Here is a 288,358-nt window from a genome sequence, read left to right as displayed (position 1 = left end):
AACTCATCATGTTGTACACCTTGAATATATACAACTTTTGTCAGTTAAAATGTTTTAAAATAATAAAAAAAAACCCAAACAAATAAAATTCAAGGCCAGGGACTTCCAGTTTCAGCCTCAATATATAAAGAGCTTAGAAGTCACTCTTCCATATGTATAATAAGAAAAAGCTGGACAAACTGAAAATCAGTGACTTTCCTTGAACACATCAAAGAACTCAAAGCTAACTGCTACCCAGTAACCTGAAGAGAGAGGTAAACACAAGCCATCACTAAGACTCTTGCTTATCTGGAGCAGAAGCTATTCACATAAACTGGTAGAAATGCCTAAATGGGAATTTTGACAATTTTCTGAAGGCTAAATGTGGACGACTGAACCAGTGAGAAATCCTAGGGCTTACACTCAGGAGAGGGCCCACCTTCAGGTATTTTCTCTCCAGTAGCCCCATTCAGCTATCATGGTGAAGAACCATGCAAGATCCCCAGTTGTCTCAGGCAGGAAGAAAAGGAAGTTAACCATTGTGAAATAAGCAGGGAGTTCTTCATAACAATAGTTTCCTCCTCAGGAGAAAAATCTTTGCCAGAGACTTACCTCAACTGGGGAAAGGACATTCTTACCATTTCACACCCCCATCCTTCCTCTCTCAACGAAAGAGTTGAGGGGGCTCTATACAGCTAGAGAAGAGTTGAGGGGGCACTATACAGCTTTGTGAAGATTAAAGCCCAGAGACAAAGGGCCACTAAAAGACTAAGATTTAATCTTAACATTAAAGAATGTTCCCCTCTGCCACCTAACTTTTATACCAATCGGGTTTCAGTACAACAGTATAATGCAGCTAAACAAACAACAGATAGACTTGTTATTCAAAGGAGGAGAACTTAAGAAACTCCAAATCAAGGAAAACAAAAAAGGCAAAGATACTAGAGGAGTTTTAAGCTTCTTATATCCACAGCTACAACAAATATTAAATGCAGCCCAACTTCTAGACAAATAATAAATCCTCACACTAAAAGCCTATTCACTTGAGTTCATGCTATGGACTGAATGTTTGTATCCCTCCAGAGTTAATATGTTGAAGCCCTAAACCTCCGTGTGATGGTATTTGGAGGTGGCACATTTGGGAGGTAATTAGATCTTGCGGATGCAGTGCTCATAAATAAGATTAGCACTCTTATAAAAAGAGACACAAGTGAGATAATCTCACACTCCAACATGTGAGGATATGGCAAGAAGGTTCCTGTCTGCAAATCAAGAAGAGGGCCCTCACCAGGAATCAAATCAGCTGGCACTTTGATCTCTTACTTCCCAACCTTCCGAAATGTGAGAACTAAACTTTTGCTTTTTAAGCCACCCAGTCAATGTCATTTTTGTTATAGCAATCCAAATGTACTAAGGCATTTCTTACTACCCAACAAAACATGTCTGGCTTTCAACAAAAAACTACAAGGCATGGAAAACGCTAAGAAAAAACACAATCTGAAGAGACAAAACAAGCATCAGAACAAAACTCAGATAACAAATCAGATAGCCTGATAGTTCAAACTATCAGACAGGGATTTTTTTTGTGTTTTTGTTAGTTTGTTTGTTCGTTTGTTTTGAGACGGAGTCTCACTCTGTCACCCAGGCTGGAGTGCAGTGGCGTGATCTCGGCTCACTGCAACCTCCGCCCCCTGCATTCAAGTGATTCTCCAGCCTCAGCCTCTCAAGTAGCTGGGACTACAGGCACGTGTCATTGCGTCCAGCTAATTTTTCTATTTTTAGTAGAGATGGGGTTTCACCATGTTGGCCAGGATGGTTTTGAACTTCTGACCTCAGGTGATCTGCCCACCTCAGCCTCCCAAGGTGCTGGGATTACAGGCGGGAGCCACCGTGCCTGGGCCAGCCAGGGAGTTTAAAATAACTGTGATCAATATGTTAACAGCTCTAGTGGATAAAGAAAACAACATGAAAGATTAAATGCATAAGGTAAACAGGGATGTAGAAACTCTACAAAAGCATAAAAATTAATGCCAGATGTCAAAAAACTGTAAGAAAAATGGAAAAGTCTTTGATGGGCTTATCAGTCAACTGGACACAGATGAGGAAAGAAACAGTGAGCTTGAAGATTGGACAGACAAGATAATTTTCCAAAACTGAAATACAAGGAGAAAAAACAATATTTTTAAAAAGTCTAGGAAATGTGGACCAGTTTTAAAAGGTATAACATACGTATAATTGGAGAATCAGAATGAGAGGAAAAATAACATGAAGCAGAAAAAGCATTTTTATTAATAATGACTTGAGACTTTCCAAAATTTATGACAGAAACTGAACCATAGATACATGTAGCTTGATACAAGCATATGAAAAAACAGATTTATCAAAGAGGTAAATATTTTTATTTATTTATTTTTTTTTGAGACGGAGTCTCGCTCTGTCGCCCAAGCTGCAGTGCAGTGGTGTGGTCTCAGTAGTTCACTGCAAGCTCTGCCTCCCAGGTTCACGCCATTCTCCTGCCTTAGCCTCCCAAGTAGCTGGGACTACAGGTATCTGCCACCACACCCAGCTAATTTTTTCTGTTTTTAGTAGAGATGGGGTTTCACCATGTTAGCCAGGATGGTCTCAATCTCCTGACCTCGTGATCCACCCACCTCAGCCTCCCAAAGTGCTGGGATTACAGGCATGAGCCACCACGCCTGGCCTAAATTTTTTTTTTTTTTAAAGCTACAGGTAGGCATATGTATTAAAAATGTAAAAAGAAAAAACAAAGATAAAGACAAATTCTTGAAATAAGCCAGAGGAGGAAAATATAACCTTATCTATAGGGGAACAAGAATAATAAATTAAAGCATACTTGTCAGAACAATGTAAGCAAGAAGACGGGAAGTAAAATATTCAAAGATTTTAAAGAAAAAATATCCCAACATATAATTCTATGTATATCAAAACTATCTTTCAAAATTGAAGGATAAATAAAGACTGTTTTAGATAGAGAAACAAAAACAAAAACTGAGGGAAATCATTGCCAGCTGACTGTCCCTTTAAGAAATGTTAAAAGGAATTCTTCAACGAGGAGGAAAATGGCATAGGTCAGAAACTTGGATCTAGTTAAATAAAGGATGAGCATTGGAGAAGAGAACATGAAAGTCAAATATTTAAATTTTTTAGTTGATCAAAAGATAACTGTTTAAAAGAATAACAGTAATAATGCATGAGGTGATTGATCACAACATATGGATAAATGAAATGAATACTAAGAGTGTTATAAGATTTAGAGAAGAGAACCAGAAGTATGCTGTTACAAGGTAACTGCACTGCACAAAAAGAGATTATTATTTGAATGTGAACTTAGCTTAGTTAAAAATAGGATAGTCCTATGAATTTTTTTTACTATGTTTACTCTAATGACATCATTCTAGTACTTTGGTCTTTATAATAAAAAGCGCCTTCTCTATCAGCATGTATGGGCATCAGCTTACAGTATCAGATATAATTTTGCATCCCATAGGAACTGATTTTTAATATAAATTATGGATCATATTGTGTACCTAACGATTTCTCTTTCTTTTTTATTGTTCCCCAGAAAGCACTTTATGTCATGCCTTTGGGCACTGAACCACACTATCCTGAATTCATTTTATATAAACTTAGTTTCCCTTTGCCTCATTGTTTCTTTGATTTCTTTTTCCATTTATTTTTATCATGCTATACTCTATGGATCTCTGTGAACTACTTTAAAACCTTTTTAAAATAAGATAAAGTAACACAAATAAATGAATCAGTATAGTTCCAAGTGTACTCTTGAGGAATATTTGTAGAAAAAATTATACTAATCACTTACAGTAAACCAAATGGCATTTATCCTTTTAATCACTGATGAAGTTATTTTTATAGCTGCCTCATTGTCTATGAACCACACTGAAAAAGCAATAATGTTACTATGGCTTTGTCATTCTTTGATACCGTTTCTTATGTCACATAGTCATTATAGTACTTGTCACTCTTTGAAAAGCATCAATTAATTGCCAGCAAAATAACAAGATTATTGTGATGTGGTTTACACTCGTCATTTCACAGACACACATAATCCTAGAGTTGGAATCTATTTCAAAGGATCATTTGTTCCAGTCCCTGCCATCAACTGATGATTATTTGCAAAGCTCCCCAATTACAAAACCCCTGCAGGTTCTCCTAGAGCTGTTGAAGGATCTGTTTGCTTTATTCTTCCAATAAACATGGACTGAATATCAAATATTTTAATTTACAAAAAAAATCTTTCCTTATCCACAGCAAACACTTCATTCTTCCTCAAAAAAACATTTAATAACATGATCTGCAGACATTTTTTTTATTTCTAGGAGATGGTTATTAAAAGTCTTAGTGAGGGCAAGGACAAGTAAAGTTGTAAAAAGCTATAAAAATTGAAGTCAGATAAGGCTCAGATCCCTCGGTAATTAACAGGCAACCTGAAAAGGCACTGGTACAGTACCACTATATATTCATTGTATACATTCTTAAGCCATCATTTCAGATCCCCCTCAATTTCCACTAGGCTATATTAACAAATAAAGTTGGGTTTGCAAAGAGAGACAAATCTTAGTCCTAATGTGTTGACCTATGGGAATGTACTGTGATGCCTGCATTCCTTGCATGTGCCCTCTGCCACAAACCATGTAAGAGGAACTGGGTAAAAGAATCACTAATAAAGACTGAAGCTTCCTTAAAAATGGCATCTCATTCAAACTTGGATGTCTATTTAAAAAAAACCATCAGTCGTATCATCTCTAAGTGATGGGGGCCTCCTGGTTTGCCCCTGTGAGCTCATCCTCTCTTCCTTTGAGTACAGTATCAGCTCATTTTTCTATCTCCCCCACAAAAATTGTTTAAACCCTCTGAATTCAAGTACAAAATCACTTTCTAGTAAAATATATTTTAACGAAGATTTTTGAGGAGACAGAGGAGACAAACAGCTGATTTCAAGGAGGGTCAATACAGTGAAGAGTGTTTAACAGATTTATGATTTCATTTTCACAGATTATCTTGTGGGACTGTTCTTCCATAAAACATATATTGGGCAATGTTGCACTAAACTCAAAATCGGCAGCAAGAGAATAATGCCCATTCACATCTCAGTATTACTACTTACTATTGTTTTAAATTTTAATCAATGAACTAAGAACAAGAAAATAACCATAAGAAGCATTATTATTGGAAGGGTGATAAATTACTGTAGTCAGAGAAGCCATGACAATAAATTCCAAAACTCCAAGAATTAAGAAGAGAGCTCAGTGAACTCTACAGGCACAAGGAAAAGTCTCAACTATTAATAACTTCTGTGCATACAAGCAATAAAGAACTAAAGACTACAAAGGGAAAATATTTATTTATGGGGTATCAATAGAAAACATTAATTCATTTAGAACACCTCAGAAGAAAATATAAAGAACCCTTATGAAGAAGGCTGTGCAGCTTTGCTAAGAGATTTTTTTAATGCTTGAACAAAAGGAAGAATATGCCACATTACTGCAGAGGAAGACAATATTATAAAATGTTAAATCCTTCCAAATCAATTTATAGTATTAATGCAATTAAGATTAAAAATTTTTCTGAGATTTTCTTTGTCACCTGGCAAAATTATTTTAAAGTCGCCACAGCTGAATAAACAAGTAAGAGGAACAAATAAATTTTGGGGAAAAATTGAATAAACATTTTCACTATCAAATATCAATACAGATCACAATCTTTAATTATAATGTGGTAATGGCAAAAAAGTGAACATATAGATTAATGAGATAAAATATATGAATCTCTGAAATAGTAATATATGTAACAGGCACAAATAACAAAAGATTCATCACAAATAAATTAAGAAATAATTTAATAGATGAGGTTGAGAAAATTGGTTAAATATATATACAAAAAAATAAAGCGGACTCCTTCCTCACATGATGAAACAAACAAATTCTGCAGAGTTTAAGAAAGGTACTTAAAGAAGAATCAAAGCATAAAATTTTTAGGAGAAAATATTTGCCACTGGGATGGATCCTTCTCTACTTAAGACTTTTATACAGAGGAAAAATTTAATTAGCCTACATATAGAAGCAGCAGCAAGCTCCAGTATACTGTGGAAATTATCACATATATACATGAAGAGGAAATGAAATATAATTTGTCCTCTCATACTTGAGAATTCCAAAATCAAATCTTGTGTCCTACCTGTCTCCCTCTAACAGTTACACAAATTTTTACCTAGTGCTTGCTGTGCATCTGCTGTTTTTCTCTTACTCCGCACCAGCTTCCTTGTAGCTCTAATCCCAAATAACTTTAGTGAGCTTCCTCTATACATAACATACCTAAGAGCTCAAGTTCTTACAGGTGACCTGCAAAACATCTGTTTTGAATTTCTAGAAAGGGGGTCACATGACTTAGCTCATATTTTTTGAAGCCAGTGACACTTATCCAGAGGGTGACATATTTTCTCATGTAAACCAGGACCATTTTGAGAGCAAAAGCATGCTCAATTTGTGATTGGGGCTGTCCCAGGCAAAAAGGGGCTAATGTTTCCCCTACCCTGTCACGAGCCACCCAAAGTTCAGTTGTCTGCTAGTCTGGTGCTCATTCCTACCAACACAGCTGTGGTCACATATGACGAGGGAATTCATGCTGCTGCTAACCAGGCTTTGAGCTGGAACAGGTTCTTTGAGAAATGTACATAGGCAGAACAAGCACTTTGAAATGTGCCCCCTCTATGGGAGAAGATATAGAAAAAAAAAAAAAAGATGGGCTTAGTAAAAATTATAAATTTCTCTTTGCCAAAAAAGTATAAAAAATATTGAAAAATGATAAATGAACAATATGTACAACAAATATGATGTAAAGTGTTAATATCTTCAAATCTTTTTCTGTCCTAAAGTCTTATATTGTACTATAAAGACTACAACAGAAATTTTCATTAGCAGAACTTCAGTACTTGTATTCACAAACCAACTGAGACTAAACAGGACTACCTGAGAAAAGTGGAAATTTGAACTTCAGTTTTGTAATTCATTTTCAACTCCTTACCTTGAGGAGAATTATAATCAGTGCTTCTCATTATCATAATTTAAAAATAATAATTTCCAAGAAATATTTTTGCTTTTTGTTTTTATCTATGACAGTTATTTCACATAAACTTACTTAGAAATAAAAACGAAATTTTTAGACATGACATTTCTAATTGCTTATTCTAGAACATTTAGAACTTCAGGATTAGAATTAAACACATACACGCACACACAATTTCCCACTCTGATCTCTAGTACTCCACTCTGATCTTTCATACCCCTCTCATCACTTTCATACCCCTCTCATCAACCACTTGGTAGGTGGTTACCTACCAAGGTTTTAGTCAGTTTTCATATTTATTTTAGACTAAGGCACCTGGTTTTGCATCTTCCTCTACACCCTCACATTCTATCATCTTCAGTGACATTGACATTACCATGACTACCCACTTAATGTTCTTGGTGCTCAGGACACTCTGGTCCTTGAAACTCTCATGCCCAATAACTGTCTTTTCTCCACCGAAGCTTCCCAAATCCATGGTCACAGCATGGCTGTTGACATCATCTCAGTGCTTTACCACTAAAATCATAAGTTCAAGTGTCCTACTCCCTCACTCAATCCCCTTCACTCAATGTTTGACAGTTTATTTACTCTAATCACCTGATATTGCTTTCTTGTACAGCTGCTCAAACTGTAGTCATTATTTTAACTCATAAGGATTTCTAGTTCTTTGACATTTTCATTTTCCTAAACCTCCATACTCTTCCTTTTTAGCTTATACAGCTGAAACTCCTTCAGTGATAATTTAAATAATTATTGCCAATAAGTTAATAATCTAATTTACTGATCCATCTGTAATTTTTGTCTTAGCTATCGGGCAAAGCCCCAACCCTAGGTGAATATATCTATATGATTTCTTTGTGGTTGGATCAATGAAGCCAAGATCTGGTGTGGACAGTTACATGCAGTCGAAGACTGGCCCCGCAACAAATTCCTGGTTGCCTCAAATGGGACTCGAAAAACTGCAAGGAAGGATGTTTCCATCATCAGTTCACTCTCCTATTCTCTACAATGACTATTTTTAAACCTTCTCATAATTAAAAAAAAAAAATCAAGCTCCCCCATTCATATATTGTCTCACCCTGTCTCAAGATGTTTGTATACCACAGACATCTGATATTCTTAAATATTTCTCAACTAAATCATCTACAACTTATCTGCAACTACTGTTACAGAATTGCCTACCCAGTATCCATTTGATTTGTCCTTAATCTAACATAGCAAAGCTATGATTCTATTCACAGAAGCAAATTCTCAGACTCTTCCTGGAGTTAGGGTTGCCCAGTGAGATGTAGGCAGCAGCCATTGGGCAAGACTGCCTATACATTTTTTGAAAGGTTGCTAACTAATTTTGGATAATTTTTCCTTCTTTCCTTCACTTTCCTCCTCTTTCTTTGTGCCTGGAACATGGACTTGATGGCTGCAGGGTCACAAGCTATCTAGGCCCTTGAGGTGACATGGAGAATGGTAGCAATGAGCTAAGAAGGGTGAGCCTATCTTCAAACATATTTTACACAACAAAAAAATAAATTTTAATCTGATTTATGCCACAATTACCTACAGACTTTGATATTAGTAGCTGGATTCAACTAATAACAAATGTATCCACACACATCCTATCATCATTTGTTTGTCCTGTGGAAAAATTACCTCTTTTCTACTAAGATCTAAGCTTCTATCTTATGGTTTGGATCTCATCTACTCCTGTCATCTTGGAAAAATTATATTATCTGTATCATTCCATTTTTGTATATGCAATCCTTCCTTGCATCATGATCAAGCCATCTCGTGTAAAATAAAAAGGAAAAAAAATCTTTATTGATTTCCACAGCACTTTCATGATTTTATTATTTCTCTCACTCTTTGTATAGCAAAGCTTTTTAAAAAATTATATTTACAGGCACCATTTTCTCTTTTTCTGCTCAATTTTCTCGTTTTCTATTCAATTATTAACCTACTCTAATATGGCTTCCACTCTCTTATCTTCACCAAAATGGCTATTGCTGAAGATAAAAATGTCTTCTATGATATAAATTCCAACAGATTGTTTTTAAGTCTTCATCTTGTTTGACAGCTGAATGTTTAGGCACTTGTGACTATTTCCTCCTTGCTTTTTGACCCTTGTTTTATTTGGCCTCTAGGAAGTCATTTCTTCCTATTCCCCTGGCCATTTCTTTCCCTTTATTTCTCCTTTATAGAGTAATCATTTTTGACCTGGCTTTTAATGAAATCATTCACTACCAGGTCCTAAATTCCTTCTTATTTCATTCATCCCCACAGTGTCCACTACCATCATATAGAGGTAACTCAAAATTCTGTTTCTCAAGCTTCAGCATTTTTATTTTCTGGTGAACAGTACCACCGTTATTACAGTTACAAAACCTTGGCAACTAGAAGCCATCTTAGGTATTTTTCATTTCCTTATCTCTTCATCCAGTCCAACACCAAGCTCTGTTGGGTCTCATTCCCAAGATAAATTTCAAAGCCTTCCAATGCTATCTCTAGCACTCCGGTAGAATGCACATACTTGACCTTCACTGCACTTATTATAGAAATAATTTATAATTTTTCTGCAGGAATTTTAAATTAATAAAAATCTCACTCACTAGACTACATTCTACATGAGGGCACAGCCATACCTGTTTCTTTACTAATCTATCCCTCTCTCTGTTATAGCACCCCACAATAATAAATATATACTGATAAAATAAACTAACACATATACCTCAATAAACATATTACATCTCTTAAAAAATGACTTTAAGGCAGGGCACAGTGGCTCACACATGTAATCCCAGCACTTTGGGAGGCCAAGGCAGGTGGATCACCAGAGGTCAGGAGTTTGAGACCAGCCTGGCCAACACAGTGAAACCCTGTCTCTACTAAAAATAAAAAAATTTGTCATGCGTGGTGGCACGTGCCTGTAATCCTAGCTACTCAGGAGGCTGATGCAGGAGATTTGCTTGAACCCGGGAGGCAGAGGTTGTAGTGAGCTGAGATCGCGCCATTGCACTATAGCCTGGGAGACAAGAGAGAGACTCTGTTTAAAAAAAAAAAAAAAATTAAATGCTCCTAATGCAGTCCCAAGAGCTGTGCTTACAACTGAACTCTCTTTGGTACAATATTGATACAGTACAATATGTGTGGACTGTAAGTCCCTTTCTTTAGCACAGTCTTCATGTAAATCCAGTTCTGAATAATAACTGCTTTCATGTAGCTTTTGATTGTACATCACATTGTCATTTCTTGCCTTATAAGGAGAAAATATCAGGAAGTACATTTTCTTCATTGATTAAATTCTATATTATTTTAAAGCATTTTTTGGCAACTGATGTATGCCATGCACTGTGCTAGTTGCCAGGAAGTGCAAAAGAAGGCATAAAACCTACCATACAGGTCTCACAGTTTAGCGGGAAAGATATTACAAGTGTTTAATTGTTAGGATTAGATTTTAGTGCAAATGACAAAGCCCAAAAGAACAGAGGATCAAATAAGATTGAAATGTATTACCTTCTCATAAGTATATGAAGTTTAACACAAGTATGGGAGTTCTGTAATAATTAGGATCACAGGCTCCCTTCTCATAGCCTGGCATGTTTACTCCTGTGCCAGCCTGAACGGCAGCAAAAAAAAAAAAATAAAAAGGGAGTGTGGGGAGGAGGGCACACTTCCTTCCTTTTTAAGAAAAAGGCACACATTTTCTGGATCTTTCACACACCAATTCTACTTCTTTCCCTTTGACAAAATTTAGCCACAAAGCTGTTCCTAGCTGCAACAATAATCAGAAAATGGACACCTAAAAATTTAGAAATTGTAACACTGAGGACGAAGGTAAGAATGGATACTGGGAAGCATTTTCTATCACAATAAGAAATACTAATATGAAGAAAAGAATGATAAATAATAAACTGGAAGTATAAACAAACTGTAATAGATGAACACAGGAAAGAGAAAGTAATTCTGACTGGCATGGAAAATATTTCACTATCATAAAAAATGGTCCTTAATATATAAAAAGAATTTTAACAAAATAGAAAAAGAAGGTAAGGAGGAGGCGTAATTGATATATGAAATCCAGAAAATATTGAATAGTGTGGGAAAGATGAGTAGTCAAGGCTGGCCAGAACCCTGCGCGTGGAAGGTTTAGCTATGGGGAGGGGAATCTGCTGGGACATAAGGTAGGGTGAGGTAGGATAGGGTAAGGTAGGGTGAAAGGTAGGATGAATTTAAGATATTGAGGGCTGTGAATGCTAGACTGAATATACATCCTTGGCATTGATTAATAATCAAGAAATGTAAAGTGCTGCTATTCTTACCATTAATTATACTTTTCTATTAAACTTTCTATTTTATCATCTCTCCATTATTTCAGGAAGCTTTCAACCAGTACTTTCAACATTACATCTTGCTAATCAAGATTTTGGCTTTTTTAATGTCCCGGACATAGCTCCTTGAACCATGTTGTTATTTTATAACAGAAAGGAAGTCAAAGAATGGAAACCATCATTGTTACTCTGTTTCATCCTGTCTGGTTGAAATTAATTATATTACTTAGTGACACAGGCATCCGTGAGAACCAGTGTGACACATTTGAAATGGGCTTTTATAATGAACAACTTTTTAAAGTAGAGCAATGTATCCCTCCCCAGTAGCGTACTCTCCAGTGAAACTCCTTCAGTTTATCCAGCCAGGTAAGGAACTTGCACTTCTTTTCTTCGGCTATTGGTAGGGGAAAGGGGAAAGATCCCGGCAGCTGATTCTTGTCAACTCAGAGCATCAGCTTATGAAAGAAACCATCTGAGATTAGGCTGGGGCTAAACCGCAATCACTTGCTGCTGACATGCATTATTAGGAAAGCAGCAGGAAAGGGGGCTTTTCTTTCTGACGCATGAATATTTGAATCTGGGGCTTTTGTTATAGCTTTCTCATTGGAATAAGTTCAGATTGAAAAAGTAAAAACAAAACACTCATGCCTCATATTTATGTTGCCAATCATTTCTCTGTTCCCTATAATTACACAAGAAATGACTAATGAAAGCTTTACTTTCTGACTCATTGCAATGAAGACATTTGGCCATGTTTAGTCTTGGCCTATGCAAATTGTGTGAGGTCACATGACCTTCATAACAACTTTACTATAATATCCTGGAGAGAAAGATTATGCTGTTATAGAAAGAGCAAAAAGCTTTATGTGTAAGGATCTGAGGTATGGAAACATATCTACCATGGAAAATGGAAGGTCATTAAGATATGGCTTATGTAAATAAATTGGGAAGTTGAGTGTTTTAAATTTTTTTATATATACAAAGCAGAAACTTTCGAAATGTTCTTCAATTAATTCCTGAGCCTGGCCTTTACAATTTAAACACACACACACACGTTTTTTATTAGGCAGTATTTCTCAGAAAAACAAAACCAATAGGACACACATCTACGTGTGTGTGTGCATAGAAATTTACTATGGAAATTGGCTCATGTTATAATTTATTATGGGAATTATAGAGGTGGAGAAATCCTATGATTTGCCATCTGCAAGCTGGAGAACCAGGAAAAACAGTGGTGTAATTCAGTCAACTTCAAAGGTGAGATGGGGGTGGGAGAGGGGGAGAGACTGAAGTAAGTCCCAGGTGAAGTCAAATGTTTGAGAACCAGGTGTGCCGATTTCTGAGAGCGGGAGAAGATAAATGGCCTAGCTCAGAAAGAGAGGGTAAGTTTTTGTTCTATACAGGCCTTCAGTGGATTGGATGATGCTGGTCAACATTGGTGAGTGCGGATCTTCTTTACACAGCCTATTGATTCAAATGCTACTCTGTTCGGGAAACATATAAACACACTCAGTCAAGTTGTTAATTTAAGATAAAATTAAATTAATTTGTTGTTAAGTCAAGATATAATTAATCATTACACATTTCTATCAAGGTCTGCAGTGAGAAGCCAATGTCTCTACCAGTAGAAAGTAACCCAGGTTACCCAGGTTTAACCCAGGTTTTGAGCGGTGACATCGTGCTAGCAGCCCTTGCTCGCTCTCGGCGTTTCCTCAGCCTAGGCGTCCGCTCTGGCCACGCTGGAGGAGCCCTTCAGCCCTCCGCTGCGCTGTGGGAATCCCCTCTCTGAGGCTGGAGCCGGATCCCTCTGCTCGAGGGGAGGTGTGGAGGGGGAGGCAGGGGCGGGAGTCCGGGCGGGGCGCCGGCGGCGCAGGTTCCGGTGGGGCGCCGGAAGGGGCGCCAGCTTGGCAGGCCCCGAACTCGGCGCGGCAGCCCAGCGCCTCCTGTGCTTGATTGGGGGACGAGCTTCCTCTGGGCTGCCGGAGTGCCCAGGCTAGGTGGCTCAAAGTCCCGTGGAGAGTGCCATTGAGAGTTGAAGCCGGCTGGGCTTCTGGGTTGGGTGGGGGACCTGGAGAACTTTTCTATCTAGCTAAAGGTTTGTAAACGCACCAATCAGCACTCTGTGTCTAGCTAAAGGTTTGTAAATGCACCAATCGGTGCTCTGTATCTAGCTAATCAGGTAGTGACTTGGAGAATTTTGTGTCTAGCTAAAGGATTGTAAATGCACCAATCAGTGCTCTGTGTCTAGCTAAAGGTTTGTAAACCCACCAATCAGCACCGTGTGTCTAGCTAAAGGTTTGTAAATGCACCAATCAGTGCTCTGTGTCTAGCTCATCAGGTAGTGACTTGGAGAACTTTTGTGTCTAGCTAAAGGATTGTAAATGCACCAGTGCTCTGTGTGTAGCTAAAGTTTTATAAATGCACCAATCAGCACTCTGTGTCTAGCTAAAGGTTTGTAAATGCACCAATCAGCAATCTGTGTCTAGCTAAAGGTTTGTAAATGCACCAATCAGTGCTCTGTGTCTAGCTAATCAGGTACTGACTTGGAGAACTTTTGCGTCTAGCTAAAGGATTGTAAATGCGCCAATCAGTGCTCTGTGTCTAGCTAAAGGTTTGTAAATGTACTAATCACCCCTGTGTCAAAACGGACCAATCAGCTCTCTGTAAAGGGGACCAATCAGCTCTCTGTAAAGGCGACCAATCAGCTCTCTGTAAAATGGATCAATGAGTAGGATGTGGGTGGGACCAGATAAGGGAATAAAAGCAGGCCACCCGAGCCAGCAGCGCAGCCACCTCAGGTCACCTTCCATGCCCTGAAATCTTTGTTCTTTCACTTTTCGCAATAAATCTTACTGCTGCTCACTCTTTGGGTCCCACGCAGCCTTTATGAGCTGTGACAGTCACTGCAAAGGTCTGCAGCTTCACTCCTGAAGTCAGCAAGACCACGAACCCACCAGAAGGAAGAAACTCCGGACACATCTGAACATCTGAAGGAACCAACTCTGGACATGCCATCTTTAAGAACTGTAACATTCACCACAAGGGTCAGTGGCTTCATTCTTGAAGTCAGCGAGACCAAGAACCCACCAATTCCGGACACAGTTTCACCAGATTCCTCAGCTGCTGGGTATGAGAGGGAGGTCATATGAGGATGACCCTAAGCTGATGCTTCCCTCACTACACGACCTCATTGACAACACCCAGGGGATTCTGAGGATGTTTCATATGTGCTCAATGAGGTGGAGAGGTCCCCGTTGTCCACTTCAAGTCACATTATGCTGGATGCCTTCAAAGTCCATTGGAGAGGTGCTCATTCTCATTCTCATCATGTCGATGCTTGGTGCCTGGCTTGCTGACCCAAAGATGCAGAGTTCCTGGTGTGTCATTGCCTTTCTTTCACTCTTTATTGTCCGAGAGCCACATTACATTCTGTACACAGTGGGAGAGTTTGGGCCTCTCATCAACTCTAGCTGCACTGTTATCTACTAGAATCTGAAGCAGCAAAATGTATGCCAAGTGTCCTTGGTGGAAACAGTCCCATAAGTTCTTTCCTTGTTTTCTGTTTTTGGTTATTTTTTAAAATTTTTACTTAAAAAAATTTCACCGTCTCTAAGTCTCAAGACTGTTCCCTGTGAGCTCAGTTGGGAAGCAGAAATCATAGAGGCCTCTGATACCTCTGCTTTTCTATTTCTGACTTCAGGCACTGAGCCCAGGCTGTCATCAGCTCCATAGGCTATAGGCTTACATTATTCTGGAGGCTGAAGAGTTGCATCATCTACCCTCTGCAAGCTGGACACCCGGGAGTGCCAGTCATTTGTGGTCCCAAGGGCTGAGAACCAGGAGAGCCAATTGTGTAGGTTCCAGTCTAAGTGCAGAAGAGCAATGTCTCAGCTTGTAAACAGACTCAAAGAGAGTAAATTATCCCTTACCCTACTTGTTGTTCAGTTCAGGCCTTCAACAGGTTGGATAATGCCCACCATATGGGGAGGGCAATCAGCTTCACTCAGTCTATGGACTCAAATATCAGTCTCATCCAGAAACACTCTCACAGTCACATCCAGAAATAATGTTGATCAGATACCTGGCCACCCCTGGTCCAGTCAAGTTAACACATTAATATAACCACCCCAAGTCTACCCCTTGTCAATTAGGCACCCATACACATCTACTTAAACCATACTTGAGCCTCAAATGAAGACACAAACAAGGGCCTAATTTATCCTAACATTGTATGACTATCCTACTTACAACATAAAACCTGCTAATACCCTACCCAAAATAGGAAGCAATGTCCTTGAGTGTTTTACTCTTTCTTCTCTTTGATATACTATAACTTAAATATTATTATGTAAAATTGACAATATTTAAATATAACATAAAGTTAATACATCATATGTTACATAACAAGGAAACAGGAAAGAAAATATTTTGTTCTACATCCATATCTATCTATATACATATGTCTATATATAGATTTTGCTCTATAACAAGATAGAGGTATCTCTTTGTACATGTAAATATATACATACAAATATATATTTGTAGAAAATATGTAGGAAATACTCATGATGGTTACTCTCTTCAATTCTGTAACTGGTCACATGATCAGAGCTTGTACTTATAACTACCTTCTTCTACTACCCATTATTTACTCTCTTTACCTTCAGCAAGTACCTCAGCTGGTTGTGGTTTTTTACCTGGTGGGGCGATCCAAACCTTTATATCTGAAGGGTCTGGGCCATTATTAGTGCTGATTAGATTTTTGTAGTTTTCCATCGATCCAGGGCCTGGTAATAATAAGAGATGTCCTAAGGGATCACTGTATTCCAAACATTCTCTTTATTATCTCAGTTGTGGAGTGGCAGTCCAATTTTTCCTTGGTGGTCAGGATCAATCATCCCAACCAGCACACTAACTCCCTTCTTTGGCTGTTGATTCAAAGGCATGAGGATTCCAAAGTGGCCAGGTGGCAGTCTCAACTTCCAGCTCAATGGAATCACTGTTGTGTCTCCTGGTGAAGGCATTCTTGCCTCTGGCATTTAGGCCAGCAGAACAGAAAGTTCTGGAAACAGGAAGCAAAAATTTAACTAGTGGGTCACTAGGGGTAATACTGAGTGGTACCATTGTCATTTCCACCCCTTAATTCCTGGATCCATGAAGCCTGGCTATCAGAGAAAGCTGATATATTAGAAGCTGATTCAGAGCATATATTGGGCACTGATTCAGAGCATCTACAGCCTTCTGAAGAACCTTGCGCCAGCCCTGCAAGGTATTGCCACCAAACTGACACTGTAACTCGGTCTTTAAAAGGTGATTACAGCCCTCCATCAAGTTAGCTGCTTCAGGATGGTGGGGAACACAGTAAGATTGGTGAATTTCACGAGCATGGGTTCATTGCCACACTTCCTTTGCTGTGGAGTGAGTTCCTTGATAGAAGCAATGCTGTGTGGAATAACATGATGGTGAACAAGGCATTCTGTAAGTCCTATGGATGGCGGTTTGGGCAGAAACACTATGCAGGAAAAGCAAACCTAAATCCAGACTAAATATCTATCTCAGTAAGGATAAAACACTGCCCTTTCCGTGATGGTAGAAGTCCAGTGAAATCAACCTGTCAATATGTAGCTGGCTGGGGAATGGTGTCATATTGGGGACTCAGTGTTGGTTTGTGCTGCTGGTAGATTGGGCACTCAGCAGTGGCCATAGCTAGGTCAGCCTGGTTGAGTAGAAGTCCGTATTGCTGAGCCCATGCATAATCTCCATCCCTGCCATCATGGCTATTTTGTTCATGAGCCGCTTGGTTCATAGCAAAGATACTGAGGAAAAAAGCCTAATATCCACTCAATAAGTTATTTCATCAACTTGATATTAAAATTATCCTTTGCTGAGGTCACCCTTTGGTGAACTGGCACATGGCACATAAATATCTTTATGTTTTTTGCCCATTCAGAGAGGTCAATTCACACAAGCCTCCCCCAGAGTTCTTTGTTACTAACTTTTTAATCACATTTCTTCCAAGTCCCTGACCATCCAGGCACACCATTGATCACAGCCCATTAATCAGTATTTAATCACATGTCTGGCCATTTCTTTTTCCAAACGAAGTGAATAACCAGGGACACTGACCAGATTTCTGCTTATGAGGAGGATTTCCCTTCACCACTGTCCTGCAGGGATATTCCCAAAAGGGGCTGTAGTGCTGCAGCTGTCCAGTTTCAGGTAATACCTGCATATCATGCAGAACCGTCATGCACAAACCAGGCCCAAGTCTTCTCTCCACCTGTCAACTGATCATAGGGAATGCCTATGAGGCCATAGGGGCAGGATGGGAGAGAGAATACCATGTTGCAGAGGTGGGGACCATGGGCATTTGTGCCACTCTTTAATGTACATGTGCCTTCAGGGCCTGCTTTAGCCTGGTTACATATATACCATTTTCATTTGATGGTAGAATGCTGCTATGTGCACCCAGTTTCATGAGTTGGTAACCATATGATACCCAGTTCATGTGGGCAGCTTAGATCACGTGGTAGCTTGATGGCCTATGGCTAAGCATTCAGTCTCTATTAATGTTCATTAGCAGGCCAATTGATAAAATGTAAAACGTATAAGAGAAATAGAAAATCACTAACATAACACAGCAATAGTAATTATTATAAGCAAGATCCCACAATAGGGTGAAAGTTTGAGAAGAAAGGATATTGTGGCAAACTAGGAAGTGGGAAACATGACAGACACAACCTTCATCTACTGACCAAAGTTAACATCACCATTTATAATGCATATCAACCTTATATGACTTGTGATGTGACGAGGCACTGAGAAAGTCACATTACTTCCGTGATGCTCTTCCTAAAAATGTGTAACCTCAATCTGATAATCAGAACACATCAAACTCAAATTGAGGTACATTCTATTAAAAAACAGACCAACATTCTTCAAACATTTTGAGAAAAGACTCAGAAAAATGTCAGATTGGAGAAAACTAAGTAGGCATAACAACAAAATGCAATGTTGGATTCTGGATTCTGGATTGGATAGTGGAAAAGAAAAAAGATGTTCATAAGGAAATTGGTAAATCCGGGTCCAAATGAAATTGTAGCTTAACCATTATTATACCAGTGCTCATTTCTTAATTTCGATAGCTGTGCTACAATTACACAAGATACTAACATTAGAGAAAACTGGTAGAAAGATATACAGGAACTCTGTACTATTTTGCAACTTTTATCTAAGTCTAAAATTAGTTCAAAATATAAAGCTCTTTGTGCTTTTAATCACTTTAGAAGATTGTAGGAGTTATGGAAAATAGGAGCTTGACTAATAAACATCAAAAACATTTTATTCCTCAGTGTCGTTTCAACGCTATCTAAATGATATATTGCCAAGATAAATGTATAACTGTATTATGTTTGTGCCAGAAATGACATTCTGCCTCATAGTATATAGATGTATGTTTTATATTTCTTTAACTAAAAGGATAATTCCTAGGATTTCTTAACAAGAAATAAAAGTCTACCCAAAATGGGAGTTGAAGCCTCTGTCTGGAGAAGAACTGCTGGCAACTTGTGACTGCTTTTCCCACTTCCTCTCAAGGTTCCAAATATTCATATCAGCCAGGGAAACTTGTTGATAAAAACATACTCTGGGAATCCACAATATGCTAAGTGTATTGAATCAAAAAAGAATGCTTTTGGTAAAAATATTTATGAGCCTTATGATATCTCTGCAATAAAACTGAGAATTTATGATAAATGTCAAAGCCTCCATTTCAAAAATTGAAAATGATGATACTTAACAAAATTCAACTAGCTAAATTTAGGGCAATTAAGTGAGTCCAATCAGAATATTCTCTGGCTTTGGGCCTACCACACTTCATTTGATTGTGAATAAAATACATTTCCATTCACAGCAATCACTTGACTTCTAGCACTTGGTTATTCTGAAAGAGGCAACAAGTATCAATAACCATACTGGGTCCATGATAGCTACTTCTTTATATGAAGGATCTGTTTATATTTATTATGGCCAGCTCCAGTTGGCAACATGCTTGTTGACAGTTTACTACAACAATCAGGGAAGACATGATTTGGTTTGCCTGACGTACAATTTATACCCAGGAAGCCTGATCCCTTTTCCTCTTTGAAATAATGTTTTACTTTTCCTAATATAGTACTAGAGACTGAATCAACAGATTCAGAATGCAACATACATTATTTATGCAAGTAGAAGACTATATGAATATGAACATGTTTAATTATTCTGTTTTCCGCCCCTCCCCAACCATGTTCCCCTTCTCTGCATTGCTCTGTGCAGACTGGCAGCCCTACTTTCTGACTTCCACGTGGGTTTGGCTAGTGTCAGTCACAGGAAGAAATAGAGAGTTGCAAGGAGAGATCAGGGTATTTTCCTCTGCCTTGCAACACTTTTGGCAGTGGTTGCAATTCTCATGAGAATAAATATGTATTCTAGATGTGAATTTGCCTCCCCTTTCCAATATGCTCTTGCCAGACCTTTGCACTTAAAGTGACTAAATGCATTATTTATTGCCATGGTGTCCTACACATCATCCTCTGTCATGGTCTGATTCTTTGTCCCCCTTTCTTCCAAATTCGCATGATAAAATCCTAGACCCCAAGGTGATGGTGTTATGAGGTGGGGTCTTTGAGGGGTGATTAGATCATGAAGGTGGAGCCCTTATAAATGGGATTAATGCCCTTATATAACAGGCCTAGAAAGCTTCTTCACTACTTCCACTTTATGAGGACCCAGCTGAAAGGCACTGTCTATAAGGAATGAGCCCTCACCAGACAAAAAATCTGCAGGAGCCTTGATCTGGATGTCCCGGTTCTCAGAACAGTGAGAAATAAATTTCTGTGGTTCATAAGTTATGCAATTCATGATATTTTTGCTATGACGTCCCAAACTATTATATCAGCTTTATCCTTCTGACATTTTAATGGCAAAAGATGTTTGGCAATGCAATCACCTCAAATTTCACTTGCCTTACCACAAACCCCATCATCCAAAAACAGCTGATGTTTAGGTTTTCGGTCAAGTGAGGGTGTTTACTTCCAGTTTTATAAGCTCAGAATTTTTATCATGAATGGATATTAGATGTTGTCCATTTTTTGCATCTATTGATATGATTATATTATTTTTTCTTTAACATATTGATGTGGTGGATTACATTAACCGATTTTTTCAAATGTTAGACTAGCCCTCCCTATCTGGAGTAAATTCCACTTGGTCATGGTGTATAAATATTTTTATACATTATTAGATTTGATTTGCTACTACTTTGCTGAGGATTTTTGCATCTATGTTCATGAAAGATATTGGTTTGTAGTTTTCCTTTTTGTAATTTTTTTTCTGGTTTTGGTATTAGGATAATGCTGGACTCATAGAATGTGTAGGAAGTACTCCCTCTGCTTTTATCTGGAAAAGAATGTAGAAAATTGGTATTCTTTGTTCTCTAAGTGTTTGACAGAATTCACCAGGGTATCCATTTGGTCCTGGTTGCTTTCTGTTTTGGAAGGTTATTAAGAATGTGTTTGATTTATTTAATTTATACAGACTTATTCAGATTATATATTTCTTGTGTGACTTTTGGTAGATTGTGTATTTCAAGGAATTGGTCTATTTCATCTAGGTTATTAAATTTGTGGGCTTAGAGTGGTTCACAGTATTTTAGTGTCCATGGGATTAGTAGTGATGCCCCCCCTTTCTTTTGAATGTTAGAAGTTTGTGAATTTGGACCTTCTCTTTTTTTTCTTGGTCACCCTAGAGAGAGAATGCCATGGAGCTTTCCATGTTGGCTGGTGGAGCCTAGTGAGAGGTGTTTAGGTCCCGCATGAATAAATTGATGCCATGCTCCAGGTAGTGAGTCAGTTTTTGCTCTCCTGAGGCTGGATTAGTTCTCACAGGCATGGACTTGTTTTATGACTTTATGACCTACCCACAAGAACAGGTAGTTATAAGGCAGGTCCGCCTCCTTGTTCCCTGGCTCTTTGCACATACCTGTTCACCTTTCTGCTTCTCTGCTATATTGTGATACAGCACAAGGCATTCATCCGAAGCTGTGCACATGCTGGTGTCGTCCTCTTGGACTTGTCAGTGGCCAGAATTATTAGCTAAATAAGCCTCTTTTCTCTGTAAATTACCCAGCCTCAGATATTATGTTGTAGCAAGACAGAAATGGACTAACAAATGGTCTGAGTATATACTTTATATAGTATATATATTTTAAATATGTTAAGATGTGTTTTATGGACCAGAATATGGTCTGTCTTGGTAAATGTTATGTGTGAGCTTGAGAAGAATGGGTATTTTTCTGTTGTTGGATGAAATATTTTATAGATGTCAATAAGATCCAGTTAAATAATATTGTTCAGTTAAACTATGTCCTTGGTGATTTTCTGCCTGATCGTTGTGTCCATTTCTGATAGAGGGGTGTTAATGTCTCCAAATATAGTAATGGATTGATCTATTTCTCCTTGCATTTGTATCATGTTTTGCCCTATGTATTTTGACACCGTACTGTTAGGTACATACGTATTAAAAACTGTTACGCCTTTTAAAGTACTGACCACTTTATCATTATGTAATGCCTCTCTTTATCCCTGAAAATTTCCTTGTTCTGATGTCTGCTTTATCTGAAATTAATATAGTTACTCCAGCTGTCTTTCAGTGTTAGCGTTATATAACTTTCTCTACCCGCTTTACTTTTAATCTACCTGTGTCTTTATATTTAAAGTGGTTTTCTTGTAGAAAACCTATAGTTATGTCTTCTTTATTCACTCTGGCAGTCTCTGTCTTTTCACTGGTGTATTTAGACCATTGATATTTAAAGTGATTATGGATACGGTTGGATTTATATCTATCATGCTTTTACTGTTTTCTATTTGTTGTCTTTGTTCCTTGTGGGGTTATTTTTGTTGCCTTTTACTTTTTTTCTGCCCTTTCTGATGTTAACTGATATTTTATATAATTCTATTTTTACCCATCTTAGCATACCAACTAACTTATTCAAAAAAAATTTTTAGTCATTGCCTTTGAGTGTGCAATATACACTTGCAATGAATCCAACTCCTCCTTCAAACAGTAATATCCCAGTCCCCTTTCCTATATCTTACAACATCATTGATATTAATCTCACTTATCCATAAACTATACATCACTGCTGTTATTTTGAACAAAATATTGGCTTTTAAATCAACTAAGAATCAGAAAAATATAATATTTTATTTATCTATTTCTTCTCTAAAACTCTTTCCATCTTTAGGCAGATTTGAGATTTTGACATATATATGTATATATATATAAAAATATATATATAATTTTCTATTTTTCTAAAGAAATTCTTTTTTTTTTTTTTTTTTTTTTTTTTTCTTTTATTATTATTATTATTATTATCATTATTATACTTTAGGTTTTATGGTACATGTGCGCAATGTGCAGGTAAGTTACATATGTATACATGTGCCATGCTGGCGCGCTGCACCCACCAACTTGTCATCTAGCATTAGGTATATCTTTAAACATTTCTTGCAAGGCAGGTTTACTGGCAATAAAGTCCCTGGGAAATTTTTGTCTGAAAAATCCTTTGTTTCTTCTTTCTTCAGTTTTGAGGGATAACCTATAAGTTGGTGTTTTTGTTTTTTTTTTTAAATTTCGGCACTTTAAATATTTCAGTCCTTTTTTTTTTTTTTTTTTTTAGCACTGTCTCACTTTGTCACCCAGGATGGAATGCAATAGTGGGATGATGGGTCACCACAGCCTCAACCTCCCTGGGCTGAGGTAGTGCTCCCACCTCAGCCTTCCTAGTAGCTGGGACTACAGAAACATGCCACCACACCCAGTTAATATTTTTTGTTTGTTTTTGTTTTGTGTGGAGACAGGGTTCTGCTGTGTTGCCCAGACTGGTATCAAACTCCTGGCCTCAAGTGATCCGTCCGCCTCAGCTTCCACTGAGCCTGGCTTAATTGTTTTTCTGCAGTTTGAATGTGATATTCTTAGGTGGTTTTGTTTGTTTGTTTTGAATTCATCCTGCTGTGCTCTGAGCTATCTGGATTGTGGTTTGGTGTCTATCGCTTTTTTAAATTTCAGAAATTGCTTCAAATATTTCTTCCTCTCTTTTTTCTCCTTCTGTTAGTCTCATCATACATATTTATACTTTTTGTAATTGTCCCATGGTTTTTGGATATTCTGTTCTATTTTGTTCTTTTTTATCCCTGCATTTTAGTTTTTGAAATTTCTATTGACATTGCTTTCTTATTGATAGCCAAACATAATGTATTGAGTAAAATGAACTCAGGTAAACAGGACTTTAGCATTAGGTTTTATGTTTATCTGGCTAACAGGCTATACTTACTGTTTGCAGCAGTTGTGAATGTCAAAGGCTAACATTCCTTATAGGTGTCCTTGTTTCTGTCTCCACTATTGCCTTTGGTTTTTCCCTAGAGACTTCTTAAATAAAGTTTGAGACATACAGTTCTTCCATGTTGTTTCTGTTATACACAGAAGTGCTATTGATGTGGTGGAAAGGCATAGGGAGCACAGAAGTATTCTACAGTCTTAAAATTAAGTCTCAATCTTTTAATGAACTTGTGCCCCTAGTCTGTAACCTTAACCAGTGCTTTCAATTTTGTGCCCCCTTATATGAGACGGAAAGTCTGGAGGGGGCTGGAGTTGGGAATTTATCCTACCCTTGGTCAGTTAGACTCTGATAAGTCCTGTTAGTTTGCCTTTGGTAAAATAATTTCTTTCAAGGGAAGATTTTGTTAAGAACGGAATGCTTTGGGAATATTTTAATATGGCCACTTTTCCCCTTCTCCTGCCGTAAACAAACGAGTATTCTTTTAATCTTTACTTTGAGAATCTGGTAGGGCTTCTGGAGGTAAAAGTCACAAAAGCGTAGGACCCCCACTAAGCCTGGCTCCCTCTTGAGCTTCTAACTTTCAAATATGTCTATACCGAATCTCCAGCAATTCATCAATTACAGTTTAATTTTCCTACCCTGATACTTGTTTCTGAAAATGTTTCAGCACCAGAATTTCTGCTCCAGTGGGCTCTGATATTCCATATTTACCCATCTCTCCAATTTTGGTGGCAGTGATTCATTTTGTGGCCTCAACTCTTTGACGAATCTAAGAAGAGTTTTGGGTCTTCAATTTGTTCTTTTGTGAAGATGAGAATGACAGCTTCCAAATGTTTCACATGCTGGACCAGAACTGGAAGTTCTTGGAATGTTATTTTTAGTTCTAAAAGCTGAAAATCCATGAATGTTCATTACCAGCAATGTGAATAAATACATCTGTGTTATATAATAAATTATTTTACATTAGTAAATTTAAAAATTAATGAACTAAAACTTTCAATCTCAATAATGATAAATATAATAAATATTTTTCTGAGGGAAAAAGCAAATTGATTTTGATACTATTTATATAAAGGTTAGAAACTGTCAGATCAATATTATGTTGTGTTTAAGGATGCATAAATATGTAATAAAAGTATAAAGAAAATATAAAGAAATGCAAAGTAATAATACATCACATATTCAGGGTTGGCGTTAATAGAGGAGGGAAGAGGACGGGGAGGGAGTGTGATGGAATCAGGGAGGGTTACCCAGTTCCCAAAATGTTGGTAATACACTATTTCTTAAACTGGACAGTGATTTTATAACCATTATTCTTTGTACCTTTTACCTTAAATATTGTCAAATAAATGTATATCTATATCTTGTAATAGTATTGAGCTAGCAAAATGAAGATAGTAGAATAATATATATAGACTTGGAAAAATCTCTAAAGTATCATTTAAAAAACAACTTATGCAATCATGTGAATGGTACGAGCATGTTTGCATATAAGTGGATATAATACACATAAAGAATAGCAAGTTTCCATAGCAAACTTTATTTTTAGTGATGGTTACCTCTTAGGATGACAGTTACAGTTCAGGGGAGAAAAAATTTTTTAAAATTATGTTCGACTTTGCCTATTTTTGTATTGTTTGATTCTTTTACAAAAAGTATTTACTATTTATGAAACAAAACTAAATGGCATTGTTCCTTTCTCCTAAAATGCTTATACTCTATATATGTTAATAGTATATAACTGGGGAGAGGGAGCTAATAAGGAAGAAGGATAAAAGGAGAAAGTGAGAGGACTAAGCAGGGAAACAATGAAACTGAATTCTCCAAAACTGCAACACTGAAGTAAGGTGAGGAACAGGTTCTTCCCCTTTATAATTCATTTTGATTGACTTGTTGAAGTAGACAGGACTAAAGAATCTGTGGGCAGTAAACAGAAGAGGTGGACAAAATGATGGTTCAGCTACCCAAGAACCTGAACTCTTAGAAAAAGTAATTCCTGGAATAGCATTATAGCACTCTTTTTAAAGTCTCATGATTTTCTTTTGTATGTATATTTACACAGTATAATAATAAATATCACCCAATAAACCTCATTCAAAAAGATTCACCAAGGAGGGAATCTGATATCTGGAAAATGTTGGCTTGTTTTGGAGTTAGTTAATAAATCTTAAAGAGGAGCTTCCTAATTGTTCCCTTGTGATCCAAAGTTGTAAACTCTTGGCTTTGATTCCATATTTTTGATTTCTCTAAAAGAAGGAGAGAGATTTTCTTAGATGGTTGGTTAAGCACTTGAGTGATTGCATAACATTTAAAGTTTTACAAGGGTTTAATATTCACATCTTGCAGAATAAAATTACAGTCTTAAAATTTTGATCCAGTGTTGTTAAAATTAAACTATAAGTCACAAAAATATTTTATTAGCTTGGAAGGAAAGAATATTATTTTCCAATTCCTTGGCATTTCAAATTTTTATGATTGTAAGGTTATAATATTTATATTATATTCAGTGATCACAGAGTAAGCAATGTACATGCTAAGACACAAGACGGAAAGGATAAAGGTCCTATTTAAATTTATGAAGGCTCTGTCTCTTGCTATGTCTTAGTTACAATACTACAAACAGAACGCTAATCTTCAGGAGATACTCAGTGGGAATTGCAAGTTGGTTTTGTGTTTGTTTTTCTTGACACATTAAATAGTTCTTATTCATCTCCTGGGAAGAGAACACTCAAACTTCATAAGGCATGCAAACACTGTATTTTTAATTTAGTATACAGAATATACTTGTTAGAGGAAATGGAAAATTTTCATTTAAACTGAAAATAGACTGACCAGCCTTATGTATCAACAGATAAATTATGTGGGCTACTCTGTTAGAAAAACACTCAGACCCCTGGGTCTATATATTACAAACAAAATATAATAGTGCTTCTAGCAGATCACAATCCAATTTCAATGCAAAATGTTTTCACTGTCATATACAAAATCACACTCTGTATTTTTTTTGGCACAATTTTGAATTTTTTCTTCTGTAAATCAAAAATAGTTAAGCTAACTGGGATGGTAATTTCCTTATAAGACGTACTGTATCTGGTCTAATTAGCTGTTCTTTTTCACTCATGCACACATGTTCTTAATCATTACTACTATCAATGTTTTAACTATTATAATCACTTTTCTCAACATTGATTTCTTTTTATTATTGACTACCTGACACGGAAAGTTCATAAGTATTAAGGTATTAATATTCGAATATAAATTTAGATTTCACCTTCATTGGTTAGTACATGAAGAGAAAACAACCATGATACAACTATTATACATTTGCAATATGAAGTTTTCACATTTATATCTAAAAATACAGGATTTTGGAGTTCAGAGACTAAGCAAGAAAGAAAGGCCGGGCGCGGTGGCTCACTCCTGTAATCCCAGCGCTTTGGGAGGCTGAGGCGGGCAGATCATGCAGTCAGGAGTTCGAGATCAGCCTGGCCATCATGGTGAAATCCCACCATTACTGAAAGTACAAAAATTAGCTGGGCGCAGTGGTGGGCACCTGTAATCCCAGCTCCTTGGGAGCTGAGGCAGGAGAATCGCTTGAAAGGCGGAGGTTGCAGTGAGCCGAGATCGCGCCACTGCACTTCAGCCTGGGTGACAAAGCAAAACTCCGTCTTGGGGAAAAAAGAAAAGAAAAGAACTGTTGTACATTTTTAAAGAAATCATTTCTTTAAAGAAAATTACTCACTAAAAGAAAATAAATGAGTAATAATCTAATCTTAATAGCTATCAGCAATAGATAGTAATTAGAGTTTATTTACTGAGAGCCAGGCTTTAGGTAGTTTATCTGTATTATCTATTTAATCTTTTCAGTAACGCTGGGAGGTATAAAATTTCATATCGTTTTAGTAAGGACAAAACCGATAAAGAGAAAAAGTAAGTAACTCACTCAAAGCACACAGCTGGAATTGAAATAAATCAAAGCCAGACTGTTTGGCTCAAGTCTGCCTTTTTAATCTTACCATTAAACCATCCAATATCCTATTTCCATCAAGTATACTGTATTATCCAGTTCACATCCAGTATACTTGTTTACCTGCAGCTGACACCAATGAAACAACAAAGCAAAACCCTCAAATTGTAATATGAGCATCAAAAACAGACATGTGCCAAACCCACGTCCTTGAGTTTTTCTAAAACCTAAAATAAACAAGGAACAACTTCTCCATTGTTCCCAGTATTGGTAAATATAATGCAGGAGTTTTCTAAATGCATTTTTAAATATTTTTCTCTACATATATGTTCTATATTTTCTTTACAATATTTTTACTAACCATGTAGTTAGTTCATTATTCTTTTTCCTTCTGACCCCCTACAAAGAAAATGACTTTTATTTGGCTATGTTATTTCTTACAAAAACACCGTTCTGCTTTTTCCATACATCAACTATCCCATATTGATAACATTAACTCCTTATAGTATCCCTAAGGGGGTATATCATTAGACTGCCAGAGCAGAGAATTATCTTTTCCTGTGTGCATTCTATCTGCTTCAACTCCATATCCTTTTATCCTTCTCTTTCTGTGTTAAGCAATGCAAAAGGTCAGTTCTATTTTCTATAAAATATATATTTGCCACCTGGTACTTTTCCTGATTAAAAAAAAAATCAGCTTCTCAACATGGTTTAAAAATTTTTTGATAGAGGCAATGTAGAATCCTAGCAGAAACTTGGAAATAGTAGCACATTTTTTTTCCTCCCATATAATAACCTCTGAATTATTTTGTGGCAGTCTTAAAATGCTACCTAATTACAATGGTGAACAGTAATGAAGGTTTGTGCCTGAAGAAACGGGAAGTTGAAGGTTACATGAAGCTTGATATAGTTAATAAAACTAACTTTGAGTTTCATGAGCATTAAATCAGATGGTTATGAACTATTTCCTTGAACGATGGGGAGGAGGGCATGAAAGACATTTCACACAAAAGCCTTTTCCACATAAAGTAATACATCATATTCTGAGTGGTCACTTGCAACTATAAATGCCAAGATGTGGCCATTTTCCACCTCAATGAATATGAACCAACAAAGGTGCTCCTAGAATGAACTTGGTCTGCTCAAAAATATTTGAATTTAACCAAAGGAAAAAAACCACATTTTTTCTAGTGCCTTAACTTGTGAGAGGTACTATCCGGGATGTTTTCATATACTGTCATTTAATTGAAATTCCCTCAACAGCCTTCTGTTGAAGGTGTTGATATTGTTACCTCCATTTTTACAGATGAAGGAACAGAGGCTTAAGGAGCTTGACTCAGTTGGCAACTGGCCAAACTAAGACTCAAGTTACTGCTCCTCTATGCAACACACAGTCTCTCCCAAGGCAAGACATATCGACTTCATCAAGGAGATTGAAACAAACGGGACAGTTATGAATAATGTGCATGCAAACCACAAATACCTTTGCTTCCCAAATTCCCCCTTTCTCTGCACCCTTCTTAGCATTTCAGAATTATGTTTGTTTTTTAAAAAATATTTACCTTTGAGTTAATATATATTATTTTCCCCTAAAATGCAAATGTTTTAGGGAGATGTAACACAATATTCTATAGCTATCATTGATACTTTAGTAAAAATAAGTTATATTTCTTTCTGGGGGGGCAGTTTTAATAGAGGAAAGTAAATGGGAGAAAGGGGTATATACAGGGTAGGTGGGTTGAAGATACATTTCAAATACTTCAAACTGTTAGCTCTGCATGGCTCCCTTGTCTATGAACAGAATATGAGGCACATTTTCAATGGAAAACTTAAAAAAAATAGGAGACAGCTTTAAGATAGCATCGTTGGACCTCTTTTTTGAATTCATTGAGTTTCTACAATTCTAAAATTGATGGAAAAACGTTTTCATGGTAGATGGCTAAGGCTTGGCAAGTATGTTTTAAAAGGAAGTCTGTATGTGTCTCCTGAGTTCATCTGGGATTACTTTACCAAAAAGAAAGTTGTGATCTAACCTTCAGAAAATTTTTAAGTTTCTATTTCTTCCACAAGGAATTTTCTATTGCTTGTGAAAAGGAAACTAAAGGCCCCAAGTTACATATATATTTCCCAAAACAAATAAATTCAAAAGCTGTGGTGATTCTTTTTATTTATTTTATTTCTAGTGTGAGAATTAAGGTATTTTTCCCAGGTCAGCTATTCTAAGAAGAAAGTTGTTAATAAAGGGAAAGATAGTGAGAAGCTTCTCAGCATTGGGAGAAAATTGTTTGATAGCATTATTGTTTTATAAATCAGTTTGGTAATTGTTAATTAATAACTAAAATGTTATATCTTTAAATAACACTACTTTTCTATTTGAGGTGTTTCTATGTTCTCCAAACATAGCTGATAAATGTAAAGTCATAAAATTCTCTTATTACTCAAAATATGCTTGTCAACAATGGCAAGTAAGAAAGTGCTTACATATCATATCACTTCAGCCCTTGGTGGAGGATGGTATAGCCATACTTCCTGCTCTGTCAGCTAAACCCACACAAGATTAAATGCTATGTACATAATAGCCAGTTAGTACAGGTCTGTCTTGGAGGCTGGCAGGTGTTTCCATGAAATTTCACCCCGCCTGTCACAGCACACAGGGCAGCCAGCACCTGGCAACCTCCTCAAAAACAGCACACTCTTTAATTGCTTTGAAACAGCACAAGCAGCAGCAGCAGCTGCTGCCAACATTGTTAAGTAAACAACAGGTTTTGCACCTGCTGGAGCAAAATCCTGACCTTAACATTGGCCAATCAGGTGACCCCCATGTAACTTAGACAGCTTGTCCTAATGCGAGTGGCCTAGGAGACGAGCAGCAGTCCCTCAGTATTGATCCTTCCGCCAGATATGTAATATCTGCCCCTCAGTTGCCTTTTGAGGGCATCAAATTCAGCCCCTTTATATGAAAATTTGAAGAGTTAAATTTTTCTTATGAGCAATTCCTTCTAGTTCTTTCTCTTTCCCTCCTCTGTCTTCTTTTGAGAATGCTAATGAGAAAAGATGACTTGGCTCTAATTTCCCATATTCTGTGTTATCAGTGATTCCTCTTTAGAAGTCCACAATGAAGAATGGGACTAGAGCAAATAAACTTTCTACCACTGACCAAAGACCCAACCTTTTAGCCTCCATGCACAGAAAAAATGAGAAGATAAAACAAAATATTTTTATATACAATATAACAGCTGGGCTTTTCAAAAATATAATTTTCAATGTTTTATGGCCTTGGATGGGTATCTCCTCACCACGTAGTGAGACCAGGAAACTCAGCTGTAGCAGCCAAGCAAAAGTGAAGTCAAATTTAACTCTGACTCTCACTGGAAAGTCCTTCTCACCCTCCACATACATACATACACTGTTCTTATTTAGCAGGATCAGTTCCTAGGCACAGTAAGAAACACAGTTCAGGCTTTAGGGAATATAGTCCAGAAAAATGGAGAAGCAAGGGGCAATGGAGAAATACAGCCCCAAAGCGTTCATGACCATTCTCCCCCTTGTTCACAACTTCTACAAACTGTGGAAGTCCCTCCCAGTGGATAAAGCATTGGATTTCACTGGAACATACACATGCACATCACAACTTCTAGGTGGGGAAAGACAAACTCTATAAGGTGATTTTAAAGAGCAAATCACGTAATAGTCTCAATGACATCAGATGACAATTAACTGGGGATACAGTTTGGCTGTGTCCCCACCCAAATCTCATCTTGAATTGTAGCTCCCATAATCCCTATGTGTTGTGGGAGGGCTCCAATCATGGGGGTGGGTTTTCCCATGCTGTTCTCTTGATAGTGAATAAGTCTCATGAAATCTGATGGTTTGATAAAGGGCAGTTCCCCTACACATGCTGTCTTGCCTGCCACCATGAAAGACATGCCTTTGCTCCTCCTTCACCTTCTGCCATGATTGTGAGGCCTCCCCAGCAACATGGAATTGTGAATCCTTTAAACCTCCTTTGCTTTATAAATTATCCAGTTTTTGGTATGTCTTTATTAGCAGGGTGAGAATGGGCTAATACAACTGGGTTTTAGCATGTATTTATTTGTGTGTTGTTTAATCCCCAGAACAAGTCTTCTTGTGATTTGGCTGGTTTCTAAAAATGATACAACAGAGGGTTTGGCTTATCAGAGAGAAAGCATATTTTCAACAAAGAAAAACATACAAACAATATAAACTGAGCCTTGAGATGGAGAGAGAGAGATGGAATATTGTGAACCATGGGTGAAAATGTACTCAAATATGTTTTAGGTTCTTTAATTTTCATCATAAGCACACTGAATTCTTAACCTATAGAACAAAGATTGGATAGGCCTGCAGGCAAATGATCAAAAATCTATTTCAAATCCTAAAGCCAACTGAACGTTTTGCCTATGGCTTGTTTATACCATTTGATCAAAAAGAATAATGCAATTGTGAGTTAGTCTGAGGTTGAGGAATTTTTCCAATGAAGTAAGTTAATAATTTATTACTATTGATTTGCTAGAGTGTTTCTGCAAAATCAAAGTATATTTCTTTTTCCACTTTAACATTTCTAAGAATTATGTAACAACTCTCCAAAGTTGTTATTAAACCTAATAACTATGTTTTATAACATTCTTGATGCAGCTGATCAATTTGCTACATCAAGCTTGTATATTCATATGTTTTAAATAAAGTAACATATGTTATGTGCCTCATACATAATAATTGAAGAATAATGATAAAAATGTAAATTTTCCATTTTAGACCATCTCTTGAGTCATACTAACCACTAAAAGACCAAAATATACACACTGAGATAAATGTACTAAGAAATTGGTGGGGAAATCTCTAGTGGCTCATTGCATCCAGGCTGTCAAATTTCCAAAGAACAATTAGATGCTCTTAGCCAAGATCTATAGATTATATAAATGACATGTTAAGAAAATAGCAAAAATCATTCCAACTTTTCCTCTTCCTCCATCCTCTCTTTTAACATCTGCAGGAATATCACAAGAAAAACATATATTTAAGGTAGAAACAAAAGGCCAGTATCATGATCTGGATTATATCAAGATTCAAGAGTCTTTGGAGTTTATAAGCATTAAAATATTTTATTTGTGTTATATAATGTCCCTTTTATTTTATCCTATGGAAGTATACCTTTTAAAATAAAGAACAAATAGGCTAAAATAGTTTTGTGTACAATTAGAAAATTGAGGTATCTTTCAATTTATTGTCGCTGATATCATTTTTAAAAATCTTATGTGTATTAAAAACTGAAGAGCTTCTTGCTGTCCTCTAAATCTGTCTATAATCAGCAATAAACTAGGATTTAAAACATCCCTAACTCTAGGGCTTTTTCTGAAGGAGTAGGGCAGGAGTACACTCTTTGTTCCTGAAATATATGGACAAGTACTTGAGGTATATAAACGGAATCATACAAGGAAAACTAATTATTCATAAAAATGAAAGGGGGGCATTACTACACCTGAATCCCAGAGTTTTTGTGTCTTTGTATGTGAGTCTGAGAACATATGGCCTTCTGAGCTTCAAAGTTTTTATCTGTACAAAGAAAATAACAAATTGACATTCAAGAGACTACCATGTCAAATATCTGAGAAGGATGAGAGTGAATGCTCGAGGCTTATTGTCCACCTCTGCACGTGCCAATTCTCTTAAACATAGTTGTGGCTACATATTTTCAAAACCAACAAAAGAAAAAAACTCTGTGAAAATATTACTCTTCCTTAAATCAAAACCAGTTTCAAAATTTTTTTAAAGATAACTGATAGGGCAGGCCAACATCTACGTGGAAAAGAAAGAACTTTTGTAAGTTCCATGAAATGATGTCATGTTAAGGCTTTTTGCCTTATATATAACAGAGCCTACATAATTATTGTATTAAAAATTTAGTCAGGTTCAATCAGGTATAATTTACCTATGATAAAACACATGGGTTTTAAACATACAGTTGAATGCATTTCAACCAATGTATATACTTATATAACTGCCATCTTAAGATATGGAATATTTCCATTCCCAAAGAAAGTTCTCTCATGCCAATAATCCTCACTTCCCCTTTCTTTTCCAGCAGGCAACCACTAATCTAAATTCGGAAACTATATTTAATTTCATCTGTTATAGAAATTCATAGAAATGGAAGCATACAGCATATACACTTTTTTCAGGCTGTTTTGTCCAAGAATGTTTGTGAGAGTCATACATGTGATTTTGTGTATCAGTACTTCATTCATTGTTATTGCTGACTAGTATTTCACTGCATTATGTACCATAAGTTGTTCATTTACTCATCTGTTAAAAGACATTTAGGTTGTAACCAATTGTTTGGCTACTGTGAATAAGATGCTAGAAACATTTCAATGCAAATATCTGTGAACTACATTTACATTTAAGATGTTAAGTTTTTTGGCATGATGTTATATATAATATTCATAATATCACCTATTTCTTGTTTTCCTGCTTATTTTTGAGTTAATTCAGCACTATTATGATTCCATTTTATCTCTTCTCTAGTTGGTTTATTTACTTGTTTGGTTTTGTGCATGAGCCGGCATTTACATTTCCAAACCATTTGCTCCAGTTAAAGTTACCAAAGGGTTTTCAAGCAGAGGAAGGCACCAGAGGAGGAAACTGTCACAGTCCACTGTCATGGAATACCCTACTTTGTATACAAAATGAGAATTTACTTCAATTTTCTCCTGTGCCACTGATCAATTTATCTACTCTCTTGGTTCCAAACTCACCCTTCTTTGACTGCTCTGTGATAGCACAGCTGGATCTGTTAATATTTTTCTTATTACACCTGACACACACAACGTTAAGTTTAGGCAGTAGAAAGTACTGAAAAGACAGTGCTCCTCTCTCTACATGCCTGCATGATGTGGCTTTTCCAGTGTCCAGCAGTCAGCAGTTTTCCCTGGCACATAATAGGTGGCTTTGCAGTACATTCAATAGTAAGTACTTGTCTGTGGACAGCATACCCCAAAACCACAGAGGATGTATTTCCATCAAGTCCCACTGGTTCAGCACCTCAGTCACCTCTCTACCATTCAATGGGCCACAGTTGGCCACATCCACAAAGGTTTGGGGCCAGGCCTTGGGAGTGGGTGTCTCTCTTTTGACCATTCTCTCTGCCCTAGGTGTAGTGAGATAAGTAAAAATAATTCTTTTTGTATTTCCCTAGTCCAACCTTCATTTCTCTGGTCCTCTGTTAAATATAATAATTATGAATATGAAACTTTCCCTATTAAAATTACTGCATGATTTCTCTATTCTGCTTTAACTCTTACTGAGATAGAATTAGCATCAGAAAAAAATTCTAGGTGTAGCAGCCAAAAATATGACATTGTTTACTGCAGTGGAAAGTCATGGCTTTTTATCCAGTTTCTAGAGCTGAGTTAATTCACTGGCCCACCGCCTCTTGATTGAAGAGAAATTCTGGACACCAAAAAGGATCCTCCACTACAGCCATAGCTACATACCGAAAATCTTCACTGAAGGCACCCGAAAAGAAATGTGTGGCCATTTACTAAACAGACTGTGCATTAGCAAAAAGACAAAAACCCAAACCTTTAGATGATTACTGGACATTTGGCTCTGAATGGAAGCTAATTCCTGGTGACCCAAAATGCCAATGCAGTCAGGTGATGGACGGAATATTAGCTCAAGTTCAACTTAAAGTGTGACAAGTTAGTCCACAGCCCCATCTTGTGTTTAGGTCCCTGGTTCCCAAATGTATGATTGCAACACAGACACTCAGCAACAGTCAGAATCCCCGTATTGACTGATTCATAGATGTGGACCATTATTATAGAAAGGGCTAAGTGAAAGCCCCTGGAACTTCCTCCTCAATCCTAAGATAACATACCAGAAGCAATGCTATATCACTGGGGGAATTTTTTATGTAAACGCCATAATCAAAAATTTGAAAGCAGCAACAGCAGTGAAATCTAGCTATCCTTATATAACCCAACAGTTTAACCTGTGGAGAAATCAGGTAGATATTAGAGAATGACCATGGACTACTGTAAGCTTAATAAGTTGGTGACTTCAACTGTAGCTCTTGTCCCACATGTAATATGTACACTGGAACAACACAGGCCCTTTCATTTGGAATGCCACTCTTGACATGGCTAAGGCAGCAGTATACCTGCAGATACCTACCTGCTCCCTGCCAAGTAGAGTCTGCAGAGGTCTTTGTCTTTATGACACTTAGAAAAGCATGCACTGGTCTACCGTATTGATGAAGCTGTGCTTATTAGATACAGTCAGCTGAATGTTACAAACATTTGAGGTGCCTTAGTAAGACATATATGAACAAGAGGTTCCAAGTAAACCAAAATTTAGGGATTCGCTTCAGTGAAATTTCTGGAGAATTAATGTGGAGATATTCCATCCAAAGTGAAAAACAAATTGCTTCACCTCACATCAACCATCATATAGAAAGATGCCCAGTGCCTGGTATAATGTTTTAAATTTTGTAAACAACCTATACCCCATTTGAGAGTATTATTTCAGGCCATTTTCAGAATCATCCATAAGGTGGGCAGTTCTTAGTAGAGACTAGAGTAAAAAGAAGCTGTGAAGCAAGTTCATTCTGTAGTACAAGCTGATCTGTCACTTAGGCCTTAGGATTCAGTAGATTTTATGATATTCAGTGGCTGCAGAAAACAAAGATACTGCATGCAGACCCTGACAAGCACTGATTGGAAAATTACAGTGTGATCTCTAAGATACTAGAATATATATATATCATCCACAGATATGTAGGGGTGTGTGTGTGCATGCACGCACATGCATTCACACACATAAAATCTGCAGATAACTCTTCTCCTTTTGAGAAATGGCTTCTTGTTTTCTACTGAGCCTTGGTAGGAACTGAACACCTAACAATAGGACATCAAGTGGCCACATGATCCAAGCATTCTGTCATAAATTGGGTTGTCTGACCCACATAGCCACAGCAACCTATCATGAGATGAAAACAACATATAAAAGACCAAGCTTGGTCAGGTCTGGAAGGTATGAGGAAGCTGCATGAGCAGGTAGCACCAACTCTTTTAATATCAACTAATGTTGCATTGTCTCTTCTTTCAAGCCATAAGCAGGGCCTCCTGGGATACTTATTATGACCAGTTATCTGAAGAAGAAAAACACTCAAGCCTGGATTCCAAATGGGTCTTCACAATATGATAGCACTAATAGAAAGCAAATGAATGTACCACTACACTCCCACTGGGTAACCTGAATGATGACAGTGAAAGAAAGTCTTCTCAGTGGGCAGAGCCTTGAGCAGTATATCTAGTTGTCTATTCAGTCCAGAGTTTGGGCCAAAAGTATAGCTTTACAGGATTCTTGGGAAGTTGCTAATAACGCGGTTGAATTGTCAGGGACATAGAAATAATAGTATTAGAAAATTTGTGACAAGAAAATCCGGGGAAGATGTATTTGAATGGGCTTTACAAAATGAGCAAAGACTGAAGATATTTGTTACCCATGTAAATGCCCACCAAAGTGCATCCTTAGAGAAGGTTCAAATTACACGTGTTTGGATGTCAGTTCCCTTTATCAGCTCAATGGGTGTACATAAACAAAAATAACATGGGTGCAGGGATGGGGGCTACACAAGGGCTTAACGACATGACTTTTTCTTCCAAGCCTGACATAATCAACATTACAGCTAAGAGCCTACTCCATCAGCAAAAGAGACCAACACTAAGCCCCATTCCCTAGGGAACCTGCTTAGCCACATTATGGCAGGTTGTTTACATTGGACCTCTTGCACCATGGATGGGGCAGAGAGTCTTCCTCACTGGAATAGACACATATTCTAGATATGCATTTTTTTCTCTCTCTGTAATGCTTTTAGTTCCACCATCTGTGGACTCATAGAATACGTTATCTGTGTGACACTGCCCATAGCTTTGCTTCTGATTGAGGAACTATTTTTACAACAAAGAAAGTACAGAAACAGGCTCAGACCTGTAAAATTAACTGATCTTTCCACATACCTGATCACTCAAAAGGGGTTAGGCTAAATGAAAGGTGAAATAGCTTATTGAAAACTCAGTCATGGTACAAGTTGGGAGACAATGGAATTCTGTTTTACATAATTGCAGAACATACTTTCGCATCTCCTGACTCCCCCAAGAGGGTTGCATAGCAGAGTGCCACCAGTCACATACTTCCACATGACTAGCTTCCCAGTGGAATCTGTAGAACATTTTTATAACTAATGAGTTCAGCAAGGTTGTAGGATACAAGATCAATATTAAAAATCAATTTTATTTCTATATTCTGGCAATAAATAATTGGAATTCTGAATTTTAAAAAATAGTGATTACAATGGCTCCAAAAAGTGAAATAGTTACACATCTAATAATACATGTACAGAATCTGTATGTAGTGAACTACAAAACACTGATAATACAAATGAAGGAAGACAAGTGGAGAGATATACCATGATTATTTTGTTCCTATGTCAATTCTCACGTAATTGATCTATAGAGTCAATACAAGCCCATTCAAAAATCCCAGATGGCTCTTTTATAGATAGTAATAAACTGATTCTAAAATTGACATAGAAAACCAAAGGAACTAGAGTAACCAAAACAAGATGTCTGATGGTTGGACCAGGGGTTCGGGGCTTTTTTTTGTTGTTTTCATTATGCCTGGGTCTTAGGCAGTGTCTTAGTCTGTTTGTGTTTCTATAAAAGAATACTCGAGGCTGGGTAATTTATAAAGAAAAAGAGGTTTATTTCACTCACAGTTCTGCAGGTTGTACAAGAAGCATGGCACCAGCATCTGCTCCTGGTGAGGGCTTCAGGCTGCTTCTACTCATGGAAGAAGGTGAAGAGGAGCAGGAATCACATGGCAAAAGGAGAGAAGCAAAAGATAAAGAGGGGAGGAGGCCAGGCGCGGTAGCTCACACCTATAATCCCCGCACTTTGGGAGGCCGAGGCAGGTGGATCACCTGAGGTCAGGAGTTTGAGACCAGCCTGACCAACATGGAGAAACCCTGTTTCTACTAAAAATACAATACATTAGCCAGGCGTGGTAGCACATGCCTGTAATCTACTTGGGAGGCTGAGGCAGGAGTATCGCTTGAACCCAGGAAGTGGAGGTTGCGGTGAGCTGAGATTGCGCCATTGCACTCCAGCCTGGGCAACAAGAGTGAAACTGTCTCAAAAAAAAAAAAAAAAAAAAAAAAAAGAAAGAGAAAGAGGAGAGGAGGTGCCACACTCTTTTCAAAAATCAGTTATGGCTGCAGGAATTAATAGAGGAAGAACTCATTCATTACTGCCAGGACAGCACCAAGACCAAGTTTTTCATGAGGGATTGGCCCCCGTGACCCAAAAACCTCCCACTAGGCCCCCACCCCAACAGTGGGGATCAAATTTCAACATGAGGTTTGGAAGGGACAAATATCAAAACTATATCAGGCAGGCACTGTGTCCCCAGGTGTCATGCAGGTCTGGGTGCCTCTCAGGGCTGCTGTCTCTCCTTCAGCTGAATTCTGGGCCCAGTACTGTCCATCTGCTAAGGGTAGAGGTAATTTTTTTTTCCTTCCCTCAACTAAAAAAGGTTTTCAACACTACCAGCAGTAGCTGCCACCCCCACCCACCCCTGGCCTATTTTATTTTTTTAAATTTTAATCGCTTTTTATAGCTTGCAATCAAGTTGACAATTATAAAAAATACTTGAGTATTATTATTTTTTTTATACTTTGAGTTTTAGGGTACATGTGCACAACGTGCAGGTTAGTTACATATGCATACATGTGCCATGTTGGTGTGCTGCATCCATTAACTCATCATTTAACATTAGGGTATCTCCTAATGCTATCCCTCCCGCCTCCCCCAACCCTACAACAGGCCCTGGTGTGTGATGTTTCCCTTCCTGTGTCCATGTGTTCTCATTGTTCAATTCCCATCTATGAGTGAGAACATGCAGTGTTTGGTTTTTTGTCCTTGCAATAGTTTGCTGAGAATGATGGTTTCCAGCTCCATCCATGTCCCTATAAAGGACATGAACTCATCATTTTTTATGGCTGCATAGTATTCCATGGTGTATGTGTGCCACATTTTCTTAATCCAGTCTATCATTGTTGGACATTTGGTTTGGTTCCAAGTCTTTGCTATTGTGAATAGCTCCACAATAAACATACGTGTGCATTTGTCTTTATAGCAGAATGATTTATAATCCTTTGGGTTTATACCCAGTAATGGGATTGCTGGGTCAAATGGTATTTCTAGTTCTAGATCCCTGAGGAATTGCCACACTGACTTCCACAATGGTTGAACTAGTTTACAGTCACACCAACGGTGTAAAAGTGTTCCTATTTCTCCACATCCTCTCTAGCATCTGTTGTTTCCTGACTTTTTAATGATCACCATTCTAACTGGTGTGACATGGTATCTCACTGTGGTTTTGATTTGCATTTCTCTGATGGCCAGTGATGATGAGCGTTTTTTCATGTGTCTGTTGGCTGCATAAATGTCTTCTTTTGAGAAGTGTCTGTTCATATCTTGTGCCCACTTGTTGATGGGGTTGTTTTTTTCTTGTAAATTTGTTTGAGTTCATTGTAGATTCTGAATATTAGCCCTTTGTCAGATGAGTAGATTGCAAAAATTTTCTCCCATTCTGTAGGTTGCCTGTTCACTCTGATGGTAGTTTCTTTTGCTGTGCAGAAGCTCTTTAGTTTAATGAGATCCCATTTGTCAATTTTGGCTTTTGTTGCCATTGCTTTTGGTGTTTTAGACATGAAGTCCTTGCCCATGCCTATGTCCTGAATGGTATTGTCTATGTTTTCTTCTAGGGTTTTTATGGTTTTAGGTCTAACATTTAAGTCTTTAATCCATCTTGAATTAATTTTTGTATAAGGTGTAAGGAAGGGATCCAGTTTCAGCTTTCTACATATGGCTAGCCAGTTTTCCCAGCACCATTTATTAAATAGGGAATCATTTCCCCATTTCTTGTTTTTGTCAGGTTTGTCAAAGAACAGATGGTTGTAGATGTGTGGCATTATTTCTGAGGGCTTTGCTCTGTTCCATTGGTCTATATCTCTGTTTTGGTACCAGACCATACTGTTTTGGTTACTGTAGCCTTGTAGTGTAGTTCAAAGTCAGGTAGCATGATGCCTCCAACTTTGTTCTTTTGGCTTAGGATTGACTTGGCAATGCGGGCTCTTTTTTGTTTCCATATGAACTTTAAAGTAGTTTTTTCCAATTCTGTGAAGAAAGTCATTGGTAGCTTGATGGGGATGGCATTGAATCTATAAATTACCTTGGGCAGTATGGCCATTTTCATGATATTGATTCTTCCTATCCATGAGCATGGAATGTTCTTCCATTTGTTTGTATCCTCTTTTATTTCCTTGAGCAGTGGTTTGTAGTTCTCCTTGAAGAGGTCCTTCACATCCCTTGTAAGTTGGATTCCTAGGTATTTTATTCTCTTTGAAGCAGTTGTGAATGGGAGTTCACCAGTGATTTGGCTCTCTGTTTGTCTGTTATTGGTGTATAAGAATGCTTATGATTTTTGCACATTGATTTTGTATCCTGAGACTTTGCTGAAGTTGCCTATCAGCTTAAGGAGATTTTGGGCTGAGACGATGGGGTTTTCTAGATATACAATCATGTCATCTGCAAACAGGGACAATTTGACTTCCTCTTTTCCTAATTGAATACCCTTTATTTCCTTCTCCTGCCTGATTGCCCTGGTCAGAACTTCCAACACTATGTTGAATAGGAAGTGGTGAGAGAGGGCATTCCTGTCTTGTGCCAGTTTTCAAAGGGAATGCTTCTAGTTTTTGTCCATTCAGTATGATATTGGTTGTGTGTTTGTCATAGATAGCTTATTATTTTGAGATACGTCCCATCAATACCTAATTTATTGAGAGTTTTTAGCATGAAGGGTTGTTGAATTTTGTCAAAGGCCTTTTCTGCATCTATTGTGATAATCATATGGTTTTTGTTGTTGGTTCTGTTTATATGCTGGATTATGTTTATTGATTTGCATACGTTGAACCAGCCTTGCATCCCAGGGATGAAGCCCACTTGATCATGGTGGATAAGCTTTTTGATGTGCTGCTGGATTCAGTTTGCCCTGGCCTATTTTAAAGCCTTGGTTTAAAAGGGGAGAATGGAGAGAAGGGTCTGAACTGGATGTCATGAGTTTCTTGTAGCAGCACGTCTTCCCCTCATCCTTGTCTGTACCAGGAGGGACACGTTCTCAAGACTCTTGCCAATTGTTCTTGTGAGGACTCAGTGAAGCCCATGAAGAGTTCACAAGCGTGTTCAAATTCTCCTTTCTGGCTTTCTATGTCCCAAGCAGAAATAGGTTTTCTGATGTACATAACTTTTAGATTGGCAAGATTTGTTTGTTGTTTTGTTTTGCTTTTTTTTCCCTGTTTTAATTTGGGCACTTAAAAATGCCATTATATCCTCTTCTATCATTCATTGTTTCTAGTAAGAAATTATGTCTCCTTCTTGTTTTTCTCCTGTGTGTATTGTGGTAATTTTCCTCTGGCCCCTTTTAAGATTTGTCTCTATATTGTTGGTTTTTCAGCAGTATCATTAGGATGTGCCTGGATTTTTTTTTTGTATTTATTCTGAATATATGATTTGCTGCTTTCTTTTTAAATCAATTTAAATTTTATCCATTGTTTTCAAATATTACTTTATTTTTCATTCTTTCTCTTCCTTTTGCCTGGTATTCCAATTATATGAATATTAAACTGTTTGCTGTTATCCTACCGTGGCTATGTTCTCATGTTTTCAATCTTTGTCTCTCTTTGCTTCCATTTGCATAATTTCTGTTTTCAATTTTAATGATCCTTCCTCTGTCCAGCCTGATGTTACCCCCCACCCCAATTAAATGTTGTTATTGCAAAAACCATATTAATCAGTTTCAGTTCTTGGCTTCCATTTGGTCCCTTCCAGGGCTTCAAATTATTTCCTGAAACTCTCCATCTTTTCACTCATTATATCATGCTTTTCTGTAGATTCTTTTACATATTTATTATTATTTGTGTTATTATAGGTATTTTAAAGATCTTGTTTAATAATTCCTATATCTTCATCATCTGTGCATTTGTATCTAATGCATGATTTTCTTTTTAACCATGAGTCATCCTGCTTTTTTGCCCTTTTTATTATTTTCTATTGTATACTGGATACCATGTCTAAAATATGTGTGTATTATTTGTTTCTTTCTAAAAATAAAGAATACTACTTTCCTCTGTCAGTGTTAGGTCACTAGGCTGAATTAGGGTGAGAGGCTGTTCAGTTTGATTCAATCAATGATTGAGCTGATTTTGGAGAGACACTGTGGTTTCGATTCCTCTAGGAAGGCTTTGGAATTAGAATACAGGGAGTTTCATAAATCTGTCCTTGCTCTTTAGCCCCACCTTTGTATATCACCTCAGTATTGATATATTTGATCTCATCAGAAGTTGAATTGGGTGGGAGTTCAGTTACGACTTTGGTAAGACTCAACTCATGTCTGGCTTTGAATGGTTTGAAGTTACCTTCTCCCTATACTGGTACCCTGGGATCAAATCACAAGACTGCAGGACCTCAGAACTGCCCATCTGTGAAAGCCTGAGACTGTGGGACTATGAGACTTCAAGACTGTAGGAATGCAGGTAACAAGGCTGCAGACATTGACTTGGAGAATCTGAGTTTTCTTTCTGCCTTCCCACCCTACACCCAGGTTCTGTTACTCACCAAAATTCCTATGTAAGGGAATTACTTCACAGAAAGAATTGTCTTTGTTTTTGAGGGTCCTGCAGCATTCTGATCCATGGGCTTGTTAAAAGGTGCCAGGTTTGCCTCTGTCCAAGCCAATACTGTTTGGATTCTATTCTCTACCAGCCCTTCTGCCACCCACAAAAATTGTTTCCAAGTATGAAAACATCAGCTGTCCCTGACCTGTTTCTCAGAAAGACTCATCCCTCTGAAGTTTAGTTCTTTTAGATTTTTGAATATCCACAGCCCTTCATTTGCTTTGTAGAAAAATATAATTTTTTTAACCTGGTGATTTGTTGTTTCAATGGAAATAAGGTGTAGATGTGAAGCATATATATGGCCCACAGACAGAGAATATCCATGTCTAAGCACAGAGAAATACCTTAAGAAAAGAGTCAGATAATAAAATTAATAAAAATTAATTTTTAAAACAAAAATATAAAAATATCCATTAATCTCATTGTACCTTTTTAATTATTTATATTAAAAAGCAAAATTACCACTATGCCTCTCTGATTTGACTTCAGAGTTACTTATTAACATTATGTTGAATACAATTTAATACAATTCCCCACTGGATATTTTGCTATACTTATAGAGGCATAGCCCTATATACATATAATTACATATATATTTTTATTCAAAAAATTGGTTAATACACATATCGCCCTGTAATACGTTTGGCTCACAGTCATCTTTCCAAATCAAAATACATAAGTTCTTGTTCTTTTTAATTGCTACAGAGAATACTCTTGCACTGCTAAGCCAGTATTAATAGCAACAGTCCTCTACTGATAGCCATTTAGGTTTCTTCAATATTTTGTACAGACAATATTCTTAAAGTTATATCTTTATACATTCCTAAAATAATGTTTCCTAGGAAATAAAATACAGATTTTAGTAGACAAAAGACAGCTTTTAACATTCAAGAAAAAAAGTAAAGCTATTATATTTGATTTCATGGTTTAGCTTTTGTGTTTTCTACCTAGTAGCTATTTATATAAATGCACTTGTCCTTGTAGATATGCCTGCAATTAATCTTTATTTTTGGCCAAAGTGTTTGGTTTTTAAAATATTTAATGCAGAATCATAAACACTCGAAATGCTTTAGTAAAATACAGAGGGAACGACAGGTGTTTTGTTAGCCATGTGCAGCCGTGAAGCCCAGCTCTGCCATGTAGTGGCCATGTGTAACATCTTTCAGGGTGTGAAGTGAGCACAGTAGCAATTCTGTGCTTTATAGTTGTTGTGAGGATTAAATGAGAATTTAGGCATTTAGACAGTAGGTATATACATAGCAGTTGCTAGCTACTATCATTGTCGTTCTGGAAATATTGACCACAATGAAAGGAAAATAGGGACTAGAAAAAAATCAAATTAACAAAAATTAGTCATTAACAACTAAAATAACATCTACAGATAAAAATCAGAGCAATCATACATAAAAAGAAAAAAACTCTAGGAGAATGAAATGCCAGTTTTACATTTCTGAAGTGGTCAACATCAATACCAAAGAAATTAAATTGAAATATTACATAATCAATTTTTGTTGATGGAGAGGAACATTTAAAATAAATACAATTTTTATGAAAATAAAAGGAGTTTTGTGGATAAGGGCACTCCAAAGAGGATCATTAAGCCTTTTGTCTCATAGGCAGAAAAGGGGGATGACTGGCAAAACAGTGAGATATCTTAAAATAAATGATGTTCTTATGTACAGAGGTCATTTTGTTCTCCAAATACCAAAAAACAGCATATCTGTTTCATACCATACTGGTCAATTAAGCTACAGAAAATAAAACCAAACAAACCAATTACAGTTTGTTCTCTTTTTCTAACACAGTATTATCTTTAAAAAGATTCAAAGAAATTTTCTTAAAAAATCCTAACTCTTTGAACAGTGATGCAGCAACTTTCTCCCTGTACAGAACAGAGTCACAATGACTAATGAAAGAAAATTTCCTAAAATAAGGCCATGTGGTAATGCTCCCTTGGATACCATACAAGATAGAGTGGTTGGAGGAATCCTAAATAACCTGCTAGTAATCCCCTATTAGGTGGGAAAAACACCTTACGTTTTCAGCTGGCCACTCCTTCCCACTGAAGCTCATGTTGCTCAAATGTTCCTGCCAAGACTGAAAGGAGAGAAGCTTCCTGAGCAAGTGTCACAGACTGACAGCTCCCTTCCACCAGCAGCTATGTTGCACACAGAACGTCCGTTATCATTTACATTTCATGAACAGGTTAATTAACTACAAACTGAGGCTACAGACTGAGCAGAGGCTATGGAAAATTAGATGTAGGTGCCAAATCCACCCAGCTTCCTTTAGTGGGAGCAGAAAAAGGGGATCAGAACCCAAGCTTCAGTTTTTATCAAGTTTCTCTTGTGTGTTCAAACATTGGGAAGCAGATCCAGACATGATCATTACAAGTTAACGCCATAGTCTCTCCCATTAATCCTCATTCTGTGCATGGAAAACAGTTAACGACCATTCAGAAGCTGACCATACAGCTACCAAATTTCTCTGTGCATAAAGGATAAATAAATCAGCTGTGATGGTGGAAAAAGAAGCCAATACTTAAAATCTGTTTGATCTCTGCAAGGGTTGGTGCTTTATATTGCTATGAAAAGGGATCCCTCTGTATGTGAAAGGCCTCCTACCCTTTCTGTTTTCTGATAATCCAGGAACAGGAGCTTTTAACACAGCTAGATTTTAATCAGCTTATTTTGGAAGCCCTAACTTACAGTGGTTTGAGAAACTTTTAAAACAAAGCAGAGAACTGTGCATCATCTTGTAGGCTAGGGAGGAAAATTCATAATGAAAAAAATTACACAGAAAAAGAGACAGACATATGTATAGTTTAAATAGTTTAGATATTTGGCCGCACTCAAATCTCCTGTTGAATTGTAATTGCCAACGCTAGAGCTGGGGCCTGATGGGCGGTGTTTGGATCATGGGGGCGGTCCCTCATGGCCTGGTGCTGTCTTGCCAATAGTGAGTCCTCATGAGAGCTGGTCATTTAAAAGTGTGTGGCACTTTCCCTACCCCCCACTCTTGCTTGCTCCTGCTTTCGCTATGTGATGGTGCTTGCTCCCACTTCACCTTCCACCATGATTGAAAGCTCCCTGAGCCTTCACCAGAAGCTGGCAAGTGCCAGCACCATGCTTCTTGTAAAGCCTGCAGAACTATGAGCCAATTAAATATCTTTTCTTTATAAATTACCCAGTCTCAGGGATTTCTAGCAATGCAAGAATGACATAATACAGTAGTCAACTCTTATTTAGAGATACATATTTTACCTGTTTTGCTTTTCTTCCTTGCATTTTACTGCTCATTAGCTACTCTACCAGAGAATATACAAAAATCATAAAAGAAGGAAATGACCAGTTATTTTTTGGCAGGTGCCAAAGGCCCTTTGGCATAAATTTCCCATACTAAGCATGGGAGGAGGTCAGGAGCCTGAAAAGCTACTGCTAAAAGGCTTCGCAAGTGAATCAGCATATGTTAGCACATATTGTGTTCTCATCAAGATTTTCTTTTTAATTATAAATTACTATGTGTTGTAGAACTTTCTCATTTATTTATTTGAATAATCAACCAACCTTTACTAAATGTGGGGTGTGTGTTTGTGTGTGCATGTCCAGGACTGTGCAAAGAACTGGGGATCCAGAGACTAAGATTTTTCCTGCCTTTTAGAAGTTCACAGCCTAGGGAGGGAACTGGTAGCCGAATTCCAAGCACTAGGTTCAGAGTTACCCCATTTGTGTCTTGCACCAAGCCTATACGGTAGGTTCATGAACTGTATTTCATAAATGAGGATACTGAGGCTCAGAGATATAAAGTAATTTACCCAAGGGCATTGCTACTAAATGGAAAAAGTAAAAGGCAACCCAGTCTCTATGGCCCCAAAGCACAGGTTCTTCCCACTATAGCACACTGTCTACAGTGGGAAAGCCAGGAAAAGTGAACAGATGATACAACACAGCCCAGGGAGCAATGGACAAAGAGCTCCCCCAAATAATTCTATTTTTCTTCCTCCCTCTAATGTTATGGGCTCTTAACCAGAAGGAAAGTCAGTATTGTGACTGCTTGTTTTTATATTTCTGCCTGACAATTCATATAAAAGGCTTTAATTTTGGGTATCTTTGAGAACACAAAGTCTGAGCTCTGAAGCATTGATTCAGTAGCACTTCTAATTAAATGGTTTAATAGCAAGATTTATGAAAAATGTACATAGACACTCAATGGCCAACCCCCTCACTTTCAGTAAATCATGTTTTCCTACCATGGGTGAAGTGATTGATTTAACTGTGGCCAACATTCTGTCCGTATTTGCAGTCATCCCAACTTCTTTTTCTCAAATCTAGTCCCTTCAAAGTCCAGTGTTCTCAGTGCAATTTTACACCACTTTCTCCAGTTCTTTGCTCCTCCAGTATTTTCTTCACTTTCCTGTATTTTTAATGTCTCTCTATCTTGGTTGAAGAAAATTCAATTCACACATATGTGAAAGTCTCTTTTATTCTAAAATAAGAAACAGCAAAACAGAAACAAAACACAACCTAACTCTGCATCACCCTTTCTTTATTGCTTTTGTCTCCCCACCTTTCTTAGTGTTCTCAGTTTTGTCTGTATTTATTTTGTCCAATTTCTCAGTTTTAATTCTTTTTTTTTTTTTTTGTTAGATGGAGTCTTGCTCTGTCGCCCAGGCTGGAGAGCAGTGGCATGATCTTGGCAGCCCACTGCAATCTCTGCCTCCCGGGTTCAAGCAATTCTCCTGCCTCAACCTCCCAAGTAGCTGGGATTTCAGATGCCTGCCACTGCATCTACCTAATTTTTGTATTTTTAGTAGAGACGGGGTTTCACCATCTTGGCCAGACTGGTCTTGAACTCCTGACCTCATGATCCACCTGCCTCGGCCTCCCAAAGTGCTGGGATTACAGGTGTGAGCCAACATGCCCGGTCTAATTCTCTTTTTAACTGCATGTGTGGTGGTCTCTGGCCCCTCAAAGAACCTGAATTACTGCAGTACTTAATTTTTCTACCCATTTAGTTATTTAACATATTTATTAAGCATCACAAAATGCCTTGGAAGTTCTGAAGTCCATGATTTCAAATACACAGGATCCCTTAGGTCCTGAATTTTACAAGCACTTTTAGCTGCACATGATACTGTTGACGCTCGCCTTCCACGGTATTTCCTCTTACTATTTTTCTCTCTCAACTATTGTTTCTTAGTCACATTTGAACTCGCTTTTGCATCTTGTGCCATTATATAGGGTTATCCTGAAGTTCTGTCCCCTGTCCATTGTTTCATTCTCTCTCCACACTATCCTTGAACACTCTCCTTAATTCCAATCATTGAACTAGCATGTATAAGCTTATAACACTCTAATATTTATCTTTGGCTCACATCTTTTCCCAAAGCTTCAGAATCATTTATTTAATTTCCTATTACAATTACAATTTTGATGTCTCACTAGCATATCAAAGTCAATATATCACAAATTGAGTTTTACAGAGTTTTCCTAATGGTATTCTCTTTCTTTGCTTGCTAACTTAGATACTGGTATTGTTATACACCCAACACTGAAAATTAGGGTTATCCTAATTGTACACCCTGTCATTTATCTATTCCTTCCCCGCTACACACACCTTAAGGGGATTCCCAAATCCTGTTTATTCTTGCTCTTATACATCTCCAAAATCCATCTTCTACCATCTCAGCCCTTATGGATCAGATTCTCAACATCTCTTTCTTGACCTACTGCAATAGTCTCCTCACAAATACCTCTGTCTGTGTCTGGCTTTCCTTGTTCTCTACAGTGGCATTAGGGTTGTTTATACAAAATGTAAAACTAACCTTATATCAGCCCTGCTAAAAATCCCTCAGTGGCTCACTATCACCAATGGGATGAAGCCCAAACACTTTTTGTGGGACAGGAGGCCCTCTATAACCTGCCCCTATATACCCCCTCCAGTGTCTCCCCACCGTGATGCCCTACTCACTCTGTGCTCCAGCAACAATACATTGCTTAAAATTTCCTTTCTATGCCATACTCATATATCTTCTACTCTCCCTCTACTTGAAATATTTATCACTATTTGTTTTGCCTGGATAAGTCCTACTCAATGAATATTCAAGGTATAGATTCAGCATGGCTCTTCTAAAAGCCTTCTTTCAATCCCTAATCTGAACTAAGTGATGCTTCTCTGTGCTTTCACAGCTACCTACGTCGTAACATTTGTCACATTATTTTGAAATTTCTATTTAGATGTCATCTTCCCATCGAAACTAAAGGATATTAAAGCACAGCAACCATTGTTAATTAATTTTTTATCTGAAAAACCTACCACAAGGCCTGTGTCAGACAGACACAGCAAATTTTTGCTGAAATATCCATTACAGATTTGGTCTTAAGGAATATGTTCTGTGTGTTTGTTTTAAAAATGAGTCTAGTTCTGTAGTTTAGCTGAACCAGATGGGCAATTCACAATATTCCCAAAACAACATACTGTTCCTTTGATTACTTTTGGAATAATTAAACAAATCATGAATAAATTGCTATGGGTTTCCTATTTGGGATCTCTTGTTTCTTGTCTTAGGATTATTTTGAGATGCCCCCAGTGATGCCCGCTGCATACTTCTCCAAGACAGAAATAAAACAACCATAGATATTCATCCATTATTAATGTTTTAAGGGAAAACAAAGAACTTTATAATGAGTAATAGGCTAAATTTTTTTGAAATTATTTTCTCATATTTACTACTTTTTTTTCCTTGATCATTAAATTAGCCAAGAATCTTCATAGTTCAAGATGGCAGCTTCTTCCTTGCTAAAAGTTTATTATTTAAATCTACATAGTATATCCCTCTGAATTAAAGTATTAGTGTTAGCTTACATGACAGTGATTAGCAGTATCAAATATTAAAATCTCACATTTGTACAATGAATACAGTTTTCCAAATGGTTTACATATATATTATCCCAATCTTTAGAAAAGCCCTTATGATAAGTATTAATATACCAATTTTATATTGTATATGTAAAGATGAGAATCCATTGAGAATATTAAATCAGTGCATTTTATTCCCTGCATATAGTCATGTTTCTGCACGCTATTTTTGCCATTGTAGCCTCTGAAAAAGGAAGGGGATGAATGACCCACTGGGAAAGAAGAGGCCATGATGCTGAGTGGAGCCATGGCAAATGAGGATGAGCAAGGAGTCCTTCCTTCTTGGCCTTGAGTGGTTACTGAGATGAAGAAGGAAATTAAGTTCAAAGGCTGGCAGAGACACAAGGTTGTCATGGCCTCCCTTCCTTTGGAGCTAAAATTCCAAATGAAAACATTTGTTGAGAGCAGAGTTAAAAGTAAAGGGGCTTTTGAACTATTGACTAGTTGGGACTCTGAGAGAGACCTGTCTCTCAGAATGGCCCCTGCCCTGGTGAGGAGGTACATAAAGGATGATCAGAGGTAAATTAAATAGGATGCACTGCTGTAACTGTGGGGGACTGCAGTTTTAGCAAAGTCAAAGTGAGGATGGATAAGCAGAGGGAACTATCAGAGCAAGGAGAGAAAAGTTCACGGACTCACCTGCAGACACTTGCTGAGCAAGTGTTAACCAGCAACACCTCTGGGAAAACCCAATAAGACACAGAGCAGTACAGGAACCTGGGGACATATGGAAGGGATCCCTTCTACACCTCCACTATAAGATCACATATACCCTTTCTCTCAGATTCTCAGATGTCATCTTAGAGAAGAACAGGAGACAGAGAAGGGAAATCCGAGATGGGGACAGTTACTTAAAAGAGGATGTAACTGCATTTTTGGATTTAGCTCCCACATCTAAAGAACTGGGAAGTCATGATTACTGTCCTACAACAACAACAGCAACAAAGCTGAACAAACTAAAAATCAATGAATTTTCCTGGATCCTTGAGAGGACTGACATCACAGGAAAACATAGTCAAGGTCTACTTATGTGAAGCACAAGTTACTGGAGCCAGACGCTTACAGGAATACTTAAATGGTAATTTTTAAATCTGCTGGAAACTGAGGTGGGTTAGCTTGCAAGTGAGAAACTCCTGGGGGCGAGAGTCTTCGGGGCACCCACAGTTTCATGAATTTTACAAAGAGGGACCAGATTATGACTGAAAACAGCCAAAACAAACAAAAACAAATGAACAAAACACTTCATGTATCTAATGGGAAAAGAGAAAAATAGTTATTTTGAAATATTCTCAGTAAATTCTCCATAATAAATGGCTTAATTTCCTGGAGAAAAGACTTTACCAGAGCCTTATCTCACCTAAGAAGCAGGAGGACAATTAAACAATGCTACCCACCTAATTCCTGTCTCACCTAAGTAGTGGGGAAGCAAAAAAAAAAACTAAGAAATACTTAAAAAGTTATAGCCCAGGGACTCAGGACCAAGAAAAAATGAGATTTAATTATAAGATTATAGAATATTTCCTCTCCATGACTTCTTACCACCATATAAACAAGGCTGTAGTATAAAAACAGTGGTTTAGAATTGAAGCACAGACTGTGGTTTTTTTTTTATTATTATACTTTAAGTTTTAGGGTACATGTGCACAATGTGCAGGTTAGTTACACATGCATACATGTGCCATGTTGGTGTGCTGCACCCATTAACTCGTCATTTAACATTAGGTATATCTCCTAATGCTATTCCTCCCACCTCCCCCAACCCCACAACAGGCCCCGGTGTGTGATGTTCCCCTTCCTGTGTCCATGTGTTCTCACTGTTCAATTCCCATCTATGAGTGAGAACATGCGGTGTTTGGTTTTTTGTCCTTGCAATAGTTTGCTGAGAATGATGGTTTCCAGCTTCATCCATGTCCCTACAAAGGACATGAACTCATCCTTTTTTATGGCTGCATGGTATTCCATGGTGTATATGTGCCACATTTTCTTAATCCAGTCTATCATTGTTGGACATTTGGCTTGGTTCCAAGTCTTTGCTATTGTGAATAGTGCTGCAATAAACATACGTGTGCATGTGTCTTTATAGCAGCATGATTTATAATCCTTTGGGTACATACCCAGTAAACTAAAAATGGAATTGCTGGGTCAAATGGTATTTCTAGTTCTAGATCCCTGAGGAATCACCACACTGACTTCCACAATGGTTGAACTAGTTTATAGTCCCACCAACAGTGTAAAAGTGTTTCTATTTCTCCACATCTTCTCCAGCACCTGTTGTTTCCTGACTTTTTAATGATCACCATTCTAACTGGTGTGACATGGTATCTCATTGTGGTTTTGATTTGCGTTTCTCTGATGGCCAGTGATGATGAGCATTTTTTCATGTGTCTTTTGGCTGCATAAATGTCTTCTTTTGAGAAGTGTCTGTTCATATCCTTCACCCACTTGTTGATGGGGTTGTTTTTTTCTTGTAAATTTGTTGGAGTTCATTGTAGATTCTGGATATTAGCCCTTTGTCAGATGAGTAGGTTGCAAAAATTTTCTCCCATTCTGTAGGTTGCCTGTTCACTCTGATGGTAGTTTCTTTTGCTGTGCAGAAGCTCTTTAATTTAATGAGATCCCACTTGTCAATTTTGGCTTTTGTTGCCATTGCTTTTGGTGTTTTAGACATGAAGTCCTTGCCCATGCCTATGTCCTGAACGGTATTGCCTATGTTTTCTTCTAGGGTTTTTATGGTTTTAGGTCTAACATTTAAGTCTTTAATCCATCTTGAATTAATTTTTGTATAAGGTGTAAGGAAGGGATCCAGTTTCAGCTTTCTACATATGGCTAGCCAGTTTTCCCAGCACCATTTATTAAATAGGGAATCATTTCCCCCATTTCTTGTTTTTGTCAGGTTTGCCAAAGATCAGATGGTTGTAGATATGTGGCATTACTTCTGAGGGCTCTGTTCTGCTCCATAGAGAAGCAAGAGCAAACACATTCAAAAGCTAGCAGAAGGCAGGAAATAACTAAGATCAGAGCAGAACTGAAGGAAATAGAGACACAAAAAACCCTTCAGAAAATCAATGAACCCAGGAGTTGGTTTTTTGAAAAGATCAACAAAATTGATAGACTGCTAGCAAGACTAATAAAGAAGAAAAGAGAGAAGAATCAAATAGATGCAATAAAAAATGATAAAGGGGATATCACCACCGATCCCACAGAAGTACAAACTACCATCAGAGAATACTACAAACACCTCTACGCAAATAAACTAGAAAATCTAGGAGAAATTGATAAATTCCTCGACACATACACCCTCCTAAGACTAAACCAGGAAGAAGTTGAATCTCTGAATAGACCAATAACAGGCTCTGAAATTGAAGCAATAATTAATAGCTTACCAACAAAAAAAGTCCTGGACCAGATGGATTCACAGCCAAATTCTACCAGAGGTACAAACAGGAGCTGGAACCATTCCTTCTGAAACTATTCCAATCAATAGAAAAAGAGGGACTCCTCCCTAACTCATTTTATGAGGCCAGCATCATCCTGATACCAAAGCCTGGCAGAGACACAACAAAAAAAGAGAACTTTAGACCAATATCCCTGATGAACATCGATGCAAAAATCCTCAATAAAATACTGGCAAACTGAATCCAGCAGCACATCAAAAAGCTTATCTATCCACCATGATCAAGTGGGCTTCATCCCTGGGATGCAAAGCTGGTTCAACATATGCAAATCAATAAACATAATCCAGCATATAAACAGAACCAACGACAAAAACCATATAATTATCTCAATAGATGCAGAAAAGGCCTTTGACAAAATTCAACAACCCTTCATGCTAAAAACTCTCAATAAATTAGGTATTGATGGGACATACCTCAAAATAATAAGAGCTATCTATGACAAACCCACAGCCAATATCATACTGAATGGGCAAAAACTGGAAGCATTCCCTTTGAAAACTGTCACAAGTCAGAGATGCTCTCTCTCACCACTCCTATTCAACATAGTGTTGGAAGTTCTGGCCAGGGCAATCAGGCAGGAGAAGGAAATTAAGGGTATTCAATTAGGAAAAGAGGAAGTCAAATTGTCCCTGTTTGCAGATGACATGATTGTATATCTAGAAAACCCCATCGTCTCAGCCCAAAATCTCCTTAAGCTGATAGGCAACTTCAGCAAAGTCTCAGGATACAAAATCAATGTGCAAAAATCACAAGCATTCTTATACACCAATAACAGACAAACAGAGAGCCAAATCATCGGTGAACTCCCATTCACAACTGCTTCAAAGAGAATAAAATACCTAGGAATCCAACTTACAAGGGATGTGAAGGACCTCTTCAAGGAGAACTACAAACCACTGCTCAATGAAATAAAAGAGGATACAAACAAATGGAAGAACATTCCATGCTCATGGATAGGAAGAATCAATATCATGAAAATGGCCATACTGCCCAAGGTAATTTATAGATTCAATGCCATCCCCATCAAGCTACCAATGACTTTCTTCACAGAATTGGAAAAAACTACTTTAAAGTTCATATGGAACCAAAAAAGAGCCCGCATTGCCAAGTCAATCCTAAGCCAAAAGAACAAAGCTGGAGGCATCACACTACCTGACTTCAAACTATACTACAAGGCTACAGTAACCAAAACAGCATGGTACTGGTACCAAAATAGACTGTGTTTTAAAAGTTCTTAGGGAAAACCAAAGACCATGAGAAAAAAGAAAAGAAGGACTGTAGTTTAGGGAAATGTTAAGCATCTAGTCACCATAACTCTAGAAAACATTAAACTCAACCCAATGCCTAGCCAGACTAACATAAAATCTCCGTTTAAAATCCTTTCTATCTCACTTGCTACTAGCTGAAATTGAATCAGTAGAACTTGAATCTAAAAGAGAAATGATGAGGCCCTAGATGATTTTACTGATAAATTCTACCAATCACTTAAAGAAGTAATTCCCATTCCATGCAATATCTTTCAGAAAGTGAAAGCAGAGGAAACACTTTCTCATTTCAAGAGTCCAAAATCAGATAAATGCATTATCTGATAATACCAAAATCAGATAAATACATTATTTATTTATCTAATACCAAAATCAGATAAATACATTATTAGTATTTGTTTATTGTTTACTACTATTTGATAATCTAGAGGGTAAAAAATGTAATTACTTCACTTTACAACAGTCAGATTTTAACACTGCAGTAGTTATTTATCCAATATCTGAAGTATCCTCTTTTAAAATTCTAACCATAAGTACTTATTTCCACACCATGTTTAGGAAAAATACAGAAGAGAAACTTAATACTGTAAAATTGTATATTAGCAAAATATTCATGAAGGCAAGTGTTACACAATTAGCCAAAGTCTTTAGTGATCAACTGTGTGAAAATTCAAAAGTTACTTTAAGAACATTAAGAATATAAACAGATTAATCCTATGAATGAAATGCAATAAAGTTAACTCTATATTACATTTGTAATATATGATTTCACATATATATAACAAGTATTATGCTACAAGATATTTAGAATAACATATACTTCTTCAGAGATGGAAATTTCCTTCAAGAAATGTACCCTTCTGGTTTTTGCAAGAAGAAATAAATAATTACATAACTGTAGTTGATTCAGCATAAGGGCTGATAACAAGTTAGAAAATAAATTAAAGCAAAAACCTTTCATTTTAACCAGCAGGACACATTTTCTTTTCAAGTGAAATGCTGTTTAGTGAAAAGGCTAATAGAATATAATTATTAAGTACATTAAAATTCATAGAGTGGATTTTAATTCATCAAAAATTTGCTTTTATCACCCTACTCAAATAGCCTGTGTGGAAAACAGCCAAATAAATTTACAAGGTAAAATGGAAGAAACAGAAACCCTGGAGCTGACACTAAATTAAAAAGGCAAGGGAAAGGAGAAATATCGTTTGCCTTTGTGCTATACTGGACACTGAGCTCATTTTGTGTGTTTACCAAGTCCCAGCTCATATTTTTTTCCCACAAAATGAATAAATTATTCTTCTCAATGTAAGGTCACCTCTCCAGAGGTATTCATAATATGACTTTCACTGTCCACTCTTCTCCAGGAAATATTACGTTCTTAAGGGATTATTATAGTTATACTACATGTAACGATACTGTAATGACAGATGACAATCACATACTTTAAATATCTAGACTATGTACATCAGAATCACCTGAGTTGCCTATTACATATGTAGATTCTTGGTTCCCTTTCTTGATATACCAATTCTGATGGCAGAGACCCAGAATCTACATTTTTGACAAGTATCCACATGAATTCTCTGCACACTAATACTTGAGAATCTTTGCTCCAGACTAAGAAAATTGATAACAGTATAAGAGACATAATTACTGAACAGGAACTGAAAATGGAAACATAAGATATAAAAATTTAATGAGCTAACACTTGAATTTGTTTACAAAGTTAAGAATATTTTTAAGAATATCACAATATAAATTAAATAATAGTAATATGGATACATCAAAAATGGATTTCAGTACTGTTTGAAGATGATTTGTGTTGGAAAATAACACTTCTTTCCTTCTTTTCTTTCTTAAGAAAAAGTGAAGCAATCACTTATTATTATGCTGACTTTGAGATTTGAAAAATATAAAAGTATATCTATGCTGTTTAATGATTACTGTGTTTTAATATTTATCCAAGTCATTCTTCAAGCTTTGTATTTAACAGTTATAATTTTACAGAGAAAAATGAAGCAGGAAAAGTGGAAGAGAGAGAAGTGAATGGGGAAGGCTACTGTATACCAGTTGTCAGCAAGCACTTAATCTTATAGAAACAAATACTTTAATGGGTCTTAATGTATTTCCTGTCTTGTTTACTCAATATTTACAGTTTCATCAGTAATATAAATGTATATCAACTGTTATTGTTCTGAAACTACAAAGATAATTTTTGATTGATTTTAATAGGAGTTCAGAAGCATAATTAGAACAAACATGTACCAAGTCATTTTACACATTATTAATTTAACACAATATAAATCACTATGTTTCTAAATTAGTCAACAGAGTACAATCAAGAATTTATTCCTTTCAGGTTTATAAGGCACTAATTCTCCAAGAAGAGAGAAATAAATAACAGATCTCAATTTACCATTCGGGTAACAATCTTCCAAAGTAAAAATCTGACACAGCAAGCCATACCAAAAGGGTGACATAAAGGTAAGATCCCTGTGACCAAAGCAAAAACAAACAACAAAAAAGTGAAAATCATGCCTATCCCTCTAAGCTTAAAATGACAGGCTGGTCCCAAAGAAAGATCTCTGCAAAAATGAAAGACCCTGAGATTCAAGTCTTTATAACTGACCTTTCTTTGCCCTACCTTCAAATCCTCCAAAACCTGCTTCCCTAGTTTAGAATTAATAACCTATAAGGCAACATTCATGAGTGTGATTTTCACAATTACCGAAGGGTTTTCCAGTCTTCTGTATTCAGAACAACCATAGTAGATCACCATGGTTTAATCAAAATTTGAAATTTGCTATTGTTTCATACTAGTGCTTTTGCATTCATTTTCTTTAGCTCCAAAATTACTTTTTGACAGCGGCTTTCCAAAATTTTGATTTAGGATTGGCTTCAACTTTATGAGTTGTATTTTCAATCAAAAGATGTCTCTGTTTTACATTTATCTGACCTGGTTGCTCTTTGGGCCTCAAATTGCCTTGTTTTGTGTTGAGGAATCTCAATCTTCACCCCTTCTGAAATTAATGTCTTCTTTTGGAAAACTGACCCCTATAGAGGCCTGAAGACTATTCCAGGTTGTTGGTTTTTTACCTTCTACCCAAAGGAATGCAAGAAGGAGCCACTAGCCCAGTGCTTAATTATCTTTTCCTTCTATCTCACCATACATATTTCATAGGCTTTAAACATTATATTTATTGTTGTATATGCTCTGTAACAATTAAAAAACTAGAGAGGCTCAGGAAGATAGTTTTCCTGTCTATCCCACTCATATCCCGCCACCACTGATGATATCTGGGTGTGTATTTCTTCATTCTTATGTCAAAGCTTTTGCAAATCTATGAAAACACTGACTTACGTAGTTAATTTTTGTATTTCTCATTTGGTTTTCTAGATGTGGTTTGTTTTCTAAAATGTCTTAGTAAATTGGAGAATTTCTTAGAATTGGAACTTGTTTAGATATATATTTTCTTATTTTTACTTCATGGTTTTATATATTTTCATTTAAATCAAACTCTGGGGGCCTTGCCTCAGCTATTAGAAGACCTGAAAGACTTTGTGTAGCTGTGCCTGATGAACTGCAGCTGGCTGTCTTCTCTTGCTGGTCCTGAGGGATGTCCAACTCTAATTTGGCTTCATCCACAGCTTTTGTCTTCTCTGAGTTAAAGGTGATTGGATCTAATTCGGCAAGCAGGTGTTAGCGACTGCTACTGTGGGGCAACTGTCCTTTGCACAGGACTTATGAAAAATTAGCTTAAGAAGGACTCTGTTATAGCAAGAAAAAGATTCTATAATTTGTAGAACAAATAATGTCTGTTGGCAGATTAGCCATGTGGACTCAAAACATCTTACTGTTGTTCTGTGGAAAGATTTCTCTCTGACTTGATATGCTTTAACTAGTCATTCTTAGACCTAAAAATCACTGCTGCTTCAGAGCAAGTTGATTCTACCTACAAGAGTGCTCTTTGTGAGCAACTTTACTGGACAATTAGCTAGATGAGCAATATATATAAAACAGATGGAGCAGCCACTGGGTGGCAGCAGAAATGTAATAAATACCCTGTACCAATGTACTATCTTATTGTTTAATCCTATCATTTATCGTTTAGCATGCTAAAAGACTATTATTTTCAATAAAATACCATATGATAGATAATATTCATCTAATTAATCTAATATAAACTAGCATATTCAACTATGGGAAAAATAAACATTTAAAACAAACTTAACTACCTAATATTCTATGAATATAATTTTTAATATTACCTAGAATGGCTTCGTGAATTTGCACAGTTGCTTTCCCAATACTTAAAAGTTGCTATTACTTTTAATAGCCATGGAAACCTGCTAACAGAAGTCACACATATTGAGAGAAGAAATAAGAATTTAGAAAAGACAAATAAAATTACTCACAATCTTTGCACCCAGAATTAAACATTAACAGTCACTTGCGATTATATATATTCTCTTTTTTGATGTAGAGTTGTTTTTTTCAGCAATACCAATTGGCTGGGTGCCATGGCTCATGCCTGCAATCCCACACTTTTGGGAGGCTGAGGTGGGAGGATCACCTGGGGTCAGGAATTCCAGACCAGCCTGGCCAACATGTGAAACCCTGTCTCTACTAAAAATACAAAAATTAGCCAGGCATGGTGGTGGGCACCTGTAATCCCAGCTACTCGGGAGGCTGAAGCATGACAATTGCTTGAACCTAGGAGGTGGAGGTTGCAGTGAGCCAGGATCTCACCACTGCACTCTATCCTGGGTGACAGAGTGAGAGTCCGTCTCAAAAAAGAGAATAAATAAATAAAGAGGTCATTTTTACATAACATTTTTAAGTGTTATTTTTCACTCAACATAGTACAAGTTACATGTCATTGGTTATTTTTCTCAATATTATATATGGTGATTGCATAATATTCCCACATGTCTAGACCAATTTATATAATCAGTTCTCTTTTGTTAAATATTTTTCTAATATTTACTTTTACAGGTAACTTGTTAATGTTGAAGGCTAGGTAGCCAATGATTTTCAGCCTTCCAATGTTAAGTAGTAAATTAACAGTTTATATAGAGAAAGATTCTGGTACAATGTGTTTGTCGCTTTCTGATTAGAACTTTCTGATTAGAATCACTTAGAGTGATCCTACATCAAAACCTCAAGGGTGAGGGCCAGAATTCTGCATCTATTTCAATGCACTTTGAAGTTTCAGAACCACTGGCAATCTGAATAAAATTATATAGGCAGATGACCTCAATAATAACATTAATAGAAAATGCACAAACTTGGAAGAACATTTAGCTTTCATTTGTCTCAATTTCTTCCTTTATTAAATAGAAATGATGATATATCCTAACGTTAGGGTAATATTAAGGGAACAATGGTGTTTATCAAGAGTTCATTTCCAACTTCAAAATGCAGGCTTGGAAGACTCTGTTAGGAAGAATATGACTATTTGAATACTAGAGATCATATATTGTGATCATAACATACAACAAACATTATGCTAAGCAGTATATATGTATTCTACCCCTCACAACAATCTTGCCAGGTTCCCATAATTCCATCTTATAGGTAAGCTTGGATGGTCAGTTGGATTAAGTAACCCACATTACATTGTTTGTAAATGTCAAAATCTGAATTCAAACAAGACTTTCTGGTCCTATGGTGTATGTTCTTTCAACTCTAGTATTCTGTCAGGCTATATGCAGAAAGGTAGAGGTATAGCCAGCCAGACGAGGTTTCTTCCTGGTTCAATATAGAGTTACTGTATGCTTACCAGTTTCTCTCTTCCCCATGGTACTTAAATATGGCAAGGGAGTATTCAGAGCAGATGCTTTTATAGAGTTTATTGAAAGGCAAACCTTGAATTTATGTTTTTTGGATTTTTTAAGCCTTTGCATTTTACAGGCTCTAATTGTCAAGTACAGGTCAAGTGGTGTATACAGTGTTCAGAAGTTTTGAAGAAAATGTAACGAAATACTCCACTAAACAAAAACATATCTCTACTGACAGTTTTCTTAAAATTTACAGCTAGCCAGGTGCAGTGGCTCATGTCTGTAATCACAGTTACTCTGGAAGCTGAGGTGAGAGGATCAACTGAGCTCTGGAGTTTGAAGTTACAGTGAGCCATGATACACTACTGCATTCCAGCCTGAGTGACAGAGTGGGGCCCTGCCTCTAAAGAAAAGAAAAGAAAAAAGTACAGCTACTCACAACAAAGAAGACTGGAGCAGTCCATGCACGCTGACATTTACCTAAAACTCATGGTTTATAAAGGGCAGGACCTTTGGAGAAAGTGGATTCTTTCAGTTGACTTAATATCTTTGACTCTTACTTTATCTGAAAATGAGAAAACCACCTTCTTAGTTCTCAGAGGTGGCTTTAGATCTAGCAAAGCCTGAGATAAAGTGATTAATACATAAGGCCCTTTATTATCTTGCTTGGTGAATAAATAATCCAACTTTTTCTTAGAAGTCTAATGACATGGGCAAAGGAAAAATAAATAATTTAAATCATGTACTGAAAAAGTTATACTTTTTGTCAAGTTAGGTCTTCGAAAATAGCTGATCTCATCACTCATGCAAGAACCTTGATAATCAGACAGCCTTACAAGTTCACTATCTTACCTTCTATAGGAGCCTCCTCTTCTTAGTAGAAGATTCTGAGAACAATTTTATTTTAATTACCTACCATAGTACACTGAGATCCAGAGCCTTACATTTGTTTCTGCCTCTGCATAGGAGGTCTCCCCACTTGTTGTCCACTTGACATGGTCCCACACCTTCACACTTTCTTCCATTCTCTATGCAAATATTCTTTCCCTCTCAGTTATCTTGGGCTGCACAACAGAATACCATGGACTGGTGGCTTCAACAATAGAAATTTATTTTCTCACAGTTCTGGACGCTGGAAGTCCAAAATCAAAGTGCCAGCAGGGTTGGTTTCTGGAGAGGTCTCTCTTTCTGGCTTGCAGATGGCAGCCTTCTTGCTGTGTCCTCACATGGTCTTTCCTCTGTGCTCACATGGATAGAGCGATATCTGGTGTCTCGCTCTTCTTATAAGGACACCAATTTTCTTGGATTACAGCCCCACCCTTATGACCTTATTTAAGTTTAATTACCTCATTATAGGTCTTATTTCCACATACAGTTACATTGGGTATAGAGGTTCAATTTATGAATTTGGTAGGGGGGCCACATTTCAGTTCATAGCACCTTTTCAGCCAGGCCTTCTCTGGGAACCCTTTATACATTACAACCTCCACACTTTGATATTTTTTATGTACTTACAATGCTTTGTTTTCCTTCATAGCACTTACCACTTTCAAATATACTATACATGTTTCATATTTCTCTCTTTGTTACCTGTCTACATCCACTGGAATAAAAGCTCAAGAATGATGACAATTTGTTCATTGTGGTACCCATAGCATCTCTGCCATGCCCTAGCAAAGAGGAATCTATGATACAAACATTTCTTGTGTGTATTAGTGAACTATCCCTATGTTATGCATGATGGAAGCTACTTCAGATACCAAAGTAGAAGAGATACTACAACTTCTCTTCAGTAACTTTTAGTCCAGAGATAGATAAGGCGCACAATAAATGAATTGTAGCTCCCTGTAACCATAAGATATAACTCAGGCAATGACCAAAAAGGAATATAGGGATCTGTATTGTGCACAGTCCAGAAAGACATTTGCTTTCCACACAGAAACTAACTTCATCAGATTTGCATAAATCTATTTGCTAAACTATGAGTCAGGAAATCAGATTTTTCCATTATTAAAGTTAACATTCATTTTTTGTAATATTTATATGAGCCAACTATGAAACATAAAAATAGGTCAAATCTGTGTGTGGAAAGATGTTTTAAAATCCACCTTCACAGTCATAAACAGAAATGTCCCATGACCATATTTTAATAAACAACTATGTGTTAGAATAACTGATTACAGAGGCCAGTTTTTCCTTTCTGATAAATTACTTTGATAGGCTTTTTCTTAAAAAAAAAAAAAAAAAGAAGGAAATTACTTTTAGGTCTTGACCAAAGGGTGTTCCGAGTGAAGAGGTCCCAAATCTTAGTAAGCGGGCAAAGGTGGTTTGATTTTTTTCAGCATCGCTTCGTTAATCTGAATGTAAAACTATAGAAAAAATAGTCTCTAATTTAGCTAGAAAATAACACTCATTTGCTTGCTAAGGTCTAGCAACAAAAGAATGTTAATGCACATTATTACCTATTACTACAACAGTGAACACAAAATGAAATGAGCAGATGCTGATTTACCTTCTCTGGTGAATCATGCATGGCACAAAACTGCAATCCTGAAGCAAGCTAGACCATCTGTGCTGTTTTCTCCAGATGAGCCAAATTTGATGACAAACCATTCTCCATATATAGGAGTTTTTCTTTCTTTCTCTCCAGTTTATATTAGAAAGTATAGTTTCTCCAATAGAAGATGCAGAAAACTATTTTGCATCTTCTACTATATTGCTAAATATTTTGACTCTAAGCCTGGATAAAGCAGTCTGGAAATTAAATATAACTTCAAAAGAGACATCTTTTCAGAACTTGCATTCCTCAATTATTCTCTCCATCCATATGCAAGCTGTTCTGGGAAATAGGATGGCCCAGAAAGGTACATTTGAATGGCATTTCTGATAAATTTCTTCCACCTTATGATAATGTTTTATGGTACAAATTTTCTTGAAAAATCAAGTCATGAGAAAAACCACGTATTCCCTGTAATTCAGGGCCTAGCATAGAGATGGTGATAAAAAAAATTTTGCTTTTGAACGTTGGATGAATTTTGGCACTGAAAGTGCCTTCATCTTTAGAATCCCTTGACAAGTATTAAAGGTCAAGGAGTGAGGTCTTTTTATATTCAGTGAGATGACATGTTTTACTTAACTAGAAAGGGAAGTTAAAATATCTCTTTTTGAAAACAGGAAAATGCAATTTCTCACTAAATTTAAACTTATAAATTTCTTAGTTTCACAATATCTTCAAATAAATACTTATCAAGATACTTAAAACACTAGGTTGCCAGATGGCTTTAAGATAAATATTTGCAAGCAAGAGGTGATAAAAGATGGGTTTGGCCTGTGGGCAAGATGATGAGTCAGACACAGAGCAGGAATGTGAATCACCCAACGTCATGCTCTCACAGCTGGGGCAGGATGACAATGCAGCGTGGACCACTTGGTGCTATAGACGAGGCTTCTCTGTGAAGTGACAGTCATCGCTTGTGTCCTCAGTCACCAGTGTGGAATTAAGAGAGTGGTAGGATTCACTTAAACAGGCGAGCATTTCTTGGAAAAATACTGATACAGGTGAAGCTAATCTCTGGCACTATATATATCTTGGTGTTATCAGCTGGATGACTCTTGTATGCTTTTTCATTTTCTCCAATGATCAAAATATTTTCCTTCTGTGATCACCAGCAGAGTGGGGAGCTTTTATTTCTCAAAAGTACTGCATGACACATTTATAAGTTCCCTGACTTCAATCCAAACTTGCAGCTTGCATGTGTTAACTCTTTGTTTTCTTATTTGAATCCTATTAAGTAATACAGTCAGAAGCAATTTCTTCTCCTTTAAAAAAATTAATTGCTCACATTGCAATTTATATCAAGATACTCCATTTTTTTGGTATTGGTTTCTGTAATAGTCTCTGTAACAATAGTTAACTTTTACATACAGGAATATGTTTTATATTTTTTAAAAACTATTAGTCAATGACCACCAACGACATCAGGCAACATAAATATTGTTTCAATATGTTAACTTTTAAAACGTCAATTATTAACATTACCAACATCTGAACAAATTACTTAGATTCATGAAAGAAGGCTTTGGGGACAGAGCTCTGAACTATGTAAAGGATCTGTGAGGCAAAGTAGTAAATATAGAAAGCCATGTTTGCTCATTTCTGCCTGCCAGCATAATTTCACAAAGCCCCTGACTCTGTGACAAGATGCAGTTCTCTGGAAGAATGCTTTGAAGACAAAACTGGATAGAGCACACGGTTCCCACATCTCCTGAATGAGTCACCATATTCCTTAAAGGATAAATGACCCTAGACCTTGCCTTTTCCTATAATAAGATAATGTCTGACAGGGTCAGTGATTATGCCTCTACAATCTATAACCAGATGTACTCTTGCACCCAAAATTTGATATGATTTTGCACATACTGAACCTTCACTGCCCGTATATAAGCAATGAGCCAAAACAGTTTTGGAATAGTCTGATGGAACCTCTCTGAAAGATCTCTCCAGGGCTATAGTCCTCAGTCTATAGTCCCCAGTAAGACTTCTGAATAAAACTAATTTTAATTCTTTACAAGCTTGATTTTTTTTTTGTCTAGTGGACAGTCATAAAACTCAGAAAGATCATTATCAGAAAAAAAGAGTCTCTTTATTGATGAACCCTGTTCCAGGAAAGTAATTGGTATACTGATGGGGAAGAACTTGCTCTCCTGCCCCGTGGTACTGCCCTTAAACCATGGCAGATGAGGGGAAATATGTGCCCTTCTAGAGGTCTCATTCTCAGCCACTGGCAACCCTAGTTTCACCCACTTGGTTGTTTCCTTCCTTATTGAACCTTGCACATGTCTTGGTTATATTTTTATCACATTGTTTTATTGTTTTTCCCACTAACCTATATTTTTCCAGGGTCTGAGACCCTCTGATTTTTCTTGGAATCCCCAGGAGTTAGCAAAATCTGTGCAGCAGCCCTTGCATCTTCTAGCAAGTTAAGAGGATGGGCTTTTGTTTCTGATAAATCTTTATACCCCAAATCTTAGCTGAGTGTTTTTAACTTTAAGCTAAGCCTCAGATTCCTTATTTATTACATAGATATAATAATGGTGCTTCCTTTATAGTTTTTTGTTTAAGAACAAATGTGATAACACCTGTAAAATGCTTTGCGGCACTTATTACACTGTATTTCACTAATATTATCAATTATTATTTTAAATTATTTGTTAATACATTTAATGTTATCAACTATTACTTTTTAATCTTTATTTTTAATAAAGACATTTTAAAATAATGTTATCTTAACTGTTATTTTAAATAATTTAATAAATTATTTTTAATGTTATCAATTGTTTCTAAATGAGTATTTTTTAATAAAGCCTTTTTGGGACAGCTCTGAAAAATCACTGTAGTATACACTTAAAACTCTTCAAAGTTTATCGATATGAAGGGAACTTGTAAAGTCTCCTCCATATTCAGATCGTGACGTCTTCTTCAGGTTTATTTTTTAAGGTAATAATATTACTGAAAGTCACAATTATAAAACTGGAATTGTAAGGACTGGTAGCTTTGATTATTCCCAGTTGTTGCTAAGCAAATATTTTTGGACAGAAAAGTTTCTACCAGAGACTCTTTCCAATATCAACATATGAAGAAGAAGAAAGAAACTGGCTGTTACCGATCTCACAGTCTTTCTGATGGACAAAAGGTGAGGACGTTAAGTGAGTATTTATCTAGGAGAGGTAATAGATTACCCATAGAGTCCTACTCTGAATATAGTTTGTAAAAGCTTTAAAATTTGTTGAAGTTTTCTAAGCTACCAGCTAATTTTTCATTGCTTTTACTTTTCTTCCTGGAGATGTAAAGATTTTATCAAAAATATGCACCAAAAGAAAAAAAGAAATCTACACTGAGATTACAGGTTAAGGGAAGAAGGGGTATAAAATGTGTTACTGGCTTCCACTTAGAAGCCATTATAGAATACTGTCCCTACTCCTACACCAACCCTTTCAAATCCTCAATTTAACACAAACTGATTTGCAAATGATGTTTATATTACAGTAGGAAATGTTTCATTTCTATATAAATGGACACACATAAATGTTGTCACTTCTATAGGAGGAGAGAAAAACCCAGGAAAAGCTCACATTTCCTAGTTACTGAGGTCAGTCACACTTTGCTATATCTAGACGATGCTGTAACATCCCAGAATTGTACACTGAAATCAATCAAAGAAAATAGAACCATAGTTCTGCACTCCTCTGAGGTCCCTCTGTGTTCCTTCTTCATTGAAGAATGAAGATTCTGGGCAGTGTTTTCCTGAAATAAAATCACAATATGAAACTACAGATACAAGTTGAATCAAAAGTGAAATCTATTTTCCATTTACGAACTTTTGACAAAATAAAGACTTTGTGATGACCCTACAGAAAATGAGATGGAATTTGTATAACTTCAAGTGTCCGAAACCTTGTTTTAAAGTAGCTGGTGCCCCCACTCTCGGGCCAAGTTGTTACTTAATGAGGAGTGTCCATTTGCACAGCGTGGTGAGTATAGTAAATAAGGACCTGTACACTTCAAAACTGCTGAGTACATTTCAAATATTCTCACCACAAAAACAAGTATTTGAGATGAATACGTTCACTAGCTTGATTTAACTACTCCATATTGTATTCATAAATTGTAACATCACTTTTACCCCATAAATATGTACAACTATAATTTGTGAATTACAATGAAGAAATAAAAATTTTAAAATGAGACTTTAGATGGTAATTTTAGCTTAAAAAAAAAAAAAAGTACCTCCGAAACAGACTTTCCCATAAATGCAATGAAGGTACTACGTAAAAATCCAAACTACCAATTAAAGCAGACTCAGGGGGCTCCTTCATTCACAGAACTGACACTCAGCCAGTCTTCACTGATTTGTTTTTATAGGGCCACTTCTTTCGTGTAGCATGTGTTTAGATTGGTTGGTTGACCCTTACAAGATTGCTAAATATTTTTAATACATGCTTTACTTATAGTCAGGTAGCACAATGGGATATTTACTATAGTTGCAAAACTTAAAAGTGGTTAAATAAAATGGTCAAAACTTCAACCTTTGTTTTGTTAACTCAGGTGATTTTCCTCTAAGTAGTGAGTCTATGGTAGTTACATTGGCAACTTGGTTAAAAGTTTCTATATGGATGAGTACTGGCTTTATCACTCAATTTAGACTTCTAAATTAGTTGTGACATTTGATTATTTCAACTTTTCATTTTTGCAGATCACTGTGAAGCACTGTGTGTGATCTTCACTTGAAATATTCAGTCTAGGCAATCTACAGTTAAAGACTTCAAATAATTTCATGGGATGTGAAACACTTTCTAGGATTTCTATTCAATTCTCTTCTCTAGCAAGAAGCCCAAAACTGTTCTATCAACTACACTGATAGCTGGGTTCCTTCTAAATAACATAATTATGTTTGATTACAATGAAGTATTTATGTGAATAAATACTGGATAAATCACTTGTTCTTTGATAAGTGCTATCATGGATACAAATAAATACTTTAGATCCTAACATAAATTATTATTCAAATTAGGCTACATTATTGTATTAAAAATAATGGCACATTTATACAAGAATTGTGTCATTGTACTTTTATGAAAATAAAAACACACAGAGCATTCAGGTAAGTTTCACTAAGTGTCAGCTTAGAGAATGCTGAGCTGTTCAGTTTTATCCTAATAGGTTTTGGACTAGATAATGCCTGTGGGGTAATGCAATGAGAAAAAATTTTTAAAACAAACTCTGCAATTCTAAATAAAATTAAGAAAGCATTTTGTAAATATGTTAGTAGAAAAAACTGGAACAAAAAAGCATCATCATTGTAGTGAAAATAATGTAATTAACGTAGAAATATCCATCCTCTACTGGCTTACCTGAATAAATTTGACTTTTAATATTAAATTTGGTTTTTGGAGGAGGAAAAAGCATTTTCTTTTTTCCTACAAAAGTAAATATCCTCTTTCGCCATCTGGTGGCTAAACACAACATCTTCTGTGTAGATGAAAAACAGGAGATTTAATAGCCAACTGTTTAATGCTTTGATCCATCTTACTGAAAAGATATGCATATTTCTTTAACCTATGTAAATATAACTGAGGCAATTTTGTTTTAATGGCTCACAGCATTTCATTCAAGTAACTCTAGTTACAATATTTCATGTAGGATTTTAAAAAATTAACCAAAGCAATTCTTTTAAGAGATCATTTTCTGAATATTCATTTTGAAAGTTAAAAATATTTGTTTACCTGAATGCTTTTTGGTATAAAAAATTAAGATCTTAATGAAAACAAAGTCCAAATATAGTCTTAAATGATAAGCATAACAGCTACAATTTCTGAAGTTTGTTTTAGCTTTTCCTGTTTTAACCATAGTTATAACCATATGTTGACAAGTCACCATTACCAAAAAGCAGTGTGGGTAATTTAACAGTATATGGTTTAAGTTGTTCCTATAAATTTTAAATAGAATTTCTAATTATTAGTACATTTAACATATATAAATTACTTCATTTCATTAAAAAATTAAAAATGACAATTATTTCATGTTTAATTTCTTTATTTTCTCCAGAATATCTTAATATTGAAACCCAAGTTGTTACTTTGAGAAAGGGAAAGACAGAGAAACATGAAGAGACAAACATTTCATTTCATTTAACTTATGGTATTGTGAGCAGTCACTTTTGTAGGCAACACTTGTTTTCTTTGTAGAAAAGAAATAAAAAACAAACAGCACCATTAAAGAATGCATGATCCCTGAATTCTAAACAAAACACTGTCTAAAAATTTTTTTAAATGCTTGTTGCACTCAGTCACATTTAGTCAGGTATCAAAGCAAGCGTAACAGTATTAAATTGTCGCAGTCTTACTGAATCAACTGCTCCCCCTTCTGAGGATTTTACACACCTTTTCTGAGTTTTTCCTGTGGGAATAATATATTCTTTGGTAGAGGACTGAAGGAGGATTTTACTTTTCTGTATGCTGATATAAAATGTCTATGTAGGTTCAGGGCCTTCGCCCCCAATCTGTGTTTGTCATGCATGTTATGTTTGGGTTGATTTCACATTTTGCTGTTACACTGTAGGAGTAATACTGCCTTTAAAAAAGGCATTAAATGGCTAATGTCAAACAGATGTAAACATTCAGAATACTGACCAAAAAAAAAAAAAATAGTACAAACGAACACACATTAAAGAAAAAAAACTACTGAAAATATGTATCATATCAGGTTTCCATGAAGCAGGGGAGGGAGGGGAATACAGCAGTACAAGAAAATTATGGCAACCAAGTAAAGCACTTTCTTTGAAACATTCAAGAACAGTACAAATACAACAAAGTTTTTCTACAGTCTAAATTATTCTGCAACTATCAAATATAGTACAAAGCGAAATAGTATGTGCTATAAAAAAGCAGCTCCTTTAAATTATAGTAAAAATGCTTTTTGTTCGCTTTACAGTGACAAAGCATGAAGACTGAAGACGACAGGAATTTTATATTCAGTAACATTTTGGCTACATAGGCCCCTGACAGTCTGATTCAGAGTTCCTTTTCTAGGACTCTTCACAATTGTTCTCTGGGAATGCAGATGGACAGTGACTCTGGGCTCTGCATGCTCAGGGAGTCACTCCCACTAGGCAGCTACCGCTGTGCTGGGCCTCACCACCATACAGACGATGCTACCCTAGGCTTGGCTTCAGCTTCTAAAACCTGGGACTTCATTACACCACGGAGGAACTGGGAAACCAGAGGCCACGGTAACTTCCACTTTTGAAATTGTGCTGGGGTTTGTAAAGGAAATGGGGCTACAGCAACGTGTATTCTTACTCTCGACTGCATTATAAAGCCCCATATGCACCAGCTTGTTTTTGTGTGTTTATTTTGAACCGAGTAAGAATATCCAAGGTCCAGCAGTCAACTAAACTTTCTATATAGCTCATCCCAGAAACACATACCACCCCAAAGTCTTTATAGCAACCAGGCTCAACCTCATAGGTTTGTTTTCAAGTTTTTTTTTTCTTCAAACTAGACCTTCGCAGGGAAATATTATATAACTATGGTGCTCAGTTCACCAAAATTTCTGCTATTCTCACTTTGGGGAAGAAAAAAATATTTTCATTTTGAAAATGAATTTGCATCACAATGCTCTTATTAACATGCCCATTAACTAACCTAAATGTCTTTATACACCTCAGGCATATGCATATCTTATAGGAGGAGGATTAGGGAATAGCAGTTTTCTTCCTTCCCCTGCTCCAAAAGTGCTACTTAGGGAAATACATCCTTTGTGATTAAAAAAAAAAAAAATTGTATGGTACATGTGCAAGTTCTATTCCTGATAAGAATAAAACTGTGTCCAGTAATCAGGATAATGCACACGCTAACATTTGCACACTACACCACAATAACCATGTAGTAAATAACATACTACATTTGCACATAGCAGACACATGTAGAAATCAGAAAACTAAGAACCTACTCAGTCAATTCAAATATACTGGATTTTGTGTGTATATATATATTAAATGGAAACCTATAAAATATCTGACCCACATTTTACATCTAAATTTCTCTTCTTCCTTTCCCTTATATTTTAGCTTAAAGATATTAATTTTTCAGTAATATAAACCATACGAGAACACTAGGAATTTGAACTGGAGCAAAAAAAAAAAAAAAAGGGCACAGAAAAATTATGCTAATCGGACCTGGATGATAGAATCCATGCACTATCAACAATTGATTCTCCAAGCCTGTTATGTGAAAAATCAAAACATACAGAAGGACACTTTTCCTTATTCCCAATAAGCAACTTGCAGGCAGTATTCAACAATGAAGGAACTGATAATGAGCTCAGTATCTCATCAGCCTCAATTGTACCTCACATACTGAGTGCAAAGGTTCTGTAGACTGGGAGTTTCTTCCAACACCGTGTCAGTTACTGATGTGATGGGTTTCAATTTGCTGGTGTAGACAGTATCTGACACTGGTATAGCAGTGACTGAATTTGGAAGGAGTTGGCATGCAAGTGTCTATATTATAGGGGTGCCCCGCTGTGAGACTAAGAGCATGATCTTCGAAATCAGGATGATATCAGAGCCAGGCAGACAAACACACCACTGATAAGGATGCCACCCCAACACAACCTGGCGTGCAGTGAAGAGAAAACTAAGGATCCGCTGGAACTTATGCTGCTTTCCTCGGGAAAGGCTGGTTAAGTGCATTGCTAACTTTCTCAGTCATTAGTTTTGCCAATTTTACTGTGAAAAACAGAAATGACAGTACTGAAGCACCAAAATCATGGCTACAGCAGCAGGCCTTTCTTTTCTTTCTTTCTAAGATAAAGTACCTCCACTATCAGCAATTTGTTATTCGAAATGATGTCTCTATCACCTAAAGAAATTTGGCAACATCACAATAAATATGGAGAAAAAAACATATCATATAGTTGGTTATTATAAAAAATCACAAGTGTTCTTGTTTTCAGGAATGTAATTTCTGCTCATTCCAGTCAACTTTTAAGACGTGTTTTACGGGAATGTCAAAAAGTTTACAGTGACTAGGATGATCCCATGTGAAAATATTGGTCATTCTTACCCTGGATACAGATGATTCCCCACCCCCCCATGTTTGCTTTTTAAATTCTACAGCCACAATCAATCAATGGGTTAATGGCACTCCACATTTTGTGCTCTGTAATCTGAAGTTAAATGGGCATGGTTAGTTTTTGTTTTCTTTCGTCTTCCCTCAATGTGCATGTGCTTTTCAACTTGCTTTTGAAAACAGAGCCTCCTGAACTACGGCTGTCCTCTGGTATGAGGGTGGCCAAAGTATATGGAATGTAGCTCAAATACTCAACACGCAGACTTTACTGGATGCGCACTGAAGATAACTGTTAAGATGCAGTATCCCTTTTTCAAAAGCAGTTCCCCCAAATATGAAGAATGTATTGAATATACCTGAGGGAAAAAACAAAACATGCCATACCTAGAACAGTTTTCAAAATAAGCGTTATTTCAAAGTTGAATTATATACGTTGTAAACAACGAGAAAAGCAATTGTTCTGAAAAATGTTGACGCTTTAGCCTTGGGTAGTCCCTTTTATCATCAATGACACTTTTAAAAAGATATGGCCAACCTCTGCAAGGTCTGAAGCCAGAATGCATGGGTGTCATCAATAAAGGGCTACAATGATTTCCACCCCCCACTTTTAATATCTAGTAATTCATTAGAGTGAATAGGATATTTACATTATCAAAGCATTTATGTATGCATATACAGCATCTTATTTCCTTGCTTTGAAGTTTAGGGTCTTTTTTTTTTTTCAAACCTGCTCTTAAAAGCCACACATGAAGCTCTAAAATCCTCTGGGCTTATGGCTATTGGCTGGCCAATTGCTCTCATACGATCAGGTGTCAAAGGGCTAGAACCAGATTGCTGGGCATGAGTCCCATGCAATTTCAGATGTAGGACACATTTCACTACAATATGTGTACAAAATCCAAGGAAGATGCAGATATTCTGCCCTAGTCTCTGAGAAAGTAAAACAGGAGGAAAGATAATACTCAGGACAGTGGATTTCATTAATGGCATACCTCCTTTAATACATCTTTTGTGATAGGAGTAAATACAAGGAATCACACATTTAAATCAGATTCCCCTTTCTAAATAGGATTTAATCACTGTGGTAAAGCTAGGTTCAGAAAAGTCAACTGTAAAATTCCTTGCTGTAATGGCTCATCTATAGAAAACTGCATAACCACTTGAAATCATTCCTCTCATTCTCCTTACACATCTGCATTTCCAGTTATTAAGTAATTAAAAATGTCCTTTTCCTATCTACACCTCGGTTAAAAGAAAAACAAAAATGGGGCATTGACTTGTATACACACGGACAGAAAGAAACTTTCCAAAGCTAGGAATGGCAACTGAACACATAAAAGACATGCCAGTGAGCCATTCAGTTGGGATGCATCCTCCCCTTTATGAGAAATGCAAGAAAATAATGCCATAGAGAAAAGGTACCTGCTCCAAAGCAAAATAAATTAGCATGATAGAAACCACTGCAATATTCGATTTGTTGTTGCTGATGCTATTTGGCTTTTCCGTGTGGAAAAGGGATACTGCATCTTTCACTCAGCTCTTATCGTACAACCAGGCATGCTACACAAAGTTTTGAAGGACCTATGCAGTCGTCATGGCAGAAGGCCCCACAGCCTTTGCACACAATCATGGCTTTCAGCCGGCAAGAGCATTTCAGTTCCAATTCATCTGCATTGCTGCTGTCGGCAAAGTTCTGAACGGGCATCTGAGCGTTCTGACCAGACAAACCCGTGGCAGGATTGGAGCCACTTCCCAAAATCCCAATGGACTTTTCAATTGCAGATGCTGCCCTTTTGAAACTCGTGCTACCAAAGTGTATTGTTGGATAATTTCCACAGAGCTGCTGTTGTTGCTGCACCTGCATTTTCTGAGCAGCTAATTGGGTAAAAGGCTTTTGTGGCTCAGAAAGCAAATAGGAAGAGAAATCTGCATTTTTTAGCGCGAATGCTTTTAACTGTTCTTTCATTTCATTCTGGTCATAGGAAACTTGTTTCATGCCCAGTTCACAGCTGCTGCTTAAACCTTCCTCAAAAGAAAGAGGTTCCGATTTTATATTGCTACATATGCCCGTGGACTGTGGCCAACTAAGTCTCTTAGTGGTTTCCATGGTAACTGGAGGTTGTTTTTGATCGGATGGGACTTCTGCATTAGGGAGAGGTGGAGGTAGTGGAGGTGGTGGGGGGGGAGGTGGGGGCAAAGCCAAGGGTGGAGGGGGAGGGGGAGGCGGTGGCGGCGGCGGATGTACTAGTGCTTTGTTTGGCATTGTGTGTGCAGTGCCTCCCACCTCATCACCTTCTTTCATGGGCATATTGGGGGATAACATGTTGGCTAACCTTAGCTGGTGAGGTGCTGAGGAAAGACTAACCTCTCCCAATCCCTTCTGTTCAAGATGCCTGTTGAAGGCAAATGCATTACACCCCACTGGGGTCTTGGAAGAGGCCTGTAACAGAGCTGCAGTAGGAATGGGGCCCCTGGCAGCCATAGGCATTTGGTAAAACTGCTGTCTGTGTGAGGTACCAGCGTCAGTGTGGAAGCCGCCATTCTTGTCAACATGAAATAGGTTCTGCTGGAAGCTACAGGAGGGGAGCAGCCGCTTTTGCTGTTTGACCTCTGGGCTGTGAACAATTCTGTTCTGCATGGAGTGCTTGTTTAGCCGTTCTTGCTTAAATGGCTGGCTGTGTCCTAGCTGACTCATGCCGGAATTGATGACACAAGGCACCCCTTTAACATCTGGCTCCACCAACAATTTTCCTGGTTCACATTTAACTTGAGTGTGTTCTCCTACAGTCCTAGCTACTCTCTTTTTGGGGTGGTTTTCTCGCTTTCTCATTTGGAGTGGTGCCAGAGTCCCTGCCAAGTAGCCCTTACCATCTGGATTTGGAGAGCTGGGCGGAATTTCAACGTTTCTCTCTGGTGCTGTTTTACCCACTGAGGTAGTTTGAAGAGGCAATGGAAGCCTGTTGATTTCGAGCTTGGCTCCCAATCTGGGCTGTGGCAACACTTTTTCCAAAGGCAGGTTGCCCTGTAGTAACTGCGTCACCAGCGGATTGTTAGCCTCCACAGAGGACAGACGACAGCTTGAGCTCCCTGCACCAGGGACTCTTTTTAGGGTGTCGGTAGCCAAGGAAATAGCCTCTTCCATGGGACTCGAGGTGGAAGCTTTCACGTTCTGTGTTTGTTGTACACTAGAGGCTCCCTCTGCAGCCGGAGGAGGCAGCTCGGGGCCGGGGAAGTCTTCAGTGTCCATTCTAAAGCCCTTGTCTGCTTCGTGAAGTTCAGATTTCACAGGAAGAGCAACATTTGTTATGAGGTTCCTGGGATGAAGTTCTGACACGTTCAAGTAGCTGGCATGTTCAGTTTTGATACCCTTTGGACAGCTTTGCTCTAAATTTTTTTGTTTACTTGAACCCGAGTGAGTAACCAGAGGCTGTCCTGTGCTCCTCATCCCATCATCATTCCAGCAAATCCGGTTACTTGGGTTATACTGATTGCTACAGGTTGTGTCTGCTTCACTTTTGAAAGGAGCTGGGCCACGTGCCTGCTCAGCAAAGTTATGACTGGGAGCAGCCGGCTCATTTAATTTATCTGGAACAAGGGGTAATTCTCGGAGACTTGTGCAGGTGGCCTGCAATGTTTTACTGTCTTGTTTTGCTGCTGAAGCAGCAATGAAAGTGGAACTGTGATCTACACCTTCATTGGCAACTGGCTCAGGCCTGCTAATCACAGACACCTGAGGACATGCCATGGGCTGTACGGATGCCTCTGTCCTCACTGGTCTGCCCTGCAGGTCCAAGCTGGCTTCTGAGCTTTCAACGGAGACAGTCAGAGACAAATTGGAGGTCAGCGTGGTGCTGTGGTCAACGATGACTTTACACGGAATTGATCGGTTTATGGCTGCTGGTGCAAAGCCCCCTGGTGGTTGCTGAGGTTTTCCAGAATTATCTGCCCTGTTTCGAGGCCCTGAATTTTTGTCCAAGCTTTCAGCACTTAACTTGGGAGGACTATCATAAGAGTTTATTGTCAGCATGTTTCCAGTAAACATTGCAACGGTTGGGTGTGCAACCAGAGAGTCTGTGACCACTACGGAATCACTGCAGCTGAGGGCTGCTCTCACAGTGGTACCCATGGATACAGTGGCCTGTTCTTCACTCCCAGGTATGGCTATCTTCTCAGAAGGAAATCTGTTGTTAATTCCCGTTGGGGGAATCAAGACAGAGCTAGTGGAGAGGTGGTTTGGCAAATTGTTTCCAATGGAGGGAGTTGGCACAGAGGTGTACTGAGTGGAGACTAAGTTACTAGCACTGCTGCTTGATATTAGTAACTGCTTATCATCCATGGAGCTTGATATGCTGGATCCCTCTGTAGTGACTGAAATGGGAGTGCTTTCAATACATTTTGGTATAATGGCTATGCATGGAGTGTCAGTTCCCTGGATGGTTTTTAACATGCTTATATTACAAGCAGAAATTGTAGTGTTTGCACTGTCAACAGACATTAGGACAGAGGATTTATCAACAGAACTCACAAAGGGATGTTCTTTAATTGCTCCCGATATAGCAGTGCTGCAAACAGATACAGGGACAGAATTTTTATTAAAAAGCATGGGCACACTGCTATTTTCAGAAGAGGTAGATGAAACAATTTTCTCAGGTAAATGTGACACAGGTATGTTTTCATCAGAACTATGCACAGATAAGTCAGTGGCAGTTTCTGGAAGTTTACTTGGGTTAAGAGACTGCTGTAGTACAGTGGTGGTCTCCCGGAGGTGGGCAGACTTGTTGCTAGGAGATCTACAGTTTGGATTGACAATAATGACACCAGTCGAACCTTCCATTTTTGTTTCAGGGGTAGAAGAGACTTCTAAGTTTGGAGGCCCTTCCTTTGAGCTGAGCGGAGGCAACCGGGTCTCTTTAGAGGTCTGGAAGAGATGGGCTCGAGCTTGATGCTTTGCAAAGAGCTTAGCCTTTGTCTGCTCTTTGATGTGTGCCAGAGTTCTCGCCTTTCCACCCTCTCCTGGACTTCCCATGGCTCCAGAGACAATGCTCGCTGCAGCAGCCACAGCAGCAGCTGCAGCAGCCTCTCGCTGGGCCCGAGCTTGTTGGGCCCGGGCCTTGATATCTGCGAGGGTCCTGGCTCCTGTGTTCCTCCCGCCACTGACAGATGTGCTAGTGGATGCTCGAGACTCGGGTTTGGAGACTGGTTGGCTCTTGATTATAAAAGGTGGCCCAATTTTGGAAAGCTGAATCTAAAAGGAGGAGAGAAAAAAATATATAATGTACTTCATACATGATCACAGAGGAGGCACGTAGAATGTGATAATGCAAGGGAAAAGACTAGCTGCATTCTCTCATGTGCCATGAACTACACCTAAATAAATCCCTGGATGCACCTTTAGGGCATAAAGCAACAAGAAACGTAGTATGAATGGAAAAAATTAAGTTTTTAATCTGTTTTTTAATCTGCAAAAACATCCATTGTAACTTCATTTGGCATGGAAATGAAGCATCTTCTTAAAGCATCATACAAATGGATACAAAATTCATGCTTCTAGAAGTGTGGTAGGCTAAAAAGACTTTGAGATACTTAATTTTGAAATATCTTTTTTAGTGGCATAAAAAAGTGGAACTTCAACTCTATTTGAGTTTGTCTGTCTTAATTTGACCCAAAGAAAAAAGCCCTGACCGAGATATTGACAACTAGAATTCTCATTTTGACTTTACACAAAGGAACTTTGTGATCCTAGGCTAATCGTTGTGTACCTCAGTTTCTCCAATAACCTCTCTGAGCCAAGAACTCTATGATTTTTATGTACTCCCCTGCTACCTTGCATGCTGCTTTATACATATATGATAAGAACACAAGAGAAGTTTGTAAACTTAGTTGTAAAATGAGACTAGTTATTTCTGGTCTATTTCCTTCAAAGAGCTGTTTTAAAGATGGAATGAGACTACATTTGTCAGAGTGTTCTGTTTTCCAAAGGGATTATATTATCATTACATTTGCATAAAAGCAAGGGAAACTCTGATTTTCTGTCTCTAAAGGATTTATGCATTGGGCAGTTTCTTTTGATATTGGTAATCCACAATCTGCTGAATTTTGTAAACATCCCAACCCATACTGTTTACCAATTCTTGGTAATTAAGAGACTCACGGAGTCATCACCAAATTCATGAGGCACAAGCTCTAACAGCCAGCATTCCATAGCAAGGCTGTGTTGCTCTAGTCACTAAAAGCATTCTTAGTCATGGCTGTGTAGAGCCGGAAAGACTCTAGCTGACGTCCCTCATTTCACAGTTGAGGAAACTGAGGCTGTGCAGGTAAAGTAGTTTGCCTTGGGATCATATAACTAGTGAGTGACTAGAGCCTTTGGACTTCCTATTTGGTGTTGTTTCCATGTAATCTGTTTCCTTTTTCTCCAGATTATACATATCTATTTAGAATTATGCTTTGGAACTTTGATGGATGAAATTGTCTTCCTGAGCTATCTTGTTTCTCATTTTCAAACTGCTTGTGAAGTCTCTCTTCTATTCCAAAGGCCAAAAAAAGAAAGGTTTTGAGGAGAAGATTCAATTTGCTCTTTTAATATTTCTCCTATGTAAAAAATTAAACATATTTTAAATAAACTTAAATATCCTTAAGCAAGAGCTCTTAAGACCAAATATCAAATATTCTTGTAGTATTTACCTTTTTTTCACATCAGTGCTTAATTTATTAGTTAATGTGCTCAATAATATGGCAAGATAGTAACATCTTGCAAGATTCTGACATATCACAACCAGGATATTGACACTGATACAATTAAGATACAGAACATTTCCATGACTACAAATTTCCCTCATGTTGTTATCTATCTATCTTTACATAAAGTCCATATGACTTTGAAAATAAGCTTTTGACAGACTGGCATGTTTAAAAATATCTCCTATGGAAAGTTTATATTATTATTTCTATTGCTTCAGAAATTAAAATGCGTAGTAAGTTTTTAATTGAACTTAATGCTCATCTTTTACACCTCTAGAATCTTGCTTACTACAGACTGCTTTATTAAAAAGAGTAAGTACAACCATAATTTTAAAGTCAGCCTGTGGAGAACATGAGTCATATATAAAATGAAAATTTTGTAGATTTTATATCTACATATACAGCATAATATTTTTAATTTAAAAAGCTTGAGATGTTTATAATTCTAGACCAATGCTATGATGGAATAATCCACTTTACTGTACAACAGTATAAATGCACTTAGATAAAAGCATCAAGTCAGTATTAATGACAGCAGAAAGTTAGAAAAAATTACACTGAGTTTATGGTGTAAGTTCTCTAAAGAACTTTTATAGAAAACTAAATTATCTTTCACATTTTCCCAGGTTTACATAGGTCTCTGTCCTACACCTTGAAATCCCCATAAACCCAGGTGTCTCAGTGGCCTGGAGACATTTCCAGGCCCTATTCTCTCTCAATTCTTTTTCCTTTAATGCTGGGTCGAAACATATGCATGTATCTAAACTGCTTTTATGAATTCAATACATAGTCATAAAGAGGATCATTTACTATTAGAAGATTAGATTATAAATTGCTGCATAAAACCTAGAAGGAAGAAAATATAATTATTCTTGAAAAATTAGGCTTCTAAATAGGAAAAGCCTATCTAAGGAATTGCCTTTTGTTTACTTAATACCATACCTTCAGAGGGGGAACCCTTGGTTCCTCTCTTGGAGGCTGCTCTTTCTCAGGTGGGCTGCTAGATGATATGTTCCGGGTTGATTGATCATCTTCTATCCTAGCTCTCTTTTCCTTACAGATTCCAAAGCTGTGTTGCTCTGCAGTTTTTCTCTTTGATATCTCTGAATCTCTACTTTCATTTCTTATCCCATCAGGTGACTTGGAGGGCTCTGATGACTTGGAAGTATGTGAGGTTTCTAACCGACTCTGTGTACACCCTTGCTTATGTGTTTTATTTCTAGAGCCTTCTGAAAATGAAGCCTTATCCACTGATGAGACATATTGCTTGTCCTGTAATTTAGCAGATGAAAACTCATTTCCCTTATTATCTGTCCCTTCAGAAAAGACAGATAATTCCAATGGTGAAGGTAACACTTTTTTTTCTGTTCTTTGCAGGACGCTATGATTTTTAACTTTTATCATTTCAGTAGAAGCAAGTTCTGGAATTGAAGCAGGGTAGGGCTTCTCAGTGTCAACATGTGATTTACAAGTTTGCTGACTCAGTGTCTTGTGCAAATCTTCAGATGGAAATGCTTCAGGAGCAATGGAAGAAGAACTCATTACGATGGGTTCGGGAGTATTAGATAGATTCTTCTGCTGGGAGGTAAGGTTCTCTCCCAGAGGTTTGGCAGTGGCGGAAGACTCATCTTTCTGCGGGGAGAGTGGCTCTTCAGATACAGAAGGTGACTTTCTTTGCTGATGTACCATTCTCTCATTTATGGAAGAGTTGGAAATTGGAGATGTTTCTGAAGGAAGTGGCAAACTGGATACAAAAGTGGTCTCAGAGGTGAGAAGCATGGAAGACACTGAAGAAGTTTCTGATGTTAAAGGTAAATCAGACATTGGTGAGGTTTCTGATGTTAAAGGTAAGTTGGATACTGGTGATGCTTCAGATGTTAATGGTAAGTTGGACATAAGAGATGCTTCTGATATTTCAGGTGAAGTGGATATTGGAGATATTTCTGACATCAAAGATGCATGAAAGTTTTCATCAGTGGAATTTATCTGGTTGTATTTGTCTGTATTTTCAGTGCTAGATACCTCAGAACAAAATGTTGTCTCAAGGGAGGCTGGAGTACATGATTCTTCTGATGTGGATTGTGTTTCCCCTCCTGGAGAAGGCAGGCTGGTACAGGCTCCCTCTGGGCTCTCAGAAGAAAAGGATGTTTCAGAGATGCAGGCATTTTCTGAAAGCTGTTCTTCAGGGTCACTCTGTAGCTCCATATCTATAGCAATTGCTTCACTTGGAAACTGGCCTTCTAGAGAAGACGACCCTGTCTTTATTTTGGGGGTACTGGTCTCTGCTGCAGTTTCTGACTCCTTATGTTCTGTGTCACTGACATGAGTCACAGATGAACTGGAAGGAACAAGAGAGTCAAAGACTTCTAACTGATCGACAACAACTGTCATTTCTTCCTGGGATGATTCTGACTTCTCTTCTATCTTCATTTCAATATGAGGCAAAGTTTCTAAAACATCATTCATCATAACACAGGATTCCAAGTTATCTTCAGGAGGTGCTATTTGGGGTTCTTCATGAGAATTGGTCAGACTTTCAGCCTCCTCAGAAAATTCAGGTATTGTCTTATGATTTTCATCCTGGCATTCACAGATACTAGTCTCTACCTCTTCTGCAATTTCCTCCTGAATTACAGATTCTTCAGGAATCAAGATATCCTCTGACTCTGATTCTGCCATTATATCTTTAGCTGGAATTTCTACCATAGGGCAAAGAGTAGCACAGAAACCAGGCTCTGGAGAAGCTGGGCTTTTCATGCTTTTTGGCTGTTGTTCTGCCAAGGGTGTCTGTGCAGAAACTGGAAGGCCAGAAGTCCCACATGAAGAACTACTTTGAGCTCCAGCATTGTTTGGTCCAGTAGTGAGCTTCACAGATTCCTCTCTTGACATGCCCAGCCTGTACAGAAATTAGAGATAAATTATTGCTCAACCACAAAACATAAAAGGTACAACTGGGATCTCTCATGAATGTAGTATTCAATAGAAGTAAATGCATCAAATTACATTTATAATCATTAACATGCTTAATTTATGTAAACCAGTTTATAATGATGATGTTTCTTTGCTGCTTTTATAATTTCAACTAATACTCTGCTTTTGGCTAAGAACAGTCTAGATTTTTATTTTGTAAAGCAAGGAGATAGGAGCCTTACCAAGTGTTAGTAAAGGAATATGAAAATTACATACAACAAAGTATTAGAAAATATTTATAATCACTAACATGCTTAATTTATGTAAACCAGTTTATAATGATGATGCTTCTTTGCTGCTTTTATAATCTCAGCTAAAACTCTACTGCTGGTCAAGAACAGTCTAGATTTTTATTTTGTAAAGTAAGGAGATATGAGCCTTACCAAGTGTTAATAAAGGAATAAGAAAATGACATACAACAAAGTATTAGAAAATATGAGCAGAAAAGCAAAATAACATATAAAATATATATATTTTTAAATCCGCAAGTAGAAAGATGCTCTTATAATAGAAAATTATATAGTTTTCAGAAGATACAAGAAAACCAAGAAATTAAGATCAATGGAAGATGAATGAAATTCATCAAATTCTGAAATTGAAATGAGTTCCAAAGATTGGTTTTCTTAAACTAATCTAAGAAGTATTACTCAATCACCTTATTTTGGCATCTAACTGTCTAACCTAAGACAACATGCAAATTTCATTAAAGAATAACAGAACATATTTGGGGTTATCAAAGTTATTCTACCAGCTTACATTTGTGTGAAGCAAGACTTTTAAATTCTTTTATGCAGATCTCTTACTGTAAAGATATTCCATACATGATAGGTACAGAAAATCAAGAAATAATTGAGCATGATGTTCAGGTCTTAAGGCAAATCTAATCAGAGTTACAATCAAGGGTACTGTAAATCACTGTTTTCTATCATATAATTTACATTGTCAGCATCAGATGGTAGAGGAATATGCTGCTCTAAATGAAGTTAAATTAGGGTACAGGCAATGAGAAAGACAAGCAGGAGAGAGAACATTTCCAGAGGAAAAAGCACATTTAAGTGAAGAAATATAGTCATGGTAACATTGATGCAAACAATACCTCAGTGAAAACCACTTTAACCTTTGCTGTTTAAAAATCCTCAATGTGAAAGGGAAATAACGTTGAATACAGTTTTTGGGTACTTGGCCATAGCCTTCTTTATTTAAATTCAGAAATCTCTGAAAAGGTGGAAAATACTGCCTTCGTAAATATTCTCTTTCCTTTCAATGTTCTCTAAGATGAATTCAAACTAAGCTGCAATTTATAACTATACTATACTGAAAGTATCAGAAAAACAACATTACAGATAAATTTAAAGCAGAATAATTTACAAGAAATAAGGTTCCTTGGGACTAGGTCAAGCAGAGGTAACACTGATACTAGAATAAATATGTAACATTCAGAAATCTATCCACTGGCAGCCAAATTTCTGCTAGTTGGTTAATAATATTATTAAATATACATATAGGTAAGTGTATATGTACAACAGCACTGTATAAAATATACCCATGTCAACATTTTCTTATTTTCACTGAAAAACAGATTTAAGATTGCATAAGGCATAGGAGGAAGATGTTCACAGTTCCTCATACTACGCAAAGGAAAACCCTGGCCTCCAGAAATCTAGACACAACTTCACAAGCCAAGCCCTGTAATACTTAGCATTAATACAGGTGATGTAAACCAAATATAGAATAATATATTACAAAGAGATTAGGCAAGTGAGATCATAATAAATATCTAAAAAAACTTGAAAACTAAATCAGACAGATCTTAACTGGACACTAGTATGACTGTTTAGACACATTTTTGAAAAAGCTTACAGCAATGAAAAGGCACGTGGTGTCAGTCAACTAAAAACTGTCTGGTGGTAGGGGAATAAAGGTAACCTGGGGGCAATAAAATGAGAAGGGCAGTCAATGAAATGTTCAAAATATATCTGCCATGCAATATGTAATGAAAGATAAAAAAGATCAAGAGACAAGTCCAGTGATGTGAGAGGACAAAAGCTACTGATAAACTACAGCAAAAAAAAAAAAGGGCTAAGTAGAAGCATGTTTTGTATTCAGAGCTTGGTGACGGCAATGAGGGGGTCATGTTTATTTATAATATCATAGCTGTCATCTTCTAGGGAAGGGGCCCTAGATCTGATATCCAAGGGAATCTGGAAAGCCCCTAAATTTCATGCAAAAATTGTGCATGTGTGTGAATTTTTCTGAGAAGGATCTGCAGGATTAAGACCCCAAGCAAGTTACTTAACCTCACTGTTATAAACCTGGGAAAATTACTTAGCTTCACTTTCCCTCAGCTTCCTAATTTAAAAAAATTATAAATAATGGTATCCATCTTATGGAATTGTTGGGAAGATTAAATGAAATATTTGCAAAGCTCTTAGAAACATATCAGAGCCAGTGTTTACTCAATGATTATTTTTTGCATGAAAGAAAGCTCTCTGCAATGTAGGTCCCTTGAACTGAGGCTCTCTGGGAGCAGAGCTTAGGTAGTCCTACAAACAATTGCATCCCTGGCATCCAGGAGAGTGGCACAGAGAAGATGTTAGATAAATACATTAAATTAATAAAAGAATGGGTCTATCACTAAAAAATTAAGAACCAATGCTTTGGAGGTACTATCTCAGTTATGCTTCTGCCATTACTAAAAAGAGAGCTCCCAGCATTTTCCTTCACAGGCAAAAGGAGAGGGAAGAAGGCTCCTAAGTGGTCTTTAATCTTATCCTCCAGGGTTCTTAATCCTGCTGGGCATCAGCATGACCTGGAAAGCTTCTAAAACACAGACTCCTGGGCTCAACTCCTAGATTTTGATGCAGCCAGGCTTGAGTGATATTGTTAGTGACTTCATGTGAAGACATATAACTAGCTTGTCACATTTTTAATGTTTGAGAAAAGACATTAATTATCTCTATTTGGTTTTGCTTAAAAATATATATATCCTGGAAGAGCAATTAAAAACAGGCCTTCCTACTCAAAAGGACTGCCATTTAGGACAATTCATGAAGGCTAGCATACTCTGAGCACCCTACTCCAAGCAGTCTGTTAAGTATCTAATTTCTTTACATGAAGAGCTCTCACGTGAGACTCCTTCTGGCATGTCTTTCTTTTCCCCATTTACAAGAGTAATTTTGTGAAATGAGATCACATGACATAGGTCTTGTTACCTGCAACCACTTGGGTCCTTTACACAAAATAACAACTTTCAAGTATTGATTTGTATGTGGGAGTTGGGGCATAAATTCCTCTAAGGGGGATCTGAAGTGACCGTCAATAGTAAGTTCTTAAACCCCTCCTTTTTTAGGGATTTGATTGTCTGAGACACTAATATTGCCAAAGCAGAATGCGTCTCTGTTAAACATGAGGCAAAGGTGAAACTGCTCTCAGGGTTAGTTCATTCGCTACCACGCTATGATGTAAACGCTCATGTTACTTTAAAAAAGAAGCACACATACACATAATAAATTAAAGACAGATTACATTTGAAGAGGAAGATAAAGCAAAAGATAACATCTCAGGCTCTCCCCAAAACAAGGACTAAACAAAGATTAAAATGCATTAGACACAGTCAATATTTTTAGAAAAGTGTGGGAATTAAATACATGCCTAAAATTATTTATCTATAAAGCATTAATTCATGAACATACTTGAAAACAGGATAATTTTACTCAAATCTATTAAGAAATTCAAAAGTGATTACTTTAAGATTTCATGTGCTATTTTCAGCCCAAAATAAAATTTCATGAACAAGTTATAAACCCTTGAAAATGCATTTTTTAAAAATTTAAGTGCTGATATCCCACTATAATTTCATCTGCAATTTCTTACACTGAGGGATTATTGCCTTTTATCATACGTTTATTAAGTTTTACAGCATATGAGTGTGCTATGTGAAGCAGAGAATTACATTTTCATTTCCTTCTCAGATAAATGAGAAAAAATACTCTAGTACTTACTTTTCTCCATAAAACCTCTCAAAAAATTTTTCTTTCCAAGGTTCTGTTTTCTTTTCCTTCTCAATTTCTTGCCTTATCCGCAACTGCATTTCTGGGGTAAACTCTCCTAAAAAGAAAATGCTAATGTATTGAATAAATGTGGTCACATCTTTTGCCAATTAATAAAGAAAACATGTAATTCATCTGAGTAAACTTTTATGGATCTTGAAAAGTACAAGGACAAATAATGAAAACATTTCTACATCTTCTCTTTTTATGAACATCACTCAAGATGTTCATAAAAATGCTAAAGCTAAATGCTTTAGAAGAACGCTAAAGCATTTAGCAAATGTATTACCTGCTAGGGGCTACAAATAAAAGAGTGTATATTCACTGTCCTTAAGGAAATCAGTCTGCTGGAAATAGACTATAATACAATGTATAAAGCCCTGTATAGGCCATAATAATAAATGTAGTGAAATACAGAAAGTAAAGCGCTTAATTCTGCCTAGGCTGATTAAGGAGGACCATATATAGGAGCTGATTCTTGAGTTAGATTTTGAAGGTTGCTCAGGCTTTTACAAAGTAATTAAATCACAAGGCACAGAGATATGAATCCATATATTTATGATCTTTTGAGTGGCCAATTGTGAGTAAAACATAGGAAGAAATAAAATGGGAAATAAAAGCTGAGGCCAATTACCCAATAGATGTTCTAAAGAAAGTTCTTCATTTTTCTATGAAAGACAGAGGGAGGTTCTGGTGGCATTCAGTGTGGAGGGAATATGGCCAAATAAGCTGCATAGAAAAACAGGTCTAACAACAGAGTGAAGAAATTGGAGGACTGCAGCTATAGGACTACTGAATACCACACAGGAAAGGTGGAGATTACAGCTGGGCCAGTAGCAACAGGAATGTTGAAGAGGGGTCAAGAACAATTAACACTTCATGACCAGATAGGTGTGGAGAAAAGGAAGAGGGTCAAAGATATCAGTAAGGTTTTAAACTGAGGAACTAAGAGGACAGTTGTGACATTACAGAAATAGAGGAGACAGAAGAAGTACAAGTAGAGAGGGAAGAGAAGCTCGTGAATTTAATATTGGGCATTTTGGTATAAAGTGCCTGTTATTAGCTAGTGAGATCTGCTAAGCATTTGAAAATAAAACACTGGGGAAGGAGTGGGGGGGGATTAGGCAAGGGGGTGAAAGCTAGATTTGAAAATTCTTGGCACACTGGCAATAGCTAAAACCAAGGCGGTGAATGAGGCAGCTTAGGGAATACTATGATTAGAAAAGAAAATGCTGGAGGCATCAGATGGAAGAAGAGGAGATCCTGATGAAAGTTGAGCAAGGGCTGGCAGAAACGTAGCCTCAGAAAAATAATTTAAAATCTGTTTTTAAAATTGAAAGTAGATGGTTTCAAGTTGGATGGGGTGAAAAAACAAATGAGAGATTGGTGAAGGAACTTGAAATGTAAGGACTGAGAACAGGAAATTGGAATTTGCCATTAGTAATTTTTTTTTTTTTTTTTTTTTTTTTTTTTTTTTTTTTGAGACAGGGTGTCACTCTGTTGCCTTGGCTAGAGTGCAGCAGCATGATCAGTAGGTCGATCACTGCAGCCTTGACCTCCTGAGCCCAGGTGATCCATCCACTTTAGACTCCCTAGTTGCTGAAGACTATAGGTATGCACCACCATGCCTGGCTGATTTTTGTATTTTTTGTAGAGATGGAGTTTCACCATGTTGCTTAGGCTGGTCTTCACTCCTGAGCTCAAGCGATCTGCCTGCCTAGGCCTCCCAGAGTCCTGGGATAACAGGCGTGAGCCACCACACCTGGCTAGTATTCTTCTCTAGGAAGAATATTTCAGTTGTGTAGAGTGGGCCCACCCCTGACTATAAAGTTTGAGTGTGTAAAGAGGAAAAATACAGTATCATTGGGCATTTTGTAGTCTTTCAAGAAACTTGGTGATTAAAAGAAGGATAAGGTGAAGCAGTAACTTCTGGGGAAGAGAGCATTAAAAGAAGTTTCTTTAGGTGCCAGGATGCTTAAGAGAATGCATAATGGATCAAACAATGTAATTAAAATTACCATCCCCAAGAAAATGTTGCTGCATCAAAAATTTTATGATGTCCAAGATAAAATTATGCTTTCTTCAAAAATATCTGACATCAATAATGTCAAGTATAACAAAAGAATTAGTGAACTCATTTGGAAAGGGATATGAGTTTTTACTAAATTAAAGTGTACTGTGTCAGGGAAAAGACTGAGAAATCAGAGAAAGGTACAAAGCTCAGTACAGTATGTGTACTCCAATATGTCACATAATAATAGAAAATACAAATTTACCTTCTGCCAGTCGCTGTTTCCACCCTTGTGCTGCATATGCAAAAAATTCATTATTTAGAGCTGAAGTACTGAGGCGTAAAATTCCATCACTTCCCATCTAGGAAAATAAGCCGACAAAAACAAAGTTTCATCAGGAATAACTCAAAGCAAGAGTATGCAGGAAAGAAGCAAAAATTGAGTGGTGTTGGGCAGTGTATGTGTGAGGAGGAGGAAGGGGGAAGGAGACAGAGAAAGGAGAAGGGAGAGAGAGCAGGAGCTCCAGCGAGAGCATGTGCAGGGTAGGAGGAGAGGAAGGGACCCAACAAAAGATTGGTCTCCTGGGATGAATACTAGGAGATTAGATGTATGCATTCTGCTTGCCTGTGTGTAGGAGACAGAAATAATTAGTGTTGTCCTTGGCTGGCTTCTTATGTAGTTGGTGAGTGAATTTAAAACACATAACAAGTTAAACAATGTCAAGCATTAGGTGAGTGAGAATTAAGTTCAAAATGTAAAAGCTCGGAGAATATATGTATGTGGACATGAGAGTGTAGGAAGAACCTGATGCAGCCTCATGAGAGTCTAAGAGGATCTGGACAGAATGGTTAGAGATAAAAGCATAAGGTATACTGTCAACGAGCATGAGCATTACTGTAGAAGCAGAACATAATGAACTATCAGTAACTGGGGCATTCATGAAGGTGTGAAGATGCTTTCGCCTGGTACTAAAAGGCCTGGCAAACTGTAACCCCAACTAGATCTTCAAAGATTTCCTGTTACTTCCACACACAGAATTCATATATCCTAAGCACTAATTATAATTACCTGAAAACACACTTAGAGATTTCTTATCCTCATTTTTTTGTTTTTGATCTTCTCTACACTCCATTTTCACTTATTGAAATACTATCACTCTTTTAAAATTTAACTCAAATAATGCCTTCATGAATGTTTTAGTTCAATCATCATTCAGGAGCAAAGGAAAATATTGAACATAAAAAGCAAGTATATTATCTTAAGCTGGATAATGTCTAATCAAACCCAGCAAAGAGAGACACTGAGAACAAATGCAAGATACGCTTGTTGACGCTGTGACATCTATAGGGAGGCCACAGATTTGAGATCATGAGGGTCTTCATTTAAGATGGCACTGGTAACCACACTAAAATATTCAATACATTTGAAAATTTTCAGGCAAGATTTCATTTATTAATTTATTGTTTATTCATACTCAATTATTTCATCTTATTCAACAGATACTTGTTAAGCCACTCATATGAACCTATGTGCAGGGCACTTGTATGGGTGCTGGAAATTCACTGGCAATAAAGAAAAATCCCCTGTATTTACATTCTGAATATATTCTACATAGAACAGATACTTTTGGTCCTTGTACGCCCTTTTCACCCGCCTGGGTTCAGCATGACTGATGTACAGTTACATCACCATGCCAATGTCCCACCTCCTAGGTTTACCAAAGCCCTGATATATGAATGAATGTCTCAGCTTCCCCATCCTTTGACTGGACAACTCTAGGACACTATCCTCTGCAGTGTGGTTTATGCACTCAACCAAATGGATGCTGTTTGGTGCTATGTTCCCAATGGCTAGACTACATGGATCTGGGAACTAAGGGGCAGAATGAAAGAACCTTTGCACTATCATTCCCAAACAACCACTTGCAGACTGCATGCATTCTGTCCCCATAGCTCTAGTCTCTGTGGGATTAGAAGTCCAGGTTCCCAGTGGTGAATCACTTCTATTAGAGCAGGGTTTCTCAAGATTGGCACTCTTGTCATTTGGGGCCAGATAATTCTTTTTAGTGGGGGCATGTCCTGTGTAATGTCGGATGTTTGGCACCATCCCTGAACTCTACCCAGTAGATCCCAAGAGCAACTCCCTACAGATGTGACAACAAAAAACATCTCCAAACATGGCCAAATGTCCTGTGGGGGCAAAATCATCCCTAGTTGAGAACAACTGCACTAGTGGACAATGTAAGGGCCCCACTGTAGCCGAAGCTTTGTCTGGTTACTTTGTATTACTCATTCTGTTGGACCAGTAGGCAAAGAAAGGAGACAGATAGGATAATCCATCAGCCCTAACCATCATGAGGAAATAAGACTGCTGCAATAGGGAAGGGATGGACAGAAGGGTGTTGGGAACGCTGGGGATTCCCTGGGACATCTCTTGGTGTTATTCATGCCTGGTGATTGACATCCTGACAGGGCAAGACAACCAATGACTCAAACTCCTCAGGGATGGCAGTCTGGGCCACTTCTAGTAGAAGTGCCGACTAAGAGTGAGAAAATCAGAAATGAGTAATGAAGGAGGGAGATGATGAGCTACAACAACATCCTTAAAACCAGCTTGAGACTGGCACAGCCTATAGCTGATCCACTAAGCTTCTAGTCATAAGTCTTGTTATTTTCATTTTTTTCTTCTTTCCAATATATTAGTATTATGACCAGTTACTTTTTAAAGAGTTAAAGACAGAGGGAGCTTAATGTGAAGCACAAGATCTGAGTGGTACAAGAGGAAGTCTACACCAAACATTTCTGATACTCCACTTTATATCATCTTGGCTACATGAGTACAGAGCAAACAGGGTAAACAGTTGAATCCACTTAGGTCCAACATAAGTCTATAACACTCTAAGACTTTCTCTGAAGCAAAAAGAGCTTCAAGTTCCCCTGCAGGTACAGCCTGGAGATGCAGAGTTTGTCCCTGGGTGCAACTCCCAATTCATGAGAGATAACAGACTGCAGAAAAATGCTTCACTCTCCTGCTGTCCTCCTGTGGAACAGTTCTGTGGCTCATTGTACACATTTTCTCCAATAAGTGAGCGACAGTTGTCCAAAGGGCTTCTCTCCCCCCTGTCTCACCCTATTTAACCCCTGGCTTTGGCTTTAAAATGACCTGTCCTCCAGTTCTTGTTCCAGGCCCTGTTTCGGGAGGAAAGAGCTGAGGAGGTTCCTAAGTAAGACACCAAACCTAAAGAGCTTGGGCTTCATGCTCTACATAGGAGCAGCCCAGTAAATGTACCATAGGCCCCAGGTTAGTGGCCTCCAGGTCCAAGTCTCCCCCTCAGTTTACTCACACATATTTATTACCTTTTTCAATATAAGCCATGATGGCGGAAAGTTGTGAAGCACCGCGCTAGGTAGTGGGAAACGTATCAAATTTTTGAAGCCAAGGAAAAAACCTAGAAGGTATGTGCTTAAAAAGATGACTTTGGTAGCTGTGTAACAGAAGAGAGAAGGAAAAATGAAACTGAGACATTGCTAGAAAGGGTATTGGAGTATTTCAGTGAAAGGCAATAAAAGAAAGACAAATCTGAGATATATTTATGACTGGGTGAAGGTCTTCAGGATTAAGAAGGTAAAGTCATTGGGAGAACATTTCAGGGGACATTAAAGTTGCTCAGGATAATTCTAGAAGACGGGGTGGACTAAATGATGGCCAACCTTGAGTACAAGTCTTCAAGAAATGTTATTAAGGAGTTTTGATAAAGACAATAAGGTTGAGGACAAGATAGTCATATAAATGATATGCCTCTATGAAATCTGAAATTTTCTACAAATATTAACTTTGAATAGATGTCCTTGTGATTCCAGCAGCCTTGAGAAAATGGCAACTCAATTTAGAAAGATTAAAAGGGAAAAGGTATTCATATTGTACAGATAGATTTCAATTAGGACTAATAGATGGAAGGCAAGTTCTCTGAAGAGGTAGAGAGAGTTACTCATTGTGGATTACATGTATAGGAGACACAGTGGATTAGAATTATTCTACATTTGAGGACTTAGATTTTGTCTTATAAACTTTTATAGTCGGTGTAACACTTAGCATCTTGCAGATGGTAAATAAAAGTTTATTGTACTGCCCTTGCTTTGAGTAGTGAAGGATTTAAAATTTAACTCCAGTAGCTGATACACAGAAGTTTAGTTCCATATATCCTACCCAGCCAGGGGCATGATTAGTTAGTAATTAAAATTTCAGCATAATTTTAAGACACAAATAAATACCAGATCCAGATTAGCTCTGACAGATTCTCGAGATCTCAGCACATGGAAGTGCAAGGCAGTGTGACATAAACACATTCAAGAATATGAAAGCTAGCCCTGGAGGAAAACATTTTTATTTTAAAACAGAAAAATAATTTTAACTGCCAGATCCCCAGGCTGTAACAGACAGTAAAATTAAATACTAGTGCTGAATTTGATTTAGGAAATAAATGCCAATAAAATGTTTTAAATACACTATTAATTTTATGGGTTTTAAGAAATACTGTCCAAAAGATATATTTGAATGAACTGGAACAATAAACATTTCTGAAAGACTTATTTATTCCTAAGTTACAATGTGTTTTCCTGATTAGCCAAAATAGAAATGTTCATTCCCAAAATCACCTGTCTTATAATGACGTATCTAACTATTGATAAGTTATAGTTCCTATTTCATTAGGAGGAGAAAAACTCTGATCATAATCTTTGTTCCAAAGGAAAATAAACACTAATAAAGAAAACTTACTCACATAGAGATACTTTTATAAAGGTTTATACTCTTTCTTGGTAAGTATATCATTTGTCTTTGGTATGGATACTATTAACATACATTTTAAGGAATGGGTGCCAACTGGAATTCAAAGGGTTAAATAAACTTTCCTCCTTGCATATCATACAATGTTTGAAGAAGAATGAATGTTAATTCAGTGCAAGAATATATTTACATTTAATAATAATCCTTTAAACCTCTATTTTCTAAACCACTTTTTTCTTATTTTGTGTTTCTTACAAGTGATTCTAACTGCATGGTATGAGAGTTGCTGAGGACAGTGAGTGCTGGAGTTAGAAAGTGGCTAAATAATAATGGTGCACCGAGAAATACTAAGCAATCTGGATTTCATTCTACAGACAACGAGGAGTCATTCAAAGTAAAGCCAAAACATGAAGAAAATATTCACATTGAGTATGTGCAGGGAAGATGATTGCAGCTCTAGATAGGGTATCAGGATGAGCCTCTCTAATAGAATTAATAAGAGACATTTGAGCAGAAAGAAATGCAAAAGCAAGCCACACAGCTAGCTGGGAAAGAGTTAGCCAAGCGAAGAGAATATAAATGCAAAGGCCCTCAGGTGGGGCTTGCACGGAGGCCCTTGGAGCTAGAGAGCAGAAAGTGGAAGGAAGAGGAGCGGAGGGGACAGGATCACACTGGGCCTTGTCACCCACTATACAGACTGCCTTCTCCCTTGAGGGGGCTGGAAAGCCTTTGGAGGGTGTTGGTCCAAAGAATGATAAGATCTGACATTTCCAAAGGGTAGCTCTGACTGCTGTGTTTAGAAAAATATTTAGAGTACTGCTGTCTAATAGTAGCATAAAGGTGAGTCACATATGTGATTTCAATTTTTCTACTAATCATGCTGGAAAAAATAAAAAAACATGTAATTAATTTCAATAATGCATTTTTTAATCCAAACTATCGAAAATATTTCAACATATATTCAATATAAAATATTGTTAATGAGATATTTTACATTCTCTTTGAATACGAATTCTTCAATATCCAGTGGATCTTTTTAATAGCACATCTCATTTCATATTCTAGTGAGCCGTATTTCTAGCGCTCAAAAGCCTCAAGTGGCTAGTGGCTATTGTACTAGACAGCATAGCTTTAGCAGATAAAGATCTACCAGGAACACTAGTATATAGGGTTTTCAATAATCCAGGAAAAAAATGATAGTAGCTTGGACTGGGGTAACAGCACTGGAGGCAGCGTGAAATGGTTACGGTCTGATTACATCCTGAATGTTGAGCCAGCATAATTTGATGATAGATTAAATGTGTGGTATGAAAGAGGGCAGGCAAGGTTGATATCAAGAATTTTTGGGCTTAGGAATGAAACGTAGAAAACTGCTAATTAGTTTTTAGAAGACAAGACTATAGGCAGAGGAGGTTTGTTTTAGCACTACATCAGGTTGAGATGCTGATTATAATTCCCAGTAGATGTCTTCCATATGTTACTCCTACTACAGTGTAGAGGATGCCCTGGACAAAGCAAGACTAAGACAGGGATTTCTGTTAACTAGCATCAAGAGCAAGCAGAACCAATGATGAAAAGTCTTAAGACTGTTCAGGTAGTGGAAACAGAGAGGAAGGAGAATATTCAAGAGAAGTATACAAACCAGAATTGATGGCACTGAGTGATCACTGGGGCTGAGAAAGATGAGACAAAGATGTGGAAGATGATTCCCAGGAATAAGGCTTGCTAACTGGGTAGATGCTGGCACCAAACATCAGGACAGGAAAAGGCACAAGGGGGAAACAGTATTTAGAAATAAGAAATGAAGGCTTTGGATATGTTGATGTAAGGATATCTTGATGGCAGCCAAATAAAGATGTCTAGTCAGTAACTGAGAATAGGGCAAGATGCTCAATGGTAAATATTGTTTTCAAATAGGAATGATTAGCAAATAAAGTGTAGTTGGAAACATGGGTATAGATGAGAACATTCGAAGAATATTTATCAAAAGAGAAGGTGGCTTAAAGCAGAGTCCTGAGGAATACTAATGTAACAGGAATGAGGAGGTAAAGTAGATCCTGTTAGGAAGACTAAGCAAAAGTAGAAAGAGGTAGGAAGAAAATCGGAGCAAGTGGCATCATATTGATAGGTGTAAGGGAAGAATGTGTTTGCAGAAGGTGATCTGTATTGTGGATGTGCTAGTATCTATCAAGCCTTTTAGCATTACTAAGGTAAACTGTGTGCAGTACAGTAAATTAGCTGTTGTGTCCAATACAAAAATCAATAGGATCTTTAGAGCAAAGACAACCCAGACAGTGAGACACTAATCAGGAGTCTAATACAATATAAAAGAGTACTGAGCATATGAACTATCATACGCTGTTATCATTGAGCCACTTATACCCTGCATGATCAAGCACCCAGTGCCCTTGTAGTCTATATCCCAGTATGAATAAAACCCAGAGTATTGACTCTCTTTAAAAGGTAAATTTTAATTTTTTCCTTACCACTAAGTATAATTCAGATGGCCCAGGAGACTCTATAGACATGCTCAAGATTTATCCACAAGGGAAAATATTATTCTTTAGAATAACATAAAGATAGGCATAAAAATGAAAGAAGGCTGTTAAGAGGGATGGATTTCCTAAAGGAGATATATCAGCAATATGCCAAAGACAATTTTGCAAATAACTTTTCGAAGCTATTTCCAAAATTGCAGTAAGACAATATTACCAAAATTGTGTTTTGCAAAATAGGTATTTTAATAGGTAAATCCATCTAAAAGAAATGCATTCTTCCATACAATAAATATAGCCTGACTGTACTAAATATGGTTAAGTAGTTTCATTTACTGTATTATCTAATAGGCTAAAATTTATTTTAAATCCTGAAGAATAAATTATACAGTATTTCCCAAACTTTTAAACTTTATAATCCTCTTACAGAACAACCATCAGTATCTCATAGAACAACTATTCCCCAGAATATAGTTTGGGAACTGATGCATTAAGAGTTGTAAAAGTATCACTGACAGAAACAGCCAAATGTGCTAAGCATGAGACAATGAATTTCCCCATGCTAGAGACTATATCCCTCTTTAACAAATGAATATAAGTTTCTAAGATCTGAAAATGGGACAATTTTGAGAATATTGTGAGAACCAAGTATTCAGAATAAATAGTGAAAAAATATTAAAGATGATGTAATAAACTTTAACCTACAAGCTTGAACAACCTCAAGTTCAAAGCCACTGAAGGAAACAATTCTTTGCAACCACTGTCAAAAAAGTCCTAATATATGTAATAATTTTTTAAATACTGTGATTATAATGCTGTAATCAAGACTCTATCTAGTCATATGAGGATTAAATAAAAATTGTTATACAGGCATATCATAAAGACATTGCAAATTCAGTTCCAAACTACGACAATAAAGTGAATGTTGCAAAAAAGTAAGTCACATAAACGTTTTGGTTTCCCAGTACATATAAAAGCTATCACTATACTGTAGTCTATTAACTGTACAATAGCATTATGCTAAAAATCCATTTACATACCTTAATTAAAAATACATTATTACTTAAAATGATAACAATAATCTGAGCTTTCAGTGAGTCATAATCTTTTTGCTGATGGAGGGTCTTGCATGGATGTTGATGGCTGCTGACTGATCAGGGTGGTTGGTGGCTGCTGAAGGCTGGAATGGCTATGATAATTGCTTAAAATAAGCTGACAATAAAATTTGCTGCATTAGTTGACTCTTCCTTTCCCAAAAAACTTATCTGTAGTATGTGATGCTGTTTGATAGCATTTTGCCCACAGCAGAACGTCTTTCAAAATTGGAGTCAATCCTCTTAAACCCTGCCGCTGCTTTATCAACTAAGTTTATGGAATATTCGAAGTCCTTTGTTTTTACTTCAACGATGTTCACAGCTATCTTAACCCAGAGTCAATTTCATCTCAAGAAACCACTTTCTTTGCACATAAGAAGCAACTCCTCACTTGTGAAAGTTTTATCCTAAGATCCCAACAACTCAGTCACATCTTCAGGCTCTACTTCTAATTCTAGTTCTCTTGCTATTTGCACCACATCTGCAGTGACTTCCTCCACTGAAGTCTTGAACTCCTCAAAGTCATCTATAAGTATCAGAATCAACTTCTTTCAAAGTCCTGTTAATGTTGCTATTTTGACCTCCTCCCATGAATCACAAATGTTCTTAATGGCATCCAGAATGGTGAATTCTTTCCAAAAGACTTTCAATTCACCTTGCTCAGAACCATCAGAGGAATCACTACCTACGGCAGCCACAGCCTTAGAAAATGCATTTCTTAAATAATAAGACTTGAAAGTCGAAATTACTCCTTGCTCCATATGCTGCAGAATAGGTATTGCATTAGTAATATGAAAACAACATTAATCTCTTTTTACATCTCTGTCAGCTTCTTCAGTGACCCATTGCATTGTCAATGAGCAGTAATATTTTGAAAAGAATATTTTTTCTGAGCAGTAAGTCTCAACAGCAGACTTAAAATATTCAGTAAGCCATGTTGTAAACAGATGTGCTGTCATTCAGGCTTTATTGTTCCATTTACAGAGCAAAGGCAGAATAGATTTAGCATAATTCTTAAGGGCCGTAGGATTTTTGGAATGGCAAATGAGCACTGGTTTCCACTTAAAGCCACCAGCTGCATTAGCACCTAACAGAAGGGTAAGCCTATCCTTTCAAGCCAGGCATTGACTTCTCCTCTCTAGCTATAAAAGCCCGATGGCTTCTTTTTCCAATTTCATCTACATTGAAAATCTGTTGTTTAACATAGCCACCTTCATCAATAATCTTAGCTAGGTCTTCTGAATAACTTGCTGTGGCTTCTACATCAGCCACTGCTGTTTCACCTTGCACTTTTAGGTAATAGAGATGGCTTCTTTCCTTAAACCTCATGAGCTAATCTGTGTTAGCTTTCAAGTTCCCTTCTAGCACATCTTCACCTCTCCAAGCTTTCAGAGAATAAAAAAGAGTTAGGGGGGCTTGCTCTATAGTAGGCTCTGGCTTAAAGGAATATTGTGGCTGATTTGATCTTCTATCCAGACCACTAAAACTTCCTCCAGATCAACAATAAAGTTGTTCCACTTTCTCATCATTTGTGTGTTCAGCGCAGTAGCACTTTTAATTCCCCTCAAGCACTTTTCCTTTCCATTCACAACTCGACTAATTATTTGGTGCAAGAGGCCTAGCTTTTGGCCTATCTCAGCTTTCAACATGCCTTCCTCACTAAATGTAATCATTTCCAGTTTTTGATTGAAAAGTGAGATGTATGCAACTTTTCCTTTCACTTTAACTCTTAGAGGCCATTGTAGGGTTATTAATTGGCCTAATTTTAATACTGCTCTGTCTTAGGAAATAGGGAGGCCTGAAGAAAGGGAGAGAAATGGGAGACAGCTGGTCAGTAAACAGTCAGAACACATTTACGGATTAAGTTCACTGTCTTATGAGGGCATGGTTTGTGGTACCCCAAAACAAATACAATAGTAAAAAAGATCATTGGTCATATATCACCATATATAATAATACATTATCATATTTTAATAATGAAATATATAATTATAATAAAAATGCTTGAAATACTATGAGAGTTACCAAAATGTGACACAGACACACAAAATGAACACATGCTGTTGGAAAAATGGAATGGTGTCCATAGACTTGCTCAGTGCAGGGTTGCCTCCAACTTTCAATTTATTAAAAAACACAGTATTTGTGAAGTGCAATAAAGCAAAGTAAACTAAAACAAGGTAAGTCCGTATAGCTTTCATCCTTCCTCCAAATAAGTTTTAAAAGTATGCATGGAATCAAGCAAAAGTGAACACAAAGGAAATTTTAGAGAGAAAATATTACTGAACAAAGCAGCACTTAGATGGAAATGTGGAAGGCTTTTTGTCATTATTGTTATGATGGAGTTTTAAAGTAGATGTCATAATAAAAGCCTCTCTTCTTCTGAGCTGTCTTTTTCTACTACTTACTGCTTTTGTGATATGTGTATATATGTACATCTCTATATCCATCTAAACATATATACACACGTACTTTAATATACACATACATGGAACATGCATAGACATTTATGCAATTATCTATATACACACATACATATATGTATGTGTGTACATATAATTTTTTCTTTTTCCTTTGCAAATAGAATTTTTAGCCAATCCAACCACTTGGCCAAAATAATGGTCTCCTTTTAAATGGAACCTTTTGCTGTTATCAAGAGAATGAGAACTATCCTCCTGATCCCACCACACGACCTGTCTAAATTTCCAAATCAGCAGAGGAGATAATCAATCAGATGTTGGGGAGGCTTTTCCTTAGAATAAGACTGTAGGAAAGCAATTTCTTAGGCTCCAATTAATGAAAGAAAACAATTCTCTTGTTCTAAGAGAAAAAGGTTTCCTTATAATTGCTGCTAAGGATTTCAGAATATATAATCAGGAAAGCCATATTTCAGGGATGTATGCAATGTTAAATAAAATCAAACGAAACAAGGAGAATATTAATATTGATTATTGAAAGGTTTCAGGTATTCAGTTTCAACTATTGTGCTTACATGGGATTTCCCTTAAGCTTTCATTCAATATTAGTTAAAACAATAATTATTTTCCAATGATATTATTCTACAGTTTAAAATTCTGACACCTTTTCTAAGAATCAATCCGTTTTCAAATTCCAAAAACAGGAATTGCTCAGAAGAGATGTAGCCTGTGGCAAAAATCAGTAAAAACAACTGAAAGAAAGACATCTAAAGGCAAAAATAAAGCCTTTGACAGATCACGCTTTCACCAGCTTCTCCACAATTAGAGAAGGGTTTGATGTTCACAGTATATCTACTTCATGACAAACTTGTGGAGGACCTTTGGCCACATCTTGGGACATTCTACTGGGCCTAAATGAGAAGTGACGTTTTCAAAATTGGAACAAGTTGTAGCAAATATGAGAATGTGTATGTTTTAAAAGACAACATTTTATAATTGTATTTTCTTTAATGTTCCCTCTGTGTGTAGCAGAGGGGGAAGGGGGGAAAAACTTCCAATGTACCCAACCATGAATACTAATGTTTTACTTAGTGAAACTCAAGCTCATGTTCTTGTATAGATAAAATAAGGTTATGTTATAATGTAGTGGGAATCAATGAATCACTGTTTCCATTTGTAATACACTGAACAGCTGTGTTTAAGTGACTATCTATTAGTCATTCCTTTCTTTAACAAACATTTCACAGCATCTACTATGTGCCAGGAACTGTGAAACAGATAGACAGCTTCTGCTGATCCAAGAGCCTTGCACCTAGAGTGGTAAAGGGTAAAATGTCTTTTTTAATAGCATGGGGCGTGCCTAGAGAAGGAAAGCATGCTACAAGACCCCCCAAGTCTGGGTATCTAACATATCTTTAATTCCCCCTTGTAGCCTGGTAATATCTATGCCCAAAGGTAACTGTCTTATCCTCTCCTCCCCTTTAACAATGGTCCTGATCTACTTCCATAAAAATGATAACTAACAACAATAATAATAGACTAACTGAGTGCCTTCAACAACCCTGAAGATGGGTGCCTTAGTCTGTCTGGCCAGCAATAACAAAGTACCATAGACTGGGCAGCTTTTAAACAACAAAAATTTATTCCTCACTCCTCTGGAGGCCAGAAAATCCAAGACTAAGGTACCAGCAGATTCAGTGTCTGGGGAGGGCCTGTTTCTTGGTTCACAGATGATGTCTTCTTGCTGTTGCCTCCATGGTGGAAGGGACTAGCTAGATTTCTGGGGTTTCTTATAAGATAACTAATCCCATTCATGAAGACTCTTTCCTCATGATCTAATCATCTCCCAAAGCTCCACCTTCTAATAACATCACTATGGGAGTTAGGATTTCAACATATAAATTATGAGGAAACACAAACCTTCAGACTCTAGCAGTAGGTAAGCAGCAAAGTAGGATTTGACTCCCTAAAATGATACCTTTTCCATTATACCACATGACTTTCTTTAGTTAACATGTAGGCATTCATTCTTCCACTGAAAAAGTTTATGTGCTAGATGCTGGAAATACAACAATGAACAAAGAAAGGCATGGTCCCCGTTTTATCAAGTTATAACTATAAATTGTGTTAAGGCCTCTGAAGAAAACAGAAGTACAACAAGGGAAAATTCTGAGTGCATGTGTGTGGAGGTAGGACTCTCCGAGGCATTTATTTCTAAGCAGAGATGTATGTGAAGGAAGGGCAGGAAAGAGCCCTAGAGTAAGGGCAGAAGGAAAAGCAACCACAGCTCTGAAAAGGGAGGTAAGGAACTTTGTTATGAAGGGAAATGATACGAGAGTGTGGTAGCTGAAGGACTGTGTGGCATCAAGATTGTTGCTGTTGTTTTCTGTTTATTTTTTGGATGGATATTCTTAGCTAACAAGAATCCACTCTCCATGGTTCAGTTTCATTTCTAAACTATGAATAACAAACTACTTAACTTCCTAGAGTTTTTTGTGAGGATTAAACGAATAAATATATGTAAAATATTTTGAATAGTGCTGGCTTACACAAAGTTCTCAACAAGCTGAGATATTTATTATTCGGTAGGAGGTGTAGCAGACATACTCTAGGAGCCCCTGATGAGTCACACACTTGTAGAATTCTCTTTCATTGATTATGGGAAGGACCTATGACTTGCTTATAGCCAATAGAAAATGGAGGAGGCAATGGGCTATTACTCCTTTGATTTTTTTATATTATATAAAATGTCATCTTAGCCAAAAGGGGCAGAAATATTCTCCTGCTGGCCTTGAAGAAAAAAAAAAAAGATTGTAAACTGCCTAAGGGGATAACCTTTAAGAGCTGGGGTCTTCAGCCCCACCACTGTAAGAAAATGAATTCTGCCGGCAACTTGCATAAGCTAGGAAGAGGACCCCACGCTGCAGTTAAGAATAGAGATGTCAGTGCGCTGATTTCACCATGTTAAGACCCAGAGCAGAAGAATCAGCAAAGCTGTGCCCAGACTCCTGACCATGAAAACTAACCTAACTCACTCCCAACCCATGGAGATAATAACTGCATGCTACTTTATGCTGATAGATTTGTGGTAATTTGTTACACAGCACAGAAAACTAATACAGGGAAGGTGAGAACAACTCACTTGGTTGCTGATCCTTTCTTTATCAGTTGAGAGACAAAATTATATGTGTACATGAGCTAGGTGTGTTTCAGTGTGTGGGATATGGGTCTATGGGATACATAATAAGGGACTTCCCACAGTACTAAATGCCAAAGACGACGGATTAGAAAGAGCAGACTATAATCTCCATGAAGGCAGGGGTTTGCATAGCATGACAGAGTAGGAACTTATTTAATGTTGAAGGAACTTATTTTGCAATGATTTAGTTGTACTTGATGCCTCTACTTAACCCTACCCAGTTTTGTGATACTTTTGTTAGGGTGTATAAACAACAGATTTTATAAGGAACACATAGGCAGTAGGAGCTACTTTTAATCTTTGATGTAAAGTAACAAAGAGAGAAAGAAGACAATAGATTTTAGCTTTTGCCTAGGGGTTATCAATACTACAGTTATGTTACTGTTACACAACCTTCCAAAGTGCAGACAATTTATGGCTTCTTATTAAATGAATTAGCTGTGCACAAACCAGAAAATGGGAAGTAAATTCCTTCCATTTAATTTGGTATTATTTTAATTTCTGTATATCCTGGTTCCTCTATCATCCTCTAAGGCCAAAAAAACTAAACCAAACCAAAACAAAACAAAAACAATAAACCAACGCCCAGCCTCTCCCAACCCACAAAGCATCCTTCTGATGTATTCAAGACATTCCATGGTAGTCTCCTTAAGTAACCCAGCAAGTCACAGTGGAAAGAGAGCTTGATTTAAAGTTGGAAAATTGGTCTACTAAGCCCAGCTCTGTATCTTCACAGCTGTCTGAAGATGCTCCAATTTCTTAACAGGTTTGAGTGGCGGTTTGTCTCATTATTCAAATGAGGAAGTAAGCATACTTGCAATGCTGTTATATGAATTAGAAATAATAAATGCAAATAACCTAATATACTACCTAATATATGAGGAGTAAACATTTAAAAAATTAATATATAATAATACTAAGTGCTTAGCTTGTGATCCTTTAAATCATAGCATTCTCAAATATGCCCTTAAAATGGAACACAGATATCACGATATTTAAGAAGCAACAATCAGAAGTGACTCTCTACTTTGAAACTAGGTATCACAACTGGAGAGTTTAATGTTTTGTTGCTCTAGTGCTGGCTGGTCACCCGACCTCTACTGTCACTATTATTCTACTGAGGAATCAGCTCTTTAGCCTTGAGCAAAATCAGTCCTATTACTCAGGCTATAGCTGATTGACCTAGAGATCAGTGTTGGAGCCAAAGCTGTACCAGAGACATATTACATGACTTAGTTAATTAATCACCTCCTTGATGTATAGGGAACGAGAATCTGGGATACCAGAAGAGACACTGTGAGATGAACAGATACCCTAGAAATATATAACAAAAGAACAGAGGTAAATATAAATGTATGTTTAACATCACCTCCCCACTCAATTACTTTTTTTTTTTTTTTTTTTTACCATCAAATCTCCATTTCTTGCAATCTGAGCAAGGCCAAAGTAACACAACCAGAAAGTATTAACACTGAGTAATCTATTATACATTTTCCACCTTGAAGACAGTATACAGTTCATTGAAGAAAGAAATTCCATTTGCAAAGAAAGCCTAAGACCATGAAAAAAGTTGGACTGCAAAGTAATTACAAGCCAACAGTTCACTTTATAGAACACCATAAGAGTAGGATTTCATAAAGACTGCAAACCAACCTTTAAATTTTCCTAACAAAATGCCAAACATTCCACCTAAATTATACCAATCCCAAACACCTAGACAAAAATCCTAAAACATACAACTCTCCTATTTCATTAGTAATAGAGAAAGCCTGTCATCTGACTTTCGAAACACCTAAGCCACAATTAGCAACATGTCAAACCTTCATGCTTTTACTTCCTTGTTTCCCAAAATAGATTCTATTACAGCAACTGATGAGAAGTTCCTAAGGAAATAAAGGATTTTAAGATCAATTAAGTTTGGGAAACACTATTTATACAAAGTTTAAATGTTTTCTTCACTGCAGAGCTCTGGGACTTTTACTATGCAAATGAATGTAGCATTTCCCAAACTCATGAAAGCTCATAACACTGCTCTCTATATTCCACGGGTCTGCTTTTCTACAGATTGTGTTCATCGTAAGAAATGTTGCTGTACAGTATCTATAGGTCAGAGCACTGGAGAATTATAAACCTAGAATCTACTTTTGCACTCTATCCCTGAATTGACATATCTTGCTAAACTTCAGTTTAATGAACTCTCAACTTACCATTAAAGGCCAGAATAAGAATTGGCCTTTATGAACAACGTCTTTGCCCTTTTAACAAAATTGCCATTGAGACTTTATTCAAATGCTGCTTGGCATGACTGACACTCAAACCAATGATTCCTTTTACTAAAAATGAGGTCTATGTGACTTACTGTGTTTGTCTTTTGCCTTTGCTGTCTGGAATCTCTGAAATAAGTGTGTGTTCACATCCAGGGCCCTCACTCAAGAGCATTTCTGACATAATGTCTACATTCTATCCCCTTCTCTTTATTACCTACCACTCGTCTCTTTACCTATGTCTCAAAAATTTTATTTTTTGATATGTACCCCCTTAATTTTTAAATGTAAAGAGGTCATAAGTAATAAAAGCAAATTTTAATACCCTCAGGTTTTCTGTAGATATTTGATTGAAAACATTATCCTTCCCAAAACTAAAGACAAAAATTAGAAATGTTATTCTTAGTAACAAAAATATTAGTCACATAAATATATGTTTTAGAGAGTAATCACATTGAGTTTTTCAATAATTACAAATCAGCATTGGGCCCACTTTGTACAGCAAAATCACCCTTCCTTCCAGTTACTGTGGCTTGACGGATAACAGAAGGCTAAGCTGAATGTGTATAATGTGTAAGTGACATTTTAAAAGGCTAATGTGAAAAGCAAAGTGATAATATGGGGAAGAATGTGTAGCCTACTATTTTTTAATATGCTAACATATACAGTAGATCTGTATATGCCAGATTGGCTTTAGAGTGTAAAGAATGAATTTGCTGAATTTTTAGAGAACTTGCTAGTTTGGAAGCAGGTAAATGAACAAGATTCTCGAAGGAACAGGGAATTTGGGAAGTTTCAATAAGGTCAAGTAGACTCAAGATAAATTAACACATCCACACATGCACAACCTAGTCATAATATTCAGCCCCAAAGTGTGGACACAATGACACTTTGAGAAGCAAGAATAAAGTAAAATATAAAGTAAAATGCAGAGGCCTCACATGACCTTCATGTCCATTGTCCTGAGTCAGTTACTGAAGGGGGTGTACTGAGGGAGGAGCGGGGCCTTCTACCAGCTAGAAGAACCCTACACCTTCGTTCACTCTCACTGTGATTTGAAGCTTTGCAATCAGCTGTCCTTGTTAGGTAACTTTACCAATTACAAATTGAATTAAACCAGTCCACAAGAAAAAGTGGACAAGGGGTATGAAAAGGTTCCTACCCCAAAATGGATTCAAGATAACACTAATAAGCCAATTTAAACAAAAAGAAATAGAGGAGAGCAGGCACAGGTCCGTCCCCTAGTATGAATTCATGTGTGTCACATGGAGAGAAAGACACGGGGAGGAGAATGAGGGAAGAGTTGGGGGCCTGGTGGAACATGTACCCCACAGGTCTAGAGAATGCCATCAACTCAAGAAAGGAGTGGTGGTCTAAAGCTCAGTTGGGGAAAACTTGGACAGAATGAAAAGAGAGCTTGCTTCTTATGGGAAATACGAGAGCAATAAGAAATACCCGTGGCCTGTTTTAGAGTTATAACGAACCATGTGTTTTGGGGCAAGTTACTTTTAATGTGAAAGTGATTAAAATAGAAGATCTCTTAATCTTCCTTCAAGATCTAAAGTTCTATGGCATAGGTAGAGCAAAGGAAAAAATGACAATAACTAGGTTCAAAGAAGCAGCAGTTAATGGAAAGAGGGTGAAATGGAGTTAGGAAGGACCTAAGTGCTGCTGGATGAGTGGTGATTCCATGATCCCGGGATCTGCCTATATTGAATTCAATTTGAGCCCTTGGCAATGTGCTGTGCTGAAATGTAACAGAGAGACATTGTTGAGACGCAAAGCAACACAAAGTATGAACACACAGTTTAAATGTTTTCTTCACTACAGAAAAAGCAAAAGGCAGTGATGACTTCCAGGAGAAAAACTTTATAAAAATAAGAAATACCACTTGAAATGTGTATGGGAGGGGGGGGCAGTTTCCACAATTAAGGTGGATTGCTGGCCTTTTGTGGGCAAAAAGGAAAGATACAGAGGCCTTGTTATGTGCACACACTCACCCACCAGCAGGAATTGCCAGCACCACTTATGCCACACAAATGACTCCATGGACACACATGTAAGTCAAACACTCACTATGATGACTTGAGACCAGCATGTAACACTGAAGTTTTGCATGGGTTTTAACACATACAGAATTTTCTTTCCAGGAATGTACCTAACCTGAATTTTGGGAGAACACTGCATTTTGCTGTGTTAGAACTTTTATAACTGTTGTTCATGGAAAATTATGTTATGGAAGTTACCACTTGTGGTATTTCCATCAATATTCTACCATATGTGTATCAGTCTCTAACTGCAGCTCTTGCAATCATGGTCAGGTGATGTATACATGCAGTTATCCAGATGGCCTACTCCCCGTTATGTCAACATGGATGCTCAGGCCTGACTGCTGACATCCTAGAACACATAAGGTTTGAATATTAAACATTTCCTTTTACATAATATATGACATATATTTGATGAAGACAATGAATGAAAGCTCAGGCTGGGCACGGTGGCTCACGCCTGTAATCCCAACACTTTGGGAGGCTGAGGCAGGGGTGGACCACTTGAGGTCAGGAGTTCAAGAGCAGCCTGGCCAACATGGTCCATCTCCATTAAGAATACAAAAAATTAGCCAGGTGTGGTGGCGGGTGCCTGTAATCTCAGCTACTCAGGAGGCTGGGGCAGGAGAATCGCTTGAACCCAGGGAGGTGGAGGTTGCAGTGAGCCAAGATTGTGCCACTGCACTCCAGCCTGGGTGACGCTAAGACCGTGTCTCAAAAAAAAAAAAAAAAAAAAAAAAACCCTTGATGTGGTAGATTGCTAACTGCCTCTCTGTATTCTCCCCCTCATTCTTGTATTGTAACAAACCCTGATTTTGTATAGTAACAAACCCTGATTTTGAGCCACACTAGAGATGATCTTTCCCAGACTCCCTTGAGGTTACTGGTGGCTGTGTCCAACCTCTCAACAAAGCAATGTGAGCACATGTGATGTATGTAACTTGTGCACTCCTAGTGTATCCCCAGTCATTTAGCTAGAACATGGATGAGCCAGCTTCAACCACTGGGAAGGAGTGCAATAGCCTGGCAGCAGATGGGACAAAAAGAAGAAACAGAAGTACTGCACAACTTGAAGGAGCAAAACTGCCAAACTCTCATGGATGCACTGGCTACTTGCAGACTGTTATTAGAGAGAAAAACCACTATCATGTCTAAGCCACCATCTTCCGGGACTCTTTCTTACAGCAACATAGCTTCTACCTTGACTAACACACCCTGAAAACCAACTAACAAATGCACACGTACACACAAACATATAGACATACATACATGCAAAATACTGCAGAAAGTTTCAGGAGTATCCTGGATCCTTGAAGTCTTTCTTGGTATTCTGAGCTAAATATTTTATAGAAATTGGGGTAGCTAAAACGTATCTTAGGAAAACTAGCTTCAAAATCATCAGAAGGGCTTTTGTTTCAGAACAATCACAAGAACACTCATCTTATCAGCTAGTATTGTAAACTACAGGTGAAATAAGAGAGCAGTCTGAAATACGAAACAGATTAAATGACTGGCTCCTTCCCCAATAACCTAAATTCTTTCATATCTCATCTTTATTTTCAGGCCTGCAAGCAAGTAATCTCAATGAATGTCAAAATCTATTTAAGTGTGTCAATGTTAACGCCAGGAGCAACAATCACTTAGACTCTAAAACTATAATACAATTCTTTTTTAAATGACAGAAAGCATTAAAATACCATCATTCATATTCTGTCAGTAATGAACGCTGAAATTTTAAAACAAATATATTCTACAATAAATAAATAAATATATCAGGTGGAAAACAAACAGCCAAAATCATACTTTATGATTAACTACTATAAACAAATACAAATGAATTTTTGCAAAATAATAGCAACTGGAGGATCAACAACAGTTCTCAAATTTTTGCCAATACATTATCTAGTTTCCCTTTAATCTTGTATCTCATCTTAAACAAATAACACCTAAAATATAATCTATTGTCTGTAAACCAGAAATTGGAGGAGTACATGGAACTGTTTTCATATCCCATGAACATTTAAGAAATAAAGATTGCATATTTTATGACATCATCACCATTTTTTCCAGCAACTGCAGGAATGTCTAAAATTTTAACCTTTATGACACAGTTTTTTATTGCTGAGTGATATATAAGTGATTAGACCAAAAATGTAAGAGTGTGAGCCCTGAGATAAATTAGCAGGGAGGCAACTGCGATGACAATACAGTCCTGGCTCTGCAAGGGATCCCCATAGCCTCTCCCAGACAGAGTGATCTAATCACACCATATGGTCTCACCCACAGGACTCATAGGATCTGTGCGCAAACAACCAACCATCTAATTTATTCAAATGATAAAGGGGAGGAATGGCTTTTAAAATTCCAAGCTGTTTAAAAATCAGTTACCAGTGACACAATTCATTATCATAACTGAAAAATGTTTCCATTTAATTAAATAATAACCATACACTGACAAGTTAACAATTAGTCATTTGGGAATTCAGATTTTCCATAATATGATTCTTACCTCATAAAAAGGAATAAAATGCAGTTAATATAAATGTTGTAAAACTCTGGACAAGAGGAGTCCAACCAAATTTTGGAAGAAGATTACATATATTTTGAAAGCAAGTTTAAGGCATATTGCACAAAATCAAATACAAAATTAAATGAGAAGAATATTCATCAAATTTGCATACAAATGCATAAAAAAGAGAAAGCAAATGTGAATTCCATGGACATTAAAAATAAAAAATTGTCTGTTTCCCCAAAAGGAAGAGAGAAATTATGACAATAAAACAAATACAAACATCTGTTTACAAAGGAAGATGTGATTTGGTTATTTAGAAATCAATGCAAGAATAACCATGATCTCTACATTCATTCTAAAATGACAAAATTGGACTCTGGGGCTAAAATATAGAAAACTAAATAGAAAATCTAAATGAAATAATTTATCTGGCAAAATAAAAAAGTGAGAACATTTTAAAATCAACCTTAGAACATTTTAAATTACAACCTATAATTGTAAGAGTATAATTATATTCATAAGGCAACAGCATTTTGTATGCAAATTTATTTTATCATAACATTTTTCAAGCATTTTATAAAATAAAGGCTTTGTTTTCCCCACAAACAAAAACCCATAAAAAATTCAGTAAAGAAATAAAATTAGAAGTTTAATATGATCAAGTGAAATGAAAGTGCATATATTTTAACTATACGTTTAAAGATGATAGCTTGATGTACACTTCTTTCTTGTTTGAAAGAAGTAAAAGAGAAAGTGAAAACTGTTAACCTTCACCAATAGATCTACATCCAAATAAGTAGGAAATTCTAAATTAGATCATTAAGGACAAAAATTCAAGAAAAAATTGATATTGGTTGGAATTGATCCTATTTAAGAGTGTCTAGAAAGATAATATTTCTTTAATAAGATAAAAAGAAATGGTCTAATTTTTATGTCTTTGAGCATATTCAGAAGCACACATTCAGAAGAACACGTTCAGAAAGCATTCCTTTACGTGAACTATAACCCACTGAAAGAGAAAACTCAAATGGAAAAATGAAGTTAATTATGGACAATTCTTTCTAGCCCATACATTCTGCTGTCATGGTTTCTTAAACTAAAACAATTGCCAATAACAGTTTCCTAGCTAGCTTTAGTGAAGTGCCAAAGAAACAAGGTACAAGTGGGGGAAAAATAACACATTGATCAATGACCACCAGTCAGTTTTGTTTTGTTTTGTTTTGTTTTTTTGAGATGGAGTTTTGCTCTTGTTGCCTAGGCTGGAGTGCAGTGGTGCGATCTGATCTCGGCTCACTGCAACCTCCCTCTCCTGGGTTCAAGCAATTCTCCTGCCTCAGCCTCCCGAGTAGCTGGGATTACAGGCATGCACCACCACGCCTGACTAATTTTTGTATTTTTAGTAGAGTCAGGGTTTCTCCATGTTGGTCAGGCTGGTCTCAAACTCCTAACCTCAGGTGATCCACCCGCCTCGGCCTCCAAAGTGCTGGGATTACAGGCGTGAGCCGCCACACCGGCCCATCAGTCAGCTTTTCAGTCAGACTTACTGTACATCCCGACAAGGAGCTAGGGGTCACGGTGGGAGTGGAAGTGATTAGGAAGCGGTGGTCAGAGTGGGGAGAAACATAACTCCAGTTGCATGTGTGACAGAACAGACCGTTCATTGCAGAGCCAAACAAGTTAGGGCACAAGAATAGTCATTTTCTTTAATTTTTGCACATGTGACATATTTTCCTTGAAGTGTAACATATATAGAAAGTGAATGAATCATAAGCATGGCTCGAATCACTTTTACAAAATGAATACTTTTTTGTTATCAGCAACTAGATTAAGAAACAGAACATTAACAGCACTCGGAAGTGCTCCCTCCCAGGTACTAATCCCTAAGAGTAATCTAACACCACAGATTAGTTTTGCTTTTTTTGACCTTTATAAAAATGGAATTACACAGTACATACACTTTTGTATTGGGCAGTTATGCTCAACATTGTATTTGTGAGATTCATCCATGGTGTTGTATGTAGATGTCGTTTGTTCATTCTCATTGTAAATTCAAACACTGGAATACTATACAGCAATTTATTTATCCATTATGCTGTTGATAGGTATTTTGGTAGTTTCCAGGTCTTGGCCATTGTGAACACTATAGCGATAATTTTTCTGCTCATGTTTTTTTTTTTTTTTTTTTTTTTTTCGGTAAACATATCAATGATTTCCATTAGGTATAAACCTAGGGAAGAGTTTAAATGCTAGGTCAACTTTAATAAATACTGTCAAACCATTTTTCAAAGAAGCAGTTCACTCCCACCAATAGAGTTCTATTTACTTCACTTCCTCACCAACATTTGTTATTGTCAATATTTGCTTTTTATATTTATGTATGTTTGTTTTTCATCCTCCTGGTCAAGCAGTTGTATTACACTGTGGTTTCATTTATGTTTACTTGATGACTAATGAAGCTGAGCAAATTTTCATATGTTTATTGGCCATTTAGATATTATATCAAGAGCTACCTCATGTATGTTATCCCAATTGATAGAAATTATTAGCATTAATGAGTGACTGTAGCAAAATTGTTCAATCATAATATAACTGATTGATTAAAGTCAACATCATTGCTAAATGTTAGCACCAAATATAAAATTAAATTTTGGAAAATTATATATAACCACATGAAAAATACCTTGGAATATATAAATTCAAACGAAAGATGTGTGAGATCTCTACGTAAGTGGTTCTTCAATCTCTTAGCCTTGGGGAATTTGTCCTCCTGGAACCATTTGGCAATTTCTAGAGAATACTTTTGATTGTTAGGGACTGGAGGCAGGGGATGCTAATTATGTCTAGTAGGTAGATGCCAGGTATGCTGGTAAATATCCTATAAGGACAGGTAGCCATCCCCAAGTCCATCCCCCACCACAGAGGATTATCCAGTAGAAAATCAGAAGATGGGAAAGGGTGTTATATAGCACTCATGGACTGGAAGACTCAATATTGTATACATGTCAGAGTGTACGAAGAAACTCTCTAGAGTGAAAGATATGTTCATTATTTTGATTTTGATAATGGTTCCATGAGTGTGTTTATATGTCAAAGTTTACCAACATGTACACATTCAATATGCATGCTATTTTACATCAATAGAGCTGTTAATATTTTTATTCCCAAAAACAATTTATGAAAACTGAGACGATAGAAAAGTTCTACAACTATTAAAGAAATTGAGTCGGTAATTAAAAGTTTTCCCAAAAAGATCTCTAGTCTAGCTAACTTTACAAGTATAGTTTTCCTAACATGTTGAAAAGATATAATATAAATCTTACACAAACTTTGGCATCAGATAGAATATTTACTAGCTAATTTTAAGAAAGCATCATTACTCATATTGCCAAAAACCATCAAGGACATTTTAAAAAATGAATATTACAGGCCAATCTCCACTTGATCAAAACTGTAAAAATTTACAACAAAATATTAGCAAACTGCATTTACATGTGCATGCATGGGCATGTGTATATAAGTTCATTCTAGGAATAAAAGGATCATTTAATATCTAAAACAATTGGTCATTTATCACATTAATATAATAAAGAAGAAATCATCTTAATAGGTACAGAAAGCACTGTTTGTGATTAAAACTGAGAAAACTAGGAATGGAAGGAAATTTCCTCAATATGACAAAAAGCATCTATAAAATATATCTGCTTTAAGCATCCTGCATAAAGATGAAATAATAAAATCTTTAAACTGAAGTTTAAAAACAAGATATAGATGCCACCTATCACCACTTCTCTTCAACACTATACCAAAGATATTATCCAGTGAAATAAGGCAAGAAAGGCATAAGCATTTAAAAATAATACATAAAACTGTAATTATTATAAACAACATAAACTCTGTGTATTGACTGAGAGGATAAAAAACCATACACTATTAAAATTAATAAGTAAATTAGCACATTCACTGGAAAAAATCAATACATAAAAATTGATTTGTACATCAACAAAAATAGCAACAATTTATAATACCAGCAAAAATCAGCAAAGACACAGGAAGAAATTGATCAAATGATGTACTACCTTTCCTAAGGGAACTATGAAATATTGAGAGAAATTAAGGAAGTCCTAAATAAATGGAAAGACAAGTTATGGTCACGGATTGGAAGATTCAATGTGGCAAAAGTTTCAATTCTTCCCTAAGTTGTCCTATATATTAGATGCAATCCATAACCAAAATTCCTGTGCTTTTAGGAATATTGATATTATTATTCTAAAATTTCTATGAAAATACAAAGGGCTTCTAATCAAAGAAAAAGAACAAAGATAGTGAGCTACCTCTACAAGATATCAAGCTACCAATAATCAAGATAACATGGTTTTGGTGTAAGGATAGACAAAAAGACCAATGCAAAGGAACAGGGTCTATAAATAGATGCTCACATATAAGGTCAATTGTTATGACAAATGTAACATTACACTGTGGGGGTGGGGGGAAGAATGGCCTTTTAAATAAGATATGTTTGGTCAACTGGATATGCATCTAAAACAAATTAATCTCTATCTCATGTCATACTCATGTTAGGTGGTTTGTAGATATAAATCTAAATGTAGCATAAGTACATCTCTTTACATGATGCAAACAGACAATATATTAAGACAAATAAGCAAATTGGAGTACATTAAAATTAAGAACTTCTCTTCATCAAACGACAACACTTACAGAATCAAAAGACAAACCACAATGTAAGAAGATATCAACAATATATTTGACAAAGGACTTATACTCTGAATTTATAAGAACTGACACAAATCAACAAGAAAAAGATGACCCAATAAAAAAAAAATACACTAAAGACTGGAACTGGTAATATACAAATGGGGATATCCAAGTATCCAAAAATGTGTCAAATGTTGCTTAACCTCATTAGTCATCAGATAAATGCAAACTAAAACCACTATGAACAATTGTAAAGTTTGATAATATCCAGTCCTGGTAAGGATGCTGAATACCATGAATGTTCACATATCACTGGTGGCAATATGAACTGGTGTAATTATTTTGAGAAAGTATTTAAGATAGTTTAATACTATCTTCAAAAGCTGAATCTATGCATACTCTATGACCCAACAATTAGACTTGTAGGCATATATCTCAAAAAATTTTGTATTTAGGTGGAACAAAATCATAGCTACTAAAATGTCCATAGAAGCAAAATCATAGATACCAAAATGTCCATGTTATCTTGATTATTGGTAGCTTGATATCTTGTTGAGGTAGCTCTTTGATCTTTTTCCTTGGTTATTAGAAGCCCTTTGTATTTTCACAGAAATTTTAGAATAATAATATCAATGTTCCTAAAAGTACAGCTACTAAAAGTACTCCAAAACGAAAAAAAAAAAAAATGTCCATCAAGAGAATAAGGAATTATGATGTCACTCAATGGAAATACTACACAGCAATGAGAACTGTTGCTACACACAACAAAATTAGCTAAACACAACAGAGTACATACTGAATGATTGCAGTATATAAAGTTCAAAAACAGACAAAAGTAGTTGATGGTGAAAAAAGTCAGGATAGTAGGTTCTTTTGTGTGGGTATTAACTAAAAGGGCAACAGGAGTTTCCAAAATGCTAGGGTATGTTCTTTCTTTTTAAAAAATCTGGATGCCAGTTATAAGGATATGCTACCATTTTAGAAAAAATCATTAAGCTGTACAGCTATCAGGTGGGCACTTATCTGTATGCATGCTGCATTCCAATAAAACTTTCACACAATAATAAATGAATGATTATTTTTTCCTTCCATAATTTCTTCACTTTTATGAATAACTGATCTGTAGAACAACAAAGATAAATACAGTAGTTGAGGAACATTTGGCATTCATAATATCAGAAATGGACAGGGAAAATTTGGAGCTTGTTGAATATAATGTGGGTCTTATATTTTTCTGCAATTACCTGTACTTTGGCATATATTAAAAAATAAAAAATATATAGAGTTCATACTTGATTTTGCTGCTAAAAATGGCTCATTTGATATAAATTAGAAGTCTGTAGCAGTTAACTGATCATGCTTTAAAATTTAATAAATTGTCACACACATTTGATATAAGGAAAATATTTTCAGTTAAATTAAAAAAAAACCACACATTTTCCAAACACTCATTTGGGAAATGGGTCTACATAAAGTTGATGGGATGGTATCCCAATACTTACTCTTCGCCAGTGAAATAAATATGTAGTAGATATTAAAAACATAATAAATGGTAGCTTCATTGTTATCTTATGTTATCTTCTGTATTATAAATTTTATGCATGCATATTTTAAGATATCCAGAAAACAAAAATATTCATCTCTTAAGAATCAACTGTATTTTGAAGTATTAAAATATATTAATATGATAAATATACCTAAGCTATTAAACATGTCAAATAATATCTGAACATTAATAATAGCTTATTCAATCTTGTTTAACCAATTTTTCTTGGCTTCTTTCCTTTCCTGTCAATAGAATTTCTGAATGGATAAAACATTAAAAGAAAAATTTAACTAAGAACACAGATGACAGAAAGTAACACTCTGGAAACTATCCCAAAAGGAGATTAAAGAAACTGGGTAAACTGAACCACTTAAAACATTTCCTCAACCCTCCATCAAAACAGCCTTTCTATACTCACCATTTATTTAATGATACTTCTAATGTATAAAACACAATATTTAAATAAGCAGGATTTTGGTACTAAAATATTAATGAATAAAAACGAATCTCTAAAGGTTTTATACAACATTACTCTAGGCAAGAAAATCATATTCTAAATATCATTAACATCTTTGACCTCACACATTATCAATGGCAATGCCTGTGTTTTAAAATACTGTACCATTTTCTAAGTTTGCATATCTGACTGCTTCTAGATTATAAAATGTTGAGCACAGGCACTATATCTACTCATTAATTTTAATCCCCAATGGTTGTCAAAGAAATGGGACACTTATGAGTAGCAAAATGCAATTTATATTATTGTGATCACTGAAAACCTACCATAATAAATAATGATAAAATAAAGGTAAAAATCAAAAGAAATGGTCTTCTTTGAGGAAACAGTACTTTAAACAATTACTCATTAAAATAGGTATTTATAATGGAAACTGTCAACCTCCCTGTGTTAATGACAATCTATACTTTAATATAATTCTTTCTTCAGAGGCATCTGTAATGTCAAAAAGCTTGAAAAACTGCAACCTTTCTTGAATGTGAAATGTAATTTAATAGGAAAGAATATAAAGGAGTTTCTGGGAGGTGTTTTTAGTCATAGAAATAAGACGTTAATATGAATTTCATTAAAAAATAGTTATTAAGTACCTACTACATTATAGCACATATTGAAATATGCATACACTACTAATATGTCACTTTTTGGAAAAGAGCAGTTTATTTAACAAATGCCTTTGGCATACTTGGAAATCTAGCAGAGGAAAACAAATTGAAACCAAAATTTATTACCATATAAAAAAGTTACATAAAAAATCTAAAGGTAGTAGAGTTATTCTTCCAGAATGGTGGTGTGGGGAGCTCTGTGGAACTGTTCCCTGGAGAATCAATCATAATGGTAAAAAATACTTTTAAAATTACCCAGTTAGAGTATCTGGAATTTGCCCTAAGGGCATATAAAAATGAAGAAACAGTTATTCAAAACTTCTGCTGAATCTTGGAAACTACTGCAAGAATCTGTGTCACTTAAGTTCTGACCCATCCATTCCATCCAATAGATTCATGTGAGGGAAGCTCCTCTCCAGGCAATTTTGGCCAAAAAGTGAGGAGAGGGATGGGGGTGGGGGCTGGGGGGGAGTGATTTATCCTCCCTCAATTCCCAGTCAGTTGACACAGTAATTCAATGGGAGAGGCAAAGGCAGGTCCGCAGCATTTCTCATCCCTTCCAACTTCAAGTTCCAAAGGCTCAATACCTGGCAAGTACAACCAAGAGGTCAAGGGCTCCTTTCTTTTGGGCAGTGGGCCACTCTAGGGTGGTGGCTCCACCCCATGAGTGAAAGGCCAAGAATACTAGGGCCTTTGCCCCAGCTCATTCATAGGGTGGATGTTTCATTCCAGGAGAGGTAAGCTGAGCACCCCCACCCAATGCTCTGCTACTAAAGCAAAAATGTTACTTCTGTCCCCATCTGAAGCAGTGACTCTAGATTTTGTCCAGGCAGAGAGGAAGACCATAAGAACAAATTTCTATGGTCTCCCTAAAGCAACTATTTAATACAGAGTACAGGTATAGGGAAGTTTGTGCCTAAGAGTGATCTTGAAACCAATGGAGATTTTGGTCGTGAGCAATTAAGAGGAGACTGGTAGCTTTATGAATGTAACAAGCTAAAAAGTAAATCAACTAATGTACCAGAGAGAACCAGGGAAAGAGATAACTAAGAAGAGCTCCCTTGGGACCTGAACCACCTCAAAAACTGGCCTAAAAAATACTCTGCAAAGGAACTGAAATTTAATTTTATCAGACTATGGAGCAATTTATGCCCAGTGCATTGTTGAAAACAATAAAGCAATCAGGCAGCAATTAATGGACCTAAGGTCTGGGTGTGATATCAAAGCAGATTATAAAATATTGAGCAGTGATTATTATCTCCCTAATAATTTTATCCCCATTGCTTATCAAGGAAATAGTATACTTAGAAACAGGTTCACAATGGCAAATGTAATTTTACTGTGAATGGCAAATGTAATTTTGCTGTGACCATTGAAAACCTAATATAATTCATGAATGGCAAATGTAATTTTATTGTGACCACTGAAAACCTAATATAAATTAATTATCCCATTCCCCAAACCAAATATAAACAAACTCCTAAAAATTATGGTATATGATAAAATAAAGGTACAATTAAAAGAAATACTCTCCGTCTCCGAGGAAAATATACTTTAAGTAATTACTACATTTCACTTAGCCATTCATGATAGTTTAACAGAGAGATCAGAGAAAAGGGGAGTTCCATGGTGACTGTGCTCATGGCCAAGGTTGTGCCCCTTCATGCTGCAGAGAAAGTAGCTTCACTAAAATAATACAGTCAAATCTCTAACCAAGTTAGTAAAAAGACAACGATAAAAACAATTCCTGAAGAAAGACAGTAGTAGTATATATGGAGGCTATAAGATACAACCTACAATATCCACTTGCAAAAAAAAATAAGAGAGAGAGAGATACGGATATGCAAAGAAACTGACAAGAATGACTCAGTCTAGAAAACAATCAGACAAGAAAATCTTCTATGAAATGCTTGATGTTGGATTTAACAGAAAAAGTTTTCGAAGTAGGCATTTTAAATATCTTTAAATATCTAAAGTAAACCATATTTACATAAATTAAGGAAGGTGTAATGACAGTGTCTCACCAAATATGGAACATCAATAAAGAGAGAGGAGTGACAATGAAAAAAAGTGAGATGGAAATTTTGGGTTGAAAGGTAAAATAACGAAAATGAAAATTTCATTGAGAGGGGCACAATAGCAAATTTGAACTAGCAGATGAAGGTGTCAGCAAACTTGAAGATACAGTGATAGAGATTACGCACTCTAAAGAAGACAGGAAATAATTTAAATAAGGAACAGACATCATAGATATGTGGGGCACAAGTATTACTATGGGTAGTAGAAGTGATAAGAGAGAGGAAAAGGAGAAGAAAATAATCAAAAAAATAATGTTTAACTTTCTAAATTTGATGAAAACCTACAAATTGAAGAAGTAGTTCAACAAATGTTAAGTAGGATAAATGCAAATGATTCATACCCAGACACATTCTGGTAAAAATGCTGAAAGCCAAGGAGAAAATTCTGAAAACAGCAAGAGAAAAATGACTTGTCATGTACAAGAGAACTATTATAATATTAACAGCTGGCTTCTCATCAACCCAAAAATCAGTGAAGAAAAAACCCATATACAATAACATTAAAAGAACAAAATAGTAAGCAATAAATTTAATAAAAATGTAACACTTATACTCTGAAAACTAAAAAGCATCGTTGAAAGAAGTTAAAGATCTAAATAAGTGGAAATTTATCCTCTGTGGACAGATCAGAGGACTTGGTATTGTTAAGCAATGACAACACTCCCTAAAATGATTTACAGATTCAAGGCAATTCCTATCAAAATTCCATCTGGCTTCTTGATAGAAATTGGCACACTTATCTTAAAATTCTTATGGAAATTCAGGGACCCAGAATAGACAAAACCATCTTGAAAAAGAAAAGCCAAATTGCAGAACTCACACTTCTAAAAATCTAAAGGGAAAAAATTTTTAAATATAAAGAGATTAGAATACTTTGGAGGATATTCATATATTATTAATGTAGGGAATATATTCTTTAACTAGACTGAAAAACCCAAATCATAAAGAAAAAGCTCACAATTTTTTTGTATAGCTGCTAATAACTTTAAAAAAAGACAAAAGACAACAGATCTTTTGGAAAATACTGGGTAAAATGCCCCAAACTGCTTTATTACTGTAAGTTTTAACCCCTATTGTGCTCTTCTCTCTGACCTCGCTAGCATGTTAACTTCGTCCTATCATGACCATCCTTGAACTTGGGACCCACTGTGTCTACTCATCCCTTTACTTTTACCCAGTCCCTTGTTCTTTTTTCATTCCCCTAGTTTTCAAGTTCAGCTTTTCCAGTCTATCACGTCAACAAGATTCTTGCCCTTCCTGTCTTTTGGATACACCCATATGGCTAAAGCTCAATCTATAGTGGATGGTTCCATTCTACAGCCAACACTTTTGGAAAATTTAAGTAGAGAGGTTTGTTAATAAAGCCTTCAAATTCAGGGCCCTTACCGCTCTCTAAGGTAGCCTAATGTGCTGCTTTCAGTGAACTCACTTTCTCACTTTTCAGTTGCTATTTCAAACTTCATTCTCTTTTCAGTTGCTATTTCAAACTTCATTCTCTTCTGCTCAAGCTTCTTACCTTCCTCCCTACCCTCATCCTACCTATCACTACCAGTACATGATCCTGATATCTACTTTCGTGGGGGGGGAAAAAAAAAAAAGAACCTGTGGTGATTGGGCAGGAATGCCCTAGATTTTCCACTAGGAAACTTCAAATACATTGTATTTACCCACTTTCTTCCTCTCTTCCAGTTTTTCTGGAAGCAGTCCTCTGTCTCCTTTCTATGAAACAATATCTCCACCAGTGCCTCAATAACCACCTATTCCACCCCTGCCTTCAGGGATCACGACAGTAAGCCACCGATTTCTATTTTTATCTTGATTACTTAATTGCTCCCTCTCAAAGGGAACTCTATCACTTTGATCTCTAAACATATTAAATCCTCCGCCACATGAAAAAATAAACCAAACAAAACCCCATATCTCTCCTTAACATGCTGTTCCAGTTACCCCATGCCTGCTCCACTTTCAGGCAAATTTACTAAGACAAGTCTGCATTCTCAACTTCTTTCTTCTCTAACTTACACCTTATTTAACTCCAATCTGGATTTCTCCTGAACAAATAAATGAAATGGTTCTCAAAACGTATGATAATTATAAAGGAGATAAAATTATCATTCTTTTAAGTGATATATTTATCTGAAAAACTCAATAATATAAATAAAAATAATGTATAATTATCAAAAATTGAGTAAAACAGTCTAAGGAAAAAATAGCTTTCACATACACAAAACACAACTATATTATGAAATACAATACCCCATGTATTATAGCAATTTTAAAAAGAACAGTGGCCTCAAAATACTCAGCAAGAAATTCAAAGATCTAATGCTCCATTTTGTTGTTCCATTTCCCACGTTCCATTTTCATATTCTTTGTAGGGAACATGAAAGAGTTCTATGCAAATATTCTCCTTCCAGTCTCTTCTGAAACCACTCCAAACTAGTTTTTCACCCCAAGAATGCTACCAAAATTGTGTCTGTCAAGATCACCAGTGAACCACACAGGTGAAATTGATGGTAAACTCTCAATCATCACCTTACTCAATACATGAGTAATACTCAATAATCTCTATCACTCCATCTTCAAATTTGCCTATTCTTTCATTTGCCAGTTCAAATTTATTACTGTGCCCCTCTAATGAAATTTTCATTTTATTCTACTCTTCAACCAATAATTTCAATTTGATTCTTTCTCACTGTCACTATTTCTTTATTGATGATGTGTATTTGGTGTGACACTGTCATTATACATTCCTTAATTTATGTAAGCATGGTTTCCTTTAGATATCTGAAGATACTTACAATGCCTGCTTTGAAGCCTTTTTCTGTTCAATCTAACATCAGAGCATTTCATGGAAGATTTCTTGCCTGTTTTCTAGACTCTTGAGTCATTCTTTCCTATTTCTTGGCCTATATATGTATCTCTCCCTCTCTGTATCTCTCTTTTGAAAAAGTGGATATCTTAGACTATATTTTATAGCATTTCTATATACTGTTACCCTCCCCTGCCTTCTTCAAGTCTTAGTTTTATTGTTGTCTTTTTATTAACTTGGTTAGAGATTTGGCTGTATTATTTTAGTGAAGCAACTTTCCCTATAGCACGAAGGGGCACAGCCTTGGCCATGAGCACAGTCACCCTGGAACTCCCCTTTTCCCTGATCCCTCTGTTAATCTATTATGAATAGCTAAGTGAAATGTAGTAATTACTTAACACATATTTTCCCCAGAGACAGTGTTCCTTTCCCCTCCTAAAAAATAAATCATGGCCTCTTTCCTAAATATTCACTTTCTAAATATCATTGGAAGTGTATTCAATGATACAATTCTGGTTTTATGCTACCCCACTTCACTGATGATTACTTTTCTGTCTCCTCTGTAAGCTCTTTCTCTTTTATTCAGCCACTAAAATTTGGAAATCTCAGACTTTCATCTTAAGCCCTCTTCTAAATCTATTCTATAGCCCTTTGTGTTTATATTCATGGTTTTAATTAACAGGCATACATCAATGGTTCCCAATTCCTTTTAACTCCACCTTAGAAGTTTAACCTCCAGACCTGTATAGCCAATTACTTACTCACTACTTCCACATAGATTTCTCAAATGTACCTCAGATCCAACACGTCCAAAATGGAAAACATGCTGTCTTCTCCATTTGTGTGCTGCTAAAACAAAACACTCAAGACTGGGTAATTTAATAGAGAACAGAAATGTATTTTCTCACAGTTCTAGGGGCTGTGAGATCCAAGATCAAGGCACCAGTAGAGATGATATCTAGTAAAGGATATTCTATGCTGCTTCCAAAATGGCACTACGTTGCTGTGTCCTCACTTGGCATAAGAGAAAGAAAGTCCAGGCAGGTCTCTGAAATCTCTTTTATAAGGGTTAATCCCATTCACAAGGGCAAAGTCCTCATGACTTAATCACTTCTCAAAAGGCCCCACACCTCTTAATACCATCAGCTTCGAGTTCAAGTTCCAACATTTAAATCCTGGAGGGATACCTACATTCAAACCATAGTACATATTCTTCTAGCTTTACCTATCTCAGTTAATGGCACCACTATCCATCTACTGGGCTAGCAGTACACTGAAGCTGAGTCAGGGAAAACAATGTAGTTATAGTTCACAGGAAGAGACTAGGAGAAGATAGAGTATCATAGGAGAAAATTCTGGAGTTCTTCAGCTGAATGTTTTTTAAAATTATTATGATTTTTTTGAGAGACAGCGTCTCATTATGTTGCTCAGGCTTGTCTCAAACTATGGGGCTCAAGTCATCCTTTCCCCTTGGCCTCCCAAAGTGCTAGGATTACAGGCATGAGTCACTGTGCTGGGCCATCAGCTGAATGTTGATCAGCTGTGTGAGAAAACTGCCCAGAGGTTGGGCAATAACCACCTGAAATGTATAGACGTAACGTGTCCTGTGCTCATACAGGGCCAGGAACAGTGCTTGTTCTCACTAGTCAGATTGGAAAATCATATGCCTTAGTGGTGGGGAAGACTTCACTATAAAATGAGCACAAATCTGGTTCTGCCTAAGATATCCTAAGATTCCAAAGTATCAAACCGTTTCCAAAAATTCAACTGCATCAAATTCACTCATGTGCCAGCTCAGAAGCTCTCTTTTCTGTTCTTCAAATTTGTATTTCCAAGGAGCTTAGTACATGTCCACTACTTCTAATGTTGTTTCTCTTGCTAGACTATAAGCTCAATGAAGGCAGGACTCATGACAATCTCATGCAACATAGTATTTCCAATGTCTAGAACCTTGCATAGCCCACCATAAAATTTCAACTGATATTTGTAAAATAAGTATATTCTTTTGAATCAACTCAACTTTATTAATAGATACTGTTCAGATCATTTTCATCCTATTTCAGTAACACATAAATGGTCTTGTTCTCTGAATTGTCACACGGGGTCTCTTTATTTAAACTGCCAAATCTTTCCTATGTCTAGTTATTGATTTCTGTCCTTTCCTTCTAAGAGGGTGAGGTCAGTGTAGATCAGTCATAGATATTGAGATGGTTTCCATCAGAAACTCTGTTGGACCCTGTACAAATATTTCATCTGCAAATAAACAATCAGGAAAAAGTACATGTTTATGTTTACTCTAGCTGATGTTTGTCCAAGTTGAGGTTTGGCACTTGTGAGGAGCAGAGATTGATTCTTTAACAAATAACATTTTACCCATATGTTTGGTGATACATCATTGAGGCTGAGCCTTCCTTTGGCTAGCAGGTCAGTTAGGCTTTGGATAGAACACAGGACAACTCCACAGCAAGCACAGCCTGTAAACATTTTCTGCAATCGGATCTTGCTATTATAGAGACTAAATCCTGATGAACACTCGCAGAAAGCAAGAATGATATTAAGATGTGCTCCTCCTGACTGCTCCACCCTTGCCTCCAGCCCCCATCACTCAGAGCTAGTTCTGGACAGGACAAATCAGCAGTCCCTTCCGGTCACATCCCACAGAGTTTCCTCCTGAGGCAGTCACTCCCACCCATTATCCCTCTGGTTAATCTAATCTCACTTTCATTATCTCCTGCAGAAACTCCTCACAGTTTTTGGCATCTGGATGGCATTCTTCCCCTAGGTTCCATGACTGATAAAGAAATATATTAATGGGGAAAAGCCAATGTCACTTTAATGAGGAATCAGAAGTGGTGAGGGGAATTAAATATGCATATTTATACTAACACTTTAATCCAGAAGTTCAAACGTCATTACACTGTTGATTTCCTGCTTAGAATTGATTCCTTTATTCCTTTACAATGAACTTTAACAAATTTTACAACTGGAATCAAGGTATTTTCTTGGGCAACTATATTTTTTTAATAGGGTATAATAACTACTAGGAGTTGTAAAAATGACTTTATAAGTGAAATCAGTTTTCTTCTCTCTAACTTTGACCCTAATTTAGGGGAGACTCACTGTATGACACCTGTTCATAATGGTCAGTGGTGACCTTGGCCTTAGAATGCTCCTTCCTAAAAGAACAGGCACTAATGTGTAATCTACCACATGCATGATTCTCCCCCTCAAACTGTCTCTTTTTCATATTTAGGACAAAGCTAATGTTAAGTCATTTACCATTCCTGCATAAACTGGCAGCTAAGAATTACAGATACATATATTATTATGTAAGAGAACAAAAAGAGAATTATGTAAATATTAGAGGGCAATACTAAGTATTTAGTAATCCAATATGCTAGTGGTAGCGGATTATACATGGACAAAGATACCCTTCCAGGCTATGAAGCTGCCACTTAGTAGCCTGTACAAAAGAAAAAGAAAGTGGCTTAATGCACAGAATAGTATGTTATTCAGGTTAAGTGATTTTGTGTTTCTCTATTAACTGCCTTATGCATGGACTAGAATCAGCTCTGTACCTTAGATTGCCTATTATGTGCAATTACTTGAAAATCTGTAATTTAATTGAGTCTACAGTTATTTTACATACACTGAAGCAGATACTGATGAACAGGATTTAATGTTAAATATCAGTTAACTAAGAAATGAATAATATATAGGTAAAATTACTTTCCTCCATAAAGAATTTCCATCTTATTAAATAAATTATATATACCTCCATACCCACCATAAAGCCCAAATGGTGAGAATGAGAATATCCAAGAATGATTGGCCAGAATATCTCTGGCTATATATGATTTACTATCACCAGTAAATGACTTAGGCAAGAAGAAATAATGGATCTTCTAAGTACTTTAAGATATGCTTTCAGACTCAGTGAAAAAGCCAAAGTGTCAGTTCCATTAAAATAATTACATTTCAAACACACACTTACTTTTACCTAAAGGCTTAAGATACTAGTATTTTTCATATATTTAATACTTTTGAATTTTATAATCTTTTAAGTAAATTGACATTTCATTATATACACTATTTGTAGAATAAAATAACAGTATAATTTTTAAATCAATATATACAGTACATAGAGCAATCTCTAAGAGGAGCCTGAGTTATCGAAAATGTATGAGCTATTTCCACGGAGAGAAAAGACGGAAAGTCCTTTCGCATTTGCATTTATAAAGGCTGCGTGACTTCTTTAAATATATACACTGATGCTAACAGAGCCATCAGAAATCAATAAATCACATTCTCCTGTGCTGTAAAATGTCTGACAGACACATCCATTTTCCTAGTCCAAAATTCTCTGCAAAAAGGACTGTGTAAATGTTCCATTTTAGTTTAATGACATTCTCTACAGTTAAAATTATGTGCATTATTGCCAGTGAGTGCAGAACCGGAGGAACACAAAGCCAGATAGGATTTTAAAGAGCCTACACAGTACCTACTCTTCAGTAACTAGTTATTTAACAGACCATAGACAACACAGATATAAATGCAAAAGAATTGAGAGTTTAGTAAAAATTGACTAAAATGCTGCAATTACCATTTGGACAAAAAAAAAATAGTAGGCACAACTTATTTAGAAGCAGTTGGGGGATGGTCTTATAAATATTTGCAGAGATAGCCCCGTTAGCCCTGATAGCACCAAATAGAGGGAGTCAGAGAAGAACATCAAGTAAAAATGATATCGATGACAGAAATGACAACAACCTACTCATCAATGAGGTTCAATTTGAAAGTGTAATAAAAACTTTAATAGGACTCCACTTTAGTTGACATTTATTCCAGCAGCTGCCATATATTTTTAAAAGGTCACAAAATTGTTCTATGTAGACACGTTTTTTAAAGTACAAATTCTTAAAGAAAGGAGAGATCCGCTATGTATAATCAAGGAGGTTCTAAAAATTCTCCAAGCACATCTTGCAGAACGCTATGCACAAAGGCATGTCTGGCTACAAACCCAAGCAGTGAATTTATTAAGCCAATATTCCCATAACGGGGATTGAGAGAAGAACTAGTTATAATTCTACCTATCTGCTACCACTGACCAATCCTGCTCTGACTTCTTGGTTTCTCTGTATTTCATCGCTGAACCAAAATGCTGTGGTCAAGAAGAAGATTTTGGCCCATGTGTTTGCCTAAACCTGATCATATCCAAAGTGTGTTACTCTAGGACCCCATAACACTTCATTTATCAACACACTTTCCTTCCTTCCAACCTATATTTTCCTCTCCGCTCAATCAGCCCAGCTCCTCCAACCTTACTTTCCTTCCTATGCTGCCTGAACCTCATAATCAACCACATCTAATCAGTCAACAAGAACCTTACAAGTCTCCTAAAATCCATCAACTCCTTCAAATTTGAGCCTTTGTAAATCTCTGACTTTTGCAAAATCTAACTTCTGGCACATGTGTTACCAAGATAAACGCATAAATATTTAGCATTGCTGGGGTGAAAAACACATTAATAGACCAAATGTGTCCACTGCCATCTCTTCTCAAATGTGCCCTCAATGATTCTCAGCAACCACTTTTTTCCGCAGGATGAATCTCTGAAAATACACCAAGCTACTTTTCATGACCTTTTTACTCTCCTGAAATCCCTGATCCTCTAGTCTCTTAGCAGACACTTACATACACTACCATCCAGGGGAAAACTCTCACTTTCTACTGCATTTTTCATATTTACTTATTTTTTACTCTTTCTTTCCTGCTTCCCTATGATCTCAGAAATCAATACTTTTTTCTTTGTTTTTCTAAATAAGCTTTGTCTCCAATTTAAGTCAATTCTTTCTTATGTATTCTAAAACTTTTGTCAGTAAATCAAATCTTCTCTCTTCCATCTTAAATTTCTCCAATTAACTGCCTCAATTTTAAGCCAAAAGCATGTTTAAGTCTACCCTAGCTTTAAAAACTTACCAATCTTTTGCTATTCTCAAATGCACAATAAACATAATACCAAAAACATGTATTCAGCACCTCCTTCTCCCCTAAATCCAACTACCAAGTTCGGATGACTACTTCCAAAATGTTCAATATGGACTGAATTGTGCCTCCACAAAATTCACATATTGAAGCCTTAACCCCAACATGATTTTCTTCGGCGATAAGGCTCTTAAAGAGGTAATTAAGGTTAAATGAGGTCCTAATAGCAAGGCCCTAGACCAACAGGCCAAGGAGAGAGGTCTCAAGAGAATCCCACCATGCTGGCACGTTTATCTTAAACTTCAAGCCTCAAGAACTGTGAGAAAATAAACTTCTGTTGTAAGCCACCCCGGCTGCAGAATTTTGCAATGGCAGCGTGAGTAGACTAATACAAAGTTCTTTTCCATTCTCTAATATCTGTGGCTAAGGCTTTTACATTTATTAGACAAGTTGAATTACCTTGCTAAGTCATTTCCCAGTCTATATTCACTCAATCACTCATTTGGGAAACCTTTACTGAGCACCTACTATGTGCTAGGCAAAATGAGGAGGAGAAACAAATGACTGTCCTGAGGCCATTATTCCAATGAGGAAAACAAATACATGAATAAGTTAATCAGAGACTATAGTGAGTACCAGGAAGGAAATAAACAGAAAAATAAGACAAGAAACAACTAAAGAAGGTGTTTTAGATGGGAGGGGAGGCAAGAAAAGCTTTTGTGAGGAGGTAACTTTGAGCCCTGGTGGATGAGAAGGAGCTCATCTTGCCAAAAGCATCCCTGTCAGGAAAGCATCCCTGCAGAGCTAGGAGGAAGCACAGAAGCTGAGACACAGAAAAGGCTTGGGTTTGAGGAACAGAAAGGAGGATATGGCTAACCCCCAGCAAGGTGGAGAGTCTGAGACTCCTCCTCCTCTGTTCTATGCTTCAGTCCCTCATCACAGCTCTTTTTTTAAAAACATAATTATACGTATGTCCTGCTCCAATGCAAAATCCTGGTATGCTCTACATAGCTTACTGACATTTCAAGCCTTTTTAAAAAATGCTTGTTCTAAGCTACCTTTGTAGTCTCAATTTTCTCACATTATATCCCAGCCATTTCAAATTATGTGTTGATAGACAAAATGTACTTTTCTGCCTTTGCATCTTGGGGACAAGGAACATCATGTGGAGAAAAAGCATGAGCTTGGAGTTGGACAAACCTGTGTTTCCATTCTCACTCCCATGGTTTTACTTGGAAAAAGTTGGGTTAGACCTTTTTCCTCCCTGACCCTCAGCTTCTACACATAGAAAGTGGGGTTGATAATACTGTTTAGAGCATTATGGTAAGAATTGCTGATAATATATGTAGAAGACCTAGCAGTATACATAATCATTATTACTGGCACATGTTGTTTCCTCTATTGGAATGCCCTCCACATTTCTTTACCTGATAACCTTTCTGTATCTTTCTAGACCCAGCCCAAATGACACCTCCCCTTTCAAGCCTTCTCTAAATCTTACAGACAATGTAATTATCTCCTCTATGTTCCCATAGCATGATATATACACTACAATCAGAGCACTGTTCTGTAATTATAGGCTTTTACATCTCTCTCTCTCCTCTAGAACAATTCTCTCTTTCAGGATAGGAACTGTAACTTATTAGCAGTTACATCATCAGAGCTAGCAGAGTCTGGTGAATTGTAGGCATTAAATATGTTTTGGTTGAATAAATGAATGAAATATACATTCCATTCCTACCCCAAACCAGTATAATTTTCTTACACCTCTATTACTCAACTTCCTCACAAGGTCTGCCAGTCAAGAGTCTCAGCAGCCACAAACAGCTCCTTCAAGTTAGGATCATTTGAGGAGAGTAAAGTGATGACTTAAAAAGGTATGGCCTAAGTGCTGCAACACCACAGAGAACAGTGCAGTAAACTAGAATTAATAACGGGAGTTAGTGTGTGACCTGAAGTGTGAGGGGACGCAGGGCTTATCAGACCACGGGCAGAGATGGGACTGTATGGAGAGGACATCCTGATAGGAGCTGGCCAATGAATGAAGCCTGTGCTGTCATTGCAGGGAGGATATAATGCTCAATCTCACTTTTCTTTCTCCATTCAATCCATTGCTGTGACTCCCCAACAGCTGAACCTAATCAGAATCCAGACAGCCTTCTCTTCCCTCTTCTGAACATTTAGGTATGAGGCTTAAAGCATTGTAAGCGTGTAGAGAAGGGGAGAGGGGTACAGCCATGATCATGACAGTCCAGGAGGGAATCACAGAGCCAAGTGGGGTGAGGTAGCACAGAGAGGTGGCCTGGAGAGGAGTTTTAGAGTCCAACCATGGTGAGGAGGGAACCTGCACTGAGGAGTAGCCTGATGTGCAGTGTTAGAAGTCTAACAGGAAGAGGAAAATGCAAGGTGGGTGGCCTGTCATCAAGAGTCACAGCCTGTGTGTGATGAGGAGACCATCCACATGGGGGAGGTATGGTGGCCAAGATGGAAGACTGGCTACCTACAAGGCAATAATCAAATATCTAGATATATTAAGAGTAAGAGGAGCTGGTTTCTCACTGTCAGAGAAGTAAGAGACATCTATGGGAAGATAGAAAACTAGAATGGACCATGGGGTATTAGATTAGCATTGGGGTTAGTAGATTAGGAATGGAGTTATCAGTGTGAACTCATGGCTTACAAGATAGAGATATCTGGAAATAAATGTAGATATAAATTGTGTTATGTTTATATATTACGTAAATAGGCTCAAACACTTTCTTCTACATGATGTTCCTTGTCTCCAAGACAGAGAAGTTAAGGAAGCATTCACACACACATATACAGGTGCATGTATGTGGGTATTCATACATATACATAAGTGTAGTTTTCTGAGATCTCTCTTAGATCTAGGAACAGCAACATCCTAACAAAAAAAGAGCACACTTTTCATGACACCTTGATTTCATGACATCCTCCACTAATGGGAACCATGGCTTCTTGAAGAAAGGGTTCATTCCTGGACTGGGGCAGAGAAAGTATACTATAAGATCAGAACACTTTAACGTGCTTCAAAATAAGGAAGTGATCAAAGAATGACTGAGGTTGAGCATGGTGGCTCACCCCTGTAATCCCAGTGCTTTGGGAAGTGAAGTTGCCGGGAGGGGGGGAACCACATGAGGACAGGAGTTTAAGACCACCCTGGGCAACACAGTGAGACCTTAGCTCTTAAAATAAATAAATAAATAAATAAATAAATAATAATGGAGACATGTCAGAGGGCACAGCAGCCAGCTTTAATGGGCTCTTGTGGACCAAATGTGGGACAATTTAAGCATAATAGCCTAGTGAAAAGAAGGAAATAATGAAGGCATACATATAGATGCACACACACGTGTGTGTCTGTGTGTGTTTGTACGTGAATTAATACATTGAAAATTTGAAGAGGAATGGGATATTTACACAGTTGAAAAGAACTTCCTCACAAAATACTATTTAATTACAAAAGGGAAAGGAGCAAGTTTACACTGGAAAAGCTTGACAAATACACTTTAATACAATGATCAAGTTAACAGCATCAGTACTGAGTCAAATCAAAGTTGTGTGCCACCTAACAGGATGCAAGAAGAACGCAACATCATTTACTGTATTTCTCCCAAAGGTACATAATCTGAATCTGAGTAGGAGACATTATGAAAACTCAAACTGGTTTATAACATTCAAAAGTGTCAAGGTCATGAACATCATGGAAAGACTAAAGAACTGGTCCAAATGAAGGAGACTACAGAGACATGACAACTCAATGCAGTAACAGATTTAGTACTGGATGCTGTTGCTAAACATGACATTACTGGGACAACTGGCTAAATTTGGATAGAATCTAAGAATTACATGATAATCATCACTGTTAATTTCCTGATTTTCACTGGTTACACTGTGCTTATGTAAGACAACACATCCTTGTTTATAGAAAATACACCTTTCGGCTGAGCGCGGTGGCAAATGTCTGTAATCCCAGCACTTTGGGAGGCTGAGGCGGGTGGATCACCTGAGGTCAGGAGTTCAAAACTAGTCTGGCCAACATGGCAAAACCCCATCTCTACTAAAAATATAAAAAATTAGCCAGGTGTGGTGGCAGGCAGCCATAGTCTAGCTACTCGGGAGGCTGAGGCAGGAGAATCGCTTGAACCCGGGAGGCAGATGTTGCTGTGAGCGGAGATCACGCCACTGCACTCCAGCCTGGGTGAAAGGGTAAGATTCCGTCAAAAAAAAAAGATAAAAAGAAAATACACCTTTCAAGTCATCATATATTGGGGGAGAAAGTGACACTGGATCATCTGGCTGCAAACTTATTCTCAAATATGCCTTCACATTTTCTAGAAGTTTATGATTATTTCAACACTTTTTTCAAAAGACGATGGAGGGCACAGGCCCTTCTGATGCAGTAGTCCACAAACAGGCTAGCTTTCTGGAGAAAAGCAGCACAAAGAAGACTGAAGTGTGGATGTGAAGGGATAAATGAAAGATATCTTACTTAGTCTCCAGTGACTTCCTATTGTACATTTGACACTATTGCCTATATATGATCGGCACATTGTACATTTGACACTATTGCCTACATATGATCGGCACATTGATGATCTCTCATGGATTTGTTATTTTCCATCTATTTTCTGGCTCTTTCCATCCTCTTTTTTATCCACTCTCTCCACAAATACATGTACTTCTCTGTGATGACTATGCTATCTCCCCATCTCATCAAATCCCATAGCAGACACAGTAATCTATGTATATGTTATCGTTAACTCCATCTTCTACTGTCTTAAAACCTGCATACATAATGATTTTCTGGACATTTCAAATAATGGAAGAATTTCAATCCAATATGTTAAAAATAAAACTTAATTTTGACTCCTCTTCAACAGGCGCTGTTAATTGCCTACCAAGCATCTACCCCAACCTGTGTATCCCCTGCTAAAACTTCTAAAAAACAGATTTTTACAGTATCTCTGACCTCTACCACAAGTACACCATTTTACCTCAGGAGATGATGAACACACTCTCTGAGCTCCAAGGACAGGCATATTGGGTTTAGGCCAATTTGTATATTCCATTCCCTTGGCTACAGTCATTGCTTAAGAAATGCTCATGTGATCTAAACAGTACCATTAGTGTGACTCTTAGGTCTTTTGCTTGAAATACTAGTATTCTCCCCATGCACTAAGGCAAGTGCTCACATCTTGATTCGGGTAGCCATCCTACACAAAGCGATTTGGGTTTAGAAAATATCAACAAGGCAGAAGATTTTATGAATTATTTATTTAAATAATGAAATGGTCCTTCAATAATAACTGAGACCTAGGACCAAGAACAAGAAGCCCACTCAAACTTCTGTCTTCTAATTAACTGAGCCAATAAATGTCCTTTTATGACTTAAAAATCTTTGAGTTGGGCTTTCTTTTACTTGCAGTATGTGTGAAGAATAAACTTAAGTATAAAACTAGATGCAGCAATGTGATAAAACAACTAGGGGTAAATTAAAAATATAATCTAAGATAAACAGAACTCTAAAAAACAGAATGAGAAGTACAAATATAGGAAAACAAAACACCCAGAAAGATTGCCTTAACAGCTGGCATTGTCAAGATAAATGTGAAACTCAGCTCCCATATTTTGAAGATGTAATACTGGAATGAACCCATTTCATTTGGGTCCAGAGTAGGAGGCCCTTTTAGGACTACTTCATACTAGAAAGCAGCAGAAACTTGGGGTAGTCAAAGGAGGAAAATAAGAAAGAGAGGAGGTTCAGATTTTGTAAAATATATGAAGACATAATTGAAATTTTAGGTATTTCACATAATTGTAGGACTTTCCACTGGCTCAAATAAATCTATGTAATCAAATTCACATTTCCATGCCATCTCCACTCATTATGGCCATGAAATAGTGGTGTTCATCTTCATTTGGATATTTGCAATAAGCTAGACTAAAACAGCAGCAGTTTTGCTTGTTTGTTGCACCAAGTCACCTGTCCCTTTCTGCTAGAAAAGAGGGTTGAGTCCACCTTGAGCAGAAAGAGAGCATACTAGCTCTAAATTTCTTGCTATAAAATGCTGACAGGCCCACAGAGCTTCTCTTTCTTAAGTTACTCTAGAAAAAATCTCTAGTTGCCTTCTAGACCTTTAACAATCCCATTTCATAGCTGTCATTTATTCCTATTCATCCTGGGTAGAAAATATGTCTGGAATTCATTCCTTCCATTTCCAACTCCAATACCAAGTTCAAACATTTATCTCATATCTCAACTACTGCAACTGTCTAACCAGCCTCTCTGTGTCTTCTTATCTTTCTGCTGTCCAATCCATCATTCACAGAGATACCTGCTCCCAAAAAAGAAAATAAGGACTGCATTTTACTTATCCTTTGGATTCTCTTCCCTTCTCCTATGCCCAGGCACGAAAACATGTGTTTAAACTATTTCTTGCATGTCATTTCCCATCCGACAAGTTTTTGATGGTACCTACTGGTTTCAGAAAAAGTTCAAAGAGTTTAGCCTACAATCAGGCCATCAAGGTTGTAGACCATATTCCCCTTCAGCAGAATAGCCCACCATTTTCTCCTTTAGGTGGCTCCAGTCATACAGAGATACTAAATCTTCTGGAACATATAAGCAATACGTCTTTGTAAATGGCATGCCTTTCCTTTGTAAAATTCACTTTTCTTTGGCTCTACTTAAGAAACAACTACCAGTCCTTTAAGGTTCAACTTAAGCATCCTCTCTACTATAAAAATCTCCAATACTACATTCAGATTAAACTTCTTCATCCTCTACATCTTCAAAAGACTTTCTTTATACCTCTATTATGACATTTATGTGATTCTAACTGGCTTTATACTAAACTTGGTAAAACACTTATCCATTTATTAAACTTCTTTGCTAGTAGTGAGCACAGAGTATTACACTTGCATATGAAGTTGTTTTTCTCCCTTCTGTTATTCTTCCACAAGATTCATTCTTGTATCCTCCACAAGATCCATTCTTGCATTTAGTACACAATACATGCTCAGTAAATATTTTTTGAATAAAAAAAGTTTCTCAATGGACTAAGTGTTATTCAAGGATGAGCACTGTGCCTTATTCAATTATATTTCTCACAGTGACTACAAAAAACTGAGTAACACAAACTGCTAGAGGTTGAATAAAATATTGGGCTTAGATTCTGGCCATCAATATTTGACTAAAACTAGGACAATCTGTTATTTCTTCATTACAAAAATATTTATTGAGTATATTGTTGATATGTTTTGGGGGTTTTGTCCCCTCCAAACCTCATGTTGAAATGTGACCTCCAATACTGGGGGTGGGCCTAGTGGGAGGTGTTTGGCTCATGGGGGCAGATCTCTCATGAATGTCTTGGTGTTGTTCTCATAGCAGTAAGTGAGTTCTCCCTCTGTGAGTTCAAGACAGATCTGGTTGTTTACAAGAGTCTGGCACTTCCTTCCTCTCTCTCTTGCTCCCTCCCCTGCCATGTGACATGACTTCACCTTCTACCAAGAGTATAAGCTTCCTGAGGCCCTCATCAGAAGCAAATGTCAACAGTATGCTTTGTGTATAGCCTGAAAAACCATGAGCCAAATAAATCTCTTTTCTTTATAAATTACCCAGCCTCAGGCATTTCTTTATAGCAATGCAAATGGACTAATGCAGTTGTAGATGCCAAACCTTATTTCTGAAGCTGGAGGCAGATTTGTAAACAAGATAAACTACACCTGTGTTGAAGTGGAAGAAACTGTTGTATAAGCTAATAAATCAGATCTTTCCCCTAAAAGTTTCTAACACCTAAATTCTAAGTCACACAAGCTTATAACTGAAGAATCATCAGTGGCTCCTCCCTATACCTGCTTCAACTGTTATTTGACAAAATGTAAAACTGACTACTGGAGAACAAGGTGGTGAAGGAGAATGAGGATAAGGATGATGACGGCTGCATTTTTCTTCTCCTCTTTAATTTCAATTCAATCCTCTAAAATCAAACCCTCATTATGCCTTTAGGGAAAAACTAAAATTCCTTTCTAACTATTCTTTCTACTTTCATGTTTCCCATGCCTATCATTCTCTTTCAGTACTTTCAGAATAATTTCCTTAAAAAGTAATGGTCTTATTACATCATAGCTCCATTCAAAATCCCTCAATGGCTTTGTATTACAGACACAGGGAGAACACCATTCAGACTCCTCAGCTTCATATTCAAGGAATCTTCCAAAGTCAACTTCCAATCTGTCCTTCCAAAATCATTTGCACCATTCTTCCTACAATCCAGACCTCCACCAAATTAGCTTTTGATTTTGTACCCCTGGACTCTCACTTGGCACTTTTCCATTCATTTTATTCAAATTCTACCTCTATATCTCAAGGTCCAATTCAAGAATTTTAAATTTGACTCTGATATTTCCCTTCTGCATATAAAAGTACAATATACTTTGTACTTTTCCCCTCAAGCTTAACTGTTTCTAACTCATATTTTGGTTATTTACAAATACAGTTTATGTATCCAACTACAGTGCAATTAATCACTCATTCAATAAGCATTCACTGTCTTGCTATTACTCCAAAGCACCCAGAATGTATCATATTCAGGGTAAATATTAAGTAAATGTTATTGAAAGAGAAAAAACTCCTATTGAAATGAAAATGTACCCAAAATCAAAATAATCTCTTTCTAAATATGAACAATAATCACCACCAAAGAGATACATATAAATTGTAGCAAACTGTTGCTTATCATATTTAAATATGTATGAAAGAAGATGGGTAAGTCAATAGAAAACAGAATCAAATAAAAAGCTAAGAAAACTTATTCAAAGTAATATGGAAATATTGAATGAATTCTGTCCACTTCAATTCATGGATGTACCTATCATCTCAAAACACAAATTCATAAATATACATGCATTAAGTCCATCAACTGAAAATGATGCACAGTTTCAGAATTTACTGAAATAAGAATCATAAGGGAATGTTTCCTAGATAGCACTTAATAAATTTTGTGAAATTTAATAAAAGTTCATGTGATAAAATATTTTCCTTTTCTTTCCTAAGCAAACAGCCTTAAAAGATGATTGATGCCTGCCATTATGGGCCTATATTTGTATTTCCTCATTTTAGAAGCTTTTCAAAAATATAAAAATACACTTAAAGCATTTCCAGATATATTTTAAAAATGGCAAAAGGTGATTATTTATAGGCAATCATATTCATACTGATAGACTCTCAGAGAGCAATTGCAAACATAAATTTTAAATGCCTTTTGGAAATAGTTGAGGATGAAAACATTTACATAATTTCTTAGAAACTCTGGCTTTTTATTGCTGCATTTCAATATTCCCTCTGGGCAAAGGAGCAGCTACTCTAAAGATTTATTTGATAATGGAATGCTTGATTTCTTTGTTTTCCCTTTCCAATGTAAGTTTATAGTTTTCACTCTACCACAATGTACCGTATTTTAACATTTGAATTGGCTCACTATTAAGAATAAAAATGGTTCTGTTTTAGCAGATTAAATAAGCTAATGACAGTAATAAATAGATACGCATAAATTACGGAAATTACTACATCCATATATAAGTCATCTTTGATAACAGACCTTCCACTTCATCATAATATAACTAGTGGCTGGTATCAAATGTCTAAAACTTCTACTTACCTGCCTATCCACTTCTGGCAGCAAAAGCAGGAGGTATTGTTGAAAATGCTGAGGTAAGGAAGCAAACGTATGTTTATTTATTAATGCCCTCAAGTTAGTGTTGACAAGAATAGATCCTGGGGTTTCTATGTCAATGTCCTCAGCTTTGGTCCATTTCAAGTGCCCTGTGATGAACAAGCAAGAGGCATGAATTTACTATAGGTAGAGGGAAATGTGTATGTACATACACACAAACACAGCCACATATATCTAGTGAACAAGTATATTCAATTATATGTTTACTTCTACCCCTTTTACAAATGGTATTTCAGAAGAGAAATTCCCAAAGCTTCTTCCATTATGTGTCTGTCTGTCTTCAGTTATCTTTAGTTTTCATAATGTATACTTCACTCAATATCTTCTCTATTTTTAGCTCAAAGTAGCACCAGGTTCCAATAAAAAAGTTTTAATTGTGAGCTTCCAATTAATCAGAATTTTCAAAAACTCTGAATGCCTGAACAGTAACAACTACAATTTATGTAAGTTCTATAAGACCTAAGGTTAATGATAACAGAAACAACAGTACTGTTAATTTTAATAGAGATACTGATAGCAAAAATAGCTGTGTGTTCCTCATGTGTCAGGCAGTGCACTAAGCACTGGATTATTTCAGAAGGTTCCTATTCAGGGCATTTCTAAGGGTGATGATTTAAAAAGCATTGTTTTAAAAAAACATTAGGTTGGGCACAGTGGCTCATGCTTGTAATCCCATCACTTTTGGAGGCTGAGGCAGAAGGACTGCTTGACCTCAGGAGTTTAAGGCCCGTTTGGGCAACATGGTGAGACCACATCTGCACACACAAAAATTTTTTTTTTAATTAGGTAGGTGTGGTGGCATGCACCTGTGTTCCCAGCTACCCCAGAGTCTGAGGTGGGAGGATCGCTTAAGCCCGGGAGGTAGGGGTGCAGGGAGCCATGACTGTGCCACTGCACTCAGCCTCAGCGACAGAGTGAAAATCTGTCTCAAAAAATAAAAAATACAAATAAATTAGCCACTAGGTCTGAAATGCAAATATGCTCTGCAGGATGATTCCACAACTCAAGGCACACTGACCTCCAACAGAAGGCTGTATGTAGAGTTCACATCTCAAAATCATGAGACCCAAGAAAATAACATACCAGAAGGGACAGTCAACTGATGCATCAAACACAGACAGAAGAATTACCATTCTGTTACTTGAGCTATGATAACCACTTGAATGTGATTTTATATAAAGAGTATGTTTTAACTCAGAGGTCAGAAAATTATGGCTCATGATTTATATCTGGTCCAATGCCTGTTTTAGCAAATAAAGTTTTACTAGAACACCATCATGTCCAATCATTTATATGTTGTGTATGTCTGCTTTTGCAGTACAATGTGGAGCTGAAGAGTTGTTACAGAAATCACCTGGCCTGTAAAGCCTATAGTATTTACTCGCTGGCCCTTGACAGAAACAGTTTGCCAATCCTTGTTTTAAATAAAGACAAAAGAGTGACTTTTTTTAATTATGAAAAAATAGGATACTATGATAAAAGAACAGTCAAATTTTAAGGAGAACCAGATAATACTTCTAGAAATACAAATTAAGTTAAGAAATTTAAAAAATTTTCAGCGGACATAGCAGGGAAAAAAATGATTGAGTAATTAAGATACTAACTTAAGGAAAATATATAGAGGGCAGTGTAAAAATGACGAGTCAAAATGCGATAGGGAATAAATACAAAGAATGTAATAAGAAGTCAAAATGCATATTTATAGAAGTTTCTGAATTTAAAAAAAAAAACACAGATTGCAGAGAGGCAATATTTGAATAGCTAATGACTGAAATGTTTTTCAGAACTGAAATAATGATTAAAGTTCTTAAATAAAGCTACATACCAAATCTCAAGATACCCATTCCTCCATCTAGTGTGTTGAAATCTCCAAACATCAATAATAAAAGGAGTATCTTAAAACCATTTTTAACAAAAAATCGATTACCTCCAAGAAATTACAATGAGATGGATAGAAATGTTATCAATAAATCAATAAAGACAGTGACATCTCTTCAAAAGAGCAAGAGAAACTGTGTCAATTTAGAATTTCATTTGTAACTATGTCTCTAAAAAATGACAATTATAGCAATTATAAGAATGTTTTTGGTATCCTAAATTGAAACTCTATCCCTTAGAGAATCTTGCTGAAATAACCACTAGTGTATGTTCTTAACAAATAAAGCAATTATATCAAAGAAGAAATGCAATGGTTGCAGAGGCAATGATAAGCAAAGTGACTAATAATAGACATGAGTAAATCCAAACAAACATTCATTGTAAAAAATAATACTAATGACCTACGGAGGAATCAAACAAAGTGGAAATAAAATAATTCACAGTAACTGTATGCAACATGGTAAGATGTAATTGAAATGAGAGCACTATAAAACTCTGGTATGCTCTGGGAACAGGAGAGATATGAACTAGTTCTTCATTTCGTTAAAACTCTGTAAGTAGCTATTGGAAGAAAAAAAAAGAATCATAATTTCCAAATAAATGGATAGATGGAAAAACTCAATCAAATGGAAGGCAGAAAAGGAGGAAAAAAATTAAAATAAAATTAAGCACAAAACAATTACAATAAAGGCAACTGGATTTTCATATTAGATTTTAAAAGTAACAACATCCATTTACTTGCTGCTTAGAAGAAATACACGTAAAATAAAAATTATATGGAAAGAATAAAAATTTAGAAAATGAACAATAAACTAAAAACTACTAATCAGAAATTCAAAACAACAAAAAAGTCATACTGCAATATTAACATCAGACCAAATAAACAAAGGTAAAAAAATATATTATTAGGGATGAGAAAGATCATTCCTTAAGTGTATAAGGAATAATTTACTGGGAATATATAGTGACCTTGAACATACATTCATTTAAATAGCACAGCCTCAAAATGTCAAATTCAGGTAATAAAAAAGAAATTGACATCACATAATGTTACCAGAAAGTCTTAACATATATTACCAAAACCTGATAGACTGGATCAAAATAATTGTCTTAAGGCTACAGAGAACTTTTACAACTCAATAATCAATCTTGAACCAATGACTTTAACACAGGGCATTGTACTGAACCATTAGAGAAAGCATGTTTTTCCCCCAGGATTCAAAAGCAGCAAGAAAACAAAACAAAACACAACTGTCCAGTGAGTCTCAACAGATACTGAAGAATAATATACAGCCTCATCTTTCTGTCCCAAATTAAATACAGTACCATATTAGAAAGGTATCAATTATCTAATACCCTACATATCCATTATATGTTTAGATGTTCAAAAGCACACTTGCACGTGCTTTACACATTACAGAAAAAAAATTGTAACGGAAATTATAAGTATTTGAATTTTTAATGATACTGAAATTTTTTAAATGCCACTCAATTGGTTTTAAAGCTAAACTGCATATATTGGAGGGTAGAAAAAATTGAAAATTAAAGGCTTACATGTAAAAATAATGAAATTAATAAATGAAATAAAGAATAATAAGAAAGAAGGAAAGATGAGAAGAAAAGAAAAAAGCAGACATTCATTAAACAGAAAAGAATAATGAAAACCATCAACAATAAAAAAGTATTTTTTATTAAGCTATTAAAAGACATCTCTAGTCTGAGATGGTATGAACAAATGTGAAGAGGAATGAAAGGTAAGGACACAATACTTGACAGAGTACATATCTAAAGGCAGATGTAATTAAAAGTAGATTTAAAAAAGCATAATATTATGACTCTTTGCAATGTCATTGAAGACAAATATTTTAAGCTTTATACATTTCCAAATTTAACCTGAAAAGAGAAAGATAAATGTGTAAAAACTTTTTAAAAAAATGAATCAGTATGCAACGCCCTCTTTCCCACATACACACAAAGCACAAATTATAAATGGCTCTAAAGATAAACTTTATGTGTGGTGGGAGACTTACTTTCTTGACCTAGTCTCTGGAACTCCCTATTTCATTATACACATATTTCAGTAAAAAAGAAAAAACTTCTTCAATTGACTTTATAAAAATAATATAATCTTTATTACAAAAGAAAGAGAAGCAAGACAATATGAGAGAGACTGTATTAGCCAATCTTACTTATAAATACATAAAATTTTACAAGTCATTTCTATTCAAAAAATCTAATATTTGTTGAGTTGAGATGTTGGGTATGTAGGTGTCTGTTCTACTAGCATCTGTATTTTTCCATATCTTTGAAATATTTCACAATAAAAAGCTTAGACCAGAATTAGGAAGAAGCTTCTTCTCTCAGAAGTAGAGGCAAAGGCCAAACCTAGAGGCAAAAATGTTAAAATATATATATAGAGAGAAAAAATTTGCTTAATTCTTATTATATGGCATAAATATTCTCATGTAACAGAGTTGAGGTCATTTATTGAGAGTAACTCTGATTGGAGGAAATGTTAGAAAACTGAGAAAAATGTAAAATGTTTTATTTTCTACTTCTGAAACATGTTATGAGCAATGTGAGAAATAGGAACTTACGCTGCTATCATTTAGCATGGTTCAAAATGTTTAAGAATATCATAGAATAAAGACACTTCAGAGAGGCACACAGTCTTTTATGACAAAGTCAAAAGAAGACCTATTTCAAAGATGTCCACCTAAGCAAAAATGTGTTTTATGATTTTGGAACAAAGACAGAGAAGATGAACTAAATTTGTTGCCACAGAGGATGTTTAATTCCATTTTAATTATCCTTACACGTGTACTCTTAATTGGCTTAAGAACAATCCAATTATATATGATTGTCTTATCTCATTAAAGTTGGTACCTCATATCTCCCTATAGTACCCAGAGAAGGAAAAAAGATGTAGTCATTTTAGCGTTTAATTCCCAGACACTTAGCCTAGAGGGTCTGAGGTAGGGCAAAGGGGAAAAGAACCAACAATTGCTATGCTGCCACAGTCTATGCTATACAAGAAGACACCTGACTGATCTCATGATAAAAATCATGGGGAATGTGTTCCACTAGGGTCAGAGAAATTCTCTATTATCTTGGCCACAGGGAATTTGAAGACCACAACTTGTGAAAGTTGCAGGCTCCAGAACACTTATTGATCACTGGGTAGTCTGCTGGCTTCAGTACTCACATTTCCCAGAAGGGAACCCACACAAGGATTATGCATGAAGTGTGCACACAAAGAGACGCAGACACACTCACATAGAGAAGCACACACAAAAGGCAGACCAGGCAGACAAGAAGCACTGCTCAAACAAACGCAGAGTTCAAAACCAAAGAGCTCCTCATGATCTCAAGGAATTAGAGAGGAATGATTCTGAAAACAGCTCTGCTAGGTGTAGTGGCTCATTCCTGTAATCTCAGCTACTCAAAAGTCTGAGGTGGGAGGACTGTTTGAGGCCAGGAGATCCAGACTAGCCTGGAAAACAGCAAGATCCTGTATCCAAAATAAATAAATAAATAAATAATAAAATTAACATTGGCATAATGGCGCATGCCTGTAGTCCCAGTTACTTGGGAAGATGAGGCAGAAGGATTTCTTGAGCTTGTGAGTTTGAGGCTGCAGTGAGCTATGATGGTACCACTGCACTTCAGCTTGCACATCAGAGCGAGACTATGTCCCTAAAATGAAATTAAATTAAATGGCGCTCAGAGAAGAAAAATCGGCTTTCAAAGAATAAAATCTAATGGGAAAAGTATCTATCAGAAGGCAAAATCTAATCAATATACAACATGAATCCACGTAGTCTTCACAAATGAAGAAATTGTGTAAAAAGTCTACATGGAGCACTGAGTCCATTAAAATACAGTACCCGGGTTAATGAACTACAGGAATTATGGTTAAACAAATAGAACATAAATGTTATCAACTTCGATATTCAAAAAATATTGTAACAAAAACATGCAGGTAGGAAGGTCTATAGTTTAGTAATTATTCCCTACCTTTTTATAATACATTGTCCAAAGTTGAAATGAGTAGTTAAAAAGGTAATCACTCTTATTCCAGTTTCCCATATTTGTAATAACTCTGGAGAAAACTTTTAGATATAAATAAATCTTGTGGCAATATTTAACAATTTTGTTTTTTAGTTTTACTTTTTTATTATTTAATCTAAAATTAATTAAATTTTGTACTTTTAATTAAAATGGTATAATACAGGTTTTCTAATATCTCTGGCTATAGATACACAGTAAGAAATGTCAAATAATGTTTATAATGCACTGGAGATAATTATTTTGTATGAAAAGATGTGGGGTTATCATTCAAACTTTATTTTTATATTTATGCTTTGATTTATTTAAAGAGTATGTACCATTTTATAAAACCAACAAAGCTATAATTCTTCACTCCAAAAACACTAAACCAAATAAAATACATTGGAATGAATCCCAGAAGTTAAGCCCACCAAGGACATCTATTAAAACCCCCTCGGAGACATCCATTAGAAGCTTAGATTTGTTTAGCAAGCACTTTTTAAACTCTTACTATGTGACTGGGTAGGAAGAAGTATAATTAAAACTAGTTTAGGTCAATGACCTTGAATTCAAGGAACTTACATTTTAGTTAGAGAAAATTGTAAGATATCAAGATGTAGAAAACAAGTGGTAAGAGTGTATTACTGAAGAATTTTTAAAGCATTCACAAATCTATGTTCTAAGTGCCATGAAGACAGTGAGATGATACTGTATTAGGGTTGTCTCAGAAAACGTCATGGGGGAGGGTTTTAAGTGGTTTATCCTTTGCTAAGACAAGGAGAGAGGGTATTATTAAAACAACTGATTAGGCAAGAAAAACGTATGCTTCAAACCGCATTTGCAGCAGGCACCTACCCTTCATCCCAGCAGATAAAGTTTCTACTGCCTGGTTATTTGGTAGTCTAACATTTACTGTTATAATAATTTTCAAGGTCTATAATAAAGGAGTCTTGTAGACATTGTTAGAATTTGTTTTATGCATATCAGAACAGTGTTTTCTATTGTACTTAAGAAATAGGAAAGGGACCACCAAAGTTTTGTTTTGTTTCATTATAACCTCATCAGAGAAATACATACCATTTTAGAAGCACTATATTTTTCAACTGCACTCACTCCGTGACCAAGTCTATTCAATCAGTGGGCTACTTAGAGAAACACCATCATAGTTTTCATACATAACCCTGGCCACGGGCAAACAAACAGAACAAAACAAAAAACCTACCTCAACAGTCATAGCTTCCCAAGATGGGTGGTATATTTCTCAGGAGAACTTCGAGATTACCATCAGAATTAGAATGACTGAAATTTTTTTTTTTTTTTTTTTTTTTTTTGAGATGGAGTCTCGCTCGTTGCCCAGGCTGGAGTGCAGTGGCACCATCTCAGCTCATTGCAAGCTCTGCCTCCCGGGTTCATGCCATTCTCCTGCTTCACCCTCCCGAGCAGCTGGGGCTACAGGTACCCGCCACCATACCCGGCTAATTTTTTGTAGATTTACTAGAGACGGGGTTTCACTGTGTTAGCCAGGATGGTCTCGATCTCCTGACCTTGTGATCCGCCCGCCTCGGCCTCCCAAAGTGCTGGGATTACAGGCGTCAGCCACTGCACCCAGCCGACTGAGGAATTTTTTTCTTTTATTTTCTACTTCAGATTTAAAATTGAGATTGAGGAATTTTGAAGCTTCTTATTATTGTTGTTGTTTTATTGTGTGCTTTAACCCTCTCTAGGGAAGCTGAGCATGAAAAGGTCTGAGGGGGTCCATGGAGCTTCCCGTACTGAAGAGTGTTGAGAGAACATACTGGGGTCCATTGTCTCTTGGGCTATACTCCTTAGATGCTAAGGCCCAAGTGAAACTCAGGCCTTGCACAGGGTGAGTATCTTGCAATCTGATAAAGCAACTAATAATTGCTAGAAATCAAGAGGAAGCACTCAGGGGACAATCAGAAGAACCTTCTATCCTTTTAGGAAAATATCACAATGAGAAAAGAATTGTAGACTAACACCCTGAACTCTGGTTTTCACTAGATTTTGTTTCAGAATTATTAACTTAAATTAGAACAGACTTATAGCATTTAATTCAGCGTGGTTTCAACAGGTTAGGACTTACACATACCTACCACTACCTAGAGAAGGCAAGGAAAGTAAAAAACCTCATTTCCAAGACCGTATGAATTAGATGTCTAACTCAGGTGGAAAAAATAGAATAGGGAATACAGGCTGTCTCTATCTGGCTGGTTAAAGGATATGAGGTGGGATCACTCCTTTGCATTGATTCTGCTACATGCTGGTATGCAAAGAATGACATTCTCCACAAACACAGGATCATTTTTATTCAAGAAGATAGGAGGAGCTTCACTATGCTGGACCCCCTAGGATGTGTCATTCATTCATCCAAACTTCTAGGCCATTCAGTTAATTAGAACCAGTCATTCATTCCAAACTCATTGAGAACCTACTAAACAGAAGGGCTATGATGGCTGTAGTAAGGACTACAGATGTAGACAGAAAGGCCACTGTTCCAAGGAGTTAACAACTTAATGGCAAAGAGCAGAATGTATGTAAATATGCCTTACAGAGTATTAAATATCAGTCTGATTCTAACAGGACATTAAAAACATCATTGTCTAAAAAAGACATGGGTGGCTGGGCGCAGTGGCTCACGCCTGTAATCCCAGCACTTTGGGAAGCCGAGGCAGGTGGATCATGAGGTCAGGAGATCGAGACCATCCTGGCTAACATGGTGAAACCCCATCTCTACTAAAAATACAAAAAATTAGCTGGGTGTGGTGGTGGGCACCTGTAGTCCCAGCTACTTGGGGGGTTGAGGCAGGAGAATGGGGTGAACCCGAGAGGCAGAGCTTGCAGTGGGCCAAGACCGCACCACTGCACTCCAGTCTGGAGCGACAGAGTGAGACTCCGTCTCAAAAAAAAAAAAAAAAAAAAAAAAAAAAAAAAAAAAAGACATGGGTTACTTTCTGGAGATGGTTACATTTAAGGCCCATCCTTTCATTCCGTGTTTTTTCATTTTCTACTGCTGGGCATATATTGGAAACTTTGAAAGTACTACTGACTTCATTTGCACAAAATAAGCCATTCCATTCAGCTGCTTGATAGGTTAGTCAGCCAGTCACAGTTCCTACCCAGTAAACACTTGCAGTTTATTTTTGACAGAATTGTACTTCAACTGGCTTATTTTAAATCTCACCTTCTTCCTCCTTGTGTTTGATACAGGATAGGGTGAGAAATCTTACAGTTACTAGCTCTCCTTCCATGTGTAGTTAGACCTGCACTTTAACACCTATGGTAGTCTCACCATGTCATTTCTTGTATTTCCTTCAGTGGCACCTACTGGTCTAAAATACAGGTTAGATGATTTGACATTCAGATTCTATCCAAAATGAATGGCTTAGACTTTGGAGTTAGATATGCCTTGGCTTGTATCACTTAGCTGTGTCATTTTCATGTAACCTCCTTAACCCTTCAGGATCTCAGTTCCTTCAGCTGTAAAACAGATGTCATTCTACTATACAAAATTGAAGTAAAATTAAAAGACATAACTTATGTCAAAATACCTAGACCATTCCATTATATATGGCCAGTGAATGTGACTTCACTTCTCCATTCCTCCATTAAAGTAGTTTCATTATCTCCATTACTTTGTAGTCTAGAACAAAGCAGGTTTGAAAGATCAGGGGGCGCTCTTTCATTATCTTTTAATTTGCTAACAAGTCAGCCGAAATACTTCAGCAACACAATATTTAACATATAAGGTATTTAGTGGCATGCAGGATTTCCTAAGAGCAGGCTTGTATATCAGTCTTTATATCTTTCAGTTGACTTTCAGTATTAAAACAAATTTTGATTATCTAATTCATTGAGCATGGACTTCAAGGTACAAAAATCAGAATACAAGAGATCCTGGGCCGGGCACAGTGGCCCACTGCAATCCCAGCACTTTGGGAGGCAAAGGCAGGAGGATCACCTGAGGTCAGGAGTTTGAGACCAGCCTGGCCAACATGGTAAAACCCTGTCTCTACTAAAAACACAAAAATTAGCTGGGCATGGTGGCAGTGCCTCAGCTACTCAGGAGGCTGAGGCAGGAGAATCACTTGAACCTGGGGGCAGAGATTGCAGTGAGCTGAGATGGCACCACTGTACTCCAGCATGGGCAACAAGAACGAAACCCTGTCTCAAAAAAAAAAAAAAAAAAAATGACTGAAGATCCCAGCCCAAGAGGATACTGATAAGGGTATACCTTAGTAACTTTCACTCCTGAAGTTACTAAGGAAATAAATGGGGATGTCCCTGTGCCTTAAATTTTCATACACTCATTACATGGTACTAACTTTACAGAGGTTGGTAGCTGACTGTTTTTAACTAAAGGTCACAGATGTTTAAATCCCTTAGTGTATGATAATGTGGTACTGGTTTGGATTTTTAGTATATTCTTTATCTATCATTCTCCCACTATAGTTTTCTATTTCAGAAGCTACTTATATTAAAATACTTACAACACCCAGAGTATTAGGAAAGAATATGTCCATGTATCGGTAAGTATGGTTATACACAAACATACATTTTGGGCTAGAGAATAACTAAAATTATTTAGCCTTGAAAATAATGCAAAACAAAGAAGTATGCTATATTTAAAGACTTTAAATAAAAAAGAGATTCTGCTTTCCTAAAGGTCTCTTATTTAAATATAAATAAATCCTATTTAAAGTCTTTTAATTAGAAGTATGTCCCAAGATTTAGCAAAATGTCTGTCATATAGTATCAACTGACAAAACTTTACTAAAAAAAAATCAGATAAAATCTTGAATTTTATAAACAAATACACTCTGCAAATAAGAATTATCTCAAGTTGCCAAGAAAGTAAGTGGCAGAACAGGTAATAAAGTTCGTGTCAATAAATTTGCAGTTTCTGCCAAACATTTTACAAAATATTATAATGATCCAGGTTATTATCATGATCCTATTCACAGGTAAAACAACTCAGAGAAATGAAGCCATCAGGATCTAGGTGCAGCAACAAGCCAGTCGCAGTTGAGAATTCTAATGTTCAAACCAGGATATGTTTATTTTTGTCTTTCTAATTCTCATGTTCTTTTCTCCCTGAATGCTGTTGTGGGTTCCTGATGAAAAGTTATCAGGAAAGAAGTATGTCGAAGAAAACCTGGTGCTGATTTGAAAGATGCGTGGCCTGTGTCTCCCACATTTCTCAGCAATTTTACATTATTTTTTCAGACAGGCACTACTAAATATTTTAAGAAGCATAGACAAAAAGCAAGGAAGAGCAATTTTACTGCAGCAGACCCCACTGACAATGTACTCTCCAGTTCAGTGAACCCTTTATAAAGATTGCATTTTTTTCTTCCAATACAGCATATTCCAATAAAGTGAAACCTAGTTGCACAGACAAAACACTGCACATTAGATAGTATCATGACCCTGCAGATAATTATTTTACATGTATCATTTTAAGTCTCTTATGTTTACCCTCTGCTTCATCCAATATTATCATTCACAAATTTAGTAATAGGCTTAAGACCATTCAGTTGTAACTACAATGTTTCCTTATTTAGCATCCTTTTTGGTTTTGATAAATGGAGGGAAATTTTAATTTCCTTGTTTAATCATTAAAAAAATTTTCCGAGAATTTTGGATAATTTATTTGAAAAAACACAAATTTCTAAAATGTGAAATGGCATAGTCTATTAAACACTCACCTAAACCAGACTTTTTTAATCGTTTTAAGTGCTGACTTGTTTGTTTTCCAGTGGGAGATTTTTGCCCATGTTTCATTTCTTTATCTGAACTGTCTGCTTCACCATTTTTAGATTCGGATCCTAAAAAAGGAAATAGTTATTATGTCATTATCTTCTCTAGCTGTCCTTGAAAAGAAAAATCTAAAATTGTTTGAGGAACTGCAGATATAATCTCCTTTTCTAGAGTTAATACACTACCTTTGGCCACAATCTGATTCCCCTACTGGATATAAAAAGAGAAGCCCAATAAATCAATCAAACAGAACAAAAAGCAAGAACAGATGGCCTAATAGTGGAGTCAAAACTACGTTCACTGATCTGATAGCTTTTAAAAGAAATAGAGTCAGGTCTTTTGTAAAATACACGAATAAGCTTGAACAATACTATGCCACTCTGAGACAATACAAGACAGAGACAGAAAGATGAAAAAGAAAGGAATCTTGAAGAGAGGGAGAGATTATACCTTTATAAATAACTTTATGTTGAAGTATGACCAGAAAACACAAACGTTAATCTACAATAAATAGAATAGTACATAGCCGATAAAGTGACAGAAGGTAAATTAGAAGAAAAGGTCAGGGCTGCACTGGGGTGAGAAGAATGCTGTCAGAACACAAAAACTAATAAAAGGATTTCTGATTCTGCAGCACAGGACTGAAAAACAAATTCACACTCACAGAGAACTGCTTTTGATGGTATTATACAACAGCATGTGGTCCACCCTTAAAGTTCAACATTCAAACAAAAGCCAAAGCAACAACAACAACAAAATTCACCTACACATTTTCTTACACCTACTGTCATTAGCAAATGAAGACATTTGCTGATGATGAGCAAGCAAGCTGGTATCTTTTTCTTTTCTAAACTGGAAATAGTCTATATTTTTGAATCACTGAGTCAAAGGTATAAAGAAATTAAACCAAACCTCAAGTGGAAGTATTATTCAGTTTCAGAAAAAAATCATGACATCTCTTTCAGTGAGGAAGTCTCCTCCAGGAAGAAACTGGCCAAGCATATGATATTTCAGCTCTTTACCTGAAGGCGAATCCGACTGCTCATCAGACACCTTTAATGGTGTCAAAACAACACGAGGAACAGTCTTGTTTACCATCATTGAGACTCCATTTCTTCTTTTCTGCTGCTGCCTCAAAGCCTACAAAACATAATAAAAAGATATAACATAAAAATATAGCCAAAATAATTTCTCATAATTGAATTAAATGACTCATTTGTCCATCATTAGATAGAATCTCTTAAGAGACTTAAATTCCACAGAGCCCCTAATTTCTCAGGATTCTTAATAGTTACCTTCATGTCATTTTCCCTCAAAAGCATAAAATCAGGCTTTGGCAAAGGGTATAAGCCCGAGACCATTTTCGGTATAATTCTATCAACAAAGCAGCACTTAATGGTTTCTTCTGCCTTAGCACTGTGGCTTGAGAGTCCATGGAATTTGAAACTATGACTCCCAAGTCAAATGAATGTAAAATAAATGTTTCGAAACCAGAATAAAAATATATGTGTCTGCACTTCTCTCGCAGGTGCGTCCTCTCCAGCGCACCGCTCAGTCAATCAAGTTAACACTGAGTGTCATCAGTATGTACAGCATGTAAGGACTACAGTACTGATGCACTCACTCAGCCGTGGGGAGCACTGCACAAAATCACTGAACATGGCAGGAATCATTTATTTCTGTGAAGGGAATCAGTCCTAATCTTGGAAACCTTGCAGCACTTGGCTTCTGTCTGCTTGACTTTGGGCATTAACCTTCAGAACACGAACATGACAGGTTCTAGCAAATCCAGGAAAAAATGAATATAAGAATAAATCTCTCCAAATGGGAGCACTTTGTGTTTCATAAATGAATCGACCACGGTGATGATAATGTAATAAAAGACATTTAAAAGTTTTGAAATACAGCTTATCTAGCTGATCACTTTATACAGAAAATTACCTGTAATAAAAAGGGTCTTAAGCACACGAAACTGAAGAGCCATTAAATTCACAGCCACGGGAATGCTAAAACTCCTCAAAAGGTTAAAAGGCTGGTTTCATACTGTCTCAATCCTTTTTATTCCTAGTTTCTATGTAATTTCTACCAATTTTACAACATCCCAGTTACTTGATTAATGTTCCTCGACTGAGAGTTGTCAGAATCTCCTGAAAGGCTGCCTTGACTGTATTTCCCCTTGCTGTCAAAAAACGATGTCCTTTTATTTGCAAAGGGTATTAGCTGATGTCCAACTTGTCAACCATAAGATTTAGCAATAAATAATTATAGAAGTGAAAATTAAATACCATTTAAATGAGAGAAAGCATTTAAATTATGCAGACAACTTATTCAGATAAGATTTAAAGCCTGATGAGAAGGTAAAGGCTTGGGAAATCCATTACAAATGATATGGTTGCTAATGATAACATAAGACATATTTTCTTTGATTATTACATTTATTAAGTTTTCATAAAGTACCCAGGTACTATATATGGGAGAGGGGCAAAAAATACTAAGATTAATAAGATGCCATCCTTCTCACCTTTAGCCTGCTGTTAATAATATATTTAATGAGGACATATGTGTCATAAAATATTTAAGACATTTACTCTTTCTTCAAGATGTATACATAATTGCACATAAATTTTGCACATAATTGAATCAATCTGTCTAGCATTGTATAAGTATTCAAAGTACTGTATAGAAATTAACCTATCAATCCAATAATAAAACAGAATACAGCAACATAGCATAGCAATTTAAATTACAATTAAGTCCATCTTTGCCCATTATGTAAGACTTCACAAAACGATTAAGCCTGCACAAAGAGTGATCAATTTTTAGGAGTCTTTATAGCATATATTTAAACTACTTCTCATGGAAAAAAATTAGACATTTTAAAAATAGTCAGTTTGTGTGTGTGTGTGTGTGTGTGTGTGTGTGTGTGTGTGTGGTGTGTGTGTGTGTGTGTGGTTAGAGAGTTATTTTAGAAAATATTTAGGGAAAAAAAGATGAACTAACTAGAAGCTGGAATCATAAAGTCAAAGCTGGCATGTCTTTTTGAGCATTTGTGGTAAATAGTAATTAAAGCAACGAAAATTTTGACCTCAATTTCTAGAGCTGAGAGGACTCTGCTATAGAAAAATTAGTAATCAGACAGAAGAAAACCATAATAAAAATAATATAAGAATAAAAACCCATAGCAATTTTTAATTTTAAAAAGACAAGGTATAGTCAAGGCAAGGATAAAGGAAGGTAACCAATATTGAGCCTGTTTGTATGATGTTTTTTGAATATATGTCTCCTGATCAGACAACCTGACTATTTCTTAGTACAATATTTTTAAAAGCACTGACACATATTATGTGTCTGTAGGTAAACAAAACTAAATGCCTACTATATAAAAAGATTTTCTTTTTCCTTTTTTTTTTTTTTTTTTTTTGAGATGGAGTCTCGCTCTGATGCCCAGGCTGGAGTGCAGTGGTGCAATCTCGGCTCACTGCAAGCTCCGCCTCCTGGGTTCAAGCAATCCTCCCACCTCATCCTCCTAAGTAGCTAAGATAACAGGTGTGCACCACCACCCCTGGCTAATATTTTTTTGTTTTTAGTAGAGACAGGGTTTCACTATGTTGGCCAGACAAGTCTTGAACTCCTAACCTCAAGTGATCTCCCTGCCTCAGCCTCCCAAAGTACCTGGATTACAGAAGAATTTTACAGAATTTCAGAATTTTCTGAAAAATTGGCAGTGTGATGCAGTAGTGGTTAAGGAGTTGTAGAGAAAGATTTAACTAACTAGCTGCTGGGTAAATGACTTGGGTCAATATCCTACAAAACAGAGGCATTAGTGCAGGCAAGATGCTTTAAACAGAAAATCTGCACAACAGTGGTTAGCAGAGTTTACCTTACATAGTAAATACTCAACAAATGTCATTTTTTGTTATTTATATAACTTATCCTTTCTGCAACCAATGAATTTTTGAGACCTTATTCAGTTGTATGGTAGCATAAGTGCTGCTGATTTATAATGGTGAATAGGATAGTAGTTTTAATTATTCCACATTTTAGTGAAGGATTGACAAGGAAATACATGAAATAATATAAGTGTTCCACTCACATACAAGTGCTAAGAAAATTATGCCAGAAAGATGAAGTAGAGTAACTTGGGCGGGGAGAACCAATTTAGAGTGGGATGTCAGAAATGGCCTCTCTGGAGGCAACAAAGGAAGTGAGACATAAATGACAAGAAGAAACTGGTTGTGTGAAAATTGTGGAGTCTCCAATAAGTAAAAAAATAGTATCACATCCACTAGCAGGGATAACTTTTGATTATTCCAGAAATTAAAAAACAAAAAACAAAAATGGAGTAGATGGAAAAAAGGAGTAGGGAGTTTACAGAGAAAGCAAAGAACTCCAAAATGGTTGCCAAGGCTTTATACATTAGATAGGAGGACTTATATTCAGGATGAAAAACATGAGGTCAAATATAAAGCTTCCCTTCTACCCTCCCCAGACCATGCCTATGTCTCAAATCAGAAATTTCACTGGGAAAGGGTTTCCTGATTTTGTTATTCCTTTGTTTCCTTTCTTTTTTTCTGAGATCCCCAGGATTAGGATTGAGAATACGAGTGAGAAGACTAGAGCAAAGTTATCTTAACCAGTGTTGTCATAGCCATGACACCATAACCTTCTGGGAGGCAGAAGGCCAACTGCTAGATTTTTATGGCCTGCATTAGTGGATACATAAGAGGCTTTTGCTGAGAGGCCTCTGAAACTACATTCAACACTGACATAAACCACGCTCTCTCTAGCTGACCTCCGCACTTCCCCTCAGTGCAGGCTCTATATACAGGGCTCCTCTCACCTAAGTAGGCAGCTTTCCTAGGCAAGGTCTTTACAAATTCCCCATGCTTGACTAGCTGTTCAGCACCTGCTCAGGCCACAAGCACAGTCAGCATCCTTGTCCCACTGTACAACGTGTAGCCTAGCCATTATGGTCAGCCCTCTGATTTAACAAATCTCATAATCCTTCAAAGTACAAGGTTTGGAACACACACCCCCCAAATCTTGAGTTATTTTTTATACATCTGTTGGAGTTTGTTCAATTGATCATCTGGCCTCCTCTTAGTCCTTTGCGGCTATGTCTAACACCTCTCTTCTAAACAGGGTTACTGGTATCATACTGTCTGCAGCTTTGAGCTTTTGCTGAAATTCTAAGAAAACAAGAAAATTCCTATTTTACATTATGCTACATATATAACAGAAATCATCTGCAAATTAACTTGTGATTATCTATATTTGGGTATCTCACAGACTGGGTATTATAAATTTATGGAATAGATTAAGAAAATAGGATTAAGAAGATCACTTTAGATAGTCATGGATGCCGTGTCCTGTACAGGGGTACCCTAAAAGAGGGGATGTTATATTTTGTTGTGACAACTTGGAAGGGGCAGCTTTTTCTATTATACATCAGAGTCTTAATTAGCTAGTGGTGGCCCTGTTGATTTGTCTATAATGTGATTTATTTTGACAGATATTACATAATCAGTCTATTTTAGTCTAGATTCATTTTAGGGGGGGATATAAATGAGACACCTCCAACTGTCTCAAGCCTTAGCTGTACTGTGGAATGCTAATGGACTATCTTGTAGAACAACTTTAAATTCTGTCATTTCAAATACAGAAAGAAGCAATATCAGAATCAAAATAAACAAGCAGATGGTGAGTGTAAATGCAGTCTACTATGAAGGAATGTACCTTCAAGCCGGTCATATGTATAATGTTCCACTGTCTAAACCACACAGAGTACAATCTCAATATCGATGGTGTTATGAGAAGGAGTATAATTGGATTTCAAGTTTAATGCTTCAAGGTATTATTCAATATGAAAGAAATTTACAAGCTTAACCCTGGAAATAAATGCACTTTTTAAAGGAAACACACACAACATAGCTAACCCAGTCTAGGAAAAGTAAAGATCGTATCACACTCATATCAATTCAATTCTGGCTCTAAGTGCAAGGAAAGAAATCAAAAGATGCTGACTGTGCATGCTTTTCTCCAGTGACATATTGCAATACTTTCTTGCAAAAAGAGGAAAAAAAAAAAACCTTTAAATAAACATTTGATTTTTCAGACAGAAAGCCTGTTAGATAGTTCTAAAAATATGGATTGGTTTCATTCCTATCCTAATGGAAAAATAAAATAAAACTTCAAATCAGAGGCTTTTGTGTTAACTTGTAATTTTAAGCAAGTAATGCCTGCTTTATTTTAACAACGAAAAAAAAACAAGCAATGTAGCTTAAGAATGCATCGAATGCAGTAACTCTTCCACTGAAAATCTGAAAATATCACATGCTGTGAATGCTAAAAGTCAAATGATTAGAAATACACACAGAAAACAGCAGGCTGTTTCAGGCACCAACAACTTACATTGCTGCTAGTGTGATAAATGTCAATGCCCATGTTCAGAAACTACTATCATGCAATATAACCTTTGGAATTTCACAGTATTGGTCAAACATACAAAGCTAACGCAAAATACCAAGAATAGATCTGCTTTGCAATATCAAAAAGAAAATGCATCTGCAACTTTATGAATAAACTCTACCACCCTAAATAAACAATGAAGGAAGTCAAATAAACCAACACAAACAACATAGAAAGGTTATGTTCACTACCATGTCACTTGCTGTAACAGAACTCATTCTTCTTTAACCTTTAATTATCTTGTGCCTGTTTAAAATTTCCAAAATTTAATCTTTCTAAATTATATTTTAAAACTCAAAATCTAATCTTTTTACACTTTTTAGGATCATAACTAAAATACCCAGGCAGAAAGAAGACAGGGAACAAGGTAATAATCAGCAATCTGCTGCTCTCCAGAGGCTTCTGAATATGCTTATGCAGAAAAAAAAGACAACTACTGAAATAACAATATGTTATTCATGCAATTATGCCCAACATATGATGTTAAACTAACGTTTTGAGGATTAGAAAGTAAAAGGGACTCAAATATTTGGGAGCAATAAAAATATTCCATGTCAATCGTCAAGGGACATTATAGCTCCCAGATTGTCCAGCTTACAATTACACTGCAATCAACAGTGCTATGACATCAAAGAGCCCTGTAAACATGTAGCCCTCTCTGTAGCAACATGCTTTAGGCAGGGGTAGAAAGTGGGGGCCCTCAGACTTGAGAAATTATGCCTGGCATATTTTGTAAGACAGTTTGTTTTAAATTACCTTTTTTTTACTCCACTTATGATTATAAAGCTATTTGGTTTTAGGAAATTTTTAAATCTACTTCTTTCTAAGAGTCTACACTGGTTAATGTATAGACTACTAAAGTCCTACTGAATCACAACATATTTCTAATAAAATAACAATGACATATATTGGAGTGTGTGTTATCAATATGGGCTGGTACTGAACATAAGCAGCCTGTGTTCAGAAATGCTATTTTTAATAACTATGCTGTATTGCTTTCCATATGCTATATAACCACTCAAGTATGTAGATTTTCTTGGATAGCATCAAAAATTTGTCTATACTATTACAAAGCATATGATGAAAGGCAGTATTTGTGAAGAGGGCAGAATCTGAAACTACAGTTCTGGATTCAAACGTCATCTCTAAGATTTACTTGCTGGGTGATCTTGGGCAAGTTACCTGACTTGGGTCTTAGTTTTTTCCTTTGAAAAATGGGGATATAAGTACATACTTCAAAGCATTTGCATGAGAATTAAATAATATATCCCATGTAAAATGGAGAGTACACTGTCTAGAAACCTTAACAGTTAATTATTAGCTAATGTAATTATTTTTAAGATCATTCTGGCCCTAGGTTCATATGATTATGATTGTGCATGTATACATACACATGAAACATATATTCACAAACACAGATCACATGTATATGTAAAAAAATATATATATATATATAATACACTTATGAAAAATTCTACACGGTCACAGCCATTCAGCTATCCAAAAGAAAAGAAAGCTGTAGATTTGCTGAGGTTGCTACAGTTTAAAATGCTGCATGTTCAGTCAACTTTTGCAATGCTGTCTTAAGAAATTCAGCAATTACATGGAATCTGGGCAAAATTCTGCAAGAATAGCTTTTCTTCTAAATATATTTCCAATCTGAATTTGATTATTAATCAAATATTAGCATATTTGCTACATATTGAGCCATATTCTCCTGGTTACTAATTTGCTATAGGTTATAAAATAGAAGTTTGAAGAAATGAATTAATAACTCTTTCAGGACATTAAGAAGCTTTCAGGACAGGATTCTTAAAACAAAGCTCAGACTCTAAGCAAGCAGTGGCAGTTCCCATGAATATATGCTCCACAAAAAACACAAAAACAAAAAAAATCACTTAAAATTTTGTAATGTTTTACTAATCGTAAAAAATGTTCAAATAATACAAAACCAAAATGATGAAAGTACAAATTAATGATATAGAACAATGCAGAGAGTTGTACCTTTATATTTCCACTCATATACAGGAAGATTTCATGGTGTGCACATTTTCCAAGTCACTGAACCTCAGAAGTATGAGTTTCATTTATGATCCCATTTATGTTTCTTAAATGCCACAGCCACAAGTGTCCATTTTTGTATCTTTTGTTCTATTCTGGTTAGTATTTTATTACCTGCATCTTATTTGCTGTCCGAATGAGTAGCCCAGGCTTTGCTACCTATATCCATTTTTTATTTCACCAATTAAAAAGGGATCTCAACACCAATTTCAGTTTTGTTCTCTGGCATCTAAAACATTTCAAATGAAGTAAGTGGCAAGCTTTCCAAAGGGTACTTGACCTATGCTGGGTGAAATACTATTACTACCTCCAATATAAATGCTGCAAAGTCAATAATATGAAATAGGAAGGTAACATAATTCAGCATAACCATGTTAAGTTTCTTTCCTATGTTTTCTTGTCTGAGGTACAGGAGAAGACAGGTAGAGATGTTCTAAGTCTAGAAGTTTGGATGTGCATATTAAGAAGCTTTAGTGGTTGGTGGAACTTAAAAAAACTCTATTTTAGAAAACATAATTTTTCTTTTCCTTGTGATACATGTATCACTAGAATGATACCTCTAATCCTGGATCTGGTAAAGGTCATCAATGGGTGGCTGAAGGGGGAGTTGTTATAGAAGGATCAAAATAGATGATTGTATCAGAGGAAAGCACTTAAACAAGCGGAAACTATGAATTCAGGATTAAATACGTGAACCTTCCATTTACTGACACTCTTTGTGTTATCATCATACGATGGCTCCATCTAACCAAAACATCTCCTCCTTTTCTTCTCTGCACAATTTAGCATTTGCCAGTATGACAGAAGTCACTATTATTTCTATGAGCCACTCACTCTACCATGTGCTTTCATCCTATTACCTCAGCTAATTCTCGGATCAATCCCAGGAGCAAGATACTATTATTTCCCACATTTTCTAGATAATGAATTTAAGATTCAGAGAGGAAAAGTGGCTTGCCTAGAGACAGCAAGTGAGTAGCAAGAATTCAAACCAGGGCATGTCTGTGCCCAGAGCCCAACCTTGTGACTATCCCCTCCCTGCACCATCTCAGTGCAAGGCCACAAAGGCCCGTACTGCCTCAGTGATGGCAGAATAATATGGCAACTTTAACTGCCATTCAGCACCAAACAACACTCATAAATGAATATTCCAGATATAAATAAGCAACACTCACCATTTTTCTTATTTGTAACAATGTATCTCAGTAACAAGAAATAAATTATCATTTATTTTTATACTATCAGATAAGCACAAAAAACATAGAGATGTTATTTTTTAAATATGCAATGCATTTATGAACCCAGCAGATTTACCACTATAAATCACAGGTAGACACACAAAATGTTAATACAAATTTTTATATATTTTCAGTGGGTGCATATTCCTTCTATTTTACATCAAAGTTCTCAGTCAAGCCTCTCCCAGTTTTTTTTATCATAGATTAAAATTATTGAACTGAATATCATGGATGGGGTTGAATTCCTCAGGAAAATTCTGCTTTCTGATTGCTAGGTTCTCACTTACTTGATCAGCAAAACACACATTACCTTAAGTATGTAGAACTGAAGGACAAAGAATAAATGGCAGCTATCTTACCTGTTTAAGAGCCTTTTTGGTGTGCTGCTGGAAGGAAGACACTAACTTGCTTTGCACTGCTGTGTTAGTAAGGCTTGAATCTCGAGTGGAAGATGCTTCATCAGTTACCTGCTTCGAACAAACTAGAAACAGAGAGAGATAATGATATTACTAATTTGAATTCCTTTTTTTATATCCACTGTAATTACACACTTGGAGCTTTTCTCCAATTGAAAATGGATACCTAAAATAAAGCAAAATAGCACAGTAAAAAGAAGAGTATCTACATATGAAGAAAAGGAATCATCATTTAATAAATGCGTGGCCGCAATTCCATTTAACCTTTTTAAGCCTTCCTGTCCTAACCCGCAAATTGATGATAATTTCTATGTCACTGAGCTATTGTATGGACATAAAAAATAGACAATATCTGCCTCAGGAGTTGGGAGTCAGTAGGTACTATTTGAATTTGAATATGGAGATTGGGCAATGCATAGTATTCTGAAAAAAAAAATCTAAATTAATGCAATTGTTTTAAATCTACCCAGCCTCACAGGTATTATGATTCTTCTACTTAACAGCCTTACTACTATAGAATCTGTGACCTATGGGACATGTTTATTTTCTCTTATGGGCTGAGTCATAAAGCATGGATAAGGAAACAAGAAATCTGAGATGCTTGTTTATCAATTCAAGATAATTATTTTGAGGAAAATGGTGCTCGCACACATTACAATACAACTGCCCATTTTTATCAGAGTCAGGCTTGCATGTTGTCTATTCTATAGAAGACATTTTCTTCCAAAAGACCGCTTTTTAGGAGAATCAATGTCTCACTGACTTGGGTGACCAAGTAGAGCCCACAGGCAGTGTCTGCTCTCTGAAACCTATGTTTCAGCCAGAACTCTACCTTTAGTTCTCCTCAAACGGAGAGACTTCTGAGTCCTCATTTGACTCCTCCTCAAACTGAGAGACTTTAACACTGAAATGGTTTGAGTAGGAGCACAGATGCAGGCCCTTTTCTGTATACACTGGGGGAGAAGGAGTTTGGAAAATTAAAACGAGGAAGTACTATGATTAGCGACAGAATGGAGGCATATGTCAAAGGCAGGAGGCAAGAGGAAGTCAGAAGAAAATAACTTGAGAACATATTGTAAAAAAGCTCAAACATGACTTTTTAAGGGCACCAGGGTTAATGCTAATTCAAGAAAACTTTCCAAGTGATGGTAACTTGAGAGGGTTCTGACCTGAGTTTTAAAAGAAAGTGAAGAAGTAAAAATTATTGTAGTAACAAAGGAAGCACAGGCATATGCACCTTGAGAGCACTCAAGTGGCTTTTGATAGACTCAAGCACACCTTGCCTAGAAATAACCATGCGGCCCGTGAGAGGCAATTCTGGGGAAAAAAAAATCAAATTTTTTGTTAATACAGAAAGTAATCAGAAACATAAATGAACAAATTTAGGAAAATAAAATAACAGTTATTAATGCCAGACACTTCCGACATATGATCTGATTTAATCCTTGCAGCTTTCTTGTAACACAATAAGGTATATATTTCTATAATGGAGAAAGAAAACTAGAGCTCAAAAAGGTGAAATAACTTGCCCATGGTCATAGGGCCAATGAAACTGCACAGATGGGATTCAAGGCCAGCCTAGTCTAGCTCCAGAACCCATGATTTTTCCACTTATAATATTTGGATTCAAAAGTCAAGATCTGATACAGAAAATATCATATCTAAAGAAGCATAATTTAGTTGCATGATACTGAAACTAGAAGTTAACAAAGGCAGGGGAAAACAAGTCACTCAGCCCCCGACAAGGAAAAATTTAGAATTGTAAGTGATGGGTCTAGGAAATACTATGGTTGAAGTAGCAAAAAGATTTGCGAATGAATATAGTGAGAAAAGTCATTGAATTAAAGATCATATGAATTTTTTTACTTAATATGGTTTTTTTCCTTAAGACAGTCTAAATGTTCTAGCTAAGAAACAGTTTATTACATTGATGACATAAACTATGGTTCCTAGGCTTCTCTTCTTTAAATAATGACTAGAATAATTTTTAACACCTTGCCAAAGCTTATTTATCAAGAAATATTAGAAATAATAATCAGTTTATAGTCTAAACATAAATTTATGGTATTTACTGATAATACAGTTAGCCTTTTCAATGTTCTGAAGTCTCTATGAAATGTGACCAACTGAGGAGGTGACAGAGAGATGGCAGATAAAATATATGATCCCAAATGAACAGATCTCACGTATGCCCAGCCAAAAGTAAAGTGCACATTAGCAAATATGTTTTATTACTTTCACATTCTTATAATGGCATTTACACCTAGAAAATTGGAAATTTACAGGTTAGTTCGTTTAAAGGATAACTAAATGCAGTCCACAGATATTAAGGAACTTAGGGAAAATATGAGAATGCTTCTGCATACTGGGCATCTAAATGTACTTCCAATTTGTTTAGAAAATGCTATTATTCCTCTGTCTTTCAAAGGTAAACTTCACTTCAGCAGGATTAAATAATAACAAATTCTGGCCCAGTGTACATATAATTGAGGCCTCGCATCCCTCCTATTTTCTGAATAAGAAAATAAGCAGTATGCAATCATCTGTCCTTCCTGAGGGTAACTGCTACATAGCTCACCAGTTGCTCTATTTCTGACCTAGGAAACCATCAGACATTGGGATACCTATTTCAGTATCAGCGTATACACTGTACATTTTGGGTTAAATTTATTATGGCACTATGTTGATAGTGATTGATATCTACTTATATATGTTGTATCCAAAAGAAAGATTCTATTCAATTTAGAGCCCAGAACTTCAGAGAGGGGGCAGGACAACAGTTGAAACTGCACTAAGGAATACCATGCAGTTTGTTCTAAAAATGATTCATTGTCCTTAACCCAACTTTATTTGCTTTATCTTACACTCCATTCTAGACCCAAGAACAACATCAAGAATACCTGCCCTAGGGAGTCAATTTTCTCCCTAATCCCTCTTTCTAGAAGTTGTTCCTGACTTTATTTCTCTGGATCAAACCATATTTCCCTAATTATTTACTTCCCTAATTATTTACTGATACAATAACTATAGAACCTTAAAGAAAAGCAAAAAAAATGTAACAGAAAAAAAGTATGTGATTGTTCCTTTGGGTTAAACAACTTATTTTTAAGAAAAAAAAATCAGGAAAGAAAAAATGGGTAGGACACATTTGCAATTCACCCATAGGCTTCAATCAGTGTGCTCATATACATTTTTAAATTACTGACAAATACAGACCTTTTTTCATAGGCATTTGACTTGCTTTATTCATTCTTTTTCCATGCACATGACGTGAGAATAGCTGAATCTAAAAACACTAATTCACTGAGTACAGTTGGCTTGTGCAGGTTCATGCAGATTCATATTCTGACAAAATGCAAGGTTTTCACTTTTACTTATTCTTGCAGCTTTCTTAATAATAGATGTGATAAATAAATAATGAAGGACTCATTTTAAACAGTTGCCTGAATATTTATCTAAGAGACTGACTTTGGCCTCTGAAATACAAGCCAAAGGAAAATTAATGTTAAAGAAAGGATCAGGGAAAATCCCTTGCATGTAAAATTACAACAGGAGCCAGGAAACTGAAGAATTAGGACAGATGTTTTATTCAATAAATATCAAACACTGACATGCAGCTTAGAAAGTGATATCTTCTTGGCATTCAGAACAGAACAGGAGCTATCTTTTCTAACTATGTACTGGCATGATCACAAAACTAATGCCAGGACCTTATACCTTGAAATCCCACAATACAGCCTGTCCTTTTCAAACTGAAGATGAGGAAACAAAACGAGACTAGTTCTCCCTAGAATTTTTATCATTCCACATTTTTTAAAAGGTATAAAAATACTATTTCTGTCTACATTTTGCTTGCCTGCCAAAAATAGGCAAGCCAAAAGCATAGTTAAAAGCTAATCTGCTGATTTTAAATTTGCCTCTCAATACCTCTACTCTCACTCCCCAAACCCTCCCTCAAAATACTCTATTTAGAAGACCTGGGAGCAAAAGGAGGTGGGAGATTATAAGTAACCATGAGACAGCCTTGAAGGCTAGAGAACTGGTGACTGCTCCAGCAAAACTGCGGGCTTCAGTGTCTCCAAGTTGTCTGTCTCTCCTTTTAATTTACCATTCAGCTGGAAAATACTATTGAACTAGAAAATGTAAATTAGAGTTCCTATTTTTAAAGCTGCATGCTAGGGAGGGGATATGGTTGGTATTTCCTCCTAATGTAATTACTAATCCACTGACAGGTGTACAAGAGGACATCCACAATTGTAACTGTGACTTACAACCCAGGATATACAGAAAGGAGCAATCAGAATGCAAACTTGATCTGTCTCTCTTGTCTCACATCCTGCCTGCCTCCCAATTCTCAGCCTCTATAATCCAGCCAATCTGGAGACTCTTCAGTGTCTTCTGAACACATCTACTTGCTGTGTTTGTTGTACTTGGTCTGATTGTCCCTCCTCCAAATATCCTTTCCCAGCACTCTGCCTGGCAAACTCATCTTGGCAGTCCAAATTCTGAACAGCTTCCCCCAAAGCTTCTCTGACTGTCCCAGCTTCTGAGGTAGACTTGCTCCTCCCCTAGCTGTGCTTTCTTGGAATTTAGTGTACAAATTCACGACAGTCCCTGCAATTCTGGTGCTGTCATCTGCCTCAGCAGCCACAGGCTTAGAAACTCAGGGACTTGCATGCGAACATGGGCACAGAGCAGTCGATCTATTAATGTTCATTGAATTTTTTAAAAATCAAATTTTAAAGTATCAAATTCAAAAATTTTGTTTAAAGTATTTTTGAAGTTAACTTTCAACTATGATTTTTAATAAGAATTCATGAAAGTGGAGGTCAGCAAAGCTATTTTTTATGAAAAAGTATGTATAAAATGAATTGTTGTAAACTTGAAAACAGAAGCCTTCTTAAATTATTTTCTCAAATTATTCTAAAGTCAATTAGGGATAATATGAAAGCCAAATGACAGAATTTCCTTTGCAAGACAGTAGGAAGTTGCACGACCTGCCACTAATTATAGATAGATTTCTCTTTGCCATCTTTACTCATTGTCTTATTTAATGAGTAAAGTCAGTTTTGTGCTTTTGCATGGGGAAATAAAAATAAAATTTAAAAGTCAAAATTAGAAATCACAATGCTTACATAAAATGGCAGAAGCTGTGTGGGTGCAGAACCACAACACAGACCAGGATCTGTACATTATATAGTCTCTGCAACACCGATATTATGTACTATTAATTGCTCTCTGTCCCACTGAGCCACCCAATAAGTAACAAGCTATCTGAGGAAACTGGTGCTCAAAGACCTAATAAAGACAAGGAGGGGAGCAGCCTTTTACCAATTTCATTTCTGTAAGTTCTCTTTCCAAACACTCCCTTTCATTCTTCTGAATAATCAGACTAGATGTTCTCAAATCACAACAGTTTTCTGTATGAATGATCTTGACATACATTATAGGTTGGTATTCCCTCCTAATGTAATTTAAAAAAGTTATATGAATAAAAAATTTAACTCAAAGGATACATAGTGTATTAGGAATAACACTGTGGTACATTGTTAGAAGTCAATAAAATCTGAATAGAGGGCTGGGTCTTAGAGGAAGTTTATTGGTTTATTGATTAATCATTCAGTTGCACAACTTTTATTGAGTACTTTCCCTCATGCCAATCACTGTATAAGATGCTGGGGGAAAAACAGCGAAAAAGATCGAATACCTGAGTTGGAGGCCATAAGAATTTTTAAAAAATGTTTTCAAAGAACACTGGTCTAGATATAGACCATTAATTCTACCTGAGGAAAACTACCGATGAAAACTTAACAATAATAAATTTGTTTTGAAAGATCAACAAGCAGACAGTTCAGAAGTATCCCCAAATGGCAAATAAACACAACAGTTTATGTTTGGGTTATAATTTGTTTTATGTACAGTATTTATATTTGAAATTGTGTATATCAGATATTTTGGATACAGCCAGAAAATACATGCTACAAATTGTTAAAAAGATTTGAACAGGGAAAACCATCTGACCCCAATTAAATCATTCCTGAACTCTATTTTTAAAATCCTTCTTGAATTCAGCCTAAGCAGAACTGCCTTTTCTAAAAACATTTGTTTCAAGATAGGTATAGGTATTTGGGTTTAAGCAAATTTCCTTGTTACATTAAAAGAAAATCCAAAGGATATGAGTTGCCAAGAAAAGTCAGTAAATAGATTAATAAATTGCTAGTAATACTAGCAATAAAATAATGGAAACAGCAATTTTTCCTAAGACCCTTTCAAAGGACATGGAGTCTAAAAATTATAAGCACTGATTCTCTTGATAACGTTTAGAACAACATCTTCTATAATGAAACATACCTAATGTAACTAGAATGATTACTATATTTTATAACCTGCTTCATTAGCCCAATGAAGCCTCTTCTTATTCAGAAGAGATTTTCAGAAAAAAAGCAAAATAAACCAAGAGGAATGTTGAATCAGATAATAATTATACCAACCATATATCAGTGAGAAAATGCTGCTGCAAAATGTCATCACGCCAGAGACCTTAGTGATTTGGGTGGCTGATATCATATGATACAAATGTCGTTCACCTGCCACAGAAATGGATATGCCACCACCTCATTACAATGGCTACAAATGGTTCACAGACATTTTGGTTAGAACACTGAAGCTCCAAAGGTAACTAGGAAGACCATTGTATACACTAAAGATGTAGCTATAAGAATCTCTCCTACAAGTACTCAATTTATCAGCCAGGCCAATTTAGTCATACTATTATCTCTAGATATTCATAAAAATATCTCCTTAAACACAGAGGAGAGAAAACCCAAACCAAAAATAAATATATTTAGTAGGAAAAGCATATATTGTAGTTACCAGCCTTTAGCCACCTAACCTCCTCCTACCATAGAACCAACAAGGATTTCGCTCACAGGGTAATGGAGAGTAATAATACTATATGCTGTTTGTGTGGGAAAAATAACATCAGAGGCTATTTATTTTATACTGGTATAACCCCTGTGATCTTCCACACTGCATCAGGTTTCTGAAACATCTGCACAGAAATAAAGCAATCAGCCTAGAAAATGAGAAACAGAAAAAAGTGGACAGGAAGGAGATCAGCAAAAGGTTGGCACAGGTCAAGGTTAAGTGTTTCATTCATGGGCATCACTACTAATTATTTCATACTTTACCATATAAACTATAAATTCCGATAAAGGGGAATCAGGTTAGCTATCCAGATGCCAATTTGAGAAATGGTTATATAATATAACTGTAAAGAAAAGTGAGAACGAATTATCTGGCATCAATGAAAAAGTACTTTTTTTAAAGAACATGAGTGTTTTGTTCATATCTACAGTCACAGATTATATAAATCAAACAGAAATTGGCTAGTTAAGATGTGTAATTGAGGGAATACCTTCAATTCTGTTTTTGAGAAGTAGTTTGTTGTTTTATTATGAGATCATATTCTGTTATCAATCTTTAGTTTTATGAGATCATATTCTGTTCTCGATCTTTATATTATGAAATATTTATCTCATAATTCAAGAAGAGAGATGAAAGTATGCTTAAATGGGTCACTTTATCCCATTTAAAAGAAAACGTTTTCCTACATGACTCTGGACTGTTAAAATTGACCAAAATCCATCTAGACAAGAATGAAGTTCACAGTTCAAGAGGAAATATGTAAGAAAAAGAGGTCTCTGAAAGATAAAAGAAATGAAAAGTGTCTGTAAGTAATGTTTGAAAGAGTTGGGATAAGTCGTTTGGAGAAGTTAAGATGAAGGGGTGACCATCTGTTGTTTATCATCAGAGCACAGAAAAAAAAAGGAGGAAATTAGCTTAATTAAAAGCACAAAAGATTTCAACATAAAGAAAAAAATCTTCTCTATAAAAGTTATCAAGAACTTCACAGGGAGAAGTATAAGGGGGACTGTGCGATTTCTATCCCCCTGATCATATACTATTAGAATATTGTCTACTTCAATTGAGTGGTTTAAGAAAAACACTGGCAGGAGACAGGAATCAGGGCTTCATGATCTTTTGAAATTCCTCACGCTTCTTGTGAACTGTATAATCTGGGGGCTGGGATAAAAGAAAGGAGAAGGAGAAAGAGTGGGCAATGGAAGTTCTATATCCTGCCAATGGTCATTTCTGACTGTGAAGAGTATTCGCTTTCCTCTGTGTTTTCTTCAACGTGTAACTAAAACAACATAATTTTCACATACTTAAGTTTCTCTAGGCCACCAATGTAGAGCAGGTGTCTCCATGAACAAACAAAGCTGTTGCCTAAAATGCAGAGCTGTTGGATGAAAGACAAATTAGCTTAACCTCCCAAAATTAGGGGACCTGGTTCAGGCATAGAGGGAATATCCTTCCTGTCCCCTGCAAGATTCTTAGGAATGGCTGCCGGGTAGTTGGTCACACTGTGTTATCTTTCTCCACGATCATGTAGAAGCCTGTTGACACTCTCCTACCCCCACCCTCCTGAACACAAAGATGCAGACACACAATATCCAATGTAAAACTACACTGGAGCATTCACAGGCAAGTTACTGTAAAACCTCCAGCAAAACAAGACCAGAATACCAACTGACACTGGGTAGGTGGGCAACATCTTCCAAAGTTACTCAAAACACTCCCTTCACAACTCCATGGTCACCCTCATTTTCCTTTTTTGTAGCCTTGTATAAAATTGCCTCATGAGCTGTCAGTGTGACTACTCCCCAGGGTGTCCGGACCTTTTAAATGTATGCCCCAATTTCTCCATGAAGCTTCTCATCTGCATGTAACTGATGTCTCAATTGAGATTATATTCACACACTTCAGGCCTCCTTAACACACTTTTCACTTTTGATAAAAGACCCCTCAAACTGCAGCCTCAGAGCCAATGAAAACAAAGAGTGAGCTGAGTAATGTTTCATTAAGTTAACACAACTCTGCCAAGAATCACACAATCAGAAACTCACTTATAAAACTGGCCATAAAGAATAATGAAAAAGGACTCCATAAAATTCTTCAAATGTTGGAATCATTATTTGCCCTGGGATCTAAGGTCTTTTTTTTTTTTTTTTTCGCCCCAACAGAAACTTTTAAAATACTAATTCCCTTGCTAGAGTGCTGCTTCCTCCCTGAAAGCCATTAGGGTTAATAGCAAGCAGAACCTTTTTTGATCTCTGTGGATGAAACGTGTACAATCTCTAGTTTCCTCATTTAAAAGAAATATATAGTATGGTTGCTGTTGATTTTAAGCATAAACTATATTAGGGCCACAAAAAGAGAAACTTAATTTTTCTTGTTAATAACAATTTATAGACAGAGGATGAAGAGAGCGAAGACTGTCTACTGATGGTATCATCTCATATAAAATATGTATGAGTTCTGCAGACCAGCAACACATTGTGAGTCAACTTAATATGTGTTAGGAAACTCATGATATATCAATGTATTATTCTCAGAAAACAACTCAGACACAAACATACCCATAAATCTCTGACTAAAATAGACCATAAAATTTATAATATTTTACTTGGGTGGCACAGATTTATACTTATATAAGCATAAATGGTCATGGGTTGTCAACACAGATACATCAAGTAATTCACCTAAATCATTCTTTGATCTCTAAAGCTTAGCTTGTAAAATGTGAAGTTTACATTCTCAAGTCTAATTATTATTAACTTGAGAAACTCTTCAGAAGTCAAAGAAACACATAACCATAGTTCTGTGTCTTGTAAATTCCACAATTAAAAATATACCACTTTTCCTACATTGTAAAATTTTTCAACAAAACTTTATAACAAAGTACCTTGGCAACACATCTCCCATTTTAAAAGAATGTTTCCCTGCCCAGTTGATCCCAAAAAGAGAACTAAAGTATTATAATCATTATCTTAACTCTGCCTAAGGACTCAAGTGTTAATGACTGGAATCAAACTGCTAAGATTTCTTATCAGTTTTTACAAAATACTTTCTTCTCAAATACTTCTCTGCTTATCCCCTAAATGGTACAGCAAATGTCAATAAATAGTTGTCAATCTGATATAACACTATGGTAGCAGCGGCTTATTCTTTCAGCGCATCAAGGGTATGTTACGAATTGATGGTTAATATTCTTCTCAATACTCCCCAGTCTTTCATCCCAAAGGATGAATATAAGAAGGAAAGATGAATAAAATAGCAAAACAGATGGTGTACTCATCTCCCACTCCCTCTCTCCCTCCTTTCCAACTTTTCTCTCCCACACCCCTCTCTCTTGCTCCCTCATACACACACATCCACTCATATACCCAACCTTCTCTCTCTGATCACATTTTCAAAGTATATTTGTACAGCTGTAGGAAGTGTGGAAAGTATATCCATTCTAACTTTTGGTTCAAATATATATTAGAAACAGAGTAAGCAAGAAAATCACCTAAAGCAGTTCAGTTTCCTGAAATCTATTATTGAATTTTAAGAAATCATGTGGTATCCCACTATTTTATTGGGATAACCCAAGGGTTCCTCTTTGTCAAAGTCTTAAGTTTAGGATCATAATGGATGTGAACTAACGTTGGAAAGGCAAACCGTACCAATGATGACTGGCTAATAAGTGTTGCCTGTGGTTCCAGGCAAGGTATCAGAGTAATGAGAGCCTGGCCTTTGGTGTCACACCTGGGCTTGCAATTTGGATGGGACATTTAACCTAAGTTTGTTCCCTCGGAGGTAAAAATAAAACAAAATAACAAAATACTCAATACATTTTCAATATCTAGGTTTGAAAATGTGTCCTGAGGCTAGATTAATAAGCTATACATAGAAGCACAGGGTACTTACATGGAGATACAATTGTGGTTTGCAATAAGATGCAAAAGTGAGCAAGTCAAGGAATACTCAAGGAAATAAGCTATTTACTATTCTTTCACTGATTTCCCAAAGTAATTTCCCGAATGCAACTTCAAAAGAGAGGTCAGGAAATCTAAGTTTTGTCACATTAGCTGGATATGTTTGGGTATGTGTTATTTGGTGAAGTGCCTATTCACATTTTACATTAGGAAAGTTTGCTTATCCCTGTTTTGGTTACACTATTGGCCAAGTGCTCTTATGCTATCTGTCACCCTTTCTCAGCTACTAAACTCCCAAGGTTTCCTCTGGAATTTAGGATGTCATTATGAAAATCTCCTGCAGCCTCCATATTTTCTCTGAAAACTCCCTTTACTTCTTAATATACAAAATCTGGCTGTCTTCCCAGCCAGGACACTGGTTCCTCTGGAATGCTTTCAGGTGGCAGCCTTTTTCTTTTCTACACCTCTTGTACCACTGGGCCTGGAAATGGAATAAGTGACCTATATTCTCCTCACTGTTCCCTCCAAACCATTCTCCCTCCCTGGTTCCTATGATGCCTCCAGCATTGTATCTCATGTCATCAGACTATATTACTAACTATTCAACCTACTGTACTTATCTGCCAACTCTTGGTTACTCTCCTTGATTTTCTGAATATGTTAGCTGCTAATATGACATCTTGTCAATGTTAATTCTACTATAATTGTCTGTTTCAATATCCATGCTGATGATTCTCTAATATCTTATGCAAGAGCCACCACCAGACTTTTGTTTGTACAAAAAAGAAAAGGCAATCTTTTTTTCCAGGTGGATCCAGTCCCGTCCCACAGCACTAGGTTGGGCAAATGGAGGGGTGCTGAATTTCAGCCGCTGATGCCACCTCATCCAGGCAACTCTTGAGTGTACACATGGCCTAAGCACTCTTGATAGCCTGAAACCTAGCCCCCTTCTTTCTTATCAGCTCTGAAAATACATCCCATAATAGTATCCTAAATTCAATCCATGCATTCCACTCTCATATCACTTACACTTCCAACTCATTTCCTTCAGAACACCAAATCAAACAACCTTTTCACACCAATGAGACTTCCTTCTTCACGCTATCCTTTACTCACCTCCACATCAACTTAAATTCTATGGACATTTGCCTTCATTACTCCACTTCATATACCCTTAACTCCTTTCTTCCTCTCTTGCTTCATCATTTACATTTGGCAAAACCCCAGCTTCAGTCACTATCCACATCTTCTGCACTTGTAGAGTGGTCCCGAACATGACTGGAGAAAAATGGACAACCATGTAGGTTGGTCTCCTAGTAAATTCAGGATGACTAACCTTAAGAATGTCCTTAATGCTGTCAGACTCTCTCAGACAAATATTTTATATCTTCTCCTTAAGTCCATAAAACTACCTCCACTATTCTCACCCTTAACTGATGGACTACTTTTCTATTTTGCTGAGAAAAATAACACACACAGAAGCAAACTTCTACGAGCCCCTTCCACAAGTATTGGCCTACCTTCACTTCTACTGAAACACCCTTGCTTTTCCTACTGCCTCGTTTAGAGCACCTGTCTACATCTCTTGCTAAGACCAATCTCTCCATTTGCTGAATAGGTCCCATTCTCCCTCATCTAACTAAAGCATGACAACAGAACACCCCTGCCACATTATCAATTTTCCTCAATTGAAATGTTCCCATTAGTGAATAATTTGCTAATAATTGTTTCCCATTTTTTAAAACTGTCTCTTGATTCTTTCCTTTCCAGCCATTTTCCCACTCCACTCCTTCCCCGACCTCAAAATTCCTTGAAAGAATTGTCTACACTTGTGGTCTCTAATTCCTCTCCTCTCATTCTCTTGAACCCACCTTATTCAGGCTATGTCTTACCATTCCACAAAAATTACCATTGCCAAATTCATCAATACACTCATAAAGGTAAATCCAGTGGCAATTTCCTAATCTTCATCATGAATTCACATTATCAAAAGCATTGACACATTTGAGTCGCTTGACCCTCAAAAATACTTTCTTCATCTGGTTTCCAGGACAGAAAATCTTACCGTGTCCATTTACCTTCAGTCTCACTGTTTTCTACACTCTCTCCAAGCCCTTAAAATTCAAGTGCCCCTGAGCCCAGTCTTTGGGTCTTTTTTCTTTTCTATTTACCTTCAGTTCCTTGGTAATGTCATCCAGTTTCCTGTCTTTAACTACCATCTATAAACTGGACACTTCCAAATCAGTATCTCCAACAAGGATCTTTCCCATAATTTTCAGACAGATAAAATCAGTTATTTAACACATCCACCTAGATACTGAAAAAGAATCTCATGTCCAGAACTGAGCTCCTGATCAACAACGCCCTTCCCCTTAACTGGTTCCCTTGAAGATTCTTCCATCTAAATGAAGGACAATGCTATTGTTCAACTTGCTCACATACTCAAACCCTGGAGTTATCCCCAACTCCTTTCTCTATCTCACACTCACATTTATTTGCCAGCAGCTTCTGTTGGATCTACCAGAATCCAATCACTTTTCATCCCATCCACTGCTAGTACTTTCCTTCAAATCAACAACACCTCTCCTCTAGATTACGACAATAGCTGTCTAATGGGTCTCCGTGCTTTTTTCCTTGTTCTTTTATCTTTTTCGTAGTTAGTGATCCTGCTAAAACCTACATGTGGCCATTGCCTTTCTAGCTCAAAACTCTACAATGGCTTAATATCTCACTCAAAACAAAAGCCAGCATCAAGGAACTATATAACCTGGCCCCCATAACTTCCCTGGCTTTGTTTCTTACCATACTCTCCCGTGTTCACTTTGGCCTCACAGCCACACCAGCCTCTTGCTATCTCTGGAATATTCCAGGCACTCTCCTGCCTCAATGCCTTTGTAACTGCTGTTCCCTCTACCTGGAGTTCTCTCCCCTGAATGCCTGTTCTCTCATGCTCCTCAGGTCTTTTCTAAATGTAACCCTCTCCCCTACTCCCCCACTCCCTTATTTATTTTGCCCCATATCACTTGTCACCACTGAATAACCTATACATTTTAGATATTTATTTTGCTTATTTTCTGTCTCTCAAAGAAAATAAGCTTCATGAGACATTTGCTTTTGTTTTTCACTGCTGTAACTGCAATGTCAAGAATAGTACTTGGCACATGAAAGAAGCTCAGTATATATGTTGAGAGAGCACATGAGCACTCACCCAGGCAAGAGCACCACACTAGGAGCAACTGCAGTTAAGATTCTCCTTCACCCTCCTGAAAGGGAAAAGTATGCCCCACTCACCTCCCCTTTTAGAAAGCCAGAAATTACTATGATTTGCCTTTTCTCCTCTCTAATCAAAAAGACCAGCCAGGGTTCATACCATTACCACAACAATTGGGGGGATGCTCTAAAAGCCTGGGAATAGGGACAACAAGTCATATGAAAAGTAAAACATCCATAAAGCGGTCTGCAGCCATTCTTGTAACTTCCTTAGGACAATAAACTGTGTTTTTCCTATATTAAATTCACAACCTTTGCTACAGATCAGAGAGGAACAGAAGCGGTATCAGTCTTACAGGGTCTATCAGCACACAAGTTTAAAGAGAGCATTCAGTGAGCATGCAGAGGACAAACAAAAGGACTCCATGGCCATTAATAAAATGAATGACCTTGGGTTATTACTGAAATACAATATTTCTGCAAACATCCTTTAAGGTTTGTTTGTTTAAAGGTAATTTACTGATTCCTATGAGTCTACTGACAGAGACTTTAATCACACAGTTTTCTCTCAAATCATTATCTGGGTCCCTTTGTGGGACCAGTGGGTAGAGTAGAAGAAAGCACTGCAGCTATTGTGGGACAAAGATTTGCCAAAATTGCAGTGCAGAATTACATACACCGAAAGAATCACAATATAATTGCCTTGAGGAAGACAAAAATAAGTTCACATATAAAATTCAGAGGATAAAATTCAGAGGTGAAAAATGCCCCCCCCCACCCCCCCTTAAAATTCTGGAAGGTTCACTCGCTTCTCAAAAGTGTCTAACAAGAAAATATCTTATTTGGCCCTCTTTTCACTGTGAGTAATGATAACACTGAGCTTCATTTGCAAAAGACAAACCAAGGAACAAAGCTGTTATAAAACTACTTGTGATTACAGGAAAAATCAGCACAATCAGAAATAAAACATGAGCATTCTCAGTCCTCCCATAGGAATGAAACCACTAGATGCCCCCAGTAACCCTCTCACTTTGCAGGAGAAATATACTGATACTTAAAGAAGTATTTAAGAAAATTATTCAGGGAAATATGTACTGTTTAAAAACAACAAAAGCAAAGAACTATATACTTCTTTTAGATTTTCTCCTTTTTGAATCAAAACACCTTGATGATAAATCTCAGAGGTAAAAATTTAGAAGAAACCTGTATTGATAATGGTGGGAAATTCAATTAATGAATCATTGGCATTCTATATAACTTTTAAGAGAACAAGGGATTATATTTTGGAATTCATCACACTTACCTCCATTTTCTTCTCCATGGGCATTTGCCTCGGCCATATCTGTACCATCCAATTCAGATTCACAGACTAAATCCAACGTGCCATCTGCTGGGCATGACGACTCCTCTTTCTATATTATTTTGAAAAGTGATGATTTATGGAGAAGATGTATTAGCAACTAAAAACATTCAAAATACTTGCAGAATCCTACAGTATGATCAGTTATTTGTGACTTAACATTTCAATAATGATTTACTTTTTAATGTAAAATCATTCTTCTGTTAAAAAAAAAAACTGGGTAAAGCCCATTGCTACTGTTTTTTTTTGGATAAACTTTTAAAATCTATACCCAAAAAAAGTTTCCTTCTGACATATGTTGTTTCCATCTTTTTTCAATTCTACATTTTTCCTCATGTAAAGAAATGGCTTACCAACTCAGAATTTTAATCAGTTACTTAAATACCCAACTTGCTACAAAAAGCAATGGAAAAATTACAAGTCTTTCTGATTAACCTGTGTTATTTTCTGAAACACACGCAGTAGACCACAGCCTGATGCTTAGCAGCTAAAGAAGAATCCCTGCTTTGTTGTCTAACTTTTGACATTAAAAAAAAAAACTTACATGTAGTTAATGAACTTTAAATGTAATCCATGACTTATTAAAGCAGAGACTTCTTTTTAATTTCTAAGAAATAACACAATGAATTTACTTATTCCAAGTTACACAACCATTTGTAGATTATAAGCTTTTGTCTTCTGGAATTTTGCATTTCAGGTGGCATTTCTCCTAGATAAAAATGGGAATGCCTTTAAAATAATTATACTAAAATAATTTAAGACTCAGTTATCTGAAGCTTTTATTTCTCTCTTCTTCTCATACAAGTGTGCATTAGTAAAACTTCCTTGAGATCACCATTTGTTTTAAAATTGAATACTAGATTTAATTCAATGTTTTCAAGCAGAATGAATAAATGTTTTATTTTTATAAAAGACAAGGGCATACAGGTGTGAAGCCTGTATATCAACTGACGGTCATTAAGTCAAAGAGTTCATGGTAACTCTGATCATCTTAAACTCCTGGCCAATGACCCATGACACGCCTCCCCATAAATTTTAAGGAATCAAGAATTTTAAGGAAGCTACAATTATTCTCCATTACCATATGTCATGGAGTGAAACCACAGATATGCTTTCCTTAAAGAAAAATGTCATTCTTTATTCTTAATATGAAATCATTTTTAAGACATCTGTAAACATTTAAAAGGCATAGGAGTCATTCTTCTACTCTTCAAATCTAATTTTGTTTACCTTCACATGTCTGAAAAAATGCATGATAATAGTAATAACAATATGCAGAACAATGCAACTTACTTTGAGAGCATAAAGGCCTGACTTTCCAGGGATTTTGAAGAATGTTCCATCCCCTATTCGAGTGTTAGTGTGAAGCATTGCATTCAGACAGGCTAATGGAGAGGTTCCACTAGAAAATAAAAGTGTGCAAAAATGAAGCAGTCTGAGGTACAGCTTCTATTGCAAAACTGTTCTCTGAGTCTCGCTCTCTCTCTCTTAAAAAAAAAAAAAGACCTCTTTGCATGCCTTTTAAAAATACCCTCTCAACCCTGAAAACATCTACATTACAATAAAGGGCCAGTCCAGTTTCACCAAAGTTAATCAGATGCATCTGTCTTATAAGGCTTCAGGCAAAAGCCTCTTGAATTGAAATTATGCTTTTATTCATAGAGTCACCAATACTATATTTTACAGAAACGAAAGCCCAAATACTTATGTGATGTTATTTTACAAATAACACCATGAAGCCTTAGCTTTTAAATATTACAGACAACTTGATGGTTGCACTTGAATGATCCAAAAAAAAAAAAAAAAAAAACCCACCAAGTTCAAGAGCAGCTCCATCCCATAGGTTTAAAAGCAACAAAAGAATAATAAACCAGGGAAGAACTGATTTGAAATTATAAGTATTTAAGTTACTCACAGGACTGCATTTCTCACATGGCAAAATAAGAATGTACATATGTGTTTCTATCTCTGATACAGCCTCTACAATGACATCCTTTTCTCAGTTAGATATGTCAAAGAAATATGTTTTGGGAAATTCTGTCCAGCTAACAGAATTCTGTAGTAAACATGCAAGTGATTGGAATATAAGATCACTTTTTAAAGAAATCAAACAGCATTAAACTAACATGTAAAATATCAAAGTACATATGTATAAATATTATTAGAATGAGTTCATATACTTGAATGAGGTTTATAAAATATAAAGTACATATATATTTCCTGGAGTAGATTTTGGAACATATTTTGTGTTTTGATTGCAAACTAATATTTAGAAGCTAAAATTTAGAGCTACAATTGTTGCCTTTTAAAATTATACATCCATATACATTTTACTTCCTAATATGCCGAAATATCAATATCTGGTCAAACCAATTTTAGTTAAAAGCCCTAACCCCACTACACTCACATGCTTCTTAGGAATTATGGGTATTTAATTCACATTCTGAGACAATACAGCCTTTAGGATATGAAGCTTTCAAACTTTGAATTCATAAGTTCAGAATTCTAACTTTAAATTTTGAGGATAAAACATAATTTGTGCTCCTAATTAAAAGTTTTCTAAAGATCAAGACTATCAAATCTCTTACTTATAATGAAAAATCACCAGTAAAATGGAAAAGTCAAATATGCTGAATTGCCAGAACACACTTAATAGCAAGACAGCATATATATACATCATGGTCATGAGGATTTATAAGTATTATCATCCTACAAAGACAATTATTTTAGGAAGCAGCTTCTCTGTGCCAACATATAAATATGACTCCACTGAATTTGACAGGAAATAAGAATCTTAACATAAATTTGGTCACAGAACAATGCAGTTGTAACATTAAAGTACACATGGAAATAATGTTGTGTTTAGGTAATATCTTTCCTCATGAAGCTCCTACAAGTTTGCAGACCTCATTTCATTATTTTCTCTCACAAAAGATTTTTCTCATATTTAGAGTGGGCCCAGGCATACCTATAAAGTAAAATATATTCACCTCCCCAGAAATGTCTTTCCATGAATAAATTCCAAATAAATTACGCAATACATGTTATACTGAACATTGCAAATACATATTTTTACATTATAGTCTTCAGACAAAAGCATAGAAAATTTGAAGCTAAGAATGATTATGCCAAATTTTTGGAGTTTTAATTTAGTAGAACTGTCAGAAATACAGACTTTCCATAGGGACTTGGCAAGATGTTAACACGACAAGTAAAAAAGAATCCAATACATAAAAATGACACAATGTAGAATTTTAAAAATATAACTTAATAAAATTGTTCACCTAATATGAAACCTCACAATGCTGTTTCTTCTCTTTATTCCTAAGGCCCTAATGCACATGATTCCAAGAACTCAGATTCAGCACATTAAATAATAATACAGATTTAAAGGCAACGACTAAGTACTAAACAAATGTAACATTACTATAATTTACATTTCCTTTCTAAGGTATAGCAAGCTAAAGATAATTGTAGAAGATAAATTGGCTATTAAATAGCAATTGAATGCTGTGCTTGCTGCAAACATGTGATAAGCACCCAGTTTTCTACAAATAATAAGCTCTATTAAGCATGAATATATTATTAAATTATACTGTTTAATAACTCAATAAACAATATTTACTATGGAAAAATTTAAAAATATGTAATTCACAATCACAACATCTCCAAAGTCTCAATAACTATTGTAATTTCTATAAATCTTTCCCAAAAGAAACTTGTTTTATTTCAAAACTATACAACATTTGCATTAGAAAATAATATGCAATCAAATGCAAATTTTACAACTAAAATCACTCACTGATTAGTCACTTAGTTTTAAGCACATGAGTTTCATTCCTTTATGGAGGAAAAACTAGTTATTCTGGACCATTTTTTAAAAAAAACAATGAAAAATACGCATTAAAAGAGCTAAATGCTTATTAAAAGGTAACTGATTCATCCAATGTAAAATATACACAGGAAAATGTATTTCAAAAACATTTCACACCATTTCCTTATTGCTGCTATCCTCATCAATTCCATAAACTACAGAAAACTTAGACTACATTTTCTGCAGAAATATCTTAACTGCTATTGCATAGAAATAAATAGAAGTCTTACGTAATTTTATTGTTTTTATATTCAGAAAAAATAGAATTGGCATGTATACTATATATTGTATATACACACATATATATCTTAAACATAATGATTAACTGTGGGTAAAAAATGAGGCAGATGTACATGCTTTAAAAGTCTGTACTCTTAGAATTGATTGCCTTCTATGTAATGGTTCTTATTTTTAATTTATTCAACAAAATTTTCTTCACAGTTAATGCAAAGGCTCATCATCTCAGTCGGAATTTAGAAGTTTGAAATCCTGTAACTATATGTGTGTGTACATGAAATAATAAAACATCCAAGTTTTAATTTAAAAGTCTCCGAAATTTCAAATTTACTTACTTTCTAACAAGATGAATTGGAAAAACCGCGATATCCCGATTTATAGAAGGAAAACAAAAAGAAAGGAAGAAAACAAAGTTAGTTTTCCAACTTAAAATACAATTCTTCATCTTACCATTTCAACAAATAGGACAATGCACAGGAAACCCACCAAAGCCAAATTTGGCTGCCTATGGGGAGGCTGGGAAGAAAAAACTGGGGCACTGGGCTAAAAGGTGGCTTCGATTTTTTTCCCTAATACTTCTATGATGTTTTCATTTTGTTCACAAAGCCCATGTATTTCTATATAATAAATATAACTAGAAATAAATAAGCAGGACAATATTTGTCCCCAATTCTTTTCTTTCTCCCATCCCCTACAATTGGGCCCTTTCCTATACACCTGCCGGGGTAGATATACAGTTTATTCTACTTGTTTGTTTTTCCCCCTGGACTGTAAGGCTATGGACCCTTCTGGTTTGTTTTCATTTCCCACAACCCCTGAAGCAGAACAGGGGTGGAATCCGGAGGCAAGGGAGCAGGCATAATTTAAACTGTCTAGACATCAAAGAACCCCTAGAGATGCTTTACAGAGCCCCAGTGCTGTGTGAAATACAGAAAAACTATTGCTTTATATTATCAAATTGCTGATGGAACACACACAATTTTACCGATAGTGAATACTTAGTGAAAGGAATGAAAGACCTATCTATTAAATATTTTAAAAACCAGACAGAATACCTGGGGAATGCAATTGGAAGACTATGTGCAGGCATGACAAAGAAAATATAATTGTGAGTCACTATTCCTTTATATATAACATAATGATTTATAATATTTAAGTAATACAAATATTGAACTATTTTATTATATTAATGTTATGTCTTAATAAAAATTTCAGATGTAATCTATTTCCTGCTAACATTTCTTTAAGCCTCATTTTTTAAATATGGGAAAGTAAAAAAATTAATTCTGTATAACAAAAGCATAAAAACTCAGCAAATTCAAGCAGTTATTAAACATCATAATTAGTTACTGTGCTAAGTGCTATTAATATAAATTAATATAAACAATTATATGCTCATTCTTTCAAAAAATTAATAATTGCTTCTTTCAAGCATTTCAAGTGTTAGCTTTGAGAAAATATAAAGAATATATTTTAAGAGTAAGTTAGGTGGGTCTCGGGTGCAGGTAATATTTTAATTCTTGATACAGTATCTGTGTTCACTTTGTGAAAATTGTTTAGAATTTGTGGACTAAACTCTGTATATACTTCACAAAAATGATTTCTAGATGTTAAAAAATTAATAATGTACCCTTAGATTTATTTATTTAATGGGCGTGTCCCTACTAGTGGAGAAGAATGAGGATGGCTCCTAAACACACATAGTAACCCAGTGTACATCAACTGACAACTCAGTAACCTAGATGATTACAAACTACCCTAGAAAAACCAAGGCCAAATGAACTCATTACTCTTGGGAAATATTACTGTCAATAAGAAACTCTCTAAAATGACTGAAAATAAAATCTTAAAATTTAGAGGCCTTTATATATGTTATCTGAATGATATATATATGTATGTTATATATATATATAGTTATATACGTTATCTGAATAATTCCAATACAAAATGATCTATACTAAGCCTCAAATTTGATAGTGAAGAAACAGTGTCCCAGACTTCATGGTCTCTCAACAATCACTGGTGAAAGCTTTTATTGTGCACTAACATAAGAGGAATAAGAAAGATATAGAAAATATAAACATAAATGGGAATAATCCATCAAATAAGAGACGGGCCACATTTCAAAGGAAGATATTTTGTGATTTTCTATGTGAGGAAATGTGGTTTTTGATATTCAATATGTCTCTAAAGTAATGTTAAAATGCAGTACTGGTACTCTTTTTATCACGAGGGATTAAGACAAAAAATAGTTATCAAATAATATATGTTGTACACTTTAATTCTTAAATGTAGAGAAAGAACTTTGAACTCCAGACCTCAATGTGTATCACTGGTTGGCAAGAATATGTCTGTTTGTACAACAAGTAGAGACAGACATTTGAATTTAGAACTCTTATCCTATTAAAAACTACCAAGATATCATTAGAGAGACTATAGCGATTCGTACAGCCACACTCACTAAATGGACCTATTGTTTTAGGAATCAAAAATTCGAAAACATTAATACAAGGACAAAAGTTTGCTTAGTATTATTTTAAAACAGGATCTACAGGGAAATTAAGAAATAACCCTATATAAGTATAAACCAAAATATATGATCTGTATCATAATTTTCGAAGACCCTCAACTAAAATAGGAAGTGAGGTGGTTATCTTTAATTATAGACATCTAGTAAAGAACATGCCACATATACACCTAGACACTGACAATTGTTCCTCTACAATTACACATGTCATGACATGCTATATTACCATCCCTATGCTGGGGAAGGCGGTGGCAAACAACGAGGAAGACTGTGGGCTCTGGAGCCAGTCAGCCTGAGTTCAACGAGGTTGGGACCATTTAGGAGCTGTGTCACGTTGGACTTAACTTCTCTAGGTCACAGGTCCCTCGACTCTAAAATGTGGATAATAAAACTCACTATGTCCTAAAGAACTAATCAGAAGATTAAATGTGTTAAAACATATAAAGCACTTAGAACTGTGTCTGGTATGTGGTAAATGTTCAAAAATTGTGACTCATTTTATTAATACTACTACTACTAACCATAGTAACCAACATCTAAATGTAAAAAGAATGACAAATGGAAAGAAATTAGTATTTCACAGCTTGTTTAAAGAATTGGCTCAGGTAATATTTTAATTTTTAAAAAGATTTTAATTTCTAATTTCATTTTCATCTCAGTATCAAAAATAAGTGAAGACATGGGCATGTGTACACAGCTCGTCCATAGTCTCTCACATGTGGATAGTATTAAAAATAACTGACAACGTAGTAAGGGGACAGGGAGAAGAATGATAGCAACACATCTATTACTATAGCTACCATTTATTGAGCATCTATAATGTGCCTGGGCTTTCACAACTACTATCTATATGCCTCATGGCCACTCCAAAATGTAGGCATGATTCCCAGTTTTACAGACATGACTGAGATTCAGAGATGAGGAATCTTACTGAAGTCAGATAACAACTAAGTGATACAGCTGAAATCTAAATTCTAATCTGATTCCAAAGCCCGTGCTCTTTCCACTATCTCACATTCTCTCTCCATAGAACTGCCTCCTCTATTTAATCTAACTTGAACACTAAGCAAATATTTAGCACTTCAAGGAAATACATTTTTAAAGCCAGATGCTGCTAAATAAGGTGACCTGCTTCATTCTTAATTCTGACTTCCCCAGAGTAGATTTCAAATATAAAGAACGGCTGCAGAAGATGACATTGTTGGTTATCTTCCTCTGGTAATGTCACCAATGAAAACAAAGGAAGAAGAAACTTAAAGAAAATATGATAGAGGCCAGGCATGGTGGCTGATGCCCGTAATCCCAACATTTTGTGCGGCAGAGGCAAAAGAATGGCTTGAGATCAGGAATTCGAGACTAGTCTGGGCAACACAGTGAGACCCTATCTCTACAAATATACATATTTGTGTATTTGATATATATATATCATAAATAAGATATATATACACATAAGATATATATATACACACACTATGTGCATGTATTACATATATATACACTATATATATATACACACTATATATATATATATACTATACACATGCACATATATACATATATGCGTGGTAGAGAATTCAGATCCATAATTGAGATGCCTCTTTATTAAACCGGATCATTAAGAAAAAACACAATCCTTTCACTGAACAAACATTTATTGAGCACACTATTTATGTATGTCAAGCTAATCTTAAAATAAATTTGTACTCCAACAGTGTTTTGCACATAATAGAAATGTAGGCTGAGCTGAACTAAATTTTCTGAATACATATGAAATGACAGACGACTCCGCAGAAAGGCAGCCTTGAGGCATGTTGCAAACAAGAGAAAACCATTTGGAATTTAAATGTTATCCTTAGTTTATTCCAAGATGACTGAGATGTGATCATGTACAAATATATCATGTCATTGACTCCTATGCAGAGGCAGTCAACCCATGGCCATAGGTGGCTCTTCAGGACTTTTAGCCTATTTCCCCACCCCTGCAAGCTCAAAAAAATTATTTCCAATTAGGTCAAAAACTGTATCTTACAAAATAAGATAGTAAATTTTATATATTAAAAGAACAGACATTGTAATTATATCTGGTATGAGTTAGTTTCATACTAAAATGTAAGTTTCTATATTCAACCTGTAGCTACTCATTCTCTCCCATCATATTAGCAATGGTCAATACTCCACCATTTCCAGAATCTGTTCTGTGGGATATCTGTCCTAAGTGTTACTCAAAAACATTCTCAAATGTGTTTGAGAAATGTATGTTGCATTCTCCTTTTGCACACTCACCAAATACATTAATATGTATTATTGAAGTCTCTGAAAAATCCTGTTTAACTCTGTTTCCTGATCATATATAATGAAAGAATCCTCTCCACCATAATATTCAGCAACAATGCCTATCATAGCATGACAAAAAATATACTCAGAGAAATGTTATACCATACTTATATGATTAGGATAACTAGGAATAAAACACCTAGCAGTCAGCACTCCCAGGAATGTTTAATTTTATTAAGCAAATGTTAAAAGATTACTTCAAAAATGTGCAAAAGCTCTCTTTTTCTGTGAAAAATACAGTGTGATGATTATTTTCCCTGTATAAATTTATAAAATTGAAAAACACATCCAGGAAGTGTAAATAGCATCGAAAATTTACAAACAGTATTTCTATGTACTTAAAAATACTATGTATTTGCAATACAGGTTGAGTAGCCCAAATCTGAAAATTTGAAATGCTCCAGAATCTGAAACTTTTTGAACACCGACATGATGCTCAAAGGAAACACTCATGGGACCTTTTAGGATTTCAAATTTTTAGATTTGGGATGCTCAACTGGTATAACACAAATATTCAAAAATTTTTTAAAAAATCCAAAATCCAAGACACTTCTGGTCCCAAACATTCTGAATAACGGAAACTCAACCTGCATTATATTATCCAACAGATGCCACATCTGACATGAAACGCATCTCCTCAGAGCAGATCTTCCTCCTGATCCCCACTAGCCTCACTCAGCCATGGGCATAATCTTCCTCCTCCAGTACCCATAACTGATGCATCACAAAGCCCCAACTACGTTCACCTGAAACCTTACATTTTTACTTCATTACATTCTATTTCAAAAAATCTTTACCTCACTCATAAGACAATTCTATAATCTCTAACTGGTCTCCCTGCTTCAACTCCCAGGTCCAATTCAGCCTACACACTGGTGCCAGATAATTTTCTTATTTAAAAACAACAACAGAAACACTGCTCAGACTGCTTCTTAGCCATGCCACTGACTGTTGTTGTTGTTGTTGTTGAATCAGTGGTTTTCACTGCCCACCGAAGGAGGCACAAAGTCCTCAGGCCAGCATTAGGGTCATCTACAACACAGTTGACATCTACCTCATCTTCATCTTCTCCAACTCTCAGATCACTCTCCTATAATCCAATCCAACTCAGTAAATCACCAAGCTTCTATGGTTTCCCATGTCTGCTCTGGCTACCATCCGTATGGGGCAGCCTTTTATGACCTAGGATATCCCCATTCCTTTAGAACAATCACAATACTTTGCATATCTCTCATGGTTTATTTTCTTTGAAAATTGTTTACATCTTTAACTTTCCTGCCCTTACTACTTCCAACAAGTTTGGAAATTCCACAGGAGATAGACATATTTATTTTTATATTGCCTGACAAGGAATACCAATGTACTCAAAAGTTGTTTGTTGAAATACATTTAATCACTAAAATAAAAGCTGTTACAATCATGGATGTGTAGACATAAAACATATGCAATGAACATCACCAAAATTCTTTTTAAATTCATGGCTGCAATCATGTCTGTGAAGGACTCTATATACCAAAAGGCTGCAGTGGCCATCTTATATTTGCATACCCTGCATTCTTTTCTTTTAGGGACTCTCCCTTTCATAACGATGTGATTCCAGTGTATGCATCGATAAAATAGGATTGATTTCCTCACCAGTAAGGCTGGCCAGATTAAACTATCTACTTGGTCACAGAAATTGGTAAGCTGGTGGAATTTTGAGTATCTTTTCAAAAACAGATACAGAAATAAAAGGAAAGAGTATAAATTATCTTTCAGTAATAACATTAGCTATAAAGACACAAAAGAAAATAGCTGTGCCTATCTCTGCCTCCACAAGGCCAGGGCCTGCAGGGGATAAAGCTAACCAGAGGAAAGCAGAGTAAAACATGGAAAGAAAAGGGGAGAAAAGATCATGGGAACTCCTGTATTGCCTGGTCATGTTGAAGGTCAACCTGATGGATGTCCAAGTTAAATAAGCCAATAAGTCTCTACCTAGTTTTATTTTGGATGCCAAAGAGAGAGCTTATATGACTTGTACAAGCTGACTATTTTTCTAGGCCTCATTTACATAGCCATAAAATAGTGAGTTTAAAATACATGTGTTTTGAGGCTCTATTAATCCATTTCTGGTTAAGGTTTTAAGGGCAATTAGTAATAGTCTGACTATTACCTTTCTAAAATCCATTCCAATCAGGCTGCCTCTCAGCATGTTTCTCTTCCTCAATGCCCACTGCTCTCCTCTCTTCCTCCTCATTTGTCAAGATCCCCTCATCTTCACCTCCTAAAAGCTACTAATCACCTCTGCAGTCCACAATGATGTTCTCTGCACTTCCAAAGGCATGACAGCCTATGCTACTATTGTAGCATTTAGTTCTGTGCAGTCTACCACCACACTGCTTGATGGCAAATAGCTCCTTGAGGACTCTGACTTTAATAAAGATTCTTGGTGTTCACCTCACAGCGCCTTGCCAGGTTTGAGTGCTCAGAACACATTCAGGGGCTTGTTGATAAGCTAACATTTTACCATTTACAGAAAACAAAATTTCAAGCCGGACAATTCCATGTGTTGGCTGAGGACATCCAGAAATGGGAAATATTAAATACTTCCGTGAGAGCATAAACTGATATAACCAATTTGGAAAGACATTTGGCAAGATCCAGTTTTTTTAAAAACTGTGCATGCTCTACAGATCAGCAATCCACTTTTTGGTACAGACCCTAGAAAAACACATATTTTCACAAAAAGACATTATTAGTTATAGGAAAAATAAACTGTAAATAACTTAAATGTTCAATAGGTTATAGCTATAGATTTAGATATATTTCCCCTATAGATTCATAATAAAAGTATAAATTCTGAACTACGACAATACCCAGCAAATCTATGACATCATTGCTTCTGAGGAGAAAGAAGAGGAAATCAAAGCAACTTCAGCTTTTTCTGTTAGACTTTATTAAAAAAAAAAAAAATGAAGCAACTATGCCACGTCCACAACTGTTAATTCCAGCTGTTTGCTGGAACGTGGGTACTCTGCTGTATTTTCAAAGCAGAAAAAAATTGTTCATTATTTTCTTCCTCACAATGTGACTTTTCTCTAATTCCATCAGATTCTTTCCTTGATTCAATTAATGTTTTCATGCAAGCAAATGTAATTACATGGAAAGTGCAAAAGTACATCATTATACCCAGTTAAAAGTCCTCCTCAACTCCCCTCAATCCCATCCACTGCCTCAGAATGAATAACTATTAAAGGTCAACCATGATTTCTTCCAGATCTTTTTGTATTTACATTCATATATATGCATATATTCAACTTTATGGTTTAGATTTTTACATTTATTTTCAATACAAATGAAAACTTTTTTGCTCTTAATAGTCTATAGAATTCTTTTAACGCCTTAACATTTTACTTTATTAATTCTTACTTGATTTTTTTTTTTTTGAGATGGAGTCTTGCTGTGTCGCCAGGCTGGAATGCAGTGGCCTGATCTTGGCTCACTGCAACCTCCGCCTCTCAGGTTCAAGTGATTCCCCTGCCTCAGCCTCCCGAGTAGCCAGGACTACAGGCACGCGCCATCACGCTCAGCTAATTTTTTTTTGTATTTTAGTATAGACGGGGTTTTGCCATGTTGGCCAAGATGGTCTCAATCTCCCGACCTTATGATCCACCCCCCTTGGCCTCCCAAAGTGCTGGGATTACAGGCATGAGCCACCGCGCCATGCATGAATTTTTTACAAGTGTATATTCTGCTTACAAATAATGGAAAATTGATAAGATGTATAAGGCATTAATGTAATTTGACATTACCAAAAAGTAACATATCAAAAATGCAAATTAGTTTAATTATAAGATTTTGAATGTTTTTAATATCCATGTAATGTTCTTAAGAGTCTATAAAATATATGTACTGTATCATAATTCATTTAAGTATTTCCTTATTACAGAACACTTAGTTTGCATTTAATTTCATCCATGAAAAAAGTGCTACAATAAAGAGTTTTATATAGTGTTCTCTTTGTTTATGTACAACTATCTTCCTACAATAGATAAAAAGATTGTATTTCCAGTTGGAAGTGTGCTTTGTAAATTTTAATAGCTACTTCCAAATTACCTTCTAATGAGAGTAACTAGTTAATGACGGATAGTATCAATCTTTAAATTTTTGCTAATTCACTCGAGGGGTGGAGATGAAGAGGCCATACCACGTGGGAGGAGAAGCACAAATGGACAGAACTGAATGTGGTGTGCAGGAACATGATTCCAGAGCGAGGAGTAGAAGAGCGAATAGGATAGGAATCAGATTCCAGAGGGAAGGTCCACACCACTTCATGGCGCATGACATTTAGTTCCACAGTTTAAATGCCATGGCAAGGAGCTTATACTTCATGCAGGAGATGACAGAGAGCCCCAGAGGACTTTAACAAGGAAAGTGCTCTTGTCCATTTATTAGCACAAAGATAGATTTAAGCTGAGATACACCTAGAAGACAGACCAGTTAGAAGCCTGCAGGACTTGCCTGCAGGGAAGATGGAGCAAGCTTCGCCAGAGAACTAATGGTAGGCAGCAAGGTGGAGAAAGTCAAGAAATACATGCAAAGACAAAAAACAAAACAAAGTAGTAGGCTGGTTTTTTCTTGTTGTTTTTTGGACAAAGACACTGACAAAATGTGTGAGATAAAGGAGAAGAAAGAGTTTAGGACTGGGAACTAGAGAAGAATGGTGGTATAATTGAGATGGACAATACAGAAGAGATTAGTTTGACAATATGATGAATTTAGTTCTGGACTCAGTGATTTAACAGTATGCATCCAAAATTCAGATATGTACATGCATCAGAGAGTTAATGGTGGTGTTCAGGATAAACACTGGGGCAGCTACCAGTATACAGACAGTATTTAGAAAATGGTGACAAGTGATTGTCATGGTTGTAGAGTAATAAGAGAAAAATGACTGATGTGAGTTCTTTATATTCCAAACTTCAGAAAACTATATGAGAAAATATTACTAAGATCAAAGAAAGGAAAAAATCCTATAAGAATTTTATTATAATATGATATATACCCTAGCATCAGCATATAATTGTTTTATAAGCCAGAATAAATCTCTCTACTCATAGGTAGAAATAACCTGTAAGTAGGAAGCTATCTAGGAGATCTGGCCAGAAGGAACCATTCCTTTAAATACAGTTTTTTCTTTGTAATACAAGAACACTACTAAATGCAAATTGAATAAAAGATGAGAAAAATCACTCAAAATACCAATTCCTGAATGTAACTCTAAGCACTCTGTAAACTTTCTTCCAGCCTAATTCTTTCCATTTTAAAGTTATAATTTATTTAAATGCTGAATAACAATATTTATATCATTTTACATACTACCACAAAACTATCAAAAATATCACATCAAATGGTTTAAAATATTCTGTAAACTTGTTTCAAGTTAGTGGTCTTCAATCTGGCTATATATTCGGATTTTAGGGAAATTTTAAAAAATGCAAATGTCAGGGCCAACTTCACACTTATTAAGTAAAAATATCTGGATGGCGCTGAGGTGTCAGTGTTTTCTTAAATCATTCCAAATGATTCAAATGTGCAACCAAGTTTGAGAGTTACTGATATCAGCAGCGAATATTTAAATTGTCCTTTAATTACAATTAAAATAGCACTGCTATGAATATCTTAAAGCATATTATATTTTTTCTTATAATCGAGAATACTTTATATTAGGTTTGTAGAGTGGCATTATTAATTCATGAGATACGGGTTATTTAATGACCTTTGTGAATAATGCCAACTGACTTTTCAATGTGTTGTTTTGGTTTACGTTCTCACCAGCAGTATATAAGCAAGACGCATCACTTGGAGTCAAGAATGAGATGCAAAGACTGATTAATTTATTAGGTGAACTAAAAAAACAATTCTCAAGGGTTGCTTTAACTCTGATTTTTAGGATCATTAGTAAGACTGAATGCTTATCCACATATTTGTTTATTCCTTAGTTTTATGCATTAGAGCTCCTCTGCTGTTCATGTCCTTTGACCATGATGCTAGAGGGTCATTGGTTTTTCTTGTTGTTTTAATAATCTCTTTATAGAATACCTCTAGCATATTAACTAAAAATATTTTCTCCATGGTTTATGACTTAATGTTTTGTTTTTCATATGCAGCTATATAAAATGTTATGTAGCCAATTATCTCCATCTTTTCCTTTGTGGTTTATTTTACAGCTTCTAACTGTGAAAAGTTACTTCCCTGTCAAAGGTGGATTTAAATGTTACATTTAAATTTTTTTCTAATTTTTTTCTATTGGTATGACTTTTATATTTACATTTTTGATTGTGTCTGTATCTTTCTCAACACAAAACACATATTACATGTTGAAGGAAAAATTATTTTCAAAATGTAAAAAAATTACATGTTGAAGAAAAGCATATTACATGTTGAAGAAAAAATTATCATTTGTAATTGTTTTCTACGGTTCAGAAAGAAAAACAGCAGAGTTCCCTTGTTCATTATCTAATTTTTGATTCATCCTCCTACCCCTTTCTCTCCAGAAAATTCTGGTACTACTCATCTGAAATTCCTTGATCAGCAGAATGTCAAAAGAATTCAGCTCAGCGTTTTGCTGGCTATGGGAAAAGTTTTACCTTTAAATGTTTGATAAAGGAAATGTCTAAAAATAACTAACCTAACCACTTGTGTTAAGACTGGCATTCATAACACAAGACAAGTGCCAATTTAATTTAGTTTCTTTCTCCTCTCTCCTCCTCCTTCTTCATCCACCTATATTCTCAAGGTACTTTGTCCACTGGTGGTTTCCATTTTGATTAGAAGTGCTACCATATAAACATATTTTTTAAAACATAAGCTTTCTAGAAAAAAAAAAAAGCCATAGGTTTCTGTAGTAAACTGTAAGTTTTGTGAAATTCAAACATCATAGTTATTTAGGATGGTGTGAAATATATATATGTAAAATGCAGATAGAATTATGAAGTAAAAACAAACTTTACAAAAGGACCAATTTCAAAGTAAGTCCTCTTATGGAAACAAGAGGCTTTGGAAAGGAAGTATAACTAGAAAGAGTAGTGAATTTAAGCACCCTTCCTTTCCCCAAACTTAGTATGCGACACTTAAAAATACATCTTAAGAATCCAGCAGTAGGCCTAAAAGAAATTCAATACACCTAGTTCTTGTTTTAATTTCACCCTCAGGGAAATATGATTCATGAGAAACATAAGTTCAGAGCAGGGGGTCACAGAAATGCTTATGCTTGCTACAAGCCAATATTAATACTCTTCTTCCGTACATTAAAACCAGTAAAATAAAGGTCAAGATGACTAGGATCAATGTAAATGTTTAAAGAGAATAAATAACAATGTTGCAAGCTAATAGTTTTTAAAATTTATAAAATTATACATACATATTAATAAATTTCACAAGCAATGCTACTAATCAGTTATATAAGTATTACCTTTGTTTTACAGAAATATCTTCGTTAGGAAAAAATGTGTGTTTTGATTACCCATGAGGAGAAATGTATCTATAAACAAAATAAGATTTCCTGTGCATTATTTTACAGCAATATCAATGTTCCAACCAGACACACAGAGACTCTCCAGAGAGCAATTCCAATAACGAAAAAGGAGAATATGTAAATGTAATTGGGATAGAAAAGAGAATTGGAGAGCCAAGGTAATAGTTCAAGAAAAAATTATCTTAAACCTGGGCCCCTATTTAATCAACTAACTAAATGGCAACTGATTAAACCATTGCTAAAAATTATAGAGAACTACCTATGTTTATGTAACAAAAGGATAAATATTCTTCATTTTTCAATCTTCCTAAAAACACAACTTGGGATATCACAATTTCTGGCCATTTGGCAAGCATCTTATTTAAGTAAGCACAACTCCAACCAACTCATTTAACTTGAATTAATGTTCTTGGTCTTTTATATTGCCACTTAAAGCTCTCAGGAAATAGTTCCTGGATACACCTGCCACCTAATTTCATGAAATCAATATTTCACTAAAGCTAAGTCAGGAAATCTTAAGGTGCTGAATTCAATTACAAATGTTACTTCAGGAGTTAATAGTAGATAAAATATAGCATTGACATTGAAAATCATTGCAGTTAAAGGGCTTTACTTCTTTTGGCATGTGGGGGGATTGTTTTCCAAGGTACCAGTAACTATCAGTAATGACAACATAATGTTAGGATAACAGTAACAGCTTTAACCTTTCTAGTGTCAACGTCCATTTATAAGCACAGAAACAACATCCTCTCTGACTATACCTGAAATAAATCTATTGTGATGATGAGAGACAGCGATCATCAACATAAAAATGAAAACTGCTAGTATGAATTCAAACTCCATCCAAAGATGAAAACAACTATTTACTGAAATCCAGACAAGTTACTCTTTAAGTAGAACACAAGAATTCACCACATCTCTGTCATATGTACCATGTTATACTTAAAAGCAGTGGTAAGCCAACGTTCCACATAGAAAAATTTTTGCAGACACACTAAAAACAAAAAAGCTTTTATAAACAGTAAACACCTGATATTTGTCTTCAAATGCTGTCTTTCCTCAGATAATTAATTACTAACCACCTGATTGCCTTCCATGCACAGATCCTTAGAGTAAGTTTCTAGGATCCAGTGTGGGGTATCTTGACTTCATTTTCAGCATAGTGTGAAGAAATGTCAGAACAAAGATAGAAAATCCAAAATTCTAAACCTGTTCATTTGATAATCTTAAAATTGTTCCTTTTATCACTTGGCTTTTCAAACTAAGTGTGAGGAAAACTCTGGAAATTTTCAAAATCAACATTATCCTAATACATTCCTACGTCTCCCATTTCTTCCTTGGTTTGTTCATGTCTCCTAACCATCATTTTCTTCTTCTTTTCAAAATCTTTTCTCTAGGGACCCCACTTCAGGTCTAACGCTTGCCTGTGGCCCACAGTGACGGAAATACTGAGCTTTGGGATGGGCGAAACCCAGGCCAAATAATAGATCTTTCCACTTATCATTGTGTGAAGTTCGGCAAGATACCTAGCTTCTCTCAGCACCAATCTCCTCATCTGTAAAATGAAGAAACAGCACCCGCTTCTCAACGTTACCATCAGGAATAAATCAGCTAAAAAAAATAGAAACTGCTTGGCTCAGTGCCTGACACTGATCAGTTACTACATAAATGTTAGTTTCCTGCCGTTTTGCCAAAATGACATTGAACAGACAGTTCTAATGATATTTACAGACACATATATCTGTGTTTTCTTTTCAGTTCTTTACCTGTATTCTACTCTTAGACCTAATAAACTTCTTTCATGTTCAACACTCAGCAAGCTTTTCATTAGTCTAAAGGAAAATACTGAAATCATATTATATAAATAAATAACCAAGAAGAAGCACATTTCTAAGCAACATGTTCAAAATTGGAGAAACTCTAGTATATTCCTTGTAAAAATTTAAAATGCATGAGCAGTTTAAGGCAAAGTAGAGGCAGTATTTATGCTGCAAATTCCTTAAAACTACAACCCAATTTGATTCTTAGGAAAGCAGAATCAGAATAATGAAGTGCTTTCAGTGAAGATAAAACAGTCACCGGGAAAAATCAGCCTCAAGAATATTTATTAATGTCATCATGCTACTTTGCTTAAAAGGGTCCCAAGCAAAAGAGTGAACAAGGAGACTACAACTTCAGCAAGAAAGATCATGGAGATGCAGTCAATGTTCACAGGGAAAAAGGCTCTGGATATATACAAGAAAGGAAAATAAAACATTTCTATCTAATATTACATAGGATTTTCATGTTTAGATAAATTTGTGGTTAAAATATGGCCACAGTTTACACAAACTGTAATTCAGACAGAGAAATTAGAAAGCCACCAGAGCCTCTCGAATTTTCACTTTCCAACAATTCACACTTTCTCACTTTCCATTCTAGTCTGCACTGTCACACTGACAAAACAGAAATAACATATGTGAGCGACACCAATCTGGGAATCACTCTCATAACCTTCTACCCAGTCATTCAAATCGCACTGCCTGGCCTTCAGTTGTCCATTTGTCCTCTCATGCCCACTAAATGACAGGGGAATGAGTGACTCTTATGGGGTTCCTTACGGGAAGACCCTCAATGTCCATTTTCACCCAACGTCACTAGCTGGTACCTACCCGGAAGGAATGAACGGAACCACTCCAATGCAATCCCAGCCACTCCTGCTAGTTCAAGCATTCGGTTCAGCATCACCTCATGACCAACACGAAAGCAGCTGAGGCTCTAATATAATCATCATGGAAAGTTGTCCCAAATCCTTCATTGGAGGAAGATCCTTCATACACACCAACGCTGTCTCCAAGCCATGCCGGGGTCTGAAACCAGACTGGAAAATATTATATATGTGTATATATAGTAAAACTCCCACAAACCACTCTTCTACTTTGTCATATTTATTTACAGCTGCTTAACCAATCCTATATATATTGCCTTCTCAAGATGAAAATATGAACATTCAAGGAAAGATCCTTTCCATAGCAGAAGGTAAACTTAAAGCATATGAAGACCTGGTGCTGCCTGTTAAGGTAGTTGAGGTGATCCCAAATGGAAAATAGTTTGTCCTGAAGGGAAGAAAGAAAACACAATATTGGTTTCCAAGGCTAATCTTCTAAACAGGGTGGACAGAATCCAGTATTTAAAAGAGCATGAGGAAAAAAAAAAAAGCCTTGACCCAGCAGATAGAATAGCAATGCCAGATTAACCCTTGAAGGTTTATTTGATATTATAAAATGTGCCTTGACTCCTCCTGAATCCCACCACTTTCATAATCCTAACTACCATCACCTTGACAGCATTACCCGACTCCCTCCTGATCAAAGAGCTCTAGACTGATTGCACTTGCTTATAATGGAGCAGGGCCAGGAACCTTAGAAGGAACAACAACTTGAAATGGTAAGATTTTTTTTTAAATGATCAATGGAGCTCCAACAGCTATCATACATAAAAATCAAAAAAGAATTCAAACCAACTAAAAGAATTTCCGTTTTCCTTCTCCTTAATGAACAGGCTTTTTAGAAACAAAGTAATAGACATTACACAGAGTATTTAAAGTTTAACCAGAGAATTCACTGTTTTTTTTTCCCTTGGGTCCTTTATTATAAAAAGACTGAGGACTATTTCCTTTCTGCTTGCCCCTTTCACCTAAACTACTATAATAGTGACAACTGGAACTTTTAGTCCTACTGCCAAATTTTACCAACTTCCTCTAGTTCCAGAATGCATCTAAAACAAAATTAAGTGGGTTAAATCACTGCAGCATTATTTTCTATGTACTTACCCTAAATTATTTTTGAGTCAAGCTGCTATCTATAAAAATGCTCATCATATATAATTGCATTTAAGGTTAACAGAATTCTGTCTTCTTATCTCCATTTAACTTGCTCTACTATACAGACCCATTCCATCCTTGTCAGTTATTTTCTATCTATATTAAAACAAAGAAAACTTGGAAATATCCATTTGGTGTACTGCCTCCCCTACCTACTTGGTATATATTTTGGTTCCTATGTCAATTATTCTGCTGATGTCAGATACCTAGAAACCTTTTAGATAGACTTGGACCTGAGATAGCAAACATAGTATTCATTATGTTTTTCTGGACATCTTCACTAACTTCACTATATCTCATAAAGAATAACATGTCTCTCACTAAGGATAATGCAACGAATTGACTCATCTAGGCATAAAACTCAGAAAACATTATTTTGAAAGAGAGAGTTCACTTGGTTGCTTAGTAATATGAAGTAGTTTTCTTCCTAAAATTTTAAATTCTCATGTTCGACATACTGGCTTCCTGTTGCATAACCTGAGGTTTCAATCACAGTCAAGTACAAGAATCTTCTCAAACCCTTCCTTATACAAATATTGACTAAAGATGTCTAAGTAATATATGTTCAGTTCAATAAACATTTGCTGTGATGGCGACTATGATCTAGGAATCATACAGGACGTGCAAACGAGTGAGATATGCTACCAGCTTTCTTGGAATTCATAGTTTAGTTGAGAGAAAGAGTTATTAAAAAAACAACGATAATGATACACTAGAAATTCCCCCAAGGAATACAAAAGAAGAAACCATATTTCTTGGGGGAAAGTTTCCCAGGAGCACTAACCATCTGTATCTTAAATGATAAATGAGTATTAAGGTGGCAGTGATCCTAATAACCAACAGAGGCTAAAGCATTAGTGTATGTATGTGCAATTTACAAGAATCTTGGAAACCAGATTACTGTTCATAATTAAAATATATTCTATGCTGTATTTAGTTTAATAGGCATCAAACTATTTCAGTATAATGGAAAAATCCTAGCATACAATGAATGTTCAATAAATATTAAACTGAGGATCTCAAAGACAGAAGCACACAAATAATGACACAGATTTTCCAAAGAATTATTTCCTACATACATATGCACCTCCTAAGAGACAGCAAATTGGTTTTGCTCCCTAAAGTCTCTTCTCCAAATTTCCATTTTGTGTATATGAAGCTTCATAATCACATTTCAAACAAAATTCAGATGACGGTGCAGACACAGGACTTTAAGACACATCCCTTTTCCCCAAAAACATACCCATCAGATAATGGGCAGAAATACTGTCGGGATACTACCGTTAACACTTATGAGTATGCACGATGGGAAAGCAAAGGAAATTCTACATCAATATCATACATTCAGAAGGTTGAAATGACCTAAGTATGAAAATAGCTAAAGAAATAACACCACCGCCCCCACCAAAATACAACAACAACAAAAAAACCTGAACACTAATATGTTAAGTGAATTAGGATTTATTGTAAATGAACTGTCATTATACCAAACATGGCAAATTAGGAAATATCAATAGGTATAATTTGCTAAATAAAGTTTTAACGTTACAGTAAAAAAAAAAATGCTCTCTGAGTTACAAATAAGATCCAAATAAAGCATCTCAGTTAATAAAGGATAATTTACTTATAGGTAGAGTGTACACCAGGAAAATCCCAATCCCTGATATTGGAGTCCCAACATTAGTTTTTCTTTTTAATTTTATTTTTGAGACAAGGCCTCACTTTGTCACCTAGGCTGGAGTGCAGTGGCACAATCACAGCTCACTGCAGCCTCCATCTTCTGGGCTCAAGCAACCCTCTCACTTTAGTCTCCCAAGTAGCTAGAACCACAGGTATGCACAATCACACCTGGCTGTTTTTTTTTTTTATTTTGTACATAAGGGGTCTTGCTATATTTCCAAGGACAGTCTTAAACTCCTGGCCTCAAGCCATCCTCCTGCCACGGCCTCCCAATGTGCTGGGATTACAGGCACAAGCCAGCATATCCAGCCCCAACATTAGTCATTAATATATATTAAAAACAACTGAGGCTCTGCTTCATTAAGTAACAGTAGTTTTATATCTTGTCATGAAATCTGAATAAAGAACACTAACTAGACTCCCTTTTCTAACTACTGATGAAATTTTAGATTAAAAATATTAGATATTTTAATATTTCTTATGGAAACATGAAGCATTTGGCACCAGTATGCCAAAATACTGCTGTAAAATATCTTAGAATGCAAATTGGATTTCATTCTATCTTGATTAGCTTTCTCCAAATTTCTAACAATGGCAACAAACAGTAACATCTCATAAACTAAATATCTTACAATTGACAGAACATTTTTCAAGTTTTTTCAAATTATTTTATTTTTATAATAGCTTGATGCAAGAATTATGATTTCCCCTGTTTTACTGGAAAGACAAGAAAAATAGTCTAAGTGACTTATCCAAGATAATACATTACATTCAAAGAAGAAACAGCTAGAATTCAAATTTCCACTCATTCCATCTGAAAATATCATAAGTCCAGTATTAACAAGGACACCATGGGGAAGAAAAGGATCAATGAGACGTGAACTCTACCAATTAAGCAAACTACAGTCCTATTACAAGAAAAATTGAGTTTATTAGATACTGCAACAGAGGAACACACATATTATGTTAAAATGAAATTGCAAAGACAGTGATGAATTGAAGCTAAAGGAGTGAAAGAATTCTTCACAAGGAGGTGCTATGTGACATTTGAATTAGGCCTTGAAGGTGGGGGTGGAGAGCAAAAATTGGTGAAGGCCATTATAGGCTCAGCATTGTCAGAGAGACCTAAAATATAAGGAGTGTCTGTGTAAACCATATAGGTAATTTTTTTCAAACGTAAAAAGTGATAACACATCTTTAATATAAATCAAGCCCACACATGGGATTTAATGAAAAAACAGATTTGGCAGAGGCTGGTGGTTGTTCTCCAAGAAGGACCCTTCCCTAAAGTTAAGATCCTCCACTTTTTATCTTGGAACATGCCTCCTCGAATAAAGATTTATTCTCTAGCCTCCCTTTCAGCTCAGTGCACGTGTATGTCTGACCAATGGGACATGAGTAGAACTGTTCATTCAACTTTCAGAGCATGTCTTTAAAGGGACTATGCATGCCCCTTCTTCCAGCTGCACGCTATCTCAGACCACTGAGATAAGAACAAAATCCTAGAGACAGCAAAGCAACAAGACAGAAGGACCTAGCTTCCTTGATATCCTGGGGTAACACAGCTATCTCATAACTCATAAGACTACCCACCTTCAGACTGCAACATGCAAAGTGAACTTCTATTTGATTATGTCATTTAAATTTTGGGACTCCATGATACCCATGCAAACTTACACATCAGCTTACAGAATAGACTGTGCTATAAAGTAAACAGCTAATTTCTTGGATCTTGATTCTCCAAACATAAGAAAAACAGTCTGAAAATATTTAAATTAACTGCAAAGTGTTTAATAAAATCAGCAGCATACACTTGTAACAGGCTATCAAATGCATGTTTTAATTTTAGTCCACATAGCAAGCCTAGACAATAGGAAGGTCAGGGATCAATATCACCATTTTGTATGTGATGAATAAGACAACACATAATGAATTAATTACACAAAGCATTTGATAGCTCTGAATTATATTGGATTTAGCTGCTTTTAATCAGTAAAATAATCATTACATATATTATATACTGCATTTGATACACTAAAGATCCATTCATGAAGAAAATTTAAATGTTACTAATGCCAGAAAAAATAATCAGTAAATGAAAACTTGATTTTTACTGTCTCTTCACATTACTTCACAATGTTTTCATTTACTGATTGGACTTTTCAGACCATTATATTTTACTGTGATTACATTTAAATATTTAATTGCTATCCATTTTATTTTTTATAGAGAAACAGAAGGAAAATTCAATCAGAAAACATAAAATATAATGTAAGTAAAGAAACAGAGTGGGTTGTAAGTCCATGGGGAAAATCTGAAAAGAGAATAGCTGTTGGACAAACCCTCTTTATCAAATTGTCTACAGACAAATCTATTGGCCCTTGCCTCACATATCCCATAGTTAAATGCATTCCAAACAAAAACTGGAAAATAATACTCAATTCAATGATTTCTCTCTGCGAGTTCGTCATTGGCTCACCATGCCTTACTGAGCTCAATGGCTCTCTCCACCAACCCATGGTGGGAATCTGAGCCAGTCACAGCCCCTTCCTTGTTCTTTTCAGTCTTCCTTTGGGTGAGGTCCTGGTGGCAACAAGAAGCCAATGAGACCAGAATCAAAAATTTTAGATCACTATTTGAAGTACAAATTATAGTACAATCTCTCTTGCATCTCTAACTCCCGCCAACAGTTTTACAACTATTTACTATTAGGTGGGTGCAAAAGTAATTGCGGTTTTTGCCATTCCTTTCAATGGCCAGACCCACTGAATAGTACCTAAGAACTATTTCAATAGTTCCATTTCAGTAGTACCTAAGAACAGAACATTGATCCTTCTTTCTTTACACAGGGTTCAGCCTTCACTTACTTTTGAATATACTTTTGTACATTCTTCTTAAATTCTGAAATAATCAGCCTCTTCTAAGCTTAAAGATGAGTCAAATATTCATTGACTATCGTTGTGGACAACTCACTTTTTCTAAGCCTTAGTTTATTGATTTGTGAAACAAAAATCTAAAATTATATGATCTAAAACATCCTTACCAGAAACAAAATATAATTCTCAGATAAACTTCATTCATGTCTTAGTTTGCATCCTAATGTGGTAGGGGCTGTTTTGAATGATCTGTTTTGAAGAGGAAGCTTGCTCTCAGATCAATTCTCACAAGCATGGTTTAAAATTGGGATAATAATAAACAACAGTAAATGGTCCATGTGGAAACTAGTCCTGGCCTTCTTTTTACCAAAGGACACAACTCCTTAGCTATTAAAAATTATGTATCCCCCTACTCTCTTATCACAAAGGTACCCTTTTAATAAAGACTAGAAATTGTTGGGGAAACCAGGTGGTTGGAAGTTGGGTACAGGGAAGACTGGATTTAAAAGTTTAAATCATTGTCTGCTCCAAGTTACTCAAAATGCTTCAGAGACTATTTCACAATCCCTCATCACCTTCTTATGAGAAAAGGAGAGAAGCCTTTACCACTCTACGTACTATAAAAAGTAACCTATAAAACTTTGGGAATTAAGTTATAATTGGATGACTTACTTTTAGTAATACAATAAAAAAGAACGGAATTCAAAAATAATAAATAATTCTCATCTTAGCAATCAAGTTAAAATTTCGAAAAGTTAAATAAAACAGAGTAAGCCGTAAAAACTTTGGCAATTCCTACTAGTACTTCCTGTATTCTTGTTCAGTACTTTCCTTCTTGTAGTGGGGGAGAGTGGGAGAGGAGGCTTCCATAGTGAGCCTTGCTAATCCTAACATTTAAGAAATTAAGATCTGAGCTATTCTTTAAACCACCTCACTGACAACAATCTGTTCCAACAAATCTTAATTAATGCCAATTTTCTATTTCTAGCAACCATCGGGTCATCTTCAATGAACACAAATTAAGCTACAAACTGAATAATCACTGTACGAATTGTATTTCATGCAGACATGCTAGAGAAGAACTACATTATGAATTTAAGATAGCCACAGTGGCCTGAAACATGCCCTGCTTGGCAATTATGCATATGTCGTTTGTAAAAATAAAAAGGAAAGGGTGATGTTTTCATACTTCCCAGTGGGAGTATAACAAATGGGTGATAGGAGAGTGGATGAACAAGTGGTCATGATAAAGATTCTGCTTGTTCTCTGCTTAAGAACACTTCCTAAAGGATGCAGTCATGCTGCTTCTGAAACTATACTGGGGCACTCATTCAGGCCTCCTTTTCTTTGCCTAGACATGTATCTCAAAAGGAAAAACGATGTTAATAATTTAGCCTTCCTCTACCTCCACCTAAACATGGTGGACCTAAACATGGTGGAGGTAGACAATCTCAACTATTTTCATGCAAGTGTTTCCACAAGTGTAGAAATTGCCACCTTCTAAAATTACCTTCTGGATTATCTACATTTTGTTAGCAATTATGATTTGACTAGTAACAGTTAGCAAGAAACAAGAATTTCAATCTGTAAGTCCAAGATCAACAATAAAAAATTGAGAGTTTCATGAAGTCGTTAGATCTCCCATTACCCACAGTATGTTTCCTGCCCTCAGAGCACCATCTTCTAAAAACAAATAGTACGAAGTTACATTTAAAATATGTCATGTTGCTGTCCATAAGCCCAAATATTTACCCAAAATGGTCATCCTCATGTTGGACAAGCAAAACGGTGTGCGGTTTTGCATCCTCCAAATGTAAGTGGGTTGTGGAAATTTTTTTTTTCACTCTTCAAAACTATTTACAACTAGGGTATAAACTGAAAGAGTTTCAACATACCTGTCTTTGACAAGCCAGACTTTCATTTTGGTGAGTAATCATATAGGATAGCAACAATTAGGCAGAAAAACTGCCAACAGCAACAGGGGAGTGTTTACTCGATAGAATCTTATAACCAATACTTTTTTAAATCACAGTTTTATTAGACTTAGGCCACAAATGTTTAAAAAGGTTAAGAACAATTGGCTCTAAGTCAGACATCAAATCCCAGGTTTATCATTTTCTAGCTTGATGAACTCTTTCAAATTACTCACCCTCATCTGCCTCTGGTTCTTTACTGGTAAAATGGGGAACATAGTATCTATCCATCTCAAATCTTTTGTTTCAAGGTAATTTATGTAAAGTCCTTGGCATTAAGCCTAATATAAAGGATCAATAGATGTTAGGTATTATTTTTATTATCATGTCCCTATTTATTAATTTGCTTGACATACTATATAAAACACAGCATTTCAGCACTATGCCAAGAAAATTAATGGTACAAAGGTATGAGTTCCTTACCTTTAAGAGCTTATATCTGTGTTGGAAAGACAACACTTTTTAACATGTTGGAATATCATATACATGAATAATTCAAGAGATAATTTAGAAATTATCAACTTTAAAATCAAAAAATAACATCAAGTATGAGGCTTAAGATATGCTTCACAGAGAAGAGGCTGAAAGACCTCATTAAATAACACAGAAAATGGTCTGAAATACTCAAAGGCAGAAATGGTATTTTATTCATCTATTAACCCCCACAACTTCTACAGTTTCAAGAACACAGAATGTGCTGAATAAATGTTAATGGAATGAACATATGCCTTAAAACTTCCAAAAAGTTATCAGGATCTTACACAGTAAACACTGAATAGGCGCTTAGTAGGTATTTAATTAACTTAACAGTAATATCTACATCTCCACAACTTTATCTTAATTTCTCTGAGGTCCTCTAATTTCTGTGATGTTCCTGTAATTTGACAACTAACCACCCTGCATATATATACCTGAGTACTAAGAACAGGCCCAGGAGATGATTACTAGCAGACTACAGAGAACCCAGAGATCATACAGACATCTTGCACTGCACCGGCACAGGCCTTAACTTTTTAATAAAAAAGAAACTCAATAGAAAAATGACCTGAGTTCCAGTCAACAATTATCAATTTCATTTTTGCTTGGGTGTGTAAGAAGACAAAGGATAAACAGTCTTTTCATTGTCCTAAAAGAACTAAGACTTATTTTTAAGAATTTTGTGCTATTGCTTTTAGAAAACCTGGCTCAACAAAAATATAATTTTTATTCCTTCTGAAAACAAATCAACTATAAAAAGAAGTCCCCATGTGAGCATATCAACTGTTTTGCATTTGAATTATGTTGTCAAGTTCAAAACAATGAAGCAAAACTAAAATCATTTAGGCATGTGGCAATTAAGAGCATAAGCAATGAAATAAGAAATGAAGAGAAGAGCTCCACTTAGAAAAAAAAATTAAATAAAATCATCCCAGTTAAATGCGTATTCCTCCTCAAAGATTTTCACCTGCATAGGATACTTGGAAAGACTCACACACAATGTAATTTCACATCCATTTTGGGTCCTATTTCTGCACTGAAATATTTATAGTGTTCAATGTTTCTGGAGTAAATTATACCGAGATCTTGATAAAGCTGAAATCACTGAAATTACCTTTTTTTGCTCAATTATTTGGAAGAATGGAGAAAGAAAGCTTGACAGCATAAAAAGATATCTTAAGAAATGGCCATTTCGTAGCTATAATTGCATAGCTTAGTGGTTATTGATGCCTTGAGGCATCAATATATACGCAGTCACCACAGCTATTTTTACCAAAGGCTTCAAATAAACTCCAGGTGAGTTTATGTTATGTGAACATACACATTATATTTGTTTTGTTTTGTTTGAGATGGAGTCTTGCTCTGTTGTCCAGGCTGAGTGCAGTGGCATGATCTCAGCTCAATGCAACCTCCGCCTCCCAGGTTCAAGCAATTCTCCTGCCTCAGCCTCCCGAGTAGCTGGGATTACAGGTGCAGGCCACCACTTCATGCATATTTTTGTATTTTTAGTAGAGATGGGTTTCACCATGTTGGCCAGGCTGGTCTTGAATGCCTGACCTTAGGCAATACGCCCCCACCCCAGCCTCCCAAAGTACTGGGATTACAAGCGTGAGCCACTGCACCTGGTCAATATTTGAATATAAAACTTCTTAATTTTATTGGTTTATATGTTAGGAATAACATATGAAAACACATATGAGGCAAAAATGGAAGCATGGTACTGTGTTAAGCATATTGTTATAAATAACTTTCAAAATGAATCAGATACAAAAAATTTCTAGAAATATTCTTATGTTATACTATGAATTCTACAAATCTTCCAAATTCTGAATCACGGTTATGGACTGAATGTCTCTGCTTTCAAAATTCAAACGTTGAAACCTTAACCCTCAGTGTATCTGCATTTGAAGATGGGCCCTCTAGCGAAGTGATTAAGGATAAATGAGGTCCTAAGGATGGGGCCCTGATCCAATAGGATTGGTGTCCTTATAAGAACAGTAGACAGCTTGCTGTGTCTCTGTGCAGACATATGGAAGAAAGGCCAATGTGATGACACAGCAAGAAGGCAGCCACCTACAAGCCACAAAGAAAGCCCTTACCAGAAACGGACACTGCCAGCCTTAATCTGGGCTTTCTGTCTTCTGTAACTGTGAGAAAATAAATTTCTGTTACTTAAGCCACCCACTCTATGGTATTTTCTTACGGCAGCTTAAGCTGATAAGACAATCACAATTAAGCTGGGAGGACTTAATAGTAATTAAGAGTCCTCTTCCATACTTACTGCATTACTGTGAGGCATTCTGTATAAAAAGTATCTCCTTCCCATTCAGCAATCCAATCTTACATTAACAATGTGATAACTACCAGAAATGTGAGTGCCTATGCATGCACGTGTACACACACACACACACACACACACACACACAGAGGCACATACGACAGTCCTTGAATTTCTTGTGGGGCTTGACTTCTACTTTTCATATCATGAAAAAAATAACAGGCGACATTTCACAATGAACCACAAATACTCAACTATGGCTGCAATATCAGATGTTTGACTATAAAGGCTTTACAGTTACCCAAGCCCAAGTTGATTAGGATTGTGCTGAAAACTTGAAACCTGATCTTCCTGGGTAACATTTCACATAATGATTTTCTACTCAGAAAATGCTACCACAGTAATATCTAATCTTATCATCCTCCTCAAGAATTACTTTATTTTGTCCCTACATTTAAAAATAGTTTAAGTTAAAAGAAGCTTAACTTACTAGAGATTACACAGTTATTTTAAACAATTAGTGATATTCATGTGCAGCCTATGACTTCTTATTTAATCTATGTTACACCATTTAACTCAAAACTAATTAAATATGTACAGAAAACATACAATGCCCCAAAACATCTTAAGTGACATATTTTGGGTAAAACCAAATGTATATAAAAACGGCCAGATTAGAAATTCAACATTTTATCTAAATGTAAGGTGTAATGTAGGCTTTATCATTCATATATAAGCCCTATAGTATCAGAGTATTATATAATAGATTTATCCAGATACCATCTAATTAGAAAAAGTACCATATTCAATTTAATCAAACAATCATCAAACATACAAAAGACTGTAGCTTTTGACTAATCACATTAAGTGATTAATATGTGTGATACAGTTTCTGGAATTTAGGGATACCTAATGTTTTGTGTGTTTCACTTTATTATGCTTCACAGATATTGCATTTTTTACAAATTGCAAGTTTGAAGCAACCCTGCATCAAGCAAGTCTATTGGTGCCATTTTTCCAATAGCATGCGCTCATTTCCTGTCTGTGTCATAGTTTGGTAATTCACACAATATTTGAAACTTTGTCATTTTTATTATATCTGTTATGGTGTTCTGTAATCAGTTATCTCTGGTGTTACTACTGTAATTGTCTGGGGTGTCATGAACAGTGCCCATATAAAATGGTAAACTTGGTCAAAATTCTATGAAGGCTAGGAGAAGTAAGGAAGCCACAGAAGAAAAGTTAGAAGCTAGCAAAGTTTGGTTTATGAGGCTTAAGGATAGAAGCCATCTCCATAAGATAAAAGTGCAAAGTGAAGCAGCAATTACTAATGTAGAGGCTCCAGCAAGTTATCCAAAATATCTTGCTAAGATCATTGACAAAGGTGGCTATATGAAATAGATTTTCTATGTAGACAAAACAGCCTTCTATTGAAAGAAAATGCCATCTAGGACTTTCATAGGTAGAGAGGTGAAGTCAAGGTTTCCTTTCAATGCTTCAAAAAACAGGCTCACTCTCCCGTTTGGGGCTAATGTAGCTGATGACTTTAAGTTGAAGCCAATGATTATTTAGCATTTCGGAAATCCCAGGGCACTTAAACATTATGTTACATCTGCTATACCTGTACTCTATAAATGGAAAAACAAAGCATGCATGACACCACATCTGTTTACAACATGGTTTACTGAATATTTTAAGCTGTTAAGACTTACTGCTCAGAAAAAAAAAAGAAAATAAAAAGATTCCTTTCAAAATACTACTGTTCACTGACAATGCATCTAGTCACCCAAGAGATGAGGGAGATGTACAAAGAGACTAATGCTGCTTTCATACCTGCTAAGACAACATCTATTCTGCAGTCCATAAATCAAGGAATAATTTTGATTTTCAAGTCTTCTTATTTAAGAAATATATTTCCTAAGGCTGTAACAGCCATAGATAACAATTCCTCTTATGGATCTGAGGAAAGTGAACCGAAAATCTTCAGAGAAGAGTTCACCCTTCTAGATGCCATTGAGAACATTCATGATTCACAGGAGGTGGTCACAATAGCAACATTAACAAGAGTATGGAAGAAGTGGATTCTGATCCACTTCAACACTTCAGTGGAGGAAGTAACTGCAGATGTGGTAGAAACAGCAAGAGAACTAGAATTCGAAGTGGAGCCCAAAGTTGTGACTGAACTGTTTCAATCTCATGATAAAACTTTCACAGATCAGGAGGTGCTTCTTATAGATATGTAATGAAGGCAGTTTATTGAAATAAAATCCTCTTCTGGTGAAGACACTGTGAACATTGTTGAAATACAAATAAATGATTTAGAATATTACATTAACTTAGTTGATAAAAAGCAACAGCATGGTTTGAGAGGGCTGACTCCAGTTAAACTAAGTTCTACTATGGGTAAAATGTTATCAAATAGCATTGCATGCCACAAAAATCTTTCAAGAAAGGACGTGTCAATCAATACAGAACACTTCATTGTTGTCTTACTTTAAGCAATTGCCACAGCCATTCCATCCTTCAGCAACCACTATCCTGATCAGTCAGCAGCCATCAACATCAAGACAAGACTCTCTCTACCAGCAAAGTGATTATGACTTGCTGAAGGTTCAGATTATTGTTATCATTGTTTTTCAGACAGGGTCTCACTCAGTCACCCAGGCTGGAGTGAAGCAGCACCATCTCAGCTCACTACAGCCTTGACCACATCGGCTCAAGTGATCCTCCTGCTTCAGCCTCCCTAATATCTGGAACTATAGGCATGTACCACCAAGTCTGGCTAATATTTTATTTTTTATAGCAACAGGGTCTGTTTCTGTTATTGTCCAGGCTCGTCTTAAACTCCTGGGCTCAAGTAATCCTCCTTCCTTGGCCTCCCAAAGTGTAGGGATTATAGGCATGAGCCACCATGTCCAGCATAAATTATTTTTTTAATTAAGGTATGTACAGTGTTTTACAGACATAATGCTACTGCACACCCAATAGACTACAGTACACAAATACGACTTTTATATGCACTGGGAAACCAAACAATTTGTGTGACTCCCTTTTTTGCAATATTCTCCTTATTGGGATGGTCTGGAATCAAATCTGCAATATCTTCAACATGTGCTTGGATTATGGATTCCTTATTAAGAAATGCTACTATAAACTGCAGTCGATTTTGAGGAAAAAAAGAGATTTGTAAAGGGGGAAGGAAGACTTGGGATAAGATAACCAGATAAGAAGATAGTGCAATAATCCAGGTAAGGTAAGAAATAAGTATCTGAAGAATTGCAAAAAGTATGGTACACAGGAAGAAAGACATGTTTAGGAAGATAAAACTAACACTACCCAGAACCATCTGGCCGTGATGATACAAGAGAGGGGAGTTAAGAATGGCACTGATTGAGATTTCTAATCTGAGTAATGATGACAAGTAAAATTTTATGTCAACTAAGAACTAGATTATTCTCGAAGCTTGCTTATACACATGTACACACACAAATATATGCAAATTGCCCTATGTTTCTGTTTAATAACACCATTGTCTCATACATCCCTCTCTAAGTAGCTGACTGTGCACACTATTTACACAATGAGAGAATTAGATGTTAACAAATGGCAGGGATGACACTGTGAGCTAACACTGTAATTCTAAAATGCCCAACACAAACAAACTAGACCACCATTTCAGTATTAAAGGAAGGGCGCCAACATGGAGTCTGCAGATAAGAATTGATTTTGCAGTAGAAATTACTTGCGTTTATTTCTTATCTCTAGGCAAAACATTGCAGCGGCAAGAAAGAATCATCTCCTAAAGCACTAATTAGCAACGTAAATCTCACCAAGAGCAATGCCAAGAAATTTTATTGTTTGTAACTATACATGGTAATAGAATTTCTGACATGTTATCCCCCTAAAGAAATGCAACATATTTAATAAACCACAGTACAAAGTGGAGATTCTAATTTCAGCATATCATAACAGAGACTGCAAAACAGAAAACATAAAAAGTCTTAAACAAAACGAGGTAAAAATAAATTCCAGAATTATCAGTGGAATAAAGAATTCTCATTGATACTAGAATAATGACAAAATCTGGGATGTCAATGCATGTTCTACATCATGAAATCTAAAATATGTCCATTATTCTGAGGAACACTAAACACAATAGACACTGTTTATAAAACTTTTTTAAATGTCCGTACTGGAATATATAATTATAGTCTGCTTCTCTGTAAACAGTTGATGAAATTTAACATCGTTTTTAAATCTAAAGTATGGTATCTCTAATATTGTTAAAATGTACCTCATAAATATTGTCTTGCTTTCAACCCAACAGAGGTTTCCTTAATTGCTTTGTGTGGTTTGTGTATATATATATATACAGGTATATATACACATATACGTGTATATATATACACATATACGTGTATATATATACACGTATACGTGTATATATACGTGTATATATATACACATATACGTGTATATATATACACGTATATGTGTGAATATATACACACATATGTGTATATATACGTATATATATATGTTTAATTTTATGACCACTTCACCCTCATTATAAACTATTTGCCTATTACCAAATAATATAAAAACTAAATCACAGTTCATGCTACATGAATGACAGGTATCTTGTAATGATAATGCCCAGCACATAAAAAAATTATTCCTCACTGATGAATGGTTGTTTTGCTCTCACTATGTAAGTCATGCAAGCCTTACTCCATGTCCTTGCAACCCCTGGATATGTTACTATAACAGAGCACACATTTCTTTGGAAGCACCACTTTAAAAATTACGTAAGACATGGCATCAAAAAACACATCTTCAGGCATCAAAAACCCCATAGTCCTCTTGGTAAAGGAATGATAACTTCTGAACGAACAAACCAAAAACAGAAAATCAGAATTGGGATGTCCCCCAAAATCATCCAAAGCAACACTGTAACTAGACTTACTCCTCTTTTCACTTACTGCAGTATTTTCACTTACTGCAGTATTTTCACTTACTGCAGACAAGAACATATTCCATGGCAGCACCCTAACTCCCTATGGAAGTGGGGATGTTTATCTAAGAAGTCCAAAGAGGGATATCAAATATCCATCCACAAAAGCAGCAGACTGGAATATTCACATTTTAATCCCGTCTATAGAAGCAGCATGGCCATTTGATTATATGATTCCAATCATCTGAAAAGCCTTCCAATAACTTTGATTGATCAAATGTTGACAATCAATAAACATAAAGGGCAGAAGCCCTAAAAATACTCAGAATCAGTGAAGCAAGCACACAGAGGGACCAGAATAAAATGACATTAATAAAATCTTCTATCCTATTATACAGAGGGAAAGTAAAAATTACCAAGAGTATTTTCATAAGAAAGAAAACCAGGTCTTAAAAAAATCATTCTATTATTATTTTTTCAACAAAACCACATGTCCTTCTGCCAATTTATTATACTCATATTTCTTTTTTACTCACATGGAAGGTACTTATTTCATTCTGGCTTTTCCAAATAGAATTCAATCCTACTCTACACATTTCATCAATAATATGAACATGAGACACAGAACGTGATGTAAAAAAGTTGTCCTATCTTTATCATGTCTACATGAAAATTATATTATTTAAAGTGTCAGTTGTAAAGAGGAAAATATAGCATACAATGTCAAATTTCACCCAGTCAAATAACAATAACATATATACTGAACACGTTCAAATATCCTCATTAGTTTTAACAAAATTATTAACGTAGTTTTTCTATTATAAGTTGCAAGTTTAAACCAGTGGCTTTCACAGTGTTTGAAAACAAGCAACAGCACCATAACTTTAGTTGTTCACAGATAACCTGCTGGAAACTATCAGCATACATATATTTAATGGGATTTCCACAAACATGTTAAGTTTCTTTTGATGTTAAAAATAACTACTATTAAATATCATAAAAATACAACATGTAATGTTAAAAAGAAGCTTCTAACTCTGAATGCAAGCCGAAGTCGTTACTAAGCACCAGCAAATTAACGTCTTGAGAATGAAGATTATTGACTAAACAACTGTTTATTGACTATCTGGCGAGAGCCAGGAGTGTTAGGTACCCTTCCCTTAAGGAGCTCACACACAGGCAGGGAAGACATACAAAGACAAAATTACAGTACAGCGAGGTAAGTGCTCTTGGAGACCTGCCTGGCACACACAGAATGAAGGACCCCCATAGCACTTGAAACAAATGGCCTTGCTTTGAGTACAGGTTGGAATGATGATGGCTGAAGACCTTATCTTCTATTGTCTAGAAATGCTAGGTACAGTGGAGGACTGTTTGGGGGAGGACCATTAAAACATTACCTCTCATCCATAGAAGAGACCACCAGAGGGTTATGGCCATATTAGTAACTTCACAAGCACTTCCCTGTATTTAATCAGGCATATTACCAATGTGCATTTCTTGAAACACATCATTAGTAAATACCTAGAAATCAATCAGCTATGCTTGACTTCATGAAGGTGGAATTTCTAAACTTTACTTAAGAAAAATACATACAGTTACACTTCATTTACTCAACTACCTTAAATATTTGGAAAACATTTAAAAACTTGGAAAGTAACAAAACAGTACATTAAGTAGGCAAAATAAATGGCAGTATCTGCTCCTTGAAACAACATACATACATACAGGACAGTCCTAAACTTACTCAAAAGCTAGGTATGTATATTTTAGAGGTGACTCAAATAAGCAAATTAGAACTAGAAAGCAAGGGAACAGTGAGCAGAGATGCATGAGCCGTAAGTAATGGATTACCATTGACAAGAAGCGGGAAATTTAAAGAAATAGAATGAAAAAAACAAATGGGAGCACAAAATGCATAGTCTGAGGCCACTTGATGCAGAGCAGATTTTACAGAAGAAAACTTTAACTGTGTTCTCTTTCTTTGCCTTTCCCTTTGCTATTCAAACTGGTAATTGTGTGCAGATACTTTCACTAATACTATACTGGTTCATGAGTGTTTGTAACAAAGGACTTTTTTCCTTACAGAAGGACAAATAGTGATGCAGTGGGTGAAGTGGGGAGAGGGATTCAATTTAGAGGACTACGGAGTTATGTTTCCCATTTCAATGTTCTTTAATTACTCTTTGAAGAAGTTGGTTTTTAAAATTTGTTTGTATTTGTTAACTATGCATGCTGAAAGCCTTCTTATATACCATTCTGGGAGGACCAGCATTTTGAAAAATTTGAAATAATGCTATAATGATAACAAGTGTAATTAAAATGTTGTTGTGAGCCACGGTACAGGGATTTTTATATCTCAAGCTTCATAACAACTGATAACGGCAGAGTCATTCCTGTGGAGAAGAATATCTTAATGAACGAATTTCAAATGTCTGCTTTTAGGAGGTGCTTTTTATGTCCATGTTGGCAGATTCCTCTGGCAACAAAGCCCACATAAGACAGTTGACATCCTTAGATTTTTAGCCCCTCTTTTCTTTTGACTGTGGCACAAATATTTTCAGTGCTTTCTAAACATCATAAATATTTCCAGGGTTACCGATAGGTGGCAAGAAGAAAATTAATATCCTGTTTTCCTGATTTTGTTCCCTAACTCCTTAAACTGACACCCGGGTTAAAACAGGATCTCCTTTAACAGAGTTGTTAGGTACTGTTAGCAACTAATCAACCCACTGCTGCCTCCACTTCGTGGGGGAACAATTAGCACAAACACAATGTGGTTATATTAACTTAGGCTATTTCTCCAGAGTAGGCCAAAAAAAAAGTCTCCAAAATAAAAAATGAAAATTTGAGCATAGGCGTCCTGTACGCCAGTAAATTGTGATGTCCACGGACCGACCTACTTTGCAAAATAATACATTTTAAACAGCTAGACGCTGATGTTACCCACACATTAAAGTTACAGGAGTTACACGTGAAAACTATTTTTCACAAAAAGTCAGCCTCAGAAGGATATTTATTTATCTTAGCAGTTTCTATATCCACATCAATGAAAACATTCAAAAGGTAGTTCAGTAGGTTTAATTTCATCAAGTTGCAACTACTGTACGCTCAATGGCTTACAGATGGACAACTCATGTACACAAATCTATTCTATGTAACATGGCTGATTACATACACATATGACAACATCATAGTTGTTTTATCCTATAGTAAACCTTTTTATCCTTGAGTAATATCATCTATATGGCCCTAACCTGCTATCTAAAGCCAAAACTATAAAATTAATACCTAAGAATAAAGAATCATCAGTGAAGTATTACCTGGCAACCAAAAGGAATGAATTCCTGATATATGCTACAACATGAGGAAACCTTGAAAACATTATATGCTAAGTCAAATAAGCCTTTCACAAAAGGCTACATATTAGATGATTCCACTTATATTAAATATCTAGAATAGCAAGTCCATAGAGACAGAAAGTGGACTAGCAGTTGCCAGATGCAAGAGTAGTTGGGATATGGAGTGACCGCTAATGGGTACAGGGTTTCATTTTAGGGTGATGAAAATGTTCTAAAGTTGGATAATGTTGATGATGCAGAACTTTGTGAATATAACATAATCCACTAAACTACATTTAAAAGGATAAATATTAGGCTCAACAGCTATTACAGGATGCACCAAGTAGAGTTCTTAAATATAAGAGGACTAGATTTTCAACCACATTTATTGGCACTGAATTTTATCAAAGTGAGCTCATCTTTATATCCTAAGATCTACCTATTAAACCTGTAAAAGTGTTTCTCTTTCACCACTTGGTTTCAGAAACACAATCTCCTCTTACAAGAAAAAGAAACAGGAATAACTTCAATGAGGGCTAAGTCACACAGTGCTGTTCTTTGTTAAGAAAGTACCTCCTGTATCAATCCATCTAACGTAATGTATTAAGGTAACAGGCAAGTCCAAGGAAATCTTAAATCATCCAACGATTTCTCAATTAGAAAAGAATTTGCGGGGAGTTAATTTACAATCAACTACAATATCAAAATCTAGATACACCTATTGCTTAGCAACGAGTGGCAATTATTATTTAATGAAAACAGAAAATGTTTTAAATATGGATACTGACCTTGTTTCTTTTAACCCTTCTTTCTGAATGACTTCCAATATCTGCTTTGCTGTCATTGGTGAGTTGGGGTGTTTTTCTAGTGCCTAAAATATAAACATAAGATTCCTAGATTATTGCATGGCAGCATACAAAATGAAAATGTATGTGAATCATGCATTATCTGCTTATTTTATTAGAGGGGAAGGGGCTTTTACATCAAAGTAACAGTCCATCATACAGATCAGGTGTCCAAAGGAAGAATGTAATTTTTTTGGACATTTATATCGGAAATTTCTGCAACAAAAAGGGGCCATCCTTCAAACATGTCACAAAGGCGTACACACCAAAAAAGAAATATGAACCCTAAAGAAAACAAGTTAACAAATGTATATAATTTCCTTTATTTAAAAAGTTTCTAATATTTTATGGTGAAAGTCATGTTTTCAGGCTGTTAAAATGTTTCCTAAGATTCCAGGTCCTTGGAAACATGGAGCCTGAATACTACCAACAGAAGAGAACAGAGTGCTGGTCACAAACAGCCTCATTGGATTCACGGCCAAAATGTTGAAAGAAGCATACAGGAACCCAAGTAACTCATTACAGTGTGTTTTCCAGTTCAGCTCAGTTTCCTTTCCTTTGCCTTTTCCAATTAATTTCAAGTAAGCCCTTTCCTCTTCCCATTTAGCCTATCTCAGTCATATGAACTCAGTCCCATTCTCTTTCTCTCCTCTTCTGCCCTACTTATCTTTTGTGAAAGGGGTTCTTTTAAACAAAGGGTGTGGAATACACGGGACATAGCTGATTATTTCCACAGGTCTTAGACCATCAGCCCTGGAAAACAGGTTCCTTTATTTTTCCAGGGACTTAACCCCATGTGGTGGAAACAATAAGCAGCAGTGCCCCTATTGTGCACCAACATGAACTACAGGGACCACATCTGGGTACAAGAAACAAGTTACACACATCTCCACAATGACCTACTCCAAGGGTAGACGACACCTAATTAAAGATGCTATGCAGGAGCTTCATGCTCAAGTCATGACCTCTTGTAACTTAAAAGACACTAGAGTTCTAATCTATGATTATTAGAAGAATCATAATTATTAAGAATTAACAGGGTCATTCTGAAAATGTAAACTTGAAAAGGCTTCCAAATCTGTTCAAAACGGCTCTGTGATCTCTTATACTGTCAATAACCAAATTTCAACTGATTCACAAATGAAGGCTCTGTTCATCAAGGTCCTTCAGTGTGTTGCACACAGCCTGCCCATCCTAACCTTTCAGACACTTTCCTATTCTCTTTCTAGTTCCCAGGAAATTTCCTCCTTTTTCCCAATCCTGATCAGCCCCTTCCTTACTCATAGCTGTAAATTATTTAAAGAATACAGAAAATATGAGCCACACTACAACAAGGGTATGGCAACAAGTATGTGAACATGTGAATGGGAAAGAAGGAAAATGGTCCTTGCAGAAGAGGATACTGTAGAGGTGAACTGAACACTGAAAAAGGGGCAACAGAAACATAGGCAAAGTTGTTTAGGGAAGAGGAGTATAAATATATTGGAAAAATGGGAACAAGGAAACTGCATAATAGAGCTGTAAAGGGGGAAAGAGTAGAGCACAGGGAAAAGAGGAAGAAGCTGATATGAAAACAAAAAGCTGACAGAAGTTTTAAAATAAGAACTGTAAGTAGAACAGTACATAATTATGAATTACTGAAAGGAGATGCTGTGTTCACATGGACTATATATAGGGTGGGCACTGCCTCAAATGAAAGGCAAAGGGTCTCTCATAAAAGATATGGGCAGGAGGTCAATAGACAGACACACAGGAAGCAAGCAAGGAAGAGGGCAACTGGAGGGAAAGGCATACGATGGGGAAAGAGGAGACAGATAGGAGGAGGGTGAGAAAGGAGGAAAATTGAGCTGAACTGGGAATGTCTAAAGGCAAACTGATTAAATCTAGAAAGGGCCAAAGAAGAAACTCTAGTGTACTGGACAATGTTTAAACGGAAATTTGGGTGCACTTGAAATTGGGGTTACTCACTGTGGAGGATTCCCTGTTTCTCTTCCTGAGTACAGGCCCCTCAGCACACCTGGGCAGCTCCTCCCAGCAATTGAGAGAATTTGGATAGCCCTGTCCCCTTCTCTATGACATCACATCCTACTCTACAAAGGAAGTAAAAGTGCCAAGAATTACATCATGAAGTGGATGAGAGGCAGGAAGGAAATGATGAAGCCACACAAAACACCAGAAGCCACCCTCAATTCCTGCAAGACAGAGAACAGAGAGAAGATTCCTCGGTGTGAACACGCTTTATTGATTGAGCTGTGTAAACATTAATAGAACAAAAGATAAGGAGAAATTACCTCCACAGAACAAAACATTGATGCCATCAAAATAATGTGACACATGGCAGAGACATGAATCAGACTCACAGACAGCCATACTCTAATACACTGAGTGGGGCAAGCCACAGTCAGAGCACAAAGGCATCTTAAGCTACCAGACCCAAACCTTAGACTAACTGTCCATTGCCCCAACAATCTCTTGACCATAAGGCACTACCTGGTCTTGTTGTTGCTTACATTTTGGATGTTTTGGCGGGAGATCTGTTTTATTTATTGTTACACAAGCAACTATTCATCAGGCTTTTCCATTAACTTCTACTACTTTAATGTTTAGAAATTCTTTTTATCCAGAGAGCATGCAAATACCTACAAGTGTTTCTTTCAAGTACTTATTTTTTAATTCATCCGGAATTTATATTTTTTGCTAAGGTGAAATATTAACATCTGCCCCCTCCTCCCCATAGTAAGCCTCATTTCCCCAACATAATTTGTTTCATATGCCACACATTGGCTAGTGAGGCATCCTCTACCATATGTTAGTAGTAGGGCAATAAAAACTTTTCAAAATGTGAAACCTAAATATAAATGTGGGAACTCAATATATAAAACACACAAATGCAGAGCTGTTCACGTTGAGCTGGAGATGAGAGAGCTCGGACCCCCACACTTACTCCTTCTAATGGCTAATGGCACTTCTGGGAATTTTAAGAGTCTCCAGAAGACACTGCATAACGCTGTCCTTGGCGGGCTTTGTCCAGCGGTCCCACTAGGTCCCACTGATCTTTCCATCGATTGCTGAGCCAACACTACACTGTTTTAATTGCTGTAATATTATATTTCACTCTCTGAACAGGACACTGCTCTCATTACTCCTTCTTAAGTTTCTAATTATTCACTTTATTTTTTCCAGATGAAATTGAGATTGGAATTCAACGAAACATCTAATTAAATTCCGAGGAATTTTATATATCATTCCACTTAAGATTTATTTTGTAACCTGTAATAAGCTTTCTATTATTTTATATTTTCAGTTGCAACTTTGAATATACTTTTTTCATGTAATATTCCCACATTATATTGCTAATACATATAAAAGCCACTAAATCAGGGTAATTATTATCTATATGAATAGTTAATTGAGTTAATAGTTTTAATAGCGCAGAGTATACAATCATGTTTTCTACAAATATTGTGAATTGCTTCTCCTTTACAATAGCTGTATTCTTTCTTTATCTTCCCTACATTATTTATATTGGCTAACAACTAATCTTTCTTAGTCCATTTCAAAAAAATTTTTGCTGAAAATCTGAACACTTTACTATTCATTTCCTCAAAAACAGTCCCCTAAAACTGCTGAGTTTCGCTAAGAATATCTGTAGCTAGAATTATTGGAATTAGCACTGCCAGGAAGATTGTAATTACAAACCACTGGCCACATATCACTGTCTCTTCACAAATCAGATTCTGTCACGGTACTCAATTTTTACATAAAATGTCCTTTCTTTCTTTGTAAAACAAATTGTTCTCTTGTGTTAAAACTATATTTGTGATCTTACTTCACTCAATCTCTGAAATGTCTTGTATCTCTCATATACTGAAGTATTTTCAATTCCCAGCTACTTTCTTTTTTCTTCACTTCTACTCCAGGAAAGGTTTCAAATTCAACATTGCTCTCCACGAACAGGACTCTCCACGGCTGGTGCACAAAGCATACACACAACTAGCTGCCTTCCTAGTGGTGGATCTATTTTTCACAGGAGGTAAACAGATGTACAGAGCTGGCAAACATACCACTACATTCCACCTTCTTATCTAACTAACTCTGTCAGGACCTATCTCAAAGACATATACATTCATACAGTTTTGAGGCAGGATAGTCTCATTCCAGAAATTTCCTCCCCTAGACTACTACACGTCCTAGTATGGGGAGAAAAAAAGTGCAAAAAAGGACTTGTAATACCTGCAATATAATTAAAGGAAAGAGAGAGATGATTTGCCAAATCATTTAGGGCCAAGTCAAGAATGCAATTTTCTATGTGTTAGGTTTGGTCCTTAAGTACCTTTCTGGTCCAGGAACACTGGCTCAAGCATTTTAAGGCTTACTCAATAATTCCTTGGTGTCTCTCAAAGAGAAAACTCATTCTAAGTATCTCTAAGCTAAACACATTAGACCAGTGTTCATTTAAAGGTTAAAATTTTGCCCCTTCTGGCCCTAAATAAAACTTTCTGAGAGAGCTTACTTATTTGACGGCAAAATAAAAAATAATCCCTATAATTTAAGTACCATTTCAATGATAGATGTCTACATTTGTGGAATTCTAAGTGGGTATCAGTGACCAGACTTTCTCCCTTTTTCTAACATTAATGTGTAGATGACATTAATCAATACTGGCAGTTCATTAAAGTGTTCAGATGTTTAGGGCCTCATGTCCAAGGTAAACGATTTTGGGGTTATAACAACAATAAACCATTATATACCTCTTTACAATTACAGACGACTTTTATACAACATATTTTATTTCATTTGCTTCACACAATATATATTATTTGATCCTCAAAACAACTCAGTGAGATGCATAGAGAAGTATTATTAACATTCTCTGAGATGTACAAAGCTGAATTGGCTCAAGGCCATTAAGCTAGTGAGTAGATGAACAGGACTTGTATGCATTATGATACTGATGACAATGTTTAAGTATAATAAGAGCAGCTAATATTTATTAGACAACTCCTATGTGCTAAGTCCTCTCTGGGGGCTTTCCGTTATTACAAAAGACTTAGAATTAATATATTTAACATTCCCTATTTCTACTACTCTTGAAAACCTCAAAGGTCCATGTCATTTTGATGAAACATGAACTTGGATTACTGATAGCCTTCAGATGAGAAAATAAATTACATCAAAAGTGACAGCACCTCAGCAAATGCCCAGTATTCACAGCTCAATTAGGTTGTTCTTCACTCCCAGCATATGTGGCTGCTGGATGAAGGGTTAAAGATGATACTAACAATTTTCTATTCTATTTAAATGTACTTTATGGTAAAATTACATGCTATTGTATCGCGGTCCCCTACCTTTTTGGCACCGGGGACCGGTTTCATGGAAGACAATTTTTCCACAGAATGGCAAGGGGGAACAGTTTCCGGATGAAACTCTTCCACCTCAGATAATCAGGCATTAGTTAGATTATCATAAGTCAAGGTATCATCACTCTCACAAACCCCAGTTCAGCAATTTCACACTTAAGAACAATCAGCCCAGACGTGGTGGCTCATGCCTGTAATCTCAACAATTTGGGAGGCTCAGGTATGCAGATCATTTGAGCCCAGGAGTTCGAGGCCAACCTGGGAAACATAGTGAGACCCTGTCTCTAAAAAAATAAAAATAAATAAATAACAATAAGCAAGGCATAGTGGTGTGTGCCTATAGTCCCAGCTACTTGGTAGACTGAGGCAGAAGGATTGCTTCAGCCTAGGAAATTGAGGCTGCAGTGAGCAGTGATTGCAACACTGCACTCCAGCCTGGATGACAGTGCAACACCCTGTCTCAAAACAAACAAACTATATATATATATAAACAATCAGATATTTACTTAAATTCTCAGATAACGGTTTAAACTATACATTCCCTTGGTATAGCACCTGTCAAAATTGTCATTAATTAGTGCTATCTTGTTTAATGATATTCTTCCTGCTCACTGTAAGCCTCATGTAATCCTGGGCCTTGGTCCTCATTCACATCTGTATCTCCAGATTGTAGCACTACTAAATAGGCTCCAATAAACAAAGACCAAGTTAATTTGGGGAAATGTTTTGAGTCATTCTATATTTGAAACTTTTTATAGAATAATAATGAAGGTTGTGAGCTCTGGAATCAGATGAACCAGGAACCCCTACTCACTAGACGTCTGATGTTAGATAAGACATCAGAAATCTCTGAGTCATAATTTCTTCTCTTCCTTACTCACAAAAATATTGGGAGGACTAAATGAGATAATGAATATAAAGCACTTATTATTCCAATGAGCCAAATGACTGCCTACAGCAATGAGTGTTAATAAACAGTAGCTAATATTATTGGCTGAAAAAAAAGCTGGCCCCTTTGAACACAGCCTAGAAACACAGATTTTTTTCAATACAAAGAAGAGCACTACCAGAAAATCACAGGAATTAAATATGGTCTCTCTGAGATTTCCTAAGTAAACTTCACTAGTTACTACAAATCAGACTAGCCACATATTCTCATCCCTCGTTGCCTGACCAATTCCAAATGTATTCCACCAACGAAGCACAAGAAAGCCTGCACCATACTGTGCCTGGTTTCCTCATGGCATGCTTTTAGATACTGTTCAGATGACTAGGAAGAAGAGCATACTAAACGACCAATTATCTTGTTTTGCTTGTTACAAATCAAAAATATAGAATATCAACAGTAACAACTTACTTCCAACAACATATACTGAAACTTTCAAGCAATTATGATATATGGTATCATAGAATATTCATGAGAAGGAAATTCTGTTTTATAGCAACATACTTTAGTTGCCCAGGGTCATAAAACCTGAGCACAGCTAAAAGAAATGGGTTTTGGAGTTTCAAACAAAGTGGTCATTCCCTGAATTTGCAGATGAAATTCTATGCAATTGAGAAGTGAATTCTAAGTTCCTGCAGGATTTTGGCAACTTTTCTGGATCTCAGTAAGTTTCTAATCATTTAAAACACTTCACATTCCTTTTTCACACAGAAAGAAAACAAAGTGGCAGACACTCAGAATTTACATGATGTTCTAAGAAAAAGTAAGAAAAGAACAATTGTTTAAATAATATGTAAAACTTGTTTTACAAAGTAAAACTTCTCTTAACAAAAAACAGAGAAATCTTCCTACTACAGAAATTTGCAGGCAGTCTATTCTCTTAAGAGCTTAGTAATTATTAAAAAGTTTTTTCAGTACTTCAAGTAAACATTATGCTTTCCTTTCATTTCTATCAAGTAATCCTAGTTTTTGCCTTTGAATATAACAATAATTATTTAATGTTAAATTACAAACACTGTTTTATCACGTAAGGTCAAAAGGCAATTGTGTTATATAAGTTTACAATTATGGGATTCAATAAGTTATGCACAAAATACGTTGCCACATATTTTTAAACACTATTCAGACCAAGTCTCCCTTTGTTTCCAGACTAATAGATCCTTAGTTTCTTCACCAATCTTTATATAAAATAGTTTGCAAACACAATCACCCAAATCATCCTTCACTGAACATTCTTGAGTTTTCCAGTGTCACTTTTAAAATACATTTAAGAATTATACTCATTAAAATAAATGAGCTCAAAATTGATAAATATTTTAACTGTAGCTTGATCCAAACAGAATATGGGAAAATCATTTTTTTCTATCTGCAGTAACTACATTAACCTCATATGACATGTGCTTTTTTCAGCAGCCACCTCACATTGTCATTCAACTAAAAGTTCCAGATCTTTCAATATTTGCTTCTGAAATTGCACCCACAGCTCTGTGGTGTGTTTTCCAAACTTGCCAGACATAAGCATATCTTTGTTTTATGGCACTAGTGTTTGTTTAAATCCAGTTATTTAGGCTCTGAAATCTTATTAGTGCCAAATAGCTGATTATTGAAAGTAACAGTTAAACTCATCCCAGAAATCTCCTCCACTGGATTTCTACATGCCCCAAAAAAACCCGCTGCAAAAAACGACACTGTGATCTCAAGTAAATTTTATCTTTTAGTTACATATTATTTTCTCAAGCTTACAAAGTTCTTTTGTAATCCCCATTGTTTTCCAATTGCTCGGTTTCCCTTATTTTATTGGCCACCTATTTGACAAGCATGATTTTGACTTATTCTTCCAAGTTATTCATGACAGAGCTAAACAAAGCAATGGAAAACAAACTGTTGTGGCTGCCACTGGGATCTCTTTTCAGACTGATACTGATTACTCAATCTATATACCTTATCTATACATGTTCAATCCACTACAAATTCATTTAGTTATAATACCACCCAGTTTATAAGTGTCCATCACTTATGAATGAGTTTTACAATAAATAGACTTATATCAAATGACTGGCTGAAATTTAGCTCTAACATATGCATCTTCCTGATGTATAAGTCTAATAATCCTATCAAAAATAAATTAATTTAGTTTGACATCAATTAGAGAATCCATAATGCCTTCCAGGGATATGATCTTCCGCTTCTACATGCTCACAAGTCATCTGTTTAACAACACACTCTTGTATTTTACTGAAGGTTGAGATGAAGCTCAACAATCTATAATTAAAAATTTTTCTCTTCTCTTTTTTAAAATGCAGTTACTCTGCATTAAGCATTATTCTAACATGCATATGAGTTCATTTAATACTTTTAACAACCCTATCACATAGGGCCCATTGTCCCCCTCATTTCATAGATGATAGATGAATTAATGAAGATACAAAGGGGTTAATTTAATTTGCCCAGTGTTACACAGCTAGAAAGTGGGAGAACGAAGATCTGAACCCAGGACTTTGGACAACTGCTCTCCTGTTCTCCACGATTATTCCCATGGTTATCCACAATACTTCCTGGTCATACCTGCAGATTCTTACAGTGTCTTGTCATCGAGGTTCATATGTCATCATTTCTTATCCCATATAACTTCTCTCATGTAACTTTTCTTATCACATCTCCTTGAAAGAAACTTGCACTAGTATAAAAGAGACTAATCCAGTGAAATGTTTCAAAAATGAGAAATCATGCCCGATGATAAAGTTGCTGTGACTTTGATCTTGAACATTGTCCCAATTTTACGGCAGTTAAAATGTAGAGGCAGATATTAGTTAACTCTCATTAGCTGAATGAAAGAAACATGAGTTTGTCAGAGCAGATAAACGCTTTCTTATTTCTAAACTAAGAGAAGTGTCTCATATAGACATTTTTATACAGAGGCACTGGGAGGCAATGGACAATATCTACAAGGAGGGCTAAGTAAAAGCAAACATGGGACATATAATAAGTTTTGTTATAGAACCTCCCATAAAAATCTAAACATAACACAAAAATATAAATGAGAATATTAGATGAAATAATTAAAGTAGACAATCTTCCCAAGATCTAATATGATTAAATCAAGATTATATACTCTAACAATTTGGGGTTTATATTTTACTACTACTAGTATAGATAGATATATAACAACTCTGAAAACAATATTTGCAGATGCAGGATTAATACAATGTTATGAAAATCAAGATGCTTACTGTATATTTTTGCCTACATATGAATACTAAACCCCTGTCCTTATGGAAACAGACAACAGGGATACCCAGCATTCCCTGCAGGATAACGTGAAAAGCAGCAATCAGTCAAGACCCTAAAGTTTTAAATCTTGGGAATCCGTATAAGATGCTGGTGTTAATAAGAGCAGCTAATACACAATGCTAGAAAGCATTTCGTAATCAAAATAGGCTAGGCGTTTTTCTAAGAACTTGACTTACGTTAAGACATTTAATTTCACAATCACTCAGGTAGATTTGTTTTGTTTGTTTGTTTTTTCGTTGGTTTTTTTTTTTTTTTTTTTTTGTAGATGAGAGAACTGAGACACCAATACATTAATTCACTTTTAATTCACTTATACCAGGTTATTCCCAGGTAAGAAGCAGAACTGGGATTCAAATCCATGCCTCCTTGTCCAAGTGTTTCACCATCACAATATACTGCCTTGTATCAAATGGTAAAATCTCGCTTGGAGGGTAATTTAACAGTACTATTAAAATGTAAAAGGCAGGCAGTCTCACTTATTGAACTTCAGCTACCTTTAGGTATTTTTCTTACAAAAATCCACAGCCTATCCTGCATGTACAATGAAGCATTATATGAGATTATGACTCCAAAATAATGAGACGTAGTCTAAGAGGGAGATGGTTAAATAAATGAAGGTACATACATACCATAAAATAATAGAAAGAATAAGGTAAGGAATAAGAAAATATGTACTGACATGGGAGGATGTCCTGAGAAAGTGGTAAGTAAAACTAAACATGCTGAAGAACAATACATAGAGAGGACGCATATATTCCAGTGTCTGTGGTGTACATATACATGTACCCATAAAGTCCCACCCACATCCCCGCCATATAAAAATATTAGTGTTAATAATTGTAACCCTGGAGACTCTACATATTATGTAATTTATATGACTTATGCATGTATTATATAAGTTATATAGTTGTTAACAGCTGATTTAAAAGTCAGCTCAAGGCTAGGCACAGTGGCTCACGTCTGTAATCCCAGCACATTGGGAGGCCAAGGCGGGCAGATTGCTTGAGCTCAGGAGCTCGAGACCAGTCTGGTCAACATGGTGAAACCCTGGTCTCTACAAAAAGATACAAAAATTAGCCAGGCATGGTGGCACGTGCTAGTCCCAGCTACTTAGGAGGCTAAGGTGGAAGGATCTCTTGAGTCTGAGAGGTGGAGACTGCAGTGAGCCAAGATCATGCCACTGCACTCCAGCCTGGGTAACAGAGCCAGACCCTGTCTCAAAATGAGTAAATGAATGAATGAATGAAACAGAGAGAGAAAGAAGGTCAGCTCAAAAACAAAACAAATATGAATACTCAACCAATAACAGAAACAGTTTTATGCCTTATACTGTAATCATAGTGAAGAAAATAAAATACAGGAAGACTGAAATTTTTCCAAAGCAAACATTACTCATCATTCAATCTGAGTCAGAAAAATTATTCAATGTTATTCCCACAAACTAGTCTGAAATGACACAGCATCCAGATGTATCTGCCAGAAGAAATTAGTTGTAAAATATATCTGTAGATAATCGCATAAAATGACTTTGTTATATGAAACTATTTGATTCTGCCCACTTAAATGTTGAATAACAATGATGTTTATTTTGTCACAGTTAATAGTAATTCTTTTCTCCTGACTATAGATGGACACCACCACCACCACCTCAATAATCCATTCAGTTAACAAATATTTACCAAGCACACACATACACTAAAATGAAATACAATAAAATTTGCCAATGCCATCGCTGGAGACATTTACTCTCTGGCTTACTACAGTGGGGGAAGGGAGGGTGGCAAGCATCTGATTTACTTAGAAATAGATTTAAAATGAAAGGAAGGAACTAAGCTATATGTCTTCTTTCATATTCATTCAAAATGCTAATCTACTCTACATAGAAATGACCCCTGACTACCCTGTTTCTAGTGGCGGTTTTATAATTCAGATTCTATGGAATTGTTATCATCTTGATATGTGTTTGCTGCTATATTTCCAGTAACTAGCACATGGTAGGTGTTTAATACTTGCCTAATGAAAAAAAAAAGAAGACAACGAATTGACAAGAAAGAATTGATGTACTCAGTTTATTATTCCCTACTTCCTTCTTCCAAAGAATGCCCTTTCTCATTTTGATTTGAATGGAAGCTGTTACATTCCTGAAGCTGACATATTCCTGTCATATTTCTTCAGGAATAACTAATTCCTGAAGAACTGCCTATTAAGGATGGGAAGGAGGGATGGCTGGAGTTGGGGACACATGAAGAGCCAATCATTAATCTTCTCCAGGAGGTACAACCCTAAAACTCAAGAAAACACATCATGATTACTTTCTGGTAATGACACCATGTGAGGAGAGCCTGAGATTTGCTGGAAGCTATGTTCGTAGGCATGTGAGCCAGGCTCAGAAAATAAGCATACTGTGCAGAGAGAGGATGGGAGAGTCCTAGTTACTTTCATTCTTACTTTCCAAGTATTACCTAGAACCTCCCATTTTGCCACAATGGCTTCTAACTTATGAGCCTTCCAATAAATTCTCCTTTTCATTAAATTGGTTAGATGACCAAAGTTTCATGACCAATGTGTTCATTATACTAATTATTGACCATAGTTGATTCCTTTCATAGAATATTTTAAAAAGATACAGGATATATAATAAATGCTTTTAAGTCAGATGCTAACTTATCTGCTTCCTTTAGATTAACAGAAACATAGCAATTCCTAAAACCTCATCACTGGCAATGCAAACTCTTAATAAACAAAAATTATGAGAAGCAGGGTGTATTTCTTTGTTAAACATGCACTTGATCCATCCAGAAGTAATATTTAAAAAATTAAACATTTTACAACAATGGGAGTCCACGGGCAAAGTTATAAATAATTCCAGTGGTAAAAGTTATTTACCTAGAACTTTGATGAGTAATAGGTGAAGAAATTCCTGATTCCAAGTCTTCAAAAATAGGACTAACATTTTAAAAATATGAAGCAGGTATCCTAAGAGTTTACAGTTTAGACCACAGGCTTTCTACAGACCAGTAGACTTAAGCAAAATGTGTGTTCCTGTTTCCAATTTGAGTCATGCATAAATATTTACCATAATGGTTTATACTACAAACCAACTCAAAGAACTCCCAGCCTGATTTACTATACTCAATTATGATGTAATTAAAATATCTGCATCAAGATTTGTGCTAAATAGGCCAGGCATGGTGGTTCATGCCTGTAATCCCAGCACTTTGGGAGGCCAAGATGGGAGGATCACTTGAGGTCAGGAGTTTGAGAGACCGGCCTGGTCAACATAGTGAGATCCCATTTATTTATTTATTTATTTATTTATTTATAAAAATTAAGATTTATGCTAAACAAATTCAGGGCAAATATTTTTACATGCTTCTTGATGTACTACCTACCTTAATATTAGCCAAGTTTTCCAACCCTCCCCAGTTTACTCCTCATTTCTGGTCTTGCTTCTTAAACTATGTGCTAGAAGAATTAAGGTATATTTATAAGCAAGCAGGACTGGTTTCAATCAGCCAATATTTGTTGGTATGAAATAGGGGTTGGATCTCTTTGAGAAGTCAATGGAATATTAAAACTTGCCTTTGCCAACAAAAGATTCTGCATGAAATCAGATAGTCCCTGTTGCTCCCTAGCCTTCCTTAGTCCTGATTTTACAAGCTGAGTTCTGCTTAAAACCAGGTTGGGAGCTCATTATACTGTAATATCACATTTTGATGACAGAAGGAAGAAAAATTATTAACTTTCATGTGATCAAAATACCCATCCTTTTGAAAAAAGAAATACAAAGTAAGAGTTACCTTTAGCCAACTCTAAATTAGGACTCACATCAAGTCTTACTTAGATTTTTCCCAGAGGTTGCCATTCAGCATTATTAAATTTTGCCTAAAGATAAATTAGGCTAGATGTTGTTCTCTTATATTCGCTCAACTGCAGATGGTAGGATTTAAGCCCACAAGGAATCCGTCTTCTCAATGCAAGCTATCTATAGAAAAAGCTTTGAGAGTGTTGTTAATTACCCCTGCATTCAGGTTTAAAAGATAACTATGCCTGCCATCAGGTATGGAGGACATATAATAATACAAACATCTGGATAATCTGTAGGTGTTCCAGTAATAGGGGATATAAATGTAAAATATCTATTATTTTATGGGAAATTAAAACAAAAAGATGGGAGATTTTGTTTTGTGACCTTAGCAATTCAGAGATAGCCTCATCTATAATAATATTTCAGTGGCTGCATACCCATATATAGGCTGAAAATTTTAAAGATAAAGGAATTTGCTGTGAAAATCAATGTCTTCTGCAGATAAATTATGCCATAAACAAAATTACAATTTAATATGTAAGGGACTGTGTATTTACAACTTAATCCCTGTTTGTGAGAAGGATTGGGGAAAAACCTCCTGGTTTTGAGGTTTTAATTTACAGCATGAAACAGATACGGCTGAATATCAGTAAGTTGAAGGACTGGACAAACATCGCTCGTCTGGTTTAAGATGCATGTGGTCAACACATTCCTTGCCGTATGAAAGTCTGCGGGCTTTCAAGACCAGTTTTCTTCATTTTTCCCCCTTTTCCTACATGAAGGGGTTGGGCTCAATGGGGAATCTGTGAGCTGCCAGGAGTTTCTGCATGGGATATCTAAGGAAGAGTGGAAACTGGTGGGAAACAGCCCGAGAGTAACTGAGCCCTCAATGGATGGGAAACATAGACTGGAATCTCTGAGACAGACAGACTGGGAAATATAATCTGCTGGTGGGGGTACTTCTCTCCCAGCACTCCCCTAGGCCAAAAAAAAAAAAAAAAAAAGTGGGGGTAGGGGGAGAAAGGAAAGAAAAGAAAGGAAGAAAGAAAGAAGTATTGTTACAGTGTCTGCTTTCCCCTTCTCAGTGGTGTGGAAATCTGGCCATACCTTTTCAATGAAACACAATTTGTCTCAACTTGGGAACTTGAACTCATTTAAAATGTCCAGGTGCCCTTTCTCTTTCTTTTCAACAATCTTGGAATTCAATTCCTTGTTAACAACGATTGTTCTACTCTCTCTGGTTAAAAAACTTTCCTCCTCAGTAGACAAGTGGGAGAAAAGGCAGTTATTTTATAAGGCAAAAAAATAAACAAGATTATCTTAAGACGGAATACAAAAAGATTTCCCTTGTAATGAAAAATTTTTTTACTGGTTTTACAAGTTTAAAATAACAAAATATAAATACCGGAAAGGAAGATTTCACAAATCAATTTAATGTAATAGAGAAGAAAAAAAAAAACTAGGAACTTAACCTTGTTTTCCTAACAGATCTCTGAATCATGTAATTATATATTTTAGTGCCTCATAAACAAAAGTAAAGGGTGGCCTTGAATAAAAACACCTGTTTTTCTTATAAAGATTGACTCTGTCAGGATAGGCAGAGATATGCAACAGTAAAAATCAACCCCAAAATCTCAGCAGATTGAAACAAATGCTTATTTCTCACTGACGTCTACATTTCCAGCCAAGAACCAAGTTAACTGAAATTCCATCTTGTCACCGGCTTCTGCAATCAATACAACCAGAAAAGAAATAAAGTGAATAAAGTAGTGACCCTTAAAAGCTGCAAGTGAGAGGTAACCAAACAAAAATGGTTATGCCTAATTCAAGGCAGCAAAGAAGTATGATGCCACCACATGTCCCTAAGGAGGAAAAATGAAAAAACTGTCCATCAACCTAATGTTTATGAGGTAATATCTACTTGCTCATGTATTAAAGACAGAGATTTTTATTTAAATAACTTAGAAGACTTTTTTCTTTGTAGATTCTATTTAACATAAACATGTACATACAAACACACATGAAAAAACTTCACTGTTTTATTAAAGTCCTATTATTTGTTTCCCCATCACCCATTTCTCTAGATGATACCTTTCATGTGCTTAGATTTGCTTTCCCCATCTGAACTGCCTACCACTGGCACCTAGCACCAAGAAGATAAAAGATAAAATTTCATACAAAGATAGGAGAGGGTAGACTCCCCTGATTAAGGGCTTCATTCTCCACTAAAGCTTTTAACCAAAGGAAAAATGTGTTTAACTTTCATGAGTTCATTTCCTACTATGAAGTTGAGCTCAGAATGAATTCCAAAAAAAAATAAGTAGTATCGATCGCCTGTAATCCCAGCACTTTGGGAGGCTGAGGCAGGTGGATCACGAGGTCAGGAGATCGAGACCATCCTGGCTAACATGGTGAAACCCCATCTCTACTAAAAATACAAAAAAGTAGCTGGGCGTGGTGGTGGGCACCTGTAGTCCCAGCTACTTGGGAGGCTGAGGCAAGAGAATGGTGTGAACCCAGGAGGCAGAGCTTGCAGTGAGCCGAGATCGTACCACTGCACTCCAGCCTGGGCGACAGAGCGAGACTTCATTTAAAAAGGAAAAAAAAAAAAAAAAAAAAAAAAAAAGTAGTGTCATTAGAAGATTGAAAGGAAATGCAATATCTAGATTTATGCATTCATTTTTCTTTTTCCTGCTGACAGTCCATCTATTCCTATTTAGTTACTGTACTGGAACTTGGTTTGTAAACAGAGCATTAGCAAAAAAATGACAAGGAAATAAAAATTGGAGAAAGGATGAGAATAGGAGATAATATTTTTGTTTATATTCAATAGCATGTTTCTTTTTCTCATTCGCTCACTAAAGATCCTGGTGCATCCAGACTAAATGTGTATTCTCTTTAAATAGTAGCAACTCTGCCCAGGACAGAGCATGAAAAACATCAATTCTCAGAACCATCCACTTTCCAAGCTGAGAAAGTAGAGATAAATTTCCACAAAGCTAAGTAAAATGTGTTAAAAAGAGGGAGAAGGAGAGAAAAAAATTTCTGAAACACTATATTTGATTCATTTGGGCTCCAGGGAAGGAGAAATGTTGTCAAATGAATAAACAGCAAATGGCAGCAATAAGACTGTGATGTCCATAAATTCCTACATGAAATAAGGAATCATTATCGGATGCTGACCTAATCTCAATATTCAGAAAATGAGTGAAGATTCATTCCAGGGAGAAGAAACATTTGTTCTCTTTGTTAAGTTAATATCATCTAAGGATTATGATCAATAAAGGTTCTTCTTGGGCATTTTAGACAGTGAATAAAAATATTTACTTGCATCCAGAAGGTACCTGGAAGCTTCATGAAGAAATGTATATTTTAGTATGTTAAGATCTAAATAGTACTTGGATCCTAAATTGTGTCAAACTATATTATAAATATTATATATAGACTATTCCTGTATAACCATAAAGAAACTAGTCTGTGGGGGAAAATAGAACAGAAATCATCCATGGTAACTTCTAGCTTCTAAATCAGGAAAGTAGGTTTCAGTAGAAACAGACCAAAGAGATATTTAGGTTCTTTGTAATGGATGCCTGAGCTTTAACATATATTTAGTGTAAAATAAATATCCTAAAAATAATACCAGAAGTAATGAATGAATACATTAAAACACTTAAGGTCTAAAGTCGGGGAGACCTAGATCGGAATCATTCCTCCACAACTTACTAGCCAAGCAAGTTAATTCACCGTCTATACAGCAAAGGCAATGTCATTTATAATTTGTTTTTCCAGCATACTTTCCATCTGCCTTTTATTGGTGTTTTCTTGTAATTTTCCTCTTCTCTACATGATCCTTGTGTAGCAATCAATCGTGATACCTGATCTTGGCCATCGCTGTTGGTGCAGGAATGGGCATATCAGCCAAGAAAGGATAAAGTAAAATCTTCTTTGGCATTGGCATTTAAAAAATAAGAGAGAGATATGGGCTGGGGAGGGGAAAAGAGACTGAGATTGTCTTTAGGCTGTCGTTGCTAAGGTTGGACAACACACGTAGGTGGTGCCAGTGGCCATCTTATCTTGTCCGATACCTGAATAGAATCCTGCCTACACCATGAAGCCAAGAAAAAAAGAAAAAAAAAACACATAGAAAGCAAATACCTTGACAACTTTCTCTAACTCCCTACCTCACCTATAACTGAAGTTCATTCCTGGATTTCTCAGTTACGTGAGCCTTTTTCCTTAAACTAATTTGAGTTAAATTTGTTTCACTTGTAACTGGGAGAAACTCAACTAATACACACTCTAAATCTCAATTTCTTCATTTGAAAAATGTGAATAATATTATAAAATGTCTCCTAAGTTTACTCATAGGATTAAGCAATATAATGCATATAACAAGTTTAGTTCAGCATGAAGCACGTAAGTACCCAATCATTATTAGTTCTTATTGCTATTTTTATTAATTAGTGATAAAGGTATTACTGTCCTTTAGTAATAATTTTATTATGATTGATATACTAAGGTTATTCCATCATATAAAATTCCTATACTCTTAAAAGGAGGCTATGACACTAAGTTTAAAAATAGTTTACTAGCACATATAAAGGAGATTATTTACTTTGCAAACATTTCCAATCTGTGTTGTAATCAATGTACTAGACAATAGTTATCTTGATTTGAAAGTCAGAGCAAGCCTTTTTTCTCTCACTATATCCTGTTCTTTTCTTTTACTGTGCCCTTTCTTCAATCACCCCTTCAAGGTAATGCCATCTATTTCCTCCAGTACTTAGACTCAAAGCGGGTACCATGAACCAGTTTCACTTTTAAATAAGTGATTATAAATGCAAAAAGAATCATTCTCAGTGAAGGCAAGTCTAGAGTCAGTGATACAAATTACAAAGTTGTTGCAGGAACTTCATAAGATGGAAGCTACCAGATACTAACATTAACTGGCATCTTATAATGTCAGACACAAAACTACACTACACACATTATCTTATTTAAATATTCCAACCACTCTTTAAGGTAGATATTATTATTCCTTTATTAGACAATAGAAATAAAATTGAGAGATGTTATGTAACTTTCTCAAGGTCAAACACATAGTAAGTGGCAGACTTTGGACTCAAACTCAAATCTGCCTGACTCTTAGGACCATCATTAATCTACACTGTCTCCATAACCCATATAACAGCCTGAATTAAGGTAAATGACAGTAGAAATGGATGTATAACTGTAGTATTTAAAAGCAAAGATCTGAAGAGTAGAAGAAAAAAGATGAAGGTGGCAGAAGTCAGTGATTTACTGGGTATAAGAAAAAAATATAAGAATGTATAACACTGACAAGAGAGTTTGTGGCTTGAACAAATGTGGAAATGGTGGTGGCTTTACTGGGAAATGAAAGAAAGGAGGAGAAGACTTGATGGGAGTGGGAAAGAGATAAGGCATTCAGCTTTAATGTTGTGGACTTCATTGTTACTATGAGAATGCAAATGGAGATATTTCACTACAGGAGTTGAAGGGGCCATATATACTTTATCATCACTCTCTGGCACCTAAGGTACAGACATGGGACCTAGAGTCTGCCAATTTGATTCTCCTGAATGTGTATTTTAATCTTCAACATGGGGTGCAAAGACAGCAAATTACGAGACTATTCATGACACACTGCGAACAATGGCAGTGTCTCATGCAATAAGCATGGAGTCATGGTGGTGACTATTATTGATGATATTAGTGCCCACAGCAATATTCCAACTAGGCTATTCTTGAAGCATGACCTTGTCTGTGTGTTTTTACTGCCCAGCCTCTATTGATCCCTATTTATCAGGCCTCATTCTCCAGATCCTTTTTGATTATATGAAATACTTTACGACCTCCAAAAAAAAAAAAAAAAAAAAAAAAACCTGCTCCTTTTCTGCTTAAATTAGGAGGAGTTGTGTTCTGTTGCTTGCAGTCCATAATTCTGAATAATAAAACCAATACATTCAGCACTGCATCATGTACAGGATTAAGGGAGTCCTTTCCCCATTGTTCTTGTATCATCCCCAACCCATAAGCTAGATAACGATCCGCTAGATGTTAAGAGGAATCTTAAAATACTTCAAATAATTCACAGACTAACAGTGATAAAATGCAATCAATAGGTTATAAGCCACAGCATGATCCACATTTTAAAGCAAATATATATATATACACACCTACACACTAAGTAGAATAAAGATAAGTCCACCCATAAACATTAAGAGTATTAAAACTGTACAACTTCAAAAATAAAGAGAACATGTAGCAACTATCAGATACAAAATGTATATTATACCTCTTTAAGAATAACAGTCTAACTCATGGACATGACAAATGAACATTTCCAAAGTACTAAGGATAAAAAATAATCAGCCAACTTTTATAACTAGCTAAATTATCATTCAAAGGTGAGGGTAATATGAGATCTTTTTGTTTTTTCCTACTAAGCTTCTCCTTTTTTTTTTTAATTGTAATCTACAAATTCAGGGGATAATGCTTCAAAAGGGTGGCTTTTAATTATTTTTGTACCCAATCTTGACTGTATTCAGATTCAATTTTTTGAGGATAGGAAGGATTTCAGGAGAGAGTAAGAATGACAGGGAAAAGATATGTGACCATCTACTCATCCTTTTATTTTCTAACTTTTACAACTCCCAGTGAGTCTGTATCTCAAAGTTAACAAATTTAATTAAAAAATATTTTTAAAGGTGAAGGCAAAACAAAAACATTTCACCATACAAAAACTAAGAATATTTGCTACCCAAAGACTTTCACATAAAAATTATAAAGCTGTTAAAAGCAATTTAGAAAGAAGGAATGTGATATAAGAAAGTTGAACAGAGAAGTTGATTAAATAAGCTGATAAATGTAATCAATTAACTAATGTTAAAAATAACTAGTTTGATGTGTTTTAAAAGAATATAACACAAATCTAAGGCTGTAGAAATTGCTGCAAGATGGCAGGGGTTGTGTGGTGTATAACAAATAAAACATGCTAAATTCTGCATGTTATTAGAAAATTCAATGATATATCACTTTAAAACAGTGTTGTCAGTTTTGAAAAGGGCTTCTTACGGCCAGGGGTACTTTCGGTTAAAGGTGATCACAAACGTTTTAAACAGGAATGATTCAGTAAAATTATATCTGTTCTTGAAAAATAACTACAGCTTCAGTAAGATTTGGAAAAGAGGTTACAGACACAACTATTTGGAAGGTCAGAACTAAGAAAGATGTAGTAAATGAATAGAGGAGGAGTTAAATGTCAGCTATACTCGGAAGACAGACTCTACCACTTTCTCTGAACACCATGTGCTTAGGGACATACAGATAACCCCCTAATAGACAGGAACGCTGTCACATTCTTTTTTGCCCAATGCATGACACAATTGTTGAAAGTATCCAATAAATGTTTAAATGAACTGGATAAATTTCATTTGAAATATCCACAATACATGAAGACAGACAAAAGGAATTATTAACAAAATCCTAAAATTCAGGGGAAAGATCAGGGCTGACATCCTCATCAGAGAAGACTTGACATTGGGCTAGGCAAGCTGGCCAAAGGTGTGGGGCAATGAGAATAAAGAAGAGGGAGAAGAAACATCCTGAAATACACCAACACTAAAGGGGCAACTGAGAGAAGGGGACACTCAAGTGAGCAGGAAAGAATTAAAAGTGATGGAAAGAGAAATGAAGCTATCAAGAAATCTGATTTTTAAAAATTAATTAAATCTCTAAGATTTACAAATGAGAGAGACAATAAATGAAAAGAAAAATATTACAACAATTTCTAACTGCAAGGTTTTGAAGACATAATACTTTTTTTTTAAAAAAAAAAAAAAGGAAGACAATTTTCTTACATATACTTGTTAAAATAAGGGTTTATTTGTTATGTGCACATTTGGGGTGGTGGTGGGAGTGGAGGGTCACAAAGAGTCCTGATGTTCCAGACAGTGACTTAGTTCTGGGGCTGTGTCAACAAGGATTTGATGTATGTGCAGATTACATATGTAGTAACTTACTTTTGACATTAAAAAAATGAAGAATAAACAACAGCCTCACTGTATCATGACTCTCTATGACTGAGCTGGAAAACAAACCCAAAGATCCAATTTCAGTTTTTATTTCCTGAAATTTATTAAAATAGGTTCTAATACATTATGGTTAATAGTATCTTAGAAATGCCATTCACCTTCTGAATAAAGGATGGTCCATCCTATTGCCTTCTACAAGTCATAAATAATTATGATGATTGACTTTGATTTTTTTTAAATCAACAGATGCATAAAGAAAAATGGAATACGTGTACTTGCCAAAAGTACCAATTGTACAATTGTTTTAAAAAATCATAATCTAGTTTTCTCTGGACTAATTTATGCTACAGATATGCAAAATAAAGCAATAATAATTGTATCATAAATTATACATGCATATATCTAGGAAAATCTTACAATTCCTAAGCCTGTCCACTGAGTCTAAATTGCACTGCCTTGGAGAATTCCTCAGATTCTAAAAGTTCCTCCAAAGCTAAGGTCTTGGATGTCATTTAAGTTATATATTTCAGCTATTAAAGGCAATGTTCTAACAAGCCCTTTGGCGCTAACCCCAGGGCATAAATTTGCCTTAAAACTACATAAGAATGTGTCAGAGGGCTATATGTCAATCAACCAGGAGAAGTGCCATTCCCAATTTAGTGTTGTCAGTTGCTGACATTAAAACCAGCAACAGTTAATTGTTACTACTTCAAGTGGGAATACTGAGGGAAGAGGAGAGGTAGGTGTCTAAATTCAGATTGATAAAGCTGTTAATTGCTACCCCTTTATGTAGATTTGTTTAATAATGAAAACAATGTGGCTAATCATATAATGTTTCTATTTGTTCCCCAAGGGCTCTTCAGGGAAAGTTTCCGTCAGGGCTAGATTTTGGCAGCTACCAACTGTGCAGGGACAAAAGCAGAACAATCAAGGCACTCAGTGCTGGCAAATAGCTGAAAGTGGTTGTATACAGATGCCCCTCCTCCTGGCCCTATCAGGAAGGAGCCAGGATCTGCCACTGATGAGCTTTAAAGGAAAAGTTTAAAATGTAAAAGAAGATAATAATTTCAAGCAAAATGTCAGAAGGAAAAGAGGGAAGGAAGGAGGAAGACAGAGTGAGAGGAAGGGACTGAGGGAGGAGAATACATATGTAGGCAACCCAAAAGGCAGGGAATAAGTATGACATAGGCTTGGGCCCTCCCTACGCTTCCATGCAACAGATCAATTAAATTCACATCACTTTAAACACCCATATTGTTTTTTCAAAACATGACAGGTTACATAGAAAAAAAAAAGTATACATACACACGTACAGACACACATACACACACACACATATATACACACACATATAAATATAAAATGTGTATGTGTATGTGTGTGCATGCACAGACACACACATATATATATATATTGTCCCAGCCTTGCTTTTATAGACAGGATGATGATACTGGGTGTATTATCTCAGAGACAGTGTATCATCTCAGAGACAGTTACTGGGATAGTCCCAGCTACTGACTAATCTCAAGAGGGTATTTTAGGGAACAAACAACAGTGCTTTATGTAAGTCTTATACAAATGTAATGTATATAATTTACTGATTTTTTTTTTCACTTTGCCTCATTTGGTAAAGGACATGAGACAGAATTAAATTGTATCATTTAATTTTGTTTTCAGATTCTTTAGTATCAAGTAATGAAAACATTCAGAAACAGCCTCAGATCACTCACTGGTGCACCCCCATCAATGTACAAATATATATCATAAGACTTATGACATAAGTGATATTCATTTTGTTTTGTGCTTCTTTGTGTGTGCGGGGGGAATAGGGGGTGAGTCTTTAATTCCCTTTCTATTACCACCTAACTACAACAGCCCCATAGTAAAACTCACTGATTATTAAAATGGCTTTAAATCCCTCCCCAATCTGATCGCAATTACATTTTCAATTCTGTCCCAGTGCCTATGCCCCCCAAGTCTTCTGGTATTTCTAGATTCCTCCACTCATCACCCCCTGAACCTATCCTCTTGCCTGCACCTCACCTCTGTCCATGTCGTTCTCTTTTCTTAGAATGCTCTCTCTTCACCTGCTTAAACTTACTCATATTTCAAGGCCAAACCAAGTTTCACCTAATCCATTGAGCATTCCACAATCACCACATACCACATAGCTTTTCCCTTCTGTAAATTTGTAAATGAGCACCTGCTTGATCACTCATGTGTCACCTACAGATGGTGTCAGCTCAGTCATCCTCCACTTTTTCTTGTTCCTCTACCAAACTTTATACTGCTTAAGGATATATCTTTGTATCCTCAACAGCATCTGAATCATGTATGTAGGAGCCTACAAAGTGTTTAGGGGCCATATTTCACTTTTCCAGTGCATTTCATTGAAGTTTAAAAATTATTACATTATTAAATGTTGAATTCAATTCCTCTATCGGTTAACTTTCTTGTGGTGAAATTCCCTTCCAGGTACAACTCTACAAGTCTAAAAGCCACAGTACACCAAGAAAGTAGTTCATTTCTGGCATCTAAGAAATCATCTGTTACCCAGGAATTTGTCAAAAAAAATAGAAAAACTTAATGTCGGCAGAAAATAAAAAATTAACAACCTGAACACCAGGTCTAAGTTCACATTACTCATTCTTTCAAGTACGTTTTTATCCAGCTTGAAACTCATTTTCTTTCTAAATAGGCACAGAGATCGTTAAACTCTTTTTTATCTTTCAAACTGTAAAACAGAAATTTAGGTTCCATGTTTGAAAGAAAAGATGATGAGATACAGATAGAAAGAAATGATGCTATGTGCAGACCACAGAAAACAGCTGAATCAAACCAACTGAAATTTTAGTGATTAAAAATAAAACTACATTTGCAAAACTATATTAGCCAGGCTCATGATCCAACTGCATTGTCAATTATGCTCTTGTGTACCTTTGGGGTGACCCAAATCACAGGTCAAAACTCTTCAACTCTTAAGAATACCTGATTATAACCTAAAATCAAAGTACCACTAACACAGTGAGAAAATGTCAAAGGCAGTACACACCCTCTCCCCTATCACCATGCTTATTACTCCTAAAAAATTATATTTATTTCCCAAATACAAAGACAAAAGGCAAGGCAACCAGTAAATTACACAATTATGAACTGCTTTTTAAAAATTTTAACAGCTACCAATACCATTCAGCTTTATTTTATAGAAATCCTAACAGTTTATTTAGAATGTAATGTAATGCATAAATAAACCCTAACAGTTTATTTAGAATGTAATGCAAATATTTCCTCTATTAATTAAAGGAAATCTGTGTGAATCTTTTGTACAGTGTAGATTAATTTTTAACACAATATGATTTACCAAATTTTAATTTACTTAAAACCTTCAGTAACCCTGCTGTGTCGTAAAAGGTTATGTGCCTGTTTTCTTCAAACAATGAGGTGAATTTGTCATTAAAAAATTTTTACCCAAAGGTCACCTTGAACTACCAAGAAAAAAAACACACACACACACACACAGAAAAAAACCAACCAACAAACTGATGTTCATTATCTGTGTGAATGTATCTAAACTACAAGTAAATAAATCAGCCATGTTACCAAGCACAAAGCTATTGAAATAGTTAAGATTTATTTTCAGGTGTCACTGAGACTAAACAAAGATTGTAAGGAATAAAACAAATAAAAGGAAACTCAGGGAACAAATTAATACATTAAACTATTATCTTAAAAGCAGCATTCCCTATAGAACAAAGTGATGAAGATATCAAAAAGCACTTCTCAAAGCAATATTTTTGCATGTCAAAAAAAGAATTAACCTAGAATAAATATATAAATAACAGTATGTTCTGTGTTAAGCCAGTAACAAAGAAACCCCTTAGTGCTGTAAAACAAAGTCCTGTCAAATCCCCATTTTTTACAAAGAAGCATGAAGATGGTTTCACAATGGTTTAAACTGTATTTATAGTAACAGAATGAAGACTTGAGATAAAAGTCAAAAGGATTAAAGTCAAAGCCCCAGCTCGACATGAGTTATGGTTTTGATTTTTATTCTTATTGTGGTCTACAAATATTAAGACAGAAGATACTTCCATGTGATTGTGGGATCCTCTGAGACTCTACAACCTTAGAAGAGCAGATAAAACAGATGAAAATGCATCTGGTTTGGGAGCAGACTCCATATTAAATGGCAATGCGCAAAGTAACAACTACAACTGCAGAAGGCTGTGGGGGAGGGGAGGAGGCTAAAGGCTGAAATTTCTGCAACTGATGCAGGGCAGAAGAAAAAAGAAGGGGAAAAAAAAGATGTGGTATTACTGTTTTAAAATGGCAGCCTGTTAATAATCACTGCATTCCTGAAAACACAGGCAAATTGTACCACCATTCCTTCTTTCATACACTAAGCAAGCCTAACACATACAAGCATTACATACTTCTTTGAGGAAAATGATACAGCTTGATAGCTGCATCTATATCTAAAACAAAATCCCTAAAGTTGCCACTCAAAGAGTTTACAAATTTGGAGACCATATACTTTTTCTCACAAAGAAAGAAAATAGAAATTCTGTTGTGAACTGGAAAGTCTTAGTTACACTAGAAACAAAGATTCTTCTTCCACATATATTTTTCTTTAAGTGAAGGCAAAGCTACATTTATACACAAGCTTTTGGTCATGGTTCAAAACATCTATTTTGCATTTCCTCTCCCCTGATGTCCTATCTTTCAAGAAAATCACACACACACACACACACACAAACACACACACACTCACTCCAGCAAGAGAGATATATATATATAACATATTCTGCATGAATTGAAAGATCATTCTTAATGTTTTTTGAGTACTCTCTCTTTAGTTCATTTATTGCAAAAACCACATATTGAGTTATATATTTTCTATCCATCCTGAATCTTTACTTTTAAAATCAGGGACCTTATTTAACATTTGTTGAAGAAAAGGCTAAAAGTCCCTAACAACAACAGCAAAATCATCGGAGCATTGCGAAATATGAAATGATAGTATCTATATCACAGAAATGCTTAAAATCTTTTTTTAATTGAGTGTAAAGAAATACTATCAATTATAAAAGTAAAAATATTTTATCATGCAAGTTTAGAAGAGAGTTCAAGTCCATATGCATTCATGTAATCATAAAGAAAACATGAAAATTAACCAAATATTAATCTGGTTAATGGTGACCAGTTATCACCATTAACCAAATGGATCAATTTCTCCTTTCTTCACAAAATAAGAATTAGATAAGTCACTTATACAAATCATAAATTTCTGAAAATGATATTTCCAGTACGATTCCTTGCAATTTTATTCAGTATTTGATTTTAACTGTCACATTTTGAACACATACACATTTATACAACTACCAGGGGAAAAATAACTTGAACCAAATTGAAAAATTACCATAACTACTAGTTCAATATGTCTGGTTAAAATAGAGACATCTGGTCTATCATTCTTTTGTGTTGATGACTCCTAGTGTGTCTTTTCCCATCAATGAACTTTTCGAGAGGAAAATCCAACTTTTAACAAAAACCCGTGACTTAGAAATATCTTTCAAATTATATCAATACAGATATATCATTATTAGATCAAATAAAACACAGTACCTTCAAGAATAGTAACACATACTGATTGCATACAAATGGCTAGCTTTAAATTCCATCAGAGTAATGTTATTAAATAATTCTCTGCAGGCAGATATGGCTAATTCATGACTCATTATTTTTAAATATTTATAAATCAACTCATTGTTCACTTGCTTAAAATATACACTAAAGCTCTCTAATAGTACTTGATTGCCACTCCACGGAACCTGAATAATGCATTTTCAGAAGCCTTGCACATCCCCACACAATTCTGAATTAATGGCCGAGCAAACAATAAGTAACGTACTATGCTCCAGCAAAAACTCAGTGATAACATCAATCTGGCATCTACTTAACACTTACTGCTTACTTCTCACATATTCCCCACAACTTAAGTTTCCTCTTCCAGATGCAGTTCATTAAAGAATCACTATCACCTGCCCATTCATCCACAGAGTGAGAGATTTAGCGATTAACACAATCACAGATAAGTGGAGAAATAACATACAACACTACAAAATTAAGAGATTAAGTAAAGGGACCTGGGCACTCCAGCTACCAATAACTAGATTGCAATTAAAAAGGACTTTGTCACTTCTTCGCTGGGCAATAGGGCCAATTATCTAAAACCCTTTGCTAGAATCCAGATACATACCAGAGCAAGGCCCTTCAACCAAACTCAGATAATTACTTTTGACAAATGTTCTCCTTGAGCATAATGCAGTTACTCAAATGCTTTTCAAAATGACTACAGTTACAGTAAAACAATCTTTACAAAGTCAACCCAATAACACGTCCTGCTCCCCCCTCCCAAAACCCCCGCTGCGTGCACTCTGCTTTCTTTTGGCCAATTTATAACAGATAGTAAGTTGGCGAATAAATATTTAATTTATGCAGCCAAAACCCTGAAAGGCTTAGCTTCAAATGTAATGCCTGGCATTCCCGAGACACACTGTACAGAAATATCCTTTTGAAAAATCCTTTTACAGCTGTCCTTTAAAAGAAGATGGGAAGAAAAAAGAAAGAAAGAAAAGAAAAACCCACACATATACATGCATCAAACCAAAGACGCCGACGCCCCTCTGCCAACCGGCATTTCTATAGAGACATTCTTTCGACGATTAAAACGTAAGCTCCGAAAGGTTAAAGAAAAGGAAAAGCAGCCAAGTAACACCGCCCAGGAAGCCAGCAGTAAAATACACCTAGCTGTACACTCTTAATAACCTCCCACTACAAATGACACTGACCCAACTTCACCAAACACACACACACCCCGAAACACACTCACAAATTGCACACACGTGCACAGAATGTACACACAAACATCGAGCAGAGCACAATACCTACAAACACAAACGAACTGGAGCCACACAAAACATGCACGTATCAGTGTGCACACATAATGCACACGACACGGCACACAGACAAGCAACCACCTAGCCCACATGCACACGCCCCACAAGTCCGTGTCGGACACACACCGTGCATGCACGTGTAAAATGTTTGAACTCACAAACGCCGAACATACACACAGACTGTGCACAGAGTTATTGATGAAATTCCGGGGGGTGGAGAGGCCGGGAGGGAGTGGTAATTGCCACACAAAGGTCTCCGGAGCGGCAGAGAGGGAAGTCGAGCCGCGCCGAGCGCTCGGAAATTCACCCGTGGAGAAGGCACAGCAGAGCCCCGAGAGCGAAGTACGGGGAGAAGTGTCCCGGGCGGTCCCGGACGCAGGGCTCCCGGAGATAATCGCTGCGCCCCTCCGCGCGCGCACGCACACACACAGGGGCCCCCGGGCGAGCCCACTCCCGCAGAATAACAAAGAGCAGGAGCCCGGCGAGCGGGCGGCGGCTCGGGCTGGAAGTGGCCGTCTCCGCCGCCGCGGACCGGCGCGGGGCGAGCGGCGGGGCCGGCGGGAGGCGCGGGCGGCGGGTGGGGGGCGGTACGTACCAGGCGGGCAGCCTCGGCCCAGGTGCGGTCCTTCTTCTTCCTCTTGTCTTTCATGTTTGCATCTCATTGATGGTTCTGATGATGACGTGGGGGATTCCACGGGGTGCTCGGGGTTCGGGCGCGGAGACAATGACCCAGTGACCCGGTGACCCGCACTCGCTCCGCGGGGGGAGGCGCGCGGGCGGCGGCGGCGGCGGCGGCGGCGGCGGCGGCGGGTGGGAGGGATGGAGCGAGGGGGTGGGGTGGAGTGGGTGGGGGCGCGCGACGGCGGCGGCGGCGGCGCGCGGCGGGCGGGCCGGGGGCGGGGGCGGGGGCGGGGGCGGCGGCGGCGGCGGCGGCGGCAGCGGGGCCCGGGCCAGGGGCGGGGGCGGCGCCGGCCGGGCTCGCTCGTGCGGGGCTCGCGCTGCGCCACCGCGGCGGCCGCCGCGGTGACAGCTCCGGGGATGCTCCGCTCAGCCCCGCTCACAACAATACACTCTGACGTCACGGGGAATGGCGACGCGGCCGCACACTCACCGCGCTCACACTCGCCGCGCTCACACTCGCCCTCTCGCGCGCGCACACCCGTGCACACTCGCCGCGCGCCCCCTACTCCAGCCACGCCCTGAAACCCTCGCGAGACCCCTCTCCCTCCAACCCAGCCCCCAAATTCCCCGGGCGCTGCCCACTCCTTGCAGGCCGTTCCACCCGCTTCCCCCTGTCCCGCTCAGGCCGAAAGCCGCGGACACGGTGGCCTTTGGAACTTGTGTAGGAGTCCGCCCCGCACCTCGACGCCTCTGTCCTGTGCGCTCACGCGTGCACACTCACTCACTCACACACACACCGCACTACTCTCCTCTGTTGGACTCCCTTAACCCTGTCTCTGCTTGGCTGGGGGAACTCCCAGAGCCTTGCTGAAAGGGTACGGAGCCAGTGTCTTCGGATACAGAACTAATAATGTACGTGCAACTTAACACAATGTTGAACCACCTACAGCATCTCAAACAATGCAGGACCAAAGAGCCGTGACCGTGGATCCACGCGATGCCATACCGTAGGGCTAATTATATTTAAACAGCGTATAGTCAACATTCTGTAGAGTAAAACGATGCACATGGAAAAAACTGAAAAGCTAACGCTTGTGTATTTTTTAAATTATAATTTTCAGGTCTGGGATACATGAAGTGTTGGATTGTTACCCTTATTAGCGAACTACCAAAAAAGATGTTAAGACTTAAAAGTTTATGGTAATCTTTCCAACTTCATACATCTCTAGTGAATTGTTTGGGTCAGTAGAGTTATTGTTAAGCAAATAAAAAAATGACGCTGTGACCCACACAGTAATTGTGTGTATTTGTCTGGAGTATCTGAAAACAAAAAGGTCACTTCTACTGGATTATTTTTCTGAAGTTATTTCCTGAATAGGATATTAATGGTATATAAATAGTACTTTGTGTTTTTTCATACACATTATCTCGTTTGATCCACAAAACAGCTCAGTTAAACATATATTTCCCCTCTACTGTACAAATGAGGAAATGAAACTCAAAAACATGACAATGTATCCAAGATCTCTTGCTAAATCATTTTTAATAACTCAAGTCTTTTGACCCTAATCTCATGTTTATTCAATTCTATACTGCCTGTTTAAAAATACTGTTGTCTAAAAAATGAACACTTACATCTAATGAAGAGATTTATGTCTCAGAATAAGAACAATTATAGTAAGGTGATTCCTTTGAGAGCACTGTCAAATGACTGAAGTAATAAAAATGTTTGATTACCAAAAATTAAGCAGAGACAGTTCATAATCATAAAGAGCTGCATATGATAATTCTTTTAGAATATTTGTTTTATTAATTCATTAGACTGAGAAAAGACTATGCATCAGTTTTAGAAAATATCAAAAGATTATCTGCACTTTTTCTTCTTTTAAAATGGATTTAGAGAACACGCTGAAGTTATCCCTAGGGGAAAATTTTATCCACGCAATTTGCATAATTCTATCCAGGTGTATTATATTTTTACTTTACATTTCAAATATATTAAATTTGAATCACGTTCACATCTGCTTTTATTTTCCAGAATTCTCTTTATGGCTAAAGTAATTGATATATTTTCAAAGTATTTTCATTCTAATGTTTTTTCTTCTACTCAGAAATACCTATTTTAAGCAATCAGACATAACATATAATTTGTTATTTTCTGTGAAATAGTGGTTAATAAGGAGTTTTGGAGCCAGCTAAAGGAAAACATACATATTCAGTTATTTCTTCACAGGAAGGCCAATTTCTGGTTATTAAAGAAGAGAAAATATATTGTCCTACTTAAGCAGATGTAAATTGATGGTTTAAAAAAAAGCTATTGTTTATGCATTCATTCTCTGACAGAGAGCTGAGTATAAATAACCAATATTATGAACTCACTCTTAGATTCTACCTCACATTTCGGGTACTTGAATATAAATAGTCCATAGCAGGTAAGTCTGGTTAAAGACTTGGTGAATAGTCTATGTCAAATTAACATATTTTACAGAGCACCAGAAGAGGAGTAGGCCACCATTTCCAAGAGACCATTGTTAGACTTCTTTCTTCTACATTTACTTTGTGTCAGGGGGCAGGAAATAGATTAATCAATTACAGATGTTTTGTAATTTGGTAAGTTATATGAATAGCTTTTCAACATAAAGTGAAATACATTATAAGAAATGTACGAGTAAATTTCTGTGAAAATTAATGGGAGAAATAACTCTGCTGGGGAGATTAAATAAAGCTTTAGTAAAGAGAAGTTTTCAGGTGGGATTTGAGGAATGGGTAGGATTTGAATATTCACACTTGTAGGAATGGAGAAAAGCTTTTTCAAACACAAATGCAATAAAGGTCAGTCAGGACAATTGAAAACTAGGAAAATATTAAATTAGATAGATGACATCTACCAAGCACTGCTTACATTCAATTAAATTCATATCAGATCACATATATTTCAAGAACTCTTTTTTTAAATGAGTAGAGAGGAGTAACTCAGAGAACAGACTCCAGTTAGAATTGCCTATAAATCCTCCCTTTTCTGAATCCCCATCCCAATTATACAGTAATGGAGATCCCTCCAGAGCTCAATTGGCATGTAACAGCACCTTCTCTGCATTCCACTGCTTTCTTCATTTCCATTCCTACTAATAGTTCTAAATTCAACAACTTAAACATTTGTGCATATCTCCTCTCAAGAATTCCAGCAGATTTTTTTCATTTCCTGTAATGTTTATTGCAACATGCTTAACAATCAATAAACAATAGGTATATAACCCAAAGAATAAGAAATATTGATTTACATATGACAAAATAGAGGTGTTGGAAAATGGTTTACCAGACAAAATGGAGGTTTACTGGAAAATGGGCTAAGTTAATGTGAGGCTCCAAAAGAAGAGACACCTAAGGATTTGAGGACAGAAGTTGTTTGTTCATTTCTGTGGTCCCTCAGGAGATACAAGCTTTCGCCATGGATCCTAATCAAAGAGTTCACCAAATATGGGAAACTTTAGGTGTTTCAGGCAGGGATAGGGGGCTGGGATTCCTTCGGATTCAGACTCCTTGTATACATGGCTACCATCCACATGCCTGTTGAATGTTGTGTGAGGAAGTCTGGATTAAATAAAAATATCTTCCATTCCTCTCCAACAAAATCCCACCAGCAGGCACAACACAGAACAGGAGGTGGAGTGGGGAAGGAGTAATAAAAGATGAGGGGAGAGAATGGAAGCCAGGGTTGCAGGGGAGATAGAAGAGGTCTTTGTTGGTCTGATGGCCATGCCCCATGGGTTTTATTTTTGAAGTAAGTTTGTTTACTATGCATAAGCTTAGAATCTCTGAATTTTCAAATAATAACATTTAATAGTTTTAGTTTTTCTAAACATCTTTTGTTAATGATCATTTAGAATCTAACTGGTCTGGAAAATCCATGAAGGTGATCCCCTTGTCTCCTTTATCCACTGCTCAATTCACTAAATTTCAGGCACTAAGCAAATTCCCTGTCATACTCTAAGGTGCAATAAATATTTACTGAATAAAAAATAAACTATTGGAAAGAAAGGAAAATGATCCCTTTTGTTTTTAATACAATAAACGTCCAGCAAATCAAGATATAGTTTTATCATTTTACTCTTAGTATCATTTTTTCCTGTCCTATTTATAGTCCACTGAACGGTTTAGGAGATATAAAGTAAAGTAAAATAAAGCCAAGTATCACTATTATTCATTATGTGTAGTCAAGTATTACTGAGTGATGCTCCTAAGGGCAAATGAATTTTGACCTTGTCTTTTTATTTTTTTATTTTATTTATTTTTTTTTTTTGAGACGGAGTCTCACTTTGTTGCCCAGGTTGGAGGCAGTGGCGTGATCTCGGCTCATTGCAAGCCCCGGGGCCAGGTTCACGCCATTCTCTTGCCTCAGCCTTCCAAGTAGCTGGGACTACAGGTGCCCGCCACCACGCCCAGCTAATTTTTTGTATTTTTAGTAGAGACAGGGTTTCACCGTGTTAGCCAGGATGGTCTCAATCTCCTGACCTCAGGATCCGCCCACCTCGGACTCCCAAAGTGCTAGGATTATAGGCGTGAGCCACTGCGCTTGGCCTGACCTTGTCTCTTTTATTCTACTCCTACATATCCTTAACTTTTTGAGTCCCTCATTATATCTATTTAAAGTCAGTTTATCCCATGAATATAAACAAATTAGCTTCACTTCAGGAACGTATAGAAGTCTCAAAAATATTATCTGAAAGTAAGTTTATCTAAACTTGGGACGATTCTTCCACTACGACATGACTAGGATAACTGTGATCATTTTGTTTTTACTCGCAATCTATAACAGTTTAATACTTTAAGATTTCAGCATATTTTAATTATGAAGATATGTGTAGCTATAAAGACAATTAAATTTTCATTTTCTTCAAAAATTTTCTTTAGGTGATTTTATTTATATTGTCAAAGCATATCATTAAAAAGAAAATTAGAGCTATTTTGAGACTCATTTTTAAATCTCTGGCCAATTTGTATTGTTTGTATATTTCAGTGCACTAGCTGAAACATAAAATTTTTCATCATATATTGAGACCCTTAGCAGCTAAAGTGTTCTTGAATCTGAGGAAAAATAGAATAAAGTAGCTAAAAATATTTCCATAGTTTTCTTTTTCACTTTCTTGAGTTGCTCTCTTTTCTGCTTTATCTCTTTCCTTCTTTGTGCAATAACAAACTCTCCTTCTGAGTAGAGCCCTTCATTCAAGAATTTACCTTTTTCCCCTTTAAACCCTTAATTAGCCATAGAGAACACAGTCTGATTTATGGCCTAGCGTTTAACAGGACTCACACTTAATCCATTACACAAAGAGGGATACACATATTCCCTAACAGCACCACTCATTAGTTTATACAAGATGAAAAAAAAAAAAAACACTTAGCAAATGTAAATAAAGGGTTGTGTGATACTATCTTCTTATGCATATATAATGTGATCAGAATTTCAACATTGCAGTCTAACAGCTTTTTGCTTATTTTCAAAACTACAAATTAGATTTCTCTAGGTAAACTCTAATTCAATCCCACATTTAGTGGATAAGAAGGAAAATTACATGCTGCTAAATTCATCTTTATGTAGAAAGAATTTTAGTTCACAAAGAAGACTAGAATTCTGATTATAGCTACTGTCTCAGACATAATGGAATCTTGGTCATTTACTGATATGATGTTTCCCTCTGTTTTCATGTTTACAAAAAGAGTAAATTTTGTGATGGAGACCCCCAAAAAAGAACTTCAGAGGGATCATTAACAAGTAATTTATTCCAGTAATTTTGTACCTAACTGCTATTTTAAGTTGTACAGTAAAACATATGAAGTATACCCTTAGATAGTAACCTGATATTGGAACGTCCTCTCCTTTCTATGCATAGCACCAAAAGCTCAAAGGAAGATATAAAGCTATTCTGCAAGTTTTAAAAGGATGGATTGAAGTGATGGGGAGATAGGGCTCGTTTTGTAACTGAAGAATTCTTATTGCTTTCCCATTGAGTTTTATTGCAGGGGACACGGCTGATCATTTTAGCCAACACACTTCCAGTAACCATGGGGTGACATGATTGATTAGCTAAATAGCAGGAATAACTGGAAGATCTCTTAGGAGCCCATTGTGGCCAAGGAAATTTCATCCAATTGTCCATTGGCTTATGTGGGGAAAGAAATAAAGGCGGGGGAGCACAGGAATTGCCAACCCCACTGAGGCCCACCTATTAATGAGTAAAGCAGTAGGACTATATTTAAGAAAAAAGAGAACAATGACTCTGCAGTGGCAGAAATCTGTTCAGCATTTTCATAGCCCCAGTGAGGCTGGGGGTGAGGACAGAGGTAAGCCTATTTATCTTCTGTGTGGGAATAGAGAGATCCAGAAAAAGAGATTCTTGCTCACCCACTCTCCGTGACTTTCTACCACTCTATCACATTTAGGCAAGGTATCCCCAAGGAAAAGGATCAAAGATAGTTATGACATTTAGATGTCAAAATAATGAATCATGCATTTTAACAATATCTGGATTGAGTTGCTGGTAGGAATTTTAATCAATGCGCATTTTTTAGCAGAAAATTCTTTTCTCTGGAGACCCTCCCCTTGTTTAGGCCAAGAGGAGATTAACTCCGTAGTAAATTGTCTAGATCACTTTTCTACCTAACCTATAATCATTTAGTTAATTTCTATTTTATAAAACTAATCTCCACTTTCTATTTGTGGGCTTATTGCTAAGTTCTCTATGTAGTCAAGGAGTGTTTCACTTTAATAAAATTTCTAAAGTTTGGAAAATTTTCTATTCTTTTGTTTTTTACTGGAAGTATAATTAACATAAAATAAAAGGCATAGGGGAGGGGGGAGGGATAGCATTAGGAGATATACCTAATGCTAAATGACGAGTTAATGGGTGCAGCACACCAACATGGCACATGTATACATAACAAACCTGCACGTTGTGCACGTGTACCCTAAAACTTAAAGTATAATAATAATAAAATTTTAAAAAAAGGCATAGGTCTCAAATATTTGGTCTGATGACTTTTAATAATTGTATATTCCCTAGTAACTATCATCCAAAACAAGATACAGAGCATTTTCATCACCCCAAAATGTTTCCTTATGCCATTTCCAGTCACTCCTCATGCCTTCAGAAACAACCACTCTCAGACTTCAATCACCATAGATAAGTTTGGCCTGTTAATAGACTGTTAGTAATTTCCCCTATTGGTAGCTCCATCTATTTATTTTTGTAATGGCGTCAGGTGTATTTGATGAAGTCCAATTTATATATATGTATATATTTTCTTTTATGGTTAGGGTTTTTGAGTGTTACCCAAGAAATCTTTGCCTACTCCAAATTTAAGAAGCCATTCTCCTTTCTTTTATTCTAGAAGCTCTATGGTCTAGGTTTTACATTCACATCTAACTGTAATTAATTTTTGTGTATAGAATGAGACAGGGATCTAATGTTTTTCATATGGCTATCCAGATGTTTCTATACAGTTTATCATTATTACTCTTACTAATTGAATTGACTTGGCACTGTGATCAAATGTTAATTGACCATATATGTATGAGCCTATTTCTGGCCTTTATATTTTATCGTATTAACCTGTATGGTTACACTTATACCAATAACAAACTGCTTTGATTTCAGTAGCTTTATAGTGATCTTGAAATCAGATACATAAATCCTAAAATTTTATTGTTCTTTTTCAAGATTGTTATGGACTTTCTAGATTCTTGCATTTCTGTATAAAATAAATTTAAAGAATCAGCCATTTTTATATGGATGACAATGAATCTGTATACTAATTTAGAAAGACATTCACAATATCAAAATTTGTATATCCATAAAGTTGAATTCATTTTTGAGGGACTTCTTGAATTTGTGTCAGCCATGTTTTAAAATGTTTAATGTAGTACTCTGGGATATGTTTGTTACATTTATTCCCAAGCTTTGATATTTTCTATGCTATTCGAAATAGTATTTAAATGTGATTCTTGGATTATTAGCTAACAATATATAGAAATAAAATTAATATTTGAATGTCGATCTTGTATACTGTGATGTTAAATTCACTTTTGGTGTTATAGATTCAAGTAGTATTTTTATATGTATATGTAGAATAATTATGTTGTCTATGAATAAGGGAAGTTATATTTCTTGATTTAATAAATTTGTTTATTTTTCTGGCTTTATTGCACTGGCTAGGACTTATGGGACAATTCTGAACACAAGTGGTGAGAGTAAACACCCTTACCCTATTTACATCCTTATAGTTGGAGTAAAGAGATACATATTTCACTTAAGTATCATATTAGCTGCATGACTTTGGCAGATACACTTTATCTGATTCAGAAAATTATCTTCCTTTTCTAAAAATCTCACAGTTCCTTCCCTCTTTTCTGAGTAGGTCTTACATTTTGTCAAAAGCTTTTCTGTATTTTTTTTTTTTTTTTTTTTTTGAGACGGAGTCTTGCTCTGTTACCCAGGCTGCAGTGCAGTGGCACGATCTCGGCTTACTGCAAACTCCGTCTCCCGGGTTCATGCCGTTCTCCAGCCTCAGCCTCTCAAGTAGCTGGGACTACAGGTGCCCACGACCACGCCCAGCTAATTTTGTTTTTGCATTTTTAGTAGAGATGGGGTTTCACCATGTTAGTCAGGATGGTGTCAATCTCCTAACCTCATGATCCACCCACCTCGCACTCCCAAAGTGCTGGGATTATAGGCACTTTTCTGTATTTATTGATATGATCATAAGATATTTTTATTCTGCGATGTAGTATGTTACATGGATTCATTTTCTCATGTTATACCTTATATTTCTACAATATACCACTCTTGTTCTTTTTAAGTTTACTTTTATATATTGCTGGATTTATTTTTTCTAATATTTTGTTATGATGTCTGTCTTTATGCTCATGAAGAATATTAATCCTTTATTATTGATTTTTTAACGTCTTCTAAATATCTTATTATAGTATTGGTCAACTCATTAAATAAATTGGAAAGTTTGTTCCTTCTTTGTATGCCAAAATGCTGAAAGAGCAGTGGTTAGATTAGTATTATTTCTTCCTTAAATGTTTTGTAGAATTCATTCCTGAAACCACATAGGACTGAAGTTATAATTGTGTGTGTACAACATGTGTGTGTATGTATGTAAAGGGTTTTACAGCAAATTCAGTTTCTATTATGTATGATAGGCTATTTATTGATTTTCTCTTTTGTTTCTCCAAATTATATTTATTAAAGTTTCATAAGTTTGGCCAGCCATAGTGGCTCATGCCTGTAATCCCAGCACTTTAGGAGGCCGAGGCAGGCGGATCACGAGGTCAGGAGATCAAGACCATCCTGGCTAACACGGTGAAACCCCGTCTCTACTAAAAGTACAAAAAAAATTAGCCAGGCATGATGGCGGGCGCCTGTAGTCCCAGCTACTCGGGAGGCTGAGGCAGGAGAATGGCGTGAACCCAGGAGGCAGAGCTTGCAGTGAGCCGAGATCGCACCACTGCACTCCAGCCTGGGTGACAGAGGGAGACTCCGTCTCAAAGAAAAAAAGTTTCATAAATTTTATTGAAATTTATAAATTTATACAACTTTCATACCTTGCATTTAGCCAGTGTAGTTGTATAATTTGAGGTTTTTATTTGTGTAAATATATACCTTTATGCAACCACAACTTTAAACTAATTTTACAACAGTTTGACCATCCCCCCCAAAAATGTCTTCCTGCCCATTTGAAGTCAAATCCAGTTTCTACTTCCAGGACATGGAGTCACACAATGTGCAGCCTTTTACGTTTGGTTTCTTTCACTTATTATACATTTATCCATTTTTGTTGCATTTATCAGTAGTTTGTCTCTTTTTTTTTTCATAGTACACTACTTTACGGATATGCAACATTTTGTTTATCGATTGACAAACTGAAGTATATTTAGAAGGTCTACAGCTCTTGGCGATAATAAATAATAGTGCTATGAACGTTTGTGTACAAGTCTTTTTGTGGTCATGTTTTCATTTTTGTTGGTAAATGCCTACAAATGGAATTGTATTTTATGGTAAATATATGAGTAAATTTTCAAATTGCTGCATCTTATTTTAAGTATATGTTTCCAAAGTGACACAACATTTTTGGTGAAATGTGTATTCAAATATTTTATCCATTTTAAAATTGTGTCTTTCATCTACTTATTATTGATTTTCAAGACTTCTTCATATATACTGCATATATTTTACCATATATGTGATTTATAGCTAGTTTATCCCAGTATATGACTTATCTTTAATTTTCCTAATGGTATCTTTTGAAGAGCAGAAGATCTCAATTTTGATGAAACTCAGTCAAATTTGTGTGTATGTGTTTGTGTGTACAGTATGTTTACAGTAGCATATCTAAGAAATCTTTCCCTAACCAAAGGTCACATATTTTTTCTCATGTTTTCTTCTAGAGATTTTTTAGGTTTAGCTCATAAACTTATGCATATGACTTACTTTGAGTTAGGGTGTGGATTTTATGTGTGCTGTGAGCTAAAGGTATCAGTTTATTGTTTTAACATATGAATATCCAATTATTCCAGAATCATTTGTTGAAAAGAAAATCCTTTTCTTGATTGATTTATCTTGGCACATTTGTCAAAAACTTGATCAACCATGATTATATGGGTGTTTTTCAGCACTGTTTATTGATATTTGACTTCATGCCAATATCACATTATTTCAATTAGTATGGTATTATTATAAATATTGAAATCAGGTAGTATAAGATCTTGAGCTTTGTTATTCTTTTTGAAGTTGTTTTAGCTTTTTAGGATTCACTGATTTTTCACATAAATGTGAGAATCAGCTTGCCAATTGATTTATGCCCAAAAAGGGGGATGGTGAAGCTGCTGTTATATAATCTGTACCAAATTCTTCCACTATCTTCTCACTTGCATTATTTATGACGAAAAATCTGTAGTCATCCTCATGTTTGCCCTCTGTTCCTAACAAGCCTTTTTTCTCCCTGGCTGCTTTTAAGATTTTTGATTTATCAGTGGTTTTGAGCAATTTTATTTAAAAATCTTTGGTATAGTTTGCTTTCTGTTTCTTTTACTTGCAGTTCATTGAAGTTCTTGCATCTGTGAATTTATAATTCTCACCAAATTTGGAAATGTTTCAGACATTATTTCTTCTAATGTCTTTTCTTTTTAGTAGTTAATCCTCACTATCCTCCCCAGTAACTAGATACATTCTAAGAAAAGGAATTATGTCTTTATTGCAGCACTGTAACACCATGATTAACCCAGGGCCTAGTACATATGACTCGTTGACCATTATCTGAATAAACTAATATATGCATTTCCAAGCAATAAAGATACCATTTGTTTTACTCACTCATTTTGCTTAGGCAGTGTGTATCTGAATATTACTATCTTTGGTTAGACACAATTACGTGATTATATGTCACCAGTTTGAATTAATATAATTATCAGTCTTTCCCAAATTACCTCCAACCATCTCAGTCCAGGACACTACAATGTGACTTCTCCATTTATCCTTGTATTTCTTTAAAGTCATTATCACTCCTGTATATAAAAGGATCATGGCAGAAAAAGGAAAAAAGTGAGAGGAAAAGAAGTAAAGGGAGAGGAGAAGAGGGGAGATTCAGTTGGACTCTTCCTTTCAATGCTCTTATGATCAATATAAAATTTTCTGACTTTCACATTCACAATGCTACACTTAGAGAAATTGTATTAACATTTTTATGTATCAAAATAGTCAAATATTTGTTCATGTTAAGGACAATACACATGTAGAAATAGATGCTTCTTGGGAATGTGCTGATTATATTAATAACACTAGCTAACATTTATTGATCACTTATTATACCATTGGCATGGTAACAAGTACTTGATTTACTTATTACTTGCAACAATATTATAAATTATGTACTATTGAGACAGCCAAATGCCTTGGCAGATAAAAAGGGGTCCCCAGAGAATCTCCAACCCACCCTGCATGTGTTAACATCAGGTGCTTTTGTGTACATGAGGGAACCTGCCCAGGGCCTTGTCTGAGCATGCCCACATGTGCATTGGGGTGGAGTGCACCCATTGGGGTGGAGCCACAAGCTGGGAGAGGAGCCTGGCCTCTTCAGTTCCTGTGTGGTGACCTGGAATAAATCTGTGAAGTGGGGGACCTAGCAGCAGGATTCCATCTTGCTTTGCTGAGGTATTATTTTTTTTCTTTTTTTTGCCCAATAAAATCCTGTTCTACTCACCCTTCGATGTGTCTATGTGTCTACATTTACTGGTCATGTGACAAGAACCTGATTTTAGCTGAACTAAGGAGCAAAATTTTGCAACATTTTGGTACCCAACCTGGGGCTTGAGAAAGGGTGAATAAGATGTGAACCAAAATATCTTTTGCTTTTTTGCTTCTGAGCCTTTTTGTCCTCTGACTTCTTCTGAGGGTAGAAGAAACTGTGCACCACCCCACCCCACCCCAATGACTGCAGGCACCAGCGGCTCCCCCACTCCCCTCCCAGCTGGGGTTAGGAACCCATTTGTACAAGAATAAGAGGTATTGCCCCCAGGCTCAACACTGCACTTTAAACTTTTTTCTACCTTTCCTCTAACCCTGAAAGCGGTTAGCATAGTCCTGCACTTTAAGCTTTTCTTTTTTCCTACATCAGGTCAGGAGTTAACTTTTTTTCTTCTTTTGAGACGGAGTCTTGCTCTGTCACCAGGCTGGAGTGCAGTGGCACAATCTTGGCTCACTGCAACCTCTGCCTCCTTGGTTCAAATGATTCTCCTGCCTCAGCCTCCCAAGTAGCTGGGATTACAGGTGCGTGCCACCATGTCCGGCTAGTTTTTCTATTTTTAGTAGAGATGAGGTTTCACCCTGTTAGCCAGGCTGGTCTCAATCTCCTGACCTTGTGATCCACCCGCCTCAGCCTCCCAAAGTGCTAGGATTACAGGCGTGAGTCACCACACCTGGCCAGGAGTTAACTTTTAAGAGAGAGATTTGTTTTTTTTCTTTTTAGAAGATGTTTTACTAGGCTAGGTAAGGTAAGAATCACTGTTTATATCCTCTGTAAAGTTTTAATTATGAAAACGGATTTGCGAGGTTGGTCTTAAGCTGTAGCCAATCTGATGTGCTTTGCATGACTTTCTGTATGGTCAGTAGGAAACTTTGCTGCAGGCTTCCATCTAGTTTTATGTTCTTGGGAATGTGACCCGTAATCACGTGGCAATGTTTTGTTTAGCCTCCATCGTTTTACAATGGCGGCCAAGTTCAATCCTGGCTTAGGGAATGAATCCTTTCTGGTTTGATATCTGCATAACTTTTGCTGTTTATTCTCTTCCCCTCCGTGAACCACCTTGTATTTTCCTTTCTCTGAGCACCTGGGGGTCACCTTTGGTAAAGCCAGAAATATTGTCCGCTTGGTACAGCTAACGTCAAGTAACAAGGAATTTAAATGGATTTTCTTAAAGAGCATGCAGCCTAATTAAAAGTGGATATCCAAGTTATAGGTATATTTAAAAGGCCTTTATGTTTTATTTTCTTGAATCTTGTTTTGCTGGCAAAAGGGTTTTTTCTCGGTCAACTGAATTCTTTTTCTCCATTTTGTCTTGCCACTCTTAATGCATGCATGAGAAGCCAACAATCCAATCAGGAGATTGGCAAATGAAAAATCTTACGGCTACAGGTTTTTTCCTGCCCATTTGTGTAGTTATATATGTGTTGTGTGTGTGATGTCTATAAAAAGAACTCTTGTTAATTGGCCTAAAGGAAGACAAGTGCTTGGATCAAATGTTTTTAAAGGGAAGATAAAAGCTGTGGTACCTTTCAGTTCCTGTGACTTTAATCTTTGAAAAACAAAAACAACCTTAAAGATTATTGGTAAAATGCAGATGTCACCAAAATGTAAATAGGTAGACTAAATTATGCAGGTCAGATACTAGGTTTGATCAATTGTTTAAGGTTAGAAACTGCTTTTTTTGGTTTTTGAGAACTGTTCAATTTGCCTGCTTAACAATTGGTAAGGCCTGGGACATACGGAATTACCGCACCCTTAATTGTTCTAGAAGGAGTCAAACTTTGGCTGCACCTTATACATAATTAAAACAACTTACCAGGTCTTACATTAAAGTTAAAAATTGCTAGGAGTTACCATTATAACATGTAATTGAGAGTACTGGAAATAGATTTTACATATGAAGTGTGTAAGAAGATGTATATTTAGTAAAAGATTATAAGAAGGTGGGGAGATGTAAATTCTTGCCTAGAGTTGGTTGAAGGATTGTTTTGAATTAGATAAGATAAAGCTGAAGGTTTAAACAAGTGACGGAAGGATTGTAAGAATCAATCTTGCAAAAATTCCGTGTGTGAATATATTGACTGCATTCAAAAGGGTATAATATGGGTTTTCTGTAAATTCAGCATTGAAAGAAAAGCACAACTAGGTACTTTTAAGGTGCTAATCTTCTCTTTAGCAAAATTTGTAAAGGGTTTTATTTTTTGCTTTTTAAAATTTCTGAATCATCATTTTGGCAAGATAAATAATTTATAGTCATCTCAAATTCTATTTCATAGCATCAAGTGTCTTAAACCTCTAACATATTTAACAGACTTCTCAATATCAACCTTCAGTTTCAAAATTGTCTTTCCTAATACCTGGCTTTTGGATGCTACAGAGAACCCCTGGAGTTTCCAAAAGAGAGGTAGACAGGAGTATTTGACATGTTTAGCTACATGGGATTGCCAAAATGGTGTTCAATCTAATTTAGGTTACATTTTGGGTGAATAATACTAATATATGTTCCAAAATTTAATGACATTTCTAAAATTCTAATGTCTGAGTATATGCTATCAATCACAAGGTTGTTATGTTAAGTTATTATGTACCATAGAGATAACCAAATTTATTTGCCAATTGTGATTCTGACTATAACCACTCTGGACATTTTGTGCTTCAGAGATAATTGTTGTCTTGTTTTTATCCTCTTCAAAGCATGGTTTATAATCAACTATAGAACTTTGACAGATGCTCTCAGATGCAGATTTCTGATAATTTTGGAGATTGTAACACTAGAATAAAGAAAAAATGTACAGGACTCAACTCATGAGGAGCTGAAATGTTCACAAATATCAAGCAAAATAAGAATTAACTGAGTGGACTGAACTAATAGAAAACTGACTTAATCTTTTTGACTTTTGCTTAGAATATTGCTGGTCCTTGTTTTGTTTTTCAGTAAGTCAAGAAAACTTATTTTGGGCTATTTACAGCCTTTAATAATTAAGAAAGCTATACTCCTGTCTAAACAAAATTTGGAGCATGTTTGTTTCTCTCTGCCTGGTTCCTCTAGAATGTGGAAACTGTCTGTGAGTATTTTTAACTTACGGCAATATAGTTGTTTGCCTCAGTGTAATAAGAATGCACTTTCTTTTGCAACAGGGCACAGTTGGAGAAACTGGTTGTTTTACCAAGGCTTTGACTGGAAGAGTATATTTCCCTTTAAGGAGACAAGCTCAACTTTCAGAGCCGATAAGAGCCTGTTGGAAAAACTGGTCTCCTACCCTTGTTTACATAGTCCCTGTACAGGGTTCCTAACTTGCTGTGAGTAAAGATTGTCACTTTTCAACAGGCCCAGGAACCACATGCTCTTGGAACCTCAAAAAGAGAGGAGTTTACACAACTTACAGGTATTTGCGGATACAATCCCATGGCTGGGCTAGGCTTTAAAAGGTCTTATCTAAGATTCCTTGTGGAACAGAACAAAGCCAGTCTAAAAGACCTACGTAGAAATAATTATTCTTGCTGCACATTGTTTAAATAAAAAGGCCAAGTATAAGACTAAAGTATATTTTGCAAAACAACGCAGTCCTATCATGATCTGTTTTTAACAGAAATGAGGACTAGAGAGAGACAAATTATGTTGCACAACTTATCATACATTTGTCATTAAATTCTAGACTCAGTTGTTTTTTAAATTTTTGCCTACATTTTAAACCAACTGTGCTTATTCCTGTAAACCAACCAGCAATTTGCAGCTGCAGCTCAAAAGGAAAAAGAGGGATTGTTAATGTGAAAATCTGGGTCAATATTCTAGTTCTGAGCAACTATCCTGCAAATCTTGCCAGTTTATGGATATAAATAGGGTGCACATTACCTGGAGGTTTCCTTTTTGGGAAAGTAAGACCAAGGGAGCTAACCAAAGTCAAGCCCAACGCATGCAAATCTTAACAACATGACTATACCCACCAGTTATCTGGGCATGTCACAAGAGATCCTTTTCTCTCCCTTGTTGCGGGAGGACTCAATTCCACAGCTTCACCTTAGCATTTGGCTTATGAGAAGGAGTCCATACAATACCCCCCAAACACATTTTTGTCCCAAACTCAATTCCAAGCTTCAGGTGAAAGCCCTAGGAAAGAGAACTAGATCTGAGGGATCCAGAGGCAGATGATAATGGAAATTAAAAGGCATAGAGCAGGTGAGCATGACTAATTCCTGCTGATTAAGCCAAGCTTTGTGTTTCATGGATAAAGGTCATGCTAGTATCCATGGCATAAACGAGGTCTAGGGAATTCAAAGGCTACTGAGAGCAGGGGAGGTGGGGTGTACGTGGGTAAGAGCAGATATTCTCACCCTTGTACCTCCTGTTAACGTGGGTGAAATCTGCTTTGACACCCTGGGTGGCACCCTGTTGTGGTCGCCAGTACTCAGGGATACAAGGATGTAGGAAAGGAAGAAGATTACCTAGTTTTCTCTCCCTCAAGTACCCTGGGTATTTGCTAGGAAGAGAAAGAAACCAGAGATGCCTGCTCCCCACTTTCTAGATAAATAGCCATTCATCTTCAGTCTGTACCACTTTCAAATGTATCCTGAACCCCTGAGACTCCTCTGAAAAAAATGCCTTCTTTTTTCCTTTTTCCTCCTCTGTCCCCTCTTCACTAATAAGTAATTGTGTCTCTGTACTATGGGAAACTTCCCTCAGATGCATCCTCCAAATTGGAAAGAGTTAATTTCCCAAACCTTATACTGGTTGGCTTAGGATTGGGCTCAGGAGAATGGAACCCAGAAGCCTGACATGCCAGCAAAAGGGTAAATGGTTTTGTTTTGTTTTGTTTCTACCAGTTATGCTTTTGGCCTCCATTTCCCTGTGCAAACTGGTAAAAGGCATCAGGATTTTTCAGCTGTACTTACCCACATTTATTTTTGATACATGTTTTCTAACAACCCAGTTTGTCTCTTGTCACATTCAGGCCTTCAAACTCCAAACAGTCATGCAACTGGAGCCTCAGACCATGGCCCCTTCTGCTGGGGACCCTTAGATAGGCCTCTCGGGGAGCTCTAACTGCCGTTTTCCCAAAACAGAACCCTTTGTTGGCAGGGAGCTGTTAAGATCAGTCTTTATCCTTATCCTTATCTTTATCCTTATCCTTATCCTTATCCTTATCCTTATCCTTATCCTTATCCTTATCCTTATTCTAATGGCAGTTAGATGTACATCTTTCAAGCAGAGAATGAGACAGCCAAATGCCTAGGCAGATAAAAAGAGATTCCTGGAGAATCTCTGACCCACCCCACAAGCGTTTACATCAGATGCTTTTGTGCAGATGAGGGAATTGCCCAGGGACTTGTCTGAGCATGCCACCTGCACACTGGGGAAAAAGGTGGAGCCATGGGCATGGGGAGGAGCCTGGCCTCTTCAGTTCCTGTGTTGTGGCCTGGAATCTATCTGTGAGGTGGAGGACCTGTAAGCAGAACTCCGTCTCACTTTGCTGAGTTTTTTTCTTTTTTCCCCTTTTTTCCCAATAAAATTCTGCTCCACTCACCCTTCAATGTGTCTGTGTGCCTAAATTTTCCTGATTATGTGACAAAAACCCAGTTTTGGCTGAACTGAGGAGCAAAATTCTGCAACATTATTATTATTCCTGTATTAGGGAGGAGGAAGCTAAGCTGCAGATAAGTAAATTGCAGAAGGTCATACAACTTGCAAATGACAGAGCTGAGATAAAACTTGATGTGATGCGAGTCAAAGTTTGTTACTTGCACCTATTCTGAGAAACTACACCTTTACACAACAGAATACAATTTTCTACTATAAAATATTTGTTTATTTTCTTAAAAGGTGAAAACAAGGATACATATTATTATATCTCGAATTCTGTTGAAATATATATGCCACAAAGAGATTCTGAGTCAGTTATTGGCATATTTTATTCACATATATTTGTAAAGAACATTTCTTATTTTCTTATTCTTTTTATGTATATATGTTTATTTAGTAAAGCATGCTCAACATGTACTTGATTTCCTTAAAAACTTCTATGTAATCATTTTAGAAATAAACTTTGTATTCTAGAACAGTTTTAGATTTATAGAAAAATTACAAAAGTATACAGAGTGTTTCCCTATACATCAGTCAAGAGTCCCATATTATTGAGCTATTATGGTATGTTTGTCACAGTTGATTAATTTATATTATCAATATCTACTTCATATTGTTATAAACTACAGCCCATACTTTATTCATGCTTCCATCATTTTTTACCTAATGTTCTTTTTGTTTCAGGATCCCATAAGTGTACCACATTCATATAGTTATCATATTATCATATCTCCTTTGATTCATTTTGGCTGTAACAGTTTCTCAAACTTGTCTTGGTTTTGATGACCTTAACAGTTTTGAGGACTACTGGTCAGGTATAGTTTCAGATCTGTGATAGGATGCCCCCCTATTGGAATTGGTCTGATGTTTTTCTCGTAAGTAGAATGAGGTTACTGTTTTTAAAGGAAGGCCAGAAAGCTTAAGTGTCATTTTAATCACAGCATATCAAGAGTACATACTATCAACATGATTTATTACTTTTGATGTTGACCTTGGCTACATTGCTGAAGTAGTGTTTGTCAGGATTCTCTGTAGTAAAGTTCTTGTACCCACCTTCCTTTTCATGATGTACATTTTGGAAGGAAATCACTATGTGCAGTTACATTTAAGAAGGAGTGAAGTATCTACATAAATTATCTGTATTCTTCTGCATAAGAAATTTGTTTATTTTTCCCATTTATTCAGTATTAATATCCTTTATTTGTTACTAATATCACAGTGAAGTAATTGATATTTATTTTGTAGTTTGAGTTATTTTGTTTCTTTTTTTTTTTTTTTTCTGAGATGGAGTTTCACTCTTGTTGCCCAGGCTGAGTGCAATGGCACAACCTCGGCTCACTGCAACCTCTGCCTCCTGGGTTCAAGTGATTCTCCTACCTTAGCCTCCTGAGTAGCTGGGATTATAGGCATGCGCCACCACACCTTGCTAATTTTGTATTTTTAGTACAGACGGGATTTCACCACATTGATCATGCTGATCCAAACTCCTGACCTCAGGTGATCCGCCTGCCTTGGCCTCCTAGAGTGCTGGGATTACAGGCGTGAGCCATCACCCTCGGTCTGAGTTATTTTCTAATATACCTTTATTTATTTTGGTGCACAAAATGTTCCAGGTTTGGTGATTCAGAATTCTTTCAGATGGTTCCTGTGTCCTTTTCACATACACCCATCACTATTTTTTTTGAGCACTTCCTTATTTGCTGGCACTTAGAAGATGCTCCAGTGAATCTTGTATATTGCCTGTCCCAGTCCTAGGATCCTCATTTCCTGAGGAGTCCTGGTTCTTTTATTGGAGAAGAGTATTAGAAACCAAGCTTGTAGTGCGAGGTGCACTTGTTGCTACTGAAGTGTTATTTTTAGCTCCTCTCAGCTGAGAGTTCAAAAAAATGTATGTATGTATACTAACTGATATACAGTCATGAGTCACTTAATGACAGGGATACATTCTGAGAAATGTGTCATTAAGCAATTTTCTCATTGTGTGAACATCATAGAGTGCACTTACACAAACCTAGATTGTATAGTCTACTACATACCTATGCTATATAGTACAGTATATAGTATGTTTATATAGTATGTAAACCTGTACAGCATGTTACTGTACTATTTCCTATAGGAATTTGTAACACAATAGTAAGCATTTATGTATCTTAACATATCCAGACATAGAAAAGTTACAGTAATAATATGATATAAAAGACTAAAAAAGATACAGTAGTATAGGGAACTTACTATGAATGGAGCTTGCAGGACTGGAAATTGCTCTGTGTGAGTCAGTGAGTGAAAGGTGAGTGAACATGAAGGCTGAGGACATTACTGTATACTACTGTAGTAGACTTTATAAACACTGTACACTTAGACTACACTAAATTAATTAAAGATATTTTTGTTGAACAATAAGTTAACCTTAGCTCACTGTTATGTTTTTACTTTATAAACTTTTTAATTTTTTAAAACTTTTTGACTCTTTTGTAATAAACTTTAGCTTAAAACACAAACACGTTGTATAGCTGTACAAAAATATTTCTTTATATCCTTATTCTATAAGCTCTTTTCTATTTAAAATTTTTTATTTTTATTTTTTACATTTTAAACTTTTTGTTAAAAACTGATACTGAAACACACGCATTAGCCTAGGCCTACATGGGGTCAGAATCATCAATATCAATGTCTTCCACCTGCACAACTTGTTTCACTGGGAGTCTTCAGGGGCAATAACATGCATACATCTGTCATCTCCTATGATAGTAATGCCTTCTTCTGGATACTCCCTGAAGGACATGTCTGAGCCTGTTTTACAGTTAACTTTCAAAAATAAGTGTGAGTGCACTATAAAATACCAGTAATAAGTATAACATAGTAAATACATAAACCAGTAACACAGTCATTTATTGGTATTATCAAGTATTATATACTGTACATAATTATATGTGCGGTATACTTTTATACAACTGGCAGTGTAGTAGGTTTGTTTATACCAGCAGCACCAAAACACGTGAGTAATTCACTGCTCTTCAATGTTATAACAGCAACAATGTCACTGGGCAATGGAAATTTTTCAGTTCCATTATGATCTTATGGGACCACCCATATTATAATATATGCAGTCTGTCATTGACCAAAACACTATTATGCAGTACATGACTTATATCCAGATATCTGTAAACATTTTTGGATGTAACAATCTGTAACTCTATTAAGGCAAACATGAGTTCATATTGATGTCTCCAACTCTTAATTCATTTCCACATGGATCATCCTATCATTCTCTTCTTACTTATTTATGACCTCCCACTACAACAATGAGAAGCTTGGTTCCCACCATCTGTCATCTATTTACTTGAATTGTTCAATTCTAGTAAATGAACATGCATAGCTATATCAGATATTATTTCAGCTATCTTATGGCTCCCAACAATTAGGAATTGGCCTCTTGTCCTAAACTTTGTGACTACAGCAACTTACGCTACTATGCTATCCACCGCTCGGTGAATAACAGTACTTATGATCATTCTCAGACCTTCTTTTCTTTCTTTTCCTCCTAATAAGAAATACTATGCCCTGAAATTCCTTCAGCAATAAAGAATGTTGAACCACAAACTCCTAATGGCAAAACAACAAAAACCTATCCACATTCATTTTACAAAATAAGTCACTTCTACTTATAGGCATGTAAAAACAGCACCAGCTCAGACTCTGCCCTGCCCCACACTTTTGAAATACATTGATTATGAAGAGGTTATGACTATGTCTGTCTCTGAAAGTGTTGCCTCTCTTCATTAAGTACACAATTAACACAAATGTAATAGTAGGCACATGCATAATTGAGTTCAAAAACCTCAGTTTGGAGTCCAGATCGATGCCACCAAATTTCTCTCCTGTGTGATGTACTTCTTTATAATTTTGTTAGCATGTCAGATGTTTTATTAATATTTTATAACAGAAATTAAATGTCTTGAGATTTCAAAATCATCACAAACTGCTCCAGCTCCACTCTGTTGGTTATTATAATGTCATCAAAATCCTTTCATATATGTGTAGAAACCTCCTTACTGGAACTAGTTTTAGTCCCCAGTTTGTACATATACAGAAAGGGGAAACCCTGTGAAATTCCATTTTAATGACATTGAAGATTTGGAAGGGTGTTTTGGAAATCTGTGTACATTTTTGTCTTCTGGGTGGTTCCCATGAAGAATATTCAGCACCTTTTTTTTTGTTTGTTTAAGGAATCAAACCTCTTGAGTTTTATTTTTTTTTAATCTGACCTCCTCTTTAAAAATTGACAAGGAAAAGATTACAATAGAATGAATATAAATAGCAGCTATAGAATACATTCTGCCAAGAATAAATCCTGTATTAGAATAGTTGATATATTAAAACTGCTTTATAGAAAAAAATACTTTTCTTTGCCACTTCTTACTCAGTGAAGATCCCACTCTCTCTTTCATTGAAACTAGGAACTGTATATATATGAACAGACAGAAATGGGAAATTAAGGCATATATCAAAAAAATCCTTTCAAATGAACATCTTTATATAACAGCAGCCCAATAATTACTGTTGAATAGAAGAATATTTAGGAAATATATTAATAAAGTTATTTTTTTACTAGATATATGGATAAAGAGTTTTATTCTTCAAGCTTTTCACCCTAAAAATATTTAAACAAAACTAAAAGCTAACGAATAAACACATATATTTTCCACCTAGATTCAATAATTATTGGTAATGTATTGTTAATTTAGCACTTGTTCTGTATGTATGTATTTATGTATTTGTGTGTAAATAGCTTGCAAGTTTGTGGTGAAGAGCTCTTTTATTGTCCCTATTTCACTGTGGCATGGAGTTTGAGGGTGTAGTTAGCTTCAGAGAGGATTTAGAAGACAGCTGTAACATCAGAGGCAGTGTTCTTGCAACTTACTTTTCTAAGCATATAACCCAAAGAGTTAAAATGATATATAAAAGATATATCAAGACATGTGCTACTACTCTACAACTGTGTACAATATTAGTACAGTAGCAAATTTATATATTATCAAACATAAATAAAATACAAATTATAAAGTTCTAAAGATTAAGATGCTGGATGTGTTGGCTTACACCTGTAATCCCAGCACTTTGGGAGGCCGAGGCCGGTGGGTCACCTGAGGTCAGGAGTTCGAGATCTGCCTGGCTAACATGGTGAAACCCTGTCTCTACTAAAAATAGAAAATAAGCTGGGTGTGGTGGTGCGTGCCTGTAATCACAGCTACTCAGGAGGCTGAGGCAGGAGAATCACTTGAACCTGGAAGGCAGAGAGAGGTTACAGTGAGCCGGGATCACGCCACTGCACTCCAGCCTGGGCAACAGTGACACTCCATCTAAAAAAAAAAAAAAAAAAAAAAAAGATTAAGACACATTTATTTTTTATTTTAGTTAACTTATTAACAATAGCAAGTATTTCTGTTCTCATTAAAGTATCAAATAATCAATATTAGTTTTTAGTGAAAGCACTGTAATTAAAATTAGTTTATTTTTTTAAAAGCTCATTTAATTCTAAATTAACTAATTAACTAAATTAGAACTAGAGCTACTTTTGTTCTAAATTAAACTGACTTCAAGTCCAGTTTCTAATGGTTTTAGAGCTGAAAAGTTACTTCACAAAGATACATACAACTAATGTGAAAGGTTTCATTGGATAAATTGTGATACACATATTTCAACCATATTTGCCAGTGATGTGAAGAGTTTTGTAGAAGTTCAGCTAATATTTCCATCTTCTCCAGTGCCAACCAGTTGCTTTGGCAAACTACTTGCCAATTGGAAGATGTTAGATTTTAATAATTTTAGCAAATTGGTTAAAAAGACATTTCTGAAATTTTCATTTGGAAGATAAGAGGTTAGAAATACTGTTTCCACTTTTTTTTAATCGGCCCCATATGGCAATCTTTTTACCAGAGTTGAAGTAATTATCATTTCAAAAACAGAATTGCATAATAACAGTAACATTTTAAACATGTTCCTTTATACTATGAGATTCTTAGATTCTTTTGAAAAAGAAGTTATTTTTCTCAATTATTGTTAAAATGGTATCTGTCCCATTTAGTTAAATAAGTAACTAGGTACATATATTTTTATTTCTTCAAATGTCTGTAGACAACATACTGCTGACAGTGTTATCATATAAAAGATCTATAAAATTGAAACATGTATTTTTATTAAAAAAGAAGCATATAACTCATCTTTAAGCTCAATATCTTTTTAAAGTGTTTCACTATTGGATCTTCAAACTGCTGTATGATACAGAAGGTTTTCAATGTTACTTCTGATATCTTTACAAAGTGTTATAAGGATTCTGCCATTTAAAACAGCATATTCCATGAAGCCACTCAATAACTTGAATCAGTGAGTTAGAGGACTACTATCAGGGCTTTCATGTTGTATAACTTCTTTTCTTCTCTTCCCCAGGATACTTCATATTGTCTCCATGTATATATACCAGCATCACTCTACATATTAAATAATAGGGAAGTATCCTTTTTTCCATTTTTATTAAAAAACCTATAAATATGAAAAATCTAATATTTACTTGCAGCTCCTCAACACATGGTCTTACGTGTTCCCTGGGATATGTGCATCTTTTTGTTGGCGACCATAGATGTGAAAGATATTTGCAAAAGATATTTCAAACTTGGGTGTAATTCAAGCAGTCTCCAATAGCAGAGACAATATGCCTTGAAGAACATCTATGTCAGGAAGGCTCACCCTGCAACAGTGCTCAGGAAGATCTTTCCAGGAGATCTGCCCAGGAAGAGCAGACATGCAGCAGATTCAATCCTGTGGGAAGATTACTCTGTCAAGAAAGAGCAAGGATAGCCATTCACAGGATTGCACCATGAGGCTCATGGATTAGAAATTAAGATGATAGCAATGAGATTAAGAGTGTTAAAAGCAGAAGCAGAGTGTACTTGTGGGGCTTGCCTGCAATATCTAATTGGGCGTTAGCTCACAGTGGAGAAGTCTGATGGGAGAGGAGTGCAAAGGAATGAAGGAACATAATATCCATGGTGGGCTTGGGATCCCAAGTATGACTCTGTTGCAAGACCCATTGGAAGTTATAATAGAGGTTGAGCTACATACTTCTTCCATCAGTCTGGATTTGCTCTGAATTGAAGATAATTATTCCTGCAGTATGTAGAGAAAGAGCCAAGAAAGAGATTGATTACAAATGGAAGATAATTGCATTAACATTTTGTGAGATGTTATTTAAAATGTTTGTCAACCATAAAAGGTACTATGGTGAAATCTGCCAACTTAGTTAAGCTACATATTTCAGTGTAACTGTCAAGTTAGCCTATATGCTGACCTTTATCTGTTAGATTATTTACTAGTATCTAGATATCTACTAGATTTCCTAAAGGCAGTCAGTCACAGGGGCTTCCAAATAAAAAATACTTCAGATTATGACCTGGATTTGAGACAAAATTCCACCATTCACTATCTGTGTGAACTAAGGAAGTTGTTTATTTGTTGTGAAACAAAGTTTCTTTCTTTCTTTCTTTCTTTTTTTTCTTTTTTTTTTTTTTTTTTTAACAGAATCTCACTCTCTCATCCAGGCTGGAGTGCAGTGATGTGATCTCAGCTCACTGCAACCTGTGCCTATCTGCCTCCTGGGCTCAAGTGATTCTCATGCCTCAGCTTACCTAGTAGCTGGGATTACAGATGTGTAGGTGTGTGCCACCACACCTGGCTATTTTTTGTATTTTCAGTAGAGATGGAGTTTTGCCATGTTGGCCAGGCTGGTCTCGAACTCCTGGCCTCAAGTGATCTGCCTGTCTTGAGCTCCCAAAGTGTGGAGATTACAGGTGTGAGCCACCCCACTCAGCTCCCTCAGTTTCTTTAAGTGTGAGGTGAAGATAATAATCTGTATCTCATAGCTTTCCTCTGAAGATTAACTATATTATTTTAAAAGATTTTTAACACCGTGTTTGACATACACTAAGTGCTTAATAACTGATAGCTATTATTAATATTATTTTAAAGCCTCAATATTCTGTGAATGAAGGAACAAATATATCTAATCTCAAATGTTTATATTTTGAAAACTATCTAGGCTTACACTGATCTTATTCATGCGGTAAAGAAGATAGTTCTGGAGACTGCACATTCAGGGAAGACAGAATGGGTTAGATGTACTTTCCTATTCCTCTTGATAAGTACAGTTAAAAATCCTGGCCATCTTATATACACAAAAATATAAAAATGTTGAAAGGTGAAAAGGAAGAAGTAAATTGGCTTGAGAATTTGGGGACCCAATGGACAGTACATAAATGAGTTCCCTGGATTTCGTATTTTGATTTTTGTCTCATATATCCTAGGCAGGGTATTAAAGAAGCAGACTACCAAGAGATGCCAAAGTGCAGAAACAAAGCACCAGCAAAGGTCTACTGTCTCTAAGCAAAGGACCAGGAAAGGGACAGCCAAGCAAGACACAACACTTACTGTGCTATGCCAGCCAAATACCCCAAAAAGAAACCCATGGCTCTATCCCTACCCATGCCGGCAAAGACCATGTGGGCATCCTGGACATCTATTTTTTTTTTTTTTTTGAGATGGAGTCTCACCCTGCTGCCCAGGCTGGAGTGCAATGGCGTGATCTCGGCTCACTGCAACCTCTGCCTCCTGGGTTCAAGCGATTCTCCTGACCCAGCCTCCGGAGTAGCTGGGATTACAGGTTTGTGCCACCACGCCCAGCTAATTTTTTGTATCTTTAGTAAAGACGGGGTTCCACCATGTTGACCAAGCTGGTCTCAAACTCCGGACCTTGTGATCCACCTGCCTCGGCTGGTGGCAATCCTCAGAGTGCTGGGATTACAGGCGTGAGCCACTGCACCCAGCCTGGATGTCTATTCTTACCTGACTATGATGAGGTGCCCCAAGCCCTCTTACTCTTACACCTCCCAAACCCTTATGCCAGGGTTGTATCAGAAAAAGCTAATTGGGGCCTGAGACTTTCATCCATGCCAGGTGTTGAGAAGGTTCCCCTATCCCTGCAGTGTCAGTAGAGACCACTTGGGGAGCCTGTACCTTCACCTTCAACTGGTGGTAACAAGGCATCCTTTCTTTTCCCTGCTGGTGTGGTGTTGGAGTAGGCCTAAGGAAGAGCTTAGGCTTTTACCAGGGCTCGGGTATAATAGCCAAATCCTCATGATGGAGGTCACATGGGGGGCCTGAACTTCCAGCCCATGCATTAGTAACAAGGAGTACCCTCCTCTCATCCACCCAGGTGTTATAGGAAGCTGAGTCTAGGCATAACATTATATATACATAGCTTACCACAGTTTTCTAGTGTTGAAATTTTATCAGTTCAAATAAAGTGTAGAAATCACATTTTACATCCCTTTACCCTCCCCCATTTATAATAAATTGTTTTAAATAATATCTATTATCTCTGTATATAGTAGAGAATTATTGAGAGCCACTGTAAGCAGTGTTTATGCTGTGTTTATAGCTGAGACTATGCCTAGACTTCCAACTCATTTGGCAGTAAGGAGGCAGAGTCAACCTTTCCCCCATAGGAGAGGTGTGTCAAAATGTTGCTAAAACACAGGATTTAAATAAGAACCAGAGTCTCATAGAATAATATAAAAATGTTGGGTATTCATCAAAAGTTATCATACCCAAGAACAAGAACATCTTTACTTACATAAGAAAATGTAATCAACAGATGCCAGCACTGAGATGACACAGATGTTGGAATTATCTGCCAAAGATTTTAAAGCAGTCCTCACAAAAAATGCTTCAACAATCAATTGTAAACATGCTTGGAACAAATGAAAAAATGGGAAGTCTCAGCAAGAAATAGAAGATATGAATAAGAACCTAAAGGAAATGTTAGAACTAAAATATACAATAACTAAAATTAAAAATTAAATGGATAGGCTCAATAGCAGAATGGAGAAAACAGACAAGAAACAGTGAACTTGAAAATAGAAAAATAGAAATCACAATCAGAACAACAAAGAGAAAATAGACTAACAAGAGCTGAACAGGGACTCAGGGTATGTAAGACTTTAACAAAAGACATAAACTTCAGTGTTGGCATTCCAGAAGGACAGAAGAAAAAGAGTGGACTTGAGAAATTATTTGAAGAAATGATGACTGAAAACTTCCCAAATTGGCAAAAGAAAAAAAAAAGTCTGCAGATTGAAGAAGGTGTGTGAACCTCAAACTCAAATAAATCCATGTTAAAGCACATCAATAGTTAAATTTATGAAAACAAAATACAAAGAAAAAACTCTTGGAAGTATCAAGAAACTGATACATGACTTACACAGGAACACCAATTTGAATGAACAGCAAATTTCTCATCAAGAGCTATGGAGGACAGAGGGAAGTGACACACATTTTTAAGTGCTGAATGAAAAGAGCAGTCAACTCAGAATGTTATATCTGGCAAAAATCCGTAAGAACCAAGACATTCTCAGCCAAAATAAACGAAGAGAATTTGTTGCAGACAGACTTACCCTAAATGAATGGCTAAAGGAAGTTCTCTAAACAGAAATCAAATGATAAAAAAAGGAATATTTAAAGATTAGGAAGGAAGAAATAATACAGTAATTAAAAAGATGGATAAATACAATAAACTTTCACTCTCTTGAGTTTTCTAAATTATTTTACAGCTCAAACAAAAATTATAACGCTGTTTATGTTGGTTCTCAATAATGCTCTACTATATACAGAGATAATAGATATTATTTGAAACAATTTGTTATAAATAGGGGAGGGTAAAGAGATGTAAAGTATGTTTTCTACACTTCTCTTAAACTGATAAAATTTCAACACTAGAAGACTGTGATAAGCTATGTGTATATAATTTTACACCTAGAGGGACCACTAAAAAAGTGTGCAGAAAGACACTCAAAACACTATAGATAAATCAAAATGAAATTCCTAAAACAGAAAATGTTCATATAGCCCCAGGAAGGAAGGCATGTAAAAGATTAAAAAAAAACTGTAGACATACACAAATTATTCTAAAATTTACGTAGAAAGGCAAAGGTCTTTTCAACAAATGGTTCTGGAGCAATGGGATACCCAGAGGCCAAAGAATGAGCCTTGATTGAAACCTCACACCATGTACAAAATTGTCTAAGAGTTAACTGGAAAAACTTGAGAAGAAGCCTAAAGATGAGCATTTAACATAGATAGTTGTAGATAAATACTGGAACAAAGGTGGGGACATGAACAGAAGAATAATGTATAAAGGGCGTATGTTTTGACAAAACAGATAAAAGAAAACTAAAAAATAGGGGAAGGAAGAGAGAAAGAAAGAAATAACATAAGACTTGTTAGTTGGTGATGACATCTTTTAATTCTTACATGTTGTCCATGTAAAAATTAACATAAGAATTAAAAGATATCATCACCAACTGATAGAACAGATACTAAAAGATTATATAAAAATAGAGGACAAAGTGCAAGCAATAGGACAAGAAGCAAAGCTTCCTTAGTAAAATAATAAATTTTAAAAATAAAACAGCAGGCTGGATGCAGTGGCTTTCGCCTGTAATCCCAGCACTTTGGGAGGCCGAGGCAGGCAGATCACCTCAGGTCAGGAGTTTGAGACCACCCTGGCCAACACGGTGAAACCTCATCTCTACTAAAAATACAAAAAAATTAGCTGGGCATGGTGGCAGGCGCTTGTAATCCCAGCTACTTGGGAGGCTGAGGCAGGAGAATCGCTTGAACCCAAGAGGAAGATGTTTCAGTGAGCCGAGATCACACCATTGCACTTCAGCCTGGGCAACAAGAGCAAAACTCTGTCTAAATAAATAAATAAATAAATAAATAAATAAAACAGCAAAGAAATCAAATCACATAAAAACAAACAGGAAATATAACACAATACATGCAGTTATAAGATAAAATGGCAAAGCTAGTGACTAAGCATAACAATGCAATCAATAGATCAAATTTATTTTTCTACAAATAAGTGAATGAAATTCTTACCTCATAAAGCAAGAACTAACTCTTCCTGTATACAGAGACAATCCAAAAACAGAATGATGCAGAAAAGCTATAAAGCAAAAATGTATTAGACAAATAAAACATGATAAAAGCAGAGTTTGCAATTCTGATATCAAAATAGAATTTAAATTAAAAAGCATTAAGCCATGACAAAAGAGGAAATACTTTACTTGTAAAGGTCCTATTTTATAACATAAATATAAATGGTAGTGAATATTTATGCTTCAAATAACAGAGCAACCACCTTTGAAAACGAAAGAGGGAAACAGAAAACTTTCTCTTCTGGAAATTTAAAAACCTTCTATTAAACAACATTTGAGTGAAAGGGTAAATAAAAACAAATATTATCAAATTTTGTTTAAATAATGAAAATTCACCTACTACATAGCAGGCTTCATGGGAAATAGTAAAAATATAGCTACAGATCATATAAAAATAAAAAAGAAAGGTTAAAAATAAGGGCATTAAATTTCCAATTAAAGATGAACTAGAAAACCAACAGCAAAGTAAACCAAAATACCATATTAAGAAGGAAATAATAAATATAAAAGCAGAAATTATTGAGTTAAGCCCAGAAAATTGATAGCTCTAAATAATAAATAAAAAATGTTGTTTGAAAAACAGCAAAATATTCAAATGTCTAGCTAATTTAATAAAGACAATGGAGAAAACGCAGACATACAAAGTAATAAATGACACAAATTATTCTGTAAAACATTGAAAAAGGCCACTTTGCAAATCTCTATGCAAATGGATTTGAAAGCCTAGATGAAATTAATAAATCATTTAAAAATGATTGTTACCAAAATTGGCCCCATTAGAGTTAGGAAGTTTAACCACACCAATTTCTGCAGAAGAAATAGAAAAAGCTATTAAGGAACTACTCTACAATTAAGCACCAGGCTCAATTAGTTTCCGAGAGGAAATCTACCAAATCTCCAAAGAACAGATAATCACAATGCAATGTAAAATATATCTAGCAGAGCCAATGAGGAAAAATGCCCCAACTTTTACTTTTGAAGTTACTTTAACATCAGGAAGTAAACCAAATAAAGATAGGACAAGAAATAAAGCTGCAAACTCATTAAAAAAATCAGTAAAGATGTACTATAGAAACACATTTAAGTGGTGTTTATTTCAGGAATGCAAGATTGATTCTCTCTCCCTACACACACCCACCCACACATATAACTGTAAATCAAGAATAAGGCAAATATTCCCAATTCCTCCTCTATTTTTTTAACACTGTACTAGAGGTATTGCCCAAGCTAGTTAAATAAATCAATTAGAAGCATATGAATTAGGAAAGAGAAAGTAAAAAATTCTCTATTAGAGGAAGCTACAATAGTACACCTAGAAAACCTAAGAGAATCGATAATATTGCTAACCAATAAAAATAAGTCAAGTAGCTAGACATACAAGTGATATACAAAAATCAGTAAGCTTCATCTACATAAATAGCCAATTATAAAATAAAATGATAGAGAAAACTGTTTTCAATCGCTGCAGAAAAAGAGATCATTAGAAATCAATTTAACAGGAAATGAGCAAAATCTATAAGAAGAAAAGTTTAGTCCTAAAAATCATAAATGTAGGTTTGTACACATTCTTTAACAAGTCAGTATCATAAAGATGTCAGTTCTCCTCCAAGTAATTTGTAAATTTTACACAATTCAATAAAGTATCAATGAACTATTTATATAAACCCAGAAAACTTGATATAAAATTTAATGTGGAAAAATAATCATGCAAGAATAGCAAGAAAAACAATGAGGAAGAGAAACTATAGGGGACTAGCCTCACAAAATATTAAATAAATCAATAGTCTCTCTAACAAAAGCAATATAGTATTGGCCCATAAATAGAAAGAACTGAACAGAATAGGTTTTTCAGAAACAGACCAATGTACATGTAAAAATTAAGTGCATAATAATGTCATAAGAAATCACTAGGTTAAAATAGGCTTTTTAATAAATGATGCTGAGATAGATGGTTAACAATTTTTAAAAAGATTAAGATTCATGTCTCACACTATACATGAAAAAAAGAAATCTCCAAATGAATTAGTGACCTACATTTAGAAACTACATACAGTTAGTAAAAGGAAACACTTGTAAGTTTCTTGATAACCAGGATGTTGAAAAGGCTTTTTAATGATGACTCAAAATTCAGGTGTAATATTTAAAAGCTGGTAAATTCTACTATATTAAAAAATGCAACACTTTTGCATGGCAAAGACACAGCAAAGCACATCTAAAGACAAATGAAAAACTGGAGAAAAAAATTACAATTTATAGCACAACTAAAGGGCTAGCATCCCTAATATACAAAGAACTATAGATGGCTTCATAGTGACTGTCTTGAATAGAAGTATGAGAGTAATTATTCAGTTTATTTCTGACACTTCCTTGTCATAATCATAACCACATCTTTCATATAAGAATCATCCATGTGTAATTTTATTTTATTTTATTTTATTTTTTTAAATTTAATTTTATTTATTTTTTTATTATTATTATTATTTTACTTTAGGTTTTATGGTACATGTGCGCAATGTGCAACTAAGTTACATATGTATACATGTGCCATGCTGGCGCGCTGCACCCACTAACTCATCATCTAGCATTAGGTATATCTCCCAATGCTATCCCTCCCCCTCCCCCCACCCCACAACATCCCCGAAGTGTGATGTTCCCCTTCCTGTGTCCATGTGTTCTCATTGTTCAATTCCCACCTATGAGTGAGAACATGCGGTGTTTGGTTTTTCGTTCTTGCGATAGTTTACTGAGAATGATGATTTCCAATTTCATCCATGTCCCTACAAAGGACATGAACTCATCCTTTTTTATGGCTGCATAGTATTCCATGGTGTATATTTGCCACATTTTCTTAATCCAGTCTATCATTGTTGGACATTTGGGTTGGTTCCAAGTCTTTGCTATTGTGAATCATGCCGCAATAAACATACGTGTGCATGTGTCTTTATAGCAGCATGATTTATAGTCCTTTGGGTATATACCCAGTAATGGGATTGCTGGGTCGAATGGAATTTCTAGTTCTAGATCCCTGAGGAATCGCCACACTGACTTCCACAATGGTTGAACTAGTTTACAGTCCCACCAACAGTATAAAAGTGTTCCTATTTCTCCACATCCACTCCAGCACCTGTTGTTTCCTGACTTTTTAATGATTGCCATTCTAACTGGTGTGAGATGGTATCTCATTGTGGTTTTGATTTGCATTTCTCTGATGGCCAGTGATGGTGAGCATTTTTTCATGTGTTTTTTGGCTGCATAAATGTCTTCTTTTGAGAAGTGTCTGTTCATGTCCTTTGCCCACTTTTTGATGGGGTTGTTTGTTTTTTTCTTGTAAATTTGTTTGAGTTCATTGTAGATTCTGGATATTAGCCCTTTGTCAGATGAGTAGTTTGCGAAAATTTTCTCCCATTTTATAGGTTGCCTGTTCACTCTGATGGTAGTTTCTTTTGCTATGCAGAAGCTCTTTAGTTTAATGAGATCCCATTTGTCAATTTTGGCTTTTGTGGCCATTGCTTTTGGTGTTTTAGACATGAAGTCCTTGCCCATGCCTATGTCCTGAATGGTAATGCCTAGGTTTTCTTCTAGGGTTTTTATGGTTTTGGGTCTAACATTTAAGTCTTTAATCCATTTTGAAAAAATTTTTGTATAAGGTGTAAGGAAGGGATCCACTTTCAGCTTTCTATGTATAGCTAGCCAGTTTTCCCAGCACCATTTATTAAATAGGGAATCCTTTCCCCATTTCTTGTTTTTGTCAGGTTTGTCAAAGATCAGATAGTTGTAGATATGTGGCATTATTTCTGACGGCTCTGTTCTGTTCCATTGATCTATATCTCTGTTTTGGTACCAGTACCATGCTGTTTTGGTTACTGTAGCCTTGTAGTATAGTTTGAAGTCAGGTAGTGTGATGCCTCCAGCTTTGTTCTTTTGGCTTAGGATTGACTTGGCAATGCGGGCTCTTTTTTGGTTCCATATGAACTTTAAAGTAGTTTTTTCCAATTCTGTGAAGAAAGTCATTGGTAGCTTGATGGGGATGGCATTGAATCTGTAAATTACCTTGGGAAGGATGGCCATTTTCACGATATTGATTCTTCCTACCCATGAGCATGGAATGTTCTTCCATTTGTTTGTATCCTCTTTTATTTCCTTGAGCAGTGGTTTGTAGTTCTCCTTGAAGAGGTCCTTCACATCCCTTGTAAGTTGGATTCCTAGGTATTTTATTCTCTTTGAAGCAATTGTGAATGGGAGTTCACTCATGATTTGGCTCTCTGTTTGTCTGTTATTGATGTATAAGAATGCTTGTGATTTTTGTACATTGATTTTGTATCCTGAGACTTTGCTGAAGTTGTTTATCAGCTTAAGGAGATTTTGGGCTGAGCCATTGGGGTTTTCTAGATATACAATCAATCCATGTGTAATTTTAAAGAAAACATACAATTCCCTTATTTAAATTACATTTGAGTGTAGCTATAAATTCAAAACACTGAGCCTTGGGCAAAATTGTCTTTTGCCAAATTGAACTGAAAATCATTTGATTGCAAAAGTCATATCCACAACTTGATTTTACACTAATTAGCTAGGTAATTCAGGTTTTAAAAGCAAGTTTCTTTGCCTCATCCCCTAATCAATTTATTGCTTTGTCTTTGCAGTTCTACTATGTGTTCTGGATAAGTCTATAGGTAAATCCACCACAGTCTCTTTCACTAAACGGATGTTAATGAATACAATATTGAGCTTTTTTTCTTGGCTAAATTACCTCTAACAAGACATTTTAGAGTTGATTTAATGAAGTGCACTAGGAAGTAAAGTAAGTGGCTTATTTCATTAAATGAGACAGGTTGGAAGAAAGTAAACTCAATAAATACTGTAAGGTGTAGGTAATTCTATTGTTTACAAAGTATTTTGAAATCTTTCAAGCATTGCAGCTTTTTCTACTTTAGGATACTATTTGGACATATCTATTATTAAGTTTGCATAGCCACATCCATATACTATTATTATACAGTTTAAATAAATTAGTAAAATCATCCTGGACCACAATAACAATACATAAAATAAATTTACCAATCTAATATTCAGGGAGATAAGCTAGAATAAAGTGATTAATGACAGAAGTTTGCATTTTCATTTGAAGGATTTCAAAATACTTTGTAAACAATAGAATTACCTACACCTTACAGTATTTATTGTGTTTATTTTCTTCCAACGTGTCTCATTTAATGAAACAAGCCACTTACTTAACTTCCTAATGCACTTCATTAAATCAACTCTAAATAACCATTTCTGAGGTTCCATATTTCTTGTCCTTTATCTCCACATAGAGCAATAAATTATGTGGTTAGAATAAAGATTAATTTAGATTTTTCTCTGGAGTTGCTATTTTCGACATGTTTTACTAAAACTAACTGGAGCAATCTGGTACATTATTTCTTAAATTATAACTCTAACTGTGTAAGCTGGAACTTTTCTCCTTAAATTCATAAATCCTCCTTAAATCTAACTCTCCTGCTATGTACATGGATGGTCATGAGTGATGATAAGCCCTGGCAATTACTAATAGTTTTCTGGTGAGGGCCCTACTGTAGGGTCTGGCGAATAAATCTGCTCTAAGAGAATATGCAGTCCTCAACCTCTGAAGGTTGTTTTGCATTGACATATTGGGATATATTTTTCAATGAGAAGAAACTATTATTCTCTTCTGATGTTGTAGACCTTACTGCCTAGGTGTCTGCCTGAGTTCTTGTACCACCACCACCAAAATGTATAAGACTGGGAACAGGGAAGAACCAAAATTCTGTTAAAATATCTAGGTAAAACTTTTAGAATTTTCATTACAAAATTAACAGTACTTAACAATGTGTATCTCATAGATCAACGATTTTCAAAGTGAGGTCCTGGAACCAAATAGCAGCCCATGGAAACAGATTCTCTGACCCAACTTCATACCCACCTACTCTATGACCTACCATATCTTAATCTAGCAGTGGGGCCTAGGACTCTGTATTTTAATAAGCTTTTCAGGTGACACTGGTTACAGGTCCAAGTTTTTAAAAATTGCCTTCTTAGAACAATCATCATTAAAGTGGAAGTACTTTTATTCTGTTTTCTCCCCCATTGATTTATTGAATCACATTTCAGAAAGAGCTATAGGCATTTTTCTTGGTGTTCTTTCCTTATCTGAATTATTTTTTCTATATTTTTCATCTGTATTAATCAAAATCTTTTATTTATTTATTTTTTTAGAATTGGGCTGTGTCCTTTTTATTTTATTATTATTATACTCTAAGTTTTAGGGTACATGTGCACAATGTGCAAGTTAGTTACATATGTATACATGTGCCATGTTGGTGTGCTGCACCCATTAACTCGTCATTTAGCATTAGGTATATCTCCTAAAGCTATCCCTCCCCCTTCCCCCCACCCCACAACAGTCCCCAGAGTGTGATGTTCCCCTTCCTGTGTCCATGTGTTCTCATTGTTCAATTCCCACCTATGAGTGAGAATATGCGGTGTTTGGTTTTTTGTTCTTGCGATAGTTTGCTGAGAATGATGATTTCCAGTTTCATCCATGTCCCTACAAAGGACATGAACTCATCCTTTTTTATGGCTGCATAGTGTTCCATGGTGTATATGTGCCACATTTTCTTAATCCAGTCTATCATTGTTGGACATTTGGGTTGGTTCCAAGTCTTTGCTATTGTGAATAGTGCTGCAATAAACATACGTGTGCATGTGTCTTTATAGCAGTGTGTTTTATAGTCCTTTGGGTATATACTCAGTAATGGGATGGCTGGGTCAAATGGTATTTCTAATTCTAGATCCCTGAGGAATTGCCACACTGACTTCCACAAGGGTTGAACTAGTTTACAGTCCCACCAACAGTGTAAAAGTGTTCCTATTTCTCCACATCCTCTCCAGCACCTGTTGTTTCCTGACTTTTTAATGATTGCCATTCTAACTGGTGTGAGATGGTATCTCATTGTGGTTTTGATTTGCATTTCTCTGATGGCCAGTGATGGTGAGCATTTTTTCATGTGTTTTTTGGCTGCATAAATGTCTTCTTTTGAGAAGTGTCTGTTCATGTCCTTCACCCGCTTTTTGATGGGATTGTTTGTTTTTTTCTTGTAAATTTGTTTGAGTTCATTGTAGATTCTGGATATTAGCCCTTTGTCAGATGAGTAGTTTGCGAAAATTTTCTCTCATTTTGTAGGTTGCCTGTTCACTCTGATGGTAGTTTCTTTTGCTGTGCAGAAGCTCTTTAGTTTAATGAGATCCCATTTGTCAATTTTGGCTTTTGTTGCCATTGCTTTTGGTGTTTTAGACATGAAGTCCTTGCCCATGCCTATGTCCTGAATGGTAATGCCTAGGTTTTCTTCTAGGGTTTTTATGGTTTTAGGTCTAACGTTTAAGTCTTTAATCCATCTTGAATTAATTTTTGTATAAAGTGTAAGGAAGGGATCCAGTTTCAGCTTTCTATGTATAGCTAGCCAGTTTTCCCAGCACCATTTATTAAATAGGGAATCCTTTCCCCATTTCTTGTTTTTCTCAGGTTTGTCAAAGATCAGATAGTTGTAGATATGCGGCGTTATTTCTGAGGGCTCTGTTCTGTTCCATTGATCTATATCTCTGTTTTGGTACCAGTACCATGCTGTTTTGGTTACTGTAGCCTTGTAGTATGGTTTGAAGTCAGGTAGCGTGATGCCTCCAGCTTTGTTCTTTTGGCTTAGGATTGACTTGGCGATGCAGGCTCTTTTTTGGTTCCATATGAATTTTAAAGTAGTTTTTTCCAATTCTGTGAAGAAAGTCATTGGTAGCTTGATGGGGATGGCATTGAATCTATAAATTACCTTGGGCAGTACGGCTGTAATCAAAATCTTAATTGCTATCAACCTTTTAGCTGTTAACTTCCATGATTGAGTACTCCTGGGGTAAACTCATTCTATTGAGAAAAAATTACCCGAATGTGCAAAGGCTTTCAAGCCACTTTACCCTCAGATAATTCCCACTTTAAACACAGAGCAAGTAGATATGAATTCCAAGGATGTTAGAGAGGTGTTTATTTTTTAGCTAATAAAGCCTGAGGGAACCCTTCTAGAAATTTCTGCTTGAGTCCCTGGTCTAAAACTTTTATGTGAGGAGTCTCTTTAAGCTAAATTTTAGGTCATCAAATGAACAGTGAAATCCTTTCTTTCCCCTCCTTTAGTATGTGGTATAACTTGCTAGCTCCCAGCTATTCAGGGATGAATTTGGAAGCAATTACTTTGATGCATGTGTGATTGACTGAATTGGGCTCCTCCTGAATATTAGCTGTATCCATTAGAGAGAACCCAGTTTTCCTACTCACTTATAAAGTCAGGCAAAATTCAGGTTTACTTGGTCTCTTCTCCTTTGTATTTCCCTAGATACTATACTTCTGCTTCTTTTTTTCCCGCTTGGACTCTTTCCCAATCCACGTCTTTCTATTCTTTCCCAGCTTAATTTTTACTTCTCACCTCCCCTTTTGTTCTAACTCTACCACTTTTCTTTCTCCTAATTTTATCCTGATTCCTTTGTTATGTACCGGCTGGTTTCAATTAAGGAAACCTTATGTTTACTCTTTTAAGATTCACACTTGAAAACGGGCTCTGTCATAGATAAGTATACTTATTGTTAAATGTACTATACTGCTCAGAGATACAACAGTATTAACAATAATGAGATTATTGGTTGTGGTTTCAGATGAACCGGAAAATAAAAATCTTGTCCAAGATCTTGATCTGCTAGGCTTCCCCTGCCCCCATTTTCCTTGCTCAATGGTTTAATCCTTTTTGAAGGTAAGCTCTCAAAGCCAGAAAGCTTTAAAACCATCCTCTAATGAGCCCTACCCATTCCTTATCATTCTTTACAAAGTGCAGACTCTGTTTTTTTCCTCTTGCTTTTCTAACAGACAGCATTCAGATTATTTTGAAGGGCTTAGCATCTAGGAAATACTATAAACTTGCAGTGCTGCTCTAATACCCCAATGCCTTGAACAAGATCACAATATTTCTCTTTATCTTTTCTTAGACAATGGAAATGTCACATATCCCTGGAGATTCTTTAGTGCCATACTTTAATAAGTTCACAGAATTCAACTTCACTCTTCCTTTGGCTGAGTAACTACAAAAAGGACTGGGCTGATACATATTAAAGTCTGCCAGTAAAAGCCACTATCTCACTCATTGGTGATATGCAATGCTTCTAAATGTTCTTAACTTAGTTTTCCAATTATGTTAAACAAACCAGTGTCCTAAACTATCAGTTCTCTAAGTTTGAAATGCTGTAAAAATATGAAATACTTATTTATCATATCACTAATTCTTTGTTCCTTCAGTTCTGAGGTATTCATCTAATGTGCAAATACGTGGAAGATTATCCTACAGCTCCTCTCCCATATCAGTGTAGTTGAGAACTCTAAAACACTTTCTTGGCATTCTTTAGATTTCGTAACCCCAGATTACACTTAATTCTCACCAATTTGGTTGAAGGAAGTTCTGTGCCACATTAAATGAAATAAGAGACAGTTTGTTTATTTTAGTTTATCCTGTCACTTGCATGACCAGAAAATAATAGTTTCAACAAATACACAACAATCTAGTTATAGACAATATGATTAACTTGTTTAGATTACTAAGTGCTTATACCTACTTTGAAGAATATAAGTACTTAAGTATACTTATAAATCAGATATATACATATATTTTTTTGAGACGGAATTTAGCTCTGTCACCCAGGCTGGAGTGCAATGGCACAATCTCGGCTCACTGCAACCTCCACCTCCCAGGTTCAAGTGATTCTCCTGCCTCAGCCTCCTGAGTAGCTGGGATTACAAGTATACGCCACCATGTCTGGCTAATTTTTGTATTTTTAGTAGAGACGGGGTTTCATCATGTTGACCAGGCTGATCTGGATCTCCTGACTTCAGGTGATCTGCCCGCCTCGGCCTCCCAAAGTGCTGGGATTACAGGCATGAGACACCACACCTGGCCTAAATCAGATATTTTCAAAAAATTATTTTTTCAAAAAATTAAAAAAGAAAAGTACACAGAAATTGTATAAACAACTGTATGTACATACTGAAATTTATAAGCACTTACATTTTATCTTATTTGCTTTGTAAATTATAATAAAAGAAAAATAGGTGCAGTTATAATTTGTTATAACTTCTATGATCAAAACACCAAAAAGAGTGTATTGTCCACTATACCCATCATTTGTATTCTTCACTATGATGAATTTGATGTAGGTTCTATCAGTTCCTAGTGTATATTTTCACACACACACATATATATATATATGCATTTATGATTAAAATACAATTTGCAGGTGGTGTTTTAACATTTTTATTTAAATGGTATCATACTATTTAGTCATTCTGTAACTGACTTAAAAAAATTTGTACATTCCAATGTGTAAACCTGGTTTATATAAAATAAGTTTCTACTGTATACTATTATTCTGCTAGTCTACATTCTTAAATCGACTTCCATATTGATAGCTAGTTTTTTGCTGTTACAATTTTACAGTAAACAACTTTGTATATATTACTTTTTATGACCATATGGGGGTGTTTTTTCATTAGGGAAGATATCTTTAGAATTGTTAGATCATAGGTATGCATATTTTTAATTTTGCTAGATTTCATTAATGTGTTGAACAAAGTTGTTATACCAGTGTATACTCCCACCAGTTGTGAGTAGTTTCAGCTTCTTCACTTATTAGCCAATACATAATAATGTCAAACATTTAAAAATTGTCAACATAATGAGTGACAGATTTCATTACGATGTTAGTTGCACTTTTTCTGATACTCAGACTTCCTCTTTTGTGAATTTCCTATTCATGTCCTTTTTTCATTATTTTTGGATCTTTTGTCCTTTTCTCACTTATCTGCAAGAATTGTTTTATATATTCTAGATATAATATCTTTGTTTACTCTACTGCAAATATCTTTTAGTGTTTTGCTTATCTTTTAACATTGATTGTGGTGTTTTATACATACACCTTGTTTTTAATTATTATGAATTTAGACTATAATGTTTGTTCTGATTGACCATGAAAGTATAATAATAATTCTTGTTCCACTTCTTCTTGCCATATAATTCCAACTTGACATTCATGTTGAGAAGTAATATTTTAATTTTTAGGTAAAATGTGTTTCAAACAATGTCCTTATTGAGAATACATTATAATTATTATTATGCTTCTTTGGTAAATAACATTAGTAAGCTTTGAATTCGTAAGGGACATAGAACTATATGTTACTGATTAAAGACTAGTTTTACAAAGTTTCTACATCCTAGGGCAGAAAAGGCCCTTAGAGATAGCCTTTTCCTCCCTTTACACGCAGTAGAAATAAAGTCCAGGAAATGTTGGGACAAAAGGCCACTGATCATGGGAAACGTGCAGCTAGAATCGATCTCTATTTGTTCCTAGATCAGAGCACTTTCTGTTGAGCCACAATCTAAGTATCTCTAAGAACAAATGGATGTTTTCACTTTTCAGATTTAAAGTTAATGTTATTCCTAAATGGCCTATTTCCTTTCCTTCCAGGAGAGTGACAACGGACTCGGTACTCAGATTTTTAGGTAACACCAGCTTTCTTCATGATGAGAGAAGGTAAGAACACATCAATTAACTTAGGTTCTCTAAACCAGTGAGTTAAGGAGAAGGGCAAGTGTGCACATTAACCACACATGCTGCTTTTCCTGTGGGTTGCACTCTGCAGGTGGCAGGGAAACCAAACGGAAATGAATCTACCAATTTCAACTCCCAGCAAACTGTTCCCACATTCTGAGAAATTCTCTAGTAAAGGCTGACCAAATCCCAGATTTCCATATACAAAAGTTAATTTTTGGATGTTTTTCATATTATGAAGAATGTTAACCATGGAATAATTACACTGTAATTATCTTGTTTGAATTATATGCTTACAACAAATTCCTGTAGCTGGAAAATTACTAAAATTTGTAAATGCTTAATTACTTACTTTTTCCTTTATTATATCGATATTATAGATACACATCCATTAGGAACAACAATCCATCTATTCATTCAGTTTTGTTGTTACTTTTTCTACAGAAAGAGCCTGTGGTTGATATGGGGATTAAATACCTATGACTAAGAATACAGCTTTGGGTCAGTGTGCAGCTATTTTGAAGGGCAGCTGAAATGCTCTCAAACATAACCTGAGCTTTTTATTCCCTGAGCTGTTTGAAAGTAGGAGTCCTTTCATCTTTCTGTGGCAGTTCACCATTTATTTACATCTTTTAATAGTAGGTTTTCTAGTTCTAACATCAAGGACTATGCCTTCTTTCTAGTTTGTTCGATTAGCGATCCAAGTAAAACTACAGGGTATTGGAGGGAGAAAGAAAAAAATTATAATTGTCATAACACTGTAGTACTGTAGTGGGCAAAGGATATGAACAGACACTTCTCAAAAGAAGACATTTATGCAGCCAAAAGACACATGAGAAAATGCTCATCATCACTGGCCATCAGAGAAATGCAAATCAAAACCACAATGAGATACCATCTCACACCAGTTAGAATGGCGATCATTAAAACGTCAGGAAACAACAGTGCTGGAGAGGATGTGGAGAAACAGGAACACTTTTATACTGTTGGTGGGACTGTAAACTAGTTCAACCATTGTGGAAGTCAGTGTGGCGATTCCTTAGGGATCTAGAATTAGAAATACCATTTGACCCAGCCATCCCATTACTGAGTATATACCCAAAGGACTATAAATCATGCTGCTATAAAGACACATGCACACGTATGTTTATTGCAGCATTATTCACAATAGCAAAGACTTGAAACCAACCCAAATGTCCAACAATGATAGACTGGATTAAGAAAATGTGGCAAATATACACCATGGAATACTATGCAGCCATAAAAAATGATGAGTTGATGTCCTTTGTAGGGACATGGATGAAATTGGAAATCATCATTCTCAGTAAACTATCGCAAGAACAAAAAACCAAACACTACATATTCTCACTCATAGGTGGGAATTGAACAATGAGAACACATGGACACAGGAAGGGGAACATCACACTTCAGGGACTGTTGTGGGGTGGGGGGAGGGGGGAGGGATAGCATTGAGAGATATACCTAATGCTAGATGACGAGTTGGTGGGTGCAGCGCACCAGCATGGCACATGTATACATATGTAACTTACCTGCACGTTGCGCACATGTACCATAGAGCCTAAAGTATAATAATAATAATGATAATAATAATAATAATAATAATAAATGTATTTTACAGAACAAAAAAAAAAAGAAATAAATAAATGTATGGGATAGGTTAAAAAAAAAAAGTATCCCTGCCTTAAATACTACCAAACATGACAAATGAATGACATTCATTCATGACAAATGTGAATGACATTCTACTCAATAACACTGGATAATGGATATTGGATATTTATGAGTATGCAACTATGCAGAACCATATAGCTGGCCCTATCTTAAAAACCTGATGCTAAATCACAAAACTTAGCTTATTAAACACGAGCTATGAAGATGGCTGGCAGCTCCCTGATCAAAATGAACTTTGTGAAGAATTATTTACCAGACCCCAATAGCCAGCAAATGACACCAGATCGCCAGTGGTTTGCATATACTAGTTATTATCTTATGAATTTTTGAAATATTTTGCTTTTGTCCTCGGGGGGAGCAATATTCATAGTATAAAATACACGATTTCCCTGTCACTTGACTAAGAAAGTATAAAATATGGATTGCTAGAACCACAAAGAAACATTTATCAGGTTAAAAAGGTACCAAATGACAAATAACGAGAAAGAAAACTTTGCATTACACACTATCCTTTCCACAAGTGATAGTGCTCACTTATTGGGAACCAATCATGCGTGAGGTCCTATGCAAAGGTTAAGTGATTTGCTCAAAATGTCATGGTTTATAAATGCCAGAGGCAGGATCCAAAACCAAGACTGTCTGATGATAAATTTATTTCTCCAGTGTATACTCAACTCTTACTTCAGTTTATCCTTGTAACAACCCTGGAATTAAGCAGAGCAACCATTGTTGTATTCACTCAATTTATTCACCATGCATTCATTCATTCAACAAACATTTACTCAGTGCCTGCTATGTACTAGTCATTATACTTTAGTGGTTACAGAGACTTAGGTCCAGAGAAATTAAATCTTCTGAATGAGAAAAAAAAAAAAAAAAAAGAAAATGTGGCACATATACACCATGGAATACTATGCAGCCATAAAAAAGGATGAGTTCATGTCCTTTGTAGGGACATGGATGAAGCTGGAAACCATCATTCTCAGCAAACTATCACAAGGACAAAAAACCAAACACCGCATGTTCTCACTCATAGGTGGGAATTGAACAATAAGAATACATGGACACAGGAAAGGGAACATCACACATCGGGGACTGTTGTGGGGTGGGGGGGAGTGGGGAAGGATAGCATTAGGAGATATACCTAATGCTAAGTATTAGGAGATATAGCTAATGCTAAATGACGAGTTAATGGGTGCAGCACACCAACATGGCACATGTATACATTTTTAACAAACCTGCCCATTGTGCACATGTACCCTAAAACTTAAAGTATAATAATTAAAAAAATTATAATTTTCATAACACTGTAGTACTCTCACATAGGAAGGAAATCTACTTCACAAGCGAGTATACAGATGCAATTCCTATAGCATAAAGCACTCTGAATTTTAGAGGTCAGTCCGTGTCCCACATGATATTTTCTAGTTGCCATGGGAATTACTTGTTTTCATTGGGTAACTGAGCGAATGGCCACATCTGTTCTTGCTGTGCTCTCTTTCCCCGCACCTAACACAGAGCATAGGGAATAGATTCACGTCTCAGTGCACAAAGATTTATATGCATAACTGTCTCCACATCAAGGGGAGGCTGTAAATCTCAGGTCAGAGAGTCACCCTTGCCCTTGAATACCCTCCTTTTTTGTGCCCAAATGTTCTTCTATTCTTCTATAAACACAGCTAAATATGCATTTATTCAGTGGAGAAAGATATATAACATTCCCCTTAGGCAATACATAAATAAATATACATGTATATAGATATATACCGAAGACATGGTAACTTGTGCACTGGTACAATGATATTCTGGAATTCAAAATAAAAGATTCATTTGGATAAACTTAGTTACATCTATTTTTTTTTCTTTTACATAAATATGTCTTAATTGGTGAGGTCCTTCAGGTAAATAAGTATTCAGATACTTTAGTTCTGGTGCTAATTGGAAGTAGAAGACCTTTGGCACCTTGTTAAATTTGTACTAGCCTCAGAAATAAATTTAACAGCTGCACAGAGTTAATTCTTTTTTGCTCTTCTGCATCCCCAGAGTGAAACTAGTGATAACAAATGTGTGTAGAGATATTCATGTCAAAATTAGACTCGATAATAGAGTCATGAGGGAGATAACTTCTGGTATTAATTTTATGTCCTTTTTATTTTTGAAAAAAGTATTTTATTTAAATTTAATTTAGTTCAATTTTAAATTTAGGGGTATATATGCAGGTTTGTTACAGGGATATATTGCCTGATGCTGAGATTTTGGCTTCCAGTGAACTCATCACCCATAGTGAACATAGAACCCAATAAGTAGTATTTAAACCCTTCCCTGCCCCCCAACCTTCCTCTCTTTCAGAGTCCACAACGTCTGTTATTTCCATCTTTATGTGTACCTCTTGTTTGGTTCCCACTTGTAAATGAGAACATGCGGTATTTTATTTTCTGTTTCTGAATATTTCACTTGGGATAATGGTCTCCAGCTCCATCCACGTTGCTGCAAAAGACAGGATTTCATTCATTTTTATGGCTGTGTGGTATTCCACATATATATGTGTATATGTAAAACATTTCCTTATTCAATCAACTATTGATTGACACTTAGGTTGATTCCATGACTTTGCTATTGTGAATAGTGCTGTTATAACAGCACAGGTGGCTTTTCCATAAAATGGTTTCTTTTCCTTTAGGTAGATACTCAGTTGTGGGATTGTTGAGTTGAATAGTAGTTCTATTTTTAGTTCTTTGAGAAGTCTCCATATCGTTTTCCATAGTGGCTG

General features: G+C 36.2%; 1 protein-coding gene across 8 annotated transcripts; it reads right to left on the bottom strand.

Annotated features, from left to right (window-relative positions):
• Positions 1-69,568: 69,568 nt before the first annotated feature.
• On the bottom strand, positions 69,569-242,830 carry ASXL3 (ASXL transcriptional regulator 3). 8 transcript variants are annotated; one of them, XM_063653528.1, is made up of 13 exons: positions 242,291-242,343; positions 213,221-213,303; positions 193,643-193,851; positions 175,797-175,905; positions 174,447-174,555; positions 159,054-159,175; positions 149,950-150,067; positions 148,876-148,995; positions 137,147-137,310; positions 88,661-88,757; positions 86,337-86,442; positions 80,308-82,261; positions 69,598-77,869 (listed from the first exon to the last, which is right to left on the bottom strand). In XM_063653528.1, the coding sequence occupies exons 4-13, from the start codon at positions 175,872-175,874 to the stop codon at positions 74,165-74,167; spliced, it is 6,573 nt and encodes a 2,190-aa protein (XP_063509598.1). In that variant the 5' UTR covers positions 175,875-175,905; positions 193,643-193,851; positions 213,221-213,303; positions 242,291-242,343; the 3' UTR covers positions 69,598-74,164. The 8 variants fall into 8 exon arrangements, with proteins under 8 accessions (XP_054316858.2, XP_063509598.1, XP_063509596.1 ...); XM_063653526.1 differs by lacking the exon at positions 242,291-242,343 and adding an exon at positions 242,003-242,023 and having other exon boundaries at positions 193,643-193,840; XM_063653527.1 differs by lacking the exon at positions 242,291-242,343 and adding an exon at positions 241,385-241,401 and having other exon boundaries at positions 193,643-193,840.
• Positions 242,831-288,358: the final 45,528 nt, after the last annotated feature.

Source organism: Pongo pygmaeus, chromosome 17 (assembly GCF_028885625.2).
Source record: "Pongo pygmaeus isolate AG05252 chromosome 17, NHGRI_mPonPyg2-v2.0_pri, whole genome shotgun sequence".
Classification (NCBI taxonomy): domain Eukaryota; kingdom Metazoa; phylum Chordata; class Mammalia; order Primates; family Hominidae; genus Pongo; species Pongo pygmaeus.
The sequence above is the reverse complement of the archived record's forward strand: the minus strand, read 5'-3'. Positions and strand labels throughout refer to the sequence as shown.

What these genes read in the sequence shown, in the direction of transcription:
- ASXL3 (XM_054460883.2), bottom strand. Translation starts at nt 242,344, where the DNA reads ATGAAAGACAAGAGGAAGAAGAAGGACCGCACCTGGGCCGAGGCTGCC. An exon ending in GAAGGGTTAAAAGAAACAAG is followed by an intron (nt 175,906 to 213,220) that starts GTCAGTATCCAT and finishes TTTATTTTCTAG; the next exon opens with TGGAACCTCTCCATTAGCCT. An exon ending in CAAGGGTTCCCCCTCTGAAG is followed by an intron (nt 77,870 to 80,307) that starts GTATGGTATTAA and finishes TCCTCCTTTTAG; the next exon opens with ATTCAGCTTTCCAAAATTGG.